Raw genomic sequence first — 288,358 nt, 5'->3', positions numbered from 1 at the left:
GCCACGACTTTAGATAAATACTCTTTAGAATGAACGAAACGTGTGCAATAGGACACAGTACCGAAATTAAATACAAGTAATTCAAACAGACAATACATGCAATAGTTGAGAGTGTAATACAACATATAATCTTAATTCGGATTTTGTAGAGGGGATGCAGAGCCTACGTGTGACAGCACCATACCTCAGCAACAACTGTTTCATTGATATTTTTATTTTACAGTTCATGAGCTGTGTTCCAAATATAAGATTTAAAAACATTTAAAGCACAATCTAGCGACAGACTCACATTCACATGCATTGTTTAGTTATCACTGTTTAGCTGCTTCTTATTTTTGTGCTTCCAGCATTTCAGCCTTTGCCAATCCAAGAGCTTCATGATCAAAAATTATTCTGATCCAAGTGGTGACGGTTCTATCCTTTTCATGCACTCAGTATTCTGCTTAGAGCATGGAGACACTGCTACATAAATGCAAACTGAGGAGTCCTCCGTCTTGTTTGTATATTCCAAGTTCCAGTAGTCCACTCTCAAATTCTTGTCGAGTTTTTTACACGATAGTTGATCTCTTTGCTGCGACCCGTAAGAGCTCTGGTTTACAGCCAACAGATGTTTCACCCTCTTAGAGCTTGCGCGTCTAGGGCTTCCTCAGGGCTGGTAACCACTTCCAGGAACCAAAGATAAGCATTACATATATTATGAGTAAAATGAATGTCTACCCTTTAGAACATGAGTCATAGTGAGTCACTGCAAAACGTCATTTCAAGCGAAAATATATATTCACTCTTGAGAAAAGTGTTCTAGTGAATGGGAAGACTTTGAACTTCAAGGACATGAGCGAGGTCACATATAGAGGATTGGGTAAGTCAAGTAATCCATATATGTATTCAAGCTATAAATATTCAGGTAAGGAATAAATCCTATGTGTTCTGTCATACCTATTTAGAATTTTAGGAGGCAAAAGCATACTGTTACCTTAGGTAATGCCATGAACTTAAGTCAGAGTGAAGTTGTAAAAAAATGTGGGTTATTGCTATGAAATACAGAAATGTAATAGTGTTTATGCGGTTAAGCAAGCACTGGAGGATCTGCAAGAAAAGTTTATTGCTGTCTGACTTTGTCCTTTTATGTCTGTAGTCCAAAAAACAGATATAAAATTATGAAGACATAAGATCAAAATTGTATTGCAGTAACGGAAAGTATCAGTGGCGGCTTCATGCTTTCGTTTAGTGGTGGGCAGGGGAAGGGAATACAAACAAAATGGAACATAATTAAAATAAATAAAATTGCACTTACCTGCCGCTTCGCCAGATACGCCTCGCTCCTCTCTGACGATCGTCGACTCCAGCTGCACACTGGGCAGGCTCCCAGATGCCAATCCCAGCGCTTCTCTCATTAGGATAGGCATTTCCCAGCATGAGAAAAGTGCTGGGATTGGTCTGAGCGGCCTGGTTTGCCACTGAGACAGTAACTAGGGGCACTTACTCATTTCGGTATTCACAGAAGTTAGGAGTCCTAACTTTAGGACTCCTAAATGCCTTCTGTGAATACCGAAAGTCGTAAAGTTAGGATTTTTCTCAGTTTAGGAGTAGTAAAGTTAGGACTCCTAACTTTAGGACTCCTAAACTGAGAAAAATCCTAATTTTAAGACTTTCGGTATTCACAGAAGGAATTTAGGTGTCCTAAAGTTAGGACTCCTAACTTCTGTGAATACCGAAGTGAGTAAGTGTCTTCTGTGAATACCAAAATGAGTAAGTGCCTTCTGTGAATATGAAAATGGTAGTAAGTTTAGGATTTTGTCTTAAGTTAGTTCTGTGAATCGGGCCCTGGGTGTCTGTGGTGTTTCTCCAACCCGGCTGTGCAACACAGCCAGGTTGGAGAAACATAAGTGCGCATGACGGTTTGTCCAGCCTAAGCCGGTTGGCCAAATACCGTCATGCATACTTAAAAGTGCCCACCACCACTTCCCCTGCCATGCATGTCACAGGAGATTGCCTGGCCCCGCCCGCTTAAAACTCTCAGCGACGATCAGGCAGGCAAGAATACAATGATAATAAAATGCTTTTATCATTTTATTTTTCATTTTTAGTGGGGGAGTCGGTGCTCCTCCACCATTATGGAGGAGCCGCCACCGGAAAGTAGGCGTTCTAAGCGGAGTTGTGGGACAGGCGCCTCACCTGGGAGTAGTGTGGATGGAGTTTCTGTATCAAGAGAGTTGGTCTAGGTGTGGTCTGGTCGGGCAAGCTGCATTCGGCCCACATCGGGTCTGACCGACTTCATAGTCAGAAACGGCCATTTTAAAAGGGGATTGTCGTAATTGAGTAACTTAAGACATTAGATACGCAGTAATTATATGTATATGTTGATGTCTTGTATGTCACAGGAGTAATGTAAGGCGTATTATGTATGTAGTGGAAAATGTCCCCATACCTTTTTAGAGCTGAAATCTGATTATTTGACAAGACCGGGACCGATGATTCTGACATCAGTGTCTTTGGCCTTATGAGGAGAAAAAACAGCTTGGGTAGTCCAAAACAATTGTCAAACTTTACTCAGCTGCGCTAAACTGCCGTGTGCTATGCCTGGCACTAACAATCACAATACCATTCAAGCGCATAAAGGATTTTATGTGAACCGGCACATCAGTGAAAAGAGGTAGAAATTTTGTACGTCAAGGCTGCGAAAGTTTGCATTCCCTGAAGTAAGAAAAATTCAGCGCCATATTGGGTGGCATGAGAAGTGTTAAGCAAATGCTCTTACATGATTTTGACTCTCAAAGGAGAGGATGGGTTAACCAGTCTAGATATATTTGTCAATTCAAAATTTGAAAATAACCTTGAAAGAGGGGTACACATTTAAAAAAAGAGAACACATTGCAAAAGGTCAATTTTATACATGTTAAATAAAGCGTGATACATATAGTACTTGATTAAATTAGTGGTAAATGTACCAGGAATTGAAATTAAACGGGGTTCGAGATCGCGAAGCCGTTATATTTCAGGCACATTTTATCAAATCTGTTCAGAAGTACAAGCACCTTTTTGTAGTGTAAGTACGGTCTATGCAATTATGCCTGTGATAAAGGTCATACAATCTCAGTGACTTGCTCCAAAGAAAAGACAAAGAGACTCGAGGACAAAGTGATATCATTTGCCAGAGTAGTAATAATTGCATATGTATGTCTGTTACAAAATCTGTTATATGTTATAAATATGTATGATAGCTGGTAGAGGTTTGTATGTGAAGAAACGAGGATCTTTGTTGGGACACTAATGTCAGCTACCGAGCTTGTAAGATCCAGGTAACCCGAAGCATAGCTATTTTGTCAGAAGTCTGTACCTTTAAGATCTGTTTAACCTAAGGGGTAGCTCTCTAGTCAGAGGTCAGAGTTTCACAATCCTGGCACCGTGAGGGATAGCTTTGCTAGCAGGTGTCTGAGGTTGTGCGATATGTGTAACCTATGGAGTAGCTTTCCTTTCCAAAGCCCCAGTGTTGATGTCGAAAAGAAGAGCAATCAAGATGTAAAAGGTAAATCCAACTTTATGTATAGCTCCATACATAGGGGCAGATTTGCAAGCCCCTTGCGTCACTTTTGCGTCAGTTTTTCCATGTTAAAGGTGACGCAAAAGTGGCGCAAGGGGCTTGTAAATCTGCCCCACAGTGTTTCCAGGCCCGCCACTGCAGAGCCCTCACCAACATACTAAGACAAGCTCCCCACTCAGGGTTCTAAAGGGGCATACCAAGTGCGGGGAAAGCAAGGGGGGGGGGGAGTAGAAGGGAAAGGGAAAGGCAGGTATTGAAAACATAAAGAAGGTGGTAAAAAAATTCAGTCAGGGTAAGATTATAATACTGAGCTTCTGAGTTCTGGGTATATTCTTCAGAGACATCTTTGTAAGATCTTGCTCGCCTTATGAGGGATAGGGCTGCTATCCGAACCAACAGGCACAATCATCAAAGCAATTTGCGATCGCAAACGGTGCAAATCGCAAAGATTGGCCGTTTGTGATCATCAAATTAGCTTTTGCGAGCCATGAAACAACTTGCCACTCGCAATTTAAAAAATCGCAATTATTTGTGATTTCTTAAATTGCGATTGCATTTAAGGAATCGCAAATTGCGATTCCTCAAATGCAATGCACGATGCCTTTTAAAATAGCGATTTCGCTAATGGTGGGCGCAAATTTCCATGAAGTTGAACTTGATGGTAAGTTTCATGTTGCGCACACACATGCCCTTGGGGCATGAGTGTGCGCAACATAGGTGCACATCACTATTTCAAGGGTGCAACAGGGTGTCATTTTGACACCCGTGAACCCTTGAAATTGCATGAGCAATTTGCGAGAACCTATTGGTACTCGCAAATTGCGCATGCAATCTCCCCTTCATTCCTATGGGCCTGTAGGCTCATAGGAATGAATGGGAAGGCATTCCTTAATTGCGACCCGCAATTTGCGAGTCGCAATTAAGGAATGTTTGGGAATCGCTAATTTTATAGCGATTCCTACATGCATAGGCTTTTGCAATTCCTTAATTGCAATTAAGGAATCGCAAAAGCCTACATTGATGCATGTGCCTATAAGAGCCTGTACCTTTGATATATGATAACTATGCTGTAGGAGGACAGAGCCTGGAAAGGGGAATATCTCTGCTGTGAGATGTTTCCACTCCTAAGCTCCATGTCAAGTGGCATCAATGTGATCTGCCATCATTCTCCATACACAGGAGGGTGTTTGTAACATGAAGGACACATCTGTCATAACAGAGTCCGTAAGATCTATATATTATAGGGTTGAGTCTGTAAGTTTTCTGAAACCTTCATCGTTGGTATCTTGTCATAGCCTGTAATATCAAAGTGACCTGAAAGATATCATTGATGTCAACCAGCTACACAGTGTAATGTATGTGCATCCTGGGGGTCACTTTGCTGCTTGAACTGATGAAAGTGAAACCTGGGTTAATGTGCCCGAGCTTTGCTGACTGAAGTCAGAGTCTGTTCGGTTTCTGTACAGGTGAGGCACTGAGCCTCTCCATCACCTGAGGGACTGTTGCATAAACGTGCTTGTTGCAAGCGCAATATGTGGTATCTGCACCGTGTGCAGCCTGAGCTTTCTTTAAGATCTGTGTAATCTGTGAGTTTACTATTCTACATAAACGGTGAATGTGTTTGAGTTCTATGACAAGCATCATAGCTCCATTTTCTAAAATCAGAGCCTGTGTTAGCAAAAGAAATCTGACTTCAAGCAAACTGGGTCCATGTTGTTGTTGGGGGACAAGGTCTTCAGCACTGATAGGCCAGGAGCCACTTAGGGTGAAAGTTATTTATTCACGGCTAGGCCCTTAGTTACAGCCACAATCTCGTAGCTCCTGACAGGGCTCCCTCCTCGCTCTAGCTCACCACCACGCTAGCCCCAGCACACAGACCCCACAGTCCTCCTTCATTTCCACGCAGGTCCTTTTAAAATCTTGTTGCCAAAATATTGTAGCTGGAGGGCGGGGCCTTCAGCATCCATGGGTTTGGAGCCACTTAGGCAGGAGGTGAGTACTTTATTTGACCATAGGCCATAACTGCAGCGCTCCTAGAAGGTTCCATTTTCCATCTGACTCTAATTAACAGCCAGGCTTGTCCAGCAGATAGACCCCCACATTCCATGCAGCATTCCACAGCATGCCCATTTATGAATGCTTACAGACATGTCAAGTCTACCTGAAACAAGCATTGGTAATGCACTAGGTTTTGCCTATGTGATTAATAATAAGTTTTTTGTTGCTGTAAGTTTTAGTTTGGTGAGAAGATGTGCAATATAAGGCTTCTTGACCGGCAGAGTTACCAAGGAAACCATGTAAACACAAGCAAGTCCTTCCTTCTTTCTTTTGACTACAGTGCTGAGTACTTGAAAGTCATTGAGAAAAATTATAGAAGACAGGGAGCAGAGATTGGTTCAGACACCTACTACACCATTACAAAGATAAGGGCAAGATCATGTTTTTTATGAAGTGTTTCTGCCTTTATAGGAGGTTCATGTAGATCTTTCCTTCATTTTCTAGGATTGCTCACTTAAAGTGAAACTTAGGATGCACAGAAAGAAATAGATGGCAAACATACTGGGTCACAATGCAAATAAATAGTGTGCACAACACCAAAGAAAAACCTTAGAAGATGGCCAGCAATCAACAGACCTCAGGGCAATGACACAAGGAAATATGGGACACATAAATACAAAGGCAAAGATACAAGTTGCAAAAATATACACGAGGAGGTGCGAGCTAAATACAAGGGCAGGGAGATAATGCGCAGAGAAAGGTGAAAAGCACTAAGAGACACAATCCTAAGGCCAACTAAAACAAATTCAGCAAAAAACAGGAGGAGAACTGGAAAACGTTTGAGGGTGACCCTGCAGAGAGAGCCAGGTCCAACAGGTACTATTGCCCATAGCTATTAGCGCATTTTGCTTGTACAGAGAATGGGTAAAACCCTTGCATACATCAGGACCTAAGTTATTTAGACTGGCCTTTAAGCTCTGGACATTATAGTGAGTAAGGCACCCAATGTAGTCACTTAGCCTGCATTAGTTTGGACTCCCCACTCAATCCTATGACCTGTACAGCGCTCTGTGGTAATCCGTAAAGCCAGGAGAAGTGCTGTATAAAACTCACACCTCAGTACCTATATTATGTTTGGATATATTGTGTTTTATTTATGCTGAAATAAGCTGTGCCGGTACTGGGTCAGCTCACAGCATTCCAATCTGCATGCTAATGGGCGTTAAACCTGCCCTAATGTTAGTAAACATGAACTCTCTCTTTGTGAGAACTGTGTTTACTTTCTTTCTGGTGCCTTTGATCAAGTTGCATGATTCAAAAAGCTTTTTGTAGGTGTCATTTTGAAGTTTACCCACATATACCACGGCATAACTGGTATTTGTAAAGTACATGTTCAGCTCTTGTGTCATCGAATCCCAGACGTTTATTGTTACCGGCGTCAATGGGTCTCATTTTATTGATCTAGTAAGGTGGGCTGCAGTGCATCAAGTAATCTGAAAGCCACCTTGCGTAGGAAGGGTGGCATGTACCCTAAAGTGTTTTGTAATTTTAGAACTGTACACCTATGGAAATTGTGCTTGAGCAGAGTTGGAGAAATAGGCCTCCTGTAAGATTTCTCTTTAAATGCCTGACGCATCTGCATGTAATCAAACCCATGCTTAAGTGACGCAGGCGCAGCTTAGGTACAAATCGAAATACTTGAAAATAGGGTAAACGTCATAACTTGCTTACAGCCTTAAGTGCACAGACATGACAGATAATAACAGTATCTGAAAGAAGGCCTGGCTTGAATAAATCAAACCACCACACGGATGTACTTGGTGTTCTCTTATCACTTCTGAAGCATATCACAGATTTAAGCACACCATGAATGTTGACACATATTCACAAACTGTTGTTTAGTTGTTGCACATGTTTGCTCACCAATACCTGAATTTGCTTTCACACAGGACTTTGTAACACATTGAATTGGATTCTTTACCTAGCCAAGAGTAAATGAAAAGTCTCCAATAACACCAGTTAATTAAAGCTCTTATAATCTGCAGAAGAGTACTGTTTTGAAAACACAGATGCTGTGGCAGACTTGCCGCATGCCCAAGTGCACTTGAGTTGATTCACTGTGAAGGGAGTACTAGAGTGGATCCCTGCTTCGGTCCTAGGGGACTGGTGAAGGGAGCACTAGAGTGGGTCTCTGCTTCGGCCCCAAGGGGACGGGTGAGTGCACTGTTCAGTTTGAAAACAAAAGGGAGCACTAGAGTGGGTTCCTGTTTCGGCCCTGGGGGGACTGGTGAGTTCGCTGCTGGTTTACAATCAAAAGGGAGAACTAGAGTGGGTCTCTGCTTCAGCACCGTGGGAATTGGTGAGTGTGCGTTGCAATTGGAGAGTTGGCTTCCCAGCAAAGGTGCTTATACACTTAAAAGAAGTTCCAGAAAAGCGGATGAAAACAGTACTTGGGCCTTGGGAGACTGATAAGAGAAACATGCAAGGAACAACAGGAAATAGTATGCTACAGCCAATAGAAACAGATTAAAAGTAAGTGGCAAGCACACGGACCAAATGAAAGGCAAGAGTGGGATGTAAGCCCCTTTTGTATTGTATTGTAATTGCATTTATATAGCGCTTACTACCCCTGACGAGGTGTCAAAGCACTTTTTCGGCAAGTAGCACGCTACACCTGCACCCATAAAGGATTAGTGTTGAATTAGTATAGTGAAATATGAAAGTAATTTGAGAGGTTGATAGGTTAGTCAATTATTTGGATTGAGAAGGATCGCGGAGGTATGGAAGATGGAAAAAGGTTTGCATTTATATAGCGCTCGTTACCCCTGGTGGGGTGTTGAAGCACTTTTTTTGGCGAGTAGCACGCTACTCCGGAAACCGATAAGGATTAGTGGTGAATTAGTATAGTGAAATATGAGTCATTTGAGTGGTGGATATTAGTCAGTTATTTGGATTGAGAAGGATGGAGGAGGGATAGAAGAGGGAAAAAGGTTTGCATTTATATAGCGCTTGTTACCCCCAATGGGGTGTTGAAGTGCTTTTTTGGTGAGTAGCACGCTACTCCGGAACCCATTAAAGGATTAGTGGTGAATTAGTATGGTGAAATATGAAAGTAATTTGAGTGGTGGATATGTTAGTCACTTATTTGGATTGTGAAGGCTAGCGGATTGATAGAAGAAGGAAAAAGGTTTGCATATATATAGCGCTTGTAGCCCCTGATGGGGTGTTAAAGTGCTTTTTTTGGAGAGTAGCACACTTCTGTGGAACCCATGAAGGATTAGTGGTGAATTAGTATGGTGAAATAGGAAAGTAATTTGAGTGGTGGATATGTTAGTCAGTTATTTGGGTAGAGAAGGGTAGCGGAGGGATAGAAGAGGGAAAAAGGTTTGCATATATAAACCCTTGTAACCCCTGGTGGGGTGTTGAAGCGCTTTTTCGGCGAGTAGCTAGCTACTCCAGAACCCATAAAGTATTAGTGGTGAATTAGTATAGTGAAGTATGAAAGTAATTTGAGACGTGGATATCTTATTCAGTTATTTGGATAGAGAAGGGTAGCGGAGGGATAGAAGAGGGAAAAAAGGTTTTCAATTATATAGTGCTTGCTACCCCTGATGAGGTGTTGAAGAACTTTTTTCGGGGAGTAGCACGCTGCTCTGGAACCCATAAAGGATTAGTGATGAATTAGTATAGTGAAATATGAAATTTGAGAAGTGGACATGTTAGTCTATTATTTTAATTGAAAAGGATAGTGGAGGGATCGAAGAGTGAAGGACTTTGACTTTTCTTTGAGGTCATAGCAGTAGTAGGAGGTTTGGGATGAGTAAAAAGGGATGTGGAGGGGAAGAGTCAGAGGGAAGAGTTTAGAAAGGCTTGTTTTGGGGGATCGGTATAGTAAAAGAGGTGTCAGATGGTTCAAGGAGAGGTAGAGTAGGGGAGAGTCTAGAAAGAGCTATTTTGGGGATCATAGTAGTGGTATGGGGTTTGGGATGAAGGAGAGAGTTGATGTAGAGGTATAGGGTGAGAAATAGGGTAGTGCATTGGATATGCTGAATTAGAAGAAAGTAATAAATATATAGATCCATAAGTACATAGAAAGTATATAGATGCATAAAGGAAGGAAGTATATACAGATTAAAGATATTAATAGAGGTATATGGTGAGAAATAGGGTAGTGCATTGAATATGTTTTTTTTTTAATTGAGTGAAAAGTAATAAATATATAGATCCAAGTGCATGGAAGGAAGTAGGTATATGAAGATTAAAGATGCATTTGATAAACTCTGGTTTTTAAGTCTTGTACTTAAAAATGTATTTTATTTATTTATTTAAAAAAATATGTATATTCTAAATGTTTATTCAAAGCAATACATATATATAGGTACATATCTATAGTAGAAATAAATGCTTATATACAGAGGGATATGCTGTATATTTCTGTTTGCGTATGGTGCTTATGTGGGGAAGAGCCAATTCTTGAGTAGTTTTTTGAAGATAAGGTGGTTGTCGATGAATCTTATGTTGGGGGGTAAAGAGTTCCATATTTTGGCTGCTTGAACAGAGAAGGAGGTGCCACCCATGTTTTTTATCCTGTATCTTGATATTTTGAGACAAGGTGCCACTCTAGAGTGGAGGTTCCTATGTTGAATGTGTTTGGTGATTTTATTCCTGATGAAGAGTAGTCCCATTTCGTGTATCGTTTTGTGGGCGATACAAAGCAGCTTGAATGTGGATCTTCTGGCAACCGGTAACCAATGCAGGGCTTTCAAGGCAGGGGAGATGTGGTCTCGTGGTTTGATATGCAAGAGTAGTCTGGCAGCCGAGTTTTGAATCCGTTGTAGTCTTTCCATAGTCGTTAAAGGTGATCCGTGGTAGAGGCTATTGGTGTAATCAAGTTTGGACAGAACAAGGGAGATGGTAGCTTGGACCTTGTGTGGAAATACCAAATGGGGGAAGATTCGTCGCAGAGTTTTTATAGTAACAAAGCTCGATCTTACAAGTTTGTCCACTTGGGCATTCATCGATAGCTTGGAGTCCATGGTCATTCCAAGCTTTCTTACTTCCTTCAATACTTTAGGCGGTGATCCCAGTTCATCAGGCCAGGCGGCAAGCGGGTCATAATGTTTCCAATCGCCTCACTTGAGCATTTCCATTTTGGAAGAATTCAATTTGAGATGGCTTCAAGTCATCCATTGATCCACGACTCTAAGACAGCTGAAAATTGGCGAGTTTCCAATGTCTTTGGGGCATTCCAGTTGAAGGAGTATTTGCGTGTAATCTGCAAAGTTTTAGCACGTGAGGTGAAATTGATGGATCGGTACTGATAATGAATTCATGTAGATGTTGAAAAGCATGGGCGAGAAGATAGAACCTTGAGGGACTCCAGCTTTTGTGGAGTACGGTTTGGACGAGAAAGGTGGGGTATGGATGACATTAGTTCTGTTTCCTAGGTAGGACGTGATCCAGTCTAAAGCAGTCCCCTCTTTGCCGACTTACTAGAGTCTATGTACCAGTGTGTCATGGTGAACCGTGCCAAAGGCAGCCGAGAGGTCCAAGAGGAATAGCGCAGCAATCCCTTTGCGGTCAACTGTGTTCTTCATGTCATCCCAGATGGCAAGGAGGGAGGATTCTGTGCCTCTTCCCGGACAGAGTCCTGTTTGGAAGTCTGAAAGTATGGCATTACCTTCAATGAATTGTGACATCTGGGCGATATATTAAATACAATAGATTTCACAAGCACTGTGCAGGTGAAACCTAAACAAGTACGGCGCAAGCACCATGCAGGCAAGACCTAAAAATGAGAGAACATACGAGAATATACATTTTAATAGCATAAAAGGCAGAAAATACTGAATCCTGCATATATTATTGTATTCAAGTCTGCAGATTTGAACAATGGTAAGTACGTACTGGAGAAAGAGAGAGATTAATCAGAGGTAATAGTCATGTTGGTAATAGTCATATTGAGAAAAAGACTAAAGCGACGATGGGGGAGAAGAAACAGAAGCTGTTGAGGAGTGAGAGAAGAGGGTTGTAGAGGACAGAACTGAATCTGTTTTAGATGGGTTGAATGGAAGGAATGGCCATTGATTAGGTCAGGCAGGAAAAAGGAGACGGAAACCGGAGAGCATGAAAAGAGGGTGTAGGAAAGAACAGTATTTTCCTTTCAGATCGGCTGAGGTGGAGGGATTGAAGCCTCATCAAGCCCACTGAATTGGGTAGTAGAGACACTTTGTATGTACAGCACATTATAACAGTAGAATTAAAGGCAGAAATGCTTCTATTATTATTATCATTAGTAGTAGTAGTATTACCATTATTACTAGAGATTCTGGCCTGACTGCGGACGTAAAAATATGACTTGTAAATGACCTCTGTGAATACCAAAAAGTTGTAAAGTTAGACTTTTGTCTCAGATTGCCCAATGTGTCCTGACCTGGCACTTTAAATAGGGGTCTTAAATAATTTAAGAATAGTGATGTAGGCAGGACGGTCCTCAATAGGATAGCTCTTTCTCCAAAGCCTTTCATATCTTTAACAAAGATGTTTAGCAATGGAAAGTTCTTCCATATACCATACTGCAAAGGCAGTTTTTTTGCGAGGATGGCAGAGCTGTGCCAGGGGGACCATATGCAGAGAAAAACTGATCCATTTGAGATAAGAATCCACACTCAAATTATCATCATTGCTGAAAGCGAGTGACCTAGAATTAGCAGCTAAAAGAGTCTAGATAGAAGGTATTTTGGCCCAGGTGTGGTGTTTGAGTTGGCATAGTTCTAGGAATGTAGATGTGGCATGAGGGAGATTGTGGAATGTGCATATTGGTGGATTGCCCATCGTATTGTGGAATGTTGACTCTTAGAGGAGTTTGCGGGAGTTGGCTGTTGAAAGGGTCTTCTCGATTATGGCACACTTAACCGCCTTTGCTTCTATTTGGTATATGAAGCTAATAAACTCTTAACCAGGACCCATCATCTATCTGTGAATGTTCCATCTTTGCATCAGCAGGTTCTGCAACAAATAGGAATGGAAGAGAAGAGAAGGCAGAAGGCTTTGATGGAACAGTCCAAGTGGAAGGGAAAGGGGCATGAGAGGGATTGGTCCAAGGAAAAGGGACAGCTGTCATAGTTGCAAGAGTGGTGACAGAGAATTAGAAAGAAAGTCAAAAAGCCTACTGTTCTTTTAAACAATTCTTGAGGAAATTCAGTGCTTTAAATGGACAGACATTTCTGATGGAAGTGTCTCGGTTCTCCCTCATTAGAAATGTCTGGCCATTGAAGCAACTAAGGATATTGAACTGAAAAATATGCAGTATTACCACAGCGTTTTATTATGGAGGGCTGACTCTTCCAACACCCTTGCAGAGGGTTGAGCTTGTTTGGTACACAATGAAGATACTGAAATATTTAATAAGTGACACTTTAGAGCTTCCTGGAAAAATATTGGCATTTAAGAACATGTATTTTAAAAATATACTGTCAAATGCACTATTTGGACCATATTTTCCAAATGATCCTGGGTTGACCCCCCCGCCACACACACACACCTTGCTAGGGAAAAGTTTGCAGGAGCTGCTTACACTACACTTCCTTCCCCACCCCCACACACTTTCAAAGGTTTACTAGATGTCACTGGGGTGAGGAAACATTGGGCTGGGGTAGAAATGGAATGCCTGTGAACTACGCTGGCTAGATTTGTTGCATCCTCACCCTTTCCCCAGTGCATATGTGTAAATGTTTGTACAATTACTGACTGGCATTGAGGTTGGGTGGCTTCCAGGGTCGTACTGGCCTACAGGGCAATCAGGCAGTGCACGACGGGCCGGTCTGACAGGTCAGTGCGTGGTCCTGGTGCGGGCTGGTTTTTACTGTTGATTTCCCTGATATTACCACAAACAGTGCCTGCATCAAGCACAAATCCATACAGCTTTTTATACCTTACAAAACACCTGTACAGTGTACAAGTTAAAGAAAAGTTCCAGTTTCCAAATGTGGGTCACCTTTTCAGCTATTTGACTTGCTAATGGGGGCTATTTTTATTTTGGTGCCCGCATCTCTTTTATGTCCCAGTCTGACCCTGGTGGCTTCTGTTGCATACATGCCAATAGACCCGATTTCGACTGGAGACTCCAGATTTTCTAAGCAAAATGTGCTTTATTTTGGCTGTCTCTCGTCTGAAATTGCCTCTTTAAACATTAGTGGCTCCTATAGGGCGTGCTGCGGAGCGGTGGGGTAGGGCGGGTGGGGGAGGTGCAGGGTGGGGCTGGGGGGTAGCAAACTAGGGTGACCAACCGTCCGTAAATTTCACAGACCACCCGTTATTTGGGACTCTTGTCCGTTTGGAATTCCTTTACGGACGCCTTTTATCTGTAATTTCGGACATCAGAGTGATCTGGCTGCCCCCCTGCAGGCAGCCTTAGAGTTCTGTAACTCACTGCAGGGGCCAGTTTGCTCTCCTACTGTGATCAGTGGTCTGCAGCGCCCCCCTCGTCAACCTGACACAGATTACTATTATCATTCTGTATGTCGGCCTAATCATCACATAAAGAATGATAATGGGCCTCTCTGCAGTGATGCATTTGCTGTGTCTCCTCCTGCCCCAGCCGAGGGCATGGCATTTTTCTTTTCTTTAGTGGCTGGTGTCAATTGAAAATCCAGTTGAATAAAAAAAAAGCCATACTTTATAAATCCTGTTGAAAATGGGTAAAGAAACATTTTAAAATAAAGCGGATAAGTGGAAAACATATTAATTTTTAAAAAAGGGGAATATTTTAGCAACATTTATGAAACAGCGCAGCTGTAGAAGCATTTTGAAATGATAAAAGAGGCACATGTCGGTTGTAAGAGGTGTGTTAGGTACATCACACCACTTGCTTGTGTTTTGTACATTAGTATTCCCTTAATACACCTTGGTCCGTGCCGAAGAGGGAAGTTTAAGGAAGAGTTTGTTTTGTGAAAGTAATTTCAAATCGGCTTTTCACAAACATCCTGGATGTTTCAAGTGACAGGTTGAAAACAGCCCAGCTGAAAGGAGATTTTTTTCTTGGCATGGGGCTGTATAAGCGTAAAAATTCCGAAACCAAACTTTGTTAAAGCAATACACCATGTCAAATAAAGCATACAAAAGCAATAAATGCAGCTATTAAAATGAGTGTTGGAAGTCCATTTCCTACAATCTTTGGCATCTTCTACTTTCAGAGTTCACAGACCTCTTTGCAATGCTGAATTTGAGAATTTCCCACAATTCAGCACCAGAACTTTAATAGATCACCTGTTCTTCAAAGAAAAAGGTGCCTTCATGATTGCCCTGTTTGTGAAAGGCCATACAGTCATACATGTTGCATGAAAGGACTGCTGCAGGCAGCAGTATTGCTTATTGTTAGTGCTACGTAAGTGTGTTTCACTATTACTACAGTAAAGGTGCAGCAATAAGGCCATACGAGCCATCCCCCTGGCGCCCCACAAGCAGGAAGAGACACTAATTCTCTATTGGCTGATTTCAATCAGGGTGGGCTAGGTCAGCACTCTCCTAGCCGCAAACTTTTTGCTGAAGCATTCTGACTGAGTGGCAGTGATTGGTGTGCAGGGTCAAACTAGGGCAATCTGGCAGTGGAGAAGGGCTGGCCTGACAGGTCAGTGTTTTTGTCTGCTTTTTGGCCTGTTTTGACCTGCATCAAAAGCCAGGCAAAATGTAGGGGGGGCGGGTGGGGGGTACTGCACCAGAAACCCAGTTTCTTCTGGTTGGCCACTTGGAGAACTGCACTCTAGTCCACCACTGCCGGTCCCAATTAGCTATATTCTATGCATGCTGCTTTACATCTCACAATGGCACTCAGATATGAGATGCTAGTAACAAAGTCCACCCGAGCAGATCTTCCTGCCCACCTCTTTCACCAAACATGCCTGCTCAGGACCATGAACTGGAAACAAAATATCAGACTGGACAACCCAGTGCAGTAACAATAGAAATAGATCATGATCATATGAAATACCTCAAAAAGACCTGCACAGTTGATCAAAGCTGCATGCCTACTAAAAAACCATGAAATGCACGATTGTCTCCACCTAATATAAACTATTTTTGACTTGTACTTGTGTTGGTTGTTTATTTACTTCTGTAAAACGTACCTTTTTTCTTGAATTTTGACCTTCAGTCCTGAATTTTTGTCCTGACTTTTGACCCTTTGTCCTGAATTTTTAAATTCACCGTCCTGAATTTGCAACCATGCCAGTTGGTCACTCTATAGCAAACACGGACATACGACGGAACGGAGGAACGTAATAATTACTTTCCTCCATTTCGTCCTATGTCCGTGTTTGCTACCCCCCCCTCCCCCGTATGCTGTTGCGCCCTATCGCATCCTTTCATTGTCTTGCCTTAGTTTACTCGTATACTATCTTTAACTCCGTTTATTTTGTTATGGCTTGGGGCCTTTGGGCTATTTCTACATCGACTGAATAATTAAACATCACTCAAACACCCCTCTCAAGGTTGACTCTGCCCAATATGCCAAAATGTCCCTCGCGCTTAAGAGAGCAGCTGAACATTTCTGTTATTGCAGTGAGAACACTGCGAAGTGCGGTCTGATGAGCCGCTGTAAGATGCCGCGGTGACTCATGACACTGTGACTCGATTTTGGGACCATGAGTCGGCATGTCATTAAGACTGCCTCACGGGGCTGGATGGAAAATTCCACAGCTCCCACGGAGGCTGCTCAGATTGAAGGTACAACATTCTCCAGTCCGGAAACATTTCACAGCATTTCACCTTTCTGGGTACAAATCAATTAGCATGCCTAATCGAAGACATTAATAACGTCTATGTGCCGTATTATTGTTTCAAGAATAAGTGAATCATAGGCGGCAGGTTGCCTGGCAACAGGTACAGACAGCATTGAGCTGTGAGCGGTAGCTGAAAGGCCATGATGATTTTGATACTTGAACAGACTGAATTTTCAGGTCACGAATTATAGATAATGGACTATCGTTCATCTGGATGTATTTTGAGATTTCAAAAGGTTTTGCTTCTGTAGTTAAGTTTGCATAGCTAAAAAACTGTAGGCCAGAGTTAGCAATAATTACAGAAGCATTGTTTTGTACTGTATTGCAGCATTTATATAGCGCATACCAACCTATGTGGGGCACTGAAGCGCTTGCCTACATGAGTAGAACACTAGACCGTGTGACCTAAATGTGCTTATGCGCTCTCACACTGTATGAATCTGTGGCTGAGCACAAACCAGGATGCATTGGCTCACTGCTTCTAGAGAAAAATACAATGTCCAAGCAGGATAAGCAAAGAAACTCAGACTCGTGGTAAATTTGTTCTGCTTTAATGTATCTAACCCATGCCTACATTCTTGAAGAGTGTAGTGCATAGTGTTTCTATGGTTGTTTTCTAAAATAAGGCCCTATGATGGTGATATTCTCAGGAGCAGCAAGGAACTTGCATCCGCAAACTTGCAGACAAGATCCTAAAAGTCTGCCACACCTCGATCATGCTGCTTATTGTTGTAGAGGTTGAGAGGAACATTCTGGTTTTAAAGAGCAGCGCCCACTTAGGCTTCCACAGGGGGTTCTCTGCTGGCAGGGGAAGCGGAACCACAGTAAGTGCTAATTGCTGCAACAGTCATAACAGTCACAAAGGTCTAAAGACAAAGTCAAAGTTTTAGTTAAGGAAGAGCATGACTTATGTTTCTAAATGAGAGGTGCATTTAACAATTGAGACATCTGAAAGAAAAATAACAAGTTGGTCTTTATTTAAGGGCCTGTGGAGAGGTTATGAAAGTCATAGAAAATTCACAGTTTTGCATAGTGGTTATTGTGTCAAAGACTGAAATAGATCTTAATCTAAGTGGTAGGAGAATACTGTTGATTGCTAGTGGGGTCAACTAATCAATCGTAACCAAGTGCAGAAATACATTTTCTCAGGAGGGCTTGAGTTGCAGAGAAGTATTTGCCAATGACTTGTAGCCGCCTTGAGAAGGAAAACAAAGACTGTAACAGTAGTATTTAATATAAACCCTTTACCTCCTATAGGTAATAATTGTGACCCTTCCTGTTTGATATTAGACTTATAGGATATTGTCATTGAAAAGGGTGCTCACTGCTGTTGCCTCATCTTGTTTCAGATCTCCATCCCTGCAGTCCCTTCCCTAAATCCCTTCCTCTTGTTGCGCTACCATGTACCTCTGTTATTTTCAGTGCAGAGTTGGTGCTACCAGAAGGTGGGCCGTTGAGGACCCGGATCCTGGAAGAATAAAAAAGCCCAATAGAGTATCACTAAGAGCCTCAATGGAAGATTTGTGTAGGATGATGACAAATATGTAAAAAATGAGTTAACAACAACTCGGCTAGGAACCACTGTACTTGCTAGTTAGGTAGCCTAGTTGAAGTGCCAAACTTTGCCAAGCCCCAGATCTGGGAGAACAAGCAGGGTGATGACAGATTTAACTATCAGTAGTGCAAGCATACCCTCTATCCTGTCAGTCACCATTCCATACCCTGTTCCTTTAGCCCTACCATAAAGGTTTCTAGGAGACCTAACCAAGGTTCATATTTTCCTGACACATGTGCCATTGCACTTTATAGTTAAACCTTTGGCCTTTTCTAACTCCCACTCAAAGGTGGCCTTCTCAATTTTCTATTTGAGAAGAGATGCAGCAACATGGGTAGATCATCTAGTAAACAGTGACTATTCTGTTTTGTATAATTGGCACAGATTTAAGGAAGAATTTGAAAAGGTATTTGACAGAAGTTCAGTTACCATGTCTGCTGATCAAGTATAATTGGAAGTGAAACAAGGTAGCAAGAACCTTGTTTCAACTTGAGGCAATTCAATTGCTTAGTTTCCGAAACCAATTAGCCTGAGGAAAAAAGAGCAGCACTGTGCTATCAAGGGTTAAAAGACAAGCTTAAAGATGTGCTGGCTCAAACTGCCCCTCAACAACTTCCTGTTCCAATTTCAATAGTCTGACCTCACAATTGGATCGTTGCCTAGCTCAATGCAGAGGAGATACATCAAAACCTGATTTCAAAGAATACTTATCTGGAAGAAAAGAGATCAAGGGCAGGGAAGGTGGACAAGGGAGAGGGGTTTAGTTGGGACAGGACGGTTGTTCTTTGTTTTTTGGTTTCACTCTTAAATAAGCATTTGTCCTGATGTTTATTAGTAGATCCAAGATGCTTGGTTTATGCTGCATAAATGTGTTTAAAATTCAATACAGAGATTATAAACCTAAGAAAAGAGATCAACTGCATCAGATGTAACAGAACATATGGATATTGGTAATGTTTGAAGACCACATTAAAATGAAGAGAAGGAATCCACAAGAAAGAATGGACAGTGCTCATACTGTGGCAATAATGGCTGCTCTGTTAAGAAAGGTACAATACGACTGAAGATAGCCAATCCTAGTTCAAAAGTAGTAAACAATAAATCAATAGGTAACTAAATCACTCAAGAAACAATTGGGAGCATCTCTCGTGCACAAACAACAATTATCCTCAGAAACTGAAAATAAAGGGACAAGCACTGGCTACAACCATTTTGATCTCCCGGTCAGTCTCTCATCAAATGAGCCAAGTCCATCTGTGCTGTGAGACTGTTCATCATCAACACTGGGAATATATACAATTCAATCTCAATTATACTATGCAACTTAAAATTATCAAATTATCCTTGAAATGCCATGACTTACTGTGCATAATTCTACCATAGATTTTTCAAAAGCAGTTTAAGCTTTTTTCCACATGGTGCAATGAAAGTTGTTTCACTTCATCATGCAAGCCCAGGAGAAAATGTTTCACATCTAATAGCAACAGCTGTAGAACAAGCCATATAACTACCTGAGGAAAACCAGTCCTTTAGGGATGTATTCAATAAGCAAAGTGTAGATACTCTGCTGTTTCATCACAGTTATGACTACTAAATAGATCTAATTCCCAGTGCTAAAACATCCTACAGCCACATTTATGTCCTAACCGAAAGTAAAATAAGCACCTATGCAAACATCTTGACAGATAACAAAATAATGGATTCACTCGACCAACTAAGTGACCAGCTGCTACTCTACTCTTTTTTGTTCCCAAGGCCAATGGGGATTTTAGAACATGCATCGATTATTTATATATATATATATATATATATATATATATATATATATATATATAAAATGTTATCCTCTTCCACTCATTCTTTTTCTTCTAGACCAATTGAGATCTGCCTCCATTTATACAAAGTTAGACCTCCAAGTAGAGTTTAACATTTGATTAGAATAAGAGCTGGAGACTAGTGGACTGCATTTATTACCAAATATGGTTTGATTGAGTACTGTGTAATGGCGTTTTGCTTACACAATGCTTCTACAGTTATTCACATTTTTGTCAATGATGTGGTATATGAATATCTGGACAAATTTGTCATCATCTATATTGATGCTATTTGGATTTATTCAAACTCTTATGCAGAATACATAATTCATGCCAAAAATATTCTGCCCACCTTGTGTCCACATGGGTTGCTCTCTAAACTAAGTGTACATTTCATACCACCAGTGTTGAGGATTAACCATGGCACAATACAAAACTCAAGCAATTCTTAATTAGCCATGACCCAAACATATCAAGGGCTTCAAATGTTTTAGGGGTTTGTGAACTTTTACTGACATTTTATGGACCACTTTTCAGCCAAGACTGCAAAAGTCACTAAATAGCTAAAAAAAAAGTTTCAAATTTTAATTGACCAGAGAATCTGAACAAGCTTTCAGGACTTAAAACAAGCGTTCACCACAGCTCCAGTATTGGCACATCCTGATACAAGCACATCCTGATCATAGTAGAGGCTGATACCTCAGATACCACCATGGGAGCTATTTTATTGCAAATAAATGATGATTCAGGACAATTGCATCAAGTAGCGCATTTGTCACAAAAACGTTTGCAGGCTGAACAAAATTACTCTATTCCAAATAAAGAGATACTGGCTATTCACTTAGCATTTAAAGATTGGAGACACTACTGCTTGGCAGTCAGATTTCCAGTGATTTCTTTCACTAATCATTGTAATCTGCAATTCTGAGATTGTGTCTGAGCCTTATCTCCTAGACTATTAAGATGGACTCTTTTTTGAAGAATCTGACTTTGAATTCACCTTCAGACCCTATGCGAAGAACAATTCTCTATTTTATTATTATGACTATAGTTGAGCTACAACCTCCAACCAACTCACTCATGATTTCTCAAGAACAGATTGTTGGAGCCATTCATGTATGTTTCTAGGGGAAGTTAAACAGACTATACCTCTGAAAATGTTAATATCATTGCCAAATGAAAAAGACGCTTGATTTATCCATGAAGGTTTGTCTTTCTAGAATGCTCAGTTGTTCATCACTACTACTAGTTATTGCTTCGTGCAAGTCCTGTTGTCACAGACACAGGGCTCTCCTTCTGTCCTCTTTGATGCAGGCTGTTCAGAACTGAGGTTCCGGTGTCAGAGTTGTACCTTAAATCCTAGATTTAGGGAGTTAGGGGTGTGGGAGCAAGTAATCAATGGGTTGCTAGTCCCTAAATCCAGCCCACCCCTGATATGACCATACCTGGGTTGTGTGTCAACTTTTCTACCCAGAACCTTCCATTCTGCTACCTCTGAAAATGGCAGAAACCAGGCTGCCCACCCTGGAGGTGTGGCTAGCCTTCTGGGGGTGTGCACCTCCTTGACCATCTAGTGTCCCCCCTGCCTGGGTGCAAATGTGCCTGGGGCAAGGGGAGGGCTGTTCAGCCCTGATGCATATCAGAGGCGGTGCAGCCTTTGAAGCTCACCGCCTTGATGTGCCATTTCACTGGCCTCCCTGGGAGAGAGGCGAGGTGACCTTCTTCCTGTCCAGACCTTTGTTCCTGATTCCTGGGAGTGATCACACTGCCTGGCAGGAGGTCAGAATCCGCTTTTGGAAGCAGCAAGCAAGGGAGTACGGGCTCGCCAGCCAACGCACAGAGAAACTGGGGCAACCAGGTAAACAACAACCTCTAAGGTAGCTGTCTGGGTGCCTGCCACATCATACTGAACACAAGATTCATGTCCGGGGTGAGAAGGCACATTGTTTGATACTAAACACAACATATTTAGGCGGTACCATAAAGGAGCTGCTAACCTCGGGTTTGCCCGGGTGCCAGCCCATGTTATCCTATGAATTGTCTAGCACTTTCGTTTAATGGTAAAGGGCACTATAGGTTCATTTTAGCTTGTACTTACATGTCCACACCTTTGATATAATGCACCCTGCCTCCTGGGCTTTAGGAGGCCTTCCTTAAGGGTGACTGGCATATATCAGAGATAGAGCATTGACTTTGCCACACATGGTGAGGATAAAGTCAAGGTAAAGCAGTTTGCACGGCTCCTGCAGCCTACAATGGCACGCCTGCTGTCAGTAGTTTATTTAGATTACTCAAGTTGTCACAAACAGTGCTACAAGCCCTGGGGACCCCTTTACCACCCATGCCCTGGGTACCACTGGTACCATATACTAGGGAATTATAAGGGGGTAAAGGCCTGGTCAATTGGGATAGCCAAATTACACATAACAGTTTTAGGGAGAGAGCACTGGCACTGGGCAGCAGACTTCAGAGCACTATTGGAGTCATAACCATCAGCATTGGAGCAAAACGTGGAGGGTGGGGTGACCATACAAAACGGGCACATTCTTACCGACACATTTGATAACCGGTCACAGAATGCCTACTGCTCATGAACTTTCCTAAATCCCATTGAAACACATAGTATGGCCACATGGCCTGCTGAGAACAATCACATTGGTTTTGAGGCCTCAATTTGCCTCAACATTTTGAAATGTATGGCATACAGCCTTACAGATACTAGTTTATCGTATAGGTGGATAGTGTAACTACACACTGACATTTAACTTTCACACCAAACGTGCAATTTCTATGTCAACTCAAATGGTTTTATGGGAAAGTTAATTGCGCCAGTTTAGCAAAACCAATGTTACCATACAGTTTTAGAGACAGAGCACACACACTGTGGCATTGAATGCCAATATTACCGGGTATAGAGCCTGGGCTTCCTGAACTTCCCGCTTTAGCAGCTACAGCGGGCTGGGATTATTTGTGGACTCTAGGCCATGTGTGTTTAAGTGGGCCTGACAAAGTATTAAGGGTGTTCTTTATGAAGGCCTTACACCGCTGCTGCGTCAGTGGCGCTGCAGCAGCGTAATCAAGGCGCCGTATCGCGCGCTACTTACAAAGTGACGCATCTAGGCAGATGTGTCACTTTGTAAGTGTGTCACTTTGTCAATGCCTGTGCTAGATTATAACTGTATCAGGTATATTGTATGCGGGTGGGCGTTCCCACGTAAAAAGGCTCATAGAAGTGGCGTAGTGAAATCTATGAGATTTCACTGGGCCACTTCTCTGACTTTATTCGAATCCTTACGCCTGCTTCAAGCAGGCAAAAGAAGTGACACAGGGCCTTTCACATGGGACTCGCCCGATGTGTAATGACACACTGCTGGAGTTGTGTCAGGTTACCATCACACTCCAGAAATACGTCATTACTGCGCCACCAGATACGTCAGGATTCCTAATGTATCTGGTCAAACCTTACGACATAGAGCGCCATAGTCTAAATACGGAAGTGAAAAATAAGAATACCTCTGACACCATCAATGTGACATACTTATGTTAACCAGTTGGATTTTTTATTTATCCCTGGACAGTAATTAAATACAAAGCAAGACTATTTGAACTCTTTCATCAAGACTTTTGGTTACTGTGCATCACCTGTTTGACGTTAGAAAAATGTTTCAAACATTTTGACATACATCTGTAACAATCGGTACAATACAAGGACAATTAGACAATATTTACTTCTGTACAAACCTGCAGCTAGACACAATATGAAAAAGTAAATAAACAATACTTATACATTTATACTTATAAGGCTCGGTGAGTGAAACTACATGAAACAGTCCTACGTTTTTCTTTGAATAGAGGTACGGGGACTCTTTGTCATAGAGTCCTCACAGTACGAGCGTCTTTTATTTAGTGCCAAAGAAAAGAGGAGGTAGCCTCATGATATGGAAACCAGATCCAAAGCCCTGTCGTTAAGAGGGATTTTTTCTATGGAAGGAGGTCAAACGTAATTTGACAATGGTTCTATCTGGGTTTTTTAGGGCTCGCCTCCACCGTAAGATTACCAACGCGTTTTGACCTTCTGCGTGGCGCTTCTTCTATGGGAGGTCTTCATCAGGGTGAATACGTTTTTCTACGAAGGACTCGTGATATCTAAGTATAAAGATCACGAGTACTAGTCAGGTGTATTTATTTAAAAAGATAATTGTGTGCAAGATATTTACAAGTGGAAAGGAGTGTATAATTACAACGGTTATTCTTACCTGCCATAACGGCGGTAAATAAGTAACAGAATCCGAGGCTTCTTGAGTCAATGCTGAGTCTTTGTAGGCTGAAAAAAGTGAGGGGGAAGTCTGGTCACTGAAGGAAGTATTATACTTAATGTTGCTTTACTATCTAGCCCGATAGAGTTCAGAGAAGGAATTTTGAGACCATCATGCTGGTGCCGGGTGAGAGGAACCAGAACGTGATGACAGGTGGGCACGTAATTTGAAGTGTTATACTGAAAGCACGATGATAGAGAGGGCACACCTTTTAGCCGAGTCGTTCTAAAGATATTCCAAAACGGAGAGGTGAATTAAGTGCTTGCCGAATAATACAGAGGGGAACATGTTAACACCTACCACCTCTCTGTAGTGAGGAAGTGCTCAAAACGATACGGGTGACCCTCTCGGAGCCCGTGTCGCGTGATCAACAAACATGCATGAGACATCACGGAGAAATTACCTTTCGTTCAAAGAACGGGGGTTCGTGTGTTGTCCTGGCCGAAGCTCCAAATTAATTAGGGCTGCGTATTAGTAAAGCGCGGGGAGGGCGCTGTCAGGAATGTCGCCGCGCCAACCCAAAGATGGCGCCTAGAGAACACGCATGCGCGGAGGAGTCAGGCAGGAATAAAAGCCTGGCTTCCCCCGGAAGAAGCGCTTTGCGTACTGAATCCTGAAGCCCCGTATTCCCGAAGCTCTTCCGTGTCTTGGTTGGATTTTGTGACCCGTATTTCTCCCTGCCCGCTTTGCCTTCGACCGCCGTTGGACCTCACCTCAGTCCTTGTCATCCCCGACTTTGTAGAGCTGCCCGGTGGCATTAGCAGAGAGGGAGGGATTCCGCTGCGGTGTTGTGGCGCGAGAGCTTACTTTCTGCCTGCCGAACGGATCTGTGGTAAGCTTGTTTGCTGACCCAGCGTCCTGCCGGTGGGTTGGGCTGAAGACTCTGCGTTTAACTTCCCGGTCGGTTTTCCCCTGCTCCTGGCCCCTGCAATTTGAACGCCGCTTGCCTTTGTCTCCTGATTTCAATCCACTCAATCTTGGGATTCCTGAACTCTCTGCCTGAGCCCTTGGTTTCGCATCATATTACCCTCAGCCACCCTCTACGGAGTTCCCCATACCCTCAATGCGACACAACTATGAGTACACCGGACATCAGACGACATCAAGAGACACCTGAACTCCGGTAACAATTGAAGGTCGCTCTTTTTCCTTTATTTTCTTTCCGTCTGTAACTGTGCTGCTTCAACTGCTTCTGGCCCTATGCATGGACTGTTGCATCCTGAAATCCGGACTTTACAAGTGCAGCATTATAAGCTAGTTGGGAGGGATTAATGGTGAGCCTGAATATAAGTAACTACCACTACTATCTCTCTAGGCTAGGTATATATATTTAGTGTGCTCTCCTTGTTTTTACAGCCTCCTGGGTGGCCCCTTTTACATGTTCCTCATACCTGAACAGGAAGAAGGGAGATATCAGGTACAGCACTGCCTTGGGAGGGTTAGATAGGATACGTCATCTCATTTGTTAGCTAACCCCTCCTTCTTTCTTTTAGCTACCTGACAGTGAAGAGATTGAAGGCAGAGACTGTGCAAGACGTTCATCCCTTTTGTTTCTTCCCTTGTTTTGTTTCCCTTCTTCCCCTAATCACCTCCATAGTATAGAGTCTGATATGCTTAGGTGGTGGTTGAGGGAAGTTGTTGACATTGTCATCAGTTCCTGGGCGCCTCTGCAGAAACACAGGTGAGACACTTCACCGTCCTAAGAACCTGACAGAACGCAAAGTCCAAAACGATATAACCAATATTTCTGCCCAGGCGCCATGGAACTGAGCCAGGTATCTTTAGCGGATCTGGCACATATGATAGGAAATCTCCAGGTGGAGACTCAGTCTTTAGCAACCAGGGTAGATTCCCTACAAAGAGACTGGATGGTAGAGAGTGAAGGAGGTAGACCAGGTTCGAGCACTGCCTCCCCAGTGATACAGGTGTCAACACCCCAAACTATACCCTTAGCTCCCCCCGAAAGGTTTTTTGGGGACTCTACTAAATTCACTGTATTTATTAGCCAATGCCAGTTGCACTTTATGTGCAAAGCCTCTTGCTTTCCCACAGAACAAGCCAAGGTAGCTTTTGTTATATCTTATCTGGGTGGGGTAGCCGCTAATTGGACCATACCACTTATAGAGAGAGACGACCCCTTATTCCATGACTACAATGCGTTTCGTCGAGAGCTTAGGAAGCTATTCGATAAACACACATTCACACATTCAGCTGACACTGAACTCTTGAGTTTACGGCAGGGTACCAAAGATTTGGCCAGTTATATAACCACCTTCCAGAGATTAGTAGTAGAGGCGGGTTGGCCGGAGGAAAAGCGGAGTGCACTTTTCTATAAGGGATTGAGAGATGAGTTAAAAGATGCCCTAGCGCAGGTAGTGGATCCCCCCCATACCTGTCCAGCTTTGATAGACTTAGTGGTAAAGATCGATCACCGCCTTAACGAAAGAAAGAGAGAGAAGGGTAAGGGGGATTGTAAATGGATGCCCTACCGTGAGAAGAAACCTGATACAGAGAAGAGTCTTGATGATACGGAACCCATGCAAATAGGGGCTGTGAAAGGACCATTGACCAACGAAGAAAGACAAAAACGAAGAGATAATAAGCTCTGTCTGTACTGTGGGAAATCAGGTCATTTCCTTTGAGAGTGTCCTGTGGGACCAAAACAAAGTTCACGCTCGGAAAACTAAGAAGCCGGGATCTAAGGAGACAAGGTTCTCGGGTAATTCAGGATTAATTGTCTCCTCTTCTGACATGCTTTTAAGACAAGCTCGTCATTTCTTTGTCAAAGCTTGTATCACATGGGGTCGGCACAAGGTAGTGGTCCCGGTGATGATCGATTCAGGAGCATCAGGGAATTTTGTGGACCTCCTATGGGCCAGGAATCACAATATCGATCAAGTAGCTAAGGCGGTCTGGGAAGACGTAACAACCATAAATGGCAGTACGTTAACCTCTGGTCCCGTTACCCACCATACAGTACCCCTACGGGTTGACATAGAAGACCAGCATTCGGAGATTATGGTCTTTGACCTGATCGGAGCTCCCCAGTTCCCAGTTATTTTAGGGTTGCCCTGGTTGCGTCAACACAACCCTCTTATCAATTGGAAAGACTTAACTTTGGAATTTAGGCAAGAATCTAGTTCGGATAACAAATCTTCCTTTTTGATCTCTGGGAGTGATCAAGTAGCCTCGAGTACTGTTGAAGAGGGGTCTTTGCCCCCGGTGTACCGTGATCTGCACTCTATATTTGATGAGAAGGAGCCCACCAGTCATCCTCCGCATAGAATCTACGACTGCCGGATAGATTTACAGGCAGGAGCTCGTATACCATGCAGTCGAGTATATAACCTTACTGAAAAAGAAAACATCTATCTCCGAGAATACCTAGACAAGATGCTACATATGGGGTTTATTCGTCCCTCACGCTCTCCGGCTTCTTCCTCTCTTTTCTTTATACCAAAGAGAGAGGGAGGTCTGAGATGTTGCATTGACTACAGAGCGCTTAATACGGTTACCATAAAGAACAGGTACCCGTTGCCTCTGATTTCTGACCTTCTCGACCGTCTAATGGGTGCAACAGTGTTCACTAAGCTGGATTTACGCGAAGCTTATCATCTCGTCCGTGTTAGAGAGGGGGATGAATGGAAGACGGCATTTTGCACTAAATACGGTCTCTACGAATATTTAGTGATGCCGTTTGGACTGTGTAATGCCCCTTCGGCATTCCAGTTCTTCATCAATGAAACCCTCAAGGACATGATTGATAAGTATGTGATTGTTTATATCGACGACCTGCTTATTTTTTCTCGCTCCATGGCAGAACATGAGAAACATGTTAGAAATGTACTCGAGAGGTTAAGAACTAACAAGCTCTATTGTAAACTGGAGAAATGCATCTTTCATGTACAAGAAGTGCCCTTCTTAGGTTTCATCATTTCCCCCCAGGGTCTTAGGATGGATCCGATAAAAGTGGAAGCGATTCACCGTTGGGCAGCTCCCCAGACGGTGAAAGAGACACAGAGTTTCATTGGCTTTGCCAACTTTTATCGTAGGTTTATATGTAATTTCTCCCAGTTGGTTTCCCCCATTACTGCTCTCTTGAAAAAAGGCGTAAAATTCTTGTGGACCCCGGAAGCGGACGACGCATTTCAAAGACTGAAGAAAGCTTTTACTCAAGCCCCAGTGCTAAGACATCCGAACCCTGCTCACGAATTTGTAGTGGAAGCAGACGCTTCCAATGTAGCTGTAGGAGGTGTTCTCTCACAGTACGACCCCCAGAAAGGAGTATTGCATCCAGTGGCATACTTTTCACGAAAGCTTACTCCCGCTGAATTAAACTATGCTATAGGGGACAAAGAATTGTTGGCCATAAGAAAGGCGTTTGAAGAATGGAGGCAATACTTACTAGGAGCCACTCACACATTCACAGTATTGACGGATCATCGAAATTTACAATATTTAAAATCTGCAAGAGCCCTTTCCTTGAGACAGTTACGCTGGTCACAGTTTTTTAATGAATTTGACTTCCTTATTCGTTATCAGGCAGGAAAAAAGTATGGGAAGGCGGACGCCTTATCCCGACTAGGCTACGAAAACTAAGAAACCCATCTAGAACCACCCCTTATCATAGCTCACGAGAAGATAGTAGGGGGAATCTGTTCTGAAGAAGATTTTCTTGATCGAGTCCGGCGTGAACAAATCGCTACTGATATGAAAGACATAATCGGCTCAAATCCGGTCACAAACGAAGCTGGTTGTTCTTACATAGAAGGTGGCCTGGTGCTTCCCACTGTCGAGCTACAGGAACAAGCGTTACAATGGACACATTCACATCCCCTTGCAGGACATCCAGGGTATGTGAAGACACTAGAGTCCTTACGTAGACGGTTCTGGTGGCCTGATATGAGAAAAGACACCAAACACTATATTCAGCGATGCAGCATATGCGCCCAAGGCAAGTTGTCCATTCAAAGACCAATGGGGCTTTTACTGCCTTTGCCCACACCTCCTCGCCCATGGCATACCATTTCACTTGATTTTATAGTAGACTTACCACTTACAGTAAAAGGACACACTACTTTATAAGTGGTTGTAGACATGTTTTCAAAACTAGCACAATTCATTCCTTTAACCAAACTCCCCACATCATGAACTTTGGCTCAGATCTTCTTACAACAGATAGTTCGAGTGCATGGACTCCCGTCAGTTGTCATTTCGGACAGAGGAGCTCAATTTGTTTCTAAGTTTTGGAAAGGATTGTGTACCTTGCTAGAAATAGACGCCCATTTGTCATCCAGCCACCACCCTCAGACGGATGGACAAACAGAAAGAGTAAATCAATGCTTCGAGCAGTATATTCGGTGTCAGGTCATGCAGTCTACTAGAGAATGGGACGACTTAGTTTGGGTGGCAGAAATAGCCTATAACAACAGCTACCACACAGCTATCAAGACCACCCCTTACATGTGCACCTACGGGTATCATCCCCGAACCATCTGTCAACCTGTCTATTCTTCTTGTTCTACTCCCAAGGCCATAGACATGATACAAGACCTTCAAATAGTGCATCAGACAGCTAAAAGTAATCTTGAACAGGCAAAGGCTCGGTATAAGGAAGAAGCAGATGCTCATAGAAGACCTGGGCCTGAGTATAAACAGGGAGACAAGGTATGGTTGTCTGCAAAGAATGTTGCTTTAAAGAGTTCCTGCAAATTCAAGCCTAGGTTCATAGGACCATACGAGATACTCAAGGTAGTCAACCCGGTGGCCATGAAATTAGCTCTTCCCCCATCTTTAAAGATCCATCCTGTCTTCCACATATCTTTGTTGAAGCCTGTTGAGCCAGGAACTCGGCTGCTGCCCTCTCCTGCACCTCTTCTCATAGACGAGGAACCAGAATACGAAGTAGAAAGAATCATAGACTCCAGAAGAGTCCGACAAAGACTGCAATACTTGATTCACTGGAAAGGTTATGGAATCGACGAACGGTCATGTAAACCAGCTAGTAATGTGCATGCACCCAGACTGCTTTGCCTCTTCCACAGACGACATCCCGATAAACCCAGACCCGTGGGAGGGTCGTTGGGAGGAGTGTACTGTCAGGAATGTCGCCGCACCAACCCAAAGATGGCGCCTAGAGAACACGCATGCGCGGAGGAGTCAGGCAGGAATAAAAGCCTGGCTTCCCCCGGAAGAAGCGCTTTGCGTACTGAATCCTGAAGCCCCGTATTCCCGAAGCTCTTCCGTGTCTTGGTTGGATTTCGTGACCCGTATTTCTCCCTGCCCGCTTTGCCTTCGACCGCCGTTGGACCTCACCTCAGTCCTTGTCATCCCCGACTTTGTAGAGCTGCCCGGCGGCATTAGCAGAGAGGGAGGGATTCCGCTGCGGTGTTGTGGCGCGAGAGCTTACTTTACGCCTGCCGAACGGATCTGTGGTAAGCTTATTTGCTGACCCAGCGTCCTGCCGGTGGGTTGGGCTGAAGACTCTGCGTTTAACTTCCCGGTCCCTTTTCCCCTGCTCCTGGCCCCTGCAATTCGAACGCTGCTTGCCTTTGTCTCCTGATTTCAATCCACTCAATCTTGGGATTCCTGAACTCTCTGCCTGAGCCCTTGGTTTCGCATCATATTACCCTCAGCCACCCTCTACGGAGTTCCCCATTCCCTCAATGCGACACAACTGTGAGTACACCGGACATCAGACGACATCAAGAGACACCTGAACTCCGGTAACAATTGAAGGTCGCTCTTTTTCCTTTATTTTCTTTCCGTCTGTAACTGTGCTGCTTCAACTGCTTCTGGCCCTATGCATGGACTGTTGCATCCTGAAATCCGGACTTTACAAGTGCAGCATTATAAGCTAGTTGGGAGGGATTAATGGTGAGCCTGAATATAAGTAACTACAACTACTATCTCTCTAGGCTAGGTATATATATTTAGTGTGCTCTCCTTGTTCTTACAGCCTCCTGGGTGGCCCCTTTTACATGTTCCTCATACCTGAACAGGAAGAAGGGAGATATCAGGTACAGCACTGCCTTGGGAGGGTTAGATAGGATACGTCATCTCATTTGTAGCTAACCCCTCCTTCTTTCTTTTAGCTACCTGACAGTGAAGAGATTGAAGGCAGAGACTGTGTGTAGGAGAGTAGGGTCTGCTAGCCTATGGTCACCCCAAATTTTTGCTTTTTGCTTCACTGGTTTTTGACATATTGAGGCTGTGGGCCTGCTAATCAGACCCCCAGCCTGCTGTTCTCTCTACTAAATTGTCACTATGCACTCTAGGTGCATAACCAATTGGAACTAGATCACCCTGTGAGCCCCCTGTACCAGTGTACACTAGGTACCCAGGGCATTGGTGTATCTAAGGCCTACCAAGGGCTGAAGCATGTATTGTGCCACCCCTGACCTGGCCTAGCAATTTGACACAACTGGCTGATCACTCAGCTGGGGTAAGTTGGTGTAACCACCTCTTACTTAGGTGTAGTATACCTATACCTAACCTTAAATGGGACACATGTTAACCTATAAGTCACTCCTATGGCAGGCCTTAACAATCCTGAAGGCAGAGTGCTTGGTTCCATGTGAGATAGTGCTCTGGCATGAGCTGAGCCTGTCTGCAGTGGTCGGAACAACTTCCTTCTACCGTTTCCAGATATCGTCATACCATATACTCTTAAGTGCATTATGAACCTCGCGGTTAAATGCTTTCTTTGGTTTGGCTTTATCAAAACATGTCGAGTAAGGTGTCATACGAATTGGAATACTAACCCCTCGCCAATTCTGGCGACGGGGTTAGCATTCCACCCTTCTAGAGGGACACGACATGTACAGATCCTGAAACCCGGGTAAAATCAGACATAGCCTCAGCTTCACAAAATGGACGCTGCCACCACCGACACAAGTCTGCCCTCCTGCTGCTGGGGGTCCTTCCAGCTTGGGAGACGTGGACAAAGGTTTTCCTGCCAGGGGAGGTGCGAGCACCACCCCAGACAGGATTTTGTGTATTGGTCAGGTAGGGCTTGAATAGAATCAGACATGCCTGAGGCTCACCAGGAGCCTCGGTGCATATGCCAGTTCAAACCGGTCCTGGGGCACACCAGCCCCGGACCTGGGGCGAGCTGGACAAAGGATTGGGGGTGTAACCACCCCCCTTCCTGGTCCCACCCTTAGGGAGGGACCTAGCAGGTAGTCCGGCCCCTAGAATCCGCTTAAAGGTAGGAGCTGTGTCCTAAGACTTCAGACATCCTGGAATCAACTTGAAACTAAGAAGAAGACGGGAACTTCGACGTTCTGCTGCACAGAAGACTGAAGGAAATCTCCCCTGTGGTCAGGGAGTGACCATCTTGCTAACGCAAGCACCATCCAGCAAATCGACGTCTGCTTTGCCGCCGCCTCCTGCCGGAGCCCGAGCCCAGAGCCCGACAAGAACTGGACCTCCAGACCTCTCACAGCCCGATCCACAGTCCCTGCAAAGAAGGAACCCGTGGAGGCACCGAGACACGTGGAGCCAGCCATCTTGAAAGACACTCGACAAGCTGCAAGCGCGACGACAGAGGCTCCCTCCAAGTTGTGCTTTGGGTCCTGAGAAGCCCAACATCCGAGCAGCATCTGCACCAAAGGTGAGCCCTCCAGCATCTCCACGATCTGTGTGGGGCCCCTCTGCACTTCGCGACTCGACGCGCCTGCCCGGTCCCTGGCCCGTTGGCTAGTGGCCATTTTGGCGAACCTAATTGAAAACTATGACGCTGGTCTGGTTGCTGCAGACTGGCCCCTGCTGCCCTCCCAAGGAGCAGCCCCTCTGACCTTGCTGGTCAGAACCACAAGCTTTCTTCGATTCCTGCGACTCCTGCTTTTGCCAAGGCTTGTTTGCTTCCTTCGAGTCGCCGGACAGCGAGAGCCTGCGTGGGACAGCTTGTGAACCGACTCCTGGACATCGTCGACCTTCAGGGACCACGTGGCTGCAGAGACAAGCTACACCTCTTCACCTGTTTGCACCCGACATCGCCTGGTACCTACCTGGTGCCACGCCGGTCACTGGCTAGTGACTGTGAACACTGTCCCCTCTGCTTTCAGGTCTTCTACACTTCCGATCCACCCTTGGATCCACCGCATCTCTTCTGGACCGACCGTCTGCAGCATCTTTGTCATCAGGCTCCATTGAACAGATAGACGAAACCCGACGCACTTCGAGACCTATGCACCCGCTTCCTGTGGGTGAGGTAAAGCTGGCACTCCGGTGCACAAGTGTAGAGTAACATCTCTAATGTCTAGATCTGAAGTCTTGATTTCGTAGTTCAACCAGAAGACCCTTTTAGCAGTAACTTTTGAACTTTTACGCACCCATTGAAAACCTATGGGAGCCCGCGTGTAACTTTCCTCACTGTACACGCGACCCGTGGACCTCCTGGTCACTAACTGAAGTTAGCTCCTTGTAGGCCCAGCGATTCTAGAGGCCCTAGGCCTTCTTCCTTTCCTAGTCGTGGTACTTATACCACTATTTTAGTATATGGTTCAAGCGGCCACCAGGGCCTATCCATATAAAGTGCAACTTCTGTATATTGTAATACTTTCTTGTTTAACGATTTGTGCTCCTGTGCTCATATAGAGTCTAGGGGATACTTTGAGTAATAAATACATATATATTTTGAATATATATCTGTGTGGTGTCCTTTCATTGGTATAAAGGGGGGTTACATATGGTAAAACAGCTTGCTTTACATGCCAAAACGAGTTTAGCCTGAAAGACTGCTTAGCCTACGCTACCACTAGGGCAGCTGGTCCGAAAAGGTTGACTTACAACCACACCATAAGGGTTGCTTGGCATGGTACAAGGTGGTCACTTTAATTAGTGAACAGCATATACCAGGCCAACTTCTCACACTGTGCAAGACGTTCATCCCTTTTGTTTCTTCCCTTGTTTTGTTTCCCTTCTTCCCCTAATCACCTCCATAGTATAGAGTCTGATATGCTTAGGTGTTGGTTGAGGGAAGTTGTAGACATTGTCATCAGTTCCTGGGCGCCTCTGCAGAAACACAGGTGAGACACTTCACCGTCCTAAGAACCTGACAGGCGCAACGCGTCTCAGTTTCTATTCCTCCGGCATAGGTGCAGGCGGAGATCAACTGCCACAGTTACAGCCATTAACCAAATATTGCAATGTGGGCGTGGCCTTAACGTGATGTCGGAAGGAACTACCAAGTGTTTCCGGGTTAAGGGACCGCAGGGAGGGACTTCAGGGACACAACGAGATAACGCATAGTAACTCTGGAGATAGACGCTACACATAGCAAATTTGAGATATGCTGCACTCAGCTGCGAGTGCCACACGTTTGCGTATTGACATGTGACAAACACATCTAGTAAAACTGGAATTAATTAGCATAAATCTCGCAAAACATGATAACAATTAATCGTGAAAGAATAAATAAATCATGAAAGAATAAATCAATAACAGTAATGCTCAAGAGATGTTTGAACATGATATTGTACCCTCATAAATGTATAACACTCAATGATAGTGAACAAATCCAATAAAAAGTTCTGAAAGAGACCTTGAGACCAGTTCTAGCCTCCCTCATACATGAATGAAAGGTAGGACAGGACAGAAAGAGGAACTATCTCGATGCAACGGTCATACCCAGTGATTAATCTCACTTAACTCGTTCAGGCCATTATCGATTGTATTCAGATACATTATCGTTTTAGCCTCAAATCTAGACAGAAGGCTGTCAATATTGCTTCCAGATACATGTTTTAGCACGGTCCATTTGATGTCACTTGGACTGTGCTGGCACTCTAGACAGTGTGAAACCATAGGTGCGTTCATGATTTTGCATCTAATTCTAGAGCGATGTTGGGTCATACGAGTTGTTTTGCCTACATATAGTTTCGGACAGGGGCAAATAGCACCGTAGATTACATTGTGTGTATTGCGGTTCGTAAATGCTTCATGTTTCACAAATTTATTTCCGTAAGTAAAGAGGGAGCCTTTTATTGTGCTGTCACATGAAGAACAGTTCCCACATTTACGATGACCTTTAATCGGTGGTAGGGTAAGCATTGTGCGAATAGATTTAGTAATTTTCTTCTTTTCTGTATTCGCATGTACTAGTTTGTCTTTTAGACTTTGGTTTTTCTTGAGTGCAAAGATTGGAAGTGATTGTAACGGGACCAAGGATTTCACGGTCGACCGTTTTTTTCGTACTATTTTTTTCATATCATTGGTACAGCCTGAAAAGGTGGTAACGCACACAAGGGGGAGGTCATCCTGTCGTGCTTTAGGTGTTAGCAATGTTTCTCTGGGAACATACCAAGCTCTGTTCATAGCTCTTTCCAAAAGCTTCTTCGGGTAATTCCTGGCCCTTAGTTTCACCATAAGAGCGTTGGCATTTTCAAAGTAGTCATCCTTCTTCTTGCAGTTGCGTTTTATTCTTAGGAACTGGCTGAAAGGTAAATTTTCGCTAAGGTTACGTTGATGTAAACTAGAGAAATGAAGTATGGTATTTCTATCTGTTTCCTTCTTGTACAAGGTCGTATATATGCTTCCTTCTTCGTTTCTTATCATTAGATCTAGGAAATTCATCTCCGTTTTATTGTAGTTCAGTGTGAATTGAATATCGCTATTTCTGTGATTAATCCAATTAAAGAACTCCAGAAGTTGTTCTTTCGATCCACGCCAAAGCATAACAAGCATTTGCAATGCAATAGGTCTCGCATTTACGCGAGTTTGAGATATTGACATTGCAAATGACAATGCCTTTTATTTTTGTTTTTAAAACCTAAATAAAAGGCATTGTCATTTACAATGCCAATAGCTTAAACTCGTGTAAATACGAGACCTATTGCATTGCAAATGCTTGTTTGTTGCTGGAACCGTAATCCTGCCTCCTGTCCCTGCTTAGAGGGCAGCTAAGGAATGAGCTTCCCAAAGATAAGGCCCCTTGATGTTTACAATCCCTTGTGTTCGCACTGAAAGGGGGGTGGTTTATGGCCTTCACAGTCGCCTGCTAGAAGTTTCTTAGATGTTAGCTGTATCTGGGCCCGTGTTGTAATTGTGCTGCATGCAAAAAAAAAAGGCTCGCTTTTCAGCCAGCCATAAGCGGTATTTGGTGCTTCTATGAATGTTTCGTATGCCAGGGAGTTAAATAGTAGGGAAGTTACTCTCCTGCTGGGTCGACTATTGTTCAAAAGACTATTGGTGTTGCATTATTTAGCAATGCCAATAGCTCAAACTTAAATAATGCGAGACCTATTGAATTGCAAATGCTTGTTACTTTTACATTCAGCTGGGAGAGACTCAGCCAAACGATTGAGATGTGTAAGAGGAAGAGACGTGCAAAAAAGGGAAAACACCACGGGAAAACGATTGGGGAGAAAACCTGCTAATGCTGAGAGACATATCAGAGAAATACAACATTTACGATCGAGAGTAAAACAAGCACGAGAAAGCGGGTGTCCACTGGTTCTCAATAGCAAAGACAGTCAGAGTGGAGTTGTGCATGTGTGTGACGAGGCCGCGAGAGAAGCAGTGTGCGTGTGTGAAATAGTGCAATGTGTGGTGAGTGGAGGTGTGCGTTCCTGCTGCCGTGTGTTAGTGCTTTTACTGGTTTGAAATGGCGTGAGTGTGTATTAGAGTTTTTGAGAATGTGTTAATAATGAGTGTGTGTTTGAAAAATGCCTCACTGTGTGAGAGAGCGAGTGTGTGTTAGCAAATTTAAATGGATGCGTGTTGTGTGTGCATGTATGTGTATGTGTGTTCAGAACGCACATCAGACAAGAGAGAAAGAATAGGCCTGGGCATATGTCATTAAATCTGAATTTGTGTTCAAATGGATAGATAGATAGACAGACACGCAGATAGCTACCTTAAGAACACATTTGACATTGATTTGAGGGGAGGAAGAGGGATGTACTGAGAGAAAGAGACTGATGCTGCTTGAGGGAGAGGCGAAGGACCTCGAGTGAAAGGAATGCTGTAAGAAAGGATAGAGCGCTAGTGATGAAGTACAGAATATTGAACAAGCAGGAAGGGGGTGGCAAATGGTGTGCACTTTCACGGCCGCTTTGATGTCCTCAGTGGCCGCGCGGCTCACTGAGGACATCAAAGCGGCCGTGAAAGTGATCAGGCAGTGCTTTTCAGGCTGCCAAATGGTGCGCGAGCCCGGCGCACATGCACTGTATTTGGAGGCCTGAAAAGCACTTGTTTGCACTTCCAGATCCCCCTTTAACAAAAGCTCTCGCGAGAGCAGCGCTAAAGCGCTGTCTCAGGCGAGACCTAAAAACGTCATCAATGTAACGATACCACATTTTAATGTGGCCATTGTATGGATTGTTGGAATATATCCACCTGTCTTCGAATAAGGCCATAAACATAATGGCCATTTCCGGTGCGAATGGACATCCCATTGCGGCTCCTTTGATTTGCACAAATTGGGATCCATTGAAGGTAAAGAAATTGTATTTCAAACAGATTTCTGCCATCTGCCGTATGAAACCAGTAGGAACATTGTGGGGGCGTTCACGTTTTTCCAAGAAAAATTTGATTGCTTCCAACCCTTCTGACTGTGGGATGTTAGTGTACAAACTAACAATATCAAGTGTGACCAAATATTCTTCTTGCTCATCAAAGGGTTTAGCTTCCAAGAGTGTGATTGCTTGCATGGTGTCTTTAATATAGCTGACAGTCTCTCTCACCAACGGTTTCAAGAACGTATCCACGTATTTTGCAGGTCTTTCAAGGATGGAGTTCACTCCTGAGATAATTGGAATTCCGGGAGGATTCTCAAGGTTCTTATGGATTTTTGGCAGGACATATAATAGTGGTGTTCTCGGATTATGATTAATCAAGTATTGAGCTTCTTTTTTAGACAGCCAGCCTTCTTCTTCCCCAGATTCTAGTAGGGAAATAAGTTTCTGTTTGATCAAATGTACGAAGTCTACATCAGAACTTTTGTAGTGATCTTCTTGAGTCAATTGTCGTTCCACTTCAGATTCGTATTTGGCTCGGGGAAGAATCACGATGGCTCCGCCCTTATCAGCGGGCTTAATGATAATATATTCATCGCATGTTAATGTACCCAGTGCTGCTTTCTCATTCTTACTCAGATTCCATTTAGTGTAGATTCTCTTTTGGTCCAAAGTATTCAGATCTCGCATGACATTTTTTTCAAAAGTAAGTAACTCGATTGGCATAAGATATGACGTTGGAAGGAACGTAGAGGGGTTCTTGAGCCCAGAATGATTGGTTACAATGGTTTCTTCTTTGCCAAAGAAGAAAACCTTCAACCGCATCTTCCTAAATAGTTGTAATAGCTCTAATTTCATTTTGCCTATATCGGGTCTGACGGTGGGAATAAATGATAGTCCCTTTTGAAGCAGTGATGTTTCCTCTTGGGAAAGGGTACGTGTGGAGAGATTGTAAATAGAATTCTTTAGAAGTCTAAATACGGTGCACCCATGGTGTCGCAAGGAGGGCGCAATGAAAAGTGTTGCATCACTATTTTTTCCCAGCAATGCAACACTTTTCATAAATGAGGCCCTCAAATCAATAACTTTCTCCCACTCTCTACCCCGCCACCAAATATGTACCCCCACACCACTGTAAACCACAGCAGTGGCTTTGGCATATCCTCCTTGCACTTATTGTCACTGAACTTCATTCACTGCATATCTGCCATATGTAGTCATGACTCACCAGGTAATCACGCATCCTTTGTCTCTAAATCATTCTGCTCCCCTTGGGAGTCAAATAAAGGAATCTTGAAAAAACCTTTACATAACGGTACCAGACACAGGGATACAAACCAATCCCACAAATATACTTTCACTTTGTGCCCCCTCACACTACAAGTGAATGGCACACCTCTATTACATCACATCCGGGGAAGAAAGGGCATGAACCAGCTGACCAACTCTCAAAGTCCTTTTCTAAAAATGTAGGTCTGCAAAATCACAGAAGCAAGGCCACACTTGGAATTTGAAGTTTACTCTGACTCTTAATACTCAGTCACTACACCTTGCGATATCTCGTGCCTGTGTTCCAGTGCATTGAAGTACGGGTTGAACTAAAGACTGCACTTCCAAACAGTCACTTAGGTAATCATGCCTTCCATGTTGGATTGCTGCAAATTACTGCTCATGGGTCTGTGTGTCTTCATCCTCCACTACCTGCTGCAAATCTACACAGACACCAGTTTATTGACCAACCTGAGACTTTGGGACCAAATCACATGTACTCTGCAGTGGACCCATTTCCCTATCTTTCCAATTAACTCTTTCAAAAGGTTCTCCTTACTGCCTCCCCCGCCCCCCAGCTTCTTGGATTATACTGGAAGCTAGGCCATAGAGGGTCTCTACCTGATGAACTTCGCACACCAGCCATCGTCACTAAACCACAAGATGAATGTGCATTTTACAGGCTTATTTCTTTACTTAATATTGAGGTGAAATTACTGGCCAAGATACTTACCACTAGACTAGCCGGAGTCATCTGGACTCTGATCCATGAAGATCAAATCAGCTTCTTGCCCGACATGAGCACGAGAAATTGCCTGAGACACCTACAGGTTGCTTTAGCTAGACTAAGATAATATCCAATGGCAGGCGGCATTGTTATCAATCGACTATGAAAAGGGCTTTGAAATAGAGCACTAGTTTTCCCTAATGAGGGTACTTCAAAGAATGAACATGGGAAACAGATTCCTGGACCTCCTATGAACACTCTCAGGTACAGATAAATGGATTCCTTTCACCACTTTTCCCATTGAGTGAGGCACTGGTCAAGGGTGTCACTCTTGGTGGAGTGGATCCGTGCTGACACCCAACTGAGCGACTTCTGTTGACATAACAGACAGGAGCATACATTTTTAAAATGACATGCTTGTTTTCCTATTATGCCCACACACCTCTCTGACAGGGAACAACCACAGTTTCCATGTGACGCTAATTCACATGTGTCCACTTGGTACCTTCCAATATTTAGGAATATTTAGGATATTTAGACCAACAAAGGGCTTGGGACCTTAATATTGCCCCTATTCTAAAATGCACATGAAACATCTTTGAGCCCTAGGTTTCTTTGCTGGGGATGATGGCTATGTACAAAATGGTAATACTGAAGCTTTCTATACACCTTGCAGAACTTCTCGTAAATCTTCCCACAACATTTTTCCAAAATTTGCAATCTCTAGTCACAAATTTTCTCTCGGTGGGCTTAAGATTTTGTATGTCAAAAGTACTGTTACTATGTAGAAGGAAAGCTTGGGGGGGTCCCTGACTTATTATTGGGCAGCACAGATGGTACCAGTAAGTTAATTATTATTTGGGAATAGGTAGACTCTGCATGGAGAATGAAGTTCAGGTGCTGGAGAAATTTAGGGGTCTCACCTTACTCTATAGAGGCCGCTTGTATGCGGCCTTATCCCACATTAAAAGCTTGAGCAAGCTCACAGCTCAGACTCCCCCATGGCTTGGTACCTGGCTCAAACAAGTGGTGAATCTACCTGACTTCCACCTCAGGGATTGGATAAGTATCTCCAAACTGAGAGATTTGTGGGAGCAAGACCTTATTAAGTCATTTGAGGTCTTGATTCAAGAATTCAGAATACATAAATCCCAGTTCTACAGCTTCCTCCAAATCATACAGGTGCTCAATAAATACAAAGCAACCTTAGAGGAAATACCAGATTTCAACCCACTATAGCCTCACCCCATCGGAGGAAGGGATATAGAGATTGTACAGATCACTCCTACTCAATGGCACAGATCTCCTGCCGGGCCTAAGATCTGACAGATAATAAAATAAATAAAAAAACAACAACCTTGAAGGATTCCGGCTGGAGCCCATCACAGACACGATGAGGAGGGGCCAGATACTGAAGCTATCTTAGTGGGTGAGGTCTTAGTCCTACTTTTTATAAATACACCCTGGAAACATATTTAAGACTGTAGACAGTGCCTAACTTTATAATAACACATCATGACCCCTAATGAATTAATTATTCTTCAAAGGGAGCAGATACATATTTGTGTACAAAATGTAATTTTTTCCAAACAATCTATTTGAGGGCCTATGGTCTGCAATCCAAGAAAAATAATGCCAAGGTTCTTGTTCACTAAAGTCACTCCTTGATTGAAGAAGTTGGGGAGGGTACTAAGATGTGCAATGGTAGCTAGGTGATAACACAATCAAAGAATGACACTGGTCATTCGAAAATTTATTTGGAGGCAACTATTTCTTATTCAGGGTCGAAGTTGGACAGATACTAAACCAAGTAGTTGCACAATCAGGTATCAACAGTGGTCTACAGAAAGGCTGGGTGTTTTCTAAATATGAGTATAGAAGGTCTTCTGTCTAATGAAATATAGTAGGAACTTCTTGTAGACATTTAAGATGCAGAGATGCAGTTGTAACCCATAGTGAACTCTACGAGCTACAGACGTAGGTCATGAGGGAAATATCCCACTCTCATTGTCAGTGTAAAAGGTGGGGAAATTCAATATGAAGTCATACCAATAGGTCCGGCAGTGGATTTATAGAGTGAGAGATCCTAAGGCATTAGTTCACCACTGTAATAGACCAAATTTTGGATTAAATGCAGGTCAATATAGGAAATATGTCTCCTATATATTGTGAATAGTTAGAGGCCGACATCAAGATGTTAAAGAATTATAATTATTTATCTCTTGTTTTTCAAATGAAGCCAGGATTATTCGAAAATTATATGCATATATTAGTGTTTAATTTTCACGTATATTTTGTCTGCCTATTTAGCAGAGTAGTGGATGTTTTGGAAGTCCATGGCAACCTGTGTTTCACCACTTATGGCAAGAGTTAACTTAGCCTTTATAATCTAAAATGTCATGTATCAGTCAAGATGATAGTTCATCGTGGAATCATCTGCATTGTAATCATGAGATAATCCAAAGATTTGAGATGGAGGGTAAACTAATACCCGAAATGCATTGGGTATTATTCCGCAGCTACTTTAACCAATTTTGAACTTTTGAATTCTCAAATCTTTGGATTATCTCATGATTACAATGCAGATGATTCCACGATGAACTATCAATAATAAACATTGATTTGCAAATTTCTTCAAACCTTTGGTTTATCTTGGATTGGTGGCGTCGTCGCCCACAATTGGCTGTGCTTCAGGAGGGACACCACCCAGTTCAGAGTGGTGCAACTGGTACATTATTGATTGCGTCTTGGTTTAGAGGACGATTTCTCCCAGCACACCCAAAACTCTTCTTCTTTTAAACAATTTTAATCAACTTCTGCTCAACTGGTGTGCGTGGTATATTATACATTCAGTCAAGATGATTGCACAACTGATCAGCAAAATCTCTCTCTAGCAGTTTTTTCACCACTTGGAAGTCAGCACTGAGTCGATAGTTGCTGGGCTCTGATGGAGAAAGGCAAATCTTTTTTGCTAGCAGGGAAACCACAGCTTGCTTGACATTTTTGAAAGCCGTACCATGGCTAGTTGATCTATAGGTGATGAAACACATTACTGGTGCGAGGAGGCTTGGAAGGATGAGAAGATCTACTATGGATCAGGATCAAGTGGTGATTATCTAGGATTACTGATCACTAAATGGTGATCTTAGCATCTACTGCAACAGTTATTAGTTCAAAATGATAGTTGGTAGCCGTGGCCAAAAACAATATTTTGAAGCAGGACAAGATAAAACACTTGTGACAAAATCAAACTTCAATATCTCCATATTGTTATCCCTTGGTTAGTAAGTGAATACATCAACTGGTTAATTGGGATAGGTGGTGTAGAGACTGCAGCTAGAGTTGGCGGAAGCCACTGAAAAGTAGGGAATGACTCCAGTGTTTTTAGCAGATGGAAATTTGCTCTGTCAGCACAGTTACTTTGGCAAATGCTATTGTAGCATGAAGCACACATTTAGTCTGCTAATTATTGACTCATCCAGTCCTGCCTATTGCCTTTCGCAGGTCATGTCTATGGTTTTTAGGTCTCGCCTAGGCAGCTCTTTCGATGTCTCTGCGAGACATGCTGTATTCAGGATATGGGCTTTAAAAGATCCGCCCACTTTCAAGGACTGCCCCTGTTACATGTGTTATTACTCAGAGCTTGTGAGCAATATTTCTTTCTTTCTTCGAGCTGGAGCACTGAAGTCCAGTGCTCGTGGTTTACAAAGCTCTTTTGTAACCAGTGCTGTAAATCTTGCTCTTATCTTGCCACATTTGCTGTACATTCAAAGGCTGGGGTCTGTTTTGGCTGCAGCTGCCTCCTTCCCCCCTGCTTTAGAAATGCTCAGCCTGCCATCACGGTCCCCACCTTCCTATGGCTCCTACCGCCTCCGTCTCAGAGCTCAACAAGCATTTGCGATGCAATAGGTCTCGCATTGCGAGAGTTTGAGATATTGGCATTGTAAATGACAAAATGCCTTTTATTTCTGTGTTTTGAAAACCTGCAAGCGGTGCGTAAACACACACTTTCTACTTAGAGTCCTTGCTTACGAGAAGCAAGGCTGACAGTAAAAAAGGGGCAGTTACTGCCAGCCTTGCTTCTCGTAAGCAACAAAAGCCAAACAAAGCTTATTGTTACGCAATTGGTCACTGAACAGCCAACAGAGTAGGCTTGCAAAGGTTCTCTTGAAAACCTTCCTGGATGTATCTTTTTGTAATACGCTGTAGCAACATTCAAATAACCACATGTCGATATGGATGTTTACCTTGGGAAATAAGAGAGAAGATGACGGACCATCGGAAGATCCTTTCCTATTGGCTAGAGATGATCCAACATTCAGAGTTTTCAACATGTTTGTGCTTTTCTATTGAGACAATGCATTCTATGCACACCCTGCCATGCCCTCTAGTACTGAACTGTGGTACTGATGCCCAAAATTGCTGTGAGCTACCACTAACAGTGATTTTCTGTTATTCTGATGCCTTTTTGGACTTTTTGTCCATGATGATCATAGCTACTGTTGTGATTATTTCCTTTCACCTGTTAATGGTTGCTACTGCAGGTGTTAGGGAATTCAGCTGAGTTTCCAGAACTACTCTTTATGAGGAGTTTGACCTCTCATAGCTAATACCCTGTTGCTCCAAATGTTATCTTGCTGCTTTCCAAAGGAACTTCTTATGGGTTTCTTACTAGGATACGTTAGATCTTTTAGATTAAGCTGAGGATTCATTTCTTTATGGAACACGCTGTTATTTTGCATGCTAATTCTAACCAAATTTGTCTTGATATTTCTGTAAACAGACTTATTTCACTCACCTAAATAAAAAAAAACAAATACAGCCTAATCTCTTAATGAGAAAATTAAACTTTTAAAGCTTCATCAAACCTCTCATCATTGACTGAACATTAGGTGGCATATGTATCAAACAAATTTTTAATCGCAAACGCTGGGAATCGCAAAAAACAGCGTTTGCGAATACAAATTCGCTAAACGGTATGTATGAGCCAATTTCTCATAGCAAAATTAAGGAATCGCTAATTTAGCGATTTCTTAATTTTGCGTAAGCATTTAAGAAATCGCAAATTGCGATTTCTTAAATGCTATGTAACACGCACCAAAGTTATGCGAATTATCCTTAAGAAATCGCAAATTACCACCAACTTCTAGTTGGTGGTAATTTGCGATTTCTTTGAATAATGCACGTTTTGGAATTTTTCAAAGTGCCACGTGGTGCACATACATGCCCTTAGGGCATGTATGTGCGTCATATGTGCACACAAGCTCATTTCAGGAGTGCATCAGGGTGTCATCATGACACCCTTGCACCTTTGAAATTATGCTCAATTTGCGATTAGCAAATTGCTAATGGCAATTTGAGAATTACTTCCCAATCATTCCTATGGGTCTCCTGGCCCATAGGAATGAATGGGAAGGTATTCCTTAATTGCGATTTCGCAATTTGCTAATCACAATTAAGGAATTTTAAGAAATCGCTAAATATTTGCGATATTTTAAATACATCCCGTTTTGCGATACTCAAATAGCGATTCTCAAAAAATCGCTATTTGAGAATCGCAAAATCGGTTTTTGATACATATGCCCCTAAATGCTATAAGTTGATGATTAATTTCGAAATGTATTTGGGTTGTGCTCTATTCTAACACTGTGGCAAAGATTCATGGACCTGAAGAAGAAATTGGCATGAAAAGCGGAGATTCTCTTACCAAATCTCAAGGTGACCTGTTTATACAATTTTTGTGAAATTTCCGCGCTCGCAAATCTCTAGATCATGCCAAGCTGAGAGGTGTGTACTCATGTTACCACCTGGGCAAACCACCTGGGTTGTTATATTTCATTTAGGTACCCTAATATAGGTCCAGGAAACATCGTACACTTTCCCTACATCATCTCCCGGTCATTTCATATGAACAAGCCTTATAAGGACATAACTCCAAATAAGGACAGAATGCCTTATAGGGACATAACGCCTTATAAGGACTGCAGCCTTTTATGGACTAAACCTTTCACCTAGTTCCATGTCGAGGGTGGGTGGGTACACTCTCCAGGGGGTATACTTCACCTCTCCCATCGACGCACAAGGTTTAGTCCCCAACGTCATCCTCATACTGAACAATGGGTAACACACACACATTGACTGTATAAATACAGCACCTCTTGCTATCAGTAGGCAGGAGGGAACCGAGACTTCAAGGCCGACACACTGACCAGAGACGCTGAGGCTCCGACATGCAATCGCTCCAGCTGACAGTGGTCTGAAAATCCCTTGCGGGGTGTCCAACTCAAGTCCAGGACGAAGTCCCACACTCTCACTATTCAGGTATGGGGTTCGACTAAATCCTAGCGGGATTCTTGGCTCTTAGACTCTTAGGCTCTTAGACTCTTAGGCTCCTAGACTCTTAGGCTCTTAGGCTCTTAGGCTTAGGCTCTTTTGCACCTACTCACATGCTAGGTACACTTAGGTACATCTAGACAGGCATCTTAGGAGTACGCACTTTATTTTATAAATGCATTTTATATTCATGTAGGTGTTCATGACTATTGCAAAATGGTAGAACAATACTATTCCTTTTTATTCACTGTACTGCTGATTCTATATCTCTGCTACTGTGTCACAGTCGTAGCAGCGCATTTATTTTACATGAGAAGAACAACAGTACAATAAATTCTTATTGTAATCACGCCCAACTGTTTCTTCTGTGTATCTCTCTGAGAGCAAAACAAGCAAGCATGAGTGACTGGGTGAAAAGTAGTATATTGTTTCCACAAGTCTGAGGAAACAGGGTTTGTTGTGTTCTGAGGTTGCCAAAAACTAATCTCTCTGATAATAGGAGATTCTAGTGGCACTGCGAGCTAGCTAATGCAAAACATAGGCTAACATATTCGGCGAAGGTGTACAGAGTCAGTCTGCCACCAGACCCACAGTATATGTTATCCGTAAACAGTGCAGGTCCTGCATGAAGGGTACTATAGGAACTACACTACAGGGTGACTCTCTACATCCCTCCCCACGTTAGTGGGCAGGTATGACCACCATTACAATGAGCCTGACAGAACCATACAGTAGTAACCAATAAAATAAACCAAACCAACAAGAAACAAGGTGGGGGCCTCTCGCTTGTCCAGGGCAACACAGCAGTACAAAATCATGGAGTTGGGTGTTATACCGGGGACTGTGCCACAGGTGATAACGATGGCTGGCGGCATGCCTTCTGCCCCCGGTTTCACTGTGAGCCTGCCCATCAATCACGATATTTGGGAACAAGCATCTCCTTCCATCCCCTAGGGATCATCCTCCATCACTCGTAAGGACACAGCAGCCTACAGGTCCGAGTGATCAATCAATTCACTAGTCCCTACACCACAAGCCATCTCCTCCTCCTCCTTCACATCACTAGGGACCGTTGGTTCAACTGTGGGTGGAACTTGCTTGAACCAGGAGGTGTTTTGTGTGACCACTTCTTACCCTCTTGCTGCAGTGACCATGGTACCTTTCCATTCCGTGACTCGCCATTGTCCTCTCTCATCAGGGATTCTGAATTTTCTTGTTCTCTTAGCATCCCTGTGTCCCCCACTTGTGGCAGAGGACCCAAAGCCTGCTTGGCTTTGCTGGTACAGTAATTAGCGGCTTCTCTTTTAGCTTGCACCGTCTTATTGTCCATAGACTCTGGTCTCCAACCAGGCCCGCTTGGTATGCTGCCTCTTACTGGCCCCCCAAACAGCAAAGCCAGGGGTAACTGGGATGTAGTGCATTGCAGAGTGTTGCAGTAGTTTCTTAGAAATTGGTGCAAGCAACATTCTAGTTCTTCCTACTGGGACACTCCAATCCGGGGGGGTTTTGTCCAAGGTTCTTATAAATCATTGAGCTTCTCCATTGGCTTGGGGCCACTAGGGTATTATTCTCTGATGGGTCACCCACTGGGACTGAAGATATTCTATAGCGTCTTGGCTTTGAAACATGGGTTAATTGTCCATCTTGATGGCGTGCAGTAATCCAAAGGGGGTGAAGATCTTTTCTAGTACGTGCTGAAGGGCAGGGAAAGCGGTAGAGGCAACCTCCACCCATCTGGGAACCTACCAAAGTCCATGCTAAGCGTAATCCATGGAGCGGTGCTGGCTTTGTCCATCTGGATCCATGCTGGAGCTGGTGGAGGGCCAGTAATCTGGCATGGGTGACATGCCCTGACCTTTTCCTCCGCCATTGTGTCCATGCCAGGGAAACACACCTTTTCCTGGAGCCTGGCTTCAATTTGTTGGTCTTGATGAGCCAGGTCTACTGTTCTTTCCCAGAGCATTTGGGGTACTATGAGGCATCACCCCTGCATGATGACACCATCAGCAATGACGCTGAAGTCATCCTTCACCCTCCAGAGCTGGGACATCTAGGATTGGGTTACCTTTCGCAAGCAGCTACTCTGGCTGTTGCCTCTTTGATCTATTCAATAGACAGGGCTTTTGGGCAGGCAGCTATCAGCCAGGTTAACAAAACCTTTGGCTGTGTTGGTGTCCTAGTCCTTTAATGTCTACAAATCCTCTGTGTTGCCGGGTCAATAAATCACTGTGAAGTCATAAGGTTGCAGCTGAACTGCCAAACGCTCAATTTGTGTGGTTGGGTTCTTTGACGTGCACACAACATGGTCTCTAATGCCTTGTGGTCATTCACAACTTGGGATCCTCCTCCACACAGGTAAAGATGAAAGTGTTTACACCCTCACCGGAGAGTGAGGCTTCTCACTCAATTTGGTTGTACCTGATCTTGGTCGCCGTTAATGCTCAACTAGCATATGCAATTGGCAACCACTCTCCTCAGGCCCGCTCTTGTGTAAGTACCACTCCTGGACCTATGGGACTGGCGTCTATCAATACATCTGTGGGACGTCATGGGTCAAAATAGGACATGGTGGCATCTCTCAGCAGCACTTTCTTTACTTTCTCAAAAGCTTTCTCAGCCCATTCAGACCACATCAGAACCGACTCTGCTTTCGTTAATGCCCTAAGTAGCTCAAAATGGTCGCAAGATTCGGCAGTAACCTTCAGCAGTATGTCCCCAAACCAAAGAAGCTCCTCACCTCTATTGGTGTCTGAGGTCTGGGGCTTTCTGGATAGCGTCCACTTTGTTTATTTATTTGAGGAGTTTTATATAGCGTTGGCTAGACCCGGAGGTATCAGAGCGCTTTACATGAGGATCAGTAAGTTACAAGTTGCAAATTACATCAGTTACAAGAGCATAGTAAAACATAAGAAAAAACCCCCAGAAAACAACAATGTTACGGTAATTCATCAGAGAGAGGGGTAGGAAGGAGACACAGCGGGGAGAACTGTGCCCAATGTCCGGCTGGGTAGGTGACGGCCGAGGGGGTAAACCAGGGAAGATCTCCTCTATAGCTGTCAAGGCAGCTCCACCAGGCATCGGCCATATTGCCCGGTCTCCTCTGTCAGGATAATGATCAAGGTTAATCTGAAAATATCGAATTCAAACACAAGAGTTGGAAAGATGGGAACCACAGTCAAATCTAAACCTAAATCTAAATCTAAACTTTGCAGGGATCCACTCACAGCCCTTCACTCAAGAGGACATATCTGAAGAATTCAATGGTGGACTCGAAAAAGGAGCATTTACGTTTGTGGAGGGTCAGTCGAAGTTCGTCCAGTTTCTGGAGGGTCACACAGAGCTGGGTGTGATGCTCTGCAAAGGTCCTGGAGTAGATGAGGATGTCATTGCTTATGTTGAGGACTCCCTCTTGCCTGGAGAGTGCCTCATGGGTGGCATTTTTAAAAATCTCTGCTGCAGACAAGATACAAGAGTTGAGGTGCCGATACCCCTGCAGGCCCATGTATATGGAGATTGTTGTGATGTATCTGCTGTCCGGGTCCAGCTGCAGCTGGTCTTACCCAGCATTGTGATCAAGTTTCGGGAACCAGCAGCCACCATTGAGGTCAGCGATGATTTTGTCCATGGTGTGAGTTATATGGTGCTCCAGCAAGATCACCTTGTTGGGAAACCTCCTTTCAACACAACAACCTGATGGCCCCTGGCTGCTTTGATTTGGGTGTGACTGCCAGAGGAGAGACCCGCGGGGTAGGCCTTGACACTTTCTCGATAACTCCTTGTTGCTCCAACTTGTTTAGTTCAGCTTCCACCAGTAGGTACAGGTGGAATGGTACTCTCCTGTGCCGCAGAGTGGTTGGTTTGGCAGTCTGATCAATGTGGAGCTTAACTTTGGTGCCCTTGAGCCACCCAAAGCCTTGGAACAGCTAGAGGAAGTCCTTCAGGGTGTCGTGCGTTTGTGGCTCATGGATGCCCCTACCAAAGAACACTAACTCCAGCTGTACCAATGACTGGCAGCATAGCAGGGTGCTGCTGCCTTCTTTGGTGATATGGATAAAAATACAGAAACTGGACCTCCCAATTGGTCACTTCCACTTGGAAAGCGCCTGTCAGTGCATTCGGCTTCTGCCCTCGATAGGTGTAGATCTTCACCAATCTAGGAGATGGCAGTGGTGGGGGTGTAGGCGACCTGTATTGATGCCAGTCTATTACATTAAGTGATGTCCCACTGTCTATTAGAGCAGTGACTTTACACCCTGTGATGATGATATGCACATTGAAGGGGGCGTTCATTCTTCCACACAGCCCCAGCATAAGAGATCATGAATGCTTTTACGTCTTTGCTCACCACAGGTCCTCACCTGCCATGCAGGGTGTGGAGCGGCAGGTGTCACCCGGCTTGTCAGCCAGCAACAGCTGTTGCAGGGCAGACGTGGTTTTAGAATGGGTCACAGTCATTCTCCTCCCTGACCCCACTGCAGCAGACCCTGGCAAAGTTGTAAACTTATCATATTCAGAGCGCGAGCAGCCGTGGGCTGGGTACGTGTTGGTAGTGTGTTTGGTTATGACCACAATTGTTGCAGTTGGCAGGTGCTGGTGAAAACGGTTGCTGAGTGTAGGAAAGTGCCTCTTTTTGCATGGTTACCCCCCAACTTTTTGGCAGGTACCTGATGCTATCTTGACCAGGTGTGTGCAGGAACCCTGCTAAGCAGGCCCCAGCACCCGTGTTCTTTCGCAAAACTGTACCTTGTTTTCAAAGTTGGCACACATCTGGGCCACTTATACGTCCCTTGTAAAAGATACCCCTGGTACCAACGGCCATGTGACCAGAGATGGCCGTTAAGGGCTGCAGCATGTATATTGCCACTCTTAGAGACTCCTCGCCTTAACACCCACACACCTCAATTTCAGGCTACGTGTTTTGGTGCAGGCCAAACTGAAGAGTCGACATGGCACACATCCCTGTGTGCCATTCCCACCAACACTGCCTGTGGCATGGGTAAGTCACCCCGCTAGCAGGCCTTACAGCCCTAAAAGCATTTTTGCACCATACCATAGGTGAGAGCATAGCTGCATGAGCAACTTGCCCCTTCATTGTCTACACCATTCACAGCCATTGTAAGTGCAGAGAAGCCATTTTGAGTACTTGGGCTGGGAGTTTGTCATTACGAACTCCGCAGCTCCATGATGGCTTTCTTAACAATTGTGGAGTCTGGTACCAAACTTCTCAGCATAATAAACCCACACTGATGCCAGTGTTGGATTTATTATAAAATGCACTCAGAGGCCATCTTGGGGATGCCCTCTGAAAAATGACCAACTACTAGAATATTAGCTGACTCATACCCCGCCAGCCAGCCACCACCAGACAGGTTTCTGACCTCATGGGGAGAGAGACTTTGTACTCTTGAAGGTCAGGAACAAAGCCTGCTATGTGTGGATGTGCTTTACACCTCGCACTGGCTGGTACAGCAACACTTAGCGGTGAGCCTCGAAGGCTCTCACTTTGTCAGTGCTGATTTGGGCATCTTCAACTAGTGGAGATGCCCACCCCGTGCCCAGGACCCACTTTTGGTGCCAGGACAGGTGGAAAATTAGTAAGCAGAGTAGGAGTGTCCACCTCAGCCTGGCACACCCCTAGGATCGCCAGGAGCGCAGGTGAACCCCTCTCTTAGGAATTCTCCATCCAGATTTGGAGAATTAGGCCCAATAGGAACAGGGATGTGCCCCTCTCCCCAAAGGGAGGGGGCACCCAAGGGGAGTAGTCACCTTAGGGGACAGTAGCCATTGGCTACTGCCCCCTGACCTCAGTGACGCCCTAAATGTAGCATTTAAGGGCTCTCCTGAACCTTGTTCTTCAGATTCGACGGACCAAGGAAGAAAACTGCTGCCGGACGAGGAACTGAACCGCTGCTGGACCCGGAACTGAACCACTGCTGACAGAACCAGGCAAGAACCCTGCTACCTGTTGCTGGTTCGACAGCTGGACCTGCTGTCCTTCCAGAAACCCTGCTAGGCCTCCAAGAAACCCAGGAGACCTTTCAGCCTTCATCCAACCTCCAAGAACGTGCCATGGGCTAAAGGCCCTGGTGCCTGGCTTCCGCTGGTACAAGAACCGCAGTAGTTGAGAACCGACACTTGTTTAGACGTGACCCACTACTACAGAAAGAACCCCAAGACTGCAGCAGGAGAGGACCGACACTTGTGTCGACCTGACTCTGTGCTGCCAGAAGAAAGCACCACAGCTGGACGGTTCCTCTCTGAGACAACCCAACATCGGCGGAACTCCTCCATCCCTTGCGCATCTCCATCCCCACAGGCAACCGCGACTGCTGGGCTGGTGGTGCTTTCCTACGACCTATAGTGACTCGCTGATGATGACCGCACTGGTATCAGCGCTGAAGGCCTACTGACTCCCATTCATCCCCACTGCTCTCTGCTGACCGCTAGAGCAAACATCATTGCCAGTACCGACCGCTGCAGCGTAGATACTGAACTCCGCACCTCTACGGGTGCCCCCAGTCTCCCTTGACTAGCCATGGGGTTGGCGAACTCTGCGGCCCCAGTGCCGCTGGCGATGCAGGGCCTGCCTTAAAATGACACTTGCTCAGGGCCAGTCTAATACCCCCAAAGACTGTAAAAGTAAGTTGTGTGCTTACCTGCTGATGCGCAATCCCGTTTTCCTTCCTTAGGATTGCCTTGCATTTTTATATATACAACTGTCTATCTTGTGTAAGTAATAAATGATACTGTTTTGGATTGACAATAGCAAAGTATTTCCAAGACCATGAAGTATTTCTACTGCCGTTTTGAAAGTATTATCTGCTTATAACTGACTTCAACTTGGTTCCTAAAATAAAAGAAACTAAAGTAATATTTTTACACAACATTGTTCTGGAGTTAGTCATTGAGTGTGTGTTCCTGTCTTGTATAAGTGTGTACAACAAATGTATTCACACTACCCTCTGATAAGCCTCACCGCTCAGCCCAGCTACCACTAAATTGAGAGTAATGTATTATCTACTTTAACCTCTGCCATACCTTTAGGGACTTCCTGGACTCTGTGCACACGATACCTCTTTTCGGTATAGTATATACACTGAGACTGAGCCTGAGGTTGCGGCTGTCACCAGAAAACCACACCCACCACCTCCTCCTTGACTTTCGGGGCCTTGCTCACCAACAGGGTGATGGGATGCTGGGCCAGCGCGTTCTCCATTGCCTCCGCCTGACTGTTGGACAGTTCATGAAAGTGGGTGAGGATCAAAATGTCCTCCAGCTTGATCTTCAGCTGGCGAAGAATGACATTGCATAGTACAGCAGAGTGACACCCCTGGATGAGCTGCGCACGTACTTCATTATGTTGGTCATCGTCTACACAGTTACTCGTCAGGGCCCTGAGGCACGAATGGAACCCATTGATTCATCTTCCCACTGGCGAGGCTGTCACAGCTTGAAGTGTCCTCAGTCTGAGTTAAATAGGTCCAAAGTGGGCATGCAGGTCCGCCACCGCAGCATCGTAATCTTGATCATCTCCCGTATTTAGGAGGCTCTGGAACAGGAGGTATATCTCCTCACCTCTGAAGTGGAGGAGATGAGACCTTTTCACCGCGCCCTCAGTCTCGCGTGTGGTTCAAAAGTAGTTGTTGAGTCTGCTGACTCATACCTTCCATCATGGTGCCACCGGGCTGGGTCGATCAGTTTTCTGAATGGCTGCAGGACTGGTAGAGTCGCGTGGACAGTGTGGCTGGTAGGCGGTGGGTGTTGAACCCCCTGGTGCCAGCCGTTGGTCATCAGCCATGAGGATGCAGGTCCACTACACCAAGGGATAAGCAAGGCTCATGATTGGAACACCAGCAGTCACAAGCAAACTGATGTCCAGGCCTGGAAACACCTATGTGCCAGCTGCCAAAGCATGAAGCCAGGGCACACTCCGGGGAGGGGCCAGGTGGAGAGGAAGTTTAGAGCCCCTTGAGGAAGACGGTCACAGGGAGGTCCAGCGGGCGGTGGACTGGACCAGTAGCTGGTGGCCTCCATGATGTTAGAATGGACTACCCATGGCAGACAGCGAACAGTTCTTGGTAGGAGTCCCAGGGCCACAGCACAGCCAGGAGATGGAGTTGTCCAGAGCAGAAGCGCTTCTACACGTAGAGCCTCAGGCACTGGACTCTTCACGCAAAATTAGAGGGCGCCTGGAATGTGGCACAAGGGTGATTTCTCCAATAGGGCTCTGGGGCTGCGCCACTCCCTGAAATTCCTACACATTCCTGTGCCAATATGAAATCGATCGATTACGATTATATCTCTAAACAAATCAATGTATGTAAGTCTGGGCTTCTGTCCCAGGCTGCCTGCCCCACCTCACTCTGAGGCAGGAGACAGAAGCCATGCAGTAAATCAACTTTCTGAACTGTGACGCACGGCGCACGGCTTACTGTTCTAAAATCTTCATTGCCATTGTAGTGTACAGCAGTATCCACTGTTGGCCAGTGACACTTTTAGGGTCATGGTTTCAGGCATCAGAGTTTCTATCCCTGTGTGATTCAAGACGTCCGTCATTCACAGGCATGGATCCCACCCTTTCCCATTAGTCACAATTATAAGTGGATGCAAGCATGTGTGTTTTGGTACACAAGTGTTAGAAATTATACAGCCTGTAATTTGCATGTAAAGGGCTTGATTACGTGGTCAAAAGAAATACGTGAGAGCCGGTGGTTGAATGTTCTATATATGCTACGGGGCTCCACACTTTTTTCCCAGTTATAAGCAAATCCATTACCCATTTTATATGTAGTGCAGGTAGCGGTCAACGTTAAAAAGCGGAAACTTGCGGCAAGCAAGATCAGCCTGAAAAAATGTTTTCATTAATATACGCTTTTCTCCGTTATGGCCCTCATTCGCATGCGGAAGTAAAATGGAAGTCCGGCACATACTGTGTTTTCTCCTGACTTGCAACTTCATGTTGTTGAGAGCTACTGCAATCCCATGCAAAGTCTCTTAAGGCAACGTAGACAAATTTGCAAAGGAAAAACAAGTCAGCAATGAGGAAAATATGTTGAATCGCGGCACAGTAAACTGCGCCTCCATTCCTAGCCAAAAATATTGGAATCACCAGGACAAAACGCAACGTATGATAAATAGTGCAAGCTTCCTTCATACACACTCAGAAAACCTACAAGACATACAGCAGCACAGCCTCCCCTATGCAAAAATGCATGCATACTCTGCAGTAGCAGTGGTCACTCACTCACATGGACAAGACACTTGTAGTGTAGAGAACAGCAGTCAAAATGTACACACACACACACACACACACACTACCTACCACAAAGAAGTCATCAGCAGAGAAAGCTTCCCTTGCAAGCACAGAACAGTCAGAGTGCAGGCAGAAACAGTGCAAGACCCATCGCCATGTTAACCTCTCCCATTGTGACATCCCAGGCTCTGGCTGCATGTCGGTGGTCCCGTTAAAAGTGGAGCTGCTGTATTTGTTCCCCTGTGAAATTGATCCAAAAGACGAGTAGGTCAGGGTTCTTGTTCCCTTGTGATGCTGATCCAAATATCCGAGTCAAGCGTAAAGCGAGAGATGTAAAGCACAAAGCGAGAGATGTGTGCTTACTGTAGACAATTGTACGACATTAAAACTGGGCTTATCTTCATGCCCTTAACAACGTTAATGCCAAAAACATGGATTGATTTACGAACAATGAGTGTTAAAATTGTTAAGGCACTGTGTGTCAGCGATTTGGTTACTCTCTTATTTCATGGTTTGACTTAATCTTGCGAGTTAGCTATTTAATCATGTTGTGTTTCTTTCTGTATTTATTTTCCCTGCATACCTTGATTTGCGCATGTGTTTATGAGGGGCTTTGATTGAGATCTCTGACGCTGAAGGCAAAGCAAAGTGACTGTCAGTGGGTTGGCCTCTTTGAGCACACAGAACAATGTCCATGTATTCCAGTTGGAATTCAAATTCTGTGGAAATGTGTGAGAAAGGGGTGCAGAGATGGCAAAATATTAACAGGGCAAAAGCAAATAAAACTGCTTAAATGTGAGTGAGTGCAGTGCATGTTTGGAAGTGGTGAAGTTTGGGAGATGCAAGGAAATGCATTTGGGGAAGAATGAAAAGAGGGTGCTGAAGAGGAAAGAGAGGTGGTTGAAGAAGGAGATGTGCAGAGAAAATGGGCATATATATATCTAACATACAGCGCACATAACTGAAGGCCAAAACTCCGTCCACAGGCCTCAATACTATTGAAATTTCAGAATTGAAACATTTTAAAGGTTAATTATTTATAACAAATCCTTGATACTACTCATTATCTTAAATAGCTAACAACCATTGACAATCCACAGGTTTTAGGTGTATGTCAGGTGTTGTGTTATACATCTGGATGCGATAACCTGTCAGACAGAAACCAAAATACCTGTCGGATGGCACACTATGGGAATCACAGAAATGTATGTACATGTTTCCTTTTAGAGAGCCCCCACTTTTTTTTATCACAATTAAACACATGTCTGCACTTATTTCTATATGACTGATTGCAGTCAACAGCAGTGGGTCTTTCCCACAGCCTGCTTAGAACATTTTCTACCAAAGTTGATGCTGCATGCAGTGCAGAATGCTGGGCAAGCCCACACTTTAAAAAGCTGAAGTTGTCGGGTTGTACAATTTGCACATTACAGTAACTGTTGAACATTTTAATGCAGTAAGATATAGGGATGTTTTTAATGTGTATAATATTTCCAAGACTATACGTTCCCCCTGCTTTATAAGTCTTGTTTTATCACTAAAATAATGTGCTTTAAAATGCACCATTTACTATTCTTTTTTCAATTGTTTCTCTGGAAGAGGACCCAGCCTGGACCCCATGTTTGTCTATTAAGCTTGCTCGCGTTGCTCACTACATAAAAGCCGTACCAAACTTTTACGCCTCACCACTTTCAAATGTCACCGCCACCATTGATGAGAGCACTCCCACACAGGAGACAATACAGCCGGCCACTGACTCGGCCTGGGGGAACAGTAATGCAGACGCTGCTTGTGACAGGTCACTCAGGTGAGCCCCGCCCCTTAGGGACGGCAGGGAGACCATGTGCTCCTCCTCATCCCCAGTTGTTGTGCCCCTCTATAGGCGGCAGACCGGTCTCGCCAAGTGTTGTGACAGACTAGGCCCCTGTAGTTGCATAGCATGCACACGAACACCCACACACTGCTATTTGTTTTGGTTGAAGCCTCAAGCGACTTCACACCCATTTATTTATACTCTATGCCGCACCCCGCCTAAAGATGCGTGCCCATGTCACGACTTGGGCAAACGGGCAAGGTGGCTCTTTACACAAAGGACTTGGCAGGTGGGGCAGAATTGCTCCACAGACTGATGGATCTCCAGGACACTGGACTCCCACACAACATAACAGAGAGTGGAAAGGGGAATGAGCCAGGGTCTACAACTCTAGTAAATTAAAGGCTGAAATACAGATACAGACATGGTGACACCAAAGGTCAGGACTTCCGGGAGAGCTCTTGGATGGGTAGATGCAGGGCCCAGCTGTATAAGTACTGGAATATCTGAGACTGAGGTATGTAACAAGAGGAGCAAAGGCGGGGAGGAGACTTAATGGTATTAATGGAGCATAGACAGTGACTAGTGTGTAGGATTATGAAACATAAAAGACAAAGAACGAGGGAAAGGTATGAGAAGAATTCAGAATTATATGGCTGTGGCATCACTGTTAGTGGTTTGCGAATGGAACATTTATAGAAATGCATTATAAAAATTACGTTAACGATAAAGGTCCCTAAGCTAGCCCCAAGGTACAGCCCAGTGCTTGAGGTAGAACTTCTGAAAAAGAATTAATGTTATAGAAGAAGTAACCAGATTTTGAAAACCAAACATTTGAGAAACAAGGGACAACAAATTTACGTTGATGGTGGGCACAGAATGGTTTATTTGACAGCGCCCATCAACATAGAAAACACAGGGCAGCTAGGCACTAAGGATAATTAAATGCAAAGTTGATGGTAATTAAATTGCTTCATGATAAGGGTTTCTTACTGATCCTTCACTGCCACACATGAAAACTTACCTCCCTCTGTGTTTAGACTACCCTCTATGAAAACCGGGCCATGTCCTAAAATGACCGAAATTTGCCGGGACAGACAGTGAAACCAGCATTTGCAACATAATCGGTCTCGCCTTTGGGACCTTATATGTATTTTGCTTTGCAGCACATTAGCCAGGGTGCTGAAACATCTACTGTTCTTTAACATGGAGGGAAAGTAAGCACCAAACTGCGTGACACGCCAGATATGAGAACACATGGAGAGAAATATTGCCTTTCAGCAGGAAATGGTATAGTCTAAAGCTCTGTTTTTAATATAAAATCAGGGCCTTCGGTGGTATATCACTGAAAATACAAGATTTGAAAAAAATATTGTCTACGGGTGCTCGTGGAAGACAATTTCTATGGACTGGAAACTAGAGAATGCTAAAGTGATTCTGGTATTTTACTGACCACTGCTGGTCGTTTTTTTATCAAGAAAGTTAAATAGAGGCAGTTGCCAGAAAAATAAATAAAAAGAAAGTCCCTCAGCAGAAAGTAATTCTGGTATTTTACTGACCTCTACTGGTCGTTTTCTATCAAGATAGTTAAATAGAGGCAGTTGAACAAACAGAAAGCAATTCTGGTAATTTACTGACCTCTAATGGTAGTTTTCTATTAAGACAGTTAAATAGAGGCAGTTGAACAGAAAGGAAAGTCCCTAAGCAGAAGCCTATAGAAGTATATTGGGAGTACTATTAATTTAATTTAAGTTGGGAGTACTATTAATCCTGTGAAGATGCGGATTTTAGAACATCAGAGGGCAATAACCAGTAGAGACACGAACTATCCAGTTGCACGCCACTTTGCAAGCAAGCACAACGGTAATAGATCTCTATTACAATACTTTTGTTTAGATCACGTCCCAAAGAGTATTAGAGGGGGCGACAGGGAGAAGTGTTTGAGGAGATTAGAATCTCGTTATATTATTGACCTTCAGACAAAACATCCGGGAGGTCTGAACAGTGGTGAAGAACTTGCAGTTCACTTATGACAAGTAGGAGCAATTGAAATTTGTAACCTTCATTCGATATGAGAGCAGGAGAACTAGATTACATAAGAATACAAATAATACATGATTTGAACAACTTTTAGAGCAAATTATAACAGACATCGAAAGCCTAGGGATGCACGCAACGTATTGCAATACATGTACTAATAAAGGAAGCCCATACAGGGCGATATGATAGATTTCAAGGTATTATGGTGAAGAGATGCACGCATGGTGCATCAACCAAAGAGATCTATGGAATTTGAATTACCGATATAATGTAAATATATTGACATACGAACTACACCATGTTCCAAGATGGCGCTCATAGGGGAGCAATAATCTGTTGTCTGTTGTAATGAATTTAATTAGTGTTTTACAATGGGTATTGTGAGCCTCGAGATGCAAGTAACGTATTAACAATGTATATACAAATACAGTAAGCCCATACAGGGCGATTTGACGTTACTAGTAGAAGCACTAACTTAAGAGATTTGTGCATAATAAGTTGTCAAATTATCTACGAAAGGTAGGACATGTGAATGATAACATGTATTAAGATGGCGCTCATAGAGGAGCAACAGTCCTTTGTTTGTTGTAATGAATTTGATTTACGATTTAAGTTGCCATGCCAATGACGCACGTCGACACTGACGAAGGCTGACGCTGAAACGCGTTTGTTGTTGAAATTAATTCGCGAATAAATCTAAAATAGATTTAACCTAACGTGAGTGCTGGCCCTATTTTACAACAAAGTAAGGAGCTGGAGATTTAGCGGTTACCACCGCTGGACCGGGCACCCGCTCACGAGTGCAGTAATTAGGCAACACACGGAGCAACGATATATATATATATATATATAGATATCCCGAGGGATATCAGAGCGCTTTACAATATGATGGAAGGAAGGACATAAATGCAATATCCACATCAAGTAGGAAAATAAATAAATAAATAAAAATAAAACAGGAATATTCGCAGATTACAGGACAATTGCACCAAGGAGGGTAATACAGTAAACAGGTGTAGTCTAGCCTCGGCAAGACAAGTGCTTGGACCACCTGCTTGAAATCATTTAGTGGAAGGAAAGGTTTGATATTTCTGGGTGATCTCATTAAGTGATTTGCTCCCTTACATACATTGCTGATATGATTTTTCATATTCAGGTGCTTGTCCATATATATATATATATATATATATATATATATATATATATATATATAGAAACAAAGTCCTGAACTCCCCAGTAAGACAAAGGGAGCTACAAACAGGTAAGGACCTCTTCACCACGCACAATGCTGACGTCCAAAAGTAAAGACAGCAAACGATTCCAAATTTTTCAATTCTGACGTTTTATTTCATTGTCAGACAAGTGTCCGCCTCAAAAAAAATAACGCGTTTCGATCGCCTCCGCGATATATATATGTCAGAACTCCAGCTCCTGGCCTGACGATCCTCAGCTGGACACCCAGGCACGGACCTCAACACGCGCCAAAATTACTTCAAAACAGCTTGAGTATTGTGCAAATGCAGTGAAGAGTTTATTTTTCCAAAATATCCACAAATTGAACAGGCATAATGCCTGCCATGACGCGTTTCGCTTGCCTCTCGTGAGCTTGATCACATCATATATATATTTAATAATAAAGCATGTTTAATACATTACTGCTGCCCGTTCGCTCTTAGAACAAGACGGCTAGTTGTATTTTTGTGGCCACATTATGCAATATTATCAAATTTGTTGACTATTTAGTTTCCTGAGACTAGCACAGATGGTTTAAAGGTTATGGGCAGAGTGCTACGTCACATGGATGTAAACACTAAAGTCCAGTGAAAACGTGGATTGTTGGCAGATTTCCCACACCGTGCAAACTCGTGCATGGCTGTCATTGTCGTTCTCATTTATGAAAGTATATGATTCACACAACATTTGCAAGACAACCTTACAGTTTATTGCATCAATTGGGTGTGTCATTCTTTATCTAGATTCAAAATCTGCTATCTGGCCTCGATACAAATTTAATATGTGGAAGTACAAAGTTTAACACAATGTACACAGCCTTAGCGGCTGCTGTCAGTGCCCTTTATTACATCATGAAATGCAGGTATTTTAATGGAATGACAAATACATAGGGTACTGCCAAAGTAAACAGAGTGGTCACGTGAAGTGATATAAATATTTGAAATAAGGACATTTCAGTCTTTTGAGTGATTCGTGGGAGGTGGTTCATGGGTGAGGTCTGCTGACCTGCTTAAACCTGAAGCTTAGTTCCCCCTAACTCCAACTGACATCCCTTGGTCTAAGTTAAACCCTAGTTAGGTTCCAAGGTGGCTTACCCTGTGCTGATGACTTGGAGTGGTCTTTCCATGCCTAGATAAAGGTGAAGGGTGCTTCATTTGCCTTGTCTCCAGCAAACAAACCACACATATGATATTAGTGCCTTCATCTGGATTTTATCAGACCAGATTTGCATCCACACCCTCCCCACTCAGCACCCACGAGTGCACAGATTGGGGTACTGTGTGAAAGACCCTTTATTGTGTGGGTTAAATAACTGGGTGATGTTGCTCTGTCGTTGGGGCACACTGAGAAATGGCTTTCAAGATGAAGAGGGACATCCAGACCTTAAAAAAACCCATCTGAATCTCAAACACAAAAAGTTAAATTTGCCAATTTCTTAAAGTCTTGTAATACCCAATAATATTCAGCCAATATTTCCATAGTTCTTTAGTAAAGACATTCAGTGAGTGGTTGAAAGGTATGTGTTAAAATATTCTTTTTTCAATCTTCAAAATACATTCAGTCTAAAACAGAAACTTCTCTGTAGGGCTGCACACATTCAAAGTTTCCCCCATATCCACGGGCTTTATCAAGATCTAGATCTCACATAAACAACCGCACAGGGAGTTTCCCAGATGGTATATATAAAATAATATTTGAGGGGGTGTATGGGCTCTAATTCATAGCTGTCTGACTTCCTATCACACAGAGGCTGATCCAACCAAGCTGCCCCACATTTGATGCATGTAACTTCCCTGTTGGGCCCTCTCAAAAATTAGGGACAAAATATAGGCTGAACAAGCACATAGGTGTTTTTTTTTTTTCAAGATGTGATTCTAGAAACGGTAAATGGCCGGGGCACACGGCCCAACTAGAAGGCTCTTGGGCATGGGACATCCTTAGAATCTCCAAAAACCAAGGGTCATAAGGCTGATATCCTGTTCAATCTGTAGGGACAAATAAAGCTGCAAGAGGGCTTTTCTGCAATTTCCCAGCCGACCAGTTCAAATGGACCTGCCCTGGACTCTGCTGTTGGCCTCTGCTCGAGTGAGTCTTAAGCTTCAAGTGCTGTCCCAAAAGTCCTGGATCCTTGCGTTGTGTCAAAATGTACTTTTTCTAACGTTTCCTGGAACCTGGGACTTAGAAACGTCTTGGCTTCCGGAGGACCTGGACCAACCAGCTAATTTTATCCGACAAAGGTGAGTTGCTGCTAGGTAAAAGATTCAGGGTGCTCACGCTCTGAGCATTTCTGCAGCAGCACCTCCGATTCAGAGGGACCTCGCAGAGAATGTATCCAGCCTCATGGAGCCCTCGCCGGCCACAGCCTTCAGCCTGCCCCACTGGAAGAATCCGGGCACCAAAAATGTCTGAAGGTAGAAACCTTTAACCGGGCAAAGGCACCAAAAGTATTTTGTCACCAAAGGACTTCGGGGCATATTATCAAGAAACGGCGTTAAAATTATCGCCGCTTTAGCGGCAGAGAACTGCCACTAAAGCGGCGATAATGGGCTTGATAATATGCCCGTGAGAATTCCCATAGAAGCCCATGTTCTGGTGTCAACATGGGCTTCTATTGGAATTCTCTGCGGCATATTATCAAGCCCATTGTCGCCGCTTTAGCGGCAGTTTTCTGCTGCTAAAGCGGCGATAATTTTAACGCCGTGCTTGATAATATGCCCCTTCCTTGGGGACAAAATTCAGACTTCTTCTGGTCTGAGCTTTCGTGCCAAAAGTCAATGGGTTCACCAGGACCTCGTCCAGCAGCTACCCGACGTCCAGGAAACCTCTTGGGCCCCAGCCCACAGCTTTGCCCCACTTAGGATTTCTGACTTCCATTCCAGAGACTAAATCTGAAAGTAAAACTTAAAACTGGGTCAAACCTGGTTTCTATATCTGACCTGCGCTCCATCATGGTTAGCCTTTACCTGAGCCTATGTACTGCTCAAGTGCAACCAGATGACAGCGGTTGGCGCTTAACACTTGTTGGTGCTATTTTCACATTTAAACTTTAAAAATGCATGGTTTCCTATATTCGATTTATTCATTTTGGTGTCTTTTTCTTTACTAAAATGTACTCTAATTTTCAAAATTGGTTTGGTATTTTTTGTGAGTTATGATCTGACTTTATTACTGTCTTGATACTACATAAATACTTTACACATTGCCTCTAAGTTAAGTGTTTCTGCTCCGTGCCATAGGTAACAGGGGGTTGAGCTCAAGGTTATTTAGTGACTTTGGTGGTTCATCCTGCAAGGGTTGTGTTTATTACCTGAGGTCTCAACTAATACCACAATTAACTATTGACTGTACTATTGTTAAACCTACTGTATACAATGCTTATCTACTGATGCTTTGGCTGATGTTTAAAATGAAAATAAAAAAAAGTAAAAAAAAAAAAAAACTACCACCACAATTCCCTAAATCAGTAATTCCTTTTACATGAGTGCCCTGACCAGGAGTAGCTGCCACATTTCAAAGGTAGGACATCCGGATACAGAAACAAATCCCCTCCAGACTAAGCACCCCAAAGGATACACACGTGGACTCTGCATGGGACTTCAGTAGTTGGTCTAGAGAATGAGGAAACTGAGAAAAATGTCTATTCACGTAAGATATGTAACCTATGGGTGTAATTAAACTGACTGTTTACGTATCATAAAATACAGATCAAGTAGGACACCATACCTGATTCTGTTACCCAACTCAATGGTATTCACTTTATCAACATTAAAAAGAAGATAAATTGAGTTAACGTTCTGCAAGGATTCAAAATTATAGCTTTTTCTGACTCATTCCACTCACTCTGCAACCAGCCCTCGTCCATGCCCCTCAAGTTGTGGGAGCTCTAATTATTTTATTTAATTTCCAGCACTGCTCTAATTGGTTAGAATAAGAAGTATCCTCTGTCTGTGTGGGGATCAAATAAATACCACATAGATGCTGGAAGTATGGGTACGGGGGTGCTGCAGCACCCCCATAATAACCACGCTGGAGTTCATCAGGTGAATGGGCAATAAATATGCCTTTAAGTTCTCTCTTTGTCTTATCACATTTGTTGTGTGTGCAAGGTCAGATGCCAGGCTATGATCTGACAAAGCGATGTTATTCTTTTAACAAGGAGATTGGTGTTTTCTTTTCTTTCTCTGCAAAGTTAGAGGATTTTGTAATGTGAACTGTCTGTCAATCTTGCTTTTTATTTTACGGAGTTTTATATAGTGCGAACTTGACCCGAAGATATCGGGTATCAGGGCGCTCTACACGAGCACCAGTTGCGTTACATGAGGACACATTCATTTTTGTTAGGCATGGGGAGATTACGGGGCATATGTATCGACATCTCCATTTGCGATTCTTAAATAGCGATTTTTAAAGAATCGCTATTTGAGAATTGCAAAACGGGATGCATTTAAACAATCGCAAAACTTTTGCGATTTCTTAAAATTCCTTAATTGCGATTAGCAAATTGCGAAATCGCAATTAAGGAATACCTTCCCATTCATTCCTATGGGCCAGGAGACCCATAGGAATGAATGTGAAGTAATTCTCAAATTGCGATTCGCAATTTGCTAATCGCAATTTGAAAATAATTTCAAAGGTGCAAGGGTGTCATGATGACACCCTGATGCACCCCTGAAATGAGCATGTGTGCGCATATGGCGCACATACATGCCCTAAGGGCATGTATGTGCGCCACGTGGCACTTTGTAAAATTCAAAACAGTGCATTTTGAAAGGAAATCGCAAATTACCACCAACTAGAAGTTGGTGGTAATTTGCGATTTCTTAAGGATAATTCGCACAACTTGGGTGCGTGTTACATATCATTTAAGAAATCGCATTTTGCGATTTCTTAAATGCTTACGCAAAATTAAGAAATCGCTAAATTAGCAATTCCTTAATTTTGCGATGAGATATTGGCTCATACATCCCGATTAGCAATTTTTAATCGCAAACGCTGTTATTTTGCGAATCGCAGCGTTTGCGATTAAAAAATCGTTTGATACATATGCCCCTAAGTGATTTGCCCAGAATTACAGGATGTTGCGCGTCCTTGCTGAGACTCGAACCCGGTTCCCCAGATTTGAGGTTGACCGCCCTAGCCGTTAGGCCAACTCCTCTCCCCTTAGGTCAACTCCTCTCCCCAGGGTACAATACAGCGAGTGTTAAATGAAAGGCTGTAGGATGTAATTTGTTTCTAACACGCGACAACATTTAAATACAGGTAAATGAATTGTACAAATATTTCAAAATATATCAGCAGTTATTAAAGCACACATGAAGCACATTCTTTGTTATTCTGAAGTGTCTCAGAAACAAAGATTGTAATAGGTTCAAAACAAATCAAGAAACTTTACTTGATGATGTGTAAATGATAAATATTTTCTGCAACCTAATTTCCGCACATGATTGTGCGCTATATAGTTTTATCAGTAAAACTGCATCCGTGTGAATTCTGTGGCCATTTTAATGGAAAATTAGTTGTCTCTAAATGACAGAGTTTTACCACACCAAGATTAGTAATATATGTGCAACCACGTATTAAAAAATGCACCACCTGCTACATAGTTTGTAAGCGATTTTCGAAATATGCAAAATGTGCAAATAACGAGTGAAAATCAGTTTTGAAATGCTTTAGCTTCAATCATGCATAAAGTCCTAACCAGCACCTCCACCGAGTTATATAGGTTATTTAGAAGTCTAGATAATACCATGAATAGTTATGCAACATTTTCGTGTGATGTGCCATTATTTTTAAAATGGATGAAAAAGCCATCTCTCCTCTTGCTCCACTGAGAATCAAGCAGATGACGTCAATGACGTAGTATCATATAGTAAGGTATTGTATTATATCTTTTTTCAAAATGTATATTGTGTATGAGGCTTCCATGATGCATCCAAAGTATCTTTTTCAAGGATTTCCGCTGAAAATTCAGCGGTTCTGCTGAAGACATATTAATTCTATAAGTCATTGTTCAAGAACTTTTTCATTTGTATTATACATCTCCGAAGTGCAGTTGCTGAAGAAGATTTTTCATACCATAAATAATGGGTTAGTGCTAAAATAATAGCGTTGTTTTTAATTATTACATTGTTGTTCCTGATTTGCCAAATGCGACCCTAACCACAATCATACCATGCTGAATTTGCAGAATCTATAATTAATAGTTTGGGTGATTTTGCTATAAAACCTCTGGGTTTTGGGTTTTTCGAGGACTTACTTTCCTTTTTGTCATTGACGGGAATACTTTGCCATTTTCGTTGTAGATGTCCTGTTATGTTGTCAGTGCTCTTAATGAGTTTGACACTTGGAATTTTTCTTACAGCAAAACCCTAACTAGGGGTTTAATGAATTTGCATGTATTCTCTACTTCTGATGGGCGAATGACATTTAATGTATATTATTCTCCCTTGTACTGCTCATAATTTATCTGTAATAAAATCCTCTCCACTTATTTTTGATTTAGAACTCAGTCGTTTATGCGTCTAATATTTTTATCCTTTACAACTCTGCTAAATTATGTTTACCTTGATGAGGAGTGCAGTCTCTAGTCATTAGATCAATTGGAGATTTGGAAGCCAAATTATTTTGGTAAATATTGAGGTTCAGATGATTACTGGGGTTCGGCTCCCACAATAGCACACTTTTACCGCTCTTCTGCTGAATGGGCTTGTCTCATGTACTATACTTGTTCTTGGTATGACTTTGGATTTTTCAGTATGTATTGGCTTTGTGATGAGGCACTGATGGCGACACCCCCACTCTGAAAATGGCCCTAGCAGCACTGAAATACCATGCTTGGTGTTGTAAAGTAAGCATTTATTAAAAAAAAAGAGCACAAATCGTTCAAACAAGGTATTTGGACAAAATGAAACTGTGAAGGAAACCTGGAGGCTAAGGCGAATGGCATGCAACCAGTAGGGTATATAGGTGCGTTGCGGGGAGCTTCAGCACATAACAGAATATTTATCAACCAAGCAAAGTCCAAGTGCACTAGAGCTACATCATGTGACCCTGCTGTTCTAGTAGGAAGCAGCCAGTGGGACTTCATTCCTCCAGAAGATTACAGGCTCAGAAAAGGGAGGAGGAGGAAGCTTGGCTGTGAGGAAGGGCACAGGACAACCCTTCTATTTACATCTGGTTTATGATTGCATTGGAATGGCAGGTGTTTTACACAGACAGGGTTGTAGAGGAATGCAATGAATTCTAGAAACCAAGCAACAGGAACTCACGGCTGAGATCTTACTGTGACTGTGAAAAGAGTTGAGTGACCTGCGGAAACAAACCAGACAACGTTTCAGAGATGAATGAGTAATATTGAAGATCAATCGACCTTGGCGCTTTCGCACACAGACCTGCAGCATAGCGGAGTATGACCCGGGTCACAGTGACCACACAACTTAGCTCATTCTAGTAACTGGATAACGTACTTTTTTTTTTTTTAATCAAATTTATTTTTAACAAGTTTAAAGGTTTGAGGAATTTTAAGGTTTCTCAGTAGTGCTTTCAATTATGCAGCTTTTCAGAACTCCTAAATTTACTGAACGATCTTCAGGACACAAACCACACACAGGACGCATAATGGTTTTCGGATTGGTGAGTCTATGAACAGTGCGGGTGTGATAATGATCTCCTGTGCTATCTCCTAAAGGAACTCGAGCCTACTTGTTCTTTTCCTACTATGCTCCACGGGAACACTGCACTTATTCATTGTTTGTATTTCAGCCGCATATTGTGTAATGCCTGAGATCTAGAAGTCCCTTGACTTCTTCTTTTTTCTGCTAACATATTGTTTGATTAAATAAATTGATAAATCTCCATTTGTAATTCAAAGACATAGACATCATTGTATTTCTGTTTGTTACTGCTTGATATTACCCCTCTTGAAAGGGACCTCTGTTTCTGTAAAATATACCTGTACCCTAGGTCCCTTTGACTTTCAGGGTTCCCTTGTTTCTTTAAAATATGTTTAAAGGATCGCGCGCAAGCACTTTAGCACTGATTAGCATTGGTAAAGTGCACAGAGTCCAAAGGCCAACAAAAACAATTTCAGCAAACAGCAATAAAGCAAAATGTTTGAGGGAAGACCACACCAATGGCTGTCAGATCTGATAGCAGCGTATGGTTTTTGGTTGTATATTAGAATATTGGTACCACAAATATTATCTGACATAAGCATTGCGGCCTAAATATAATTTACCAAAGATATTCCTGCATTACTGGGTGTAAATTTTCTAATATTAACTTCAGTGTGCTGATATTTTTGTAAAGGATATTTAGTACAGGATGTTTTGTTGGGTGATATTTAGGCCACAATAATCTGGTAGCATGCAACAGTTTTAGTTTGGTGAAGTTTTGTTGAATTAGAGATTTTTGTTATGGTGTTTTATGTTTGCTTATGGCCTATTTGTTGTTGGTGAGTTCTTCCAAATACCATAGTGCAGACGGATTGGCTTAATTTTGCATGATTGGACAGGAGGCTTGCCTGTACATGTTGGCTTGAGGTGTGAAATTAAGGGAATGTAGTTGCGAACGGATGTTTGTGATGGTAAACTAGAGGTAGACGGTAGGGAGATATGGTCTTGTTGTATGCAGCATACAGATGTGGAAGTCTTTGAAGGGGTCGGGTTGCTAGTTCTTAGAATTTTTTTACAGTGGTGAATAAGAGCTAGTTTACAGATGCACATGGTAAGGGCAGCATTATCAAATCAATCAAGTGATTTTGGAGAGTAGCAGTTAAGGGTCTTTATGCTGGGGAGTATCAAGTCTAGAGTGTTACTTTTTGAGTAGTTTGGAGATATTTTTGATGCTTCCGTTTTTTATGAGGTGAAGCGCAGCTTCCTAGATGACATTGGTGGTGGTGTTATCCAGCAAGTTGAAGCTTGACAGGAAATGTTCTTGGAATAGGTAACGGATGTGGTGATACTGAGATCTATGATTTCTCCCATGAATTTTGTGCTAACTCCTGAGATTTCTAGATAAGGTGAAGGTGGCTTTACAAGAGATGGAGAGTGGTAAACGACAAATGAGAAGCTCCATGAAAAGGGGTGTGGAGCATTCCTGAAGTATGCAATTCCTGGATTCGTTATGAAAGACTGCTGGGCCTTCTCTGTTCTTCTTGTTTGATTGATGTACTTTATGTTGTATTCTCTGGGGGCAAGGATGTCATGACTTATCACCAGTTAGCACAATCTATCATCTCTGGTGGGGTAACTGGGTATAGTTTTATATCAATAAATTCATACAAGTTTTTGTTGGTTCATGATGTTTTTGACTCATTTACAGACGCGGCATATGAATGTTAAGTAACCTTATAGATGTTTTCAATTGCTTGTATTCAAGAATATTATCTGAAAGCCTACCGATGTACAACCTGCACACCACTTGTCACATTACCTCATGCACATACAACTACACACTATGTGGTCTGTCTTGCGAAGGAGGTGACAAATACATTTTTCATGAGTTAAATAGTGTAAATAAATTCCTGGTATTTAGTGACTCAAAGAGGACATTTTCAGTTTGCAGAAGACAATATACTATTCTGAATGCTCTGCCCATGAACTCTAAAAAGCAATCCAAAGAAGGTTGTGCTCTCTATTGCTGACCTAGGGAGAGGCAAGGGAGGATTTGATGGGTTAGATTTGTAGCACCAGATCAGCAGGAAAGAATGAAATGTCAGATATTTACTATCTATTTAAAATTGTAATATTTGCTTGTTCAAAAGTTTTAACCATTTGACTATTAGTAGCCTTGCATCTTTTATTATCTTGACTGTGTGTTGAAGACCTGAACAATACATCATTGTGGTTGTCTTTGACTATTCAGATCAAAACGGGAGCTATGTATCTAAATTTTCCCTGCAGAGTCTATGGATGGTTGTAGATGGTGTCCATATTGGTCCATTCTCAGGAACTTAGCTTAGAAGATGGATGGTCAGATCCCTTTTTTCTTTTCTAGCCCTTTGGGTCCACTAGGTATTACAGGTATCCAAGGCGCAGGGGCTATCTAACAATGTGGGTTGCAAAAATGTTTTGGCTCTGAGCAGAGTTGGCGAGAGTGTATAGAGAAGTGGGTGTGAAGTGTGTTTCAGCAATAAACATAGCATCTAATTAGTGTGTTGTTGACGTGTCTACATTGTCTGCTGTATGAAGTCCACTGAATGAGCATTTATAAGCATGATATGTAATGTGCGTTGTGCGTTCGCTATCATAGATGGTCAGAGTGTTTTGTAAAGGTTGTTGGGATAGGATTACCATAAAAATGCGTGCACGTGGAAAGATGTATATGTATTTCTGAGGGTCTCTAGACCGGACCCCAATCGCTACACAACGCAATCATTGTTTCATGTACATGAATCCAGTTCACCTACTCTGAGGACTGAAGCATGCTTCCTTCCTACTGACTTTCCTAATACGCCTCTTATGCTCCCAGTCTGCTGTGAAAACACACTGTTGGTCCTCTATACTGAAGCAACATCATGGAATACAAAGATACAAAATTACATACCAAGTCCAAAATATGTGAAACATAATTTCAAATCAAGCTTCAGGACACATCAAAGGTGAAGCCCAAATAACTATTATTAAGTGAGGACTTCAATTTTTCTGTGCACAGGGACCGTCCAGTTGAGATAATTCTACCTGACCCGCCTTCGGCCAACAACACGGTAAATATGAGATCCTCGTGACATTTGCTGGAGAATATTGGGGCATCAGGTCAAGCGATTGATGTCTACTGGCTCCAGTTCCAAATATCTACCATTTGTGCTCATGTATATGCCAATACATATCTCATGTGCACCTTTAATTGGTAATTTGGTCTGGCAATAGCTCCCATCCCATACTCGACTCAGACCTCACATTTGCTCCTTAAAGGCCATCATTAAATGCTGTCAAGGAACAGACGCAGTGCTGATCTTTCTTGCTTCTCTCGTAATTGTTAGAAGAAAGGGCAACTTAAAGGGCGACTCACGCCTCCTAAACGTCAGGGTAACATACACGTGAAAGGTGACACGTTTAAACTTAGGAATGTCACAATTTAGCGGAATAAGCCGCAAAACACAGAAGAAAAACTCCACAAGAGTGGGACGCAAGACACCAAAGCTGCCACAAGACAGAGTAGAGAAAGAGTCTAGCATACACTTCTAAACTGAATAATCCAGAAATGAAAAAACTGCAGATAAACTGTATCGAAAGTGAGCAATTAATGCAACGACAAATAGGGGAATTGAAAACATTATGAGGTATCCTTCTCAGATCCAAGCCAGGCCCAAGATCCTTTATATTTATATGAGCATAAGAGGAAATTACTTAAAGCAAAAATGGTCAGACACTATCTTTGACTGTGAAGCTCTGAAAGTAGAGCATCTTGGTTAGTAATAATTAAAACCCTAACCACATACACCATCACAGGAAAATGGTATGGTCCTTGAAAGGCTGGCATAAGACGAGAGATCAGACTCCTGGCATCTGGAGCAACCAGTTCCCAGCAGACAATCTCTCAGGCTATTGTGTCTACAAGCACGTCACTATTAAATCTTGGTCCTGGGCAACGCAGACAGGATATCCTTCCGGCATGCCAAGTGGGCCTCTTCCTGTTTACTGATGCAGAAGAAGATGACTACACCACTTTCTCTGGAGAAACAAAGCTGTTCTATAGTGACTTCCATCTGCAGATGTACCAGTATACCAGCTCTGAAGCTCCTGGTTTATCAGGATGATAGTGACACGATGAAATAGGGCATGAATTACTGAAGCATCCTCCCATGAAAGTTCCCTGGAAGGATCGTCTTTCCAATGTATCAGAAAATGGAGATGCACTTGGAAGATTTAGGAGTCACAGATTTCTTGAACCTCATATTAAGGCTGACCTTGTACCATAACGGGAGATGGTTCAAAAGCACCAGAGACGCAAGGATTTCAAATGTGAAGTATGTAAAACAGGATACATTTTCCAAGTATGAGGTAACTTTAAGTGAAAAGCTACATGATTAGTTTGATGAGTAATGTTACACCAAAATATTGTGAAAGAAAGCGAGAAGATAGCCAAACCTTTATACCATTAAGAAAAGAAGAATCCAATCTTGACTTAGTGACACATTCTTTCATCCTGCCCTAATAGTAATGTAGAGTGTCAGAGACCTATTGCCTTTGATTCTGTAAATCTTTCACATTATAAGTAGCAGCTTGAATTAGAGCATAGACAAATGGCGAAGAAGGAAAAATCCTTGGAAGAAAAGGGGTGAAACGTAGGTGGCACAATGAACCTCATTATACGAAAATTTGTGTATTGATTCCTTTATTAAGCGTGGTGAGATTGTAGATTTAGCAGTATAGCTAGATCACCATTTAGCTCAATGCCACTTCGAGAAAAATAAGCCCATGACTTAGGTGTCTGTAGCCAGTCTGGTCATGAAAGAAAATATAAATTAAGAAAGTCCTCAGCAGATGCAGTTATGTATTGTGAGAGGTCCTCTTTGACAGCAAGATAATGAAAGCAGATGTGTTCAAAGAATATGTATATATTGTGCTCAATATAAACATTTTGCAAAATGACTGTAAGAATGAGCCTGGAACTTCTATGAATCAAATACCAGTAGTGTCACAGATAGTGAAGTCAAAGTCTGCATAAAACTGCATTCCTCGACAATGAATGGAGCTGCCTTCTGGAGTTAAGAAAACCCACTGGTTCCAACTTGGGTACTGAATACCATGTAAACATTAGTTGCCCATTTGATAGTTTTAATGAAAAGTACTTGGCTGAGGGAACTATATGGACAATTTGTGTGCACAACCTTTACAGATACCTGTGATCGAGAAAACCTTACAAGAGGTTGTGGTCGTTGATGACTGCATTACCTGCAGGTTTTCACACACGTGTGATTTCTTTGTTATTTTGTGGAAGTCACCTTCATAAGATTAGACAAGGGCTAGTTGGCTGGCCTCCTGATCCGGACAGAACAGGCTTCCAGCAACCTTGCATCTGCACCTGGTCTCTGCCATCTGTGAGTCTATCGTGCCATGTGGTGCCACTCCAGTCCTGGACCCTTGGTAGTGGGCTTGAAGTGCTTTGTCAGCCTCTGTGGTTTCAACAGAACTTCTGCAACTCCTCTGCTGTGCAGAGCAACCCTGAGCAGAACTGATGCATCTCAGCTGCTGCGTGGATTGGACTCGTCTCAAAGGCTTGTATTACTGCCACAGCCAGCTTTGCCCACAGAACCACCGCTGTGCGATGGTTCCCCGACTTCAGACTTCGCATCGCAAGCCCTCATCAACAGGATCCTCAAAGTCGACGCAACAGGGGCTTGCACCACAGCCTCACCACATCTCGGAACCGACACATCGCTTCGACTGTGCAACACCTATTCAACGCGGATCTATGGAACGCTCCTCAAACCAGGATTTAAGGTACTTTGTGATCAGCGGGCTTAACTGGGTTCCTGTAGCCGGCCCGTGCTCCATCGCGGTCGACCTGAACTTTTGACTTTGTCCCGGTCGCCCTGACCAGATAACAACAGTTGCAGCTTTAAGCCTTTTGAAGCAATTCTCTCTAAAAACGTCAAAATCTCTGGTTCTACTAATTGGATTTTAGTTGTTTTTGGTCTTATTTTGTTTAATAACAATCACTCTATTTTTCTAATCCTGTTTGGGGCTCCTTTTTTGGTGTATTTTCACTGTGTTACTGTTTGAAATGTGGCACAAATGTTTTTTTCACTTTGCCTCTGAGTTAAACCTGACAGCTCTGTGCCAAGCTACCCGAGGTTCGAGCACAGGTTAATTTAGGGGTTGCGTGTGACTTCACACTAAGAAAAATTGTGGTTGCTGCTTGAGAATGGTTTCACCCTCTCAACCAGTAACCCACTTTCTTCCAAAAGGATTTTGAATTATTGTATGAATCATTGTTTTATACCTGAAGAACAAGCTTCTAGTCATCTTTTAAGCACATTAGTACTAACGACCGCTCCTGTTATTGATGGTGGAATTACCTTGTCTTCCTGGTATAAGATTTTCATAACGCTTTTGGTAACAAAAAAGCAAGTGATTTAGAACTTGGAATATCTATACCTTGTATATCAGAAGTCAGAAAGAGTACACCCTAGATGAGAATGTAACTAACAGATTAGACCATTTCAGTCTCCAGACTCCTTCAATTTAATTTTTGTGGCCAAAACAAAAAGTTAGATAAGAATATGTGCAGATTAAAGAGCAATCAATAGATTTACAGTTAAAAAAGGTAGCCATTACTCTTAAAACCTGTTCTCTTCAAATAAGTGAGAACTTTTACCAAGCTTAAGCTAAGATGAGTTTATCATTTGGTTGAGTTGAAAGAGATGGTGAAAGGATGTTTGTGTTTCACACTTAAGGCCGGATTTAAATCTTGGTGGATGGGTTACTACGTCACAAGGGTGACATATATCCTGTCTGCTAAAAAATAAATCCTATTATATCCTATGGGATTTATATTTTGGCGGACGGGACATCCGTCACCGTTGTGATGGAGTCACCTGTCCGATAAGATCTAAATCAGGTCCTTCGTTTGGAATCTTTCAGTATCAGGTCAGGCCTTTTTGCTTCTGTAACACACCAGCTAGTTTTCATTTTTTTTATTGACAAAGCACTGAGAGGATCTTGATGTAGTTTGTATAGTGTATCTACATGATATCTTGATCTACTAATTCCATGGAAACACATGCAACATGTTAGTGCTGTGTTATAAAGATTAATAGACCACCAGGTTTTTGTGAAAGCGTGTATTCCATGCAACTCAATTAAAGGTTTCGGGCAAATAATCAGTCCACCGAGAATTGAAATGAATGACAAAAAGTTTCAGCAGTTTTTGACTGGCCTACTGCTATCTGTGTAAAGGCTATGGAAAGCTTTCTTGGTGTTGCTAATTAAAGGACAATTTATCCATCAATTTCCTGAGCTGGACGCATTAACACACTTAATCACAAAGGCTTCACTGTCATATGATCAAAAGAGGTTTATCAATCTGTCAGCTATTTTACTGAACAGTATTCCAGTTTTTGGATTTTTGGCCCCAACCTCGTGCTAATTCCACGTAACTCGAATGCCTGTCAGATCTCTGAGAATAGCTAAACAGAAAAGGCCCAGGAAACTTCATACATGAGAAGATGGAGAGCGAGGCAACCAAAATGGCATTAATGCAGGACAGGGTATCCTAACTGCATGCTGCTGCAGCCACTTCAGGGCCGGTAGGCCATGCTGATGTTTCCCAGGTACAATGAGTAGAACCCGCTAAAGAGTAATAAGACCAGAGAGGAAGTGTCTGGCAACAGTGGTAGTTGTGACTCTCTCTCTCTCTCTCTCTCTCTCTCTCACTTTATCAGTTTGCATTCAACCTAGTTGCCTCATTTTATTGTCTTATTCCTCCTTGATACCCCACGGACCATCCTTTTCATTGCCCTCATTAGACTCTTATGGTACTTTACTTTGGTATTGCTTTGTTTTCTGTCTTATACTTCTTCTTACAGTCCTGTTTGGCATCCCAGCACCACTCAGCATATCCCAGCAGTGGCGGAGTCTGATCATCTTCGGTTCTTGGATGAGTTTCTAGGTTTTTCCAGGGGGTAGTTACAATGAGACTCCTCTGCTCATAGGGTAAGCATGTATGTCCTTTCTCCCTAGTGTTTATTGTACATTGATTTTAAATCTGGGGCTATAATTACCCTATTCTTGTCTGTATTCCTACAGTTGTGGTGCTATGAATTCATGACAATGTGCTGCCTCTAACCTAAAAGTCCAGGCCATTTCTTCCACCACACAGCATGCTGGAATGAGTGTCTCTCGCTCCTCCATACCACCTTTTCCCCTTAGCCATGGGAATTCTTCAAGGTTCTTGAGATGAGACACAAGCTATAAGTTACATCATAACGTGAGTTGGTATGATTGGCCTCGCTATCTAGTATCTGGTTATCAAAGGGTTGTGAAAATGCAACGGGAGGAATTTGTCCCAAAAATGGCCAACTGCTGGACAGGTGAATTCAGTGGCCTGTTTTTCACAGACATTTTCTTTAGCAGAATTATATTACACTTTCATCAAGAGAGGATTTTGGCAATCCGGAGATGTTTTGAACAAAGGAAACATTGAGAGCCAAACAAACAGTAGAGGTTGATACTGATCATTGAAACTTACAGTTTTTAAAATCTGTTTGGGCAATGACTTCTAAACAGTTGAGATGAACTTAGTCCTTTTCTGAGCATGACTTTGTGATTAATTATAAACCTAGTCACTGTAAGGATAAGGAAGATCACCTCAAAATAAGAACAGCATTGTCAGTGAACCCCCATTGATTTTGTCATTTGAAACACAGAATAACCATTTTACAGCCTTAACCAATTTTGAAGCATTTCTAACCAAAGTATGCTCAAAGTTACAACCAATTTAAAGAAGGAAGGTTAGCTTAGAGAAAAGGAATGTAAAAATTAGAAAGCTATGTTTTTTTTTAAGAGAAAGTTTTGTGTTTACCTTCAGTTCAATGAATATAAATTGCCAGGCATCCTGGAATAACTAAGACAATAGAGTAGTTGGAGGATATTTCTGATGGCTAACGTTGTCCACAAGTATTAAGCAATAAATACAGGCTTGTGTTATATATGCTCAAATTAAGAGTCCACACATGAAACCAATGAGCCTTTTTAGACCAGTACATGTTTGTCATAGACTGTGGCATACAGTATCAATGAAAATTATGGCAGAATTACCTAAGAGTCAAGATTGTACTGTCATTCTTGTAATTGTTGATAATTGACTAATATGAGGTATTTTATTGCATTCACTAACTTGCCGTATTCTAAAGAGCTAGCACACATATTTGCCCATAGCATACAATTACATGGTACACTTGGGAGTATATTCACAAGAAAGTGTGCTAAACCTCACCGAAAATGCTAACGCAACTTTACACATTGCAGCCTATCGCGGGAAAATAACCCCATGTCAACGTGGAATTCACAACACGGCGGTACCATGCGATAGTCCGCTGAAAACGCAGCCAATGTCCGCGATACAACCACCTCGACGGAGATAAAAACACAAACCTCAACGCGAAAAAACATGCGATGGGTCAAAGCGCGATGAGGAAATCAGCGATAAGCAGCGCCAGGCCGGCAATACACACATGGCAGGCGGGAATAAGCACAACAAAAGCGTGAAAAAGAAAGACAAACCAAACAGAAAACAACAGCCAAGCACAATGGAGGCAACCCGAGCCAGGATACAACCCACAAGCCCTATTGGCAACAGAACATTGTACATGGCAGGCCATTTGGACAAGGTGAATGGAGCCTGAGAGCGGAGGAGGATGATGGAAGAAAACCAGAACATCCGCAATGATGCGAAACGCACAAACAAGCAGGAACACGCCTACAACAAGAAGGCAGCAATGCACACCGGAGGTGGGAGTCCAGCGCCACACCAGGAGCTGGATGACATGGAGGAAATGGTGTCCACCACATCAGTCTGGAGATGGTGGCAGGACTCGGGGACGGGAAACTGCCCAAAACAACAGATACAACAGCAACAGGGAGAGGAACCAGCAGGGACTGGGGGGCCGAGGGGAGATGGGCACATTGGCACACATGCACAATTAAGCACAGCACAACTGCAGACAAACCATGCCAAAGAGTAACAACACCAACCAAGAGCACAAGTCACACAACCCGGCAATATCACACCACTGAACAAGCACAGAAGTGAAAACCACACTGCCTGAAAGGGAGAAGGGTGAGCCAAATCAGAGCAGAAGGGACATCTCACACACAATGCAGCACACACACATAGGAGGCAGCGCCCCCCAACATCAAACACAATGTGGTACAAACACCACCATTTGCACAACCACACACAGGACACAAGTGCACCCGCCTGTGACCGGTAAATGGCCATACGCATCTGGCAAAGCACGAAACAGGGACATGATAATGCACAAGTACAAACCCACAGTCCTGATGGGGTAGCAATGCACGCATGGCAGGGAGCCAGAGAGTCAGTGACTCACACATTGGCATACAAATCAAGACACAACACAGTGGGAGACAAGTGAAAGTGCGGAACCTTTATCAACAAGTGCGTGTCAGTACAGCCAAGAGAAGTGTCGATAATCAGACCAATGCAGCAGCATGTCTGAATGAGGAACGTAGGAAAGCGCCCATGTCCACCTCGGGGGAGTCCATCACCAACACAAGTCAGTGCCAACCCATGCTGGTTGTCCGCGCCTGGATCACGAGTCCAGGCCAATGCAGCCATGTCCACTGTTGTCTTGGGACATGTGACCAGATTCCCAACATGCAACCAGGCATCGGGACACGTGCAATGGGTCACATCCAGTTGTGGCTGCAGGTACCTTGTCACTCGTCCATGAACGCGAGTGCAGCTGCGTAGCCCAACATCATCAATGAGCAATCGTTGTCCACCACATCTGACATGTCGGCGACGTAATCCATCAGCTGACCCGGACAGATGTGCTGACTCCAACCACTGGACCCAATGTGCACCAAAGCCCAATCGGGTAGTGGCTCAATGTGCTCACTGCACACGACGACTCGTGCAATCTCCCAGGTCCAGTTTCCAGCCTGCATGCCAAACAACCATGCACGCCATGAACGGGCATCACGGTGACACTCCTGGTCGTGGCCAACAGGGGACGCACACACACGTCGTAATCCAGGTCAGCTACTGTCACGTTGGAGAGGCAGGCATCCATGGACCACTCGAATGTGCACGAGCGACAATGCAACACAGGCTGAACGCAGGTGACGTCCGCAAGGTGGAAGCTCAGCCCGTAACTGATACGCAGCACTGCCAATGGCAGTGCCCCCAGTACATGCAGCAGACGTGCATGGTACAGGTCCACATGACTGGAGTAGAGCATGTGTCCGGGATGGTCTGCCATTGCAGTCAGTGGCTCTGCTTGAAGCAGCACTGGCTTGCCCTGTGCCAGTCCTGTGGATGAAATGGCACAGCTCGGTGCAATGAGCAGTGTCTGTGTGCAACGGGTGCAGGCCTAGGGTGGAGTGGGAGTACGTGTGAAGGCCATTTCACGCACGCTAACTATGACCAAGGACATCTGCTTGTGGGATGTGTACAAGTTGGTCTCACTTCGGGCAAAGCGTAATGTGGGAGTCGCAAGCAAATGCCATCCTATCTGTCAGGGGCTGCTGCCCACATGCAAGTTGCTGCTCGGAGCTGCAGATGTGCTACTGCCTGATAGTTCAGACAAAGGACCTTTCATCCCTACAGTAACTTCACCATCTGCATGCATACAGAAGATGTACAGAGGCCTGTCATGGGTGTGGTGGGATGTCTGCGACCCTGGGAATCATGGATGATATACCAAGCATGTAGCACATGAGCGGCCTCACTGTGTGTTACGTTGTCGCACAGCTGATCCTCCCTCCCATGAGCCCCCACACCTGTGTGCGCTGTGAGGTTGCATCACGTGCACTCCTACAGCACACCTTTGTAATGCCTGTCCGCGCATATCCAGCGGCATGCCAAAAACACCGTGACACTGGCCTTTGAAGGTGTGCGGCCACATGAGTGTGGGCCAATGGACCGGACAGGGCGGACACAGGTGTACAGCCCATGGCTGGTTGTGATCGCTCTGCGAATGAGGCCAGGCAACTGACTCATGCATCCGCAGGACTGATACACATGTCACTTGGCATGCATGTGCCAAGACCCTGAGCGGTCTTGCGCTCCTACATGTCCCCGTATGTGCAGGCCCGCCCCCTTCTGGTGCATGCCACATTGCAACATCGACTACTGTGGCCCTGGTGGTGACAACACCCCAACACAGAGACACACTTACCGCACTTCCTGTCCAAGGCCAGGTCTGAGCCACGCCCTGCTCCCCCTGCCGAATCAGCAAACCCCTGCGCTGACCTGACGTATGCCAGACCAGCACACGCCACTTGTGCATGCAGGGAGCTGCATGCGCAGCTATATGTCCAGGGTCTAGGCCAACACTGAGGTGACATGGTAACGTTCAATGAAGACAGCAGACTGTGATGTTGCAGGGCCCGTGCCCTTCATGCTGACACAATGACCACACAAACACACTTGCTCAGATGGTGTGAATGGCTACGGGCACGTGCGTCCGGCCACATTTATTAGCAGGCACACATACCGAGTGACACCTGGGTTGGATGTGTGTGGGGTGTGTGCACACCAGACTGCAAGGGCTGCCTGGTGCAGTCAGAAATCGACAACAGTGTACATCATGATGGACACAACCATTCAACCATAAAGGCCCCATGACTTGTGCTGCACAGAGTTAGTGGCCCCGGATGCACAGCGTCCTGCAAGGGCCTACCGCCACGGGCCGCAGACTTGCGGGGCACTGGGGCAGGGTCACGAGTGCACAGCAGGTTTATGTAGATGACAAAGGGGCTTGTCGCGGAGTGTCTCGGTGGACAGTGGATGTTGTACCCCCAGGGCATGATACAGAGGGCAGGACCACGCTGAAACAGTCACTATGGTGGAGATGAAAGGCACTGACACATGTGGGACACCAAGCCCGGTCCTGCCAGATGCAGAAGACCACCAGGCCATGGACTCAGACGCCACCGAGGTCCAACCAGATGGTGCCCATGCCTCATTGTGCACAGAGTTAGTGGCACCAGTGTTGTTCGGGGATGTCGCCTGCGATGAGGCGTGTCCAATGGTGTGGACTCCTCCACATCTTACCCAAGACACAGTTCCACATGTGTGACCTACTGGACCGCAGTGTAGGCCTGAGGCAGCGGTCAGCACGGGTCATTCACAGAGTGTCACCGGCTTAGGTTGGATGGCCCCACCGGCCTGCGTAGTTCAGGTTCAGTGGCACCAGGGGACGCGGACTTGCGGTGAACAGGGTTGATGGCACCAGGTCAGTTGTTGATAGTGTTCGATCATCTCTGTGACTCTGATCCTGCTTTTGTCCGGGCTGAGCCACATCTTCCTCTTACTCCTTTCCGCGTGTTCACATGTGCTGGATGTGGGACCTACTGGTCCGCAGTGTAGGCCTGAGCCCTCATCCACGTGTCGCTGGCTTGCGTTGAACAGGGTTAGTGGCACCACGTGTCGCCGGCATGGGTTGAACAGGGTTAGTGCCACCACGTGTCGCCGGCTTGCGTTGAACAGGGTTAGTGGCAATCCTGTCGCTGGCTTGCGTTGAACAGGGTTAGTGGCACCACGTGTCGCAGGCCTGCGATATGGAATTATGCCTCAATGATCGAAGGGAGTCTGGTGCTGTAGTTGCTGCCACGGACTTGAGGTCACTGCCATTCAGGACTCAGGACACAGTTCCACATGTGGGACCTACAGGGCTGAAGGGGACGCCGGTGGATTATTTCAATGAGAAAGGAGTAATGTGGGCCAGCGTCGGGGTGGCCAGCAATGGTCTGCCGAGGCTGCAGAGGTCACAGGACTGGTGCTTGGAGCTTGCACAGGCACGTGGTGGGCCCTCTCTGACACACGCCAGTGTAGGCAGGTGAGTAGAGCCTCGTTGGTGCGCTGGGGCAGGCATGACGGGTCTGGGGACTAGCGGCCCGGGGTGCAACAGGCGCATAGGGACGCAGGCCTCGCAGCGCTCGGCGCAGAACTCGTGGCGGGCTGAGAGGTGCCGCCCTGTCAGACGCGTTGTCCATTCCGAATGAGAACCACGACTAGTGCGATGGGCTTTTTGTTCACACCCCTACGCAGGCCTGGCATACACAGGTCCAACCCACTACGCACACGCATGCAGTGGCGGACGTGATGTGAGACATTTCCGCGTTCTGCCCCACAGCCTGTGGAGACATTGTAGCATCCACTGGCCACTACACTTCATGCACCAGCAGTTGATCTCCCCATGGCCATTTCTTTAGTTTGCACTCTGTGGTCTGTACGGCAACTCCACGCCACACCTGGCATTTGGTCGGTTCACATTCCTTAGTCACTTGCCGCTCTCGCACATTCCTGCTCCATGCCTCCCCTCGCATCCTGCTATTGTGTGTCTGTGGTGCCATGCCGTGGCTGGGTTGTGGGCATGGCAAGGCAGGATTCCCATTTGAGTTGTGTTGTCGTGTCTGGTCGGTTGGCATATTGTGTGTCAAGTTGAATGTAGTTGTGCTGCGTGCCCATTGGCAGTGTCACAAGTTGCATGACTGTGGGCTGGAGGTGTGTGGTGTGTATATTTTGGACTTACCTGGGAGCGCTGGGGGATGATGGACTGTCGAGAGATGTGAGTTTCATGCACACGACATTGTTGAGGAGTCCCGGGCGGTCCACTATTGCCTGCACATTCATGGTATGTGTGTGCTTTCTGTTGTGGTAGTTGTGTGCAGTGTGGGCAGGGGGCACGGGGTGTACATGTGTGCAGTTGATTGTCCCTGGCACGTGAGGGAATCCAGCTATGGCGTAGGGACCTTGCTTGGTCTCCAGCTGCTCCTGCGCAGTGTGGGTGACGTGGGGGTGCTGGGGTACCAGGCTGATGTTGGCATCTAGGACAGGTGTGATGACCTTGGATGGGGTTGGCTGTGTGACTCCTCCGACTCTGGCAGTTGTGGGTTGGATGGTACTAGAGGCCGGCATGTGCTGCGCAGCCAACAGCTTTGTCTGCGGTGGGATGTTGGTTGTCTGCTGGGTTGGTACCGTCAGCAGGTGGGGGATGTGGGTCAGGATGCAGGGGATGGTTGTCCTTTTGGGCCTGTGGTGGGCAATGTCCTCCTCTGGCGTTGGGTCTGGGCGGCAGGTGCGTTTCAGGTGGGTCCGGTGTCTTTGTGTACGCCGCCTCTGTGGTGTTGTCGGGAAAGAGGGGACGGGTCCTGGGAGTGGTGGCTGGCCTGGGGTGGTTGCGGTGGGTGTTGTGGCCCTCATGGGTATTCGCGTTGCATGATCATTGTGTCCATGGCATCTGTGGGTGTTCCGGTGTGGCTCTTGGCTGGGCTCCTTTTTATGCTGCAGATAGTCGTCCTGCTTAACACCAGCAAAAGGCAGGTGTTAATTCCCTGCTGCTACCGCGGCTTATCGCCTGTTTTGGTTCGCATCGCAGATCTGGCAGTTCGTTGTGAAAGTGGTGTTGTGGTTTTTCATGTGTTTTTGAACGGGAAAGCCTTCTCTGCATTTCATTAGGGTTAGTTGGTGGTGTCCACTGTGGAGATAACTTTTGGGGCAGTTATCGCGGGAATACTGGCGTTGTCTGCAGTTTGCACCAGCTTGTGAATGGGGTGTTAAATCTATCTCCACTTTTGATGTGTTAAGGTGGAGATAAATCGGAGATAAGTCCTTGTGAATATCCCCCTAAATGTTTGACAATGGGCAGAGGTTCTTCATTTATCTCAAGATGCTGGTCCATATTATCTAAAGAGCTAGGCATGGAGGTTCATCTATTTTTCCAGTCCTCACCCTCTAACTAAATGAATGTGTTGAACAGTACAGTATTTGAGGCATCAAATGTTACTGCAAGAAGAGATTTAGAGTATGATGATATATCTAGAAGAATTAACCTAAAATATTTGTGAACATTCTGCTACAGGCATCTTACCTTTCCCTTCTATGTATGGATATCAACCTACAATATTGCCTTAGGTGTACATCCATCTACATCAGTTCCTTCAGTGTAGGGACATCCTGAACTTCAGAGCATTCAAAAGACTGCACTAGATGCTTAACAAAAAGCCAAAGCTAAGTATATGTTGACAGAAAGACAATACCAGTACCTAGGTCTACTACAGATGAGAAAGCCTGGCCATTAACAATTAATTTACATTTGAAAAAAGCTTACAAATTGCAACCCCGGTTTCTTGGTCCATTAAACATATTTCATCCAACAAAATCTATTATGTTCGTCATGTATCCTTAACAAAACCTTGTTGTTCAAAAACAGGTCTTGCTCTAAAGCCTGGTCTTTTTCAAGTGAATGATGATTATTAGTATTAGTACGAAATGCATCAGATATTAGATGCATAAATTGTTATCAGTCAATTGTAACGTTTAGTAGACAGAAAGGGCTCCAGTCCTGAAGAGCAATCATGGAACCAGCCTCTAATCATAATGGGCCATATGTACGAACAAATTTTCCCATAGACACAGAATGGGTAGAAACCTTTGATACATCTGGCTCAATATTCCTTGCTTACTATGAGAATTCTACTGAAATACTCTGGATAAACCTGGAGTCCCAGTGCTGAGACTTCAGCCCTTGGGGCGGAGGTGCTCACCTGAGTACACCGGACAGATGCAGACGTACTCCCCTGAACTTCTGGAGTACTTTAGTATTTATCAGTGGTGTATGCAGAGTAAGTGTGCGGCTTTGTATGAGTCTTTACATCTGCAGTGATTGTACTACACGAAACCCACAAGTGGACTCAAGAAAATCTATGTGCCCCAGAGGGCCATAGGACTCTCATGGACCTCAAAGTGGTAGTGGCCATCTTGGGTTCAAGGTGTATTTATTTCCTCAAGTTCCTTGTTAGGCAGTCAAGATGTTAGTTGCTGCAGCCAAAATCTTTGTTGTTAGAGATTGGAACTAGATGACTATCACCTTTAGCTGTCAATGTCTTGTTAGATACAGTGAAGTATTTTGGGACAGCATCTAACTCCTTTGTGGCCTGAAATAACTGAAACTTGACCTGTGCACATCACATGAAGCTGCAATTCCTTGGTCAGAATGAATATAGCTTGTTGGCTAAAATACAAATTGCCACATTTTGTAACGTTAGACTTAAATAAAGATCTTCTAACGCCTTAGGATTCAACTGTTCTGAAGGCTCTTTAGCTGTTTCCAAACAATACCAACCACACAATGTAGAGGCATAATTGGTTGATCAATAGTTATTGATAATTCAGGGTAATGAAGGGGAGAGCTATTGCCAACAGATTCTTTGAACCCTGGATATAAGATAGAGAAAAGTCAAATTGCGAAAAAAAGATACCCATCTAGCTCTGTGACTATTCTTTTACTGTAAGCTCCAAGGACTTTGTATATTCCAAATATCAGTCTGAACTTCATACATCAGCAAACGTCTTCACTCAACACAAGCCTTTTAATAGCTAGTAAATCCCTTTCCAGCACTGAATAGTTATGTTCGCTTTCTGAAAAGAAATAAGGCAGATAAAAAACGGATATCCTTCTCTATCATCTTATTACAATTGCAACAGAACAATTCTCACTGCCCTTTCAGAAATATCAGTCCCCACTATAAGCTTGCCATTTTAGGATGGCATACTTCAGTTTGAGAGTTGTAACAAAAACCTCCTTTCGTATTTTCCTTCTTTAACACATGACTGATATCACCAGTAAGGTGTGCCTAATTTTTAATCAATCTCTGATAAAAATGTGAATAACTAACAGAAACGTTTCTGTCACTTTGGTAGGAGAGCGTCACGATTAGTGGCCTATGCTCACCTGGTAGAACATAAACTGCTCTTGAAATGAAAAGTCACAGTTTTTATAATTTTCAAACACGATAGACGATTGGAAAGTCTCACAAATTTGAGACTACTTGCTTCATTGTGTCTCATTAAGACTGTATCAAATTAACAAACCTATAAATTCAGGAAATGAAGTAGGAGGGTTAATAGGAACTAATTTATCCTTGTTCTAGTCTTTTAGCCCTTGGAAAAAAATGTAATTTCGGTCCACTCGACTCAAGTAACCTACCCAGCAAAATGGCAAAAACAAGTCACTTAGGGCCAGATGTAGGTAATCCTGAAATACCGAGTCATTAATAGCGAATTTTACCGATTCGTTATTAAGAACTCGGTATTCCAGATGTACGTAATGAATCGGTAAAAGTTACCGATTCGGTAAAAATCGTTAATAAATAGCGATTCGGAATGAATCGGTAAAAAATAAATACCGATTCCCCATTACCGATACGTTATCACTGAATCCTTAATACCGATTCGGTAATTAGCGATTCGGTAATTTAAAAAATCGGTAATTGTCGAATCAGCCAAACCTGTGCATTCTCATTACCTCCCAAACAGGAAGTGGCCACACCCATGCATCTGCACTGAACCTGGAGCTGATTGTGAGGCAGGGAGCAGAACAGAGAAGCCAGGAGTAACTCAACTGAATTCTGCAAACAAAACTGAGCAAAATGGACACGCAGGAGAGGGAGAAGGAGGCAGGTGAAAGAAAAAGGAAGCACAAATTCAGTGAGAGGGAGCTGGAGATCCTTATTGAGGATGTGACCAAGGACCACGAGAAATTATTTGGCAAACAGTCACTGCACGTGCCTGAGTCACAGAAAAGGCAGATTTGGCTTGCAATTCAAGAAAAAATAAATGCCATCGGAGTCACCCAGCGCTCCATTGAGGACCTAAAAAAAAAGATGGTATGATTTGAGGAAGTCTGCTAAGGCGAGGCTGGCAGAGACTCAGAAGCAGGCCAACCGTACAGGTGGAGGGAGGAACACAGCACCTGCACCAACTGCCCTGGATCTCCTGGTCGAGTCCACCCTCCAGCCGGAGAGTGTGAGTGTGATTGGGGATGCAGACAGCTCAGCCAGAGCTGCCAACAAACAAGGTAAGATGCATTCACAGCATGCTGTGCCCCCCACTCCCTACCCCCAATCCCCAAAGAGGCATAGGGACTCCCACTCCAGTACATGTTTTACTTAAAACCTACAATGCATTATGGGAGATGTAGTCAGAAGTAACACATTTCAGAACAGTCAGTCCACTGAACCCAAAGGCATGTGACACCAATTAGCAATTAGCAAGCAGAGGACAGTTAATGTGATTGGCAGGCATGACATTTATTACAATGCAAATGCTGCCAGATAAGTGAGCAGATGTACATTCTGTCTTCACAGGCGAGCCATCTCGCAGGGCAGCAGAGGGTAGCAAAGGAAAGGCACCCAGGACAGAGAGGAGACAAGAGGAGGAGGTCCAGTCACCTGCAGGGCACACCACCCCACCACCACCACCACCAACATCACCACCACCACCACCACCACCACTATCACCACCGCCACCATCAACGACACCAGCACCGAGAGGCAGGAGGCATTCAGTAGCCACCCTCCAGCAGATGGAGGTGTCCAAGGAGGACAGCACAGGAGGACAACAGTCCACGGTGGCTGAGGATGCCAACGGGGCAGGCTCACAGTCCTCCACAGAGCGCGCCCACACACGTCCCAGAAGCCACAGGGCAAGGGCAGCCAGTCCTCCTTCTCAGGGCGAAGATGAGAGTGTGTTCGCTGGCCTTGAAGGGAACATGTTGAAGGTCCAGCGCCTGCAAGGAAAAGCAATTAGGTCAGTGCAGCGGCAGATGGCACAGATGAATGGCCACATGCAGCGTATTGAGAAGGGCATCTGTTCCATGAACACTACTGTGGCTGAGGCCATGAGGGACGTGTCCGAGGCTGTGAGGCTGCTGTGCAGCAAATTAGATGAGGACCGTTTGTCAAGGCGCAGGGAGAGGCAGAAACTTGACAATTACACCAAGGTGGTGAACCGCCTCTCCACTGCCACCTCTCTGCTGTGCAGGTGCTCGGTGGCCATGCAGGAGGAGATGGCCCACTGCAGCCGTGATGTAGCAAGGGGGCTGGTCACAGTGACCAGTGCACTAGAAGTGCTACAAACTGACAAGGTAACCACTACAGGTGATGGGGGTGAAAGTGAAGAGGCTACTAGTCGCAGTAGCATCACACCCCCTCCCACAGAGTCCAGGAGGCACAGCGAACGCCACAGCGCTGCCACAGGACAGACTGGCAGTGAGGACAGTGTGGCCAAGAAGTAGAGCCAGCCTTAACATGGTTTTCCTCAAATGGGTGATGTAACCCATTTTTTGTATGGACACTGCATTTGATTTAGGCCTAACATGTGACGCACTTCAAGTTGTGGTGGTGTGCTATGATCATTAAACACCATCACTCACATACAGTAACTGGCTATGTCTCCTTACTTACTCAGAAATAGTTGCGTGTTATCTCAACCCGTCTGTGTCTCCCATCCGGTGCTGCTGCCACACCTGCTGCGCTGTGCTCTGGCTGTGGACAGTCCTCACCCTCGTCCTCAGAGTCAGTTATTTCCACTGCTGTTCCTTTCTTTGTGGCAAGGTTATGCAGCATTGCACATGTTGCTATTATTTTGCAGCAGATGATAGGGCGGTACTGACGTGCACCTCCACTTTTGTGGAGGCAACGGAACCTGCTTTTTAGTAGTCCAAAGGAGCGCTCCACAACGTTGCGCGTGCTTTTATGTGCCACATTGTATCTCCTCTCACTTGTGGTGGAAGGGTTGAGGTATGGAGTTAGGATAAATGACCGCACGGCATATGCGCTGTCACCTAAATGGGAAGGAAGTGCCATTAATTGGAGTCACCAATACATTCATCCAAGGTATACATCAGGGTGTGTCACATTGATTTACCTAGCAGGTATCCTTCTCCAATTCACCACCAGCCAGACGTGTGTAGATCCCACTGTTCCTGAATATGTAGGAGTCATGGGTACTCCCTGGAAATTTGGCCACGATGTCAGTGATGATGTTGTCTGCATCACATATCACCTGCACGTTGATGGAATGTGTGGATTTACGGTTGCGGTATATGTATTCTGTAGCAGCAGGTGGGCAGATTGGTATGTGGGTCCCATCAATGCACCCTATTACATGTGGGAACTGTGCCTTTTGGTAGAAATCCAGCTTTGTCTTCTGCAGTTCCGCCTGTGTGCTGGGGAAGCGTATGTAGTGATGCATTCTCTCTATCATGGCATCCAAGAAGGAGTTGAAGAAACGGGAAAGGCAACTCTGTGACACACCACCTGCCACAGCTATCACACCCTGGTAACTTCCTGATGCAAGTAGGTGCAGGCTACAGAGCACCTGCCCATGTGTTGGTATGGCGTGCGCCCTTGGTGTCTGATGCTCCAGGAATGGGTGCAGGTCCCGTATCAGGTCTAGGATGGTTTGTGAGTGCAGCCTGTACCTCTCATGTATTTCTGCCTCAGTCATTTGGAACAGTGTGACATGCAGTCTGTACACAAGCTCCTCCCGTCTCCAGACCCTCAGTCCTGCTGCTCGCAAACGTAGCCGCCTTGCTATAATGTAGAGGGCCGCCATTGTGTTCACACTGTTGCATTTTGGGGCTGTTTTTATGCAGTGCACCTGACTACCACCTGCTTGGAGTCAGTGGTAATTACCGATTCTTAAATACCGATTTTTGGCAAATTCGGTATTACCGATTTTTGGTACATCGCATTTGCGATTATTTACCGATTTCTTATTTACAGATTCGGTATTTTAGTGTTTCGGTGTGTGCCAATCACTAAATAAGGAATCGGTAACTGGTTTCCCTTAATTTTACCGATTCCTTATTAGCTATGGCGTTCGGTAATCCCTACTTCGCATATGGGTAAATACCGGTCGGTAACGCAGAAATGTAATGAATTTCGGCGTTACTGACCGGTATTTAGCCACCTACATCTGGCCCTTAATTGTGTTGATCTAGACTTCCTAGCCGAGTATCGAAAAGAGCCTCCTTAGCAAAAAGCACAATATCAGAAATTTCAAAAATCTTCTTGAGCGAAAGTAAAAAAATAATAGTAAAAACCTTCCAGACATGGATCAGAACTGGAGGGCATATATAAGCCCCTTACCAGGGTTCTTGTAACAGGATATGTAAGTATGTGTCTCACAAATTTGAATTAACTCTAGAGGTTCTAAACTGGCAGCTAGAATTTGCCCACATCTCTGAAGAACAGAGCATATAACTCAAGGGCTTCAACGCATTCCACTGACACATGGTCAAGTTCAAACTTTCCTCTACCATCTGGACCTACATCATATTAACAAGCTAAGTTCAGGTAAAAACCCTCAGTGTGTGAAGCTTCACCTTCTAGCACTACTTAGAGCCTCACCTAACCTATGTGCCCTCAATAAAACCCTGAAGGCAATTCTTTTAGCGTGGGGCTTCCACCGTTTACCCTATAAAACCGCCAGTTTGCGTCTACATTATCTATGTAAAAGGCACGGTCTGCTCAGGTTTATAACCACACCCAGGAGAATATGTTAGAACAGCATAGGCACTAGTGAGGCCAGGCAAGCCCACCCTGCTTTTATATCAAAAGATGAGCTTCCTTTATGTAAAGAAGGCTAGTCCTTAAAGAATCTACCATTACAATGCCACTGTCAGTACAAAGCACAATTTGACCCGCGCATATGTAACATAAAGAAATCGTTAAACCCAAGGTGTGCATCTGAGAGTGAGTCAGGTTTCCGGTATGGCTTGGCTAGTCAAATTAGAAGTGACAAGATGTCTCCTGTGTCAGGTGACCGAACAGTCTGAGAAAAAATTCAAAATTATGTCAGAAGAACTGAGTACAACACTTTGTGAGAAACTGGGCCTGAAATGCTGCAGTGCTCCTAATAGGCGACTATAAGAAATTAGGTTACTGGTTGAGGGGGTTGAAACCCTACTCAAGCAGCAACCACAATCCTTGAAAGGGTTAATTCACAATCAATCTCCAAACAAACCTGTGCTCAACCCTCTAGTAGCTTGGCACAGATCAGTCAGACTTAACTTAGAGGCAATGTGCAAAGTATTTATGCAGCAATTCACACAGTAATGAAGTGAAAAACAACACATGAAACATCCCACACCAATTTAGAAAAATAGAGTAAAATTAAATATATAATTTAAGACCATAAAGACAAGAAATCTAATCAGTAGAACCAGAGATATGCAATTTTGAAGATTTAAGTGAAAATAGCTGAACAAAGTATCTTAAGTCCTGGTTGCGGAGCGTTGCAAGATCCAGCGTTGAGGATATGTTGCGCAGGGGCAGTTCCAAGACCACGATGTGAGGTCCTGTGTCATTGTCAAGGATGCCTTCGATGAGCGGCTTGTGATGTGCAGTGCTGTACTGAAGATGCATCGCACACCGGCTGGTTCCAAAGAAGTTGCGAGACATGCGATGTGGAGTCCTGCGTCATCGTCAAGGATGTCATCAATGGAGGGCTTGCAGTGCAAAGGATGTGTTGAGCGTAGTTCCCATGCAGAGGTTTGCAAGGTGATGCGTTTTGCAGTGTTGGTTCGACTGGGACCACAGCTGGGCTGGCCGAGCACCTTCGGGCCACTTTCAAGGGTCCAGGACTGGGGTGGCACCACTATGGAGGGCAGGATACACAACTGGTAGAGTCCTCATGCTGGGTACAAGGTTGTTGGAGCCTGTTCTGTCCCTGAGGCTTTGCTCAGGAGGCCAGCCGCTAGCCTTTGGAATCACTATGGTAGTCCTGGGTTCAGATGCAGGTCCAGTCCTCCTCACTTAGGCAGGCGGGCAGTACATTGGAAGTACTTCTTGCATCAAAGCAGCACAGCAATCATTATTCTGAGTCTTCCACAGCTGTAGATGTGTACTGAAGAGTTGGGACTGAGGGTCCATTATTTATACTTGGTGCCCACTTTAAAGTAGGAGATGGTTCTGGAGGTTTCCACCCCCAGAGGCGTTTGAGATTTCCTGCCTCCCTGTCCTGGCCCCAGCTTGTCTGTGGTCTCAAAGGACTAGTATCAAAACCCATTGTGAGGGTGCTGGCCAGCGCCTTTGTCATGTGCATATGTAGTAGGTGACAGCTCCTTCCCCTCATCAAGTCAAAGATGGGCCATCCTGCCAGCTACTATTCCCCTTTGTCTCACTGTCTGGGAGCAATACACAAAGACAAACTGCCAGCTACACCTAGTCATGTGACCCAGGAAACAGGCTGCCGGCACCCAATTGTTAGGACAAAGAATGCCAACTTTTGAAAAGTGGCATTTTTCGAATTCTGACTTTAAACTCGACACTCCTACTTGCTCCCAATTGAAATTTATCATTTATTAAATGTAATCTGGTAACCCAATGTTATCCTATTGGAGAGGTAGGCCTTGCAGTTGTGAAAAACTAACTTAAGAGCTCTTCACTACCAGGGTGTTAGAAATGGGGTCTCTGGTTGGCTAGGGTATGCACCTAAGCCAGGTAGAACCGACCACTCTAGTCAGGGCAAGTATAGTTGTACACCAAAGATAACCTTGGGAGAGGATGTAGCTAGAGCAGTCGATCTCGAAGCTGGGGAACCAGGTTCGGGTCTCTGCAATGATGCTCAACATCCTGTGATTCTGGGCAAATCACTCAATCTCTGAGTGCCTAACAAAAAAAAATGAATGTGTCCTTCTGTAACAAAACTGGTGCTCATGTAAAGCGCTGTGATACCCAAAATCTCGGGTCTAGTTCGCGCTATATAAAACTCTTAAAAGAAAAAAAACCTGTGCCCACCCTCTGGCACCGTGGCCCAGAACAGTCAGGTTTATCATTAGAGGCAGTCTGTAAAGCATTTGCGCAACACTCTCACACCAGTCACATAATGAATACACCACAAGAGATTCCACACAGAACTATATAAAAAGCTATATTGTACATATAACAAGACTAAAATGACATGAATCAGAAGTACTGTGTATATGAAGCAATTAGTGGGTATTAGGACTCAGTATCCTGATAAGGTAAGAATAAACACAATATGCATCCTAAGCTTAGTGAATACTTAGGCCATGAAATGCATCAGATTATGAGAAAAAAAGATACATAAATCACTTTAGTGCACGCAATGCATCTTGGTTGTGAAAGCACACAAATCACTATATACAATTATAGGACGTAAGGAGACCTGTGCTCCTACTAGGTGAGATATGGTTACCACTTTGCACTGCCAAAAACATATATATTTGGAGAGGCGTGGAAATCTCTGCACCTTTATTAGGTTTTATTTGGTCATCCCATCTGTAGGGCACAGCAGCCAGTGCACCTTTGCAATGAGGAATACAGTACTCCCATGAAGGGAACCCAACTGCGATTCCCATTGTGGATCGGCCCCTGGGCACGCTAAGGGGCCGATCCACGTGAAGTGCTTAGCGTGAGCTCTAAAGAGCCCGTGGCCCACTGTGGCCTGTCAGGCTTGCCAAGTATCTAAGTAGATGGGAGAACCACCCCCTAGCCACCTGCTGGAGAGCATGGGACTGCGGCACTGACACAAGGTGTGCCCTCCAACCCCACAGTACTCTCTGTCGGGCAAAGGGAGCTGGGATGATGGCTGCACTGGTCTGTCCTTTGGGTCGGGGTCTGGGTGGTACCTCACAATGGCGGCCTCTTCCTGCCTCTCAGAATGCGCTGACTTCATGACGTGTTGTGACACCTCTCTCAAGGGAAGACCCTGGCTCCGAGGTGCGATCAACTGGAGAAACACGGGGCTTCAGTGGCCCACTGAGTGAAGCACTGAGCATCTCTAGGTGAAGCTCTCGCTTCCTGCACAAGGAGGGCTAAAGTAATTGACACCTTGACTGCTTGGCTCAGAGTTCCACATCAGTATTGCAGATGTGGAGTCCTAGAAGGCCCTGGGACTCAGAAACAGGTTGGCCCAACAAACTGCCCTAGAACACTTGGTGCAGGGCACAAAGGAGGGAAGCAGGCAGTAGGCCGGTAGAGTGGTCGTCCCTTCTGCAGATCAGCAATCAGTAGGCAGCAGACCAGTCCAGCAAAGCAGGTAATCCAAATGGCGGTTTCTCCTGGCAGCACACAGTCCTCTTGGTAATGTGCATAATGCAGAGCCAGCAGAGTCTGGTTTCAAGTCCCATGCAGAGTCTGGTTAAACCAGAGTCAGGGAGCAACTGGCAGCATAGCAACAGCAGAAGAGCAGTCCAGATGAGTCCTTCAACCGCAGTTCTTCTGACAGAGGTTCAGTTCCAAATCCAAAAGTGCTCTGAAAACATGGGGTCAGAGCCCTTGTACTTATACGCAGATATGTCTTTGTTCTAGGGCTGACTTCCAAGGAACCCTTTCAAGTGTGCAATAAACCCTTTTCAACCCAGCCCTGGCTCCAGACATCAGCAGGAGGTAAATCAGCCCTTTGTGTGACGGCAGTTCACGGTCTAACAGCCCAGGAAGACCATCAGTATGCAGATGTAACCCTGTCACACCCAACCCTTCCTGTGTGATGGCTGTCTGGAAAGTATGCACAAAGTGTAGTTGTCACTGAGGCCCAGACGTGGTTTGAGTCGGGCTGCAAAGCACAAAGAGTCATAAACACAGATAAATGCCCACTTTCTAAAAGTAAACAACAAGAAAAACAAATCAAAGTGCACTCCTTTCCTTTTGTGTAATCCATATTATACTTCTTGTAGCTTGCGTGCGCACCGTTCTTAGTGACACGTCCCCAGTCACTCTTTCAAAATGAAGATCACTAAGGCACGTAACTCACGCACCAAACGGGCGCACTGCTTTGAAAAAGTGGCATTTCTGAAATAGTAATATAAAATCCAACTACACTAGTAATCAGGATTTATCACTGCCATTCTAAACATACCAAACATGGCAACACTACTCTTGTCTTTTTCCCTCTTCTATGCCTCCACTATCCTTCCCAATCCAAATAATTTACTAACATATCCACCACTCAAATTACTTTCATATTTTCACAATACTAATTCACCACTAATCCTTTATGGGTTCGGGAGTAGCGTGCTACTCGCTGGAAAAAATGCACCAGCACCTCGTCAGTGGTAGTAAGCGCTATATAAATGCAATTACAATACAATACAATACAATTACGACTTAAATGTATTTAAGGGAATTCCCAATTCTAGTCAATGAGAGGAGTAGTACTCACAGCAGCGAGAAACAAAATAGGCTGTTGATCACTACCAGGACATGCCACACAATAAAGGCACATATCCTACCTTTTACTTACACAGCACCATGCCCATACGGCTACCTAGGGCCTACCTTAGGGGTTTCTATGCATCATAAACGGGGAGTTTAAGGCTGACAAGTAGTTTTGAATGCCAAGTCAAAGTGGCAATAAACTGCACACGCAGGTCCTGCAGTAGCAGGCCTGGGACAGGATTGAAAGGCTACGTCTGTGGATGGCGCATGCAGTACTGCAGGTTCACTAGTAGCATTTAATTTACAAGCCCTGGGTATATGGAATACCACTTTACAAGGTACTTATATGTAAATTAATATGCCAAACAGGTGTAAACCAATCATACCATGTTTTGAGTAGACAGCACATGCACATTAGCACTGATTAGCAGTGGTAAAGCGTCAGAATCCTAAAACCAAGAAAAATAAGGTCAGAAAGGAGGAAGGCAAAATGTTTGGGGATAATGCTGTAAAAGGGCCAGATCTAACACAGGGCATGAAATACAGAAAAGTACATGTCCAACATGTTAGATACACTGCACCCTGCCCTCTGGGCTGTTTAGGATCTACCCTAGGAGTGACTTAAATGTATATTAAAGAGGAAGGCTTAGGCCTGACAAGAGTTGTATCTTGCCAGGTCGAAAAGGAAGTTTAAAACTGCACACAGAGGCTGCAATGGCTGGCCTTAGACATGTTTAAAGGGCTACTTGAGTGGGTGAAACAATCAGTGCTGCAGGCCCTCTAGTAGCATGTAATCTACAGGACCTGGGTACATGTAGTACCATTTTACTAGGCACTTAGAAGTAAATTAAATGTTCCAATAGGGTGTAAACCAATGTTTAAAGGAAATAAAACAAGCACTTTAGTACTGGTTAGCAGTCGTAAAGTGTGCAGAGTCCTAATACGCAACAAAAACAGGTTCTGAAAACAGGAGGGTAAAGGAAAAAGGTTTGGGAAAGACCCTGTAAAAAGGGCCAAGTCCAACAGATACAAGTTTGTCTGATGGTGTATAAGTGCACCAGATATCCAGAGGTTGAACTGCTGACCACAACACCCACCAAACACAGTAAATAGAACTTTTAAAAGGTTATTAGTGACTCATTGATAGCCAAGAAAAACCAAGACCAACAACTGTCCCTTATTCCATGGTGAGAATTTCAGCAATACTTCAAATTACTTTGGAATATGTATGACATCTCCCCCGCTGGAGGCAACGTGGAAGTCAAGAGTTTCATCTGCACACTGAAAAAGGTAATACGCTGAACAGTCTGCAATAGAATGTGGGCTAGCACTGTACAGATTCCTATAGGCAAATTGATCTGCCACCCACTTCTTGACAAAAGGGTGCTGCTCTGTTAGTGACAAAGGGTGCTCTGTTAGTGTTGATAATGTCGGGCTACAAAGCTGGACATTCCAAGTCAAGCACCGAAAATATCTACCAACTGTGGGCACTGAAAGGATAATTGGTTGTAGAAGAAGCAACAAGCACATGACACACCAGGGAAGATCCAATTCTTGAGACGTGGAAACCCGATCTAGATTTGGTGAAAGATCAACACTGGTCGGCAGTTCAAACTTTCAACTGATGCACATTATCTGACGGTTATGAAAGTACAGGCTACTATTGTGGCAGTGACCCTCAAGGACGAAAGAGACACTTATAACATTTCATCATTCAAGAAATTCAACAGATGGGGATGAGGAAACTAAAGATCCAAATATTGGGGAGGTTTGAAGGATTCAGAGAGTTGAGTCTGAAAAGAGCCAAGTGACTACCAATAATGGCCCCTGAACAGATGGTGAAACCACACTATATTATGTACACAAAAGTAGGAAATAGTGGAATAAAGTTTGCTAATATTTCCTCTCAAACATCAAAACTTACACAACAGTATAGCTAATCTTAAGGAGCTCTAGGGTGGAGCTTGTTAATAGTGTATTGTCACCAATGCGTTACACTCCCCGTGGGTAGAAGAAGGACACGGCTAGACAGTGGACTCGGTTTGAGGATTTATTAATGGGTACAATCAAGTCTTGGTCTCTCTCTCTCCCTCTCGAGGTGGTTAGGAACACGGTTCTCTTCTCCTTTTTGGGGTCCTCGTCAGGTGGTATGCCTCCGGGGTATATGCAAGGAATGGAGAGCAAATATATTAGTGACCTGTTCTTTTTCTGTGAGGTTGTGAGGGGGGAAGGGAGTGAGGAGTCACCGGGGTCCTTCACCAAAATCACACGTGCTACAAGATGAGGTTTGTGCGTGAGTCGAGACCCTCCACTCAGAGAAGGAAACAATGCCTCTAGACGTCCCGTGGCCTCCCCGATAGCTACCTCCCTCCACGTGTAGACAGTAGTCCCAGGACCCGGCCCCGTACCTTTCCCAGCCACGCTCCTCCAGGCGCGTGGCGGGGCGAGACGCCGTGTAGGTGGCCTCCTGGCTCTGCAGCTCTCTCGTCCCGTCCGGTCCGGACCTCCGACTCTCCTCCTCCGGACTTCTCCTCTTCCTCCGTCGCACTCGTTCTTCTCTCTGCTCCGCAACCGACCTCCGCCTCTCGTTCTCCTCTCTTCTCCTCGCTCTCCGTCACCGCTACTCCTCGCTCTCCTCCATGGGCTTTCGCATCGTCTTCCTCGCGGGCTTCCGCCTTATGGGGGATGATCACTGCCGATTGGTTCCCGGCCGCTGACGTCACAGGAGGTGTCTCCTTGTCCGCGATGAGCCAGCCGGCGTTAAAGGGGCCGCCAGCACCCTGCAGGGGAGGTGGAAAGATGTCATCAATGAGGGTTGTCTCATACCCCTCCTCTTCTCCCGAGGCCTGGCGACACATCCCCAACCCCGGATTTTCCCGATCGGGGGAAATGGGGTATCGGGAGAGAAAGTCTGCATTCCCCTGGTCCAGCCCTTTCCGATGTTTCACTTCAAAGTGATAAGGCTGTAAGGCCAAGAACCAGCGGAAGATGCGCTCGTTGTGGCCTTTGTTACGTTGAAGCCAGGTCAGAGGGGCATGGTCCGTAAAGAGGATAAAGGATCTGCCTTCCAAGTAATAGCGCAATTTCTCCACCCCCCATCGTACGGCCAAACACTCTTTCTCTACCGTGGAGTAAGCCTGCTCTCGGGGAAAGAGCTTCCTACTGATGTATAAAATAGGACGCTCGCAACCCTCCGCATCCTCTTGGGAGAGCACTGCCCCTATCCCAACCCCTGATGCATCCGTCTGCAGGATAAAGGGCTTCTGAAAGTCAGGGGTCACTAACACTGGGGAGGAGATGAGGGCATTTTTGAGGGCCTGAAAAGCAGTAGATTCCAGGTCCGTAGGTGCCCGTAGGCGGGGAGAGGTCTTGTTCTTACGGAGGAGATCAGTGAGGGGACCAGCCAGATTGGCGAATTGAGGGATAAACCTCCTGTAGTATCCCACTAACCCCAGAAATGCCCTAAGATCCCTTTTTGTCCTTGGGTACAGCAAAGCCTGAACCGCCGCAACCTTTTCTTTCTGTGGTTCTATGTTTCCGTCCCCAAGCAGAAACCCCAGATATTTCACCTGTTGAAATGCCACCCGGGATTTTTTTGAGTTAATATGGAAGCCTGCTTGGCCTATACTTTCCAGTATACTGCTCAGATGTTGGAGGTGCTCTGGCCAAGTTTTGCTGAAGACTACTATGTCGTCCAGGTAGGCAGAAGCGTAAGGAAGATGTTGTTTTAGTAGGGTATCCATGGCCCGTTGAAAGGTGGCCGGAGCCCCATGCAGGCCAAAAGGGAGGACAGTAAAATGGAAATGACCCGAGGGAGTCGAGAATGCTGTTTTCTCCTGGTCTGCAGGAGCTAGGGGGATCTGCCAATACCCCTTGGTGAGGTCGATAGTGGTTATGTATTTGGCCTCACCAAGGCGCTCTACCAGTTCGTCGACCCTAGGAAGTGGGTAAGCGTCTTGCTTGGAGACCCTATTGACGGCTCGGAAGTCTATGCAAAACCGGATACTTCCGTCCGGTTTCGGCACCAAGACTACGGGGGAACACCAGTTGCTATGAGAAGGAACGATCACTCCGGTTTTCAGCATCTGTTGTATTTCTGTTTGGAAGGCCGCTCGCCGGGCCTCAGGTATCCAATAGGGTTTTTGTTTGATGGTAACTCCTACGGGGGTGGGGATAGTGTGTTCAGCTATGTGGGTTCTCCCCGGCAGATCGGAGAATACACTTGAAAACCGAAGAAGGAGAGAGTCCACAGCCTCCCTTTGATGTGTGGACAATTCGGGATTGACAGGAAGGTCCTTAACGGTATGCACCAGAGGTGCGGTAAAGGAGACAGTTAGGGGTGAACAAGGAGAGTTACCTAACCATTTCTTTAGTATATTTATGTGATACAACTGGGTCTTAGTGCGTGATACCTGTAGAACGTAAGAGGTTCTACCCACCTTCTTAATGACCTGAAAGGGACCTTGCCACTCCTTCTTCATTTTCTGAGCAGAAGTGGGTAACAACACCAGGACCCAGTCACCTACATCGAGCGTCCTCCACTTTTTCCCTTTATCATAAAAGTACTTTTGTTTAGCTTGTGCGATGGCTAAGTGTTCATGGGAAAGGGTCCTCAGTTTATGGAGTCGGGACTGCAACTGGCGGGTGTAATCTAGCAGAGCCTCAGCTTCTTGTTTCCCTTCTTGCTCCCAGCTGTCTTTCATTATCTCCAGTAGAGTTCGGGGTTTCCGCCCAAAGAGAAGTTCAAATGGGGAAGCCCCCAAGCTGGACTGGGTCTGGCTCCTTAGCACAAACAGGGCCAAAGGCAATAATTGGTCCCAGTTTTTTCCATCCCCAGACAGAAGTTTTTTTAGGGTCAGTTTAAGGCTTCCATTATAGCGCTCGACTAATCCATCTGTCTGGGGATGGTACACCGATGTTTTTATGTGTCGGATGTTGAGCTGGAGACACACCTGCTTCATAAGTTTGGAGACAAACGGGGTGCCCTAATCGGTGACTATTTCTCTAAGGAAACCCATCCTCGAAAACACTTCCACCAGGTGCTGAGCTATGGCCGTGGAAGTAGCTGCTGTAAGGGGGAAGGCCTCTGGATAGCGAGTCGCATAGTCTACCAAGACAAGGGCATATCGATGTCCTCTACTGGACTTGGGCAAGGGACCTATCAGGTCCATTCCTAATCTGTCGAACGGTTTACCTATGATGGGCAGAGGCTGCAAGGGGACTGCAGGTGGTACGTATGGATTGCGCCGTTGGCAGATATGACATTCCTGACAATACCTCTGTATCTGAGCATATACCCCAGGCCAGAAGATGTGTTGTAGAATGGCTTGTCCAGTTTTTTCTGCTCCAACATGCCCCGCCAAAAGGTGGGCATGGGCAAAAAAAAGTATTTGATCCCTAAAGTCTGAGGAAACTAATAACTGAAGAGTAGCGTCTTCCTTAGCTAAACGATATAGGAGGCCGTTACGTTCAACAAAGGTGGGGTATGCTCTATTCACTTGGTCCTGTTCTGCCCGGGCTTTGTTCCAGGCATTGACAAGACTGGCGTCGTTCAATTGGGCAGTACGGAAGTGAGTATCCTTAGCCCAGGGTTCTGGGGTCAACACGGAGACCTGATGATAGGCCGGGGAACTAAGCACCTCCCGCATCATGGAGGAGAAACAGGGATTATCGGTCCCTATAATGACAGGTTCCGGAAGGTGTGGAAGGACCCTCACGTTTGCATCCATGCTGGCCCCTGTGGGTGTTTGGAGTTGGATTGTAGCCAGAGGGTAGTCCCTAACCTCCCCGTGTACACACCTGATACCCACCCTTCTACCCGGTATGACCCAGGAGTGGTGAATGAGAGCTTGCCTAGCTACTGAGTGTTCCCGGAGGCGCGGCCGCTCTGGCCTGTCCCAGGGAGGCCATGAGAAGGTTCTGTCCTTCGGCCAACTTTACCAGGTTATCGGCTTGTGTTTGGATGGCCGAAGTGAACACGGCCCGATCTGCTTCCGCCTGGGAGGAACTCCGCTCTATGGCCCACTCCATCTTCGCCTGACTTTCCTTCATTTGGTGTACGAATGCATCCATCCTGTATCGGTTGGTGGTTCACAGTCCAATGGGCTCCTATCTGGCTCGCCACTTGTCACCAATGCGTTACACTCCCCGTGGGTAGAAGAAGGACACGGCTAGACAGTGGACTCGGTTTGAGGATTTATTAATGGGTAAAATCAAGTCTTGGTCTCTCTCTCTCCCTCTCGAGGTGGTTAGGAACACGGTTCTCTTCTCCTTTTCGGGGTCCTCGTCAGGTGGTATGCCTCCGGGGTATATGCAAGGAATGGAGAGCAAATATATTAGTGACCTGTTCTTTTTCTGTGGGGTTGTGAGGGGGGAAGGGAGTGAGGAGTCACCGGGGTCCTTCACCAAAATCACACGTGCTACAAGATGAGGTTTGTGCGTGAGTCGAGACCCTCCACTCAGAGAAGGAAACAATGCCTCTAGACGTCCCGTGGCCTCCCCGATAGCTACCTCCCTCCATGTGTAGACAGAAGTCCCAGGACCCGGCCCCGTACCTTTCCCAGCCACGCTCCTCCAGGCGCGTGGCGGGGCGAGACGCCGTGTAGGTGGCCTCCTGGCTCTGCAGCTCTCTCGTCCCGTCCGGTCCGGACCTCCGACTCTCCTCCTCCGGACTTCTCCTCTTCCTCCGTCGCACTCGTTCTACTCTCTGCTCCGCAACCGACCTCCGCCTCTCGTTCTCCTCTCTTCTCCTCGCTCTCCGTCACCGCTACTCCTCGCTCTCCTCCATGGGCTTTCGCATCGACTTCCTGGCGGGCTTCCGCCTTACGGGGGATGATCACTGCCGATTGGTTCCCGGCCGCTGACATCACAGGAGGTGTCTCCTTGTCCGCGATGAGCCAGCCGGCGTTAAAGGGGCCGCCAGCACCCTGCAGGGGAGGTGGAAAGCTGTCATCAATGAGGGTTGTCTCATACCCCTCCTCTTCTCCCGAGGCCTGGCGACATGTATGTTCAAATCACAACAGGTAGTTCTTAAAACAACTATCTGTTATGATCTGAACATATACTGTTGTCTGAGTTGAAAGTACACTAAAGCCAGTCATTGGAATTACATGAATCTGTGGTTGAAGCTTTTTCCACATAATTACAAAGTTGATGCATTTGCAGAGTTATCAACCACCTGCTGCGAATATCGCAAAAGAAATGTTTCTTTCCTGTTAAAACAGGTAAATATTATTTTTAAAATGTACCAAAACTTGGTTCTGCACAATGACAGACCTTTTGCAAAGGTTACCTGAATCCCTTCAAGTTGATAATGGGTATGTTCATGTATTAAACTGGTACTAATGAGATTCAACTTCAACCAGACTGTATTAATCGTTGTTGAAATGACAATACAATGAAATAATACACTCACAGATTATTATGGCAATAATGTGACTTGCAGGCTAAATTTGACAATATTACCAAACAGTCTGGCATTTTTTTACTGATTAATTCCAGTGGCCATGACTATAGCTCAACAGAACATCTACTTGTTCTTGAACATGAGAATAAATGTCTCAAAGACCTTTTAAACCACCTTCCAGGGGCGTGGCCAAGATGGCAGCTGTGTAGCAGATTTGGGGAGGAGCTCTGCCGTATGTGGCACAGTAAAACACCGTCGGCTCCAGATCGGGAGTAGCGGTGGACTTGAAGTACACTAGGCGCCCTTGTGAACTACGGTGGCACTGACTGCTAGCTCTGGGGCCACCACAGACCTCAGCATGCCTATGAAGGTGAATTTGAGAGACTGCTCTCTGGTGCTCCAAAATGATGGCTGCTCCCTGGAAGTCTTAGGAGTGGCCCAGACCGTTTGTGAGATCTGCCCGCACCACTGGAGACCGTCATTCTAGCAGGACGAGCTCTGAGACGGATGGAGAACACCTGGGACAAGAAGAACCCATTGGAGCAAGATGAGCGCTGCCCCGCTTTAATGGCTGCCCACACTCTGTGGAGGGAAAGAACCTGCGGGGGCCAGCATTGAAGTTCACCGCGTACCCCCCTACACCAATGCTGCACCTCGAAAGGCCGGCTGCCTTAGACTGTCTCTTGTTTCAGCAGTGATTTCTGGGCTGGGGCAAGAGCTGTGACCGGGAGATTGAAACAGGAGGACCCCCTGTAACATAGATCACACCTGACGACCCCGGAGCCTACTGCTCTCCGGAGCTCCTAAATGTCGGCTGCTCAATGGCAGCATTGAGAGCTGCCCCGACCATGAGTGGGTTCCGCCCACACCACTGTGGATTGCCATACCAGATGGATAAGCCCCGAGACAGGTGTAGTACAACCGGCGTACAAGAGAAACCATCGGAACAGGGTGAGCGCTGCCCCGCTTTCACAGTCGCCTGAGTGTCGAATAGGGAAGGTCTATGTCTGGGCTCGCATTTAAGTACGCCGCTTTTCCCCCCTGCGCCGGTGTGGCACCTCGGTGGGCCGGCGCCCTTAGACTGTCTTCTGGTTAGGCAGTGCTCTCAGTGGGGGGCAAGAGCTGTGATGGGAGATTTGAGCTGGATGGTCCTCTGAGTCATAGATTGCACCTGAAAGACCTCGAGGCCCACTGTAAATACTTCCACTCAAATCTCGTGCCCCTCCGTCCTGCTCACAGCCCAGTTTCCGGAACAATCTTAGGCCCATACTCTGTATATGGTAATTCTTGGTAGCACCTACGCCTATAGTGTAGTGCCCCAGGCCAAGCAGCTCAGACTCTCAGCGCCGGATGGTCAGAGCTGTCACAGGGGCCCCTGTCCTTCCAATCCGGTGTGCTACTCCCTGTAAAATGGCTTTGAATCACTCTAAGAATTACGCTGCCATTAAGGACATGCTGAGCAAACCCCCGCTAAGGAAACAGACCAAAGTCCAAACACTCCACACACTCTCTCCTCCCAGAAAGTAGGCCATGATCCTGATACTCTGTTGCCTTAGAAGCTGGTGACCCGCACGTTCTTAGAACAACTTTTCGGAACCTTGAGAGAAGATATAGTGGCCCTCAGGCATGACGTTGCCGCCGACGTCAAAGGGATTAAGAAGGAATTAGGAGGGATGAGTCAAAGGTTGGACCCGCTGGAGCAGTCCGGTGACCACCAAGAGGAGGATCTTCAGGAACACGTACGGGAACTGTTGGAGCTGAGGGACAGAAATGAAGGCCTGTATCACCGTCTAGAGGATCTTGAAAATAGATCACGCCGTTCTAACATCAGCATCAGGAGTGTACAGCTGCAGGCAGATTACGGGAGATTGGAGGAATATGTGATTCGACTATTTCAAAACATAGCACCAGATCGGGTGGACAAAGATATCCCACAGGAACACTCACACAGAGCAGGCAGACCAGCAAAAACCTCAGGACATCCTTACTCACATCCATTCCTATAAACAGAAAGAACTAATCATGGCTGCTGTCCGCAATCTGCCTGTCATCACAATCGAAGATGCGAAGGTTAACATCTTCCAAGATCTCTCTCCAATAAAGCTCCAGTTACGCCTGGCACTGTGGCCAGCCCCACTTTTCCTACAAAAAAAAGGGGTTTGGTACTAATGGGGACACCCCTTCTGACTTCTGTTCATGTGGAACAAGGAGACACACGCAATTGCACCCTTGAGGAGGCCAGTGCTGTCCTGGGCCTTGATCTTGCTCCAGAGGATGAGACGCACCCCTTGGAGACCAAGTCGTCCGCCTGCTCCACCACCAGATGCAATAGAAAATCCTCTGCGGTAAAGCCCTCAGCATCCAAGAGCCATAAGGAGCGAGCAGCACTAGTGAGACAACTGCAATGCCAGGGGAGTGCATGAGAGACTGAAAATGAATGATTCCTGGCTTATGACATCAGTGGATCACATAGGCACACCGAACAACTATGGATTGGGTCCCTGCTTCCCAGACGGTCTTGACAACACTGTCACAGCTATATACTAGTGTGCTACCGGTTATACTGGCGTAATAAATCTCTCTATTACCAATGGCCATGTTCCACCTTCTTGGAAACACGCCATGATGAAAGCTCTATTGAAAAAGCCAAGCTTAAACCCTGACGTCCTGAGTAACTATCGGCCCATATCTCTGCTGCCCACGGTCTGTAAGTTCCTGGAAAAGCATGTAAATTCCGTTCTCTACGACTTTTTAGAAACTCATGATTTTACACCACTCTCAGACCGGCTTTCGTCCCCATCATGGAACTGAGCCCGCACTTATCGCTGTTGTCGAAGAATCGAAAAAGATAATCGGTCAGGGAGGAGCAGTAGCCATTATCCTCCTTGACCTGACTGCTGCTTTTGACATGATTAATTTCGACATTCTCCTCAACAGGCTTACGGGTGCCGGGATGTCAGGTGGAGCCATTTTCTGGATCCAAACCTACCTGAATGGTAGAACATTTCAGGTCTTCGTGGGGTAATCTACCTCAAGGCGTCTACCTCTCAGCTATGGAGTACCTCTGGGATCATCTCTGAGTCCTACGCTGTTCAATGTGTACATATGGCTGGTGGCTGATATCATCCTGCCATATGGGATCAAAATTGTTACATATGCGGATGATACTCAGCTGGTAGTATCTCTAAACCACCTGCACAATGCTCCATCCGATCTGGAATCCTGCTTGGAGAAGGTGGCAACCTGGATGCAACACTCATGTCTCAGACTCATTGGAGAAAAAAACTAAATAATGTATCTAGGCAATCTACCCAATGCGGATCTCAAATTGCCATGGCCAACCTGTCTGGGACCCACCCTGATCCCAAAGTCCAAGATTAAAAGCTTGGGCGTCTGGCTTTACAAGTCACTCAAATCTGGCCAACAAGCTGTGGAAGTGACAGGTGCCCGCTATGGTATGCTTAGAATGCTGCGGAAAGTTCTCCCCCTCCTCCTTATGGGGGCAAAGAGAACTATGGTCCAGGCCCTGGTCCTTTCGCGCCTGGACTACGGTAACTCCTTGTACCTGGGAGCACCTAAATCCACTACAAGGAAACTTCAAGTTGTCCAGAACTGTGCTGCTCGTTGGCTGCTTGGCACACCTAGAACTCAATCGGCCAAGACTTTCTTGAAAACTCTACACTGACTGCCCATCCTGGAGAGGATTAAATGTAAATCCCTCTGCAAAGCCCATAACACCCTTATGGGAAGAGGCCTTCCCTTAACAGGTCCCTTATCACCTTCTATTGCCCCAGGAAACTCCTCCGCTCGGCGAGCCTGACTTTAGCCGTCATCCCTAAAATCCAAAGGACACGAAGTGGGGGTAGTTCCTTCTCTTATACCACAGCTAAGCTTTGGAACGTTCTTTCCCTGCATCTGCGCTTTAGAGACTCACCATCTCACCTTCCGAAAGCATCTTAAAACCTGGCTGTTCCAGAACACCAACTTGTGAGCTTCTTTCTCTTCCCTGCCGCTAGTGCTGGGATGCCTTAGGGTAGCTATGCACTTAAGACATGCTAGTAATAATAATAATAATAATAATAATAGTAACAATAATAATGCTCAGTGCGGCAGGGTTCCTACACTTCTTCACGACCCGTTGCACAGATCCCAGTCTGCCTGGAACACGGACCCTCAACTCTTGGAAACGTTGGTTGTCAGAAGTACTGGGGAACCAAGTTACAGTTTTTGCGTCAGCTCAAAATCTTGTGATTCTAGGCAAATCACTCAATCCCCGAGTGGGAGAGTTCTGGTGCAGTGGCCAGAGCAGCTGACTCCAGAACGCAGGGCTAATAGTTCGATCCTCAGCGCCTTTGCGCTATACAAATATGGATTATGCCTATAAACAATTAATGTGACCTTGTGTAATGTAACTGGTGCTCATGTAAAGTGCTCTAAATTTGCTACATATAAAATCTTCAGAAAAATGCAAAGAAGTCAAAACAAAGCCTTAACATAAGGAAAGACAAATATACATGCATTTACTGGCTGAATTTCACAAAATTAAACCAGAAGACCTATATGAATCGCAGCTTCCCCACTTAACTTGAGTGAAACTAGGCAAATATTTTATTTTGATGTGAACATTCAGTGTGGACGTCTGGGTGATGCGAATGTGAAACGATATTCAACTCACAAAGAGTGATCTGGCAGAGCAAGAGAGCACATTGCTGTTAGGACGAGCACCCTCACTCACCCATGGGTGACATGCTTCATTATCGGGTTCCTTCCTCACACTGGGACCGCAAGGTACCCATTGTGGGCTACGACTCCCCAAGAGAAAGAAAGAAGAGAGGGGATAATGTAACAGATGGAGTGGGCAGGGATATAGAACCACCCTATCTTATATGGTCCATCCGCTGAGTGTTATAGATACACTCAGGCTCTGTTTTTGTGTAGGGACTGATGATGCAAAGCTGGGTTGTATAGATATGCTCAGGCATTATAGGCAGACCCTCCCGCATTGATGGCGCCACCCAAATAACAACCAAGTCAAATGTATGGCTGGCAATACATTTTTATTTAGCAGAGTGACATACATCTTTTTGGTCCTGACGAATGCCTTTGAACTTTATTGAGTCTGGCTTGGCAGAAACATGTTGACCACATAAGATAGAGTAGTTGTGCTGGGTGGAAGGCTAAAGGAAATAGGTAAGGAAAGCCCACTCATTACCCAGCAGGCTTCCTAACCACTGAAGCGCAAACGCCATCGACCTGTGTTGGTTGACAGCTGCTTGCCAGAAAAAAAGGAACCTAATGTAGGACATTACAGGATTCCAATGTGTTATTTCAGCATCATAGTACAGAGAGACCATTTTGAGAAAGTTTTGGAGTGTATAAACAAAGCGCCTCCTCACTCACTTAAACTCTAGCACTCAAGGTTAAGTGTTCATTTTTTGGTGTTTCAATGGATCTGTGCACTCAGCTACAATGGTAATTTCTTAAAGTGGTGAATTAAGAGGGTCCCCTCTGTCACGTTCACCAGCAGACCATGGCATGAGTGTCTAACAAAGCAATTTATAGGCGTTAGTCAAGTAAATGAGTTTGTTTGGTCACGGTGTGCTACATCACTCCTCACAAAATCAGTTTATGACTGTCTTCTCTTTTCTTACATTTATGACATCTGCGAGTGGAGACGACACGCTGGGTAGCCGAATAGGATCCGATCATGCCCGCACACAACTACTAGAAGGGAGCCTAGCACATCTGGGTGTTTGGGGAACATCACCAAGGAGAACCACCTTGCTTTACCCTCCCAGAGGCACAGCTATTATTACATGAGCCAGGTATTAGAGGAGGAGGCAACAGTTACCACCGGCAGCGTGACGGAGGCAGCGCCTTTGTATGGCATCATTAAAGCATAAAAGCGGTTGGTGGGCTGTCAGAAGCAGTGGCGGCCGACACAGATTGGGGGTGGCGGGGTTGGTGAGTAAGGGGGTGTAAGAAAATAAATAAAAACGTACCTCCTCACAGGGTCCCTCCCACGTCGTCTCTCCTACTCGTCTGGACAAACAGGAAGCAAGCAGGCTTCCAGGCTCCCCTGAGCCTCGTGGTTCGGTGCTCAGCCAGGGACTCGCAGCTTAGACATGTGCTCCCAGTGTGTATCACTGTTTAGCTGATCCGAGACGGCCAGCAAAACAGTAATGTGCACCTACTGTGCCCACAACTGCTCCCACCTGCTCTGTGAGCAGAGCAGCCCCGTCTCGCCCCCTCAAAGCTGCCACAGCAGGAGAAAATAAAATGATAATGTCAAGTTAATATCATTTTATTTTTCCTTCATTTCACTGCTGCAAAACAGTGGGGCGATGCTCCTCTGCCTTAGCGGAGGACCTGCTCCTGGTCAGAAGGGAATATGTTGTCATAACAGGGATCCTTCGGAGGCCTGACGGCCGGGACACTGAGGTGAACTGGTAGGAGCTGGACAGGTTAGTTGCAGGCTGCACTGAAAAGAGGAAGAAGGAGCAAACCCCCAAAAGATGAAAGGGGGAGCTGCCTGGGGATGGGAGGCCCACGGGAGGTGTGGCAGTAAAAGGGGTTCGTTGGTTGGTAAAGGAGGCAGACCAGAGGGCTGTGTGCCGGAGGAAGGCCACTTACCTTGGGATGCCTGATGGCAGGGAAAGTAGGCTACTTGTAACATTCTCATCTTTCTTCTATTTTCATCTTTGCCCTTTTCTCTTTCATTTACTATTCTTCTTCCTAATGTTCTAGAATTCTTCTCACTGGCTATTCCTGTCTTTCTTTCTTGGGAGTAACAATCGCTCCGCTGTGGGTCCGCTACTTCTATATTCAAAATAAAATTCCTCATCTTTAAGAGCGCCTTCATGGTATTATTTCCCGGTACATAATTGGTACCAGGAGTGGGGTAAAAAAAAGACTTTGTCTTTTATTTCCCACCTACAGACATTCTAACCGCAACCGGGAAACACCACAACGGACTTCAGAAACTTTGTATCGCTGAGCCTACACTTCTACAAGGATACTTTGTTTCTATCACGGACCCGCAACAACTTTTACGGACCACACGGATTCAGGGCTGTTTCAATAATATTTTAATTTTCGGCGCTGCCTTTCTTTTTAACTCAACTGACATGTTAGCGCGAGCTAGGTTACGGCTCATCATGCGCTTTGTTTAAACGCGCCTCCTAGCAACCAAGTGCCTTTGTTTCCTCGAGCCAGCGCGAGTTGATTATTTTGTCCACGCGCTGTGTTCCTGCACGCTCTTCACTTTGGAACTTTAGCACGAACCTTAGCGCGCTCTGAAAGCTGTTCTACATGTGCTTACAATCAAACGTTTTCTAGCAACGGAAGTGTTCTGAAAGCTTTTCTACATGTGCTTACAATCGAACGTTTCCTAGCAAAGGAAGTGTTCATCACGAGTTGCTTCTCCTGCGTCTATGGCAGCTTCTTCAGAATTCTATTAGAACTAATTGTTTACAAGTGTTCTAACATTCCAAAGCTATGTTCTCATGCTCCAGCCTAGAATGTCATTTCCTGCAACAAACAAAAGCCATTATTACAAAAGCTGAATACCCTGGAATGTTATTTCCTGCAACAGACAAAAGCTATTATTACAAAGGCTGAATACTTTATTGACATTTACTTTTGGCCGGCAGAATTATTTTCTTCAGCATTCATACAGCTCTATTATTGCAAAGTTCTACCTTTAAAGGAAATATACTTTATGACATCATATTTTATTTACTCAACTGCCTTTGATTTTACTACATTGTCTATTGCTCTACTGTAGTTTGTGATAGTTATTTTATTCAAACCCAAGGAAGTGTTCTTCAAGTGTTATCTAAACTATGTCGTCTTCGGACAACGCTTTATATCCTCCACCATTTTTACAAAAGCCAGGCAAACCTGAAATTGTGTGAAGACAATGGATCCATATTTTTGAAAATTATCTTATCGCCATTGACGGAACAGAATATTCTCTAGAAAGGAAAAACGCTCTTCTCTATAATCACTTGGGTGTTGCTGCACCAATTTTTTCGATAACTTACCTCCTTTTCCTAGGCCCTCTGGTGATGGTACCTGGAACATTTACATTGAATCCAAAGGAAAACTTAAAAAACAATTTTCGGATAAACCAAATGTTTTTTTGGAAAGACACAGTTTCTTTAAAAGAAAACAAGCCAGGGATGAATCTGATGAAGAATATGTGGCTGCTCTTCGGGTCCTCGCCTCTACATGTGAATTTGATAATTATACAGATGTTTCCATTAGAGACCAATTTGTTTTTTCAAAACAAATGCAAGAGCGCCTTTTAACTTGTCATAATCCTTCTCTTTCAGAAGTTATTGACATAGGGAAAAGTATTGACCGTTCCATAATTTCTTCTCAAGCTTTGTCAGGTCAAGAGGGTCATTCTCCTATTTCTTATGTTTCAGATAATTCAGAATGTTCTACTGTTTCTGCCATCAGACTTAACAAGGAAGTTAAACGCAACTTTTGCTTTTGCTGTGGTAACAAAAATCATATTGCAAATTTTCCCTCTTGTCCTGCCTTGGGAAAGAAATGTGGTAAATGTAAGAAAACTGGTCATTTTCAGGAATTTTGTAAATCTCGTCGTTCTTTTCTAGTTGTTAAAATCCACAATGTTGAAGTACAAAATACTTCCACCTCAGCTTCTGTTTCTTCTGTCTCTGACTGCACTAATACATTTTCCAATCTTCTTTTATCCATAGATGAACCCTCTGATTCTAATGATTATGAACGGCCCCTTTGCCAAGCTTTCATTAATGACAAATCCTTACAGATTATGGCTGATTCTGGAGCCCCCATCACTGTGTTAGCTGATACCACTTTCTTTAACATTTGGGGTCATTCCATTCCTCTTCAAGCTCCAGACATTTCTCCAAAAGCCTTTGGTGAAAAGGATATTGATCTTCTTGGTTTCTTTATTGGTTCCTTACAAATTATTGGCAGATTCACTGACACTAAACTTTATGTTGCAGTCAGAGGCAGAAATTTGGTAGGTTGGAGAGATTTAGCCAAGTTAGGTATTATTCTAAAACCTGGCCATAAAAATCCTATTGTTTTAGGAGATCTTCCTATTGTTGCCATTGACAATTGTTTTGAAAAATCTTGTCCTATTGATTTACTCAAAAAAGAATTTCCTTCGGTGTTTAGTAGTAACATTGGTAATATCAAAGGTTTTGAACAAGTCATTAGACATAAACAAAATGCAAAACCGGTCACCCCCAAAGTCAGACCTGTTCCTATCAGTGTCAGGAATGATCTCAAAAAACAATTGGAGAAACTCACTGCAGAGGGCATTATTACGACTACTGATTCCTCTGAGTGGGTATCTCCGATTGTTCTCGCTAAAAAACAAATGGGGATCTTCGTCTATGTGCAGACCTCAGGTCCTTAAATCGCAACATTATTGTTGACTGCCATCCTCTCCCTCACATCCAACAAATGCTGTTGAACATTGGTCACTATAAATATTTTTCAACAATTGATTTACATTCGGCATATCACCAAATACCCTTGCATGCTGATTCTCAGGAACTTACCACCTTTGTCACTCCTTTCGGAGCATACAAATATTTGAGGCTGCCTTTCGGTTTAGCCTCAGGAGCCTCAGTATTCAAAAAAAGTCATGGATGTTCTTTTTAAAGATGTTGAAAATGTTCAAGCATTTCATGACGATATCCTTGTTTTTACTGAAAGCAAAGAAACACACTTGGATACCTTACATAAAGTATTTTCCATTTTAAATTCAAGGGGTTTTACTGTTCAACCTGATAAATGCAAATTTTTAGCTGAACAAATTGACTATTTAGGTCACACCATCACACCCGAAGGTATCAAACCCATATTTTGTAACGTAGAAGCCATTCTTAAGGCTCCACCTCCGTCTGACAAAGTTGCCCTCAGATCTTTTTTAGGTCTCTGCAAATATTACGCTCGCTTTGTACCTGATTATGCCTCTTTTGTTCAGCCTTTGAGATCTCTTCTCAAAAAAGGTACTGCTTTTGTTTGGTCCAATGATGTTAACACAGCCTTTATTAACATAAAAAATCTAGTTGTAAATGCCCCTGCACTTAGTCCTTTTGTTCGTGGTCATCATTGTACTGTCACAGTTGATGCCAGTTTAAATGGTCTTGGTGCTGTTTTTGGTCAACATAATTCTGGTAAAGATCATAAAGTTGCCTTTGCATCTAGATCTTTGGCTACTGCAGAGTCCAAATATAGTACAATTGAGAGAGAAGCATTATCCTGTGTTTGGGCTGTTTCCAAATTTAAAACCTATCTTTGGGGTAGTCCTTTTACAATATATACTGATCACAAACCTCTTGTTTATCTTTTACAAGGGGACGGGCTAGGCAAAGCTCCTGCTCGTCTTGTACGTATTCTTTCAAAATTGCAAGAGTACAACTTCACTATTAAATATATACAAGGCGGAAAACATTTCAGGGCCGATTGCTTTTCTCGTCTACCTTTACCATTAATTTTATGACACTATTGATGAATTTGACTGTGTCGTGGCATCCATTGATGCCTCTTCTCCCTCAAATGGGGCCATATCGGAAAAAGATTGGTTTGAAGCTTCTTCCACTGATTAATACTTTTAAAAAAAAATTCACATTTCATCGTTAAAGGTTGGCCTCCTATTCGTAACATTTCTCATGACTTAAAACCTTATGCTGAGGTTTCTTCAGAATTATCTTTAGAAAATGACATTTGACCCAGAAATGGTTGCTTTATTCCTCCTTCCTCTCTCAGGAATAAACTCATTTCAATTGCACATGCAGGTCATCTAGGAGTTACCGCCACTTGTAAAAAAAACTCAGAAAAAATTATTGGTTGCCCTCCTTGAATGCTCAAGTGTCCTCTTTTGTAGATGTTTGTCCCCAATGTGTGGTCTCCGTTAAACATTGGAAGACTACACAGAATCCCCCTCGTCCAGTTTCTCTACCAGACAGTCCCTGGACGAAAACTGCTTTGGATTTCGCTGGTCCCTTCAATCTTTTGCCAAATTCTTCTAAATTTGTATTAGTACTCATTGACTATTTTTCTAAATGGATATATTTTTCTTTTGTTGAGTCAGTTTCCACTCATTCAGTTTTGCAATTTCTTAAGAATGTTTTTTCCCTTGAGGGTCCTCCTAAAGATTTAGTCACGGACAATGGGACTCATTTTTAATCTAATGCCATGCAAGATTTTTTTAAGGGTATGGACATTAGACACATTCAAGTAGCTTTATATAGTCCTGCTGCAAATGGCCTCGTTGAAAGAGCTAATTGTTTTCTTAAAGAAGGAGTTCAAACTGCTCTTTCTTCTGGTTTAGACTTTAATCTTTTTCTTAAAGACAAAGTCAATGCTTATCATGTTTCACCTCACTCAACAACTGGTTTCACTCCCTCCGAATTACTGAGAGGCAGAAAATGTCGCACTTTACTTTTGCCTTCCTGGTTGGAGAACATTCTTCGATTTCCAACAATTTCAATAATTCAAATAAAGATGTTACCTTACGTCAATCTGTTGCTTTAGCTCAAAGTAAACAAAAATTTCATTTTGATATTCGCAAACATGCTCAAACTAAAGATTTTATTTCTGATTTATGGGCGCTTATCAAAAAACCTTTTTGTGTCAAAAAAGGAGAATCTTCTTTTACATCTCCTTACTTAACAAAATGTTGAAAGTTGGTCTTAGTGCCTGTTTACTTCAGGATGGAAGATGGTGGAACAAAAATAGACTTGTTCCCATCTCTGACGAACAAGCTGTGATTCATTCTAAGACTGCAGTTACTCCTGATTCAGATGATTCCATTTTATTTTAAACTCCAAGTTTATCCTCAAACATGTTTACTCCTGTTTCTCATGATAATATTGTCACTACTCCTGCTTATGCTTCTTGCTGTGATTCTACATTAGCTTCTAGAAGAATTTGTAGAACTTTAAAACTAAGGGGGTTGCCCAATATCATGATCTCAGTTTTTCCGCCATTAAGCTTGAGCTGAGACGCATCCATCCAGTTCGAGACGTCCTCTAGGCAAGTGTAGAGGCCATTGTTTTTTTGATCTGCTTCGTTTAACGCTACCACCAATTGTGTATCATCGGCATAGGTCACCATCCGGATTCCAGAGGCGGCTACAATGGCTGCCAAAGGAGCCATATACACATTGAAAAGGGTCGGGCTAAGCGACGAGCCCTGCGGTACTCCCCTCATCAGAGAGGTACGTTTAGATGCGGTGTTCTCCTCAAATACCTGAAAGGTTCTACCCTCCAGAAAGGAGCACAGCCATTGAAGCACTGTGCCTGTTACTCCTATACTCCTGAGACGATGAGCCAGAATCCTATGGTTCACCGTATCAAACTCTGCGCTCAGGTTGAGGTGTATAATGGCTGATGAACCTCCTGAGTCTAAAAATGTTCTACTTTCCTCCACCACTGCTAACAGGGCCGTTTCGGGGCTCTGACGCGGTCGGAACCCTGTTTGAGAGGAGGGAAGCAGGTTGTGGGTTTCAAGGAATCCGGAGAGGATTTGATTAACGTATTTCTCCGCCAGCTTACCTATTCCTGGCAGAAAGGAGATAGGGCGGTAATTGCCCAAAGCTGCCGGATCCAAATTGGGTTTCTTAAGTAGGGCTTTCACCATGGCTCCTTTCCAGTTGGTAGGGACTATTCCTGTGGACAGTGAGGCGTTAATCAGGTCCATCATGTTAGGGGCTAATGTCGAGGCTACCTGTTTCAAAATGTTAAGTGTGCGGGATCCTTTGGTAATCCACTCTTTACCGAAGACAACAAGGTGAGGAGAGATTCCTGAGGCAGGGGGAGGGAAGAGAGGATGTATGACCTGTCAACCGTGATTTATGACCTGTCTCGTAATTATGATTTTGATCCTGTAAGAATGACTTGTGGCACTCAGAATGAGTTTAGACACTGTAATGTTGTATGGCCTTGTCATCTTGAATTATGCTTGACCACTGTGTTTATGAAGTCAGAGGTGTATGGTAGAGTCCATGCATGTAATAAATCGGCGGCCAGTATTCCCGTAAAAGAATGTAAACACATGGCTGGTTTCAGTTTATTCATAAATGTATATGTGGAATGTATACTAATGGGAGTGGCCACGTGGAGAGGAGGGGTTATCAGCGAGTATCCAGGCTGGCAGGACGGTACAACCCGTTTCTCTTATCGTGGGGGAATCAGCTCCTCCAAATGACAAAAAATGTGGCAAAAAAATGTGGCTCTCGCACAGCGGCCGACAGTTGCTGGCTGCAGAAGGGGTGACCGGCGCGTCAAACACCCCCAATCCACCAAAGGCTGTAACCTCGTTCTACCGGTTGGTGGGGGCAACACAGCGGTACATGTATTCAAGGTTTAAAGGTGGCGTCCCCCTCCTCCAAGGCAACAGATGGTGGGTGAACATGGGCTGCCTTAGGCTGCGAGGAGGTGGGTGGGACTCCGTCGCAGGGGGCTGGCGGCCGGGCGTGAAGGGCGTCTAGTCGGCGGCGTTACGGACTTGGATCAGCTACGACTCTAGTGATCTTCCACGAGCTGGCTTGTTGCCGGAAGAGGCGCGGCCTGCGTGCCAGCCCGGTGCCAGGCAGAGGCGGGGACAGGGCGGGCCCGCTCGAGCCGAGCCTGCCGTCTGCCTCCACGCTTTAAGGGGCGGCGTCACGAGCCATAGCTGTCACTTCTGCTCCTACCAGCGCAGGAGTACCAGCAGGCGCGGCTTCAGCCCTTGGATTGAGACCGAGGTCTAGGACGCACGAACAACCGCCCCGGCAGCAGCGTGTGCGCCCAACGGCCATGCCACGATACGAGCTGGCGCTCATCCTCAAGGCCATGCAGCGGGTGAGGCCCTTTCCTGCCTTGTGTCTTTATTGTCTTTGTCCTCCACAGGCGGCCACCGTACGAGGGCTGCTGTTTGTCCGCGCGGCAGCACGAGGTAAGAGGACACGCGTGTGTCAGGCGGGCACCCGGCAGGAGAAGGAAAAGGGGTGTGTGCGCGCGTGCCCGCACGCAGCGCGAGGACACGGAGGATTCGATGAAATTGGAGGGAGTGCCGGCAGCTCCAGGTAAGGGTTGTCCACGTGGAGTGCAGGCAGCACAAGGTGAGGTTGTGTACCCGCAGGAACAAGAGGCGCCGCAGGATACGGTGAGATGTGCGTGTATTAAGCATGGTAAACATTAGAAGCAGGATGCTGTACATGGCAGGGAGTGCAGGCAACTCAGTGTGAGGTATAAAACCAGGAACCTGTAGGCATCACAGTATGCGTGCACGAAGTGATTGCATGGCAGCAGAGGGAAGGACTTTGTGGACGGCACACCAAGGTGGCGCAGTCTGCATGGCATCAGTAAGAGGATGTAGGGACACAGTGAAAGGGGCGTGAGTCGCCTCAGGCGACTGAGCTCATGTGTAAAGGGTGCGTTTCACCTACAAGGGCTGCAGGCAGAAAACTAAAATGAAAGGTGCGTGATGTCTGAAGGCAAAGCCATTACCCACAATGCAAGACTGGACTGTCTTTGTGTTTGCAGGGGGTGCATTACTAGGCAAATGCGTGTTACCACAGAGCACATACAAACAGTTCAGTGGACGCTGGCTTCGCGTAGTGTGAAAGCTGCGGGTGAAAGAACGTCAAAGTATAGGGGTGCGGTTATGCCCCCTGTCAATTTCAGAAAATGCAAGACATTGTCCCCAAGAACCTGGATATTTGTTTGTGCCCTCACGAGTTAAGGCAACTAAACGCATGATATTAATAGTTTCGTGTATCGGGACTCTCTTGGGGGGTAATTATTGCAAGATTTAAGAGTAACTATTCGAAATTATTAAATCGCAAGGCAAGGAGTGCCGAAGAATGCTTACTATTTAATTCTGATTCTAGCGGGACTGAGTGTGCGTTTTAACAACTGTTGGCCTTCGAATCCAGTGACTTCTTCAGAATTATTTTTGACACAGTTTATTTTCACTTGCCATATATTGCTTAACGGAATTCTAAAGTTGGACGAATTGACCCCTCTCAAAAAATACATGATGCCCAGTTTTGTTTAATGTCGGTCGCCAGCACTCTGGACAAGGGATTTATTATCGTTATCCGACAATAACCTAAAGTAAGGGAGAAAGGGAAGCAGGCAGGAGAAAACTAATAAAACGGGAACAAAATATAGAAATGGATGAAAAAACCGAGTGAGATAAAGATAAGGGGCGTTTAGGGTAGTGAAAGAAAGGGGCATGAGGTGCAATAAAATCCAGGCAGCCTTGATATATTGCAGCCACAGCATTGGGCAACAGTTGTAATAAGCCTTTTACGAAAAGATTTGGCTCCACAATTATTTGATGTTTTGCAAATTAAACACTATGAATGCCATGTCTCATTCATTTTGGAGTTGATCATGCTGCTTCTGAACATTGAATGATGTTACCCTCTTGCATAAATTACGTCCATCGTTCCACTGTGTTTTCCAGAGTAGTGTTGCATTCTAACCTTCGCTGCCACCCAGTACCACTTAATACCATACTTTAAAGAGCCCTCCAGTGATGTTACAGTAGGGCTCAAACTCAAGGTGACATCCTAAAGGAACGCTGTGGAATGTCTATTATTGTTAGAGAAGCAGGACTTGATAAAAAGATGTGTTTTTTTTTTCTTTTCCATTGGATTAGTGCTTACCTGAATGACTGGATTTGGAGAATATATCTTGTTGGGCAGTTCAGAGGACTGTGAGCAAAGCATTATTCTTTATATGTGAACTGGGGGAAACATGGGTTAAAGGCTAATCTGACTCAGCATTGCATTCCACATAGGAACTTTTAGACATCAATAGTGTGTGTGGTGTTCAATTTTTATGGGGTGTATGAGGTGTCAGTTGGCAATGCTCTATACCATGCAATTTCACAAGGTTCCAATTTGTTAGATTTAAGTAAAATTTTAGGTTGGATTTTAGAGGTTAAGAAAAAAATGTAACATTGTCTGTGAACAATGTCTGTTGTATCGGGCAAGACCTTTTGGAAATCTTTGAAGGTGTGACCAAGACTATTGCCAAGTAACGATGAGCTATCATCCATGGTGCTTGGCTTCATAAAGATAGTTAGCGAACATTTTAGGACATACTTTTTGGAATTGCTCCCAATGGATTTTGGAACTAAATAATACTTTTTGGAACTGCTCCCAATGGATTCTGCAAGTAATTAATGCTTGACAAAACATGGGTAGTTTTCGTTTGCCCGCAAGTACAGACCGCATAACCCATGAGGATTGAGTAGTACCCTTTTTTGGCATTGGCTATGGTAGTGGTTTCCATCATTGTTTTATAAGAATCTGGGCCATTCCAGACTTTCAGAACAGCTCATAAGATGAACTTTCATATATAGTGGAATAATTGTGAAGTATTTGTGTAGTCAGTCAGTGTCTGTTCTAAACAAATATGACAGGGTGCCAGTCCATTTGGACATATGTGGTACATTACTGATGTTGGTGGTCTTGTATCACATGGCTTTCATATAATAACCATAGGAATTTAAAACGTGATGGCAGTTACCCTAGTGGGGTCTTTTTCTGTTCCTTCTCTGTTGTTGGTTAAGCAAGAGTGCTGAGTAAGACCTCTAGTTGTGGTTCTGTAAGACCTCCTTAGTTGTGGTGGAATATGCTCTGTCACTTTTTAATAGTAACTGAGAACATAAATATAATCGTTATCTTTGATGTTAGCAAACCGAGGTTATTAATAATGTTTTATTTATCCCGGCTTATAAAGTACTCTGACAAAGAAGAAGACCAACAATTTCCAGCATTGTATGTTTCCTTCTTTAGTTTACAAGTGCTTAGATTATGGTGGGCATTTAGAAAACTAGAACTTGCAAAACGTTTGCAAAATGAAAATTGAGGTGCATTCTTTTGTCCTTTCACACTTTGCAAATGTTTGCACTGCTGCAGCGCCCCACTCTTTTTAGAGCATATCCCAAAAGGATAGACAAACCTAATATTGCAAGTGCTAAAAGCATGTATTGCTCTTTTTATGAGGTTTACTGTTCTGAACTCCTTATTTTTTCAACGTTTCAAACATTGTAAGATGTCTATAGTATAATTTGTATACATTCAAATGACATCTACTGCGAGTTGTCAACCTATTACTTTTTCTGAGCCAGGTTTACTACGGACTGTTTCTAAATGCTGGTAATAGCTGTGATGATATGGCAGCTACTTCTCTGACTATCTCTAATGGGAAAGCTGGCGCTGAAATTAGATTATTTTCTCAATTATATTGCCCACTCTAAACACACAGTTGTTTCTTGTATTAGCCTTAGGACAGCTTTAAAATATCTGACTTGTTACTTACTAAAGGGGGAAGTTGAAATGAATGAAGGATAGTACAATCCATGTAGTTTCTTCCAAGTATATTTATCTTATTGCCTTCTCGAAGCTAATGTCCTTTTGTTCTAAGCAGGGTAGCAGTGGTTTCTTATAACCTTCCTGTTCTGTGCTCAGTTTCCTCAATGGGATCTCTGCTTAGTTTGACTGAGAAATCTTTCTCTGGCTGCTATTTAGCAGTAGTTGTCTCCCTGAGTGCACACAGTAGCTTGATCTGTTGGGGCTTCCATATTTACTGGACTAAATACCATAATACATTGAAACTAATGGTTAGTACAAAGTTTCATATAAACCCCTACAAACAAATATATCCGGAGTCATTGCACAGTCCACTAATGATGAGAATCCTGAGTGTCCCACTTCTGTCATGTGCTTAACTTGTGCCAGTGGTGTAGAGCTGCACTCGTATTTATGGACCAGGAGTTATTTATGTATCATTATCAGACTTTGATACAGAGCAAGAGAGAAACCTCAAAAAGGAAGGACAAAGGGAAATATGAGGGAAAGTGTGGCAAAGGGAGAAATCAGCGCTGAAAAAGAGGATCTGCAAGAGTGAGATACAGAATTTGGGAGTGTGCGGTGATTGAAGTGGCATGAGGTGAAAACAAGTCTAGGCAGCCTCGGTATTTGATTACCCCAGCATATGACACTGGTGGTTACAATCACCAAAGAAAATCTTTGGGCCCTCACAATTACAATTTTTTAAAACAAATTAACCACAGTTAGTACACTATTTTGAGATCCAGCTGATGAGTATAAAAAAATGATTGGTTTGAAGAACCTGTCCCCTTCATTGAAAATTGAGTATTGGGTTAGCCATTGCCCAACACTCCATGGTTCCTTACTTTTGCTTGCAGGAGCATCTTAATGCTAATTTCCTGAAGCCTTCAAGTGTTCTTCACCCTACTTTTGTGCCTGTGCATTTGTGTTTCTTTCATTTGTCAGCAGGCTTTCTGGTAGCTAGTTCATTTTTTAAGTGTTAACCATAGAGTAGTTTGGGAAGATTTATGGGTTCTGAAGTACAGAACATACAATTTAACATAAACTAAATTTAGGTACCTGAAGCGAGTCTGTCTTTTTCAAACACCTTGAAACTTTGCACTGGACAATTTATCCAAAGGCCAATGTTGCTAGACTACAATTTACACAAAAGTAGAGTGCAAGTACAAAACAATGAAAGCCAAACCCTCTTCCAAATAACCTATTCCAGCCGAAAATGTTTACGATCCTCATCGTTCTCTTTTGAGGGAGGGAGTGTACAGCATTTCTTCTTGTAATCTTGTTGAAGCCGGGTCTGGTGGCTTAGTGGACTAATACGTCCACTGTAGGGACCTGTGTTTGACCTCGTGGTCACAGGTTCAAGTCCTGGCTGGTCCACTCTGAGGCCGATTACAATGGAGTCGGCTAACAATAAACATCTGTTATTCAGCGCCATGATACCTTGGGTGAATGTGCGCTTTGCAATAAACATGTTATGTTGTAATAGAACAGTTAATTCGGACTATAGTCTATATAGCCATTTATTTTATTTACTCGTGTTTTTTCTATTGCACCAACATTCTGCCTTTGGGCGTGTCAGGAGCGCTCTTGCATGCGGTTGAGCATTAAGTGGTTGACTATCGCTTGCACACACTGAAGTGGGGCCACACCCCTCTGACTTAGCTAGTATATTGGTGCCTTTTAAATAATATCGTTTCTGAGTGGATAATGTATATTCCGCGGGTGTATTGCTTTTGAGTAATATAATTGTTAGTGTGTGTACTAATTTCTGTGCACATAAGCTTTTTTTGTTTAACTGGCAAGACTTTAAGAAAGGTATATCTTTTTATAGAGCAGAAAGAACCGGTTATGAGCATAACCGGTTAGACCACAAGCATTCTCATCTTCTGTAGATGGGATTTCATATGTTTGTATCCAGATCTCTGTTAATCAGTCATGGTTCTGGACCTGTGTGATACATTCAGAAACTGTCACAAAATGGGAGTTGTGAATTGAAGCAGTCTTCCTTACCTAAAATAAAAGCTACCACGAGGTGGGGACTTTTTCTTTTCTTGCATGTCTACTTTCAGGCATGGATGTGTAGGTAAACTGTAATGCACTGCAACGATTTACCCCCCCTCCCCTTTACCCAGGTTTTCCTTATAAATGACCAGCAGATAGATTGTTTTCTTATGTTAGGTCCGACTCCATGGGAAGGCAGCTCCCACACTGAGTCTGTTTTTATGAAATCAGCCTCTTATTGTAGTATCTTTTTATACCAGTATACAGTTTCTTCATTTCAAGGGAAGTTTTCACGTAAAAAACCCCCAAACAAAGCAAAAAAAATGCCTTGCAGTTCAGCGGCCTCCGGACCCTTTAAAAATTTTCCAACATGAATAAATTCTCCTTTAAATGTTCTGATGAGCACAAACGTACATGTCACAATGTTCACAAGGGGCATTGCTCTAAATTCAACTCATGCCACCTTGGTGGTAAGATGCCCCTGTTGGCACTGGGGGGGGGGGGGGGAGAGGGGCAAATGAACAGTGCAAGAGGACCTGCCCCTCCCCCACACATTCCTGCCTATTCCGGATCTCACCAGAGAAGGAAGGTGGAGGCAGATCGTGGTAACCTTTCTTCAGGTGGAACTGGCTCGGCGGGATGGAAGAGTTCTCTTTGACATAGTGACCTGGCCACAGTTTCCTTGTTGAGATTAATGTTCTAAGCCTAAGGCAAATTGCTCTTTCTGCGACTTCACAAAACGTAACAACTGGTTCTTGGTAGGGCTGTAGTGTTGAGATGGGTAAGTATTTTATTTCCGCTTATAACATTATTTATTAATTTTTTGTTCACTTTGAAATGCAACCTAAAGAATCTGGACCACATAGAGAGAGGGAGGGAACAGGACCGCAATGTGGCCAATTAAGAATAATTATGATTTTATATTCTAGTCGGAGGGTATATTGAGTATTTGGCTTCCCCCTTCTATTTTTATCGAGTGCCCATTCTAGAGAAGCATTGTTGGCTGTTAATGGACTTGACACAGAACAGCGTGCTTGAATTGATGTTTATTACGGCCTCTAATTACAGTAAGGAGAAGTTTAAATAGTCCATTTATGAATATTGGCATATATATTGTTGGAGTAAGTTTCGAAAGTGTAGTTAATGTCTTTAGAATAATGTAAACTGGGTAACATCAAATGCAGCATTCCGGATGCAAAGAGGGAAAACGCTCCATCCATTATGGCGGCAGATGTGGTCAATGCTCTTTTCTTTTATGAGAGCTGGTTCGATAACCTTTCTCAATACTGCTTCAAAGATTATATGGTTCTTGCTGTTGCTGGTTAGATTTCCCACGCCACCACCACCTCCTGCTAGAGTATTGCACTTCTTTGAGGAGAGCATAGGCTTAAATCTGTGTACCACGTGGTGCTAAGTTCTCTTGAGAATCGGTCATGTCCTCTTATGTCACAGAGCACAAAGAAATATTGCATTAAGTTCACCAACTAACACCTCGCTCAGCTCACCCACAAGACACAGTAGCACATTCCAAGCAACAATCTGGCCCATTGTTGGCATCTGTGCATTTGCTATACGGTTCACCATCTTTCTGTTAATGCCATCTAACACGTCAAAGGTTGTTTTTATTGCCTAAATACGTTTGCTTTAAGACAAATACTTGCAAAGAAAACATCCCAAACTAATGTTAACCTTAACCCCAGTTTAAACATTAAATGCTTTGCAGAATAAAGTACACAACACAACCAAAAACAAAACCACCCAGAACACAGGAGCAAAATCCGTTGAAGTGCTTATGGGGATAAACACATTCAAAAAGCGTTTAAAGCGCCGACCCTCGTCCATTAGCCCCGTTATAAGTTAAGCTGTACTTCTGTTCAGTTAGCAGCATTCTAATTCCAATGGGCATAAATACCACTGCCCATTTGTAGAATACCAGTTTCATGTTTGTTCCTTTTGTGTATATTAAACAAGCAGAACCTTTGCGCTCTATCACCTACAGTTATAAAGTTAATTCCAAAGACACTTGATTAATGCTTAATTTCCTTAGCACTGTGCAGTTTTTTCTTTTCACAAAGCCTTTCTAAATTCTTTAATATTTACCAAGAGATTCTGCACAGTTTTTTTTTTATTATTTAAAGGGCCCAAACGGCAAAGAAATGCAAATCTAGAATGTTCTTTTCACCGAAAACCCAAACTACATGTAAGGTGTAGTTTCTCAAGCCTCCCATAGACCCAAAGCCAACATCTAAATAGACAGGAGAGAGAAAAATAAGCAATTTGAGGACTTGCAGAAAGCCCTCGCATATCTGATCCACAGATTAACCCTAGTTGTTTGCCCAATGCCCATCTGACTGTCTGGTGAAATGCCATGGCTGTTATTTTCTTTGTTTGTTTTGTATTTACCAATCCATGGAAACTTAGATTGGCAAATAATACAAAAAATACGTTATAAGAGTGAAAGTGATCTTTGGTAAGTGGAGTGCCCCCACAGCAAATGGTAGTTGGGCATTCCTAAAAAAAAAGAGAAATTAAATTCCTTAAAGGGGTGGGGAAGGAGCGGTTGGGAGAGAGCTGGTTAACTCACACACATGTAGTGATTACAAGGGAGAGATTTGGAAAACACATGGGCTCCTATGAAGTGTTTAACCAAAAATAAAAAGTAGTTCCCTAAAAGTTAGAAGTGGAAGGATACAATCCACCAAATCAAGATGGTAAAGAGTATATGCTCCAGAAGACGGACAATCATGCGATTGAATAGCAAGGAAGCAAATGTGTGACAAAAAGCCAACCAGTGGTTGGGCTGTAAACCCACTATAGTTACTTGGTAAGTCCACAATTGGTCTTTCAGAACTTTCGCTGTCTGGGAGACCAGACCAATAAAGGGTCGCATTTTTGTCAGTTTATTTGAAAAGTCCACTAGACAATCTTATAAAAACTAACTTCAAACAAACTACCTTTGCACATTTTACTCCGGAGATCCCAGTGACAAAAAGTATTTCCTGTCCTTCATATCTCCATAAACTTTCTGAGGATCAAAGTCCAATGCCCTGCTAGCATAATCTAGTGAAATTAATGTTGTGATTGTAAATTGAATTTTGGGTTCAGGTACTAAACTATTCGGCTCTTAAGGACATGGTTTATCCTAAATTCTTATTGAAGGTCCAGCCAAGTGTGGTAAATTCACATGAATTGCTAAACGCATATACACAATGTAGGCAGATACTAAATTAGAGCTATGATTTCGTATACTGATGAAGTATGGGGAATGTGTATTTAGAACTCTAAGATTGGATAAGAAATTCTTCTAGACAGAAAGGTACAAAAAAAAGAAAAAATTGTAAGTGTCAGTGACGAAAAGAGCATGACTGTGAAAAGCATTGGGACTCCTTCACACACTTGTTCGTGAATATAAAGCTTCAACCGTGTGATTTTATTTATTTTTCTTCTTTTTTCTTCCTACCATTGGAAAGGCAGCAGATGGGGATATATTTTGTGGTTCAGCGTGAGGTGTACCACACGGCATGCCAGAGGGCGCTGCTTCTTTCTGCCGCTCGGGTAGATTTTCTCCTGGAGCGGTATGTTTCTTAATGTGAATGGTCGTGACCACCCACGTTTAGAAATCCATTGGTGTGATGAAATGCAGGGGTAAGCCCCACCCCCTGGCACAGCTGCCACCAGACAGTTGGATGGGGAACAATAGAGAAGGGCTTTGGCTCCGCCTACAAGGTGGAAGCCAGGAGTACATTCTTTGATAGGGCAGAAGTTGTGTGCTTCCCTCCCCCAAAAAGAACTTGCCCACCCACGCAGCTGTGATTGTTTTTTTTCACCATATATAGCAAAACATTCGACAAAAGTCATAGGCCCTGATTAGGAGTTATTTATCTACATGATAAATAATGATCGCACGGGTACGTTATTCTTCATGTGTGATAAATCACACCTATCACAAGTTTGTGTGGAATAACATGCTGATTTTGATGTTTAACGTACCAAAATCTGCATGGTACGGTAAACACTATATAATTTTCACTGTCAAAATTTCGGCGTGTTTAACCTGCTGAAATTTAACGACAGCTAAGGTATTTAATGCATCCGATAATTATGCATTAAACACAGCCAAAATTTCGACCCATGCGTAGGCGAGTTTATGCATAGGTCAGACTTTACTTTCCCACTCATAATCCGCGCCATAGACTGCACCATCTATGCCTTCCTTGGACCTAAGGAAGAAAGGACCAACTTCAATAACTTATCAAGGTGGCGACAGTCCGTCTTGGTGAAGCCTGCAAGTGAGCTTGTTTTGGCTGTGCAGTGCTTTAAATGGGCCGGTACTGTCCAGGACGGAGTACCGGCAGTTTTTTATTTTGAGAGGGAGAGTACCGGCACTTCTCCAGAGTGACGTAATACTTTTAATGGGAGAGTACTGGCATTTCTCAGAAACAAGAAGGCACTCTGGTACAGAGTACATGCACTTTTATTCCTCCGTTTCAAGCACTGGACATATCCCTTCACCTCCATTTGGATGTATGAAAAGCTGCTTTCATCTGAAAAGTTCTGTCACTCACCATACATTCTATATTTTTTTTCCCTCCTGAAAAGTGAATTTTCTCGTCATGCTTCACATACAAAAAGCTCCTCTCTTCAGCCGCCGGGCCTGTGCTTCTTTTCTGTCCACCTTGCGGCTGTTCTCCCCATCCAGCAGCTCCGCTTCACTCAGTCACACGAAGTGTGGCCAGTGGCTCTTCTTCCCTACAAACATTGACACAACCACTGGGTGGGGCTTGTAAATCTCTAGGCGAGTGTGACACATTGGCTTTGCCAATGCTTTTTAGATGTCCTTACCACTTAAACATCTATCTGCACTGTGAGCAGAGATAAGTTAGGATTAGAGTATTATTTTTACCGGATTAAGCTACTTGTTTTCGGGCAGACTCACCGCCGGTGAGTAAAGCTTAGGTTTTGTTGCAGAAATAAAGGAACAAGTTTCACCTTCTTTTAAGTATCCTGGTTTATAGCACATCATGCCACCCTCCTTTTAGTTGAATGTGTGGAGTTCTATTTTTATGCATTTCTGTTGGCAGTCCTTGCCTTGCTCATAAAAGCTACAGAGAACTTTTATTGAGACAGAATGTTTTTCTAAATATAGAAACTTAATTTACCAAGACTTTACTGACCAGTATCGCACCCTTGTGGGAGGAGAAAAGAAACAAGTGTTTCACCATAGAACTTCTGTGATAATTCATTTGCACTGAATGTCTTAGCACATTTTCCAAATTGACTTTACTGTTCGGCTTCACGATTTGCATGGGACATGACATTATATTCATAGTGTCTTACTAATTCGATGGTAGGAAATTGACCCAGACTACTCACTAACTATAGCCGTTGATCATCTGCTGAACCTAAGGACACAGACTATATATATATATATTCACTGAAAAAACCATAGGTTTCACACATGTTATAGTTAGCTGGACATTTTACTGATAAAAAACCAATGAAATTCCCCCGTTATAGTTACTGTAGGCAACTATAACTCACGCGACCGTAATCCTCTGCTGATGCTAATACTGTATTTAGACACTTATTTGCCCATGTCTTCTTCCATTAAATTTTAGCTATACATATATTACAAATATTTTTTTTTCATAAAGACACATATGTCATCAGCAGAGGATTACGGTCGCGTGAGTTATAGTTGCCTACAGTAACTATAACGGGGGAATTTCATTGGTTTTTTATCAGTAAAATGTCCAGCTAACTATAACATGTGTGAAACCTATGGTTTTTTCAGTGAATTTGCAAGGTTTTTTAAATGCTAAGTTACTTTACGCCATTTGTGGCGTGCGCGCCCACTTAACGCAGTTCGTTCCGTGCGCTATCACTAATAAGCAATGCACAAAAGGTGCCCTTCGGGCACCTTTTGCACACGGGGTGGGGAGAATGTGGATATATTTTTTTTTTTTTTTTTTTTTATTTCTTACCGTACGCGTACGGTAAGTGTAATCGGCGAAATTTTCAAAAAAATTAAAATTGCCTTTTTTCACTTGGCTGATCGTTGGGGACTCCCTGGACATGGTAGGTGCTTGGGAGCTGTCTAAACAGCCCCTTTACATGTTTTGGGACTTTTTTTTTCAACCCCCTGTCAGAGTGCGAGAGAGAAAATGGCGGCCGCCGCTTCCTGGTTTCGACCGATTCGAATGTTTACTAAGATCTAAGGGCCAATCAGAATCGCGCTCGCGCACGTCACCGTACGCGTACGGTAAGCTTACGGTAAGCGCACGGTAAGCGCACCGTAAGCTGCCACAGATATATATATTGATTTAAAGGCTATTTTCTCAGAATCTACTGAACAGATTTACACCAAACCTACAAAAGGCACTTCCTTGACCTGAGGACTACCTCTCTGCCAAATTTCAAGTAATTCTGTTCAGCCGTTCGGGCTGTAGCTGTGTCTAAAGGTCCTATGGAAAAATGCATGGGAAAAACGCGTTTTGGGACCCCCCTTTTATCTCAGCCCCCGCTTGACGAATCCCCCCGAGACTTTCAGGGTAGGAGCGGAGCGTAGCGCCCCACCTATTTTGAAAAATTCGCGAGGATTCGTCAACCGGCGCCAAAGTTATTCAAAATAGAATGTTGCGGATTTCCTATGGAAACGTGGTCCTAACTATAACTATCTACTGGCGACCGCCAGTAGATAATATATATATATATATATATACATATACACACACACACACACACTCCGGTAGCCATATCCGGAACTGTGCACAATCTAAACACAATCTGTTAAAACCTCATATGGTTCTTCTGCCACTGAATTCTTCACAGGCAATTTTTTAGCATGACCGCTCAGATTTACTTGAAATCTGTTGTAATGAGTGTCCCTTCCACATAATGGTTGTGGTGCGCAAAAGACAGGAGCAAACCTTCATTTATTGATTCATGACCTGTAGGCCTTGGTGCGCACAGTCAGTGATTCAACTTAGCAACCAAGAGTAGAGCCAGCATTGCTGTATCCAGGGCTTTAGGTGGGCCGGTTCTCGCCGGTTCTGACCACCGGCAGTTTTTTTTAAAGGGGGCCTCGAAACGGGTCTCTATCGGGCTCTGTTTTGTGCCCTGGCACAGTTGGTCCGTTTTTGTCCGGACTGCAGTGACAGCAGGGCCTAGCAGGCACATCATGTGCGCGTGCTCACACTGCTTCACACTGCTCATGCTCACTAGTGGAGAAGTTACGGCATGACGTCAAGCCAGGTGAGCGTTGTAGGGGAAGGGAAATCCTTCCTTCAAAGAGAGTAATTTTCTCTCTGAATTCCCCATCTCTTTTTGGAACTCTGGAGCAGCAACATTGACGTGGAGTCACCAGGGCTTTTTCAATATTATATATAAGCCATAGTTTCTGTTTATTTATCTTGTGCAACTAACAACCATTGACAAAGCCAATAGTCCTGGCTTGTTGTAGTTATGATGTTACTTGTTGTATCCTATATCTGGATGTAATGACAGAATCAGCAAAATACAAGTCGAGCATCACACTGTACTAAGCACAGATTTTTAGCTTACGTGAGTTAAGCCACGCCCTCAATTACATTGGCCACGCCCCTTTGAGAGACCCCCTTTGTTTTTTCACCCCACTTAAAGCCCTGGCTGTATCCCTCACGCCTTCCTCTGCCAGTGAGCAGGGCAGAGGAGCAAAATAAGTCGGGCCATCATGCAGAGAGGATAGCTGGAGCCTCTGGGGCAAACGTGCTGTTGATCTGTATAATCTGTTTTGGAAGAGAGAGGGCTGTGGGAATTCGCTCTCGGCAGGACTGGCACTGCTACACTCGGATAATTTTTTCACTGCACACTCTACTTTTTTCATGACGTGTTTCTTATCTTAGCACTGCTTGGTAGATATTTGGTGGCTTATTCTAAGATGCCTAGCTCCATAGCTTTTTTTTTTTTCTTCACCTAGTTGGATTGCAAAATCCGATATGGTTGCTAGAGATGCCCAACATCTTAAAACTATCAGTGCCTTTGTGGAGGGCATACACTTAACTTGAAATATCTCATCAATTTTCAGGAAGACAAATTGGAAGAGGCTGATTCTCTTTGTCCAGTTGTGGGGCACAATATATGTGGGGTGGAGGCAAGAGTAGCGGTGTAGCCTTCTGACGGTGCTGTCTTCCTTCAACCGAAGTCATGGCGTGTTAATACTTCTCTGAAGCAAAAACCAACCTGGCGTTTCTCAGCTTCTGCACATCTTCATTTAATAGGTATCCAGCACACCTTCATTGTTCATTGCTTGCTCCATGGCCACTCCTCGGGGGTCATGCCTGCTGGTTATTCTTTTTGCTCCAAACTATAAATGAGTAATCGAGTGCAGTACTAATCTCACAACATGTCGGAGCAGTAATCAGAAAGGATGCCCATGCAGGAATATGTCTAGTTTAGCCACAGGACTTGAGGTATGCAGAAACACACAGATGAACACAGTAATGTCATTGTTGCATTCAGCAGTGTTTTTGGTTGCGCGTACCCTAAAGCTTGTTTTTTATTTTTTCTTTAAAAATTTTTTTTTTTTTAGTACATGATGTCAACCTGTTTAATACATTCCGTTATCAGGTTGATTGTCCACGCTGTTTCTTGGCAAGAGGGTGTATATATCATTTTGTCAGTCGGATTTGAAGTTTTCAACCTGATTATTTGTGATAAGGGCTCACACCTATTTATTCTTATTGTAGAAAATAAAACGTGCTTCACACCACACAGCTTATACTTGTCATTTATACCTGCTTTCTGTCAGAAAGTAAAAAAGCCAGTCTGTTCACGACATCCATGTCAGTCACGTGTCTGGATCTGTACTGGAGAGAAGGCGTGTACACTCAATTCTTAACTCCTTAAGTAGGGTGAATTCGGTGCTTTAAATTGGAAGGTACTGTCCTGTACCGAGTACCCGCACTTTTTATTTTTTATTTGAAAGGGAGAGTGCCTGCACCTCCTCTCTCTGCTGCAATATATTTAGGGGGAGAGTACCAGCACTTCTGTATTATGAAAGCTAGAATACAATTTCGATTGCTCCATTCTCCCTCGTCTCGCGCTCCTGCTGCAGTCTGACCTGCTGATCTGTCTTCTGGCTAGTATACCATGGCGGCTTTGTTTGTCCTCCTGTAGAAAGGAATGACCTCAAATACTCCTACATCATCCTCTCCCTTTCTTTCTTTTTCTTTTTTTACATGTGAGCTCTTGCCACAAGAAAGCTGGAGTGGCTGGTTACCCATGTGTGTATGTGTCAACTGCCTTTGCAGCAGTGGTACATTGTGATGTCTCACACGGTTGCTGCAACAGAATATTGTTAACTTTATCCTTTTTTTGCTGCAGCTACTCTCCTCTGTTGTAGCCCTGTTGCCCCATTTCTTTGTGGCTCTCCTCTCTTGCTGCAGCACCGTTGTCTCTTCTCCTCGGTCTCCTCATGCTGCAGCACTACATTGTCTCATGTATCCGATTGTTCTATTCTGCAGTTTTCATATAGTGCTTGACTACCAGTGCTGCAGCAGATGCAGGAGAAACATCAGGGAGATGACGTTTTTCCCTGAACAGCCAGGTCTTCAAGGCTTTACAAAAGGGGAGCTTTTGCTCCAGAAGCCGTAGTTCGAGGGACAAGGAATTCCAGAATTTGGACACCAAAAAAGATGTGGAGAGTCCACCCCAGCACGATCTACGAATCCTGGGAACCTTCAGTAAGTAAGCAAACACACTGGGGGGGAGTGTTTGAAAAGTTTCAGCACTCCGTCCATCATCTCTTTGTGTTTGCTTTGTTCGCCCTAAGTTGGCAGGGTATGCCCAGACGTGAGTCCCTTGCTCACTTTGCTTCTAGATTCAAGCTAGCCTGGCTGATGAGGGCTGTTAGCCCGAAACTGGTCCCAGGATGCTTGTTTCTGGTCCAGGGAAGACATGGCTTGGCAGTTCGGGCTGGACTGTTCCCATGAGGCACATGGTCAAGACTGATTTGCATATAGCTGTGTCTGAACTGGGGTGGCAAAGTGAGCTAAAGAATGATGATTGATTCAACCCAGATCTGTGACTGCGGGTGAGTGTTTGAAAAGTTTCAGCACTCCATCCATCATCTCTTTGTGTTTGCAACCTTCAGTAAGTAAACAGAGGCTGATCTAAGAGGTGTTCTAGGCAAGTAAAGAAACGCTAATGATCATAGCAAATGGGGGGGCCTCTATTGTTGATCGTCCTAAACAGATACATTTGAACTGAATCCGACGTTCCACTTGGACCCAGTGGAGGTCTCCAAGTGCCCTAGGGACTAACTGATGCTTGGGTGTATCTGTAAGAAATCGAACTGCCACATTCTGCTCGGTTTGCAACCCTTTGATCACCTAACATGGTGAACTAAGGTACAGGGTGTTCCCATAATCCAGGTGCGCCAGCACTAAAGCCTGTATAATTACTTCTCTGGCTGTGAGAGGAAGGAGCATAAGAACCTTCCTTGGAAGTCTCGTAATGCCATAGCAACTAGCAGATATTTTTTTTTTTACCTTTTTGGTCCTTCGTGAGATTAGGTTCTAGCCACATCTACAGGCTTTTTATCGAGCCTTTGGGGGTCAGCATTTTGCTCGGACCATCTGGTAAGGGGCTCGGGACGTTACTACGGAAGTTGTTGTCCAGCAGCATGACTCTGGTTTTGTCCTCATTCAGTTTTCTAGTTTACAGCCAGCCAGCCATCCATCTGGCTACTTCCTGGAGGCAAAGGGTCAGAGATAAGTGACTGAAAATACATTCGGGAGAGTGACATAATCAAGTGGGTGTCATCAGCGTAGGAGACCAATGACAACCCGAACAATTGCACACTGTGGGCAAGGGGAAGCGTGAACAAACTTAAAAGGGTGCGGCTCAGGGAGTCACTTCACAGCTAAGGGATCCCCCCCCCTGCAGTATTATTGTCCTTTGTTACATCCTCGTGCTGCTTTACTGTCTTTTGATGTCTTCCACTCTTGCAGCATTACCATATTGTCCCCTTTTTCCTCTGCTTTCTCCTTTTGTTGCAACACTGTCTTCTGCCTCTTTTCTGCAGCACAGTATTATCCTGTCTTCACCGTGCCCTCTTGCTGCAATATTGTACTGTCTAATCTCTTCTCCTCTGTTTTCCCCTCTTTCATCAGCAGTGTATGTCCTAAGTCTTTTCTGCCTCTCTCACCCACTGGTTTCACCAGTGCATGATCCCGGGTCTGTTTTCCTTGCACCATGTCCTCAGTTTCCCCCCACTTCCTCCTTCCATCTGCAGTGCATTATCTTCAGCCTCCTTTTTTAGGTCTCCCCTACGCAGCGCACATGCGCTGCGTAGGAGGACCTTTAGCCGTCGTTCAGCTCTTTTTGGAAGCACATACTCGTGCTTGTGGCGGCATACACCTTGCAGGAGTGCGCAGCGGCACGCCACAAGCACGAGTATGTGCTTCGAAAAAAAGAGCAGACTGCTGTCTTCGCGGGCACGCGTGCGCACCACTCCACTCCTCTTCTGTTTCTCCTTCTCTCTTTTCAATTCCGTTTCCCTTGTACCACTATAACCCCCACTCTTTCAAAACACCTCTACCCCTTAACCCTGATCTCCCACCCCTCTTCTCTCTTCCTGATCTTGCTTCTCTCATTTTCGCCGTGTTTTTTTCATCTTCATATACACCTCTCCATTCTGTTATTAGAGTTCTCGCGCTCACTTTCAGCCCCACCGCCTTAACCTCCCTCCACTCTTTCTCTCGTAGGCCTCAGCCCGTCTCCCTTTTCTTTCTCTCAGTTACTACCAGTGCCCCCCCATCCCGTACTGTATGTTCTCTGCTTCAATCACTCTCCCGTTTCTGCCATATGTTCGGTGCCCAGATCTCACTCTGCCCTCCCTCTCCCTGTTTGACTCTGAACAATTTCACCCCTTCCCATTCCAGCCGGCTCTCTTCCATTTTCGCGCCTTCCTTTTATCTTGTCGGGTTTTCACCTACCGGGTGCTTTAAATGGAAATACCGGAGTGCCGGTACTTTCTACCTGCCCAATTGAAGCACTGGGCCCTACCCTGCAGGTATCGGTGGCTTTTCAGCGAGACGCTGTTTGACACTCCAAGTGACTTAGTGCAACAAGCATTGGCATAGCCAATAGGTCTTGCCTTTGGGACCTATTAACTGTTTAGCCATGCAACAGTTGTTGTTGCACCAAGAATATTGTGCTGCATAACTAAATACTTAGAAGGTCCCATAAGCGAGACCTATTGGCAATGTCAATGCTTGTTTTTTTTACTTTGTTTTTCTTTATCGTAGTTTTTCCAAAGTTTTCTTTGTCTTTTTCGAACACTCGCATACGTACATGTGAAACACTGAAGATTCTTAAACTGTACCGTGTGCTTGTGTTTCTTCACCTTCATTCTTATGGGGTTCACCCATCTCATTCTTAATATTAAACTCCAATATGATGATGTCGTATGTATTTCTGTAGTAGCTAGGGCAGTCAGTTGTCAGGTGTGCTTGTCGGGAAAAGAGGTAGCCAAACAAAGTTAAAACAGTGGCATTGTTGCTGTAATACACAGAATTTTAACAATTCTTGATTATTTCTTTGACATGGATAATGTCATACAGGCTGCTCCTACCTCAAAACCCCTGTCACACTGATTTACGCAATGCATTAAGGACTAGAGTCGGTCTAACATGTTGTTATGTGTTTAAAACCTTGTTGACTTCACCATCTCTCCCAGGACTGATGAACTGCTAGTGCCAGTTTGTTTCTAGCATCATGCATGGGCCAGCACTTGTAGCCATACTTGGATATTACGTTTGCTAGATATTTCTACAAGCTGTTGACTTGGACTTGCAGAGCTTGGTGATTGGATCAATTATAACGTTTTTCCTACCGTTTTATAATAGTTTACCTATTTTTCTCTCATCTGAGCTCTTTGTGAGGCAGCAAGGATATCCCATTTCGCCTGCTCTGAGACTTATTTCCCAGAGTGGCTGTGCATGTTTTATTTGTGCTCTCGGGTAGGGATCTGTGCTTTCTTAAGCCCCAATATCCATTCTTCACTTCGACAGTAAACATCTAATCCTCCAGCAACTATTTGTACTCCAGTAATCTTTATTTTGAATTAGTACATTTGGGGAAGACACTTCTAGTCTGTTCCTGAATGAAGTTCCACGGTAACCACTCAAGTGAACAGTTCTAGGTTCCTATGCAGTGTGCCAGACATCACTATTAAGTATTATAAATCAAATGTATTTGCTATTATTTTTATTTAACTAGACCAGAGTTAGAGGATCAATCATGTAGCACTTAAAAGTGTGGCACTTTTTTTTTTTTTTTTTTTTAAAGCCCATCAATCTTGTTAATCATTATTGTTTGGTTAGGAAGTTTTGTTTTGTATCTTCTTGGAGCGAATTTTAAGGCACCTTAGCATGCAGTCCATAATTTGTTGATAAATGATACGTTTATGGCCTAATTGATATGCAGCACCCTAGGGTGGTGTCCCATTTTGCTTTTCATTCCTGTAGGCTCATTAGCATTCTTACTTTTTTTTATTATTGGCCGAAAAATTACAAATGCAAGGTTTACTTGTAGCTTGGGAATACTTGACTGCCTTTGCAACATTCCACACTCGAGACAGGGTTGACTTGAGAACTTGCCAGTCCCCACAAATATGTTAGGTTGTTGGCAGGGAACAGTACAGTTTCCTTCTGCTTTACTTCGGTCTTCTTGATGTGAAAATCTGCACGTAAGCTTGCAACATACTCTAGAGGGGGTTCAACGTTAACTATAAAATGCACAAACTCTTACTTTAAATGTGATCCATTAACTTTAAAATACATTATATAACCTACAGATACAAAGAGGGGGGCTATTATGAGTAGTGTGGCGCAAAGGGCTAGGATTGCCAGTGTTGCCGATTCTGACTGCTAATTCGTCCCCTCCTACACACTTTCTAGAGAATCTGAGCCTGGAATATGGACTAACTGGTACCAAAATTACAATTCTGTTGTATACTTTTGGCCTGCAGAGTCCGGATTTGTGGGTTATTTCCCCACAGGAATTCCCTCTGATGTAAGCCGGAGGAAATATTGTGCTGAAACTGAGGAGACATTGGGTGAGTGTCCGTACCCGGTGTACTCCTTAATCGGGCAGGTGATAATCCTCACCCCTCCCTTCATGGGGCTAGAGCTCCACACAGCTTGGAGTTTGCTTGTTAAAAAAATTAAAATAATATAATCTGTAGAATGTTTCAGCTAACCTCAGCTGCTGGTAACTGCTGGCTCTCTATAGGCCAACAAGTCGTAGACATTTTAATCATCACCTTACGGTAGATGGGAGTAAAAATAGAACAAGAATGTGAATATTCTCCTTTAAAAAAATAAATAAAAGCTATTTAAGCCACTTTGCACCTAAATGTGAGTACGGTTGGGTTGCTGGAGATGATCCGTCCCAAAGTAATACACATTTCTTGAAAATCCGGATTAGGAGTAGTTTTATGAATTCAACAATGTTGTTCTGTAAGTAACTTAAAAGATGAATGTTATAGTCTCCTCTTGCATTGAAGCACAGCCGCAGTCCTATTTAACTTGGAATATAGTTCATGTAGTGCACCATTTTTTAATGCTAATATGTATGAATATTTTACCAACTAAAAACAGTTATTGGTGCATGGGCCCACTTACCTCTTGAGGAGAGATGTTGCAACAAATGTAAGAAATTGGTGTAAAATCCAGACCATGTGCTCTTTATCTTCCCTATTCTGCATTTTCTTTAACCTGTTTTTGAAATATGGCATATGCACAACAAAAGAGGCAACTCCTTTAATACTTTACCCTGTAAATGAAATGTGCTTCAAAATTTGACAGGTTTTTTTTTTTTAATGTGTAAAAGATCTGATTATATTGTTTCAAGGTGGATCTCGTGGATTTGAAACTTAATAAATAAGTCTTGGTAATTACCTGGGTCCACTTAAAGATGCAGACTCAATGAGAAATCAAATGTCTTTGGTGGAAACGAGTGTTACATCTTCTGAGCTAAACATGAAAAACGCTGCTAGTTTAAGGCAAAAATATCTCTCTAGAAGAAAATTGAAGCTGCATACATCAAGGCTCCAGTCTCTTGAGTGTTATGAAGTTCATCAAATTGATTATCTACAGACAAAGGCAACCCTACTCTAGCGCTAATGTGAGACACTTCTTTCGAAGTAACTATCACACTTTACAAGTTTTATTATTATTGATCAAAAAGAACCAGGGCTTTGAATAATTTTTGACTAAACGCACTGTTCCTTTTGGGAAGATACTTGTATAACCAAATAAGCAAAACCAGTCATTTGAATAAACCTATACTGTAGGATGCGGAAAGGGAAGATTTAACACTGAGACCACACGCAAATAATACTACAAGACAGAAGGAAATAATGTTGTTGATATTTCAAATATATTATTCAAAGACACATATACAATATGACATGTCCCATTTAAAACGGAACCAAAAGAAAAGCATACACAAACATTTATGAGACTGTGAACAGAAAAACAAGGGTTTCAAGCACCAATGCTAAACGACCAGAATTTGTTTTACATATAAGAGTATATACCAACCCTTTTGTGTAAATCAAATTGTGGTTGTTTGGTGTTGGTGCTTGTGCTACTGTATATATGTTTATTCATACGATTTGTTTTTATTTTTTCTGATTATACAAGTATCTTCCCAAAAGGAACTGTGTGTTATGTAAAACATGAAGTTCATCAGACCATCATTTAGATGCAGATGTTTGTTTTGTTGCTATCGGTTGAGTTTTCTCTTCAGACTTCAGACTTCCTAACACTGTACACAATCCAACCAACTAAGTTCCACCCGGTCATAGCCTTTTTATTGGTTCAGTGTTAAACCCCAGGCATACTTTTTATTTGATAGTCCAAATGAGTTGGTGTCACATACCTTAAAGATTCACATCCTTGGTGGACAACGCTGAAACTACTCCTGGGAATTTTATAAAATTCCGTAGGTACATCATACCTTTTAGTTTTTACTGCATGTACAGTTCGTTGAACAACCTCTTGAAAGGTTAGATTCTTTTTATCCTTTACTGGACAGTTCTCAAATGTATTTGATTCAAAAAATTCTGCGTTAGGGGAGTTAACCAGCATAATTCTACATTAAAGGTCATTAACCTAAAGATCTTGAGTTTGGGAAATAAAACTAGTGAAGCGTGACCTGAATTACATTTCTGTAGAGTATTTTTATAAACCTGTTAAATGTTTCTTTTGAACTTGGAACCATCTGATTCCTATATGTAGATTTTATAATTCAGTGGCATATGATCATCATACGTTAATTGCATGTAATTAGAATATACAGGATAGTAGGAATGCTTACGCCCAAATTTACTCTGCATACACAAAGACCACCACGATCTAGTACCCTTCGTTTTCATTTTTTGGTCTCGCCTGACCCAGCGCATGGGCTGGTCTGGCGAGACTTATTGAGAGGGCTCCAAAAAGTGCTACCAGGCCAGCCTAGAGCTACAGTGCATTTGCGCGGGGCGCGCGTCGCGCTTGACCGCGAGTACTTTCACTTTCGCGGCCGCACCGCCGCTTTGATGTTTGATCGCGATCACTTTCACGCTTTTGGGACCTTATAAGTATTTAGTTATGCAACTGTTGCATGGCTAAACACTTATAAGGTCCCAAAGGCGAGACCTATTGGCTATGCCAAAGCTTGTTCAGAATTGTAAACCATTTTGTTATGCATCTTACCCTTAAATAGTGATAACTAACATGTTAGTAATGTTCCTAGCACACTACAAATGAAGAAACCGATGACTGTGATTATGTACTATTCAATATTCCTAAAAGTTTGGACCTCTCCAAATTACTACAGCTACTGAATTTTAGATGTAGAAAAACAACCTTTGAAATACTGTTTGAATTTTAGCCTTGAGTGCTATGGCGGAGGTAGTTTGAACTGTCAAATGTCAATTGTCTCTTCAGAATTACTGCCCTACTCTAATTCCATCTTTGTCTCTTGTTTTGTTTTTGCTGCTTTGCAGGGTTGGTTACAGTAGGCTTCGCTAAACTTAAGGGAAGTTAAGAATTTCTTCGGCATCAGCAAAGTTGCTGTTCTTGTGGAATGCCAGTGGAAAGTGCTTAAGTTCCAATTAAGAAGCTGACAACATTATTATCTCCGAGTGAACCACCAACAAAACAGCAAACCAAAGGACAAAGCTTTGATGGCACCTTACCCATAGTTTCATTCAAATACTCCATAAGGAATTAAAAAAACTTGACTTTGTGTTACGCTTCTGGAGAATTGTTTTTCAGCAGTTGGAAAAATGAGGGCTGCAATGGAAGCTGCAGACATTGCTGTTGTGGCATTGTACTTTGTGCTTGTGTTATCAATTGGATTTTTTGCCATGTGGAAATCCAACAGAAGTACCGTCTCTGGGTACTTTCTGGCGGGCCGGTCTATGACCTGGGCTGCCATTGGTGCCTCGCTTTTTGTGAGCAATATTGGAAGTGAACACTTCATTGGACTTGCAGGGTCTGGAGCCGCAAGTGGATTTGCTGTTGGTGCATGGGAGTTCAATGCCTTGATGTTGTTGCAGCTCCTAGGGTGGATCTTTATTCCAGTGTACATACGATCAGGAGTTTACACCATGCCTGAATATTTGTCTAAACGCTTTGGAGGACATAGAATACAAATATACTTTGCCATACTGTCTTTAATTCTGTACATCTTCACCAAACTTTCTGTAGACCTGTATGCTGGTGCATTGTTTATTCAAGAATCCCTGGGATGGAATCTGTATTTGTCCATCATCTTGCTGATTAGCATGACTGCATTACTAACTGTCACAGGTGGCCTGGTGGCTGTCATATACACAGACACTCTCCAGGCGTTGCTCATGATTATTGGGGCACTCACACTTATGATTATCAGCATGATTGAAATAGGTGGGTTTGAAGAAATGAAAAGGAAGTACATGTTGGCAACCCCAAACATCACATCAATAATGTTGACCCACAACTTCACCAATACCAACTTTTGCCACGTAAGTCCGAAGCCTGATTCCTTAAAGATGTTGCGGGAACCAACAGATGAAGACCTTCCCTGGCCTGGATTTGTTTTTGGACAGACCCCAGCCTCTGTCTGGTACTGGTGTGCTGACCAGGTCATTGTTCAGAGGGTTCTAGCAGCAAAAAACCTTTCTCATGCAAAGGGAGCTACATTGATGGCTGGCTTTTTAAAGATCTTGCCCATGTTTATCATTGTAATTCCTGGAATGATTTCCAGAATTTTATTTGTTGATGAAATCGCCTGTGTCACCCCAGAGCACTGCATGCAAGTATGTGGGAGCAGAGCAGGATGCTCCAATATTGCTTACCCGCGCTTGGTCATGAAAGTTCTTCCAGTTGGTCTACGTGGACTCATGATGGCTGTAATGATCGCAGCACTTATGAGTGACTTGGACTCTATTTTTAACAGTGCCAGCACAATTTTCACACTTGATATTTACAAATTTGTGAGAAAGCATGCATCATCTCGAGAACTCTTGTTGGTGGGAAGAGTATTTGTTGCTTTTATGGTAGTCATCAGCATTGCATGGGTACCAATCATTATCCAAATGCAAGGAGGCCAAATGTACCTTTACATCCAAGAGGTTGCAGATTATCTGACTCCACCAGTGGCTGCCCTGTTTCTATTGGGCATTTTTTGGAAGCGTTGCAATGAGCGAGGGGCATTCTGGGGTGGAATGGTTGGCTTTGTTTTAGGTGTAACCCGTCTGATTCTTGCCTTTGTCTATCGCCCTCCCGAGTGCAATTTACCTGACAATCGACCAGGCTTCATTAAGCATTTCCATTACATGTACATTGCCACAGCTCTGTTTTGGATCACTGGAATTGTCACTATCGTTGTAAGTCTTCTTACACCCCCTCCAGATAAGGAACAGATCCGAACCACTACTTTCTGGGCTGTGAAAAACAAGACTTTGGCAGAAAGCAAACCTAAAGAGGATCATTCCAAAGTACCTGACAAGAGTGCCATTGCAGGCACTGAAGACATAAAGCATATGATTCCAAATGGTAAACCCGATGGGCCTGTTAAGGTCCAGCCTGAGGATATCACACTCCTGATGACTTACAACGAGGAGAGTCATTTGAATTCTTTGTGTGTTTCTGAGGCTGAGACACCCATAGATTGTTATTCCAATGGACAGGCTGCTCTCATGGGAAAGACTCAAGAGGTTGGAGATACCAAGAGCATTGGTAAATGCCCAACATTCTTGCATTGGTTCTGTGGCTATAAAACTGAAGACTTCAATAAAAGAACCATCCGTGATGAGGTGGCAGAAGAAACTCTTTGTCTTCAAATGTTGGAAGAGACTCCACTTGTGAAGCGAATTCTCAATGTTGGTCTGCTGTGTGTATGCACAGTTGGCATATCCATGTTTGTGTATTTCTCTTTGTAAGAGTCCTGTGTTTTCATATTCATGCTACAGCAGAGTTTCAAAGCTGCTGTTGTCAATAGTGTAGGTGTGTGACAACCCAAGTCTCCATGTGCTCTGAAGCTGCCACAAGGCAGCATATTGGCGTTCTACAAAACCCCAGAAATGAATAAACTGGTGGCATTTTTGACACTGAAACCCTTACCAAATAATTTCACCTGTATAATTAGGCATTGGTACCAACCCAACCCTTGTTTTGAAGAACATGTTACTTTTGCTTTAATGGAAGATGTTTTTTTAAAAAACAAACAAAAAACTTTAAAAATAGTTTTAGAGATTGTTTTACAGAATATGAAACCTAGCCAAGTGATGGTCTTTGCATCCACCTTGCCAAAAGACCTCCATGGACCCTGTGAAACAGGATGAGATAAAACGTTGTAGTGTACCATGTCACTATATTCTTTGTACTAAATCCATGAGACAAAATATCACTACAGAAGATCTGCCGTCACGGGCACTAAATGTGGCTAAACCAGTTTGAAATGTTTTAATCTAAAATGTTCTGCAACTAGTTCATCAAATGTTCCAACCATGTTGTATGTAAATACGGCTAAATTAAAGCACCTTAAATCTGAAGAAAGATACTAAATGTGTTTATATCGGTTCACTTTTGATGTATATACCAGTAACTCTTGGGGAATGGTTGGTAAATGACATATTTGCGTATCAAGAGTAAACGTGACTGGACTTTCCGTCATTGTGGTGCCCTTTTTCAATTGGTCAGAATGAATAATCATTTCCAAACTGAATTTGTTAAACACCAACTGCAGTATGCTGTTAATTGTTAAGTTTAGGAATTGGCCGTGAAGAGTCTTACCATATAGTAGTCTTACTAATGCTATTGGTTGGCCACTTATGTGCTTTCAAGGCTTGATTCCTACTTCAGAATATATCAGGACCTCAGACTTTCTTTGTTGTTGCAGTCATAAATAGCCCCAGTTGTTTATTTGTACCAAGTCTGTGCACGTTACACATACAGCGTTTTGACAATGGCACAAGCACTTAAATGCACCCAAACTCTTTGTGCTGATGTATATAACATGCATTTGTGATTCTTGTTTTTTTCAGATTTGTATATGTGTTTTTTTTAAGGGAAAAAAAACAATTTAGGTTATTTTTTTCATTGGTACAGTTTTAAGAATATTAATGTGAGTTTTGGGTTATTTTTCACCGCATATGAAATATTGCGGCATTCGTAACCAAAAAAAACGAAATTGCTGAACAAGTTACATTTGCTGCCTTAGTGAAAACCTGTTACAATTATTGTAGGCCTTACAATTTTGAATATTGTTTAACCACTGCACTGTTATCTATTGCTTGTCTCCCGATCCTACCGAAATGAGCATCACTTGTTTGTTCCTTAAGTCTATACCAGCCAGCCAAGCAGAGGAAAGTACTATATTTTTGATAATGGGGAATACTGCATATAAAAGCTGTATGCATAATGAGAGCTAGACTGATTCTGGGTTGAGCCCGTATATGCTTGGATATGTGTATTTTCGAGCTCTAAAAATATCGCTTCCTTTTTTTCTTTTTCAAATAACAGAATTGTGACAGGCACCAGATAAAAAATTCGGAGAATTTCACTCTTGTTTAAGTGGAAAGTAAAATACATTTTAGACAATTAGTTTTCAAAGCTGGATATTTGGTGTTATGCATACGTGCTTTGCAGCTAGTGATGCATATAAATAAATAATCTATATTTTTACCTCAAGCTACATTGTCATTCTTTTTCTCCGCTCTAGTTTTCTGGTATGCCCATGTGCTTTAGCCGTGTCCTTAATGGATGTGTGTATTTGCATGTAAATATTATATTTTCTGTCTCCTATTTTGTCTTGTGTACTACCGTTTGTGTTGTCTGTCACCATTTCATTTTTCCCATTTCCTGGTTTTAATGTCCTGTTTTATCCTATTGTAGTTCTTTATGTTCCCTGTTGGTGTTCTCACTCTAGCCCTGATCGCGGCTCCCTATTGATGTCCTTTGTGTATCTGCCTGTAATTTTTCTTTTAAGTTTGTTTCCCATTTTCCGATTTGCCATTTGTTCTACGTTATTACACCATTTAAATTGTGGCTTTGCTATTTTATACCTATTTACAATTCTCCCTGCTTTTCGCTCTATCCAGTCAACCGACTTCAGCACACTTGATCATGAGATTTTCTTCTTTCATCTGCTTTGTAGTGTCTGAACTACCTTATCTTGGTTTACAATTTTTAAACTGAAATTAGACATCTTCATTTTACTAAAATAAATTGTTTTTGTCATTCAAATTTTTCTTTTGCCTACTACAGCAAACCGCTTGGGGCAGTGGGGCAGCCGACTTCAGCCATTGGCTGACATCACTTTGAATTATGGCATTCTGTTTCACAATGAGCACAGAAAGTAGTTCCCTTTAGTGCCAGGGAATGCTGTGGCAAAGCGAGTGTGCTTTTTGAGACGCTATTTTTTTATTTTTGCTTTTAGCCATTTATTTCTATAATATTGGCAGTGGACCAGCGGCTCCCCAAAAATAGTCTTCGAAGAACTATTTAAAAATATAATGCACATTGACAAAGCCAAAAGGCTGTCAGTCAACCTCATACCTACACTATACGAATTCAGTCATTCTCATCTAATTGTTTGAACCATTGAACTATATTTAACTAAGCTTGGTTTCTCTTTACTGGAGACTGATTTATCTTATGGTATCGGCCAAATGGGTTTCATTTTTCTCCTAATTTTCACAATTTCACCACTCCGCCCCCATTTCTCCCCTTTGTTCAGGAATATGTAGGTTTCCACTTGTATGCTGGGACATCACAGCTGTATTTACCCCCTAAATGTAGTAAGCAACTAATATTCCAACCTCCTGTCTTAATGCTGTTAATCACTGGATGTCACCAAACCTCTTGAACCTATCTAGGCTAACATTATGTATCTATTTGTGAAGTCCATCACTTTCTCTGGATCACCCATCCCATTCTACTCTTGCCAAGCTGCTTTCATTCTTCCACACTTTTTGCTAACCCTACTGACAATATCTGATTCTTTTTTGATTAAAAACCATTTTCTGCTCCTGTAAAAAAAAAAAAAAAGCTACCATGATCTGTAATTCAGATAATAATCTTTATCAGCTCACTCGCCGAACTCTCTGTGCGCTGGCTCGCATGCTATTTACTGGTTTGCAGTTGTTTCCACGGCTGGACTTGGAACCAAAAGCAGCCCTTGCAATTTGGCGGGGGAGGGGTGGTATGGGAGAGGAGGATGCACAAGTGTGCACTGCTGCTTTTTTCCCCTCCGCAACAAAACCAGCCCCCGCTGCTGAAAAACCAGCAAAATAAATTGCCAAGTTAATGGGGTCTTAGCATATAAATATATGTATTTTATTTAGCAAAATCACTTATACCATTTTTCTCCGAGTATGAACACACAAATTTACATAAATGCAAGGCATTACTGATATGTTCACTTTGATCATAAGAGCAATTTAAATGATCCTGTACTGTTTCAGATGTATATAGCATTGCCATATGTCTATGAAAGCCTTTCCATGAGTGTTATCCTTGTTTGGTCGTTCAGCTTGGTTGCAATTTGCAGATTTTGTCTGGTTTTACAAAGACCAAGAATATCAATGCTTACAAATCAAATTTAAATTCATGTAATTGTAAAGCTATTAAACCACCTCCCAACCATTACAGCATGGCCAAATAAAACAGATCCCCTAAATTTTCTGTCCAGTATTCGACCGAGAAGCACAAATATCGCATTTCAGAAATCAGAAACTCGCCCCCAAAATAGATCGTGGCATAGGATCAGAAACCCTATCGCAACTCCAAAAGCCCTCAACCTCTATGATGTCCCACTTGTGCACAAGAACTGGATTGCATCACTTCCTAAAAATTAGCCCTGTTGAGTTAATCAAAGGCCAATATCCACAGAAAGTTGCACAAATAGAGGATCAATTGTAATCTGCCCAAGGTATCTCTCACTCCTTTTGCCAGACCTTAACCATATGTTGTGGAGTTTACCTCAAAGCCTGTGTGGTTTATGGGTTTCAGTATACCAGAGATTTTGAAGCCCAAAGTGATTCCTCCCTCTTCCAGTTATAAGAGGTGGGTTCTAAACAATAGTTTTGCATCATCATCATTTGATGATGATAATCAAGATATAATTGTACATAGTAACTGATATCTGTTCAAATCCGAATTGGGCAAACACATCTTTAAAACCAGTAACTAAAATGATAAACAGTATAAAAATACAGTCTGTCTGAAAATAATTCAGGGTAACTATACCTCGGCCTATCCAAGCCCTCCAGAAAAGTGTTTTGTTATATTTATTGATGGGGTTATTTCATAAAGAGGTCCCTGAACTTAAGGACGTAACATTGCCTATCTGACCTGAGATTATCTTAAAATCATGTTGCAATAAATGCATTGCATGACTGTGTATTGTTATTCAGCGATTGCATATCAAAGTCATCCACATGGAAAGAAAAGGTCAATTAGTACAGCGACAGATCTGTAAAACACAGAAGGCCTTGTTTTAGTGATTCGTCCCTTCATGTTTTATTGGTGTAATCGCAACCATGTATGTCTTGTAGTAAACAAATAGTATTTTACCAGATGGGTCTTACCTAAAGTGAGAACTTGCTGAGATCTTTCTCCCTCTGGCTCCCTTCTTCTGTTTGACTTGAATTTACACACCTTTGCTGCCTCATTGCAGGATGAGGGAAGAATTTTGGGGGCTTTTCCTAATGACTCGGACTATACAATTTTATCTTACACCAATGATATTGTGTTACTCCAGTCTAATCTGGTGCTTTAGCTGTGTTATGCTTTAGCCTTTAATTCAAAAAGTAGAACCAGCTCTCCAGTTAAAAGTTAAATGTGAAAAAATAAAATACTGAAGCATTTTGTTTATCTAGGTGTTGAATGAAAAAACACACAGAAAAATGAGATATTAAATAGCTGGGCGCTTTTCCGATACTTGGAGGTAAACAAATTTACAAGATTGTTAAACATTTTTAAACTAAAGGCAATTGTGAAATTTGGACAGTGGTTAATACATGAATTTGTAAAAGTATAAATATGTTTAAGATGTGGAGCCACCCTGAGACTCTGGTATATGTTAATTTGTTAACCTTACCTGGTCAGAAAACTGGATATTTCTCTTGCTATTATAAGGATTTGATGAAGGCTGACCCCATACTCGCTTCTAAAATGGAAACACCCTGCACATGCACTGTCTTCTGTTTAGAGGCCCTAATTATGACCCACCCAACATTTATTTGTAGTTTTTCATATAGATGAGTTCAGAGTAGTAACAAAGGAAAAGGAGTGTTGGCGCGGGGAGGATGGTATGGCAAGCCTGGTGACCATCTGTCTTCATGCGCTATATTTGTGTTTTAAATTAAAATGTTTATGACCATATGAGAATGGGCTAAGGCCACTGAGTGTACTATCGATATGGCCAAACGTTCACACACAAGAATGAAAGTTACATTCATTTTAAATATGTCTGCTTCTTCCACCTGTGCTGTGAGTTTTCCCAATCCATTGCCCTTTTGAGTCCATGCTTTATAGTTTTGTCCAGCACTTTAATCCAATCCCTTTGGGTAGACTTTTGAAGACGTTCTGGAATTCAGAACATGATTTTTTTGTGTGTGTTAATTCTTATTTTGTGAGACCTCTTTTGTGTAAGTACCTGATTTGGTTAGTGTATTGTGATGTAGTGTTCTTTAAAAAGCGGAGTCTTCAGCTGTTTCCTAAATTTGAGCTGCATTGGGCGGTCCTGATGGATATGTGGCTGTTATTCCAGATTCTGGATGCCTAGATGGAAAAGGCCTGCTGTCTCCTATCTGAGCCCATTTATTGAATTTTCAGAAATTGTCGCGGTTGACCTCCATTTCCTTTCACCAGTTGAGAGATCTAGTTTTCTTGATGTCCTTTGCCTTTTTGAAGGGCAGCAAAGGGAACCGTTTTACTTAAAAAGCTTGCAGCTCATGTTTATTCTGAAGGCTTGAGGTGAAGAGCTGCAAATATATATTTTTTTAATCATTGCAAGGTTTTTAATCAGAAGGCCTGTTTCTTGCAGTGAAAATCTTTTGTGAGTGGCATTGTGGGTGCTTGATAAGACTTTTATTTATGTTTTTGATACAAAAACCAGGACTTACATAAGATATATTCAGGCTACCTAGCATATGCAGTACCACTGAGAATGGGTAAATTTCTTAGAGTATGGTATACACAACCTACAGAATTTTGAAGCTGTAGTACCAAACGTCTCGGGTAGAAAGACCCTGTGCCACACTTCTCCTTACTTCAGTATTCTTGCACACTTGGTATGTTATCCTGTACAGGATCTTTCTATCATAGAATCCTTAGCAGGTGCTCCATGTGGGCTTGATATTGCTCCACAGTACCTCTGCTGGAGATAACCAAAGTAATCCTTGTTTGGGCATTTAGTGACTGCAGCCCCATATCAAGACTATGACACTACTGGTGATTTAAGGCAGCTGAGTTATAGTTGAGGCGTATAGACCTATTTGCCTGTACCTCAGGCTGAGAAAGCTGCCTCCAAGCAATCTCCGGTAAACTGAAGTAGTCCTAACAGGGACCTTTCACTTCGTCTGGACTGAGATTTATGTAGTCTGTATATGAGAGGTTATGCTAGGCAGTGTGGGCCCCTTGTATGTGTGTATTCTGGAGTGGATTGCAATCTAAATAGCTATGCGCTTTGCTGGGAACTGTCCTCCCATTTTCCCCTTGCATGTACCTGCGCTGCTGTGTTCTCTTCCCCACCTCCATCTACAGGCCATTTTGTTGTAAGTCTGGCTATGAGGAATAAACCTTTCAACTGGGCTTAGAGGCGCTCTTCGAAACACCTATAAACAGGCATGCCTGTGGTCTTCAAATATATGACATATGAGTGCTGGGGCAGTCTACCTACCTTCCCTGGGCCGTGGTGGTGATACGCTGACCTTCTCCCTGACAAGTGCTCGGCCCCCTGGTTGACCGGACTCCCGCCCCCGCTCTTACACCTTCAGCGGCCGCGGCGCGGTCCCAGGACTCCAACTCCCAGAGACCCTTGCGGCAGGAAGTCGCCGCCGACGCCGTCTTTTCGCGCCAGGAGGCGCACAAAAACCGGCTCTGACTCCGGCTGAGCGGGAAGTCTACCTACCTTCCCTGGGCCGTGGTGGTGATACGCTGACCTTCTCCCTGACAAGTGCTCGGCCCCCTGGTTGACCGGACTCCCGCCGCCGCTCTTACACCTGCCGCGGCGCGGTCCCAGGACTCCAACTCCCAGAGACCCTAGCGGCAGGAAGTCGCCGCCGACGCCGTCTTTTCGCGCCAGGAGGCGCACAAAAACCGTCTCTGACTCCGGCTGAGCGGGCAGTCTACCTACCTTCCCTGGGCCGTGGTGGTGATACGCTGACCTTCTCCCTGACAAGTGCTCGGCCCCCTGGTTGACCGGACTCCCGCCGCCGCTCTTACACCTTCAGCGGCCGCGGCGCGGTCCCAGGACTCCAACTCCCAGAGACCCTAGCGGCAGGAAGTCGCCGCCGACGCCGTCTTTTCGCGCCAGGAGGCGCACAAAAACCGGCTCTGACTCCGGCTGAGCGGGCAGTCTACCTACCTTCCCTGGGCCGTGGTGGTGATACGCTGACCTTCTCCCTGACAAGTGCTCGGCCCCCTGGTTGACTGGACTCCCGCCGCCGCTCTTACACCTTCAGCGGCCGCGGCGCGGTCCCAGGACTCCAACTCCCAGAGACCCTAGCGGCAGGAAGTCGCCGCCGACGCCGTCTTTTCGCGCCAGGAGGCGCACAAAAACCGGCTCTGACTCCGGCTGAGCGGGCAGTCTACCTACCTTCCCTGGGCCGTGGTGGTGATACGCTGACCTTCTCCCTGACAAGTGCTCGGCCCCCTGGTTGACCGGACTCCCGCCGCCGCTCTTACACCTTCAGCGGCCACGGCGCGGTCCCAGGACTCCAATTCCCAGAGACCCTAGCGGCAGGAAGTCGCCGCGACGCCGTCTTTTCGCGCCAGGAGGCGCACAAAAACCGGCTCTGACTCCCGCCTCGCGGGACGCGCGAGGGCGGCGCCGGGAGAAGCCCGGGACAAGGGCGGGACCGTCTGTGGCCGTCTGTGGCCGTCTGTGGCCGTCTGTGGCCGTCTGTGGCCGTCCGGGGCTGGGCTGGGCCACCCCCTTAACCAGCTCCTATTGTACTCGAGGACTACCTGTTGTTGTCGCTGTACAAAGCCTGTTGTAAGGTTTGGTTAACAATCGTTTGATATGTTGTGTTAACTGCGGTCATAACTGCCCCAAGAGTTTTGACTTAGTATTAGTTATGGCAAATAACCGCAGTAAGGGATCAACTGTAGCGGGCTCAGGGACCTTAGATGCCTTTTTAAAAAGAGCCGAACATGCGGTCTCTAAAGAAATTGAGATCGTTGAGAAAAGGCTGTCTTTAGAGCCTCTTACCCAGCTCCTGATATCTGTGCCCTCCCAGGCACCTCACTCTATTTCTGCCGGGTCTGTTTTAGAGCTTAGCCATTCTAGCGATCAACTTCTGTTGAATGCTTCTAGTCCGTCAGTGTCCCCTCCTACCTTGCGTCCGAGGCAATCAAAGCCCCCCTCTGCTGGCCACGTTAAAATATCCAAGGGCAAGAGAAAAGCTAATCGTCCCCCTACTGGTAACTGCCAAAATGCTAAGCAACCTAAAAATAAAGATCCGGGCGAGGGGTTGATTGATTCGACAGGCAGTTCGACAGTGGAGGCTACCACTCATTTAGGTAGCGTGTTTATTGAGCCGACTGCCCAAGGGAGCACTGCCACCATGAAAGACATGTCAGTTGACTTGATCAAACGACTGGATGAGAGTTTGAGTAAGTTCATTTTGCCAGTCTTAGATAGACTTAGCGAGATTGATAATAGGCTCACTCTAATTGAACGTCATATTGCTGGTCAACGTGCCCAGGAGTCACGGCCCATCCCCCCTGACTTGTCTTCCCTGGGTGAAGTTACCGTTAGAGTGTCGGATATGGTCAATTGTATGGCAAGTTCTGTGGCAGGCCCTACAATCCCTCCACCATCTGCACGGAGCACTAGCGGTGTCAGACCAGGGCTGAGGGACACTACTGATACTCGCCCAGCACAGGGACAGTTGACACACAAGGAACGCCCATTAAACTTGCCACCAGAGGCTTGCCCATATACGATCATCTTGGCTAACGTCCCGAAGACTTGTGACGGCAAGGAAGAGCACTGGTCCTCCCTGAAAAATAAAACTCTTCACTTTTTGACGGGGAAGACAGTGCTGGGGAGTCATCTCTTTGATAGCTTTAAAATGGTGAGAAGGGTTCCGTGGGTGGGGCAAACGAACAAGACTCTGAGGGCTGATTGCGTTGTTGTGAATTTTAGTTCCCCTGACATAGTCGATCACATTTTAAGACAAGCAGGGTCTCTGAGAATTCAATATAATCACATCAACGTTCTTCCATTGGGCTTTTTTTACCCTCCACCTTTTTTAGGTCAGGTTACACAGAGAGAGCGCCCTCTTTTGCATGTTCCTGTAAGTAACCCATTGGTCTTAAAAAACAGATTTGAAGCCCTTAGTACCTTAGATACAAATGATTGACTTAGGGTTAATGAAGTCTACTCACACAACGAGATTTTAAGTACACTTCCTTTTACCCCTTATGGGCCTTTATCTGTTAGCTTATCCGTAGTGGACCACAATGGTATTTTCACCGCCCCGACAGTTATTAACTTACCCTCACAGATAGAGGTTGCCATTGATGTTACACAGAGTGGTCCCGAGGCAGTCTCCGCAGTAAAGAGTGGCACAATTCCCACTCTTAGTTTTGAAAACTTGGGCATCGAATTGCCTTCTCACGGAGTTGAGGCTGTGTCATTACCCCCTTCATGTGAATCGGCTAATTGTTTAGTTAGCAAACAAGCGGGTGTAGTGAAATTTCCAGCAACTGATTCATTTTCTGTTTTATCTTGGAACATTGCTGGTCTTCGCTCTAAACGTGGTGATCAAAACTGGAGGGCTTTCCTCTCTACTCATCACGTAATCGCTTTACAAGAAACATGGGAGGCCACCGATCCTTATCACCTGGATGGGTACCATTCTTTCATCAAATACGCCATGCCCTCTGTCATGGGGAGACCACGAGGGGGTCTTCTGTTATTATTTAGCTTAAAATTGTTATATAGCACTGAGCTGATAGTAACCAATTCTCCTCATATTTTAGCGGTGAAATTGGAATGTGTTAACTTACCATCATAATTGGTGGTTAACTTTTATATCTCATTCACAAGGTCGGATGAGCTAGAGCATCTCAAAGCACTGTTCAGTGTTCTAGAGGAGTATGATGCAATTAATGTCAAACCTTATTTTCTTTTACTTTTTGGCGATTTTAACATTCATGTATGTAATCTTAACTGTTTTGTAAATAACTATCATAATCCATGCTCACAAGAGGCTATCCATTTTGAACATTCCAAGGGTGGGAATTTCTTAGAGAACATGGTATCGTCTTTTTACCTCCACATGCCAGTTCAAGAACTGTTGGTCCCGGTTCCCACGTTTTCGGCTCAATGTCATTGTAGTACAATTGATTATATTTTTGTACCACGTATCATGGTGAACCTATTGGGTACCCTTCGAGTTACGCATAATGTTTTAAGTGATCACAACCCACTAACGCTGGAGATTAAAATCAAGGCACTAAGGGAAGACATTCTCTTGCCTTTGATTTCCAACACTAATCTTGAGTCTTCCAGTCAGGGAAGACGACTGAGATGGGAAGTTATCAACCCGGCCGATTTCCTTGTTAAGTTATATGAAGGCAATAAAGAGGACTTTAGCCTGTGTCTCTCGCCATCGGCTCAAGCGTTGGCTATCCTGGGCGCTTTTGATAGGATTACTAAACATGTTACGGGGAATCTCACCACTCATGGGAAACCCAAGCCTAAGAAATTTAAAAACTGGTTTGACCAGGCCTGTGTTAGTGCTCACTCTGCCCTCTTATCGGTTCTTAAAGAACGCGGTAACACCCCAAGTAAGTTAACTGAGGTCAGAAGAAACTATAAAAAAAGCGATTAAGGCCAGGAAAAGTGAGCTAAAAAACAAGGCATGGGACGAGTTATCAGACGCAAGTACTCAGAAAAACAGCAGCAAGTTTTGGAAAGTGATAAATAGCCCTCTTTTTAATGAGCAGGAGAACACTATTAAAGAATGTTTTATTCCGCCCGATAAATGGGTGGCCCACTTTAGCGGTTTATATTCGGAGATACAGGATGACAACCCAATAAATTATGCAGATCATACATTAGCCTCAAGAATCCTTTTTAACGAGGAGGAAGTCCTAGAGGCCATTGAGGCAATGGCATTAGGCAAAGCCCCCGGCCCGGACGGTGTGCCTGCGGACCTTTATAAGGCTGACCCAGGGTTTTGGGCGAAAGTTTTAACTCTCGTTTTTAACGCTGCCTCAGAGGCCGGAGCTCCAAGATCATGGGGCAAAGCGGTAATTGTCCCTCTTTTTAAAAAGGGTTCAAGAGAAAATCCGGCTTGCTATCGGCCCATTTCTCTCCTGGACTCCGCCGTGAAAGTTATGGGTAAAGTCGTCCTTGCCCGTTTAACATCATGGTTGGAGGAGCACTCTATAATTTCTGATCTACAATATGGGTTCAGACAAGGGAGGGGAACAGTTGGCCAATGTCTTAACTTGCATTTGATCATAGGAAAGTACACGGTCGCTAAGCAGGGGGACCTCCATTTAGCCTTTATGGATCTGTCCACCGCTTTCGACCTTGTCAATCGACAAAAGCTATGGGCCTTACTAGCCACCCTGGGGCTTGACACAGTTCTGATTTCCTTCCTGGCTGTTATCCATGAGGATACAACTGCAGTCGTTCGTTATAGTGAAGAAGGAAGTCAGACTGACGCCTGGCAGGTAAAGCGTGGTGTAAGACAGGGGTGTATTCTTGCACCCCTACTCTTCTCGCTTTACATCAATAATTTGGGCCCGGTTTTAATTGCAACTAGTAAAGACATTCCGAAAGCCGGCTCCAAAATGATTCCCGCATTGCTATACGCGGATGACACAGTTTTATTGGCCAGAACCGCGAGAGGACTACAAGCACTTTTAAATGGTTTTTATGATTTTATGGTCTCTTTAGACTTATTAATCAATTTTAAAAAATCCCACTCTATGTCGATTGGCTCGGGGAGAGCAAAAAGGGTGAAATTCTTCTGCAATGGGCAGGAATTAACCAAAGTTCAGTCCTTCCCCTATTTGGGAATTGCATTCGACGACAGATCATCTTGGGTTATACAACGCGCTCAGAAAAAGAATAATTTAGCCAGAGCCACCGGCGCATTGCTGGGCTTTGCAAAACGCATAGGGTGCAAACCGCTTCCTGCCCTATTAAAAATTTATAGCGCAAAGTGTTTGCCCATGGCACTTTATGGAAGCGAGGTCTGGGGTTACAAGGCTGCTCCTAGCATTCAAGTAGTCGAAAATAATTTTTTTCGGAAATTGTTGTCTCTCCCTCCGTCTGCTCCTATTTTTAACATTCATGAGGACTTGGGGATGGGATATGTTGCCGACCAAATAGCTGTTGCACCGCTATTAGGTTGGTTGAGGGTTTGGGCACAACAGCCACCAAACCTTAATCAACAAATTATCGAAGACTGTCCTTGGAAAAAGCCTTGTCTATCCCGTGGCTACTTTACATTAAAAACAATCTGAAATCACTCGGCTGTCTGGACTTGTTCACCAGCCCTTGTGTTTTAAGTAAAGAACAAATTAAGGCCATTAAGCATCAATTTTTGTCCAGATCAATGTTGTCAAGGGAAGGCGAGGAACTAGGGAAACCGTCAGTCAGGAGGTTTGTTACGTTAAGTTTGGGGAGTGGGATTCAGCCCTATTTAACTTTCATTAACCAACCTTTCCACATGTTTTTGCTGATAAGGTTTAAGCACGGTTTGCTCCCTTGGCTCTTGGCTTACCCAAAAGGATTTTTTAAGGAGGGAACTTTGGGGCCCTGCCCTTGTGACAACATTTCTGAGCAAAACTTGTTGCATATGTTATTCTTTTGTAAATTTTACTCTTCTCAGCGCAATCTTGAAGAATTGTCAATTTAAGCAAGCGAGGCCTGCATTGATTTATTTACAAATGTTGGTCTCTCCTCTGACTTGCTTCGGGGTCGCTTGTTTCATTGTGGGTGCTTTAAGAGCTAGAAACAGGGCTCTGCTTATATAGTTAGTTATATAGTTATCCTCTAACGAACATTGTTTCTAAATATGTTGTTAGGGACAGAGCCTTTCAGTAGACATGATTTTTTAGAATGTATATTTTCGAATTAAGGAATTAATTGTAAAACATACTTTTATTGTATAATGCGCCAAACAGTATTGTATTTAATTTTTGTGTTAAATTATTTTTTGTAATTGCATTTGTCTGTATCATGAATTTCTGTCCTGTGCTTTGATGGTTTTAATATTTTAACCGAATAAAGCAAACTTTGACTTTGACTTTGAGTGCTAGGTACAGTGCTTGAATTTTTCTCGACCATTGGCAGTTTGTTGGGGCTGCATTTTAATTTCTTTTTTTTCCCGCCCGCCATGCCGTTTCAAATAGGTACCAGCCAGTCTTCTTCCCGTTTCATTAGAAGTCTAGCTTGAGCCACTAGTCCAGGTAGCTTGCAAACATACCTAATTATCTTTTACGGAATGTTTTTTTTTTTTTTTTTTTTTAAATTCATTTCTGGTACGGCAGTTTGTTTCTTGCACGTAGCATTGTAGCCACAACTCGGGTACAAGACTATTTCTGAAGCTCTTATGAGATCCATTGACGTAGATCATGCAGTCCTATTACATCGTATATATTTATATTTCTGTAAAATCTTCAAATGACAATGGTTTCATTACCATATCTGAGCCTTATACATCATGTTATACATCATCCAGTTTCTTCTACTGACACGCCTGTCTGATAATTAACAATTGCCAGACCTCTGTTACAAATATTTGTTATTCAATGGGTGCTACTGTTGCCTCTTTTTTTTTTTTTTTTTTAGCCCCCTTCCCTCCGACACCTGATGCATCATTTCAGACCACGACAGCAAGTCTTTCATTCCCATATCTGGCCTCAGTTCTCACATTTGTTAATTCTTCCTCTAGGTCTCGCACCCATGACACTACTGTTGGTCCCTGTAGACGGATCCAGCAGATCCATAAGCCATAAAGCAAATCTGTGCTGCATTCTTATTCCAGTGGGTTTGTTATGAATCCCAATATGCAGTGTTTGACTGTTGTATTTATGGCTGTATTTTGTAATGTCTTTGGGGAAGAGATGTGGCCTAACGGCCAGAAATGCCAACTTTGAAACTCGGGAAACATGTTTTGAGTCCGGGCATAGGCTCAACTTCTGCAATGCTGGGCAAACCACCTAATATCCCTGTACCTGCAATTTAATCTGCTGCTCATGTAAAGTACTCCGAACCCGTTGGGCCAAGTTTACACTATTTAAAACTGACCCCCAAAAACTTTAGCCTGTAGGACACCCGAAGCCAGTATTCAGCCCCTTTACACACGTCCATGTCCTGTGCAAATGTTGCTGCACATTCTTTGCACCTAGGGCACTTACGCGATCTATCTAGATACAATTTTTGTAATTCAAGGGATGTTATGTAGGTATGGTTGAGGAAAGTGCAATGTGTCATTTTAAATACTATATTGCTAGACACCCCCTCAATCAGTGCAAATGCCTTCTCCCATTGTATGTCTTCAAGTGGCTCCCCCAAGTTTTCATTCCATAACTGACTTGTTTACATTGAGTTCTTTCAACCATCACCTTTCAGGACTCTATATTTGTGATAAATCAATCTACGACTTTGCCACATTTCCAGCAACATATCCATTGTAGTCCACTAAATCGCTCTGGATTTTCACCAGGGTATCGCCAGCATACATCGATACTATATGCATGTGTCTCCCATCTTCATTTCCCAGTCCTGTAGTGTTATTAGTCTAAGTGGCAGGGACTCAATTGATAGGTAAATAACAGGAGCCATAAGGAACCGCCCTGTCTAGTGTATGGTTGAGCCATGTATCAGATACAATACCCCCAGATTTAACTTTTGCACTTTGTTTTGTGTATAGAAGCTTGACCCAGTACAGAAAACGTGGTCCAAATATTATTTTTGGGAGAACACGTCTTGTCATTTAATCTCCAGAATTGGATCCTTTCCAAAGCCACTTAGTGCTGTTTTTACTGAAGGCAGAATACTTGCGAGGCACTCTGTTACTATTATTAAGGTCGTTTTTTTTTTTAAATCATCAATTTTATTTGGTTTCCCTGATGCAATATGGGCCTTAGCCCTACAAGTACCTGCAAGAAACAACATGAATCGGGAGTACCATGATATTTAAACTATTGTAACTCCTGCAAGAACTGCAGGTCCAACAGTATAAACGCGGTGCAGACAATCCTAGATCCCAGCAATTGCATAAAAATTACAAAAATACAGAGGCAAACAATTACATGACACTGAATGAGATGTCTAGTGAACATTGGTATATGTGGAGCGTTCTGTCAAGGGTCTAAGGATGGGAGGGGGGGGAAGGTCTATCCCTCTGTATGTTTCCCAACGGGTCCATATTTTTCTGTGCTTCTGGGGGCATCCACGGGCCAGAAGCACCGCCGCCTCAGCGCCCATACACCTGTCCAGTTCAGCCTTCCATTTACCCATAGTCGGGGGTGGGGGGAGAGAGGGGAGGTCCCCTTCCACAGCTGGGCTATGTCACGTTTGGCAAAGGTAAGCGCCAGAAAGAGTAAATGTTGTTTATATTTGTTTCCCCTATCTCGTCAGTATTGTATAAGAGGAAAAGTCTCGGATCCAGCGGGAGCTCCCATGCAAGTGTGCCACAGAGGCAAGAAGCTACCCTCCTCTAAAACGGCTGCAACTCCGAACAGCTCCAGACCGTATGTAAGAATGTACCCTCTCGCATCTCAAACAGGTGGGGCACTGAATTACCCCCATTTTCCAAAGGCGGGAATGAGTGTAATAAGCTAGAAGTATATACTTAAATTGAATAAGGGGGTACCGTGTAGATACCGCAACACCCCGAGGGCTAGCTATGGCTTTGGCCCAGTCATCCTCAATCAACTCCAGAATATCATCCTGCCATGCTCTCCTAGTGTTATCAAGGGTTGTTCGGGTGTGCGTAGTCAGTTTTTGATAAATTTGCCTGATTTTATGGAGCCCCAGGTCACCCATCAGTTGGCGGCCCTCCAGTGGATGGAATTCCGATAGAGTTTCTAAAGCGCGAATCTGAGGGCCCAGTGCATGACTTAGTTGAAGATATTTATAAAATTGTGTCTTATGTAGGTCAAATTCCTATTGCAGCTGTTGAAAGGATTTCAATGTTGTACCTTGCATCACGTCTCCCAATGTAGATATCCCCATTGATGAAAATCCTGCAGGGCTGTCACGGGGCCTAAGTATGTGCCTTGCCATAGAGGGGTTGTCAAGGTGCCACGCCACCCCCATCTGTCTCACCTTGTACCGCCAAAGCTGAATCACAGTTCTACTTGAAGGGGGCAGTGCACTGAGGTTCCTAGAGCTATATAGGACCTGGAGAAGGGGAACCTCTTTCATTGCTGCATGCTCTAGCGCGAAATCGGGGTCGGTTGCGGAGTTAAACCACCATTCATTTATAATTAGCAGATCAGATGCAGCGTAGTATGCATACACAGCCGCTGCTGCGATCCCCAAACAGTACATGGATGATGGTGGTCATGTATGTAGTGCCACCCGGATCGCCCCTCCGTTTCAAAGGAATTGATTGTGTATGGCATTAACTTGCGTAAACCAGGACCTGGGTATGATGTAAGGGAAGTTTTGCAGTCGGTAGAGATTTCTTGGTAGGGATACCATCTTAAAGGTGGCTGACCGGCTATATAAAGATAATGGAAGGGAGGACCAGATATTAAGGTCATTTTTGTCCCTCAAATCCTTACTGGAAGAGTGATAGTGGAAATAGGGAGCCTTCAAATAACCTATCCTATTTCTGATCAAGCATCACACTCTAGGGATTCAGGTCTGCCAATGGAATGTCGTAAATCAAGTATTTGATTGGATTTTTAAGAGGTATAACTGAAAATTACTGAAATGTTTGAAAAGTTAAATATATTCAGAAGGGCCAATTTAATGTCAAAGTGTGCTAAAATTGTATTTTTCTGTTCTGGGGCATATTGGACATTCTCTCCATTAATCTGAAGGAAATTTCACTACACAACAAGGAGCTACATCCTTTGGGGGCATATAATTTCTGCCCCACAGATTATGCAATCCCTGATCCACATGTGGATCACGGCGCCGATTCATGACCACTGATGATCTCTTGTCCTCATTTTAGGAACTAACATACCGCAATGACCTAGCTCGACTTTCTCTTTTTCTCACTCTAAGTAGAGGTAGAATTTTATTCCCAAGAAGCAAAAAAAAAATTCTCAGTCGTCGGCCAGTTAACTTTAAAAATATTGTAATTCTCCTCTCAAAGTTCTCTCCTTAATGCACCCTTTTTCTACAAATTACCTGACCCCCACTTTTAAACAAATATCCCATTCCATCTCTGTCAGACCCCTTTCAGGGGGTAGCATGGTAGAATGAGGCTACTGGGTCACAACAGTGGTGTTTGAAGTTGTTTGCCACCTGTGTCCTGAGGCCTGTCCTACTGTGGTTCTGCAGCCTGGCCCAATGCACCTTTTAGTTTTTTACGTAAGTCGTAGGCTAGCTTATTTTGTTAAGAGGTTACTTTAATTTTACATCAAACAACATATTTCACATTCCAAAGGTAGTTCAGGTACAGATTTGCAATCCCCCTATGAGGTCTAGTCAAATACTTTTAGCCTTTAAAATGGCCTATTTCCCCTCCTTTATCTTTGTTGGGGGAGTTCCTCTGCTGCTAGGGTAACTCTAGTTAAAGATCTGGGTATGAAGTAGACCAGGCACATGTGGAACTCCCGTTAAAATATTCCAAAATGTTATCTCGTGTGTTGGGTAAATATTCTTTTAGGCCCAACAATAGTGTATTGTGTATTGCCAAAGATTACTCAGCTTTGCATCCCCTACTAGGATGGCCGCTTCCTTTATATTTACTGCACACTTATTCAAGAGCTGGACACTAGCTCCAGTTGGCTAGATCATTAGGACTACCACGTCTATAACCACACTCTTTGTGTTTCTTAAATTACTGTCTTCCCTAATGTTCACTCCTTCTGACATCATTACTGTTGATTCACACACACAAAATACAATTTTATTTACTGCATATTTTAACACTTCCAAATACTCAGAACCATCTATGTTGGTTAATTAAGAGTTTACATTGTTTCAAGCAGGCCCCCTTCAAAATAGTGTTTTGGAAGACAACATTTTCTTTGCAATGTGCAGTTCAATTCTTTCAATATTTTTATGCATGCTAAAAAACATATGGTGATATAGCCCACAATTGGTGGTTCTCTTTGTACTTGTAAAAATAATCGTGATTGTTGACTCTTAAATTGGTTCAATTTTATTCGAAGGACTACAACAAAAGAAGTAGTCAGTAGTGATTTATAGTTGGGAAAAAATATAGAATAATAATAAAAGTAGCCAATGTTGTGAACTGGCTAAAGAATACCAATTGATTCACGAATGAAAATACACAAACACGTGTTTCTTTGTCTTGATATTCATGACTATCTCTTGGGAAATAATACAACTAAATACAAATAAATTATGTTTGGAAATTTCATAGAAGTTTTTGTAAGAAGCACCGCGGAAGACGTACCTTAGATTGCCAACTCCACCACACCCAGGATAAAACACTGATTCCAAATGAGTTCCTCCTGAACTGAAATCGTATTTGCCAGTCTAAAATTCTCAACATAGAACACATTGTCCCAATCCAAAATGTCTGTCACACTGTTCAGGTGCATGCTTATTTACCAGTAAAACCCAATTTAAGATGGCCACCATGAAACGGGCTAATGAGAAGGTAATATAGCAATGTGTCGCTATAACAAGGCCAGGACTGGCACACCTGAAAATACTCGGGTGCCTGATCTCCCTAGATTGATGTAGGGAGCTACCTTAGCACAGCCTAGGCTTGGCACAGTACTGCGCTACCATGAATAGCCCAGTGCTGTCACACAACACCAAACCTGAGTGCTTCACCTGCTTTGTGTTTTGTTGTAGGAAGCTCTTAAGTTGCAATCGCTCCTTTCCAGGAGCCGTTGCTTTTGGTGTCTCCATGTGTCACATCTGTTGCCATCAAGCAAGCAGCCGAAAAAGCACCACTGATAATTGATGTCTAGATCAATAATCCAAACGGGTAATAGATTGCAAACAAGTCGTACTCTCAAACACTGGTGCAAGCTACGTGCTCATTGCTCACTTTTGCTGCACAGTCACTGTTTCTTACCACGTTCTTACTGTTGCTCGCCAGTGTTGGGTCCAGGAAGAAGACCTATACAATTAGTGGATGCTGGATGTTGTTTACTTAATGCTCAATTCTATTCAATAAATGTATTCGGAGGCAATTAGCCATCCATAAAAGAAATATATAAAACAGTACAAATATAAAAAGCATAAAAGATGCAATTCATAGCACCCACTCGAGTATATGCCCAGTGGACGGTAAGAACACAGAATTTGAGGAAATTTAGAATCAAATGGCAATACCACAGAATAACGATGATAAACTGTTGTGTGTCAATTAAAAATAGAAGATAAAAAACATTCACTTATAGGTGGATTATATTCCCGCATTTACGCTAAGTTCCTACAACATAGTCAGCTGAAATTCAGCAAAACTAGAGCGGTGAAGGAAAGCAAAAACCACATAATGCGTCCACCATGCACTCCCCACCTGCCCTATCAAGCCTGCTTAAATCTTTTCGGTTGTAGGAACACGGAAGTAAAGTAGATGGAGTGTACTTAACACACATAACACCACCCAGCATAGCGTAGAATTGCACACTATGTCTCATTACTGTAGGCAAGGTGATTTTTTTTTTTTTCTTCTTCTTCCTAGCATAAAATACCGCCCACAGAAAAGATGCCAAACTACAGCAGATCTCCAGGGTGGGCAGAGATTGTAGGTATAAATACGCAGGTTGACATTGCGTAAAGTGTTCCCCTCTTATAATTGGTATACTATAGCGCTTCCTCTGGTGGTCCAAAAACTTGCATAAAAACACAACGTGCATAGTTTTCTGATTCATTACATCACTACATGGAGATTAGTTAAATTTGTGTACCAGTCATTCATATTTGGGAAGCTGACCAATCGGTCTAAGGTATCTAGTCTTAGACGAGTCAGGACAAACCTGTGTCTTGCCTCTAAAACTGCTTTACCATAGGGTTGCATGTCGAAGGTAGTTAAAGTCATTTGATTTTTCAAAACACTGGGTTTACAGATTTCAAATGAAAGTCTAACATTCTCCAAGTGATGTTAATGAGGTGTAGTGTTTCAGGCTTCTCAAAATACTCAGGATGACCCAGATCATCGCAAAAATGTTGAATATAAACTATCTACGGAATGCGCTGATATAGACTTGATTTAAGACAGTCCTTAATTATAGCACAATTTAATTCAGTATATACTGAAGTCCATTCTTTATACCAGAGTAAAATAGGCTGTAACATGATCAGGTCTGTAATAAATGGGGCTCCAAGTTCGGCACGACATACATGTACTGAAGCGCTTTTAGGGGTAGCAAGAAGATGCCTAAAAAACTTGTTTTCAACCAGTTACATATCTCTGCATTCCTTATATCCCCACACACCCACCCCATAAAGTGCAACATTAAGACATTTAACCTTATAAATTGACAACATCAGCTCAGGTGGATTAGAACCAAGTCGCCTAGCAAACCCTTTGAGTGCCATACAAGCTTTACCAAATTGTAGCTTCCTATTAGAAATAGCCGTATTCCATAGGCACTCATTTTCAAATAAAATCCCCAGATAGGAAAAAGTATTGGTAAAGCCTATAGTTGTACCATGTATTTTTAGTTCTTGGCAATTGGCGGTATTCCTGCCGCATTTCATGACAAAAGTTTTTGAATGATGCACTAAAGGCCCAAGATCCTGCATGTATTCAGCAAAGTTTGTCAACAGGGACTGATGAGCAAGAGGAGTACGTGCCATAAGAACGGCATCGTCGGCATAGAGGAGAGTCGGTACAGGGCGAGTCCCTACTTGCGGAAGATCTTTAGATGATGCAGCATGCACTGCACCCACACTGTTTATATATAGGGAGAATAGAACGGGGGCCAGTACACAGCCCTGTCTCGCCCCCCTCTCCACCATAAATGCTTCAGTGCATTCCCCTCTGATACCATATCTTATCCTGGATTTGCAACCGGAGTATAGGTCCCTCAGAAAACTTATCTCATTCTCTACCCTCAGCTTTTTCTATAATTGACCACAGTTTGGCGTGTATGATGCAATCAAAAGCTGAGGAGAGGTCAAGAAAAGCTAAATACATATTCCCCTCTTTGATTTTAACATATTTCCCAAGTAGCATGCTTAAGTTGAGTCTCTTCTCTGTTGGTCAAACCCCAGTACGAAATCCATATTGTAGATCTGATAGGATATTATGGGTTTCTGCCCAGTCTTGTAATCTTTTCAAGATAACGCGACCTGCAATCTTCACCAGGGAATCAAGTAAAGAGATTAGTCTATAATAAGCTGGGTTAGATCGATCACCCTTTGTAGGTCTCGCCTGGCGTAAGACTGCGCAGGCATGCGCAGTCTCGCTGGCGAGATTTAACGTTTTAGTTAGATTTCTCTAGTGGGCTTTAAGCCCTGTCCCTCTTTTCCATTGGCTGGCGTCACCGTTTATGCTAAACGGTGGCCAGCTATTGGAAAAGAGCGTCTTGTGACGTACACTTTTCGCTTTTAGAGCCGTCCCAGTTGGACTGGCTCGGTTCCTTTACGTCTGTGGTAAAAGGTTTTCTTATCTTTATGGGGCCATGTGTTTCAAACACATGGCCCCATAAAGACAAGAAAACCTTTCATGCGTAGCCTGCCGCTGCCAACAACCCTCCCCCTACGAGGCCTGCTTCCCCGCCTTACCCCGTAACCCGACCTTTTACCGCCCATCCTTACGCCTCCCCCCCCAGCGCACCTCGGCGCTACTTTGCCTCAGACCTTGTTTAAACGGCCACTACGTCAGTAAGCGGATAATTTGTCCCACAATATTCACCGTTTACCTCAAGTTATGGCTGCAGTCCTGCGAGGGCCACCTACAGTCATGCTACAGGGTGTCGCATGCGCGTGCATGGTTTCTGCAGACCAGAACTTGGTAGCGGCGCGCGACATCCTCTTCCTGGACAGCTTGAGTAGGGAGAAAATGGCGGCCCCGCTGAGCGCCTCTATGTCCGTGGCGCTGCGGAGAGCGGAGTGAAGGAGCCGCAGCTGGGCCCAGAGGAGCCGCCCATGCAGCGCCGCCGCTCGGCGCCTTACATTAATGAGGTGAGGGAGGGTGCACAGGCGGTGGATTTGCAGAGAGGGGACCCCAAGACTGGGCGGTTGGAGGGCAGGTAGGCTGCACGGCCGGGGCACGATTTACGTTGTAGAGAGGACTGAGAGCAAGGACAGGGATACCATGTCGGGTTCTCTGCTGCAGGACGAGGTTCGGGTGTGCGACAGGCTGCCCAGTTCAGTGTTTGCGCCGCGGAGGCGCAGGTCTCTGCATTATGCCACTTCTATTTGGCATGTCATTTTCAGTATGTATTCCCCATTGCCTCAAATATTTATCACCCCAGTTACAGCAGTGCACTTTGCTCCGTTCGCATGTACAGCCCCATTAATTGCAGTATTGCCTCACGTATACAGTAGTGCGTGCACTGCACTCCAAACATGGTTGCAGTACTTCTTGAATGTACAGGGCCCTCAACCGCGGCGTCCCTTTTTCCCCTTAATAATCAATCCCTCGAAGACGTGCATGATCCCTTTAAGACGTGCACAACCTTGCACTGTGCTTGACAAGTAGGCATGATTCCAGTTTTGGTTGCATCGGCCTCTTTTCGCTGCCTTGGATTATTTTTCATATTTTCATTTTATCTGCAGCTTGGATCCAGCACCTGCATGCGAATCTTGCTGAAAATAGTCGGTTATGATGGGATACTTTTGAGTTTGGGATCGGGAGCCCTCCCTCCCCCGAAAAGCTTTTGTTGCAGTACTACCCCCAACCTTTGGGACGTATCCCAAGATATCTCCATGCAATACGTAAAGCTTACTCTGCCACCTTGCCAAATGCGTGTTTCCGGGTTATTCCTTATTGCCGCACTTAACCATTGGAGGACTAATATAGTGCTGCAGACACCATTTTATCTGCCACTCTCACTATATATTTGATCATCCTTCTTTTTCTGCTTCTGAATGTCCTATGTCTTCCAGACCTTGCTGATAGTTCAGCAGTCCGAGTGTAATGTGTTTAAACTAAGAGACACTATGGTGTATGTTATGTCAATTATTTGCGTATAGCACTCTCTCACCAATGGATTCTTGACACTATTTACTGTGACATAAACAATTCAAGCCTATGCGCGTCAAAGAGAGTATTAAGTGAAATAACATGCTTTTTTAGATTTTTTGGGAAGGACTTTTGGTTGATTTAAGTTGTGGATTTTGGCCATTATAGAGTTCCAGATGGCACAGGCTAATCTTCCAAAGCTGCGTCCACCCTTTCTGGTTTTGTGTGTGAATCTTAAATTGCGTGTTCGTATGTACTTTTCCCTTTTTTCAGAAACAAATTGAGTTGCTCACCCTCCCAAACTTTAAACAAGCATTGGCATAGCCAATAGGTCTCGCCTTTGGGACCTTATAAGTGTTTAGGTACGTAGCACATTATCTTGGGTGCCACAACATCTACTGTTACTTCACATGAGTGCGGTGTAAGCCCACAGAGTGAATACAACATGTGCTGCATAGGCTCTACATATAAAAGCATTTGCAATGCAATAGGTCTCGCATTAATGCGAGTATAAGCTATTGGCATTGTAAATGACAATTGTGAGAAGTTGGCCTGATGTATGATGTCACTAGTTCTAGTGTACACCTTATATCAGTCCAAATACCCTTATGGTGATTGGTTGTAAAGTCAACCTTATAGACCAGCTATCCTAGTGGTAGCATGGACAAGAGCAGTCTTAGGCTAAACTCTGAATGGCATGTGAAGCCAGCTGTGATATCATATATAATCCCTTGAATACCAAATGAAAGGACACCACAACAGATATATATATAAAATAAAGTGTATTTATTCTAGTCAAACCCTCAGCACTCTTTATGAGATTAGAGGTAAGTACAACACAGTCTTATTTAAGCATACATTAAGTCACACAGGTAAGTAATACAGTTAGGCCCTAGGGGCCACGCAAACCATATACTAAGTAAGTGGTATAAGGACCACTGTCACGGAAATAGAATAGGCCTAGGCCTAGGGAATCGCTGGGGCTACACTACACTAGCGTTAGTTAGGAAGTGGGAGGCCCACGGGATTCGTGTACAGAGTGGAAACACTCACGCGTAATGCGTAAAAGTCACTAGCAATAGTACAGTTTAGGAAACAATAGATTTAGGACACTTCCGGAGTAGCTAGGAAGTCGAGACTGGAAAACTAGACACTAGGATAGTCACTATCCTGATGAGCACCGGAGTACCCAAGTTACCTAGCCCACAGGCTGCGGGTGCATAGGGGTGAAGATGCGTCGGTTTTCGTCGTCGACTCCTATGGATGCCTGAAGAAAGATGCTGACAGGCAGTCAGTGAAGAGTGTCCAGTGGATCCCAAGGCTGGGATCAAGAAGAGAGGAGACCTGCAAGCAGAAGGGACAGAGTCAAGGTCACTAGCCAGTGACCACGTGGAACCAGGAAGGAACCAGGCGATGTCGTGAAGATTGCAGGTGAAGGTGAAGCTTGTCGCTGCAGCCAGGAGGACCAGGAAGCGTCGAGGACGACCAGGAACAGGAGGCGAGCTGTCCCACGAAGGCTCTTGCTGTCGGCGGCGTCGAAGTTGGACTAGGACTCACCAAGCCTTGGCAAGCAGAACCCACGAAGAACGGAGGACTTGCTTCTGGTGCAGACCAGGAAGGTCTGGGGTGCTTCTTCTTTGCAGAGAAGCGGGAGCCAGTCTGGAGGAGCCAAACCAGCGCAGAAGATTTCAGGGTGCGTCGTCACAAAGGCCACTAGCCAGCGGGCAAGCAACCGGACAGACGCGGCAAGCAGGAAAAATGCAGAAGGGCCCCACGCAGGACTCGTGGAGTGTGGGGGGCTGATCTTCAGTGCAGATGGTGCTTGGGGTTGGGGCTTCTCAATCCCCGGTGCACAACTTCGAGGGTGCCTCAGAAGCTGCGCTTTAAGTTACTAGCCACTTTTCCCTGGTAGCCGGTCCCACGTCGCTCGTCGCCTCCACGGATCTCAGCTTTGCTGTGGATGTGGATCAGGGTCGGAGAAGTCTGGAAGTCAAGGCTCTGGTCGGGCTCTGCAGTCGGTTCCTCGTAGAACGTGGGCAAAGCAAAGGGTAGTCTCTTGATGGTGCCTGTTTGCACAGGGTAGCCACTCCTTGGCCACAAGGGAGATTCTTCAGTCTTCTTCTTTCGTCGAATGTCGAAGGTCCAGAGTTTCTGTTCAAGTTGCAGGTTCAGGATAATCTAAAGTCTTGAGGCCCAACTCCCACTCTTATACTAATCTGGGGGGCTGGGATACCTGCTAGGTCACGCCTTATGGGTGGGACCTGGGAGGGGGTGGTTACACCCACTTCCCTTTGTCCAGTTTCGCGCCAGAGCTGGGGCTGGAGTGCCCCAGCGCCGGTTTGAACTGGACTATGCAAGGAACACCTTGTGTGCCCCAGGCATGTCTCATTCCTTTCAGCCCACCCTGCCCCAATACACTAAAGGCTGTCTGGGAGGTGCTAGCACCTCCCCAAGCAGGAAACCTATTGTCCAGGCCTCCCTGGCTGGATCACTCCCAGCTGCAGGAGGTCAGACTTGTGTCGTGGCAGCAGCATCCATTTTGTGTTGCTGAGGCTTTGGTCAGAGGCTAACAGTGAAGTATGATTTTAACATGTCTTTCCCTCTAGAAGGGGGGAATAATATCCTCATGTCCAGAAATGGCATGGGGGTATTATTCCACAGTGTTAGACATGTTTCGATAAAGCCAAACCATAGTTACCATAACCGTCTAAGATTATAAGGCACTTAAAGAGTATATGGTAGGCTATATCATAGAACAGCTATAAGGACTTGGTTCCGAAAGCTGCAGACAGGCTCAGCTCATGCTAGAGCACCATCTCACATGTTACCAAGCACTCTGCCTCCAGGATTGTTAAGGCCTGCCATAGGAGTGACTGATAGGTACACATGTGTCTATATGTAAGTTAGGTATAGGAATACTACACCTAAGCAAGGGGTGATTACACGACCTTGCCCCAGCTGAGTGATCAGCCAGTTGTGTCAGAATGGAAGGCTAGGCCAGGGGTGGCATAATACATGCTGCAGCCCCTGGTAGGCCTAGGGTACACCTATGCCCTGGGTACCTAGGGTACACTGTACAGGGGCCAATAAGGTGATCCTATCCAAATGGGTTATGCACCTAAAGTACATAGTATTAATTTAGAGAGAGAACAGCAGGGCTGTGGGTCTGATTAGCAGGCCCACAGCCACATCTAAGTCGAAAACCAGTAAAGCAAAAGCAAAAAGTGGGGGTGAACATAGAAAGCAGACCCTACTCTCCTACAACAATGCCTTTTATTTATGTTTGAATAACGAAACCAAAATAATAGGCATTGTTATTTGCAAATTCAATAGCTCAAACTCGCATAAATGCGAGACTTTTTTTTTTAATTTTCAAAAACCTTTATTGATAAATAGAAAACGGACAAGTCAATACACCGTGGAGTCACGGAGCCATAAATTGGCCCCACTGATCAGTGGGGGGGGGGGGGGGGGGGGGTGCAGTTATCGCTTACACAGCCATTCAGCCGACATCCCGGAGGACCGGCGGCATTTCAGGAGAACCTTCACTTGTGGTAAACCCGTCACTTTTACTTCTGAAAAACAGTGCCTGCACCTGACCTCAGACCACACCGCAACCCGCCCTGTCTGTAAGGCAATCCTACCAGTGCCCACCATCTCCTACGACCCCGGTCCAGTCCCTGAGTATCCGTAACCATATCCCAACGCCCCCCCACCCACCCCGCCCACCACACGCACGTCGTCTCATCCCTCTCACATCCACCTGCAACCTTATCCACAGTCCCTGCAGCTAGCAGTGAGCAACCGTTGCGGCCATCGACACTCAGATCACCGACAAACCTGCAATACTCTGCTGCCTTCCGCCCGACCCCTTATAGGGTATACCCAGCACCTCCGGTCAGTTCCCAGCCACACCCTCTACGCGCAGGCACACCTCCAGACTATCACGCCAACGTCTCGTCCAGTCGTGCGTCCACAGGGTCGTGATACTGTACTGCCCCCCCTTCCGTCCCACTGTGTGCATTGGGTACATCGCACTGCGTCTCCCCCTGGCTCGCCGATTCGGCAGCCCCAGCGGTCAGGTATGTTCTATACAGCCCCCAGAAGTTCTTGGGGCGGCTTTTCGGGGGTAACAATTCACTATATGTCTCCGCCTGTGCGCTGCAATACAGCATGTCCCTAGCCCATCGTTTCTTGGTGGGAAGCGGCCCCCTCATCCAACAGGCCGCTACAACGCGCCGAGCCACTAACAGCGCCATGTCCGTCAGGCATCTCAGCGCCAGCGGGAGAGGCCTGGAATAGCCCAGCAACGCTAGCGCTGGGTTTGGCTGTATGTCAGTTTCCAGTATCTGGCTCAGTTCCCGAAACACCCCCATCCAGAACCGGGCTATACCCGGGCAGTGCCAGGCCATGTGTATGAAATCCGCTACTGGGAAATGGCAGCGCTCGCACTCTGCTGTTGGGCGAAGCCCATACCTGTGCAGTCTCTCAGGGGTGTAATAGACCCGCTGCAGGTACTTAAAATGTATCAGTCTATGCCTACCATTCAGGGAGACCTTCTTGGTGCTAGAGCAGCAATATTTCCACATCTCGTCCGTTATTTCCATTTGGAGGTCGGCCTGCCAGCCGCTCCGAGCCGCTGAACACTGGGGCGCCCGGTGCTGATCCCCGAGTTTTTTGAGGGTCGTTACCAGTTTGGCCGGCGCCTCCGTTTTGATAACATGGGTAAGTTCCGGGATGTCCGGGGGTTCTTCCATTCCCGGCCCCAACAGGGCCGACAGCGCTCTACGGACCCTGTGGAATTGAAAGCGCTGGAGCTGAGTAGCTCTAGGTCGGGTCGAGGCGAGCTGCTCCCATGTCTTAACCACCCCGTCCTGAAACAGGCCCGCCATCTTAACGACTCCCAAGGCGCCCAACGCCTGCCTCACCCCTGTTTCTCGCAGCGGGGGGAGCCAGACCGCCCACTCCACTCGCATCAGTGGGGAATACAGCAGGTCACGATCCTGCGCCCTCCGCAACGCGTGCCACGCGTGGTTCGTGGCCTTAAGAGAATCCAACGTTCCCACCCGGCGGTCCACCGGCTGGAACACAGTCGCCGGGAGTGGGAGCGGATCCGCGAACAGCCGCTCCAGCAGCACGTGAGGTATGTCCGAGTTGGCGTGGACCCATGTATGCAGGTGGGCCGCCTGCGCTACCCTGTAATACCTTTCCAGGTCAGGGGCCCCAAGCCCGCCCATCTCATAAGGGAGCGTCAGCACCTTCCACTGCACTCGCAGCTGCTTACCACCCCAGGCCAGCCGAACTAGGGTCTGAGTCAACTGCGCAAAGAAGGACCTAGAGAGCACTATAGGGATGTTTTGGAAGAGGAACAAAATTCTCGGCAGGACCACCATTTTCATGATGGCCACTCTGCCCATCAACGACAGGGGGAGTTTAATCCACACCTCCTCATCATCGACAAGGTTGGAGTAGGCCACCCCGTAGTTTTCCCGGAGCAGGACCTCTTGATCCTTGTGGAGCCGGATCCCCAAGTATCGGATTGAGTCTGTCGTCCACTGTAGTGGGTATTCCATAGGGAACGGCTCCGTGACCGGAGTCAGCGGAAATGCCAGCGACTTGGTCCAGTTCACCTTGAGGCCCGACAGGGCCCCAAACCGGACCACCTCTCTCAAGACTGAAGTGAGATTCTCCTCCGGGTTGCGGACGTATAGCAGAGTATCATCTGCGTAGGTGGAAATGCAGATCCTATAGGAGGGGAAGTTAATACCCTCGAATTTGTGATACTCCCTCATTGCGCACGCCAGCGGTTCCGCCACAAGTGCATATAAGAGGGGGGAAAGGGGGCATCCCTGCCGGGTCCCCCTGGAGATCTCAAAGGCTTCCGTGACTCTGTCACCTATACGCAACCTGGCAGTAGGTCGGAAATAAAGTGCGCCCACCATCTGCAGGAAGGGCTCTCCCAGCCCGAGTTTCCTCAAGACTCTCACCATGAAGGGCCATTCCACGGAGTCGAACGCCTTCTCCATGTCGAGGAAGATAGCTAGGGCCTTACCCCCCGGGCGCACGTGTTGCATGGCCCCAAGGACCGTACAAATGTTGTATGTAAGGTTCCTGGATGGGATGAAACCCGCCTGTTCCGGGGCCACGAGCTCCGGCACCAGCAACGCCAGGCGAGTAGCAAGGACCTTTGCGTACAGCTTGGCATCTACGTTGATCAGGGAAAGCGGCCTGTATGAACCGCACAGGTTCGAGGGTCTCCCGGGCTTTAGAATGGTTACTAACAGCGCCTCTCGCATCGTGTCGGGCATGCTGCCCTCCTGGCATATATCATCGAAGAGGGCCATGAGATGCGGGAGGAGTTTATCCTGAAAGGCCTTGTAAAAGGCCACCGTCAGCCCATCCGAACCTGGGGCAGAACCCGCCCTCATGCTCCCCAGAGCCTCCAAGATCTCATCCTTCTGTACAGGCAGCGCCAGAAATTCCCTCTGTGAGTTAGACAAGAAAGGCATTTTTATGTAGCTGAGGTAGTCGTCTATTTCCTCTTCCATTTGGGAGGACTGAGATGTATAAAGGCCAGCATAATAGCCCCTGAATTCTTCTACTATCCCGGTCTCATCGGTAATCACCCTCCCGGAACCAGTCACAAGTTCATCAATGACCAGGGGCCGCCTAGTGTTGCGGAGTATCCCCGCTAGTAGGGAGCCCGGGCGTTCGCTCTCTCCATAGGTACGAGCCGTGGCGTACTTGCCCATGTGCTGCACTTCCCTGTCCGCTTCGCTATTGTATTCTGATACCAGCGTCTGAATCTGGGCCGCCACCTCGGGGTCCATGGACCTCCCATGCCGCTCCTCCAACTGTGCTAATTGCGTCTCCAGTGCCCCCAGGCGCCGCCGGATGGATTTAAGGACACCGGAGTGCTTTGCCATAGCCACGCCGCGAATAAAGGCCTTAAACGAGTCCCATACCGTTTGAAAACTCTGAACAGACCCCAGGTTGGCCGCGAAGAAAGTGTCTATGTCGTCCGATAATTCCCCCCGGAACACCTCGTCCAACAGGGAGTAGGGCGGCATCCTCCACGTGAACGGCGGTAGTCGTTTGACTGGGGAGGCCAGCACCATAAGGAGGGGGGAGTGGTCCGACAGAGTACGTGGTAGGACCTCGCACCCCCTGACAACCGCCAAAAGCGTTCGGGATGCCAGCCAATAGTCGATCCTGGTATGCACATCGTGGTATGCAGAGTAGTGCGTATATCCCGCCCTCCCAGGGCTCCTGTTCCTCCAGACATCAACCATGTCTAGTCTAGTCAATTCCGCCTGCATATACAAGGCGGCCGCCGCCGGACGGCGGACCCGCCCCGAGGAGCGGTCCAAGTCTGGGTTGAACGTGAAATTAAGGTCACCGCCCCACACCATTCGAGCGTGCACATATTGCCTGCACTGTGCAGCAAGCGCAGCATAGAACTCTGGGGTATCGTAATTGAGACCATAAACATTGACAACAATGAGGTCATGACCTTTCCCGGCGCACCGGGCAATCAAATAGCGCCCGTCCGGGTCAGCGGCCAGCTTCTTTAGCGTCAATTTTGATTGTGGGTTTACCCATGTGATCACCCCTCTAGAGTGCGGGGTAAAGCCCGCCGCCCAACTGTTACCCGACAGCCCCTTAGATGACAACAGTTTACTGGTAAGTGGGAGGTGGGACTCCTGTATGAGCGCCAAGTCAATGTGGTGCCTATGGAGGTAGTTCAACACCTTCCTCAATTTGCGGAAATCATTCAATCCTCTAACATTCCACGTCAGCGCTCTAAGGGTCACCTCGCCGCTGTCGTCATTCATCTCTCTAGGCTCAGGCATCTCTGCAGTCACACTTCGGAGCTTCCGCAGGCAGTGACCCAGCGTGGGACCCCCCCCCCCCCACCAGACATCGCCAAACAGCAGACCTCGGACATGCAAGAACAAAGCGTTTCCCAACCCCCGACCCCTGAACATCCCCTTAACTGCCCAACCCCCCTCCCACAGCCGACCGCCCCGATCCTGGCCAGACAGGACCCCATCCCACCCCCCCTCCCCTGATCACAACAAGCAAATAAAACCTTCACCGAACCTGCCCCCAAGGGGGCCACCTGAGCTAAACAGCGCTGGGGCAGAGGCCACCGGGCATCCACCACCCTGACCGTTTGGCGGACCACTGCTCAGGCGTGCCCCCGCACCATTACCCTCACACATCAGTACAGCTAGAGCTGGCATCGTCCCTCGTCCAATAGGTCTAGGTGAGTCCTCCACCGTCCCCCCGCAGGGGCATGGTGCTCCATCTAGTGAGACAGGCCAGTCTGTCCAAGGGAGCCCCTGTATAAACATCCAGTTCAGTATCCGGTATGTTCAGAAAACTGACCCTCACAGCTAAGGTAGGAGATCACCCTAGTGGGATCCCCGCAATGATTAAGCCCCTGAGGGCGGCACCGTCAGTAGCCAGCAAGTGCAGGTTAACCCCCCTCCCCGAGCCCCCCCCAAGTCCAATGTTGTACAATTAGGGCGCCCTCCACAAATCAGAAAGATCTCACCCAGCGTCCGCCGCGCCGTCCCTAGGAGCAGTCGCCTCGTCCTCCACCACAACACAGGTCCACTCTCAGGGCGGTGGGCGCCCCTGCGCAGAGTCCGCAGGTTCAGGCCGTGCGACAGCCCGCAAAAGAAGGCTGCCGCCTGTCGTCTAATCCTGCCCCTCCAGACCGTTGGCATCAGCGCTTTGGTCCGTGTGGTCCCGCGGCCGCTCCGCTGACCCCATGTCCACTCCTTCAGGGTGCGTTGCAGTTCTCTCGGGTCCGTGAAGAAGTGTGAATGGCCCTGCCTGTTGATCCGAAGCCTCGCCGGGTACAGCATAGCATAGTCCAAAACCAGATCGCGTAGCTGTTTCTTATAGGGTGCGAACTGCCTCCGTTCCTCTTGGACCTTTGCCGTGAAGTCCGGGTAAATGGAGATATCCATTCCTTCGAATTGCAGCTTCCCTTTTTCTCTAGCTATCCGGAGGGCAGTGTCTCTGTCTCTATAGTTCAGCAGCTTTGCTATAATGGGTCGCGCAGGGGCGCCGGGCCTGGGACGGGGGCCCAGCGAACGATGGGCCCTCTCGACGACGAACATGGGGGAGAACACGTCCTCACCCAGCAGGGTGTGAAGCAGTTTTTCCACAAAGGGTTCCATCCGCCCCGTGTGCGTCGATTCAGCCACACCCGTTATGCGGATTTCGACCTCCTCGAACGGGCCTCCAAGTCCTCCGACTTGTCCCGGATAACCTGCAGCAGCTTACTGAATTGCTTGCGGTCTGAGTCCCACTCCGTCTGCGCCTCCTCCACCTGCGTTATTCTTTTCTCGGACTCATCAAGCCGCTCCGCGTTCTTGTCTACCCGCTCCGACATGTGGTATGAAAGCGCATCAATCTTGGTGCCTATCGCTGCCAGGCTTCCCTGCAGTCCCCTTTCCATGGTCGCCAGCATTTCTTTAAGGTCCGCGCACATAGTGCTCTCCGGGGTAGCTGCGCCGGCCGCCACCGCCGGAGCAGCGACATCGGGCCCCTTAGTCTTGCGGGGGTCGAACGACAGTTTAGGCTGGGTCTTGTCGCCTTTGCCCATGTCGCTTCCAAGGGTCGGCGTCCCCTACCGACTCGCCACTCCAGGGCGGGCCCCGGTGTCCGTCCGGGGGGCCTCTCGACCGGCAACCCCCAACAGGGCCGGCCGGGGGGGGGGGGGGGGGGGGTACCGCCGCTCCCCGCCGCTCCCCGCCGATGCGCAATCCGCTGGGCTGTCCAATGTGACCGGGCTGCAGGGGGACCAGGACTCCCGGGTCCACTTCACGTGTCCGGTCCCAGTTCTCCGCTCAGGACCTATTTCGAGTCGACCCGCAGCGGCACCGCCCAGCCTTCACCCCCGAAGGGTCGCAATCACCGCCACCGCAGGGCGCTCCTTGTATCTCCACGTCTTTTGCCGCTGTCCGGCTTCGGGCTGGCGCCTCGGGGGCAACAACAGGTCACTGCCGACAACGAGGCCTCCACACGCAGGACAGGTGGCGTTAGCGCACCCCAAACCGTGCCAGCGCACCACCGGGACTCCCGAAGCCCACCGCTAGGCCACAGCCAGAGCGCCGGGGGCCAGCCCTCCATGTGTCCACCGCAGTCCACTGCCCTGCCTCCTGGCGGCCGGAGCCGCGCTCGCACAGTCACGATTTCGGAGCCGGCCTAGCTCCGTAGCAGATGTAGCGCGGGAAGGTGTGCCAGCCGAGGCGCTCCCCCCCCCGAGGACCCGGATGGGCCCGCAGCGGAGTCCAAGGGAAGGAGACGCTGCCTTCGCCGAGTCGCGGGGGGAGGGGGGGCCGCTCCGTCGTCCAGTGGCCGCTCCGCCGCCCGAATCCAGCCTTCCGAGAGGTGCACCCCTCCCTCGCGTGGCTGCCGGGTGAGGGCTCCCCCCTCCGCGTGGTTCACCGCCAGGCAGGGATCGCTGATGGGCTCAGGAGCGCAGGGGGTACGCTCGCGGCGGATCTCCGCCGCCGGGCAGTCAAGGGTGCGACTCAACAAGGGAACCCCCGTGCCGCCCAGCCCCCACCTCCTGTGATTGCACGCACCTCCCGAGCCCCCTCCGGGGGCGTCCGCACCTCAGTTCCGCCTGCTCCTCGCCCCGCGGTCGATGGTCTCCGCTGTCCGGGTCCGCCCCTTCGCAGGCAACCGCACGTCTAGCGACGCTCGCCGGCGTCGTCCTCAGGATAGGGCGGGGATGGTGGCCCAGCACGCCGGTCGAAGCGCAGTCCACGGTTCCGCCGCCTCTCGCCACCGCCGGAGCTCCCTGTTGGGGCAGTCGGGTGCGAGAGGAGATCCCCTCGTCAGTTCGCCCGTTAGCTCAGCTGTTAAGGATACTTGCAAGGATCGTTAGAGGGATTGTGCAGGGAGCTTCTCGCTCAAGCGTCTGCCATGATCCCCGGCAAGCTCCGCCCCCCATAAATGCGAGACTTTTATTAAGTTAAAGCCATTTGCTTTGCTAATGGTATTGCATAGCAAAGCAAATGGCTTTAACTTAATAAAAGGCGAGGCCTATTGCATTTTCAATGCTTTTTATAAATAGGGACGATAATTGATTCTGCCCATGTTGGTAAAGACCCAGCTACGCAACATGGCCTGAGTGCTATAGTCAATAAGGGCCCCCATAAAGCAATATTCGCTTTATATAGATCTACTGGAATTGCATCTGGACCTGAGACTTTACCACATTTATTAGCCAATATTGCATCATTGACTTCTTCCTAACTAAAGGGGGCCATGGCGGTAGTCTGTGGAGTGGCTGCTATTACCATATGACTATATCCTTGCTCTTGTCCAGGCACCACGTTAGATATAGAATAAATGGTGGTAAAGTGCTTGATCCAGTCTTCTTCCATAATAGCCATCTCATTTCTGGGTGCCTCATCTGCTATCAATGGAGCGGAGTTAATTACTCTCCAGAAAGCTCTGTTGTCCTTACTCGCGGGCACTTTACATAAAGATTCCCAAGCCTTCTCCCGTAAATGTGACTTTCTGAGCTTCACGGCCATCTTATAATCTGTTCTACAAGTCTGGACCTCCAGGTTACATCTGAGCGATTTGTTTAGAGCCTCTTTTAGCTGTTTATGGGCCCTGGTACATGTGGTATCAACCAACCCGTATTCTCCTGTTTTGCTTTTTTACTTACAACAGCCAGGTTCTCCTTCATCCCCTGTGTAATTGACAAAAAGGCATTAATGATGTCATTGGGGGCTATCAGGTAATCTAGACTGGTTTTAACGGCCTCTGTGTTACTGGATATCAATTGCTTAAGGAACCCCTCCAGGACAATCTGTGTCCATCGCAGGGTGTACCCATTATTGCTTGCTAACTCTATGTTATCTATTTGTGAGGTAGTATTATTGTGCCACTGCTAGACAATAGTTTTGACAATAGTTTGATGCTCAAAGGGTAGTGATCGCTTAATGAAATCGAATGAGTAAGACAATGAAAGGCCTGGTCAGCGCACCTGGTCGATAGTAAAAAATGGTCAATAATGCTATCCTTTCTGCCAATAAAAGGGCACTTGCGTTGAGTGCAGGGGGAGGAAATCTTGTTTGCAAAAGCCAATTCAAATTTGAATAATAATTCACTTAACTTATCCCCAAAGGCATTATGGTTGAAATGGGTTTGATCAGTCTCTTCTGCATTTATCATACCACATATCTTTCTTGACTGAACATTACACAAACATAAATTCAAATATCCTCCCCATAAAATAATAGTATACTTACTATTTGTGTAAATATACTCCAAATAATCATTCAATTTCTGTAATATGTCTATGATGGCCTGCATGGGGCATTATTATAAAAATTGATTATAACTAACCTGGCAAAGCCAGACGAATCACATAATATTAATTGATAATAAGGATTGTGTATCGAAAGAAATTTTAGTAAATTATAAACAATTGGATGCATATATGCACAATCCTCCCTATGATCTACCGTGTACAGAAGGAATGACAGGAGTTAAGTATGTTCTATAGCCATTCATATAAATTGGCTCCATAAGCCAGATCTCTTGTATGCATATAAAATGAAAGCCAGCTAAAAACTTTAACCACTCTAGATTGTGTCCCTTACTCTGCAAACCTGCCACATTCCAGAATACAAAATCGAGATGTTAATAGGGAGCTGGCACAAGGTTGGATTTATTATTGTTGCCCAGGACAGCTGGCATGATACTACAATGAGGTTGGGCGGTGTCATCGTGCCTTAGCATAGTTACCTCTGTTACTAGATTGGGGGTAATCATTGAATTTTTCTCCCGAAGTCAATCCTGCCCATCCAAGTTTGACAGACTTTGGAAGTGAATGGGAGTTGGTACCATGAAATTAAAATTACGCATGCGCCCTGGAATGGTAGTGGATGACCATGACCTGCGCCAGGGAATCTCTCAAGCACTGCAAAATTCTTGCTCTTCTTGACCTCATGCGCAGGGCATTAACATTCAAGACAGTATCTGGAGTATTTTCATGGTATTTTGCTTCAGACTTCTGGCCTGCACTAAACCAAGGCAGAAACTGCATATATCCCCTCGTGTTCCAACTGGAGCTATACGGACCAAATCTAGCAAATCTGAGGCGAATGAGGTTTTTAAATATTTTATCCCCCTGTGCTCCCCTATCCCCCACCCGTGCCTCTCATCTCCCATAGAGAACCCTTCCCCCGTATATCTGGACCGATGTTGTGCAACTGTTGCATCCCAGAACTGCCCACCCTATCCGTGTCTGTATGATAAAGAAATTTAACCTGACAAAGGTTCTATCCATCCCGAAAAAGAAGAACTAAATAGGTGCTATAAAAGACAGTAGTTCTATACACTGCACAGCCTAAGGGACGGAAGATTAAGGTGGTCAATCGGGGGAAGGGAAGGAAGGGAACTGCGGGGAGGGAGACCTGTGAACAGAGACTCGTTTAGTAAGCTGGCTTTAGAAAACAATCTAAACATTCAAACATATACTCATAGGATGTCTCTATCTCTATACACCTGTAAAGAAAAATAACAATATCCTGCAGTAGCATTAAGAAGGACGATTTGACCTTCCCAATGGCTAAAGTGTCTTCTATAGAACAGAAATTGTATAGACCCAGATCTCATTCAATGGATACTGCGAACAAAAACAATAATAGTGTAGTTTTCTATCTTCATAGTGGGATTATGGCTGTGTTTTCCTTCCGGCCAGTTTACCTGTAGCACCCTATACATGAGGTTGTATTTTCCCCAGTTCGACTCTCGATTCTTCAGCCGGACTAGAGTAGGGTCAGCGTTCGACAAGGTAAGTTTTGTAACAGTACCAGTCACTTCCTGAATTAAACTTCCCTCGTCCTACATTCTGGCTTTATGGCTATTTGGATTGCTACTTGTGTACCTTGAAGGGTACAAGTTAGAGCTATCAGAAGCAGTTTTATTAGGTATGAGACTATTCAGAACCTCATTGGAAGGCGGGCTATTCATAGTGGGTTTTGCATTCATCGTTTCCCACTTTGCAAGGGAATTCAACAGGTTAAAAAAAGAATTGGTTTTAACTTCCACTTTCGCTAAGCGTGTATGTATAACCCCCAATGCATTATTATAATTTTGCTCCGGCATCAAATTTACTACTTATTAGGTTATTAGAAACTGTATTAATAATTTCGAGGGGAGATTTTTCTATTAACTGGGGGGCCATTTTTGGATGGTGATTTGCTTTTTCCGTTGAGGCTTTTTTGTAGCACAGGTACCTACGGGGTTATTTGGTGTTTTTCTTACTCATTTGGATGTTGGTGGTGAATTGATTCAGATGGAGATATTGATTCAGAGATAAATTGAATAACCTCATTATCTCCTATACACCCACTTGCCTCATCGCCCCTTCCGACATTGTTAATTGTAAAGCTCTGAATAGAGTCCTTTTATAGAGTCTTTTGGGTCCTTAGAAGTGACGTGAGTCGAGGTTACCGAAGTTGTTGTAGATTCCCCACAAGTTAACAGGGATTCTTCAACCGATGAAATTTACCTATCTATTGCCCCCATGGCCCCTGTAATATATTTAAATAACGACAGTTGTGATTTGTCAAGGGAATGATTCTGGGGCTTGCTCACAGTAACAGGGTGCTTTCTCTTTCCCATATTTAATTAACTCCTTTGTTTAGGTGGGAAGGTCTTATCACATAAAATCTAGAGATTATTACAACTCTGAGCACTGAATTACAAAAGCAATACAGAATTGTTACAAAGTGTTAAACCCCCCCCCCCCCCGCCCACCGCCACCAAAGTCACGGGTAAATTACGCAGCTCCCTGGTAATCAGTGGTAAACAACGGTAATCAGTGGTCTAACGAGGCCCAATGGTCAAGTATAAGTTTCCCTCTTTTGCGGGGCAAAGGTTTACTGCTTGAACCAAATAAAATCTGAAAAAATCAGTTTCAGCTCCTGGTTATACAACCCTAAAAATATATATGTACAAAATGTCTTCATCAGTGCAGTAAATGTTTTTTGTAAAATATTGGAAGTAAAATAATAGGGTAGGGGGAACTGGGAGTCCCCACTCCAGTAAACAGCAAGACCCTCAGCAAAAAACCGGCAAACCAAATGTCCCAATTGCACAAAACATTCAGAGCACAAGTCCTCTCCTGTCCTCCAGATCACTCTTTAACTTCCTATGTTAAAACCGCATAATCTGGACTACCAACCTCATTCCACTTAAACTCCACACTCTCATTTTCCACAGACGCCAAGCATTCCCGTCATAGTTCTACTCACAGGCACTGACAACAAAACACAGATTACTCAAAAAGTGCTTGTCGATTTCTGCTTTTTTCGTCTTTGTTTTCTCATTTTTCAAACAAATTTGGGGTGTAAGTGATGACTCACTGTTTGTGCTTTTTCATTGTGGGGTTTGAAACGTTACCAAATCCTTATTGTATCGCTATTGTGACAGTTGTGTTCATTACCCGAAATTCCAATGACAAATTGAGGCCGAGTACTTTTTTTCCCTCTATGAAACAGTTCGCTGTTCACAACTGTTCCTCTCAGTTCATGAACTAAAAGGAATATAATTGGTTGTGAATAGACTGATGTTCTAATGAACATTACAAGCCACCCATACTTCCATATTCCATATTTTATTGCTATTGTGACAGTTGTGTTCGTTACCCGCCATTATAATGTCAAATTGAGGCTGGGTTCACAGCTGTTCCTCTCAGTTGGTGAACTAAAAGGAATATAATTGGTTGTAAAGAGCTTTTTTTGGTTTGATCTTGCTCTAGTGAACATTACAAGCCTCCCATACTTTTTCTGGTTTGCAAACTTTGCATTTGGAGAAAAGCTTTTTTCGCGGAAATGACAAGATACTTCCAACTGCAGGACAATATCCTATCTCAGGCTTGATACCAGTGGGTGCATTTGAATGCATGGCATAGCTGAAGTTCATATAACACCCCCCCCCCCCCTTTTTTTTTTGGTGCATCATGGGAAGTTCAGATTGTGTACTTGACATCAGAAAACAATATGTAATAGCCATAACTATCCCTAAAAGCGTCAATTGAAAGGATGTTATGATGACCTGAAAAATACTGTAGTCCACCATATTTAACGAGCTGTCTTGCCATAGCTCCATGAAGCACTCCTCATGATCCCATACTTCCATGGGTCAAAGCACGGATGCTCCATTACTTTTAGCATTCATTATCCTGTTTCACTGAATTTCTTCTATCCTTGTGGGGTTTATACAGCAATCAATTCTGTTTGTGCTTGTTTTTGTCCCCATGATGACCTGATGAGTAGAAGGTCGAAACGCTGCCCACAGGTTTCCAGCTGAAAAGGGATCCCTATTGTGCAATGATGCATACATAAACTCTTGATCCTATTTTCTACTCATGCACTATACTGGACTATCTTGACTTTTTGCCGTTTTTGTACACTTTAGTGTTTCACTTTGCTTTGTCAACACAAATCTCAAGAGCACTCTGTTCACTTTGCACATTGAGCAATTTTTGGTGCTGCGACTGAAGAATTAGTAGTGGATTAAATCAATATTCATTGCTTTATGTTTGGTCATATCTCTTGTTTATGAATTTGTTTCTTATTTCAATACATTGATTCAAGTATTGTAGAAATGACACATTGCTGTTTTTTAGTGCTGCCTCTTAGGACATTGTTGTGTGATAGGAATTTTATTCGGGTCCCTCTGGGTTTATGAGTTACTCCTGTTGCATATACTATAGCAATGCATGTTTTGGAATAGGGTATGGAAACCTGTATTTCTAATGTTGGCTGGCACATGTGGAAAACAGAAATCATTTGTTGATTCAGCAATGTGACCAACACTTATGTCACCTCTAATGTTATGTGTAATCTCCTTGCTGATCCATTTTTGATGCCATTGGGTGTATAGCAAAGAAATATGCTGTAATTCCAGTTACTATACATAATAATCTCACTGATGCTGATTGTTGAAGTATGCAACCAATGCATGGACATTTTTAGATGATGGACGTGGTAATGCAACCTTCCTGCTACAGAGCATATGTTTTTTGGCTTGAGTAATATAATCTTAGATGTGAAATGATATGTAATGCATGTGGAGATGATGGTATTTCACTAGCCATGTGACAAATACTTTTAAATTTGCATGTTGGCAAATTTGGGCATTCATTGTAGATGGAAGGCTCCAGAAGCAATTTCATCATGCCGATGGCCACACAACGATTACATTTATTTTAAAAAAAAGTCGGCATTTGCAATGCCTGTAAATAGATGTGAAAAGCTTTAGTGATGCCTCATGTGATGTGATACATAAAGTGACCTGAGATTATGTCATTTGTGATGTCTTCTGTGTCATCATTTTTGAGGTTTTGGCTCATTTTGTGTGGAAATTATAGTTTGCAGAGCTAAATACCATTTTGTTTTAGGTACTCTGGCCAATAAAGTGGTCTCGACACAAATTGTAAACAATGCCAGCTGCACCCCAGGAAGTGGAATGAGACAGAATGAGATAGAATGTAGGGCCTCATTTAGAGTTTCACAGCCTATACTCCATTCTGCCAGGGCAAAGGAGGCATGTACTTTGCTGCCCTTGGAAACTACTGCTCACCTTATCTAGAGTTCTCCACCTGCTCGGTGGAAATCTGTGCCTTCAGAGGAGCTGCCGCCACAGCAGATCCTCTGAAGGCATTGTAAGTTTACTGGGAGCTATTTCAATGCAGCCGCTCAGCAAACATTTTTGTTTTTTTTAAACAAACTCACAAAATGGGTGTTTCTTTTTGAAAAGATAAAAAATAAAATCTGTCCCTGATACCCTGGGTGTTTTCACCGAGGCGTAGGAGTCATTTAAAAATTTTTTCTGTTTGGGACGTCAGGCTTTTCCTGACGGACCTGCATGGGAATAAAGTAGGTGAGACTGCTGTAAATTGGGTTAGCGGTTTGAGGTACTTGTACCAACAGCTTGAACGCCGACTTTGTCCGGTCATCGGTCCAAGCAGAGACGGTGGGGATATCTCCAGCGGAAACATGATTGTTCTCCTGACTCTAAATTGAGCAGGCAGACCATCAGTTTGTTTCGGTTTCTTCTTGTTTTTTTAAGTTTCTCCAGACTGATGCCACAGTGCTCATTGATCCTTTTCCCTAAATTCTGGTGGGCGGCAGCAATTAAGTTTTTGGGTATTACACTTGCTCCCAGGGTTATTTCCTACTTGCCTCCCTATGTAATAAGTTCTTATGTAAACTTTGCACTGTCTGGTTTTAAAAAAATAATGTATGGATAGAAAAGCTTTTGTATTGTAATAATGTTTGTAGATATTAAAACCAATTTGAATGGAAAACTGATTGCAAAATGTCTTGGTGCACCGGTCATTAGGATTACCTTAGAAGATTGCAAACCTCTTTCTCTGTGATCAGCGACTGTAAAATAGGGGACGATTGCTGTCCACAGAGCAGCAGTTCTGGCATACATTCTCCTTCCTGTGTTCTGTTCACTTTTATGGTACCGACCTCCTTTTCACTTGCACTTCCACCATACCCATTAGCCTTGGTCTGGAATGGTGTGAGTACAGATCCATTGCCACTACAATGTTCAAGGTGATGAGTATATTTGGTGTAAGACGTCGGCATCCATTGTTGCAATTGTATTTTCTTGTGTCACATTTTATTGATTTGTATGATTTACAATGCTTACTGTACATGCGTTCTGTGTGAGCTTTTCATGAAAGCAAGAGCCAGAGGTAGTTAATCGCAGGCTATGAGGTATAAATGAACCTAGGCGGGAGGTCTTCTTTTACTTTGGCTTTGTGGATCATGTAACTTTGATCTACCGTCTCAGATCTTGCTAGTTCTGTTTTTGAGTGTCTATGATCTTTTTAGCAGGGCCGGACTGGAAACCCAAGGCAGCCCTGGCGAAAATGCTCAGAATAGCTCTGTTACCATCCCCTCTTTTTCTTTTCAATCCCTCTGTCTTTTTGCCTTCCATCCCTGCTTCCATACATCCTGATCTTCTGAGCTGGAGACCCCGGCCGTTGACCTTTAAAATCCGGTGTCATAGGCTTCAGATGCTGGGTAAATGCCCAATAGATTAAATTAGCCTTGCTTTTTAAGGAAGTCAGACACAAGTGGTGCCCCCACCACCATTCTATTGATCAAATTGCCATCTGTGGTTGCCACAAGTATCTACATTCTTTAATTTTGTATCTACAACTGCTGGGAGAGTTAATCGGAATCCTTTATTTTCATGATACTGTCCTTTATGTACGACAGCTGGCTCCTGTTGGAAATCAGTCACCTCAATCACTGTAGCGACCTATTTTCCATTTGGGATCTGAAATGGACAACTTGATGTTCCAACGAGATATGAACACACACCTCTTTTGCTAGCTTTAGTATTCACTGGCACTTTTGTGCTGAAATCCTATTGTTTCTGTATTCATAGCTGTTTGAAATTGGGTTACTGGTTGATTGGGGTGTGAGCCCTGGTCAAGCAGCAACCACAATCCTAGTCGGGGTGAGGCACAAGCAAACCCCAAATTAACCTGTTCTCAACCCCCTGGTAGCGTAGCACAGAACAGTCAGGATTAAATTGGAGTTAATGTGTAAGGTATTTGTGCAGCACTTCAAACAGTAAAACAGTGAAAACACCACAAAAAGATCCCACACCAGATCAGAAAAATAGAGCTTAATTTAATAAATAAAACCAGACACAAAGTGTCAAAAATCTAATCAGTAGAACAAGAGTTATGAATTTTTAAAGAATAAACTGTAAAATAGCACCTAAAAGCATAAAGCACCAACTGTGGCTATCTGGTCACGCTGGATTGGTCAAAGTCAAAAGTTCAGGCTGACTGCAATGGTGCGTGGGTCTGATATAGTCCCTGATTAGTCCTGCTAAAGTTTTACCTTCTCAAGTTTTGTGCCAAGAGTCCCATTCCTGTTGGAGAGGGTTGCAGAGCTCAAGGAGAGTGTCGCTGGCGGGGGTTGGCGTAGTGCGATGGTCAGGCTCTGAGGACAGGCGGGCTTTAGTTTAGCAGTGGCAGTCCTCCACAGGTGATCAATGCTTGCTGTGTGAAGAGACAGGCTGACGGCTGCTCCTGCTAAACTTCGATGCGAGCAACATGGTTCCAGTGCGAACAGACATGAAGAGCCCTAAAGCTTGATTTTAAAGCACAATGAGCTACTCCAAGTGTCCATTGCCTGAAGGACACCACTTGGGGGTCAGGAACCCGCTGCAGCTGAGTACATCAGCACCTGGGTGAGCCTTTTATATCCCTGTAGCTCAGATAAGGAGGCCAGCAGATTAGCCCTTTAAGTCACTCTGGGGTCCTGTTTTCAAGATGAAGTTATAGGTCCAGGTGTTATTCCCAAGGTAAGAGGGCAGCAAACAGCAGGTCAGCACAACAGGGCAACAGTTCCTTTAGGAGCATGGTCCAGAAAAGTGGCAGTCATTGTAACAGCACAGCAGTCCATCCTGGCAGAGAGCCCACAGGTTGTTGTGTATTGAAGAGTTGTGTCCGAGGTCCAGTATTTATCCCCAGCTGTGCCTTTGAAGAGGGGGGAGAAGTTTCTAGAGGTTTCCCTTTAAAGTCCCTAGGCATCCTGCCTTCCCTGTCCTGGCTCCAGACTTACTACAGGGGCTATGCAGCCCTTTGTGTGGCGGCAGGACTATTCAAGTGTTAGTGGGGTTGTACCCAGCTGCTCCCTCCCATCCAGCCACACCTAAGCCCCATAGTGAGTGTGGCTGTCTAGTAGGAATACATAATGCTCAACTGTCAGCTATACCCAGTCATGTGACCAGAAGACGGACTATAGAGACTAAATGGCTAAGACTAGAAAATGCCAACAAAAGTACAATACCTACTCCAGGGGTTGGGCCCTATTTTTCAGCAAGGCTGAGCCACTAACCATGCAAAACCACAAATCAACGCCAATACTGACTATTCATTTATACAAACTTGATTTTTCTGTGACCACTCTGTTTGAGAACAGTGATCACCGTTTATTTTTTCAATCACTATTCATATCACATTTGGATTCAGAGACACCAAACACAAACTGGATATCTATTCCCATTTGAAAATTACACTTCTAAAATGTGATAAGGCAACTACAATGTTATTCTATGGAAAAGATAGGTCGTGCACTAATGAAAAACAAATTTAAGAGTGTTTTACTACCAGGACATGTAGAACTTAAAAGTACATGTTCAACATTTCAAATGCTCAGCATTCTGCCCTTGGGGCAGTGCAGGCCCTACCCTAGGAGTGACTTATATGTATTAAAAAGGAAAGATTGGGCCTGGGAAAAGAGTTATTTTTCCCATTACACCCAAGTACCATGTGAGAACCCAGTGTAGCACATATCAAGAATTGTAATCTTCAGAACGCTGACAATGCCCACATCACTGGATGCACGGTCTAAATGCAGTTAGTTTAGTTGGGGTACCACATGCTGCTTTATGTCTCCAGAGGGCTATAGAATGCACTGCTCTCACGCATGTCCACACTCCTTGTTTAACTGTTCCTCACTCTACCTTTGGTTCAGCTTCCTCTCTGTCCTTCACCATTGGGTGCTAGCTGATTAGTCCTAATTTACTGTTCACAGCCAAAGTGTAACAGTCTTGTAGTCTTGTTTCACTTTCTACACAGTGACTTCCTGCTACGAAAGTTCAATTATCAGCGCGGCTCTCTTCACTCTGTAAGAATGACAGGACGGCTTCTCTGCAGAAGTAAGGCTCACCACCAGCACTTGGTAGTTGCAATCGTGCAGCTCAGTGCACAGTCCAGCACCAGAAAAGAATGATGGGTTTTCACTGCGAGCACCGATTACAGATGTGCATGCACGAGGGTGATTGTCACACCAGCATTGTTGCAGGGGTTCTATTCCGGAACTAAACTACGCTTGGGATCATAGAACATCGGCATGTAGGAACTGAGTCACCATACCACCTCAGTACCTATGAGTCCAAATCTGACTAGCTAAAGTGCCTTACTTGCCCTCCTAACCTTACCAGAGAAGCAAGTAAATTGGCACCCCAAAAAACCGCATTCTGGACCCTTACAAGACGCTCTCTCACAATTACACGTCCACAATAAGATAATCAAGAGACACAAAGGAAGTTTAGAATATTTATTTAAACTATTGTGTCCTAAAAGGCGGTATTTGTGCCACAATTAGAAAACAAATGCACTCTAAAAATACTGTTATGGTCAATAAACCAAATACCATAAAAAGCCCTGTCATGTTATAGAACAGAATACCCTAAAACCCCTCTCCCTTTCTACTGAAGCTGAATGATTATATATCAAAGATCTCTGGGATTAATGGCAGACCCCGTACCTCAGCTTTTACAGATGGACGTTCTATGTCTCAAATGATGTAGCAGTCTTGCCCCAGAACGTTTGTTTCGTTTGTTTGCCTGTGCTCAGTTATATGACAAGACGTGTGCTCCCAAATAGCAGCTGCGTTCTCGTGTTGTGTCTTGGTGCTAGTGCCTAACCAGAGAGAATAACAAGGGGTATTGTTGTTTGACCTTGTCTGTTGTGTTCAGACTCCCAGGAAAAGAACTGATCACGAAAACATATTCGGGTTCTGTGTGAAAGTACAGTGTGACACAAAAGCAAGCAGATTTATATTGTAACGTGTGCAAATGAGAATGCGGCCTCCAACGTGCACAATTAAGCTAACATAGGGAAAACTACAATGGGCCATGCAGGAAACGCATGATAGCATCGCCGCCTCTCACACGTACTAGCCTCGAGGCCAAATCAAAGCACAGCCTTCAACTGTCACTGCCAAGCAGGTAAATGCTCACGCTCTCAACAGTCACTACACGATAAACTCTGCACTAGTATTGTTAAAAAAAAAAAATCCAATTAAACCAACATTCCTACCGGACGAGGCTCAATCAGTGATAGCTTATTAGCGCTTGCCAGTCTAGCAATCATCTTTGTTCAGCAGCCATTAGATTAGGCTTACAGTCTTTGATTATGTAGTCTGTAGACTGTTTGTTGGAAAAGACACTGGTGGGGTACAGATGTTTCATTTTCTCTTTTTATATCTTCAATTCGTTTGTTTCTTATGTCTTCAATCTCTTTCTTTCCATCAATTTCTCACAGACATAAGTTAGCTTTGTCTTCAATGGACCGTCTCTTCTTTGTTTTCATCAGTCTCTGTCACACGTAGGTTTGTTTGCCGGTCGTCACCAGTGTTGCAATTAAAGATACCTTCTTGGTAAGTAGGATTCAGGTAGTCAGTTCATGTAGACTAACAGGTTGTAGGTTTATTGAAGAGGTTACAGGTTACGTAGTAAAGTACCCCACCAGGAGTAGCATCCTCTCTGCTCAGCCCACTCTCTCTACCTGTCCCACTCCTTCAGGTACTCGCCAACACTCCATGACTTCGCACATTGGCAGCTGAACAGCAGGGAACAGGGAATCTAAGGAGAGAATGCATTAAAACCAACAGCAGGTTATAACAGTTTGGGCCTTGGAAAAGGGTTATTTTGCCAGGTCGATTTGGCAATTTAGAAACTGCACACACAGGCTGCAATGGCAGGCCTGAGACATGTTTGAAGGGCAACTTAAGTGGGTGGCACAATTAGTACCATGTTTAGAGGAGAGAGCACGCAAGTACTTTATCAATGGTTAGTAGTGGTAAGGTGCACTGAGCGGTAAGGCCAACAAAAACAAATTCTGCAAAAGTGGAGGGGTTAGAGCAAATAAAGATTTGGGATGAACGTACAGAATGGGCCAAATCCAACAATAGTTCAAGTGCCAAAGGGTGTATGATTATGTGCTCTATGAATTCAGCGTTGGCTTAGTGCTTTTTATGCAAAAAATAACCATGGCTAGACAGTCTATAGACTGGTTAGTCTCTTGCAACTGTGCTTATTGTTTTTTATACAGTTTGTAACTTAACCTTTACATTCACTCCTTTGCGCCAAGTCTTTCTACTTATCTGCGTAACCCCAAAGATTTATGGTGGCTTGGGACTGGGAGCCCAACTTTACATCACAGATTGTGTACACAGTGCCTGCAATCCAATCTTTGATATTGCTAGATTGTCTCATTGACTTCAAGGATTAAGGAAAATGCCTGATGGCCTTGTCTGTCAAACCCCAAATGTTCTTAGCACCATGAGCATGAAAGACAAAGTGCCATATTTGGGCCGGGATTCTCAGTCACGAGGCAGATATCCGCCTGCTGTATTACAAAGTGCCATGAGCTATGTTGCACTTATAATATGGTCTATGGGACATCTATTATGTTTTTTGACGGAGTACCCTGCCCACCAAACTATAAATAGGCCCAAAGTCTTGATAAAGTTTTTAAGTTTTGAACGTCAGAGTACCATCAAACATCAATTCAACTAGCTGCAAGCCGGAGTCATTCAAGTCTTTTTGGGAAATTTTAAGTGGTACATTTTTGGGGAGCTGTGTGGGCTGGTGCTTGTTAACATTTTTATTCATTTTAGGCTTAATATAGACAGGGTACCTTCCTCTTTCTCTGAACATGCTTCTCCCAGCCCACAAAGTATTTTGTTGTGCATTATATATCTAAAATGAGTTGGCTACATGCAAATCTCTCTTAAAAATAAACAAGGGATAGGGTTTGCATAATCTAGTTCTGCTGGTGAGCTGTATGAAAATCTAAAATATGCTGTCACTCACAAAACAAGCCTGTGCTTTGGACAGCTGTGTAATAGCTTTTCTTTATCTTATGCTATAAATAACTTGCTTTTCAACAGTGCGGTCACTGTAAACACAAAGTCAAGCCTCTCCTTTTACCTACCAGAAGAGGGTGCATATCAGGTCTGATAGAATGGTGGCATAATTTGGAGTACAACATTTTGAATATGGTTCCTCCATTTTTGTACTTAGCAAGTTATTTAGATGGTTCGCGAAAATAGAGTTTCTTTTTGTTTGTGTGTCTTTTTCAGTACCTCCGAAAGTGTACATGAGTCAGATTTTTCAGCATGGTGGCCCCTATATTTTTCTTTTTAATGTTTGTAAGTTTTCATTTGTTGTTTGTTCATTTAGGACAGAATGCAGTTTGAAGTGTTTCTAAATAGCATTCGGTTTAATAGGACCAGTGAGGATGTCTGTGCTGAAGGGGTTGATGACTGTCTTTTCCCTCGGTTTTGGGGTTCCTTTGACCTTTAGTATATAGAGAAATTTCTGTCTTGTTACTGTTTCTCTAGCCACTGCTTGTGCAAGTTCCACTCTGTTGATTAAAGAGAAAGGTGATTTGTGTGTTGAAACAAACAAAATATTCTCTGTTCCCTTTCAACTATTCCACCGTCCCCCGAAATATTATTTTGCAGCGAGCTCAGCCTCGGAATTTCAAAACCGCAGAATGTCTTTTATCATGTCAGACATGCAAACAACCAATTTTCCTGATAATTATCGCAGATCATCTATTCATCTAATATGTTTTTATTTATATCTTTGTGAGACTGAATAGCTCCCTCTAATTAAATCTATTGTTCATGTTCACGTGTTTACTGCACAAAGTAATTTCATTCTCTCTGATTCTATGAGGCAAAATTTCACACCCCAATGTAGCAGCTCGTGGTTTCTTAAGAAAAGTGACATTCTAAAAGCAGTAGCCCGACAGGACAAAAAGTGCTTTGTGAAACCAAGTAAAGCAGACAGTCAGGCCTGGACTTTCACGGAGCTGGCAGTGTTAGCATCTTTCCAGAAAAAATATCTTTGCAGTATAAACGTGCCTTCTTCAATGCACAATCTGTAATATGAAGTTCCATTACTCTAATCCGTATGACAAATGCAGTGTATACCAGCTGTTTTTGCAGCGCTTCCTGTGTAAGTTGTAGACCACAAGTTCTATTCTGAATAGTACAGCTGGTAATGCACTCGCTGTAAACATCTGCATGTAACAAACCAGCCATAAGTGTGCATTATTGCCTGGTTACTTTTTTCAGAGGTCAATAAAATGAGTAACTTTGAGATGAGTAGTAATTAACAGATAAAAAGCACCACAAATGCTTACTTTGAGCTATAAAAATTATATTTGTATAGTTAAACAAAAACATCTACTTGCATGTGGTAATATGCATCATTTGGACCACTAAAACTTAGGACACTAATTGAATTTGTGCAGAATACCTCCAAAATGATTTTTTTTTTTTTTTAATACTTTTACTCAAATATCTAAATTCTGTACGATGATGGTCCTCGTTGCGCTTTCGTCCACGAACTGATGGTGTTTGTCTGACTTTGTCAGGATGTACCAACACTATGATGAACAGTCCTCAAAGTGTGGGTTAAATATGCCGACAAACATGAAAGGAGGCATCTAATTGATTATTTTAATTTGTCAGTTTACATGAAAATATAAAAGCCTAAATTATCAGTTTTATGGAACGGATCTTTTATCCATCTCAAACCACCAGTTAGGTTTTTATAAATCAAGCCTCTTTAGATTTTCAAACACTTTGTTTTTCAGAAAAGTTACAAATTCCAGTGTCCAATTGATGACTGATATCAGTCAATTCAGTGTCCACTTCACATCAAGTATCAGCCAACGTGTGTTTTGCAACCAAGTCGCTTTCTCTGTGTTTCATTTTCTCTAAGTATATATAGGTCATCAGTTGAATTTTGGTATAGTTGCATCTGATTCACATTATGCATACTTTAGGAGATATCAATTATTTGGGGAGGTGTTTTTAACATTGAAATGTGTACCTTTGGAGTATCTCCAAAATGCGGAGATAGTCATTTATTCAATCAGCCCCTCACACATTTTAAACACAACCCTTATGGTGGCTCACTAAACAGAGTGATCCTTGCAAATAATGTAATTTTCGCATTAGAATACTGCACGCAGAGTACATCAAAACCCCTGACATATATGGGACATAGCTCAAATTCCACAACTGATCATATTTTAATTTCCAAGGAATTGACATCAGTGCTAATGACATGCAAAGTTGTGGGCTCGTGTTTAAGTGACCACAGCTTGCTCATATTGGAGCTTAAGATATCCCTAGATAAGGTCACGCTCAAAATACCTCAACTCCAGATATATAGTATAATATGAATTTAAGTCTAAAGCCCATAGACTCTTAAAGCTTGCGCTGAGTAAAGGCCCACAAGACCAGCTTGAAGTAATCCTGGCCATAAAAATTTACAAAGGAGCAACTAAAAAATGAAAGAGATAAAGATAAAGGCTTGGGAGGACCTTAGGATGGCAAGTGAGATGAAAGCCTCCCGAGCTTTTTGGCAGACAGTAAACTCCCTGAACCCATGGGCGATGCCCTCCAAACAATTGATTGTGTGATCCGAAGCAAAGACTGGTTGGCTCATTTTCCTAAAGTCTTCCGCCTGAAAGGGCAGACTCTTAATGAAGGCCCCAACATGTCATTTAAAACAGCATGTATATTGGTTCCATTTCCCAAGCAGTGCAATAAGCAAAGGCTGCAGCATGATATCTAATTTTCAATGCTCGTAGTATAGGGCGAAGAAACAGCACTCTTTGTGCAGTGTAAAATGTGCAAAAAAGAACAAAGTGCAAAGTGCTTTGTTCTACTGGAAATTCACAGTGACCACGAGGGAGAGACCGAACCAAGTGCCTTTTACTGGTAAAGCTAGCAAAAAGTGTATAGTTTTGAGACCATTACCGTGTCTAAAAGAACTTGTGACTCTCATTGACAATGACCTGTAAGTAAAGTGTAGAGCATGCAGGAAAACCCTATGGGTGTTGTCTAACCCTCCAACTCTAATCTCTGCCTGTGACCATTGTACTTTTTGATTGAAGAGTGCTTTAGTTTGAGTTAAGGGAATAGTCGACAAAATATCCGGGTTAAGATTAAGTTGGGGCACCAAGGCTTTCAAAACTCGTTTTAATGTACTTAAGCCATGGAATATCCAGACAGTTGTCCAGCTTCAGGCAATCCTGTAAGATTGTTCTGCATAGATGGGCTTCTGGTGCCTTCCAGATTTTGTGACATAACAAAAGTGGTTGTAGCTTGATGTGATTTTCTAAATAATCAAGCCCAACCTCTTTGTGGCAAAAGGCTAATGGGGTAGAAGGTAAAACTGCCAAGACACTTCTTATACCTATGCTACACAATTTGTAGAAATTTCCCACTAATGTACCCCCATTAGCCAACGCCATATGTGGCGACAGACAGACATTTACTTTTAAAAATACAAAGCATTTCTCTAGGTGGTTTATGCCCCAGTCTTTTGGAAAATCTAAAAACTGCATCAACTGCTCTTTGGAATCGCATGGCTCTTGCATTCGGGAGAAATTTCCAGTTAAAATCTATGTTGTTCGGAAATCCCAAATATGTACAATGCGGAGTTTTCATGATTTCTTCACCACCAAGTAAAAACATTTACTCTTGGCTAGTTTGGGGCCGCATTTAAAAGCATCTAGTCTGGAGGCCATTAGCAGTTCTTGAAATGAGAATGGCACTGTCTGCATAAAGCAGCATGGGGATTTCTCTCTCGTTTACAATTGGCAGGTCCTTTCTAGCCGTTTTCAGGTGCTCAACCAGGGAGTTAATATAAATTAGAAAGAGAACAGGTGCCAAAACACAGCCCTGTTTGACCCAGGTGATTGATGGAAAGTCCAGATAAATCTCCGTTCTGACTATACCGTACTCTGGCTGTAGTATGTTCATGTAGCCTACTGAGTAAGGAGATTATTGCACTGTCAATGCCTAATTGGAGCAATATAGACCACAACTTTGGGCGTTCTACTATATAAAAGGCACATGTTAGGTCCATAAATGTGAGATGGACACACCCTTTTCTGGCCTTAGTGTACTTTTGGATAATCAGGGAAAGATTTAAAGATTGTTCTACGGTACCCAGCCCTGGACGAAAACCAAACTGTAGGTCTGAGAGCCCATGTGACTCTGTAGCCCAGCTTTCCAATTAGGCCAATAGTACCCCTCCTAGAATCTTAACTGTCCTATCTAGAAGAGATATCGGGCATTTGCAGTGAGGCTAACTCTTATCTCTGAAAATAGGAACAGTGATAGCCTCCTTCCAGGTCTTAACTAGGGGGCCTGTAATTGCACATTTTATAACACTTGTTATTAAGGGTGCCCAGAGCTGGAGGGGGGTGGGGAATTTACAGAGGTTATAGGGGATTCTGTTGGGGCCCGGGGGGTTCGCAGGGGGACTGCTTTTAAAAGCTATGATTATGTCTGCCACTTTTATTGAACTGCTTAAATCGAGGGTGGCAGTTGGATCACAGTTAACTATTGTATTAAGTGCTATAAAGGTACGGCCTTATTTTCGAAGGATTCTCTTATCGTACAGGTATCTTTCAATACCTGTTACACAAGTTACTTACTTGTGTAACGATATATCTGTAAGAGACATTAGTTAGTGATAGATTCCTTACCTTAGAATATCCCCAGGCATCAGACTGGATCCGAAAAGTTTTCATCAGCAGTACTCCTGCGCATCGGTAGGCATCATCGTACGGCTCCGCGCACGTCTCTGGCAACGTGATCGCCGAGATGCCGTTGCTGGAGCTACTTAGATGTGCCCACGCACGCTGACGTCAGTTCTGTACACGAATTGCCGCACCAGGAGCTCAGAGCCAGGCAAGATACTGACCACTGGTGCATTGAAACTAGGGCCCTGAAAGGGATGACCTTAACCCTAGAAATCAGTTTGCAGAACGGGGAGGATGGGTGGGGCGGTAAGGAATCTATCAATAACTAATGTCTCTTACAGATATATCGTTACACAAGCAAGTAACTTTTGTATCTGAAAGAGACACGTTAGTAATAGATTCCTTACCTTAGAATAGAACCCCAGCAATACCAATCCCGGTGGTGGGTCTGCGAACCAAGATCACACCAGAAAGTCACGGAGAACAGAACGGCCAAAGAAGCCGTCTCTCCGGACTTCACTGTCAAGGCAATAATGCTTAGTAAAAGTGTGCAGTGAGGCCCACGTGGCTGCCTGACAGATGTCTTGCAGGGGGACACCACGTCCCACTGCAGTAGTAGCAGGGAATCAGTCTTCAAAGTTAATAAACGAAGAGGACAGTTAATAAACGAAGAGGACAGTTGTGAAGCAGCTCAAAAGGAGCGCACATCAGAAAAGTAAGAACCAGATTCAAGTCCCACTGTGGCATCAAAAACGCAATAGGAGGGAAAAGGTGAGTAATGCCTTTGAGAAATCTATTAACAGGGGACTTAAAAAGAGAGGGCTGATCAGGAAGCCTGAGAAAAGCCGAAATCGCAGGCGTATACCGATTTAGTGGAGGGACGCCTGGCTGCCAGAATGGCATCACAGACTTCAGGAGGCAAGTTAAACGGAATCAACTGTCGCCGCTCAATCTCCACGCATGTAGGTGGAGGCTGGACAGGTTTGGGCGGAGGACCGTCCCCTGCTGCTGCGACAAAAGATCCTCCCGAAGAGGTAGTCGGATCGGGGAATCCATGCCCATACTGAGTAGCTCGGGATACCAAACTCTTCGAGCCCAGTCCGGGGCCACAAGAATGACTTGGGCCTGGTCGCGCCTGATCTTCTTCAGCACTCTGGGTAGAAGTGGTATCGGCGGAAAGGCGTACAATAGACCGCAGCTCCACTCGTGACAAAATGCGTTGCCGAGCGGCTGCTGCCTTGGAAACGGCAACGCACAGAAGTGATGACACTGCGCGTTCTCTTCGGTGGCAAACAGATATAACCAAGGCTCTCCCCACTGTTGAAAGAGACCTTCCGCCACCTCCGAGTGAAGATGCCATTCGTGATCCATCAGGCACCGGCTGCTGAGTTTGTCTGCCCTGGCGTTCAGAGAACCTGCCAGGTGTTGAACCGTCAAGGAAATGCTTCGACGTTCCAGTCATGCCCAGAGGCACAGAGCCTCCTGACATAGGGTCCGCGATCCCACCCCACCTTGTTTGTTTCAATACCACATGGCGGTGGTGTTGTCTGTGAACACCTTCACCACCCTCCCCTTGACAGAGGGAATGAATGCTTTCAGTGCAAGAAGGATCGCCCAAAGCTCCAGAAGGTTGATATGGAGCCAGGACTCCGCCGGAGACCAGAGGCCTCTGATCTCCGCCACTCCCATGTGGCCACCCCATCTCAGGAGGGACGCATCCGTCACCACTGTGTGCTCTGTCTGGGGAAGGGAGAGGGATCTGCCACTGACCCAATGCTGATTCGTGAGCCACCACTGCAATTTTTGTGCAGTGCCCTCCGAGATCTGTACGTAGTCGGACAGGTTCCCCTGATGCTGCGCCCACTGGAACTTCAAGTCCCACTGCAGAGCCGGGTAGGACATTGGCAATTGCGGAGGCAGTGCCGGAGCCGCAGGGGCGACACCACCTGCACCCTCAGCCGCGTCACGCAACCGGCTAGGAGAAGGCGAAGAGCGACGGCGCTTCTTTGACTTCTTTTACTTCGCTTTACCTGACTCCGAGTGCGAAGACTTTTAATGGTGGTGATGGCTCCGCGGCCGGTCCCTCGACCTCTTACGGGACCGAAACCTGGAACAGCACGGAGCCGACTCCCGGGCCTCTAGCCACTTTCGGGACCAGCAGTGGGAGCACGACTCGGAGTCGTGATCGCGCCCCAGGCAGTAGAGACACTCACGGTGCGGCTCTGTCACCGACATCGTGCAGGGACAGGCCGTGCAAGACTTAAAACCTGGCATCCCTATGCACCTGAAGTGTAAGTATTAAAAAAACAGAGACAAAAGTCCCCCAAAACTCAAAAAATGAGTGGAGGTAACGCTCTCTCCGGATCTGCGCTTGCTGGCGTGGAAAAAGAAAGAACTGACGTCGGGGCGCGTCTAAGTAGCGCCAGCGACGTCATCTCGTCGATCACGACGCCAGCGACGTGCGTGGGGCCGTACGACGACACCTACCGACGCGCAGGGGTACTGCTGACGAAAATTTTCCCAATCCAGTCTGACGACTGGGGATATTCTAAGGTAAGGAATCTATCACTAACATGTCTCTTTCAGATTTTAGAGTTTTTAACATGTCTCTCTCAATTTTATGAAGTTTAACACTGTATGTGGTCTTCTTTTATTTGCTCTGACTCTTATTGCTCGGTCGAGCCGAATAAATTATTTGATGATGACGGCATACTTTACACAGTGAGAATGAACCCCTTTGTATGACGGCAAAGTACTTATTTGATTTCAGCAAAAACATCATATGGGATTGTGTAGTGCAACCCATGATCCTACTGTCTGTATTGTAGCGTGTTCGTAATTGATAACCTATAACGTATAATCTAATCTTGAGTGAGCCACGAGTGCCGGGCCACTTTCTAGTCACTCATTTGTCTTGACAAGCCTGTCCCAACACACACACATCCTCTCAGTTTTTTCCTAGATGCTCGTTAAAGATTATCTGAGTACATCATCAAAAATGTTTGACAAGTTCTTGGGTAAGTAACTTCATACTTTCATGACAAATTTGCATAGTTTGTCTGAAAAACCTGTATATCGTCTTGGAGGAAGAATCCAACAAAGCTGGGTGGCTCAATTTTTTAAAGATCTAACAAAGTATGTGTTTCCGTAAAGCCAGCAGATGTTGTCTGACTGACTTTAAGAAATTCTGTTTTCACTAAGCCAGAGTTGCAAGGGAAAGTAACCTATTGGCAGATGTATGATATGTGTGTTATTAGTGAAAAGTGGGTGATAGCCTGGAATCTGGAAAAGGTATTCAAGACTTTAACATTTTCTAGACTTGCCTAAATAATGCATAGATGACAGGACATACTTGAGCCCACATTGAGGCACTTTTTTTCGCTTGGTAAGTGCTGATTTAGTTTGTTTTAATTTTTGTTTTATTTCATTTTGGCTTTTTAGTTAGAATTGACTTTGCAGCATTGAATTCTTATTTTTCTGTACACTCACTGTAAGGTTTCTTGAACACAGTTTTTGGGTTCAAATGTTTCTCCTATAAAGGCTGGTTGGTCCTGATAGAGTGTAATAAGGGGTCCTATTCCTTGGGTAATGTAGGGAATCCCATTGTGGTTGATGGTTCAATCAGGTGATGAAGACCTCGCTGTTTCGAGACTCTTATGAGGTCCAATAGACTGTACAGTGCTCACAGTATAACAAGTTACACAAGCCACTTGCTTCTTACTGGGTATGACCCCTTGCGTTTTCTGCTTCAGTTCCTGTATGTGGATGAGTGGGCAAGTGGAACTGTAGTATGGGTTAATTTATGTTGGTGCTCAGGATATTATTATCTTTTTTGGTCTCACCGCGTGCACGTCTGGTGATTCACTTGCGGAAGCGAGCAGCTGACGCCATATGTTATCAATTATCGCGCCTTGCTGCTCGCTCCCGCAAGGGAATCGCGCAGGCCCCCTCCTCTCTCCCCTCCCACTGCTGCAGCGCGAGGCGCGCGCATGCTTTTGCTTGTTTTGGTATGCGCGGGGAGATTAAGTGATTTGAGAATCACAGTCGACCCCTAGGCTCTTGGTTTTCCAGCTCCAAAAGTCGGCAGTCTAGTCCCGAGACCACATCCTCTCCCAATTAATTGTATGATCTCTTTGCATTCCAAGCTTAAAACGCGCTTCTCAGAATCAAAACACACGAGCGCGCAAGGTTGAAGTTAATTCAGGCTGCTGACTACACACACGCGGGAAGCTGAGAAATTGAAGTTTCACAGAAAAGTCAGTACGTAGGATTTCACCGTGAGCACGTGCACCTGAGCAAACTAGGCGTCCAGATAAGGGGAGCTTAAACCGACTGAACACCAGTAGAAAACTTGTCCGGTGGCAGCCCTACTCGTAGCAGGCTTGTGCGACAATCCAGGCACGTTTACTCAGGCTTCAGTCTTATGAGTACCGTCTTGTTTGTCTATAGTCTTTTCCCTGATCATCTCAGCCAGGTTCGCCCTTCTTCTATTTCCACTGACCACTCTAGTCCCCGCCTACCTACCAGTATTGACACTTTCCGGCTGCCTTACTCACGCGCCTTTGTCCCGCTTTCAGTTTTTAATAAAGTTTTCGTGTGTTGAAGCTTTCTTTTCTGCCAAGATGGCGCAGTACGATCTCACCACGAAGATCGCACACTTCCTGGATCGGCACCTTGTTTTCCTGCTACTGGAGTTTCTCTCAGTTAAAGAGGTCAGAGAACAATCCCGGAGAAGGGAGGGGACGGGATCTAAAAGTGCATTGCAGGTCTCGTTGCCGCTGTGCATGTGCTTAGCGTCCCAAAGCCCCTGCCTCGCCATCAGGCTGTCTGTGTAGACGATGATGTAGCGTGTAGCTGAAGTCAGCTCACCCTTACAACAGGTGCAAAAATGTGTTGTCCACCTCATTCAATCTGCAACAGAGTCCCATCTCAAGAGATACTTCGCATAGTCGAGTCATTTGTATAACGTTCACTCCATGCCCAATATATAATTTATGATCATGTTATAAAATCAATTGTATATATTCGAGGGACCACTATTGGATTGAAAGTCCGCATATTAAAGGTTAGATTCGTATGTAACACAGGGAAATTGTAGGCCTAGTTTTCTTCTACTCAGAAGTAGGATTTTGTTTCATTTATGTTTACGTCACGCTGATTGCGTTATTTCTGGGCTGCTCGTTATTTTAACCAGATCGTTTTTATTGTTAAATATTTTTCTAAAAGCTTCTAATGATTGTTTATAAAGTAGATCTACATAGGCATATTTATATTGGCGATTTTACATCCTTACTCCCCAATAACTCCAATAAAAAGAAATAGACATTATTATGTGGTCCACACAGTGGTCCAAATTGTCCTGCCAAGGTCGGGCCAACAGAAAATGCTATTCTCCGAGTTATGTCAGATTGGTCTATTATCTCAGTTTTTTTATCGTAGGTATTATGAACCTATGATTATCGACTGCTTGTTTTAGAAGTGCTACACGCTATATTTGCAATTAAATGATCTGGTTCAAAAGTTGTCTTGGGCAATCTATGAGTAATGTTACTGGATTTCTTTAAGTACATTGTTTGGACAGTTCGTGTTTATTGACAGAACAAAATCATTTAGACGCAACCTTACCAATGAAAGTATGGAGTATTATTTTTTCAATTGGACTATCTGCCCTTAAAAGACAAAATCACAGTTGGATAAGATTGTGAATAAATCTAAGGTGCTCGAAAAATATCAGATCTGATAACTAGGCCATCTTGCCTTCACTTGCTCGGGAAGGCTTTACGTTGTTTTTGAATATATGGCGATTGTATAGAATTGGCAGGCTGGGATTCCTGTTACATAATGTTCGTTTCACAGTGATGGGTAGAAATGTTTTGGTGAGCCTTCAGCTTTACCATTTTTAGGTCGCAGCATTGGGGTCATTCAGAAAGTTGACCTGGGAACACATTCCGCCCGTTGCTTACCGTTGGCTTTGTAGTTTGTAACTCACATATTCTGGCTTTCTATTTGTTGGCTTTATTTGCTTTAGGCTGTTCAGCTTGATTCCGTCCCTCCCGTTGCCCAAACCTTGTTTAATGTGTTCTTCCATGAACTTGCTTCCTGTAAACAGGCCTTTAAATCTTGTTCTTATTTCTCATTCTCATTTGCTGTGCATGCAAAGACTGAGGTCAAATGTCAGGCTTTGGCTTCCAGCGAGCTTGGTGTTTATTTTTATTTCTCTGAATTCAAAGTGAGAGGCTTTATCTGACAATCCTGCTGGCTAGTGGGGGCTGCATGGGTAAGGATGTATAAATTATATATATTTTTATCTTGCACCCAACAAAATGTCAATGACCTATGCTGACGATCAAATCGATACATAGGGTGATGTCATTTTCACACACCGTTTGTGCGCTGTATGATTTTATCAGTAAAACTGTATGTGGGTACATATGTAACTGTGATTTTAACTGAAGATGTGTTGTCTGTAATGGCAGTGTCCTAACATACCATGCATACTCCACGTTACCCCAATCTACTGTGAGCCACTCCACCCTACGCCATGCCACTCCGCTCTGTCACTGCACTCTTCTCTGTACCACTCCACTGTGGGCCTCTACTCTACCCCACTCCTCTCTATGCCACACACTCTTCTATGCACCACTGCACACTACACCACTCTGTGCCACTCTTCTCTGTAACACTGCACTCTACTCAGCAGTGGTGCAGTGCCAATGCACTCTACACCAATGCACTCCATTACACTCCTATACACCACTACACTCTACAACATTATACTTTGCAACACCAGTCTCTCTGCCACTCAAATCTACTCTGCACCACTCCTCTCTGACACTCTGCTCTCTACAACACTATGCTCTATACAACTGCACTCTATAACACGTCACTGTACTCTGAAGGGATTTACGCTGCCACTGTAGTCTACGCCACTCTATTGCATGCCACTGAACGGAACTGCAGTCCACGCCACTACACTGTCACTTTGCTCAAAACCAATATACGCCATACCAGTGATACTCAAAGTACAGCCTGGGGGCCACATGCAACCCTCCTGTTCTTTACATGCGGCCCCCTGGGCTGCAGCAGCAGCACTGACCTGCTGTTTACTCGAATCAGCACTAACATGAATACAAATGTTTTAGGAACACCTTCATTTTTAAAGACGGCAAACGTTTAAAAATACATGTATTTCATTGACCTGTGGAACCATTTCACCTTAGTAAATCATATTTTAGCAGTGCATTCAGAAGTATTTTTCTTAAAGGGATGGTTTTCAAACCTTAATTTAGAAAAGTTCATTCTACCCCATCCCCCACCCTGACAACAACGCCATGATTACATCCAAGCACAGGAGATGGTTTTGAACAGCACACATCCTGAAGTCATGTATTTCGAGTTTCTCTTATATGTGATAATGAAGAACAAGCATTGGCATAGCCAATAGCTCTCGCTTTTGGGACCTTGTAAGTATTTAGTTATGCAGCACAATATCCTTGGTGCAACAACATCAACCATTGCATGGCTAAACACTTATAAGGTCCCAAAGGCAAGACCTATTGGCTATACCAATGCTTGTTAAGTGTGGGAAATGTCCCATATTTGATGATTTTGGGGTAGGGCTAACCAGAAGAAAGTGGGTAGTTGGCCCTCGTCTTGGTCGGCTAAACTCACATTAACCTATTTCTGCATACAGGGTCCATTGTTGTATCGGGCATCCTCCTCGTAGGCCAGACAATACTTGTCTGGTTATTTAGGGGCGAAGGACCAAGGGGGTCTCTTCCACTCTAGTAGGTGAAATATTAGGTTTTAAACTTTGCCAGATTCTTGCCTATGTTATGGGCTGGAGCGTGCCATTTTCAGAAAAATGTATAGTGGCCTTTCAGGGGAGGAAGATTGTTACTAGAACATTATTGTGATGATCTATTGACTTCCAGGCGAGCTCCAAATTTATAACACAGACAAGTGCATTGATTTTGACTTCTACAAATCGTTTGTTGAAAGAGTGTTTAACAGTGTGTTTCTGGGTTATTTAAGGGAAGTGACGCCTTTTTGAAAGTTTATAAACATATTGTTTGAATTAATTTTTGAACTATTTGATACCAGCCGGCATAGAATTTGTCACTAGGTTGTAGTGTTCTCAAGGGATTAATGTTGTATGGGTAGAGGCTCTTCAATTTATCTTTTTTTCCAGTTTGCCAATGACTCACTGGGTGTTCATTGGGTTTTGCTTTGAGGGCTAGTGAATATGTTGTTATGTGTAAGACACTAAATGTAGCTTATGCATCCAAGATGTTGTCCCTGATCATTTGATCTTAGGGGGTTGATATGCTTGGTGGTGCATTTCAATTCTTATTCCCAGCAGACAGGCGTCCAGCTGCATCCATGATAAAATACAGGTCAAGCCAGTCTCAGCCCCATGAGCATTATATATATTGGGTATCTCGTCGTTGTTACATACACTGTGGCTGCAGTGTTCCCTGCTCCTAGTACCGGTGAGCCACCCTGCCCCGACTTTTGAATTTCTAGGCCAGATTTTGGCAATCATTTCTATTGCACTCTGTTCCTGTAGTTCTTGTGAAAATGAGAATTTTATCGCTTGCAATTGCAGGAGTGTTCTAGCATGGTAAACCATGCTTCAAAGGAGAACTTGGTACTGTGTTTTGCAGCACAGTACTTTGTGAAGTTCTCGTAGTACCCTATAAATATATGGCAGCAGAACTTTTACAGTTTTTTCATTCCCATTTAATCTGTGGATTTTTGAACAGTAGAATGTCTGCAAACTATGGTTAATAGAATTGCTAAGCTGTGACAATCGCAGAGACCATGATTTACATTTATGTGTGTGGTCCTCAATTAAATTTGGAGACAGCCGAAAATCCTCCTGTTTCTAGAGGATACTTTAAACACAAAGTAGACTACGATGAATGAATTTCTTCCTCCAGAGCGATGCGTCTGAGAAGGAAATTCAGCCGATGGGTTCTACTCCGTATTTAGAGTTTGGAAGAACCAGAAAATCATCAAATTTCTGGAACAAACTCTAAAATGAGTTTTTAATGGCTAGTTTGGATTGCATAATATTATTTTGATTTATGAGAAAGAGGTGCACTATTCATTACTTTGTATGAGTACAATAGTCTTCATGCTACAAATGATTAATATGGTCTATAAATGTCTATTTTCTGTGTTTTGATGGCTGTGTCAGCCTCCGATTTCGGTTTCATGCATCTGCAGTTGGCAGCTTTTTAGGTTTTGCCGAAAATCTCTTGCATTCAATATATCTCAAAAGTGGCTCTTATCAGTTCCCGTCGCTGAAGTACTATGTTAATGCGCGTTTGTGTCAGACTATTTTGGGGCATTACTTTCCCTGGCTGCATTAAACCATATCGCACATTTTGTTTACTTAACCTGGCAGCACTGCTGTCTCCATTTCTTTGATTTTCTGGTCCATTTGATTATTTTTTTCGGCCTTTAACTTCTTTTGACTTATAACTTTCAGGGCTTGCTCATTTTTTAGTGAAACCGTGTCACACATCACTGCCGTCACCATTTGTTTCATTCTCTGATATGTTTTATTCTTATTTCGGCTTTTACCTTTCACAACTTGCTTATTTGCCTTCAAACTGTGTCGCACATCACTTTCCTCGCCATTTGTTTTATTTTACAATACTTTTATTACTTATTTGGACTTTCAACTTTCCTGAAATGCACACATTTGCTTAAGTACTTTGGCTCATAGCCTTGCACATTTTCAAGTGAAACCGTGGCACACATTACTGCCGTCTCCATCTGCCGACTTGGGAACTAGGGAAACTGGTTCATGTTTCAGCACCAGCATTACATCTTGTAAATTTGGGCCATTCACTTAATCTCATGTACCTTTGGGTGAAGTTCACACTATATAAAAAATGTAGATACAGCAAAATCAAAAATATGTGCCCTTATTCGTGCAACTTTTTGGGAACTGTGCTTCTACGCTTTTGTGGCTCTGACGCCTTTCACATAAAATAGTTGTTTAAAGCATGCTGGCAAGCTGCATACATTTGTTAGGAAACCACACACTTGATTTATTTGCCCTCTGTAAGCACACATTTGAAGCGTGCATTATGATATTATTATTTATAAGGGGTAAAATCACACAAACATTAAAGGTTAGCACTTACTAAAGGTTGCAGGGTTGCGCACGTGCCTGTGCACAACGTTGCACTTAAATGTATTGAATCGCTTTATTTGAGCACTAGTTACATTACACAACGACACATACATTTTTTGGGTCGGTATGGGTAAATGAAGTAATTTGCCCCGAATCACAGGGTGTTGAGCCGATGCCGAGACTTGAACCTCGTTCCCAGCTCCAAAGGTGGCAGCTCTGGCCGTTACTCCACATCCGAGCCATTACACTCTGACTCCGAGCTTTGCATTCTTCTGCTATCTGGCGCAGGGCGCTTTAAGCACACCATGCAGAGGTGAGGCAAGGATGCATGTGCCTGCTGGGGGAGGTACCCATTTCTAAACTTGCACTGACCTCCAGCACTTGTTACACTTGTTAGCACTGTCTGCGCATAGTTCGTACACAGCTCATTAGTAGGGGGTTCAACACCCAAATATAGCAATCAATCAGGGGTTTATAAAGCACGCTACTCACCCGTGAGGGTCTCAAGGCGCTAGGGGGTGGGGGGCAGCTTCGGATCAGTCGAAGAGCCAGGTCTTGAGGTCCTTCCTGAACGTGTGCAGGGTCGGGGAGGGTCTGATGTTCACAGGGAGCTCATTCCAGGTCTTGGCTGCGATGTAGGAGAAGGCTGTCCCTCCTGTTCTGTTTCTGCGGATGCAGGGGACCTCTGCCAGGGTGAGGTCGGCAGAGCGGAGGTTCCTCTTCGGTACGTGGAAGGATACTCTCTTGTTGAGTTATTTGGGTCCGATGTTGTTGAGGGATTTGTAGGCGTGGATGAGGAGTTTGAAGGTGACCCTCTTCTCGACGGGGAGCCAGTGGAGGTCCCGTAGGTGCTGGGTCATGTGTTTGTGACGCGGTGTCCCGAGGACAAGTCTGACTGTGGCGTTCTGGATGGTTTGGAGTTTGCGTAGAAGCATTCTGTTGATTCCGGCGTAAAGGGCGTTGTCGTAGTCCAGTCTGCTGGTTATGAGCGTGTGGGTGACGGTCCTTCTGCAGTTGGGGGGATACATTTCAAGGTCTTGCGGAGGATGCGCAGGCAGTTGAAACTAGTGGAAGCAACGGCGTTGATCTGGCGGTTCATGGAGAGGGAGGAGTCTAGGATGATGCCGCGGTTTTGTGCATGGTCTGTCGAGGTGGGTGGATTCCCGAGGGCGGAGGGCCACCAGGTGTTGTCCCAGGCAGAGGTGCCAGGTCCGAGGGCGAGGACCTCGGTCTTCTCTGAGTTGAGCTTAAGACACCTGTCTTTCATCCAGGCTGCTACGTTCTTCATTCCTTCCTGGAAGTAGAGTCTGGTGTCTTCGGGATTCTTCGTGAGTGAGAGGATGAGCTGAGTGCCGTCGGTGTAGTATACAATGCTGAGCCCATGCTGTCTGGCGAGGGGGGCCATGTAGATGTTGAAGAGCGTGGGGCTGAGCTATGATCCTCGGGGTACTCCGCAGATAATATCGATGGGTTCGGAGAGGAAGGGAGGGAGTCTGATCCTCTGGGTTCTGCCGGAGATAAAGGATTGGATCCAGTCGAGTGCGGCTCCTTGTATCCCGGCGTCGTGAAGTCTGGCTGCGAACGTGCGATGTGAAACGGTGTCGAAGGCTGCGGAGAGGTCTAGAAGGATGAGGGCCGCAGTGTGTCTCTGGTCGAATAGCATGCGGATGTCGTCGGTGGCGGCGAGGAGGGTGGTCTCGGTGCTGTGGTTGCTGCGGAATCCAGACTGAAAGGCGTCAAGGATGGAGTTGTCTTCGACGAAGGCAGTCAGCTGGGTGTTTACGAGTCTCCCGGTGACTTTGGCCGCGAAGGGGAGGAGAGAGATGGGCCGGTAGTTTTTCAGGTATGTTGGGTCGGCCTTTGGTTTCTTGAGGAGGGGTTTAACCTCTGCCCGTTTCCAGTCGTCTGGGAAAATGCCGGACATGAAGGAGACGTTGATGGTCCGTCCTAGTTCGGGTGTGATGGCGGCGACGGCCCTGTGGAAGATGTGTGGTGGGCAGGGATCCGTTGGGGCTCCTGAGTGGGTTTTCTTCATGTTTGCGGTGATGTGTTCGACGGTGGCGGGATTCCAGGTCACGATGGTTGGCTTATTGTGGCGTTGGGGGGGGGGGGGGATGTCCAGCATCTGTTCGCTGAAGTTGTCGTAGAGGACCTTGATCTTCAGATGGAAGTAGGAGCTGAGCTTGTCACAAAGTTCCTGGGAAGGTGTGACGTCCTTGGCTTCTCTGGGACGTTTTGCGAACTACTGTTTGACGTTAAACAGTTCCCTGCCGTTGGTCGCATTGGTCTGGACTTTGTCTGTTATGAAGGTCCGTTTGGTGTCTCTTATGTGCTGGTGGTATTCCTTCAGGGCGCTCCTGTGGTTGTTCCGTGCTTCCGTGGTTTTCTGGTTTTGCCAGGTTTTCACTAGGCGTCTACAGGAGCATCTGGCTTCTTGCAGTTCCGTGGTGAACCAGGCGGCCTTCAGAGGTCGTTGTTTGGACGGGTGGCAGAGGGGTGCGAGCTTGTCGGCACAGCGGGAGATCCAGCGGTGAAATTCCATGGCTGCGGAGTTGGTGTCGGTCGTGGCGCTGGGGGGGGACTTGGAGGAAGGTGGTGTTGAGGTGCTCCCCTGTGAACTTGCTCCAGTTCCTTCACGGCGGGCGCAGGGCGGGTTTGGGTGCGGTGGTGGGGTTGAAGGTGAAGTGCACACAGTGGTGGTCCATTTAGTAGCGCTGGGTGGTGTGGCTCAACCAGACGTTTGTCCCTCCTGCGAAGATTAGGTCGAGGGTGTGTCCAGCTCTGTGAGTGGGTGTGTTGACCAGCTGCTTTAGTCCGAGGTTGGTGAGGTTGTCGAGGAGAGTGGTGGAGTCAGGGTCATTGCAGTTGTTGAGGTGGAAGTTCAGGTCTCCGAGTAGTATGTAGTCCGTGGAGGTGATGGCATGGGTTGCGGCGAACTCGGCGATGGTAGTTGTGAACTGGGTGCGAGGTTCCAGCGGTCTGTAGATGAGGTTGCCGCGTAGCGTGGTCCTGGGGCTGGGGCTGGTCTGGAAGTGGAGGTGTTCTGTGTTGGAGTGGGGGTCACTCGTGCTGTGTGTGAAAAGTCAGAGGGGGGTCTTGTGTGTGATGGCGAGTCCTCCTCCTGGGCGGTGGGGGCTGTCCTTTCCCTGGATCTTGTAGCCGTCGGGGATGGCAGTGGCGATGTCGGAGCCAGAGGTGGCGTTGGTCCAGGTTTCCGTTAAGAAAGCGACGTCGGGCGAGAGGGTGTTGATCAGGTCCCAGATCTCTACGGCGTGTTGGTGCAGGGAGCGTACCTTGAGGAGAATGCATGTCAGGGTTTCGGCGGTGCATGAGTCAGGCGGGCCTTTTGGTGGTTGCGTTGGTTTTGTCGATGGTGAAGGATATGTGGCAGGATCTGCACGAGAACTGCCCGTGGGTGGTGTTCGGCGAGGATCTCTCACATTCGGTGTGTCTTCAGGGATTGAGTGCGTGGAGAGTGGTGGAATCGTAGCGGTGGGCCCTGGGAGATCCAGGGTTCCTGGCGCTGGCCGCGGTCAAGTCGCGTACGGGCGCAGACGGGCGTGCCTTAGGCGCGCCTTCGGCGTGCCAGCGGTGCATCCCATTAAGTAGGGGAGGGGGCGGGACTGGAGGTATGGAGGCGACAGCGGGGGCTGTGCCGGGGGGAAGGGCCACAGGGGCAGCAGCGGCGGGAACGGCTGACTCTAACTGAAAAACGTGAAGTCAAGAATAAAGCGAGAAGGCTACCAAAATAACAATAGAAAGTGAAGCACTTTCCCAAAAAGGCGTGGAACCTGTATACTCAAAATGAAATTGCAATGAATGCCTGTTTCCCAGGAAAAAGACAAGGTAAGAATTTAAATGAGCTGATGCCGGCTGCCGGCACGAACCCAGAACAGGGTAGGGCTCAGCAGCTGAGGCGAGGTGGTGCTGCACGCGGAGCTGCTGGGGAGAGTGCTGGCCTGGACCGAAGATCTAGGTTTCACACGCGCTCCCCTGAGCGGCTGCCATTAAGTAGGAGAGGGGGGCGGGACTGGAGGTAGGGAGGCAGGAGCGGGGGCTGTGTCGGGGGGAGGAGCGGTGAGAGCTGCAGACTCTAACTGAAAAACGTGAAGTCAAGAATAAAGCGAGAAGGCTACCAAAATAACAATAAAAAGTGAAGCATTTTACCAAAAAGGCGTGGAGCCTGTATACCCAAAACGAAAGCGCAATAGATGGCCTGTCTCCCAGGAAAAAGACAAGGGGAGAATTTAAATGAGCAATAAGCAACAGAAAGGTGACCAGTCGACCTTTGCGAGGGCATTCTACTGCGCGTCACTGTGTTTTCAGTAACTTTTGAACAGTTTGCGCTGGAAACTTTTTAAAAAAATCTGCAGAATATGCATCCGATGATGGATTATGTGGCAAATCCATAATTGCGTGAAAAATATTGGTTTACAGCTTTATATGGCATCTAAATTGGTTTGTAAAATAGCTTGCAGCACTTTTAGAAAGATTTTCTTAGGTGTATTTCACAGATTGTCAATTTTAGGAATCTGTTGAAGAGCCGACTCTGCTTTACTTTCATAATGCCAGCAGAGCTCAGATTGCACTAGGATCTCTTTTCATAAACCACAAATATTTCTTCCTGATTACTCTCCCTTCTTACTCATCCCTTGCACAAGCTCAGTGAAGCCACGACATGAAACCTTAAACTGCTTTTCCAAATAGTGTGCAGTTGTTATAATGCGCCATATCTCGCTCAATAGTCAGCCCTGCTCTTTGCCATGTTTCCGCTTTGATACCACTCTGAGTGGACCGGTAAATGTCCACAAATCTAGCTTTTAGATTTTTTTTAATTTAGGGGCCCATTACAATTGCGGAAGGCTTGTCACCGCCAGCCATGCGGTGCCGGTCCTTCTGCAATCGGACCGCGATTCTCTCTCCCCCCGCCACATTACGATGGCGGAGGGAATTGTGCTCGGACATGGGCGGACGCAAAGACCGTCCGCCACTGAACCGCCACAGGCAATCGTTGTGATTGCCTGGCGGAACGGTCTGCATCAGTGAAATGGTGGCGGTGCCTAGCAGGCACCATCTCCCAGATCACGATGCTGTCTCCAGCCAGCCTTTCCGTGGCGGGTAAACCGACATTGAAAGGCTGGTGGAGATTGGTTTTGGGGGCCCGTTGCAGGCCCCCCTTGTGTTGGGGGAGGTGTGGGTGCACTGGGGGGTACCCATGGTACCCCCCCTACATTTCACTACACCAAAGCCACGTAGTGCAGTGAAATGCACAACAATGCCATTTTATCTGTGCGGCGGGTGCTGCTGTCAGCAGCACCCGCCACAATGTTAATAAGCAATGTTAATAAGCAAAATGCGACCCCCATGGTGGCGATCGCATCCTTATTTAGTGTGCGGGACCGCCCTATGTATTGCGGACGGTCCCGGTCCCCACTACGATGGCGGACGGACTCCAGTCCGTCCGCCATCGTAATCGGCACCTTAGTTTGTAGATGAACCAGGCAAAGACAGCCTCACCTGTCTCGAGAATGCAACAGGATCCCTTTCCCATATTGTGTAAGAATCTTACTGCAAGCTCTTTGAAGTGTCCTTCTCCAGATCAGGGTGTTTTCACAGCAGTCTTTTAGCTAGATTGCTGGTTTAGTTTCAAACCAGCTGAGAGCATTTTTGGGGTAGAGGAGACATTATAATGCAGTTGCCAAATGCCTTTAGTAGCATGAGGAGGTGTACATCCTTTATTCATGTACCTTCTACACTCCAGACATACATGAATAACAGTCTTCTCAATTATTACAAAATCTCTCATTTAAAAGGCAATAAAAACTCGAGTAATGGTCAGCTCCTTCTCACCTGTCATGTTGATTGGGCCTCCTTATGGATCCAGATTTATCCCAAACTAGTTGGCCACAGCATCAAAGGTTTTCCTAGGCTTCTGCCAAATTCCATTGAAAATTAAATAGTTTCTCGTGTGTTTTCTAATTATGGTTTCATGATCACCCCACTGCCATTCAGTCAACATTTCAAACCCCACTCCTTTTGTTTACGTAACACTGTTCTTGCAATTGACCAAGTAAGGGCCAGACCCATCAGGCCCTCTTCTGTAGCTCAAGGTAAGAGCAAGAATCACAAAAACATTGTGTATGTGGTTTGAAGATGTTTCTACACTCTCATCCCAGTTGTTATGCACTCTTCCCAACCTTAAAGAAAAATATACGTACGGTGGCAGAGAATGCAAGGTCCTGTGGGCTCCTGTGCTCTCTGGTTTGATGTTCTTCCTCCAAAAGTATTGGCACGAGCAGCAGCATCCTCAGGATTTTAATTGCCGCCGATAAGATTAGCCTAATGCGGTTTATGTTCTGGTTGCAGGAGTCTGTGTGACATATAGGTGGGAGGTTCAAGACCCAGCACAAGAGATTCAGCTTTTCATTATTTGAATGTTGGTAAAATGTGTATGACTGGGCAAAGTAATAGCAAATCCTATAACTTTTGTACTCCGAAGCTACAAGACTGCGATAGAACATGCTATGTAAAAATCTGATTGTCAGAAAAAGTTACCGAGGATCTTCGGAGTGAGATAGCCCTTAGCTATTCCTCGAATGGCATTTCTCAACCCACCTCTAATTATGACTTCTCAATTCTCGTTTTGTGGATTCAGACCTGATAAGGTTGCCTGCAGATGGACTCTCGAGAACAGCAGTAAACTCCTTGCTATGTCAAACTTGTTCTGTGGCCCTGACTTACCCAGTAGAAATGGAAACAACCAAACAATGATGATATTGTCAAATCAGGGCTACTGGAGGTGAAACTGAAAAGAAACATTTTTCCTGCTGTCGGGAATGGCTGTTTATCCTACACACAAACATGCACTAATCTGTACGATTGATTGAATTGACTTGTGAAGGACCACAAATGATGTGGAGAAATTGAAGATGCCGTGTGTTGCAGGGCGGTTTCTAGTATCTAGAGTTGTTTTCAGAGCTAAACGCAGGAGGTTGAAATCCAGTGGTAAATAACTTCCCTTGAAGTATGCACCAAGCCTGCTTCATAAAGCGTATGTGAACCATAATGCTGTCATCTGTACACTAATATTAGGCCAGGGTCTGCCTTCTACTTTTTTACAAGTAGTTAGTAGGAATTTTGGAAGAGGGCTTTGGAATACAATATTCCTTTCATCACAGGAGGGGAAGGCTGACAGAACTGGTCGAATTATGCTACTTACGATGGTGAACTCCAGAACATAGTTTTCTAGTAATTGATTTGTTTAACCTATTCCCTAGTATTAAACACACATTTATTCCTGGCTCTGACTTTAAGAAATGTGTACTGCAAGCAGGAAGAGTCTGTGATTGTAAACCTATGTAATGTATTATTGCATCTATTATAGGTACAGTATGCCCTGTTTTCCACTTTTCTAATGAAACTGTTGCCTTGTTTTGTGGCCACAAAACGTTGTCTTTGCAAACACATGCAACTGGGCCAATTCAGAAAATGATTGAAAAGTCTGTCCGCACAAGTTTATTTTGGTTCTCGAAATGTTTTTCAAAATCTTGGTGTCCAAGATTGTGTTTGAAGGGCAAAAGACAAAAATAGCTGTGCAGAAAGTCAGCAAAATATTTAATTGGAAAAAATCGTATCCTTGTGAGGGAAATAATGTAGCTATTATCTCGAGAATGCTGCACGTTCTGCAAAATGTTATGACTGTCCTTTTGTCAAATGCGTCATTGTGGATGTTGCCTCAAGTGACCAGATTCTCTTGCAAGCCTGGTCTCAAACACTCTTCTTTCAAGGAAGAACACACCGTGCTAAGAAGGTGAGCAGTGTGCTGGCCTGGAAGAGATGCCCTGATACTTGTTAGTGAAGAGCTCCACCGTCACGTAGCTCTTTTCTACACTTTGTGGAACATTCTGGACAACATGAAAGTGTTAACATGCCATAACATGCCTTTGATATTGATTGGCTTAAACTAGTTATTTGTGAGTTAAGAAAGAAGCTACATAGCCGTGCATCAGGGCTTTGGATTCTCGCCTGGAAACAGTTGTAGCCGGGTTGGTGCCACAAGGCAGGGAACCTTCCAGAACAGGCGCTATGTCACTCTACAATAAACATAGGAAAGTAGATTTGAAGGATTTTTTTATTGATTGGATTAAGATTACCGACCTGTGGCAAGGTGTGCCCAAGTTTAAAAACTCCTACCTGTCCTTCTGGCATATGAGAACCAGATTGAACCAGAAGAAGGAGGCAAACCCTCACTTCTGCTATGCTGGAGCAGTCCCGGCCAGCCTGCTAGAAGAACAAGGGCTACTCCTACACCTGCCTTAATCTTTGTCCAACTATACAGAGTCCAGGAGAGACACTGTCTGACTGGGTCCACACATGATGTAGATCAACTCTGCTGCCTGTGTACTAGGAGATTTTGCCTCTGGAGCGCTAGGGTCCAGAACGCTTGAGAAGGTCCAGTTTAAGAGGAGGCTATTGATGCATTTACAGGGTCCCAGGTAAATGGCTGGCTGTTGGGAAGATGTGTGGAGCCCTGCACAATCGAGCCCTAGAGGAGTGAGGCCCAGAGACCAGTCCAGATGACCATGCTGAAAACGTTACTTAAGAAGATCAGGACTTTTTTGTGGGACAGTTGACTGACCAAAGCTCCTTACTTGTGAGCTTGAGAAGATCGGGGTGAAGGAGTAGCATCTATCCAGAAAGGGCACTATCCACCCGGATAGCTTCATCGCTTGATTCTTCCCGGTGCTGTTCTTTTTCTACAGAACATTTTTACCTAGGCCGCCTCCCGCCAAGATTACATTGTGAAGCTCTCGATTGGATCAAGTGTTGAAACATTTTGTCCTATTCCATACTCTGTAATTCTTGTAGTCTTCTCTGTTACAATTTTCAAACGTTAATTGCTGAGCTGCTCTCAGTCTAGAGGGTATTAGTCTGCTTCAAAGAAGGAACTTTGATCTCTTCTCTTCAATCGTTTCTGGTGTGACTTCTCTTTTATTGCCAAGACCAGTGGCTACATCCAACCATGCTGCAGGTACCACAGTTGATCCCCTTGTTCCGTCTGCAGCTTTTACGGCATGATCATCAGTATTTGCCTTAGTCTCCAGCACTGTGTATCAAACTACTCACCCGCCCCCATCAGACTCCATGTTGGACCCTCTAGAATAGTCCTTGTCCCAAAAAACATTTAAAGCATATTTCACTTTTGAACAAATTAACAGAACCCAAAATTGGAAAAATTACACATTGTCTTATGACACATCGTGCCTTCAATCTACTGAACACCGCTGTAGTGGCCATTGGACTTGCATTTTCAGAGATGTGACATGGCAGGAAGCATTCCTGAGGCTAACGGTTAGAGGGTCTGTTGTGACCTTTACTTGCACAGGAGAGCAAAGCAATGATGAATTGATGCTAGATAGGTCACGCACAGACTGTGATGAATTGTCAGGATCCTATAGGTCACAGAAGTCCTACTGTAACTAATGTTTGCTTATGTAGGGAAATATTTTACGAGTAATATGCCATTGCTGTGTTGACATGGTGTATTGCTGCAAGAACTATATGATCATTTATATTATCAAGGGGCCAAGTTTGAAAGTTGGAAATCTACTTACATTTCGTTTCCCTTAAATTTGCAGCAGATTTCCTCCAAGAAATCTGACATTTTAAAACTAACACCCTTGCAGATTTTCTATGAGGCGGGACACTTTCTGCGTGCATTAATGTGATGCAGATGTGTTTTGATAAGGTGCAAATGTGACTGTTTATCCAGTGTGGGAAACTACCTGCAGGAGATACGAGAATGCTGCCAAACATTTTGCCTCATGTAACAAACCTGAAAGTGCATTTTCCGACCTTAAAATTGCATTTGGCCCCGTTCTCTAAACTTCAATTTAAAATTTGCTTTCAAAAAGAGGTTTTTTTGTGTACCCACGTAGCAGGTAGGGCACCAAAAAATGCTTTGTGAATCGGTTGGTCTCATCCTAAAATATGCAGTTACTGCAGTGGTGGTTGTTAAAATGCGATAATCGATTACAGCAATTTATAGTATTCTAATCTAAGTGAAAGCTCTGGTCCTGCAATGCATAAATCACTTGGCTCTTCTGTAATTCTTTTGGCGTCCATTCCAGTAACTTTCCTTTTTGAGATGATGTTACAAGAGGTTTATTCACTGCTTACACTGCATTCATTGTTCTTGAGTATTTCAAGCTGTAACACATTTAAAGAGAGGTCACCTTGCGTAGGTGTAAATGTTTCCCACATTACAGATTCAGCTTTTCCTTCAGTGTGCTAGGCTGCTTTTATTTTTTAATCATGTTAGCAAATTATTAACCCAGCCCTAATATCGAAGGCGTGAGAAACCCCTGAATTTGTTAGAATATTTACTTTTAAGCTTGTAATAGAGTTGTCAAGATTTATGGAATTGTGCACCACATTGTAACTGTCCTAAAGCCATGTGTTAATACGCGTTGCATTGCAAATACAAAAATTGTGTTGATCACTGAACCGGATAACTTCTCAAGCACTGATATATAGGCTCACAGTTATTTTACAAAGGTTGCATGATGCACCTTCTTTTCCTAAACTTCATGGAAATGTTTGCAGCAAAGTAAAATTGTAGACTGTAGCCCTCGTTACAATTAGCCTTTACCACATCTGATATTACCACCCCATTCCCAGTTCTACACCCAATCTCATCAGGTTCGCGATTGAAGCAAGATGAATCTTCAAGACTGCCTATTTTACGTGTGAAGCTCTTCACCAGCATATTCTGAAATACCCATTGAGAAAACTGACATGGTCAGGAAGGAATTGCAGTTTTAGGACCTCACGCACACCACTATTGGAAACACCTCGATACAAGAAAGAATGGCCATACACATGCTCTTTCTCTGGAAATGCTCCCAGAATCTGGAACTCACTTCCACAGGAGATATGCACATACCCGTCCCTAGCATTGGTCAAAAGAACCATCAAAGCGTTACCTCGAGAAATGCTTAGGACCAACAGGATATAATGACCTTCTGCTCCCCACCTGATTCCAGCACCCACCACGGATTCCAACAGGTTCTCTCGCAGGCCCCGGGTAACCTAACTAATCCCACTGAAAGTGAAACCGAAATTAAACACACCACATAACAACATTTGCTCACCTCACACAAATGTTGGAACCATACAGATCACTGCAGACAATGGTTAATCCGCTGCACCACGGAGTACTATATAATAACCGAACCACTTGAGGCAGCATCTTTGCTCAGAGCTTTCTTACTGTACTCAGTATTTTATGGAACCTAACAGACTAATGCACTATATAAAACTCTTAAATAAATTAATTGGAATTAGAACAATGCAATAATACCGCATGTATGTGTGGTATAACTGTACAAATTATAGCAGTGATTTTAGTGCAAACTCTTTTGTGCCAGAGTTGGGATTTCCGCAGGACTCCTATTTTGTCAAGTGGAGGCGACATTACACGTGTGTACCTTAACATAAACAAATGTCCTACAGGCTCATTTTAGCCACTAGCAATTTTAAGAGTTGTGTTCCAAGACTCCTAATCTTCGCAGGTGCTCCCGTGTCAGAACTGTTTCTTTTGAGGTATTTTACATTGTTCAGACTTTTATATGTTTAGATTCCTCATTTTTTTGGCTAACACTTAGTCATACACTGTTGGCTAGATGTTCATTCAGCTAAGCTTTCACTTTTGACTCTACCCAGATTCTTCAGACCTTCCCAAGGTGGGTGCACCATTTTGATGCTGGGCCTTTCTCTTTGGAACTCGCTGCCTGCAAATCTAAAAACAAGCATTTTCAATGCAATAGGTCTCGCATTTACTAGAGTTTGAGCTATTGGCATTGTAAATGACAATGCCTTTATTTACTTGTTGATTTTTAAAACATAAATAAAATGCATTATTATTTACAATGCCAATAGCTTAAACTCTGACAAATGCGAGACCTATTGCGTTGCAAATGCTTGTTTAAACAAGTTTCTGGTCCTGCACTCTCCTCACTGATCGTGATGGGTCCCGAGGGCGATACCAGAAGGAGTAGGAAGGCTGGTTGGTGATATGCGTATAAAGAGCGAAGCGCACTTCAATCGGGCGCAGTCAGGACCTAATACATGAAGTCATGAGGGGCGTGTATGGGTTCCAGAGAATATATTTGTTAGTTGGCGGAAAGAGGCAGCCGGTAGGGGTGCAAGTAGTATGGCCTAATAGTGTGAGTAGTAGAAACGCTGTTGGGCCGTAAGGATATGGCCAGTAGCTGAAGTGGGTGAAAATGAACAATTCGAGACCTGTATGTTGAGCAGGGCATTCAAACACTGCAAGAGATGTAGCGTAATGGGCGGCATGCGCATGGGGTAGAGGCCGCCCGGTGTGTAATGTCTCAAAGAAGCGCGATGAGACAGGAGGTATCTATGTAAAGTAGATGGCAAAAGTTCGCGGCATGCATGTGAGGTGGAAGCCGTCATAGTAGAACAAGGGGCATCTATATAAAGTAGGCGTTAACGTTGCAAAAGAAAAGACACTGCGCGGCGGTATATATGAAAAGCGTAAATATGTAAGGAGCGAACGTAGTGTATCTATAATATGCGCGGTGAGTTGTGATGGTGAAAGAGGGGGGGGGAGTTCGAGGAAGCAGAGACGCTGGTGGAGAGCAATAAAGATAGACAGTCACCGCATACGGATGAATGCTGGCCTGTGAGAATGCCGAGAGCGAGAGTAAATTAAAGGCCGTGAGTAGGCGAGAGGTGAGTTGAACATGGAGGATGTAGGGACAGAAGAGTTAAAAAACAAAAAGGTCAAATAACACTGAAGAATGCGCATAGAAAAGTTAGATGACGTTCCCCGTGGGCAGAGCCGGAATACGGGCCTACCTGTATGGATAAGTTGAGAGCAGCCGTCCGCTCCAATGCAAAGTATCATCTGGCGAGTAGCGGGGACGTGGTTTAAATAAAGAGCAAAAACCGTGGGGAAAGCAGAGGAACGTGCAATTAGGCACGTAGATAGACGCGTACCGACGGGAGGATCTACTATTGGCTGAGGGATACACGGATGAATCTGTATCTACTGTGTAGTCTGTCGGTACTGTGGTAGCAGTGACAGCACAAGTTCGGTATACTGATAAGAAAGTGTCAATAAAAGCATGCCTGTGTCTTGTTTGCGGTGACCGCAAAGGTGGCTACGTGGTAATGGTGTGAGTCTTCGCGAGGAGATAAAATGAAAGTCCAAGATGTGGATAATTACAAAGTGAAAGTAAAACTATTCACAGTAGATGTTTCTAAGGAAAAGAATAGTTCATGGTGGAATATATATTAAGTAGCATAGTAATGCGAAAGATATGCCTGTAAATGATTAAACAGGCGATGAGAGGTAAAAGAATATGCATGGCGGTGTCTGCGCCTGTGACGGCAAGTGGCCACATAGCAACATCAAAGCGGCCGTGCGGCCGCGAAAGTGAAAGCAAATGGTGTGCAGGCTGCCAAATGGTGCGCGCGCCCGGCGCACATGCACTGTATTTGGAGGCCTGAAAGCACTCGTTTGCACTTCCAGATCCCCCATTTACAAAAGCTCTCGCGAGTGCAGCGCTAAAGCGCTATCTCAGGCGAGACCTAATGATTCACAAACAACATTTAATTTTGGTGCTTAAAACGTAGCTCTTTTCACAACCATTAGTATAAGTGCCACTAATTATCTTCTATGATTCAGTTAAAGTCCCAGGATATCCTTGTGGGGTTATTGTCCTACAGCGCAACCCTTTAAAATGGAGGTCCTACTATTTGGTAACAATCCTCTGCTAGGCTGATCCATTGCTTGGCCTGCCTATTGCACAGCCCCACCACCGCCCCGCCCCCTCCTACAGATATGGCCAGGAACCTGGGAACTCTTCTAGATACTAAACTATCCCTTAAGCCCCAGATCACAGCTATAATCAAAACCTCTTGCTGTATTCTCAGGATGCAATTTTTCATTTTTATTTCTTCCCTGGGGTTCCCAGAAAACCATGAAAAAGCTCTGATTCTGTCGAGACTGGAGTATGTTAATGTCTTGTACCTTGGTTTACCAGATACAAAAACTTCAAAAGGTAAAGAACATGGCCATACACCTCAGGTTTAACCTGCCTAAATGCACCTCATTATCTCACTACCGCAACCAGTTACATTGGCTGCTAGTGAAGAAGAGGGTTATCTTTAAAGGACTGACAGTAGCACACATACATTTTTACAGGACTGGCCATAAACACAGACAGGACCGATTGATCCCATTCTGTTCCAATAGATCGCTGAGATCTCAATCATCCCTTCTGTTGTGTATCCCTCCTACCAAATGGAAAAAAAGGGGCGGCTCGGCCTGCTCCATTTAGCTGCAATACTTTTGAATGCTCTTCCTGTATTCCTGAGAAGCATCCAGGATATTAAAACCTTGCGTAAACATCTGATAACCCATCTGTTCAAAGATCAAGCTGGTCCTCAGGCTTTTGGGCTCAGCGCCGGAACACTCTAGTAGTAGCTACACGCTTTATAAGTCTCCATATTCATTCATTCAATTATACATATGTTGCTGACTCCAAACGGTTAGGCATTATACCCACGGGTCGCCAATCGGGCATATACACGACTATTATCAGAGGCTGTATGGACTGGATGGTCATTTGACCGATCTAACATTTGTCCCCACTGTGTGACCTGTGCGGTCATTTTTAGGTCTCGCCTGAGACAGCGCTTTAGCGCTGCTCTGGCGAGACTTATAGTAAGCGACTTTTGGAAGTGGAAACGAGTGCATTTCAGGCCGCCAACTACAGTGCATGTGCTCCGGGCGCGCGCACGATTTGGCAGCCTGAAAGCATTCGTTTTCTTTCACTTTCGCGGCCGCACGGCCGCCCGCGAAAAGTGCTCACCATTTGCCAGCCTGCATTGCCTCTTTCCCCTACCCCCTCCCTTATCCCACTTCCTGCTTGTTTCAACAGTAATTAACTTGCTTGCATTGTCAGTTCCTCGTTATGTGCCCGGGTGTATCAGTGATTAGAAATAAACTGAATATACATGAAAAAGGCAGTGTATGGGTTCCCAGGTATATTAACACCCCCCAACCACCCAACCCCTCAACTCAATAAGCACAAGTACTTGGCAAATGCACTGGAGCACCGGGCTTTCCTGTACTGACTGAGACCGTGCTCATTGAGATAGCACTTCCGGTTAGCGTTGAGAGACTATTTCCGGTTAGCTTCTATTCGCACATAAGCTCTCCCAAACCCTGTGAAAACCACGGGGACTGCACACTTCTTTTTCAGAAGCCGTGAGCTCTATCGATCCGGCGCCTCTGCTGGTGCGGGACCCCTCCAAGTGCCCGCAAAACCAGGCCTCTCGCCCCAGCAAGGCAGGCTAATTGCTTAAACAAGCAGAAACAAACAGGTATTGAGCTGGGATCGATGATGGCCGTGTGCCTTAAGGGTCCCTGGGTGACGAATTCCCTAGTTACCTTCTGACCGGAAATAGAAAGAATATTCCCCTGCCAATCAGAAGGAGGTTCCTGGGGACGCTTCGTGGTGGCAGGGGGTACGAAAAAGAGCATATGATTTGTGACATCACAGGTGGGCTACAGGGCATGTGGGGTGTACTTACCTGGGAGAGAAGCTACACAGCGGCCTGGCACCCTGTACAAAACGTGTCATCGCTGCAGCTGTTTTTGACTCAGGGACGCTTGCATCATTTAACCTTCATATGGTGGTCACCTTTAAGGGCAATTAACCTTTAAGGGGCACGAATGGACACACAGGGACGGCCTGTCAGCCCAGCAGCATCCACCATGCCCGCTGGTGCATTCTACTTGCGAGGGAGCGGGAGGGATTGTGTGTCCGAGTGTTCAGATAAAGCCCCCACTCTGGCTGCGTGGAGTGTAATATGTTTACAATCAAGATATGCTAGCCGCCTGCAGGCTCGAGGTTCTAATCCGGACATGGCCAAACACGCCTTTCATCATTCTAAGTTCGCTAACTCGAGCGCCAGGATATGCATAGTAATGTCATCGTTGCAACAGGCACGAGGAACTTTATTGTACGACCATTGCGGCTTTAGTACTGAGCATTCCTTAAGAGTGTATGCAGGCGTTGCGCTGGTGCACCCTTGCCTCCAAAGGCAGCGCTCTAACGAGTTGCAGGTGTACGTCGCTGTTTTAGGGAAGAGTTGACGGTCGTCGAAGTACGGGCTCTACGATCTAATATCGGCTTCTGCACTACTGTGTGATCGTGGGCAGATCTCTTTACATATTCGTGCGTCGGCACCCTACTGTAGCGCTTGCTACTGGCAATGGCTTTCACTGTTTTAAGCACTAACCTTGACCCTGTAGTCAGGTAAGGCCCTTACCTGACAACAGGGTCAAGGTTAGTGCTTAAAACAGTGAAAGCCATTGCCAGTAGCAAGCGCTACATATCTCAATACCTCCTTGATAATTTGGGTAACTGGACCACTGTCAACAGTCCCAGTAAGTGTTACTAAAGGTGGCAGGCAGCGCTGTAGCGCTCTCACCCCGTGACCCCTCAGCTTGCCACGCCCAGCTAGGGTGCAGCATCCGCCGTACCCCGAGCCTCTCCCTCCCTCGCGGGGCCGGGTCGGATCTCCTGAAGGCGGCTCGGTGCTCGAGGCTCAGACCCGGGCTGCCGGAGCAAAATCTCTCGCCTCGGGGGCTCGCCTCGCCTCCCCTTTCATTTCAAGCGTCGATCGATTCGCTGTTGTCATCCTCGGCGACACAGGGGGACACTTGAAAGCATCTCTGATCAGAGGAACGGGGTGACCTGACCGGGCTCGCGCCGGCTCCTTAATTACCACATCAACGGCGTGGGGGAGTGTGGGGGGAGCGCGCCAGGAGCGGGTGCAACTTCCCCACCCCCTCCACCCAAGGGGATGTGCTTTTCTTTCTTTTTTACTGCTCATTGGTGAGAATGTTCTCTTTTCGGAGATTCTATTGTAGCGCCTGAGAGCCCATCCGCTCCACGGAAAGGACGGGGCCGAAGGAGTGGTGAAATGTAAAACAAGCATTTGCAATGCAATAGGTCTCGCATTTACTCGAGTTTAAGCTATTGGCATTATAAATGACAATGTGTTTTATTTATGGTCCAAAATCAAAACATAAATAAAAGGCATTGTCATTTACAATGCCAACAACTCAAACTCACGTAAATGCGAGACCTATTGCATTGCAAATGCTTGTTTCAGTTGTGTTCTTGAATTTCTTGCAATGCGCCCTAGATCTTTTAGAATTTCTTTGGGCAACCTCTTGCCATGTATACTACTTCCTTAGCCAGCATGCACCAGTTCATATTCTGGTGCCCACCGACACTCTGGACATGCCATCTTTCCCCCATAGCCTGATTACACTGGCCACAATGAGTGCAAAATTGTAGAATAACATGGTGTACATTGGCATTGTTTGACCTCCCCAGATCCCCAAACATGCGACTTGTTTATTGAGATCCCATTCCATGTCAGTGCTGCTGGTGACAGTCTGGTGTACCCATGACCAGAAGTATTTTAGTCGTGGGCATTCCCATAATGAGGGTATCAGTGTGTCTCTTTGGTTACACACCCTCTTCGGCATTTATATATTTGTAACTTACCATCTTAAAAAGTGTAGTGCCGGTGCAGTAGCTCAGTGTAGTATTTTTTAGCAGTATAAAGTGAAAGCCAGATCGTATTGCGACCTCTCTTGGGTATTTTAATCTTCTCCCAAGTCGGTATCTTCCAGGAATTTCAGGTCTTGCTCCCATTTACTTTTAAGTCAACCTAGTGATGTCTGACAGTTACTGTGCAGTGTTCTGTAAACTTGTGATATTGTATGTCTATGTAAAGTGTCAGCCAGTACTCTATATTCCAGGGGTAATTTATCTGACATGTCTCACAGCAGCGCTGAATATATGGACAGGACATGGAAGACCTGTAGATATGTATAATGTTGGGAATCTGCCAATTCATATTGATGATTAAGTTTGCCAATTGTCACCATGTCTTGGGTCCCCAGATGTCACCTACCTTAGATACATACAGGAGGTTCCCTGTGTAAAACCCCTCGAGTATCATCAGATTAACCAGAACTCTAGAGTCCCACAGCAGGGTTTTCTGAGTTATTTTATCCTCCTATACCATTGCTCAACTTGCTTTTTTCCAAATCTTAATGACAGTCGCTGTCGTGATATGAGTGACTCTTGTGGTTCCCCGATCATATAGTTCTCTCAGTGCATCTTGTGTGGACATTGCGTTTTTTTTGGCCAGCAAGGCTGCATCCTGTTGCCCTACATATTCCTATGTGTTCGCCACTAGTAAATATGATTACTAGTAGTACAGTTTTAGGTCTGGTAAAGCAATACTCCATCAAAAGGCCCTCTCATGACAGTAGATAGTGAAATTCTTGGTGGGGGTGTCATGCCAGAGTAGCCACCTTGTCGCTTCGTTCGTGGAACTATAGAAGCTGTCTGAGACTTCATATGGTGTGCATTGCAGCATGTAAAAAACATTTGTCAGTTATCTTGTATAGCGCTGCCTTCCCCATTACTGACAGCAGCACCTTTTTCCAGTGGAGCACGTCCACTTTGTGTTCCATAAGGATCCATCCTAGATTTTGGTGCATCAATTCTTTAGGGTCTTCATTAATGAAAATCCCAAATATTTGAATCCTTCAGCCGCCCATTGCAGTGGACATGGGCTGCCTTTTGGGGATCCCAAGATGAGATTGTGTACCATATTGATTTTGATCAATTAATGTTTATGCCTTGGTGTGAATATCTGCATCATTTCCAGGATCCTGGGTGTAGAATGCAAGGGGGCTGTCAAATAGAGAAGAATATCATCCATCTAAAGGGAGATGACATCTTCCCATCGAATACCATGAACGATGGCTTCCTTTCTTACCCGCACTGACAGGTGCTCTGTCGTGTGTGCGAATAACAGAGGGGACAGTGGGCACTCTAGTTTTATGCCACAGCCTAGCCAAAACTCTTGCGATAGCATGCTGTTTACCCTTACTTTAGCCATTGGGCTGGCGTATAGTAATTGGATCCACCCTCAAAACATCGGGCCGAAGCCCATTCTGCAAAACAGCCATCCGGTTGGGCCAGTCAAGAGAAACGAATGCCTGCTATGACTGTCAGCTATAGACGAAACGTGTTGGCAAAGGGCATCTGTAAAGACGATGGAAGAAAAAGATACCTCTGAAACCGTGACCTCAGTTGAGAAGATTCTGTGTGCCTGGAGTTTTTGATGAACTATGGTGGGATTTGCTCTCTATTGAGGGGGATTGTTGGCTTCCCCTCCTCTTGAAGCACCAGTTGGACAATTTTGTGCACATGACGATTGATGTTGTTTAATTTGTGTAATTATTGGGTAGCTTGCACCAAGTATACCTAGCCAAAGCCTTCTCAGCATCAAGTGACAAGAGGTTCTTGCATCATCTTTCTCTTAGGCAGGACCCTGTAGAGGCATCTGAGGTTATGACAGAGGGATCCGTTTACAATTCTAAATGCCTCACCCTGATTGACAGAGTTTGTACAGGTGGAGATTGAGCACTGTAATTTACGATGGTAGAAAATGAGCCAATGGGGCAGATTTTCTACTGTATGGTGAAGGGGGTAACTCCTCTTTCTGACACCTGGTCTAGACAACGATATTTGTGTGTAATTGTTAATATTTTTTTGACTCTTTGAAGAGCAGTGATAATCCTGTGCAGGTATAAACACTGGAAGTGCTCACTTAACATAAGAAGGATACATACATACTCATTATAGTAGTTTTTCGATGCTGCACATTGTAGATCTCTTATGGTTGGTGAAACAGTTTAGTCTATAGAACGATACTCGCTTGACAGTATAACATTTACCATAGATTAAGGGGGACCTTCTGCAGATCCACTTAGTGTTGCTAACTCCCATCAGTGTTCAAGAAACTTGGGGACCAATTACTTAACTGGAATACTGCAAAGGTATTTCCTCGTCCAGAAGCATTAATACCGCGAGTACCCACAAATCAACAATGTGGTCTTGGATTAACCGTTTGGAGTCAAAAGCCAGCTGATAAAGCAAGTAGAAAACAGGTCGAGTAACATGGAGTGTATTTCAGAAGCAGCTTTTCTGCATCATTTTGGGCCTTGTGAAGTATTTTTTTTATTTTGTTAGAAATCCTCAGTAGAAAACCCTGCCTACTTTGAACTGGTCTAGACTTTATAACCGTAACATTGTTTTGAAAAGCGACTAATGACTTTTTTTGCAAGTTGGAATTGAGGGGACCACCCCACTCGTGGTCTTTCCATGTTAAACTTGCCTCCAACTACATACCCGGGTTTCCAACTAAGGAAACATTAGGTTAAATGCGGAGACCCATGCTAAGTTGCATAGACAGTTCAGAAGAGTTCCGGTCAGAAAGAAGGACCTCCAGTTACCTCTCTTAATTTTTAGTAATTTGGTATGGATTCAAGTGGCACTGTCTGAAGCTTTGATGCAGGGCATACCAATCAAATGGCAAACCTGCTGTATATGTCTTCGAGAACCACGCTGTCGTAAGTAACTAAAGCAGGGCCAGGGATGTGCCTGTATTTCCCTATGGAGGCTGCAATCCAAGAGGGATGACTGCTCTTGCATTCTTGTCACTGGGTGAGGAACCCCTTAACTTGGACCTTTGTCAAGGACTAGATGCTGAAAAGGTCTATAAAGTTTTCTTAATTGCCCGAGAAAAGAGTGACTTCTTCCAGTAGCCACAGTGCCTACTGACACTAACTCTACATATTAAAGGTGTCCATTGTTTCCTCCTGTTAGGAGGAAAAAATACCAAGGGCAGAAAAATCCCGTCTTGGCAATCTGATTAGTCTTTGATTAAAGGTGATAGATAATACATGTGTTGATAAACGAGACACCAAAACCACCCTTAACCCCTTCAGTGCCCGCCTCTTTCCCCGCCCTGTGCCGGCCGTTGCATTAGCGGGCGGGGTCTATGACGAGCTGGACTCGTCATGGGCACAGCGCTACCGCGGCCCATGACGAGTCCAGCTCGTCATGGGCACTGAAGAGGTTAATTAAGGTTGAGAAAGAGCCAGGCATATAAGTTCCAGAACTGACTTAGGACACCCCCCGTGCCGCACGGCCACCAGCTGCTGCGTGTGCCTCCCCGCCTGTCTGCCTCGCTGCCCCGGCCGCCGCCGTGTGACCACGCCCCCTGCCACCGAGCGGCGTGCGCTCCGTGTAGCGCTGAGCTCGCCTGTCCTGCAGGCTCCTATTCCCCGCTTTCTCGACGTGTGCCCCTTTGTATTTTGTAATTATTGTGTTTGTGATATTGTAATTTCTGCCTGATTGCGCGTTTGCCTGTTTTCCTCCGTCTCTTCCCTACCCGCTTCCCGCCACCGCCGCTAACCCCGCCCCTTTTTTCTTTCTGTACCCTCCCCGCTCCCGCCTCCCAGCTGCTCCGCCCCCCTCGCACTTGGCCATATATGGCGACCGGGCGAATGCGCAGGGGTCACGCGCAGCGTGCGCGCCGATTGTGCGCCGAAGGCGCGCCAAAGGTAAGCCCGTCTGCGCCCGTCCGCGCCTGGACCGCGCCCAGTGCCAGGACCCCTGGCCCTCGAGGACCCCTGCCCACCCGCCGGACGTACACCGCCGCCACCCTCAACGCGCTCAACACCGGCCGAATCCCAGGATGCTACCGAGTCACCCCGAGACGCACCCACGGACCCTTCAGCTGCCACGCCTGCAAGTTCACCTGCATCCGGACCTGCCTCGCACCAGCACCCGCCAAGCCGAACACCAGCAGCAACCACCTCAAGTGCATCCTGCTCAACACCCGCTCCGTCCACAGACACGCCATCGAACTCTGGAACCTCCTCGACACCACAGCCCCCGACGTTGCCTTCCTCACGGAAACCTGGATGAACGACTCCTCAGCGCCCGACATCGCCATCGCCATCCCGGAGGGCTACAAGATCACCCGGAGGGACCGCACAGCCAACCAGATGGGAGGAGGCATCGCCATCATCCACAGGGACACCATCCGCATCACGACCAACACCGACGACACCCTGACCACCGCCGAACACCTGCACTTCCAGATCCACACCGACCCAAAGACCACCCTCAGAGGCACCCTGATCTACCGACCCCCGGGACCACGCACACAATTCAGCGAGGACATAGCCGACTTCGTCTGCCCGCATGCCCTCCCCTCCGCTGACTACATCCTCCTGGGGGACCTCAACTTCCACCTGGAGAACAACAGCGACCGCAACACCATCACCCTGCTCGACAACCTCGACAACCTCGGACTCAAGCAGCTGGTGTCCACCCCCACCCACCTCGCCGGACACACACTCAACGCCGTCTTCTCATCCAGCAAAGACATCACCTTCAGCCACGCCACAGGACTCCACTGGACAGACCACAGCTGCGTCCACTTCACCTTCAGAAGAACGACGATCCACCACCACCAGCAACAGGTTGCCCGAAGAAGCTGGAACAAGATCACAGCCGACCAGCTCGCCGCTTCCCTGAGCCAGCACCCTCCTGCCAGCTCAGCGAACCCCAGCCAGGCCGCCGACAACCTCACGAAGTGGATCAGCAACTGCGCGGACGAACTCGCCCCTCTGAGGACCCCGCCCAGCAGACCCGGCAGCAAGAAAGCCCCATGGTTCACCGACGAACTCAAGAGCTCCAAGAAGAACTGCCGAGCCCTCAAGAAAGTCTGGAGAAGGGAACCAACACCGGACAACATGAACGCCCTCAAGCTTGCCACCCGGAAGCACCACCAACTGATCCGCGCCACCAAGATAACTGCTTTCAAGGACCGGCTGGACAACAACGCACACAACTGCAAGGAACTCTTCAACATCGTGAAAGAGCTCTCCAACCCCAACGCCGGAAACAACGACATCACCCCATCGCAAGACCTCTGCAACTCCCTCGCCTCCTACTTCCACAACAAGATCGCGGACATACACAACAGCTTCAGCATTCAACCGACGCACGCCACGACCGCAGCAACACCGCCCACCACCACCCTCCGCGCCTGGACTCCGATCAGCACCGAAGATACCATCCGCATGATGAACTCCATCCACTCCGGATCTACGACCGACCCCTGCCCTCACCACGTCTTCAACATGGCCGACGCTCTCATCGCACCCCACCTGCGGGACATCATCAACACCTCCTTCGACACCGCCACCTTCCCGGAGAGCTGGAAACACGCCGAACTCAGCGCTCTACTCAAGAAACCAACAGCCGACCCCACCGACCTCAAGAATTACCGCCCCATCTCGCTCCTCCCGTTTCCAGCTAAAGTCATCGAGAAGACCGCCAACAAACAGCTGGCCGCCTTCCTCGAGACGAATGGATCCCTCGACCCCTCACAGTCTGGCTTCCGAGCCAACCACAGCACCGAGACCGCCCTCATCGCTGCCATCGATGACATCCGAGCCCTGATGGACAACGGAGAAACAGCGGCCCTCATCCTCCTAGACCTCTCCGCGGCTTTCGACACTGTCTGCCACCGCACCCTAGTGCAGCGCCTCAGCAACGTCGGAATCCAGGAGAAGGCACTGGAATGGATCATCTCCTTCCTCGACGGAAGAACACAGAGAGTCCGCCTACCACCGTACAAGTCAGAGGCCACCGAAGTCATCTGCGGCGTCCCTCAAGGATCCTCGCTGAGCCCCACCCTCTTCAACGTCTACATGAGCTCCCTCGCGGCCATCGCACGCCAACACAACCTCAACATCATCTCCTACGCCGACGACACCCAGCTGATCCTCTCCCTGACCAACGACCCCGCCGCCGCCAGTGCCAACCTTCACGAAGGGATGAAAGATGTAGCCGAGTGGATGACGACCAGCCGCCTGAAACTGAACTCAGACAAGACGGAGGTCCTCATCCTGGGCTCCTCGCCCTCCGCCTGGGACGACTCCTGGTGGCCCCCCGCCCTGGGCACCGCACCCAAACCGACGGACCACGCACGCAACCTGGGCTTCATCCTGGACTCTTCCCTCTCCATGACCAGACAAGTCAACGCCGTCTCCTCGTCGTGCTTCAACATCCTGCGCATGCTACGGAAGATCTTCCGGTGGATCCCCACCAAGACCAGGAAGACTGTCACCCAGGCCCTCGTCACCAGCCGACTGGACTACGGCAACGCCCTCTACGCCGGAACCACCGCCAAGCTCCAGAAGAGACTCCAACGGATCCAGAACGCCTCAGCCAGACTCATCCTCGACATCCCACGTAACAGCCACATCTCCGGACATCTGAGAGACCTGTATTGGCTCCCCGTCAACAAAAGAATCACCTTCCGTCTCCTCACCCACGCACACAAAGCCCTACACGATCAAGGCCCGAGCTACCTCAACAACCGCATCAACTTCTACGCTCCCAAACGCCACCTCCGATCAGCCAGCCACGCCCTCGCCGCCGTCCCCCGCATCCAAAGAGCGACAACAGGAGGAAGGTCCTTCTCCTACCTGGCCGCCAAGACCTGGAACTCCCTCCCGACCGACCTGCGCCTGACCCAAGACCACCTCTCCTTCAGTAAGAAGCTCAAGACCTGGCTGTTCGAGCAGTAACGGCCCCCCCCCCCAGCGCCTTGAGACCCTACGGGTAAGTAGTGCACTCTATAAATGTCTTTGATTGATTGATTGATTGATTGATTGATTGATTGAACTAGAATTTCAGGCAAGCAGAAATCCAGCTGAAAAAATAGAGCAAAATGCAGGAGCAAAAAAAGAAAGAAATGGGCAATGAAGGCAACGAAAAATAGGGAAATAATTGTGTTGGCTAAAGGTTCTTCTTATGTATGATCAGATCAGGAAATGGCACGACAGAAAAAAGGTCAGCACCAATTTGGTTTGGAAACGTCATCCAACAAATCTTGAGAAGGCAACCATCATGGATAGGAGTAAACTTCAGGCTTGCCATAGCCCATCTGTTATGAGGAATGGCGGCTTTAATGCACACACAGTAAAGCTCATTTGACATCTTTCTACTTCACACCTGCTTGGCAATCTCTTGGGCCGACATTTCGTACAGGCCGGGGAACAATCCTCCAGGCAGACACAACAGTGGCGAACCTGCCAAAGTAGCTTGGAGGAAGATGTTTCACCTTTCACTGAGCACAAAGGCTAGACACTTACTGCCTTCTGTTAGAGGGACGCAAAGTCCCACTAACACACTGATGCTTCTTCTAAGTCTCCTGTGCAGATGTAACATCTCTTATTCTACACTGACTGCACCCAACATGCAAACTTCCACCAGTGATACAGTTTAGTGAATTCATTTTACTGGTCAAAACTTAAGAATGCCCACAATTCTCATTGGATAGTTCTATGCATATTGTTATTCAGCTTTTCATACAACCATTCACGAGTGCTGATAACTCACAACATGCCCTGCTTAACCAAGTGCAACAAATATTGGAAGACAACTCTGCATCTTCGCTCAGTGTCCCTTTGGATAGTATCACAAAGTCACTGAATATGCAAATGGCATTCTTTTAGTATTCCTTTTTTTTATATATGTGTCTTAGCCCAACATATCCTAGCATCCTAGTGATCTTCAGTCAGACTTCTCAAGGACTATGTCTAGATTAATTGGGCTGATTGTCTCCTAATGGTGATATTGAGGCTGATACTTAATAGGGTTTTGTTTACTTCTGATCCACACACTTGTGGCACTGCACCTCCTAAACTGAACTATGAATATTTCTGACCTCTGCTAATGAATACCTAAGCCTGGATGTCTACTTAATCGTTCTTAATGGCAGGTGAGCTCCTACACACTGACATATATTGCTTTTAGAGTGCCTTTTGAATTATGCATTTTTTCTTTCATTCATTAAGCATGTAACCATTTTGGATCTCTATATATTCCTATTCTGTGATACAGCAAAAGTTCTAATATCCTGCTACCTACTCGATGCTAATAATAGATTTAGGCTCTGAAATGGACCCCCAGCCATTTTTGTATCTGGGCCACATTAGTTTGCAAGCGATTGCAAGCTACGAGTTTGAAAATGGATTTTATCCTCTGTTTTCAGCAAAGAATATGCGAACGTGCATGCTATTTATTTACCGTGGTACATTTCCAGAAGCTGAATTTAATCATTTGAAAGAAACTTGGGAAGGCTGTGTATGGAGCTGTAGGGATCTTGCATACTTTTGTGCAAAATCAGATTTCAGTACTTGAAACATGGCATGAAGAATCAGTCCACCAAATATTTACCATCTTGTGGCAAAGAATGATATTAGAGAATCACCGTTCCCATGGTTACTTCATAGTTATGTCATTTATTATTACATTAATCCGTGTGATATATTTGTAAAGGGTCACAAGGGTTACATGTTTTATTAGATTGTAAAGGTTCTGTTCATTATTTCTGATACCTTGAGAGGGGCAGAATCCCCCCTGACACATACCAGTTATCCTAAAATGCATGACTGTTGAATAGCACACAGAGGTAAGGTTCTACAGGGCTCAGTTTGGGAAATGTGCAGTGCCATTGTTTTCCTTTTTTATTCTACAGATAGAAAACATACTTCGTTTTTCATAACCAATTTAAAATACATTTTTATATAAATCCTAAGGAGACGCAAATATTTTACTTACCGCCTTTCATGTACTTTTTTGTATTATGTTGTAGCACTGCTCACTGGAATTGGTAAATTGTATATGTCAGAATACAATTAACCTTCCTATAGCCCGAGTCTTTACCACTTTGTCATTTCAGTATTTTCTCTTTTTTTAAAGACTTTGCTTTATTTTATAGTTAACTGTGAAAATGCTAATTCTACCTCCATTTTTTCTCTCTTGGCCCGTCTAATTTTATACATTGATATTGCGCCTAATCTTATACCTCTTTTCATTTATCTTAAATAGCCTGATACAGCAGCGACACTGAAGCGTACCATAGAAGCTTTGATGGACCGGGGGGCAATTGTAAGGAACCTGGAAAACTTGGGCGAGAGAGCGCTTCCATATAAAATCTCCAAACATAACATGCGGCACAGCAGAGGAGGGTAAGTGTAAAATAAAGCTTGCTGAAGATGTGTCCAAGTAGTTCTTTAACTGACTGGTTGAGTATCTAATATCTTACCTACTGGTTCCCAAGAAAGAAATGGGTTTTGATACATGTCCAGCGTTGATGCTGATTCAAACCATGTAATGCAAATAAAGAAAATGTAGACATTTTTAAGTGAGGTTAGATCAGGCGGTAAATGAGAATGAATCTATTAAATTCAGAATCCTGGTAGAGCAAGATTTGGATACCACTACTTATAGGTTTTTTATTTCAGTGGAGGAGATGTTTATTTTAAGAGTGTCTAACTCAATCAACAGAGCGTCTTCTCTTGATGCATTATGTGTTTTTTTTGTTGGTTGCACATTGTTTTTAGATGCTTGCTTCTTGAGGGCCTGATTTGAGGTTCTTCTTGGGGACAAACCCTGTACAGATTAGTCCAGATGCCAAACACAATTTCATAGGAAAATGTTTTGAAGCAAATGGGCCAACAAGAGACCCTGCTGTTTACCAGAGACCAGTGAGGTGTATCAAGCTTTGTGTAAGATGCCCCTGACTGTTGTGCATGGGTCACTGGAACAGGAGGAAAGGGCCATTTTAGTATTCTTGAGTCATGAATAGAATATGGTGCTTGGTTTGATCTCTTCTTGCCTTTCTGAGGAGTTGCGCTGGCTGAGTCTAAATACAGTCCAGAGGACCTTGGAAATTTCTGCCTGAGGCAAGCGGGTTGATTAAAAAACACATGTGCACACTCACATGCACATTTATTTCTCTAGTTTTGATTGATTTGCTATTTTGTTGGGCTTACAGTTGAACACCCTACAGAACATTAAGGTAATTACCTCTTGGAAAACCTCATATGCTGATAAACTGTTTGCAGTTATCCCTCATCAGCAACATTTTCTGTCTAGTGGTATGATTCACTAAGCTTATGTGCACGTCTGTGAAATGTACCTGCCACTGACATCTTTTACAGAAGCAAAATCCAAAATAAGGAATGGATTTGGGCCTTGTACATTGAAATTTCCTAACAGACATTCCACTAGTAAGTTGTGTTTATATGTGAGGAAATCTATTTATAAAGGTGGGGCTTAGGGCTACCAAATGTTGTCCCATCTGCAAAGGTTTATGGACGCCACAAAATTGTACGCTTTTGTACATTCATAAAACTTTTAGATGCAGTTTTCCTTCCCCAAAGCATTTGGAAATTCACTCGTGTGAAGGGCAGGATAAAATACATTTTTATGGTCGAAATGGGGACAGAACTCCTCCATGATTCATTGGGGTGTAAGGGGAAAAATCTTTGTAAAGAAAGAACAAAAACTACGTAATACAAATGCACTGTGGCTTTTCGTTTCCATATAAAAAACCTTGTCTGTACTTTTCAGTATGCGTAAATGGAATCTTACAGGGGTACACTTAGCAATCTGCACCAGTTGCAGATTCCTGGAAGTCTTCCGAAAATTCTTTGTAATTTCCATGAAATTCGTAACAAAATTCTACTCAATGTGTAGATGTAAGACTGTGTGAGTGGATTTCCAGCTTTCAAGTCTGAAAGTTTGTGAACCTGGCCCTCTGTATTAACTGTTGTGCAATGTGAGCTTTCTCACAACAACTCTGGCATACCTGTGCGTTATCTCCCCTGATTTTCATTTTTGTTTTAAATAAGACAATTTGGATCACTAAAAATGTAATTGTAACAAAAATGGGTTAACATCCACCAGACAACTAGTGGGAAAATAATTTTAGTGAAAAATGCAGCCCTTTTTTATTTGTGCCCCTGTTATTCATATGCTATATTCCATTGCAGGGCTTTAGACTATTTCTTACAGTATAGACCAATAGTCGTCACTATCCCAACTGAGATGTAAACTTTAATGCATTTAATCCCTCATTTAAAACCACTTGGAACCTCTATCTCCACCCTAGCGTTAACAGCACCACCACCCTGCCATCTCAAGGCAAATGCACCTCGGCAGTAATTATTCTTGATAACAGGATGGCTGCATGTTGGCAGGCACTGGCAAACATCCCCATGGTGATTGGTCTGGCAGGGCAAGCATCGCCATACCGATGTCTCCATCTTACCTGGTAGCCCGGGGCAACCAGACCTTTTGAATGCACCTTGACCCTCAGTTGTTTCTAGGATTCACCCACACCCTTGTGAGTGTGCACATTTGGAGGAAGCAGAGAGATTGTATTCCTTGCCAAGGAGCAGGTGGAAGGTGCTGAAGGTCATGGGCTTTCATCTGGAGACTTCAGTGGTGGGTTTGGGCGATGCTGCCATGTGTGAGGATAGAGGACTATGAGGCATAAGGAAGGAATATTGATATTATTTGCCTGATTTATAGAACACTTATCTACCATAGTCCTATTCTATAATTAGCAAGATCACCTCAGAAAATATCCTAACTACATGCAAATCATAATGTGTGTTCACATCATTAAATTACTGATTGCATTCTTCAGAACGAGAAATATTCTGTGTATTTGGTACAAAAGGATATGTTTGTATCTTTTATGAGGGGTTGTATAAATCAGGCAACTAATATCAAGATTAATTTGAAGGAAACAAAACCGTTTCAAAACTGGCATAGGACTTACATGCATGAAATAAAAGCAGAACAAATGTGAACAGTATTACAAGTTGCTAAACTAGACAAATGTGTTTATGATTTAGGATTTTTTGGACACATTTGAATTTATAAAAAAATTACGAGATATGGCAGATTTAAATGTGTTTGTGATGAATTACATCGCTTTCCGTTACTATCCACTTACTCCAGTACCTGGATAGCCCTTTAGGGTGAAAGTACCCTCTAACATCATAGGTGAGGGACACTGACAGTAATTCAAGCACAGACTGAGACCCTAGTACTGAAAAAAAGGGCGTTTTACGGCTGAACAGAAGAGATCCTAGCACCTAATGGACAGGTAATGGTGACTCGAGCTCTAATGGCTGATCGGAAGAATCCTGCCTCAGTGGAAGCCAAAAGGAGACCAAGCCTGCAGTGAAAGGAGGAGGCTCAAGTAGTTCCAAAAATGGTAGAGGTCAAACTAGGCTGAAAATTTAAAGAAATTTACATTTGGCAGAATTTTCTGTAAAAATATCTTACCTCCACCTCTGGTGCACACAGCATCCCTGGAACTACATAAAGTCTAAACAGTATTTCTACCACTAAGGGCCCAATATATGAAATTTACGTTCACAAAAAGTGCTCACAAATTACCTACCAACGTTTTTCCTAATGGAAAGGAATTTTTCAGACTGACCCATGTAATAATAGGTCTGTTAGCACATTGGAGAGAGCCAGAGGAGATTTAAAGACCGGCATGAGCCACCTCCCAACAACTAGAAATGAATCACAGGAAGGCCCCTGGTCCCAAACAGAGAATAGAGAAAAAGAGTTGGAGAGTGCTGGAGTATTCCTTTTATAGGACGGTTCCCCTCATCCACCCGTAGGTGGCATGCTTTATCATAGGGAAATCTCCTTGCATTGTGAACCTAGTCGCAATGCATGCTACAACCCCCTCTCTGAGAGGGAGGAGCTCAGGGATGTTTGAGTGTAGCAGAAGAGGTCTCCTAAAACCTGTGAGAAAGCAGGGTGTGTTGGGGGAAATCAAACAAGGTGAATAGTGAAAGTGGGATAAAACTAACTCTAAGCTACGCCGTGAAATTTTATTGGGGCGTCCGTAGGTTAAACTATAAACAAGTACTATGAGAGGAGGGAATTCAACCTCTCATAAAATGGTGGTGATCAACATGTTTCTGCCTCCATAGAGGTCCTGCGGCTTTCAACAGGCCCAGGAAAGAATAGTGAAAAAATAACAGTCAAAAATTTGTTATGAGTGTGTCACAATAGCCTAATCAACTTTAAAATGGAATACTAAACCAATGGTTGGAGTGATTTTCACTGAGATGGAAGTCCACTGGTAGGGATGTTGGACCTAAAGAGAGAAAAAAATTGTGAGACATACATCACTGAAAACAAATCAGCACTCAGAAGGATAAGTAAATAAAAGAAAACAAGTGTGAATAATCAAATTGTGAATGTCCACATTTGATGAGTATCTTAGACCATCTTTTAACATTAGTCATCTGAAAAAATTGATGTATTGGAAGCTTGCCCGCTTAGTCAGTTAAAACTAGCCAACTCTACCTCCGCGTAAACTCGAGGGAGCATATGTGTCCTGAAGATAAGGGACGTATATGAGCAATCCACTCAAGAGCTCGATATAGCAGTGGGCAAACATACAGATAAACAAATAAACAAACATGGTGCAGGCCAAATGACTCCAAACATGAATAATTCATGACTCCAAGTTCAACAGTAAGATTTAAGGCAAAATAGTGGTAACCCTCAGGGAACATATGATAGAATTCACACACTAATAATCCTATGATATAAGGTGGGCCTCAAAATAGATGTATTTAAAGAACAAAGTGCTGAGACTACTTAGTAATAACTATCATTTATTACAGACATTGATGCCGTGATGGACTAAGCTAAGTATAAATAAGTGGACACCCGGAGCACATGCACAGAATTTGCCACACACAGTCTCACAAGGACATGCAAAAATAACGTGTATGTGCCATAGAATGTCCAGACTGAGTAGGTGAAAGAACTGTTAACTGACATTTACTATAGCCTTATAGTCTGCCATAGCGGGCTATACCGGCTATTAAAGGCCCACTGCATCGTTAAAGGCCCGAGCCAAAGGCGAGGGACTTTAACAAAGCAGCTGGACTTTATTAGCCGGTATAGCCCTGCTACGAAGGGCTATAAGGCCATTAGAACATTCTGCCACTAGAGGGCAGAATGTTCTAACAAATTAAACAAAGCCTTCAGGGAGCGCGAGGGGATTCAAATCCCCTCAGGCTCCCTGAAGCCTTTGTTCACAGCAAGAGCTGTGAACAAAGAAACATTGGAATGTTGGAGCTCCGGGCTTATACCAGCCATTATAAGCCCGGAGCACTCCATTGTTTTCAATGGAGCTTTCAATGTTCTAATAAAGGATAAATCAGAATATGTGAAAACATATTAACTGACAGTTATTACTGTGTGTATTCTATCATATGTTCCCGGAGAGTTACCAGTATTTTGCCTTAAATCTGACCCTTGAACTTGGAGTCATTAATTATTCATATGTTTGAAGTCAGCAGGCCTGCACCATGTTTATTTATTTGTTTATCTGTATGTTTGCTCACTGCAATATTGAGCTATCCAGTTGATTGCCAATATCCTTTCCTTATCTACAGGAAACATATGCTCCCTCGAGTTTACACGGAGGTAGAGTTGGTTAGTTTTAACTGACTAAGCGGGCAAGCTTCCAATACATCCATTTTTTCAGATGACTAATGTTAAAGGTTGGTCTAAGATACTCCTCAAATGTGGAGATTCACAATTTGATTATTCACACTTGTTTTCGTGTATTTACTTATCCTTCAGAGTGCTGGTTTGTTTTCAGTGATTTATGTCTCCTGATTTCTTGTCTCTCTACAGGTACAACATCACTACCAGTGGACTTCCATCTGAGTGAAAATCTCTCCTACCATTGGTTTAATGTTCCGTTTTTAGGGTTGATTTGGTTATTGCGACACATGCATAGCAACATTTTGACTCTTATTTATTCCTCTACAGCAAACTTTTTTTTATTTTAACATTCACAAAGAGGAAGAGGTGCCAAGAGGACTCCTTCCCATCTACAAATAGGTAACCACCTTCTTTGAGATGTCAATAAAGGATAATTGTTTTGCATCTAGGTTTTGATTGGAAAACATTGATACATATCTTAAGGAACCGCTATTTGGAAAGGATGCCCTAAACAGCCCCCATCCAAGTAACACATTTTTTATGGATTTTGTGCATAAAAAAGTCATTTTGTGGTAGCAAATCGATTTTGTGAATTGCCGGTGGCTTTATACATCAGGCTCTAAATTCTGTGACAAGGGAGTAGCAAGAAAACATACATGCCAGCATTTTGGGAGAGAAAAGAGGGAGATTTTTAAAACCTAATCGGGAGAATGCATTTCTTCCATTTACTTCTATTGCGGCCTGCATCGGGTCTATAGGCGTGTATGGGACTTGCAAGTGTGCTGCTGTAGGATAGTATATCAGAAATTCAAATATAAGGTTTTTTCCTTTCCTTACTTGTCAGGAGAACAGAGAAATTGCTATGGCAGGCAGAGAAAGTGTAGCAAAACGTTTGTGCACTTGCTTACACTGTGCCACTGGATTCAAAATATCCTGGCTGAAGAGGGGTGAAACCCCGAAACCGGTCCTAGGATGCTTGTTTCTGGTCCAGGGAAGACCTGGCTAAGCAGTTTGGGCTGGACTGATCCCATGAGGCACAGGGTCAAGACTGATTTGCATATGGCCAGGTCTAAACTGTGGTGGCATGGTGAGCAAAAGAATGATGGATTTAACCCAGATCTCTTGTTTGGGGTGAATGTTTTGATTTGTTCTGCATTCCCTCCATCAATTGTGTGTCTTTTGCTTCCTCGTCCTGAGTGCACTCATACCCAGATGTGGGTTCGGGGCTCACTGTGCCACTGTATTCAAGCTATCCTAGCTGAAGAGGGGTGAAACCCCGAAACCGGTCCTAGGATGCTTGTTTCCAGTCCAGGGAGGACCTGGCTTAGCAGTTCAGGCTGTACTGTTCCCATGAGGCACAGGGTCAAGACTGATTTGCATATGGCCAGGTCTAAACTGGGGTGGCATGGTGAGCAAAAGAATGATGGATTTAACCCAGATCTCTTGACTGGGGGTGAATGTTTTGATTTGTTCTGCATTCCGTCCATCAATTGTGTGTCTTTCATTTGCTTACAGGAGCAGGTTACTGGCAGTGCATAATACGAGTCACACAGGACCAGCCCCTGCCATCTTAAACTGGCAGAGGAGTTGGGTTTTCCGTGCAGGAATCAGGAGGCGGGAGATCAGCCTTGAAATCGGTAGTCTCCCGCCTGAATTGGGAGGGTTGGCATGTATAAGAAAATTAAATTAGCCCCCACTTTGAACAAAAGCGCTGATGCCTCCAAGCAAGCAGAGCAAATGAGCTGAACCCTTCCTAGAACAGCTTCCTTGTCTCCTCCATCCATCTATCCATTCAGTCACCCTTCCATCCACTTACTGATGTCCACTATTTCACTTTTATATTCTGTCATCCATTCATTCTTTCATTGACTATTCAATATTTCCCCATTCCATCCATTCATCCGTTGATCCACCCACCTAATTTGCAATCTGTTCATCCATCCACTCTACCATCCATCCATCCATCCACTATACCATCTATCCACATTGCCACCCATTGATCTATCCACTTTGCCATTTCCACTCTGCCATTCATCATCCACGCTGCAATTCATCTATCTTGACACTCTGCCAGCCATCCATCCAGCCACTACCATCCATCCATTAATCCATCCACTCTGCCATCCATCAATCCGCTCTGCCATACATCCCTTCACTCTGCCATCCATTCCCTCACTCTGCCATCCATCCACTCTGTCATCCACCCATCCTTCATCCAGCCACTCGGCCATCCAGCCATTAGTCAAGTCTACCATCCATCCACTCTGCCATTCATTTATCAGACCATCCATTCTGCTATCCAATCATCCATTCATTCACTTTGCCACCCATCCATCCATACATCCATTCTGCCATCCGTTTGTCAACTCTGCCATCCATCCACACTGCTATCCATTCACTCTAGCATTGATCCAACCTGCCATCCATCCACTCATCTTTTCACACACTCGTCCATCCCTTTACTCTGCCATTCTTTCACCTCCCCCTATCCATCCATCCCTTTACTCTGCAATACTTTAGGCTGTCCATCCCCCTATCCATTCACTCATCCATCCATCCCTTTGCCATCCTTTCACCTATCCATTCACTCACTCATCCATCTACCCATCCTTTTACTTTGCCATCCTTTCATTCATCCATCCACTTAGCATTCAGTCATCCTTTCACCCACTCATTCTTGCACATACTCATTCATCCACCTACTCATTCATCCATACTTCCTTATTGTCACCCTTTCTTCCAATATTCATTCTTTCCTTCTCCGTTCTATTTACCTAGTGCTGTTTTTCCTTGCCCCTGCTTGCTCTTCCATTGACTCTGTATTCCAGCATTAATGATAAACATTTGCAGACAGAAGAGGCCCATAAATAACCACACCCACGCTGTCGGTGCTAAAGCGGGGGTGGGTCACACCGGCCCTCGTTCTGTGAGCATCTTTTGGTTCTGTGAGCATCTCTTGGTTAGTGCACCTCGATAGGAGAAAAGTCATAGGGAACAGGGGTACACTTACAAGTATGTGGGTGGGGAAAATTTTCCTACTTTTACCCCACCTCGAATTCCACGCAAATAGGTGTAAATCTGATGTTTTATCACAGGCACATGTATTGCCCTGATGTGTTTGTTGCAGGGCATAATAAAGCCATCACCAAATGGATGCTTTTTGAAAAACACGCTGCCGTTTTTTTTTCTCTCCTTCCTTTTAGCCAGCCTTGAAAGTATCAAATGACTAGATAAGGGGTTTCCCGTCCCTGCATCTGAACAACACATTTATTTGCAACTGAAGAAAAAAACAGCTCGGTTCGCTGGTGACAGAATGAGTGGAATTTTACCAGCCATCCGCCTCTGGTCCATGACATCATCACCGGGAGCTAAGGCAGAAGCCGCTCTCGGCCACACGGGGCTTAAAATAGGACCCGGTCTTATGGTTGGCTTTGCCTGTTTTACAGCGCTAGCATCCCGTGGCCCCCCTGCCCCCCGCCATTCGTACACTGCAAATGCATCACTTGTTACAGAGTAAAGTACCCATTTGCTGTACAACCTAAACGTCTTTAAAATGAGCCGCCCGTAAATGGTGTTTCTAAGCATCGTGTCGCCGTGTTTTGCTCCCCTCGCTGTGAATGCTTTATGTGAGGGTGCCGAATTATTAAATTGCCGCAGGTTCCTTGTGTTTGCAGGTATGAAAAGGTGGCGCACTTTTTCAGAACAAGCACCAGCCCAGATAGGCGGTGGCATCTCCGCGTCCTCATCCCGCCCCTCCCTCCCGCCGCCGCCACTTATCAGCACTGTGGAAATTTCCACTGCTGTGAATCAGACACCAGGGGAGGCTCGCGCAGAGCCTGGCATGATAAAATAAATGTAGGTGGTGGGAGGGGAGAAACACAAAGCCCTCTGTGATGCTGATACAGACTTTCAATCGTACAAAAAGTGAAAAAAAAACCAGGGAGGGGTACGAAGCTGAACAACCTGTGTGCTCAGCCCACCCCAGGTCCCCAGGCTTGTTGGAAACTAGGCGGGGTGTTAAATGATTGTTTCACGAAACACCGCACTCGCGCTTACTTTTTAAGGACATATTTCAAATGGATGCTCTGTTTGTGCTAGTCTCATGTACGTGCTACGGGCGCCCTGCGTTGCCACAGGTTGTACGTGCAGGTTTTGGTCCACATAAGATAGTCCTGTTATTACCCGCTTCTGAGAACGGTAGCAATGAAGGCTGTTTATTTCCCATTTATGGGCCCCAACCAAAGGCACACAATGAGGAGAAGGGCAATTAATAGCTGTTAATGCTTGACCGCATGCAATTATAGTCCGCATTCTACGCAATCAGAATGTCTGCACCAGCCGCAGCCTTCCTTAAAGGCTACCGATATGAATAAAATTACAGCAACTTCAGAATATTTGCTTATGTTTCTTAAGCGCTTATATGCCACTGAGAGAACCTCAATGCGCTGCAGAAGAATTGCGAACAGTCTGAAGATAACTCTGTACAAGGGCCTCATACTTGGCCTGTCAAAGGGGGTCAGAAGATTGTAAACCCTCGGGCGTGTCCGTGTGTGGCGTGGTCAACAGGTTGAAAGAGCATTACAACAATGACCCCAGCTGTCCTCCGATCAGCGTTTCATGTCACCCGCTTTGCAAGTATTAACATCCACCGCAGAGCGGCTCGAGCACTGGGCCGGGGGGGCCACGACAAGCTGCCCGGATGACTAATGCATAAGCAGCCCGGCCCCAATTCCCTCTCCAGCCCTATTTCCCGACAGAGTGGAAGGGTATCAACCTCTGGAGAGCTGAACGAGTGGCGTGGGTGGGTATTTGTGTTTATTAGTGCTGGCTTAGATATTGCTTTAGCTGTCTCTTCAGCCAACATTAGTAAACATCGTAAATAAACAAGCATTGACAAAGCGAATAGGTTTGCCGTCGGCTGCCAATCCTTGTCTTTTCCAATGCTTGTTTTGTCATTTCTTTTGTAAAACTTTATTGTGGGATAAACAGAAATCAATTTTGGGTCTCAAAAAGCTCACATAACATTGGGGGGAAGGGAACTGCTTTCTGTGTTGGGTTGTGCTCCACGTGAAAACGCAGAATACCCTCACCGGCAGTGAAACTAGTCAGTGGCAGAAGTGGGATGAATAAATGCCCCGTGCTGTAGTGGAGGGAATTAAAATGTGTGTGGCACAACAACAGACCCATGGATTACTGAAAGTCCTTAAAATCAAAATGCTTTGGTCAATTTCATACCTAAAAATGCATGCATATAAACAGTACTTAGAGGAGCTTTGTGCCAGTCCAGTCTGTTAGGCTGTCATTCACATTTTGTTCCACCCACCACAGCAAACAGCGTAGGGCCATGTGAGTTACATGTCTGATCACGCGTGGACACAGGTCTAAAAAGAAGTGCATTTGGCCAATCCTCTTTTATCATTTTTTTTTTTTGCATTCTTAGCCCTTTTTAAAATCTTATTAGGCATTCATGTATGTTTGCACTACGTCCTAAGGTTACAGTAATTCAAAGCAAATAGTATCTTCTTTCGGATGGGTCTTCTACCTGCAGATTACTCACCTCATAAATCTTCCTTGCCTCTAACTGGAACTGGCCAGGCCCCTGCAGATGCAACAACAAAGTTTTACAAATGAGCTCCCCCAGGACAGCAGGTGGGACCTCGGCTCTGTCTCTGCTCTAGCTCCTCCAGTTTTATAATGTTATGTAATGTGCAAGGCGCTACAGGGTGCACCGATGTCTGTGCTTTTTCCATGCCCTTAGCGGATCTAGAGTACTGTTCTTGAATTTCTCTATTTGTAGTGGCAGTAATTATTTCTTAGGTGTCCATTTGCGCCTCGCCTTGTTTCACACTTTCTGCTTGACGTCATCTCACCTTCCTCCATTGTGCATCTGGATGTCTTTGAGAGACTTGGAGAAAACAGGGGCTGTCACCCCCTTCAGGTCTGGTTCAAGGTCTGACTGCTGGAGTGATTCTAAGGAGATGGCCCCACAGTTGGGCCTTACCTCTTGTGATTGTGTCTGCTTGAAGGGTGTACCTCCACCCCCAAACCAGTGCCACTTCCCTGATGTTGATCTTCGTGTGGTCCTATAACTAAGATCCTGCTCAGCTCGCTGATTGCCCGGTGCTAGCGCCTGAGGTCCAGTGCCATGCCTGGTGCTGCCGCATGGTGTTCCAGCCTTCCTGGTGCTGACCCTGCTCATGTGGTGCCATTCACTCAGGCTTCAGCAGCAGCGATGCTCTGTCCTCCTTCAGCCTCCTCTGTGCACCTCCGAACCTTTAGGTCTTTGGACCACTCCTCGCAGTGTGAGTCGACCTGGCTGGTCTTGTCAACATCTGTTTGACCTCACTGGCTGCAGTTCTTCTGCTGGAGGCCTTTTTGAGTTGTTCGTCTTCTATACTGGAATTTACATCAGGAATGGCATTACCTGGGTTCCAGGACTTTAAGTGTTCCTTTTCCTCTAGTGCCAGCTTTAATACGTTGCCCACCACGGGGTTGCATTCTGATGCTGCTGTTGGATTCTGAGAGTCTGTTTTCGCTTTGTCCTCGACTCTGTGACGGGGATCTATCTGCATTTTCATCCTGGTAGTGGTTTGGGTTCAGATTCTGGTTTCGAGCATCATTGGTATTCGAGCCTCCCTTTGGAGGGCTCTTTACATTTTAGTTTGCGGAAGGCAGCTTAAGTCTTGAATTTGCCTCTGCCTATGGTGGAGATGAAGACGGACTTGTTGACTGATATTCTACAGCCTTGTTTCTCCTTATGAGGACCATTGTTGTCCATCCTTAGGGCACTAAGGTCCCTGTTTGGGCTGTAGGAAGCAGCACAGTAAACTGGGAACAGCAACCAGCCCTGGCAATCTGCTCAACCAGCCCCGGTGGGTGGGGGGGGGGGGGAGTGCTAGGGAGAAGGATTGCTACTGCTGCACTGCTCCTGCAGCCCTGCTGCAAAACCGGCCCCCAGTTACAAAACCAGCCCCCACAGGTCCAGAACCAGACTCTACCTTTCTGGCCCAGCGGGAAAACGCCCAGTGCCATCTACAGCAAGCCTGGCCCTGAGAGGCAGGTAGACGTGCCTTGGTTCCAGATGTTCGTGCTCAGATCCCAAGCGGTATCACTCAGCTAAGGATGCACCAGACTTTTTGTCCTCTGTGCCTCTACTCAATGTTTTGTAGTGGCCTTCCTCTTTGGTTCCCAGACCCAGTGATATTTCTTTTGCTTCGTCCTCCTCTCCTATGTCTGGAGAGTAGTGTCATTTAGCTTTGTTGAAGGAAAAAAGCATTTTTGTCAGGGAAGCGTAGCCCTACATTCTTGCAATGCTATTTGCTTGTTGTTCGATTACTCAAATGCCCTTTGGAAGATGGCGGAGATGGTGGTTCCTCTCCTTCCAGACCATGCCAGTGTCCTCATTGTAGAGGTGGTGCTTGATGGTTTCGGCATGGCCAAACAACTTGTCCTTTCTGGTATGGACTTTACAGCCAGACCTACAGGCTCATCTGTGTTCCTTCACTATTTTTCCCATTTGTGGGGTTTTGGTCTCCTCCGGCAGCTCTAGGGTGTCCTATGAATTAATAATTTGATAACTTTCTCCTTTTTTTAAGTGCATGGGCTGCTGCGTCTCTGGAGGCGCTGGAGTTGGGCAGGGCCTCCAGCAATTGTAAGAGAGTGATTCCCTTTTGCTTGTTGATTACGGGGATTTTTGGAATGTTGCTTGAGGGCTAGGCTTTACCGGCTCTACAGAGAGAACAAGTGTATGTGGGTGTGGAGTTGGTGTGGTCTGGTTCATTTCTTTTCCCTCCTTAGAATTTCACCATCCTTTGTCCTTGGGCGTGAGTGCCAACCTGCACTGGTGGCAGATGTGCTGCATGTTTATTTTGTCCTTCATCCTGTAGTTGCTAGATTGTTTTCTATGTTGACCATGTTCTTTCCATTCCCTGGAAGATGTGCTGGCAGGATACATGCTGTTGACCTGGCTGTTTTGGTTCTCTAGGCGATTTGGTTATGGGCAGTGTTCGACTTTCCTTGTTGCTTTTGTGGCAGAGGTTTCTGCCAGGTGGTTTTGGTTGTTGACCAAATATTTCTCAAAAGGAGATTAATACAGTTTTTTCTATTCCCAAAAAATCACACAAAACAATGGAGTGACACTATTCTCTGTTGTATGGGTTTTTGTTGGAAAGCGGAGACAAAATGTAGGGAAGAAATTAAAGAAAGGACAATAGGAAGAAAGAAGGACATTGTGACAATGAGAGGTTTGAGAAGAAATGGGATGTAGCAAGAAAGATATGAAAGGAACAACTAGATGGAGAAAGGAAGGCAGGAATCCGAAGAAGGAAGGAATTAATTTATCGGGAGGAAGAAATGTCAGAAAGAGAGATGAAGGGAGATGGAAATGGAGGCGATTGAAGAAAATAAGGAAGTGGGTGAGGAAAATGATAAAGAAAAGTAAGGGAAGAAAAAATGAATGCAGAGAGGAGCAGTGTAATAAGAGAAAGAAGGTATGTGGTCTAGAGAATAAATGGTTTACTTGAAATCCTGGTTGTAACCCCAGACTCCTGTCCTGACCAATATATGGTTATGGAAAAAACACTTTGGGTCTGCTTTACAAAGAGTTTTGCATTTGTAGTTTTAATTTATAGAATTTCAAACCCTCATAAACATGTACAGCCAAGATTAGTTATTTGAAGGCACATCTGTTTTCCAGTGAATGCTAGTTCCTACACACTGTAGGATGTCATCCCTTACATCGTAACACATCAATAATTTTATTGAAATCTGCCATCTTGACTCATTATTACAAACCAGCTTTGACTTGAGGAGGAACTGTGCAGGTGTGTGTGTGTGTGTGTTTGTTTGTTTGCCCCCCTCCCCGAGAAGGAAGTAACTCAAACAGACGGACTCGCCAAAGAAAAAAAGCATATTTCATATACATTACAATTTCCTCCTTCATCAGACAGTATAACATTGTTTTGCTTCCTGACTGCACAGCTAACACTGCTGGATCTTCTAAAAGCATCATCATAGTGAACATTCCATTTGGAATGTGGAATCAATGCAGTCCTGAGATCTTTTGAGCAATGCAGTAATCATGAGGTATTGTCAGTGATGTTCAGAGCATCTGGATGCAATGATTTTGAACAGTACATCCAGCAGTTTATTTCTGGAGTCCAGTAGTTTTTCCTTCAAGACATGTTCCACAAGGAAAATCTTCAAATCAGTTAGCAAATGGTCCACAAGGTTAAAACGAGACACCCACAACATGCCTACTCAAGGGCTGCGGGGTAAGCCCCACAGCCCCTGTGGCCCATGCCTGCTCCACAGTTAGCACTGATATCAGGTGCTGGAGGGAGCTGGAATTTCAGATTGTTTTTTCAAGGAGTGTCCCAGGGCACCACCAACATGTCTACTTGTTAGGTGCTGGCTCCAGCCAGATCCCCAGCCAGCATCCATCCTGGGTGCAGCAGTAGCCGGGCTAATTTCTTTGGTCCTGCCCAGACAGGGGCAGCTTATTTCTGTGCTGCAGCCCTGGGCGGATGGGATCCCTAGGGACTTCAGAAGGCTTGGGGAGGGAGGTCCCACACCCTCCTGCCCCCCCAAAAAAGTTTGCCATCCCCCTGAGCCCTGAACCACCCCCCCCCCCCCACTACCACCACCATGGAACTTATTTTTAAAAAGAGTGGGAGACTGCAATTTATGGGGCCATCTACCATGCATTGGGGGTGGGGAGAGGCACCGCTCTCCAGATGTCACAAGTAGATGGTGTAGGTCCCGTGTGGGAAATCTTTGATGTCCATGAGATCTACGGGAGAACAGAAGGCCTGCCGGTGGGTCCTTGGAGAGCACACTTCAGCAGGTCTTCGGCCCAGGCCAGTCCTTATTAGGTAAGGGCATGTGGTCCTCTTCCGGGCATTTATCTTCCATGTGCACAACAGAGTCCTCTAGCAAAGTGCGCCATGCAGTCCGGGTTCCCCGGTCCTGTGTTCCTGCAAGCATATCTCGCCCTTTGCTGAAGGATGGCACCAGTAGTTCTACTGTTGTGTGTCTCTGAAGTTTGGGGTGGTTCAAGGGATTTCCCTTTGAACCACAGATGCCTCCCCTAAATTTTAGGCCTGTCTGCCATGGGTCCATGGAAAGCAGATCTTAATCTTTAGTAGGGCCATAATCCGGCCCCTAGAGGATAAAATGTCAAAACCTCTCTCTCCATTATATTCCAAATGGCCCTCAAATGGCAGAGCTCTGCTGTTCTCATGGGATGGCCATGGTTTATGGCTGGCGCTTGGGGAATGCACAGGTGTGCTCCCCCGATCCCTGGTGTCCACCGGATCCAAGCACCACGGCACACAAGACTTAGATCATAGAAAAATCCATATTTTATAAGTGGCATTTCTAAGTAAGTTATGCCGAAACCCACTTTACCATTAGAAAGGGTTTGCCATGGGGAATCCATTGATAGGAAACATCATGAGGCTGCTCCACGGCAATCCACTATTGCAGTCCAAAGTAATGTCAACTACTTCCCCATGTTAACCTATGGGAAGAGCAAGCCTTATAGGTAGTAAGAGGACACAGGTATTCCTCTCTACTTGGACTGGCAGGTTGGATACATAGTCCCCCACACCAGGAGTGCAAGTGCGCCTGCCTGAGTCTGCTAGAGCAGACTGGACACTGGTTTAAGTAATACGTGTGTCGGTGCTCACGCACCAGTCTGCGATGGCAGGCGGCACACTCAATCACGGACACCATATGTGCGAGAGCGCATTATACAACGGCCTGCCCTGGCAGGCAGCTCATGAGTTTAATCACAATGCCAATGTTTCAGATTGTTGAGTCACCGCCACTTCTCGACACGGGTATGAAGGGCGTGCACACTTTCCCACTTTATTTAAAGTGGGAAAGTGCCCAGAGGCCACACAAGAGAATCCGCAAAACCCAGGCGGAAAAAGCAAAAAAGTTGAGGAAAATTATACCTGACTGGTATCAGGTCCAATAGTCCCCCAGTCTTAAATTGGCTACCGCCAAATCTTTGTTGATGTGGTGGTGGTCAATCAGATCTTAGTTTTAGATCTGCCGGCTCTATGCATCCTCCACAGCAATATACATACATACATTTTGAACCTTAATTTCTTAAAAAATACACCAAATCACAGAAAGCTCGCCTTCTAGACCTAGTTCTAGCCAAAAGTTGTGTAAATCTGTTGTGCAGCTTTTGCGGTATTGGTGTTCAATTTTCAATTGGAAAAATGCCTGGAGACAACCTGTTTTGAGAACCCCCTTTACCTCAGGCCCTGCATTGCGGATCACCCTAAAACTTTCAAGGAAGGAGTTGAGATGGTTGAAGTTTTTTTTGGCACATTTTCTGAAGATTTGTCAAACAATGTCAAGTTATTAGAAAGCAAAAAATGCTTTTCCTGTGGAAACGTGATTCTAACTCAAACTATCCAGTGGTGACCGCCACTGGGTGATATATGTGTATGTACATTGAAAAAAAAACAAAGGTTAAAGTAACATTATAGTTAGGTGACAACATTATCATTTTTAACTAAAAAACCTACAGAAAATCACGTTATAATTAGTAGAGTGAACTATAACTTGCACCCCTGCCATACGTTGCCTATGACCTCACATATTGCATCACTCATGACATGCTCTGTGACATCATTTATGACATCACTGATGACATCTCAAATCCTATAATTGATTACCTAATTAATGACATCATTCAATTAGTGTATTACTTAGTTGTCTGCCACTAAGTTAATTATAAAACAATCATATTACTTTTCTACCCAATTTTGTACAGCCTGTGTCCAGCTAATGGGTGCAAGTGTTTACAAAATGCATGTGCTCCTAATGCATCATAGGTGTGTAGAGGTATTGAACATGTTATAAATCTATGTGTTGAAGAGTAAATCTGTGTGCAGATGACAGTTGATGACTTGTGTACTGTATGTTTCACATGCGCTTTTTAGTTCTGCAGAAAACAATCTTCAACTAGGCGAAGATTGTATATAGTAAATACTAAGTATTGTAAGCAGTTGACGTATTAGACAGAATCGCCTCAGCATGACAATTTCTACATCACATAGAAGACTGTGTGCACCAGGTACTAACCTGTGTACATGTGCTTGTTTTGCTTCAGAAGATGAACTATCTTAAAGTTTTCACCACTGTATGAGGGCTGCAGGTAGTATGATTTTTAGCACCTTCAGACCATGGATATTTTAAGCGAATAGTGTCTTTTTCGACAAGTGTAGCATACTCTGGTGTATTTCACATGAGAGTTTCACTGTCTACAAACAGTGTGGTATAGTGTAAACTCTCTCCATTGAGTAAGCACTGTTTACATCACCCCCTTTTCTATTCCTATTAACTTAATTTCCCCTAGGTTATGTGACTGTGAGGGGTTTAATAAAGATAAAAGCTGTCCGTAGTAGGGCACAGACGATTATCTTGAGGAACTTGGATTTCTCTACACAGTTGTGTAGATATTGAACACTGTGTGCAGTAAGGGTTTCCCATATATCTGTGGTGTATCGTTAATGTAAACTAGACGACCTGTGAAGTGTACGATATAGGATCAATGTTGCACATAACACATGCTTACTACACCTAAGAGAGCGGTGTCTGTGATGGCATTAATGATCATATTATTCTGAGCTAGTTTGTACCTCTTTGCAGGCCTCCAATGCCATACTAGTTTATAGAGTAATGTGTACAAAAGAAGCTTGGATGATGTCATCAGTGATGTCATCAATTATGTAATTTGAGAGGTCAGGAGTGATGTAATATGTGAGGTCATAAGCAGTGCCTGGTGGGGTGCAAGTTATAGTTAGCTCTGCTAACTAGAACTAGTTCATTTCTGTGATTTTGGGAGTTCAGAACGTTAATGTTGTCACAGACATGTTCACATAGGTATAATGTTACTTTAACTTTTGTGTTTTTTCAGTGTATTTCTAAGGTTTCTTTTAAACAAAAACAGATCTTATAATAACACCTAACTATAATGTTACTTTAACCTTTGTTTTTTTTCAGTCAATTTCTAAGGCTTATTTTAACATAAAGTAATATTTTATTACCATACGTAAAGTCAATCTCCCGCCGTGCATGACCTTTGGCAAACCCGCCACAGGCAGCCAACCACACGCTGTGCACGCCCGTGCACAGCAGAAGGTTAGCAATAGCGCCTGGGCCTGTGGCCAACCCGCCCCGGAAGCAGCCAACCCTCGCAGGCAGCCAACCCCACACTGCCAACAGCCTTTCATCGCACTGTGTGGGGTTGGCTGCAGGGTCTGGCTTTCAGCCACACCCTCGGTCCAACTCCCCGCTGGCGGCCACCCAGTGGCAGCGGACCCCAAGCCACACACAGGCTTTGGTCTTGCGTGGCGGGCGGTTAGCCACAAGGCCTGTCTTGCAGCCAGGCCTGAGTTCCAACTCCCTGCAGGCATTCACCCCCACGCTGTGCCCAGCCTTTGGTCGTGTGCAGCGTAGGGCAGGCCTCTGGGCCCGATGATCTCATCCCCTGGGGACAAAACCTATATAAGGAGAGAGGGGTGTCCAGCACCCCCTCCCTGACCCTTAATTGGCTCCGGGAACCCCAATCTCCTGCATAAAATAAATTTAAAAGGGAGTACATGCAGCTCTCCTCCCGGACCCTTAACAGGCTGCGGGGACCACATCATCCAGAGCCAAATGCAATTAAAAAGCAAAGGGGAGGTGCGGCCACCCCATCCCAAGCCTTCATAGGCCCCAGCGACCCGATCCCCCGGGGCTGTTGTTAGTTTAAAAAGGGAGGGCATCTCTCCTCCCTTAGCCTTCTCAGGCCCCAGGATCCCATCCCTCAGCCGTCCATTTTTTAAAAGGGGAGGGGGGGTCAGGATTTGCCCCCTTCCAAGCCTTAGTATGCCCCAAAGACCCCGTCCCCGAGGACCAAACTTCAGCGGCACCGGGGACACATCCCCCGGTGCCAAACTTAACGCACAAGGGGAGGGGGAATGTGTGGTCCCCCCTCCCACCTGAGCCTTTCTCAGGCCCTGGGGATTTCATCCCATGGAGCCGTCCATTTTTTAAAAGGGGAGGGGGCAGTCAACTCCCCCCCCCCCCCCGAGCCTATTTGCACGGGGGCCCCATCCTCCGGGCCTATATCAATTATACGTGGGTGCCTCAGTACCCACCCTGGTTGGGGTCCGTGGGGCGGAGCCCAGGGCCCCTGCGGCCCCAGCTGGCTCCCTGCATAGTGTGGGAGCCGGCATTGCTCCCGCCCTGACGGAGCAGCTAATTTTGCATACTCCCTCCGGGCAGGAGCAATATGCGTTTTTGTTTTCCTGGCTACGTCAGTGCAGGCAGGAAAACAGAACACAAATCTGCTCCCAGCTGGCAGAAGCATTTTGAAATATCCCGCCGGCTGGGAGCAGACTTAGTGTTTTCTGACGTTTGGCAGGAGATTTGAAAATGCTCTTCCCAGATGGGAGCAAACACGTTTCCCTGTCTGTGATAGTGCGGGCACGGAAACTACTGCATCGCAGGCTCCCCAGGCACAGTTAGTCAGCTGGCCCTGGGGCCCTTGAAGGCTCGGCAGTGGGGCTGCGTGGCCCCCACCCCTTCAATCACCTCTTGTCTTCTGGGGATGGGCTTCCCACGGCTTATAAGGGCTTGGGGAAGGGGGCCACACAACACCCTATCCTTATGTAATGTAATGTAAGGAATACTTGAAGAGCGCAGCTGCCACTCAACGGGTATCCTGGAGCTTAGATCAGCCACTATGTGTATCTAATCAGAGTACGTAAGGATCTAATCTCTGGGAAACAGTCTGGTTTTCAACTCCTTCCTGAAACGTGACAGAATGTTCAATTGTCTAAGATCCAGAGGCAGAGCGTTCCAGAGTCTGGATGCTGTAGAACTAAAAGATCTGCCACCCATCCGAACTTTGCTGATATGAGGGATACAAACCAGGTTGACAGAGGATGAGCGCAGGCATCTAGCAGGAGAATACCATAAGAATTTCCTCTGCAACAACTTGGGCCCTGTTTTATGTGCTGCCCTATGGACAATACAGAGTGCCTTAAATTTGACTCTTTGCGCAATGGGCAGCCAGTGTAGATCCTTAAGGGCAAGTGAAGCAGAGGCTCTGCATGGTCGACTTAACGCAAGCATAGCTACCATAATCTGTACTCTTTGCAAATTTTTTTATCAGGGAAGCTGGGGCACCCAGAAGAAGTGCATTACAGTGGTCTATTCTGCTTAAAACGATACTCCGCACCACTAGAGGTCCAGCTGAGGCAGGTAAAAACAGGAGTATTTTCCGGAGAGCTCGAAGCAGAGATAGACAGGTGTTCACAGTTTTATTTACTTGAGAGTCCAATTGTAAATTACTGTCTATTAACACTCCTAGGTTGCGCACTGTCTTGACGGGTAGTGGAGGATTGTTAGTAGAGACTGGCCAGAAATCTACTGGGAGAGGTTGAGGGATTTTACCTGCAGTACAGCAGAGAACTTCGGTCTTATCCCCGTTAAATTGTAGTGAGTTCTCTCTCAGCCATTCTGCTGTTTTACGCATACAGCTGTGAAATTTCTCCAGAGGCACTGCTTTATTTCCCTCAAAGGAGAAGACGAGCTGGGTGTCGTCTGCATAATTTATAACATCAATACCAAAGGATTTTATCAGAGCGATAAGTGGGGGAAGATACAGATTAAAAAGAATTGGGCTAATAGCCGAGCCTTGTGGGACCCCATGCTTGATGTATCTATTCTGAGATATAAATGGCGACAAGGTCACTGCCTGCTGCCTGTTTGAAAGATAGGACTGCATCTAGTCCCGAGCCCTGCCCACAACACCCATCTCCTCCAATCTCTTAATCAAAGTCCGATTGTTAACCGTATCGAATGCGGCCGACATGTCAAGCAGCACTAAAATGGCTACCTGATCACTGTCACCCCGCATTCTCAGGTCACCCAAGACTGCCACCAAGGCAGTCTCAGTGCCATATCCAGGGCGAAACCCAAATTGGACTTCATCCAGCAGATCATTATCCTCGGCAAATTTTTAAAGAGATTTACTCACTACCCTCTCCAAGATCTTAATTGGATACGGTAGTAGGCAGATGGGTCTGTAATTAGAGGGGCACTGGGGGTCCAGTGTAGTCTTCTTTAATAATGTAATGGGGAGACAACTGCCTTTTTCAAACAGTCCGGCACTATACCATTAATTAGGGACTGACAGCAGATTTTATAGAGAAGCGGAAAGAGCTCAGCACCAAACAATTTCCAAAACGTAGCTGCGATAGCATTACATTCCTCTTGTGGGGGGACCTGGAATTGATCCATAAGCACCATATGTTCCCTGGAAGTTGTATTACAGGATGTAGTATAGGTTATTGTAGCAGTATCACTGGTGAACCGGTGCGTATCATCCGTAAGAGAGTTTAGCCCAGTTAAGATTTTGTTAATTTTTTCATTGAAAAAGACTGCTAGATCATCGCACAATTCTTGTGATGCTGGAATTTTAGAATTTGCACAGTCCGGGTTGGACATGTCTCTTACTAGGCTAAATAGGGTTTGAGACTTATTGGATAAATGTAAGATGTTTTCCTCAAGATATATAGCCTTAGCATTGCCTATCATCTCTTTGTAAATATGTAATAGGTTTTTTAAGGCTACTTTATCTGTCTCCAGATAATTCCTCCTCCATTTTCTTTCTGCTGGTTTGCAGCTAGCCTTCATCAGCCTCGGCTCCTCATTATACCAGGGAGCTGACGGCTTCTTGTAGCTTTTGTCAATGGGGCTAGGTGATCTAAAGAGTTAGTGATTTGATGACACAAATTCAAATAGTTCTTCTCCACTGATTCATGGATATCGAAGCTATCATTATCAACAAGTCGAGCGAGCTAATCTAATTTTAACATTTTAGACCATTCCCTGCTAGTTTGTGTAATAGTCGAAAAAGAGACTTGTTTTTGGTGATAAGCTACCCTTAGGGAGAAAAGAACCAAAAAGTGGTCTGTTCAACTTAATGGAAGTATCTCCTTAACAGCTACATCTCTTTCACTGGAAAAAACAAGATCCAGCACATGGCCTCCATGGTGAGTGGGGAACAACACCAGCTGCTGAAGGTTGATATTCTCACATGCTTGAAAGTGTTCTTTGAGGGCTGTATCAAGAGTGCCATTCTCCCAGAGATTAAAATCTCCGAGGATCAGTAGTTTGGAATGAGAGTGCAACAGATTGTATATCACATCAATCAATCAATTCTTGATAACAGTGGGCAGCTCAACCTGGTGGTCTGTAACAAAGTAAACCAGAACATAAAACACCACCAGGATCCTTAAGTGAGAACACAAGTAATTCAATTCCCTGAACATCCTCTACACAAAGTGGGGTAAGGTTCCAGATATCTTTAAAGATAAATCCCGCCTCTCCCACCCTGCCTGGGTTTATGACAAATTTTATAACCTGGAGGGCAGACTAAACCTAACTCAACTTCTCTGTCTGCCCGCGTCCAGGTTTCTGTGAGAAATAGAACATCCAGGTTATGATCTTCTAGTAGTAGATACATCTCCAGGTAATGTTTAGGAAACGATTTTACATTAATGGAATGCAGCACTGGGTGATGGGCCCCCAGGGATGGGCTCCCTGGGACTTATAATATCTTGGGGATGCTGCAGTGCGCGCCCCTCCCCTTATGTAATACAGCCCTGGAGCGTGGGCTCCCCGAGGCCTAAAATGGATTTATGGAGGGCTCCCTACTTGCATCCTCCTCCCTATATGTATAATAAAAAAGAATGGCAACCAACATTTTCTTTTTTTTTTGGATTGGGGGAATCGAGAAAAGAAAACAGATTTTTGGGGGGTCTCTCTGGGTCCCCCCTCAGGGCTTAGTGAGGCAGGGTATCCCTTCCCTGCCCCCTTACAATATATATTTGTTAAACTTCAGGACAGGGGACTAAGTCCCCGAGTCCTGTAATGGCTGCCAGCAAGATTTTTCTCATGTTGCTAGCAGCCAATCAGAGCGCTCATTCCTACCGGAGTCAGACTCCCGCAGGAGCAAATTGTCCCAAGGGGAAAAACCTCCCTGGAACAATCATAGTTTTTAGGTCGAGGACTACCGGTCTGCCGAAGGCAGAACCGGAAGTCGGAAGATTTAATGTTTTCTAGAGTGGCTATTTAGCCCGCCTCTCTTTTTGCTTCTCCTCCATTGGCTGGCTTCCTAAACGGAGGCCAGCCATTGGAGGAGAGAGCCGTCCCTCCAAATAGGCTCCGTCTTTTTCAGATTCGGGGGCGTGTTTCTTGCTGTTCTTTCCACTTTTTAGCCACGCCCTTTTAGAACAGCAGGAACACGCCCCCGAATCCGAAAAAGTTTCGGAGCTTCCATCCGCCATTTTTTCCCTATCGTCTGGCCGTGAGGATCCATCCGTCCGGCGCCGTGTTCATGCCCCATGCAAGCAAGTGTGGGATGATGCTCACTGCCGGGAGATGGCGAAGGCTGCTTCTGTGCAAGTCCCAGGATCTAGTGCCCGGGGCCGTTGGAGACCTGACTCCAGCCCTGGTCACAGCAGGTACGACAGTCCTCCTTCAGACCAAAGACGCAGATTCCCGGTGCTCCCCTGCAGTGCTGTCAGCCTTCTATGGAGGACAGACATTTACAAGACTCTGGCAAAAGGCTTGCACGCACTTATTTTCAATTTCAAGTCGGTGGATATATGAATTTGTTCCATAAACTTATTTTCAATAAGTGTTTTGCTGCGTCAGTAGATAAATCTTACGCTCCGATTTGCACCAAAAGTGGAGTGATTTGACATGAGGAAACTTTACAAGTAATCCGTCCGATACCGGGGTGCTCGGGCTGATTCGGGCCAGAGAGACAGCTGAGAGTGTGGCGTCCGCTGTTGAAATGTGCGGGACATACGGGTGGGTTCTCTCTTGGAGACGACAGGAGAGTGAGTGTTTAGTTGTGTGAGAGGAACTCCTGCTGTTGGTAGACCTCGGGCAAGGTATCGCCATTGTTTATCTTCAAACTAGCCTTAATCTAACCAAGTAAACATGTTAGCCAGCAACAGAGAGGCGGCGACATTTGTATTGTGACTTTAATTTTACCAAGAGAGGTACATATTGCTTTAAGAGAGCAGCTGGTGCGGGGGTGGGTTACATGTTGCATAACAGTGGCTGACGGATCAGGTGTCAACGCGCTGCTGCCCAGGTTCAACATAACAAAGGTTACAAGGCGATGGGGGCAGGGTCACTCTGATCGCGCGCTACAGAAGATTGACAGCCAGCCCCGTACTTGGGAGATCGACGGGGCAGCCATGCGGGGAAGTAATGCCATCGTTGAAAGTCCTGCTTTTGGGCAGGGGGGATGGCGTCCACCCGGTAAAATAAGTGGGGGGACGCCGTCCACCGGCGTGGTACCCCGACTCGAGCCCTGGGGAAAAGGGAAACCAAACGTGCTTGCTACACGGATCAGTCATCTCAGAACACATAGGACGAAGGATGCCAATGCTTAGAAGGAATTAAGAGCATGTTTTCAGGATATAAATTATGGAAACAAATGAAGGTCCCAGGGTGATGGCGTGAGCAGTGAAGCGGCATCGGGGCACTGACAGCTTAGTGGCATGTTTTCTTTTTTTTTTTTTTTCTATTTCGTAGTGAGACCACATCAGGTTGTTAACCGCTCGTCCCTCAGTCCCACTTTCAGTGGAGGGCTTTTAATAGCATTCTGTACCGTACCCTTGTCTTTTGACCTACCTTCTGGATTCTCTTTGCTTGTCTCCCTGAATGTCAGAACAACAGCACCACTTGGGTCATCATACGCAACACCAAACTCTTCCCACACAGGTGACACTACAGTGTCAGAAACACAAAGTATCCAAGAATCATGCCTGCTGCCTTAAACTGCTCCAGCGTGAATGTGCAAACTTACCTTGCACAAACACTGCACACGAAAACAAGCAAAAGTTATACTCCCACCCGAGCCAAGTTCAGCAGCGTGTGTGCTCCTCATCACGGGATCAGAACTCTGCAACATCTCACTAACTCACTTTCACTGTCTCTTTCACTACCTCTCTCTATCTCACTACATCACTACATCACAACACCACTCTGCTTACATCTCACTACCTCACAACATCCCTCTCCCTCACTACATCACTGTTTCATTACCTCACTCTTTCTCACTACATAACTCTCTCTACCTCACTACTCCACTCTATCTCACTACCTCACAACTTCTCTCTCTCAAAACATCACTACCTCACTCTCTAGCTCACAACCTCACAACTTCACTCTCTCTCACTCACTACCTCAATCACTCTCTATCTCACTACCTCACTCTTTCTATCTCACTAACTCACTTTCACTCTCTCTTTCACTACCTCTCTATCTCACTACATCACAACATCACTCTATGCTTATATATCACTACCTCACAACATCCCTCTCCCTCACTACCTCACTCTTTCACTACCTCACTACCTCACTCTATCTCACTCTCTATCTCACTACCTCACTCTCTATCTACCTCACTCTCTCTCACTACCTCACTCTCTATTTCAATACCTCACTCTCTCTCTCTATCTCACTAACTCACTCTCTCTCTGCTAATGCAATAGGTATCATATATGCAAAAAAAAGCTACTGCCAATAGAAATGACAATGCCATTTATTTAGGGATACAAAAATAATAAAAAAATAATGAGCAATACCAATAGCTCTACCTATAATATTGCCGAGACCATTGCATTGTAAATGCTTGTTTTAATTGGGTTCTAGGGACTCTCAAGAGTCCCACTAACTCACCGCCCAGATATACAAATGTTTCTAAACTTTAATATCATAAAAACTACTCAACAGATTTACACCAAATCACAAAAAGCATGGTTTCTGGACCAAGATCTAGCTTTCGGACAAATTTAGTGTAATTCCGTTCATGGAAAATGCATGGGTATTTTGCGTTTTAGGAAAACCCTTTTTTCTTGGCCCTCACTTGAAGGATCAATCCGAAACTTTCCACACGCAAGCTAGGCAAAAAGAGCACTTTTTTGGAAAGCTCTGTAAAGATTCTTCAAATGGTGCCAAAGTTCTAAGCAAAACAAAATAGGCATTTCCCATGGGAATGCTGACCTAACAATATTTGTGTTGCTTTTTGACTAGTTTGTGCTTGGAAAGCTTCGCGGTGATCCGTCAGGTGAGGGTCGAGAAAAAAGAAGGGGCCCAAAATGCAAAATCCACATTCATTTTCGATAGAATTTTTGAGGCAGGCCTACAGCAAACACTGCTGAGTGGAATGACACCAAATTTAGCAGAGAGCTAGAACTTGGTCCGCAAATAGTTTTTTTGTGATTTGGTGTAAATTCATCCAGCAGTTTTTGAGAAATTAAGGGTGAAAAATATTTGTATATCTGGACGGTTGGTTCCGCGAGACTCTTGCGGGAGTGCCAATTCAAAAATAGAGTGTTCTGATTGGCCATTTGGCCACGGAGCTTTATTTCCCTTGGGTCAATCAGAAAAATGTTGCTGACATCCATCACTCTGGGATTTTGACCCCCTCCATAGCAGTTTTGCCACAATCCTGTGGGGCTCCTGCAGGATTGTGGCAATATAATTGAAGAATGCAGCTGGGGAAACTCTCTGTGCACAAACTAGGCAAAACGGATCCCTTTTTTGGAATGTTTTGTTTTGTGGATATTCTTCAAACCGTGTCATAGTTGGTAGCAACACAAAAAAACACATGTTCTATGGAAACGCTGACATAACTATAACTACCCAGTGGCGGTAGGCATTCTGTAGCTATAGTTAGAATTCCGAGAGATAGGAATTCCTCTGATTTTTAATAGGTAATAACTTTGCCAACGCTTGGCGAATCTCCACACAACTTTACAGACCTATCCCCTTTTGCTACATTTGTGGATAATGCAAAGTTTGGTGGTGAAACAACTTTTTTCACCAATGTATTTTCCATGGATTGTTTACACAGACGTAGTGGCAGAATGGCTGAAATGATTTTCATGAAATTTGCCAGGAAAACAGATTTGGTCTGTAGAGGATCCCTTTTCGTATTCCATGAAAATCCATTCAGTAGTTTTGTTGTGATAAGTGACTGATTCTTAGTGATCTATGTGGCCACTGTACGTTTGCGGTATACCACAGTACATAGTATTGACAAATATGACAAAACACTATATTATTGGCTGATGAAAGTCTTTACAAAATATAGAGACAGCCATATTGTTAAGACCACACTTTGACTGTGTTGTGGGTTTCTACCTGAGTTACAGCTTATTTGTGTGTTTTTTAGCTACAGTAAGACATGAGGCAATTTAAAATAGTGCCTACTGGTTGGTAAAATTACTACATCTAGCTAATATGCTATATCTCACGTAGCAAATGCAATTATTTGCAAATACTGCCACTCAAAAAACTGTTTGCTAAGAATAAGGTTAGAGGACCTTGAATTTACTAGTGACTGCTAGTACTTTATAGAATATCATCACAAAACCTTCATAGTACACCATCACAAGCATTTCATAGTAATCAAGAGATTTATTGAAAGTTACCAGCAGTGTGTTTTCCAAACTCTACCATGTTCTAGTGCTCCTTTGTTAAAATCTGACCAATCAAAACCTTACAACACTGTACCATGTTACTTACTTATGCCTACTACCTCTTCTGGGGTACAGGCCATCAACCATGACTTTCCAGCTATCTCTGTCCTGGGCTTTTCTTTCAATATGACTCCAGGTGTAACACATCTCCTTGCAAGCAGCCTCAAGCCCTCAATGCCAGGTATTTCTTGGCCTTCCACTTTTCCTTTTCCCTTGAGGGTTCTGGGTGAGGGCTTACCTGGTAGTGTTTGACATAGGCTTGCAAAGAGTGTGACCTATCCAGCCTAAGTGCCTTTTCATGCTTTCTTCATGAGTTGGGAGTTGGAAAGTCTGCATGCCAGTGTATGCTTTGAATATTTAGGTAGTAACATTTGAAACGATGGTGCATAACTTTTTTTGCATCATAGTTGTGATTTCATATTCTAATTGCAGAGTAACTTTTTAAAAGTAATTTACAAAAGATTATAATTTATGGGTTTTTACATGAGTAGTGTTGCTCATCCTCTCTTATTTTACATGACTGAACAGGTAAGATTTTTTTTTAAGCTACTACATATGTGTCTTTAAACATGAATTAGCTGTTTGTTATGTGTTTTATACTGGCTATCAGGTGAAGCAACAATTGTGTACTGCTTGAGACACAGTTGAGCATCAGGTTAGTGTAACTAGTATTTCTGGGAATCATGGAGCAACCTTACCTTGAAGTAATAGCATTTGTGACACTTTTTGTTTCCATGCAGGTATTTTCTTGTGGATTTTAACGCACCGCCTACAATCCTCCCAAGTCTGTTGGACCACTTAGCACGTGACATTGATGTGATCCGTCCGACAGTCTTAAAGCAGGATGCCAAAAAAACTGAACAAGAATGTTTAGGCATGGTCCCTGTCGACTATGCGGCCAAGTTATATGGGAAGAAGAAATGAATGCCTGTTCTTCATGATGCCTCTCCCGGGCTACCGTTTCTCGGGACTTATCTTCTTGTAAAAGCTTTTTTTAATAAACTTTGAAAAATGGGTTTCAAAATAAAAAAAATACACAATACTGGAACTGTGTACTCCTCTTAAATAATAAATATGCACAAAATATTTAGCTAATGGCTAGTCATTATGTCTGTTTGGTGAGATGCCTAATGTGACTACATTATTATATGAACAGTATTCAGCAAAGTATGTTTCACTAGCTATCTTCAGAGTAGATTGAGCAGATTAAAACTATTTATCACAATTGAAATTTAATGTATTTTGTTCCTGTTAAATAACTCTACTGTTGAATTGTGTTGCTTTCTGGGTAGAGAAGGTGGGTGTTACTTAAAAGGCCCCTTACGACCTCTAAAAGATATTGTTTCTTCAATCTTCTACTGTAGTTGGTCTCAAGAGTGTTCAGAAAAAAACTACTTGAGTATTTGCTGGTTTGCTTGATGTCTATTTTGAGATATTGGGTCTCTGGAGGAATCCATTTATGTTCCATATACGGATATTGTAGGAAATCTAATTACTAGTTGAGAGAGGTGATACCGTTAGTCAAGCAGCAACTGCAATTCCCGTCAGGGTGAAGTCAGAAGCAAACCCCAAATTAACCTGTGTTTAACCCTGTGGTAGCTTAGCACAAGCAGTCAGGCTTAACTTGGAGGCAATGAAATCTCCCACACCAATTTAGAAAAATAGATTATATATTAATAAATTGAGACCAAAATGACAAAAACCCAGTTAGTAGAACCAGAGATATGCAGACAGAGCTTCAGTTGTTGTTATCTGGTCCAGCCAGACCGGGCCAAAGTCACAAGTTCAGCCTGACTGCGATGGAGCGTGGGCTGGACACAGGGATCAAGTTAGGCCTGCTCAACAAAGTACCTTAAATCCTTGTTGCAGGATGTTGCTAGATCCTGTGTCAAGGATGCCTCACATTGGTGGTTCCGAGGAAACTGCAGGGCTGCGTGGTCATGAGAATGCTGTTGACGAGGAGCTTGCGCTTCAAAGGCTTGTGATGAGGATGCAGCGCTCAGTGAAGGTTCCGAGGAAGCTGTAAGCTCAGATGCAAGGTTCTGAGTCAAGAATGCGTTGTGCAGGGACGATTCTGATGCGGCTGCGAGGAGATGTATTGCACTGCGTTTGTTTTGCTCACAGGACTGCAGCTGGGCTAGCAGACCACCTTTAGGCCAACATTCAAAGGTCCAGAACTAGGGTAGCACCACTAGATAGGCAAGAATCAGAGCAGACAGAGTCCAGGTGCTGGGTTCATGTCAGTTGAAGCCTTTTCTGATCCTAAGGCTCTAATCATGAGGCCAGCCGACTAGCCTTGGAGTCACACCGGCAATCCTGAGTTCAAGGTGCAGATCCAGTCCTTTTCACTCAGGCAGTAGGGCAGAAGAGTAGCAGGACAACACAGTAGCAGTCATTTTTGCTGCAAAGCAGCACAGCAGTCCTTCTTAATCTTCCACAGGTCCAGAGGTGTATTGAAGAGTTGGGTCTGAGGGTCTAATATTTATAATTGGTGCCAGGTTTGAAAAAGGTGAAGGTTCTGGAGGTTTCCATCCCCAGATGTGCTTTGAATTTCCTATTTCCCTTCCCTGGCCTTAGCTTGTCTGGGGACACAAAAGACTAGTGTCAAACCCTTTGTAATGTGCAGGTGTGGTAGGTCACAACTCCTCCCCCTCATCAAGTCAGAGATGGTCCATCCTGCCAACACCTATTCAGTTGTTATCTCAGTGTCTGGGAGCAATACATAATGACCAACTGCCAGCTGCACCTAGTCATGAGACCCAGGATACAGGATGCATGCACCTCTGGACCTAAGAGGGCTGCAAAATGCTGCAAAATGAAACTGGCATTCAGAAAAAAACTGAAGACCTGGCTATTTCCTATAAACCACTAATGGGCTCCGTCTCTTCCCACAGCTCTCATCGTCAGCGCAGGGAAGCCTTAGGGTAGCCATGCGCTATATAAATCCCAAATCAAATCAAATGGTTGGACAAGAAAATGCCAATTTTCTAAAAGTGGCCTTTTCAGAAATGTGACTTAAAATCCTTCTTAACCTTTAAAGAGGGGTTTACATTACAATTCTTTAGACACCCCAATTGAAAGTTAACACTTGTATAATGTAATAAGGTAACCCAATAGTATCCTATGGGAGAGGTAGGGCTTCTAGTAGTGAAAAATTAATTTGCAGTTTTCACAACCAGGACATGTAGAACTTAAAAGTACATGTTTGACTTTTAAAATACACTGCACCCTATCCTGTGGGCTGTTTAGGGACAACCATAAGGGTGGCTAATGTGTATTAAATAGGAAGGTTTAGGCCTGGTAAAAGTTGTATTTAACCAAGTAGATATTTCAGTTTAAAACTGCACACACAGGCCGTGATGGCAGGCCTGAGGCATGTTTAAAAGGCTACTTAAGTGGGTGGCACAATGAATGCTGCAGGTCCACTAGTAGTATTTAACTTGCAGGCCCTGGGTACGTGTAGTTCCACTTTATCAGGGACGTACAAGAAAATTAATTTTGCCAATTAAGATTTAGCCAGTGTTACCAGGTTTTAGGGATATAGCAAACACCCTTTAACACTGGTCAGCAGTGGTAAAGTACACAGATCCTAAACCAACAAAAGCGAGACCAGCAACATTGGTGAAGTAAGGCAAAATGTGTAGAGGAAGACCAGCCTAAGCCTGACAGGTCTAACAGATATCATCAAGAAACCTTAATACTATGTAAGACAGAACTGACATATGAATTTATGTTCTATAACCGTCATGACTTTTTCCTTGGTATCTTATTTCCGACAGTAATCCAGATTATCTACACAGTGCTACTGTGTACACCAGGCGTACAACACCCATTGGACTCAAAGGGCTGCAGCCCCCCCCCCCATCGTGTGTGGCAGCCCGGGATGAGACAGCTTCTCGGGTACACACACCCGAGCACTTTACAGGTCTTTAAAAGACCATTTGCATGTTAATGAGGCCTTGCTGTTGTTTCACCCCTTCTAAGAGCCCCTGCAGCTCCACTCTGCCTATTGCTTAAAGATTCAGCCCCCCCCCGAAATCAGCTCCACTCTACCTATTGCTTAAAGATTCAGCCCCCCCCCCCCCCCCCGAAATTGTTTCTTAGCGCGTTGTCATTGATGTTATTGGTGTCAGACTCAACCCTGCCTCAGTCTGTTTTATCGAAGACTAAGACAAGTTTGTAGACGGTGAAAAGTCTTGGGGTTTAGGGGTAGGTCAGACTGCGAAAAACCAGGCGTCGGCACTTTTCAACCTGCTGGCAGGAGATCTGCGTTCACCCAAGGGGGCCCTGCCGTCTACCCAAATTTGGCCAGTTCTTATAACTATCTCATATATATATACCAATATATATACTTAAGGTCACTTTACAGGGATAAATAGTGATTGGTGATCTTTACTAATATATGTGATATGACTCCAGCCATTGTGTAAATTAGGGAGCTCTTTCCTAATTAATTGCCATCAGATCGACAACGATTAAAGCAGCAGAACCATGTCGACCCACCTATACACAATACTTTGAGCTGACACAGATCATTATCTCTGCTGACCGCCATTACTAATATATTTTTAAACAGACAAAAGGACCTGCCTATTAAACTGTCAGGGTACCATTCAGTCGATGTTAAACACACATTTTAATCAACACCAATCTACAGTAGCAGCCCCACATCAATACCCACACTTCACGTACAGCAAAAATAAAAGTTCTCTGTGGGTGCCCGTCAGGCATTGCAGCGCCGGCTTGATGAGGAGCCTGCCCTATGTTGAAGCATGACACCTATCTGGGTGTATGAGGGCTCTTGCTCCTGGGCAATTAGAACCCCCTTGCTAATTCCTCAGTTCATCACCGACCTGTCATATTCTCTTCCATAGAACTGCATACCCTTTTGTTTTTAACTTGCACCAGATTGAGTTCTAACAGATGTAAACTTCTACTTCTGACAAATTCTAGAGCCTCCACAAGTTATAGTGCTTGGACTCTAAATCAAAAAGAACAATTGATGGACATCATCTGTGTGTCTTTTGGACTCTAAATCAGGCTTATGGGGATCTGTTGAGACATATCCCTATCTCACATTCAAACTGAAGCTGATAACAAGAGTGGCAGAGTGAATATAACAAGAGTGACATAGAGAAATGTTTTTTTAAATGTACAAAAGTCAAATTACGATTCAGTAACCTGTTACCGACTTGCAATTTGGGTTTGCAAATCGGTGTTCGGAAGGGGTGTTTTTAAGGTATCCCTTCCTAATACTGATTCGCAGTAGCATGTATGAATGTTTTCCAACAAAACTACAGTCGCAAAACTTTCACTTTTTACCAACTCCTCAGAGGAGGTGTAAACGTCCACAAATGGGAATGGGGGTGCATGGGATCCTTTCCCTGTATTAATGTTATTTTAAATATTTTTTTTATTTTTATTAAACAAGCCTAGCAACACATTTAGATGCACACAGTTTCCTGGCCAGTCATCATGAGGGTTCCAGGTTCCTTCACATTCAGTACAATTATTCTATTGCAATATAGTATTAATGAATTCAATCTCAATGATATTCCATTTTGTTTATGAATTCTCAAAGCACAACCCCTTCCTCGAAAACCTCTATATTCCACTTACCAACCCCATATCTTATCCCACTTCCCTGGGCACCCTGACTATAGTACACCACCCTTTTATTTGCGTGGTCTGACTTCCACTCTGTGATCCCCGAAGATCGGTCCGCTCCCCACACCCTTGCTATATTTCTTTTCATCACTATATCTGCTACCATGAGCCAGATATTTGAGTTTATGTTATGTTATGTTATTTTAATTTGTAAAGCGCGCAGTTACTCGAAAGTGTCCCGGCTCTGTGTGCTGCTGGGAAACCCATCCTGCCTTTCCCTGTGAGATGGTCCCTGCTGGGCATCTCCAAGGTGAAGGCAAGCATCCCCGGCGCCGATGGGGCTGTAAGTGGAGATTAAGCAAGCTATTGCCCAGAGTTGCTGAGTGGGATCCATGGTTAGCGTAGGCACCGAGGCGAGAATTGTCGTGTCCGCTGACCTTGGCCCAAGACCCTGCCGCGTCGGGAATCGAACCCTGGTCCCGGGCCGACTTCTGCTTCTGGGTCTGCCGCCTCTTACCAGTGAGCCACACCACTCCACTATTTCAGCCATGGTTCTACCCCAGTCACACACAGTATATGCTATCTCGCCTCTAACATGACCTTATGATCTACCACCTCGGACATGACCTGCACAACCTCATTCCAATATTGCTGGATTTGGGGGCAGGTCCATAGTGTATGGAAGAAGGTTCCTACCTCCTGACAGCCCCTAGCGCATCGATCAGTATCGCTGCGGCCCATATAGTGCAATAGTACCCTACAGGTGTATGATCTATGTAAAATATAGAGTTGAATGAGTCGGAACCGCGCCCTTACGGCCACCTCCCCGGGACTCTGTATTGCCTCCACCCAATCGTCATCCACTAGTATGCCTAGTTCAGCCTCCCACGCCGCTTAGAGGGCTCTCAGGGGATCTGGAGTAATGTTCGTTATCTTCCTGTATATCAGGAAGGTGGCCTGATCTGTCATTGGATCTAGCAATACCCTATCCTCTAGTGGTGTAAACTCTGGTATTTGCTCGCCCTCTGGGATATGAGCCCTCAATGCGTGTTTCAGTTGCAAGTGACGGAACTGTTCTGAGTCAGTCATCTGATACTCTGCCTTTTGATCTTCGAAATCAATAAGTGTTTGTCCCCTCCAAACATCTCCTAAGTAGTCAATCCCCAGAAGTCCCCATTTCCGGAAGCCCTTTAATCCACCAAGGTGGTAGGAGTTCGCTATCCCATAAGGGTGTCATTTCCATTAGTTTTTCCTTACTTCCCAGTTTTTTTGTTGCTTCCTTCCATGCGCATATCACTGTTTGTGTATGTGATGGTATTTTGGAAAGACAGTGGGCACTAGGCTAAGTGCTATGATGACTCTAGAAACACAAGAATGAGTGAATACAAATGTTTAGAAAAAATATAAATCTGTGTTTTTATTAATAATTTTTTTATGTTTTCTATGAAAAAATATGCTGATTTTATACATATGACAATTTGTGTTCAATCAGAATTGATTCTGCTCTGTGAAAGGCATACACATGATAATTATTAACCATTCATATGCAAACCATCTGATAATTAAAAATGACAATATAACCTGAGAAAATTATGTCAAGAACCTGGAAAGAAAATACAAAAATGTCAATAATATTTTCAATTTCATAAGCATGTACAATATCCTTATGGAGTAAACAAAACTATATAGGCACCTGATGATATATATGAGTTGTAAATTACACACGTGATCAGAACCAAATCAGATGGCACTGGACATATTCACGAAATATCGACGCGTTTCGGCAAAGCCTTCTTCAGGATATTCGTATCAGTGGTTACTAGGAATGGAAAAATAAACATACTTGTGATGTAGAGTTTAAATGCTTTTTCAACAATTAAAAAAATGGTTCATAAAAACCCAAACAGGCGAAATTCATGTTATATTTAAAAGAACAACACACACTGAATATGTCTGAGATAACTAGACTTAAACTAAGTCGTAAAAACCCAACTTTAAGCCAAACAGGGTGTATTTATTCCCTATCTATATTCTGAGAAAGTGGCAAGGCATAGGGGTCCTAGTATAAAGGACATAATGCAACAAGTACCTTTCGTATTGCGGCTGATTAATCCAATCTGGAAATAATTCCTTGGTCGTAGATCAAGGAATGCTAAAATATCCTTAATAAAAAAAGAAAGATATAAAGATATGACATGTTTGGTCAAATAACTCATTCATGATTAGATTATATACTGTTGTATTACGATGACTCTTACCGTAACTATACTGTTCTATCTAGTATCTGCGTGATGTGTCCTGATGATATTTGCTTAAAGTTTTATTGAAAACCTCAATGGACATGGAGATCTGTAGGAATAACGTATGTTCATATTATAGCCCAATATCTATTCGATCCTATACATTCAATTTTTCGAATATCACTATATATATAATAAAAATAAACGAGTAGAATATCAGGGTAATGGTCACGTTTGGTGCCTAGCAGCAAATTCTGCTTCCAGAGTCACAAATGCACAGGTAACTACTACTTGGGATAATTCGAAAAGTTAGCTAGTGGAGTTCATGTGGTTAGTAATAAGCAATCTAACTAACAAACATTCTACAATGAGCTAAGGCCTGTTATAAATCAATTAAAAGCATGATAGCTACAATGATGCTGATGTGACGGGCCTGATGTAAACACGACTATTTAAATGATGTCAATAGTCTTAATTGGTTGTGGCAAAACTACTGTACAGTAAAAGACCTCGCTACATGCTAGTGAAATGTCTATTCCTAAAACGAGGCAAAAACATTTTACAATGATGGCTAATAATACATACCCAAAACAGCAATAGGGACCGGATACAAACTAGGATCTATGTTGGAATCAAATGTGTGTCCACCATAATGTCAGATTTGTGTTGTATGACACGTATTATGTCTCCTGAAATTGTGACATAAAAATGGATGACATGTGTTAAACATGTTAACAGAGGTATATGCATGAATAAGCTAAATCTAATCAAATGTAAAAGGCATAAATGTATGAAAGCCTAACTACTAACAAGGACAGTTAAAACACAGTAGAATGGAAAGGATCTTAAAGAGGCGAAAAGGAATTTATATTCCTAAATCACAACGAATTGGTATAGTAATGGTAAATGCTACATACCAAAAACGATAATGGGCATTGGCTACTATCTCACGCTATAGTCAAGTATGCGCCCGCCATGTTTTCCAAAGTATGTAGCTTGTGTTGTGTGACACGCACAATGTCTGCTAAAATTGTGAAATAAGATAGATGGCATATACTAAGCAAGTTATCAAAAGAGTTTACATGGCTGAGCTAAAATTATTCAAGTGTAGGAGACATAAATATCTGATAACCTGAATGCTAACGATAACCGCTTATGTAACACCTAATGACGGAGATCTAAAAGGGGACAAAAAGGAATATCTATTCATATAGAAATAAGATAGATGGCATATACTAAGCATGTTATCAAAAGAGTTTAACTAGCAGGGCTACAATTATTCAAGTGAGGGAGATATAAATATCTGATAACCTGAATGCTAACGATAACCGCTTATGTAACACCTAATGACGGAGATCTAAAAGGGGACAAAAAGGAATATCTATTCATATAGAAATAAGATAGATGGCATATACTAAGCATGTTATCAAAAGAGTTTAACTAGCAGGGCTACAATTATTCAAGTGAGGGAGACATAAATATCTGATAACCTGAATACTAACGATAACCGTTTATGTAACACCTAATGACGAAGATCTAGAAGGGGACAAATAGGAATATCTATTCATATACCATGACTGATAAATATGAACAAAGGAAATGATACATACCAAGAACGATAATTGGTGATAAATTCAGCCTCGAATTTACGCTGTAGTTGAGTATGCGCCCGCCATGTTTATCAGTTTATATAGTCTGGGACGTACGGCGTGTCTTGTGGTGTGACGTGATTAAAAAGCGCTAGCAAACGCTCAAGAAATTAGGTGAAAACAAGGCGGCCATCTTAGTGTATGAACTTGTACTTTGTATCCTGCCAAAAGTATATTACACTGCCAGCTACTAATGAAGATTAATTCGATACCCTGGTCAAGAGTCGAAAAACTAGAAGTGAACAAAATATAATTTACATTTTTTTTTGTTCAAACAACTAGGTATTTGGATATACGTTTATCACAGTAAACAAACCCTCGTTAATGACGATACACAATATCCAAGGTTAAAGATCGAGTAATTATACAGAAGCACTGGCGGCCATGTTTGGGTGTCTAATACAAACCCTCGTTAATGACGACACACAATATCCAAGGTATAAGATAGAATAATTATACGAAAACGTTGGCGGACATATTTGGGTGTCTAATACGAAAATATGAAGTGTGGAGACAGCCCCTAGCGCATCGAACAGTATCGCTGCGGCCCATATAGTGCAATAGTACCCTAGAGGTGTATGATATATGGAGTTGAATGAGTTGGAACCGTGCCCTTACGGCCACCTCCCCGGGACTCTGTATTGCCTCCACCCATTCGTCATCCACTAGTATGCCTAGTTCAGCCTCCCACGCCTCTTAGAGGGCTCTCAGGGGATCTGGAGTAATGTTTGTTATCTTCCTGTATATCAGGAAGGTGGCCTGATCTGGCATTGGATCTAGCAATACCCTATCCTCTAGTGGTGTAAACTCTGGTATTTGCTCGCCCTCTGGGATATGAGCCCTCAATGCGTGTTTCAGTTGCAAATGACGGAACTGTTCTGAGTCAGTCATCTGATACTCTGTCTTTAGATCTTCGAAATCAATAAGTGTTTGTCCCCTCCAGACATCTCCTAAGTAGTCAATCCCCAGAAGTCCCCATTTCCGGAAGCCCTTTAATCCACCAAGGTGGTAGGAGTTCGCTATCCCATAAGGGTGTCATTTCCATTAGTTTTCCCTTGCTTCCCAGTTTTTTTGTTGCTTCCCTCCATGCGCATATTACTGTTTGTGTATGTGATGGTAACTGTTTTCCCATCTTTCTATAGTATAGTGCTGCAGGGTAACCTTTCCGTCCCATCCAGTGGTGATCTACTCTGTAGGCCAGTTCCTCTCTTCCCACAAACACTCAGTTATTCATTGTGACTAGCTGTGCAGCCCAGTAGTATTTTCTAATATCGAAAATTGCCAGCCCCCACTCAAAGACTCTCCTCTGTAGCTTGTGCAGCGCTATCCTAGAACTTCCCCCGTCCCATAAGAGCTCTAGTAATTCGCTGTCGACTTTCCCCAAATAGTCTGGTGGTACTTTACAGGTCGTGTTCTGAAGGACATATAATAAATGGGGCAGCGCCATAATTTTGAACAGGGCAGCTCTTCCCATTAATGACTATGACAATCATCTCCAGTGTATCACATCCCCCGGCAGCCTTGTCAGTTGCGGGAATAAGTTGTCTTCTAGAAACTCATGTTCTGTCTTAGACATCATTATGCCCAAGTACTTGAACTTGTTTTTAATCAATAGGGTTTGTCCGCTGGGTGTCAGGGTCAGGCAGCCCCGGCCAACACCGAGAGGAGGGACTTCTTCCAGTTTATCTGATAGCCTGAGTAGCTGCCAAATAGCAGGAATATGTGAAGTATCCGACCAATTGAGGAGCGGGGGTTCGTGGCATATAGCAGTATGTCGTCGGCAGAGAACGAGATCTTCTATTTCCAGCCACCCCCGTTATTCCCTTTATCAACGGGTTGCACCTTACCCGTGCAGCCAGAGGCTCCAGGGCAAAGAGCATAGGAGAGACTGGGCATGCCTACCTCATACCTTTATGTTTAGCAAGGGGTTGTGACACTGTCCCGTTCAGTCGCACCCTGGCCAACGGGTTCATATACAGGAGCCGAACTCAGGCGCAGAACTTGGGACCAAATCCAAACCTTTCCAGCACCATGAACAGATATGACCATTCAGTGCTGTCAAACGCCATACGGGCATCGGACATTAACACTGCAACTTCTTGCTTCTCTGTAGTAATATGTAGTACACCATGTAGATACCTCAAGTTGAACCTGGTATTTCTGTGGGGCATGAAGCCCGATTGATCGGGGTGGATTATGGACATTATTGCACCACTCAGTTTGGTCGTTATCACCTTTCCCAGCACCTTCGCCTCTATATTCAGTAGTGAGATTGGCCGATATGAATTACGGTCTTCAGGGGGCTTGCCCTTGTTTGGAATGACTACAATTGTGACCAGTCGTTGGTCCACTGGGAGGGTGCCCTGCTCCAATGCCTCCTGAAACATAGTAAGCATGTGTGATGCCACCTCAGATGCCATTCTGTTATGCAATTTAGCCAGCAGGCTGTTGGGCCCGGCCGCTTTGCCTTACTGCAGTTCTCTGATGGCATGGCCTATGTTTTCGGCAATGAGATCCTTACCAAGCTCTTCACGATCCTCTAGTGATAGCACGGGGAGACAAGCATCTCGGAGGAGCTCAGCACAATCTGCTCCTGTTCTGCCTGAGTCTGATGTATACAGTGTTTCATATTTATCAGCAAATGCTGCTGCTTTCTCCTCACCAGTATCATGAGTCTCCCCTTGAGGAGTACGGCACTCTAACACCCAGTTCTTTCTTTGTCTCTCTTCTCTAATCAGGCCATCCATTTGTTGGCCTTATCCCCAACCTCATAAAGCCTTCTCTGAGTCGCCCTGGGTTGCACTCTGGCTTTATCTTCCACAGTGTCTCTGATTTCCTGTTGTTTAATTTGGATTTGGTGTTTGACATGCATGTCCAGCACCTGGCCTCCTTAGTCATTGTTTTAAGCCTAGTAATTTCCGTCTCAAGGGCTTCATATTGGGGACTCTATTCCTTCCTCCTCCCCTCTGCTGTAGCCTGTGCATAGTCTTGTATCACTGTTTTGTACGCTTTCCAGTACACACATGGAGTCTACCGTACCTAAGTTTTCTTGCTACTTTTGCTCCGTTCTCTTAATTTGTCTCTGACCTATTTGTCCTTAAAGAGCAATGGGTCCTGTTGGGGTGGTAGTGTATTGTCTCTAGATGGATCCAGCAGTCGCACCTCTACAGGCGAGTGGTCTGATATACATCGTGCCCTCTGGATCATCCTCCTGAACCAACTTGCATCCTTGGAATGTTTCAGTAGGTAGTCCAATCGGGTGTTCCCCCATGAGGTGCTGAATAGAACATATATTGCTTGGTCTTATGGTTATGCTCGCACCAGAGGTCCACTATCCCGACTGCCTCTGTGAATGCTTGCAGAGGGTCCATACCCATTCCCCTTTCCGAGTTCTACACTCAGTCCTATTTCGGGTCCATTTTGGCGTTCATGTCCCCACCCAACACCAGGATACCCAGTGGGAGTTCAATAGTAGTGTACTGAGCACAGGTAGGGTGTCGGCATGTAGCTTTGGTGGTGCGTAAACTGAACATTTGTTGATGATCTTGCCCTCCCATACTCATGTCAGTGGTACATATCTTCCCATTTGATTGTGCCAAATTTTGCCAGGGATAAAGGGAAGTGCCGTCCTAGCTAGTATCCCTTCCCCACTTGACCCCAATATAAACCCTGCATGTGCAAGGAGTTAGTATCCATATCTGTCTAGCGCTTTACGTTTGTTACCATTTAGGTGTGTCTCCTGCAGCAGGAAAATAGCTGGAGTATGTGAAGATATTGAAGTACCACTGTGCGTTTTATTTTATTACCAAGGTAATTTACGTTCCAAGTCAATATTCTGAGGGCGGTACATTCATGTGGGTGCCTAAGTTTTAAGTCTAGGGGTTTGCCCCGCTAGGTAAAGGGATCATTTGAACTGCCTTGGTTTAGTCACAGTCATTGCCCGAGGTCCTCATTGGTGATGGATGAAATCACGCCCTTCCCCCAACAGTGCCTGTCGCCTCATATCAACAATACTGTGAGTCGGGTGGGCTTAAACCATGTGGAGGCCCGCTGGCCGCCCCATTTCCCCCCAATGCATAATGTAGGTGCAATATCAACATTAGCTGTTATAAAGATCAATTATTTAAACTATGAAATATCTAGATGTAGAAAAGTAGTTCCTAGGTGTGTATTCGGTCCAGTCCATAATTCCGCTAGGCCAGATGATGCATTCACACTTGGTCCACATATCTGCACGGTTTGCTGAATGCCCCAAGAGTCTTTCAGTGGTACACCAGACCGCATACTCCCTGTGAGCCTTAGAAGGGTCTGTCTTGTGAGGAAGTCCTTCTGCATTGTCCTTTACTGATGCCATCTTGATGTATCTCTACTTCGATTCTTGTGTCATGTTCAGCTCGCAGTCCTCCATCCCATCCAGCCAATTCCATGCCTCCATTGGAGTGGAAAAGCGCCATGTCTTGCCGTCTCCCCTATATGAATGTTGATACAAATATTATTAAGAGCAGGCAGTGTTCCCACAGACCACTCTTAAAAAATGAAACTTAAACGTTTAATTTAAGTTTTTTTAAATGCAGCCTATTTTCCTTTAAGGAAAACGGGTTGAATTTAAATAACTCAAATCCCTATGATGGCTACAATTCCTAATGGGTCGCAAATTGAGATATACCCCATTAATATTCATAAGGTAGGTCGATTAGGGGCCCCCATTAAGAATCGCAAAATGAAACTCAATGAGTTTTATGCATTTGGAATAGCAGTTTCCTAATTGCGATTCACAGAAAATTTCAGTTAAGTAATTGCTATTCCTAAACTTTGAGCCTATGGCCTATACCCAGAACACTCTACATCACACTTGATGATTGGCAAGCAAAACGAAAGTTTGGAGGTGAAGTTTCTGTCTTCAGATGGCCATCTGATGGTTGAGCAAGGCATGTCACATCTGTTGTGAAGAAAGCCACAGAATCCTAGAACCCCCAGTCCTTGGAGTATAGGTCAGGTCATATCTGTTAGTTGAAATACGCTCTGAAAAACAATGTTCAGCCTTTAGTTTACCCTTAAATAGGGCCTTTCGAAGGAGGCTTTTTGAATGTCTCCATCAGTGCCAGAAGTGGTAAGACCAGGCTTCTGTTAATAAAGGGCAGCACCCTCACGCTCTATCTTTCTGTGCACCCCACTGTGTAGAGCCTTGTGGGTCAGGCTGCTTAGTGTACAAAACACAATCCAAATGTATTGTCCCAGACATAGTGTGTAACTAACTACATTTATTGGGGAAGATGTTTACAGCGGGTAGCCCTATTCTTAAGGCTTTTAAAAGCACTAGACTCCCAGCTAGATATACTCGTGCTTTGTTGGAAATAGCTTTGCTGGCTACAGCTAATCTGCCACGGACATTTTCAGAGTTGCTTCATAGTGGCTTAGCAGCCTCTAAAAAGCCATTCAACCTGGATTAGGTACTGAGGTTCTAATGGCTAGGTCTCGGACAAAATGTTGTGCTAGGAAGGTATTCATAGATCAGAACCAAAGGGTTCTCAGAGGACTTGCAGACCTACTGATAGACAACTCCTTTTGGCAAAAGAGCAGATTTGTAAACAAAGAGTGCAACTGAATGTGCATTGGGTTAGATACCCTCAAAAAGATTCCACCAGCAACTCAACGAATTCAGGGACTACAGCCACCACTTTACTTGACAGCACCAACCTCCTCTACAACCATGGCAGTAGACAGCATAGGGGTTTTGTGTGCATGGTAGACAACTATCATCCCCCTGTTTGTGCTTTGCACCATCAGTGTCAAGGCCATGGCTGGAGGCCCTTGGAACCACCTCTCAGCATAGCTGGGCTTTCCAGCAGGACACCCATGGATGTTATGCCATGTATAAGCTCCGGCTCTGTTCTTATGCTACATCATGCCAGCATGCCCTGTCTGCATGAATGCCTCTCTGTTTATGATCAGGCCTGTCTATGACATTGTTCTTTGTTTTCTTGTTGTACCCGTGCATTTATTTGCGCTTAATTTCTAGTTGCCGTCCTCCACCAGGGTGTTAGAGCATCACAAACTACATGTCCCAGCAAGCAGCACTCTGGGGACTTCAAGCTGAGCCGATTCAATATCGCTTTCGCTGTATGTAAAACGTCAGTCAGGACTCCTGGTAAGAGCGTGGAGGCGCTTCCTCAAAAATCGGTGTTAAGCACCTTCGACAAAGTGCATTACCCTGTTTGAGTGAGCACAACTGCACTTTGTGTTATTCATAAAATGCGCTTTCATGTGTATTCCTGAAGCTTTGTGCAATAATGCTAGCATGGTTAAAGGATGCATATTATCAGCACTAAACTATATGTAAATAGCGAAGCTGGTCCTGCAATGTTTGTTGAACTCATTGAATAATTCCAAGAGGAGACCTTAGTAACGGCTACGAGTTGGAGTGAGCAATAGATATCCCCAGAACCTGCCTGCCTTTATTACAGAACTCCTGAAACTGAAAATACACAAGAAGAACAAAGCGGTTTCTTGGTAAGGTTCCCTTCAGTGTGAGATATGTGAATGCTAGAAATGGGGTCTCTGGTTGGCTAAGGCTTGCGCCAAAGCCAGGCAGAGACCACCACTCTAGTCAGGGCAAGGGAGTTACACGCTGAAGATAACCCCTGCTCACCCCCTTGGTAGCTTGGCTTGAGCAGTCAGGCTTATCCCAGAGGCAATGTGTAAAGCGTTTGCGTAACACACACACACACAGCAGCAACACACCAGCCACACTACAAAAGGAACTCCACACAAGGTTATATAGAAAAATAGCCTTTGTATTACCATAAACACATTAGAGTAGTAATCACACAATATACCCCGTGCCAACTGGCCCTAGGCAATATTTACAGGGGATTATATACATGACCGGGCCAATCTGGCCACGGTCAGAACCAATAGAAAAGTACAAGTTGAAAATGAGACAACCAGTAACTACTGGTACAGTAATGAACTCAGCATTATCACATTAGGCCCTAACCTCATTAGCATAAACACATTATATCACATTAAGCATAAACACATTATCCTAATTCTCAGGAGCCTAAACACTGAAATGACTCCCAGGCCAACTGGCCTTCCACTGGGGCTCAACTGCTCTATGTCCCGCACAGTCAGGGCTTCGCCAGGGCTATCCCTTTAGCCCCCTGGCTGCTAACGCAGTATCAGCTGTGCACCGTTGCACAAGCCTAAACGTAGCAGCTGTCCACAAATTGCTGGGCAGCTGTGCAAATGAGCCCTGGCACCAGCGTGCCTCCTGAGCCCCTCTCTGGCACTCTCTGAATAATTTGACCCACGTTGCAGCTGTCCACTGTGATGTGGGACAGCTGTGAAAACAGCCCGGGCACTCACGGTGCCCTAAAAGTGACTACGGGGGGGGGGGGGGGGAGGGCACCGTCAATGTGCCCCAACTCACTACCCCCACCACATGCACAACGAAGCCCCACTCACCAGGGTTCTGGGAAGGACTCTGCTCACGATCCCTGGGCACTGACAATGTGCCCCGATCGGCACTGTCACCTGCGGTGCCTTTGGGGCCCTACTCCAGGGCTCCTATTCATCAGTTGCCCCCTACAAGGATTCTTGCCTTGGCAGTTCAGTCCCCCGCAAGTCCCCTACGTTGGGACCCTAGCGATCCAAGTGCCCCGTTCAACGGGGCACTTCTGGTGCAGTTCTGGCCCCCCCCACAGAGATTGAGGACCCCACTCACCAGCTCTCTGCTGCGCGGGCTAGGCACCTAGGACCGGTGTGGACTCTTCTCCTTGATCGGGGAGACTCCAGTCACTCTGCTCTTCGCCATGGGGTACCAGACGGCCAGGACACGGACCTCCGGCTCTCCTTCCTGCCGTGGGACCACTTTTCTTGACTTTTCCCGGTCTCCCTAACAGACGCGGGGTCGGATCACATGCAGGGCTCCCTCCGGTACATGGGGTCCCGCCTTCCTCTGCCCAGACTTCCTCTTCGGCTGCGCGGCTTCTGGGCAGTTGTCAGAGCGGGGTAGGCTCCCGCCTGACTTTTCGGTGTTCACGGGGTTCCCTCGACACCACGGGAGCCCCTCTCGGCCAGCAACACCTCCGCCTCACTTCCGACCCTGCCCACGTCCCAACACAGGGTGCCTGACTTTCTGTTTTGCGGCGGTACTTTCTCTCGGCGGGGTGGGCACCCACAAAGAAGGCACAAATATGCGGGGTGGGCACCCGCTCGTTAACTCAGCACGTGGGGTGGGCACCCGCTATCACTCCAGGAAAACAAAAAAAAAGTATCAAGCGGGGTGGGCACCCGCGATACAGCACAAATGCAGGGTGGGCTCCTGCCGATTTCAGGAGCGCGGGGGGGGGGGGGGAATCCAGCACGCCAGGGATTCCCTCGCGCTGCAGCTGGGCCAGCTCCTCCTGGCAAATTTAAAATAAAAGCGCTCACGGGGCACTAGCAAGCTGGCAAAAGAAATAAAGGGTCCTTGGTGCTGGGGAGACCACAGCGCAGCCAGGCAGGCCAGCACCCACGGACCCCCAGGAGTCAGCAGCTGGATCCCGCAGTGGTTCCTCCTGGCAAAGTGTCCCCCCAAAGTAAGCACAAGCACAACCAGCATCATGGGGTCACAGCCCCTTCATTTATAGGACATTTTCCTTTGTCTGTAAGCACAGGGCTTGGGGAAACCAGTCCCAACTGGTCCTGGAGCACTCTGTTTACCAGGCTCCTCTTTCCTATTGTTAGGTGGGGGCTCGTCATCAAACACACCACAAAGGGGCAGAGCCAGCATTCACTAGGGCAGGCACAATCCTATTCAGGGACCAGGGACTTCCCCTTCCACTACTCGGAATGCAGATGTCCCTATTCAGCCTAGCGCTGACTCACCCTGCCCCTCCTGGAGCCACACACACCTCCAGCTCCTGTCAATCACAAGCCAGACATGCAATTCACATCAGGCAGGCAGACACATAGCACACAGAAATGCCAACTTCTAAAAGTGGCATTTCTAAAATACCCATAATAAATCTGTGCACACCATTGTGCAGCATTTATTCTCACAATTTCATACATACCAGACTTGACCACACTGCTCCTCTCATAACAGGAATTACCACTGACACACATTCATCAGGGAATCCCCCATGCATTCCTATGGGAGGGCAAGCCAATCTCACTAAATGTAACACAGAGCGCACGCACTTTACACTGGACAGCTGTGCTAAAGTGCCTGGAGGCCTAAAACCACGAACACTACACAGGGAAAAGGCTAGGAGACAGTCAAAACGTTTAGGGGTGACCCTGCAAAAGGGGCAAAGTACAACAGTGAAGAATACAAAAGTACATGTACAGATTGCTAGGTAAACACAGGACTGATATGGTTACATGTGTTTTGTCTATATTTAAGCAAATTATGCAATCTGGCAACAATAGAACTACATCTCTGGGAGGCAGGTAATTATCCCATATGTACATACTACAGTGATAAAAGGGGTGATTCAGGGGGCGTGTGTTCAATTATTTACAAGCCCTTGTCTTTATCTTACAGGCCTCCCTCCGCGCAGTTCCTTCCTCCAAACCCTTTCCCTCGCCCCGCCACTCCAGGCTGTGTCTGTGTTATAATCAGCCAGCAAGCTCCGAGGAATACGAAGCCGGCCCGTGACAGAATAGCGAGCCACAAATACTGTTTCTCCAGGCTTGCTCAATGTTATAATGGCTACATTGGAAGACATGAAGGCCCTAGTTCAAGATCAACAAGAACTGGCGGAGTCCAAAGTGACTACAGCCACTCTAGCGGATAAGGTGACCCAGCTATAACATAGGGTGGACACAAGGGGCGTAGTGGAAAGGAATCCCTGTGATATTCCATTCGGTAAATTTCCAAGTAAGGTTCAAACACATACAACCGCTCCTCGAGCAGCATCAGGGAGACCCCGACTACCAACATATCTGTCACAGTTCCACCTCAAATACCTTTAGCCGCCCTAGAAAGATTCTCAGGGGACCCTGGAAAGGTGCAAGTTTTCTGCGCACAAATAAAACTGTATTTCACCTGTAGACCTGCATCATTACAAGATGCCCAATCCCGGATCGCATTTCTGATTTCATATTTAGCAGGAGATGCTGCCTCCTGTGCAGTCCCATTAGTAAAAATTAGTATTGTATGATTGGAAAAGAGTGGTGAACGAATTTTAGAAGGTATTCGCTAGACAAACTACCACTTTATCTGCAGACAGGGAACTGCTAGAACTAAAACAGGGTAACAAGGATCTAGTCATATATCTCACACAATTTAACCACGTAGTGGCTGAAACTGCAAGGCCTGAAGAAAAGCGGTCAGTCATCTAGTACCAAAGACTCAAAGGTGATCTGAAGGATGCTTTGGCACAAATAGTCCCTCGACTTCAAACATGCGCAGAACTAATCTTACATTGAGACTTGACCTCAGAATGGCCGAATTAAAATGGGATTGGAGGTGTGGTGGCGAATACCCAGGTAGATTAGAATGCCCCAAACACATGTCCTCAGTCACGGGCAGTGACAGCAGAGGTGAACCTAAAGAGATAGGCTCAGTTCATCCAGCATTGACAAAAGAAGAAAAAGAGCTGGAACAATAGAGTGATCAGTGTTTATATTGCATTAAGAAGGTGCTTTTTGGGAAGGAATGTCCCACCAAGCCAAACAGTACACTTACCAGACCATCCATTACAAAAAGGGTTAATGCCATCACTGAGCCCGCAACAGAAAACATTCTTGTTCAAAAGACAACAAAGGGAATCTTTTCAGTTAGTGGAGGATCCCTTCACTACGTACCCAGGTTGGTGAGCTTGTATCCTACTTCATGCTGAGGATGGGGCTACTACTGGTTTTGGATCAAGTTCACAATATCACAGTCTTAACAGACTCTGGGGCTACGGGCATTTTTGTCGATGAAACACTGGCAAATAAATTGAAGTTACCCTGTGAACTTCAAAAACATATAGAACTTGTCCAAATTTTGCATGGGCGAGTGCTAACCCCTGGACCAATAACAATGCAAACCACAAAGATTTTCTTGTGATTTAAGTTCAAACACCAACCCTCAATATGGTTTTATCTTAGCGCTGCTCTGGTTAATGGTACCAAATCCTAGCATAGACTGGACTATTCGCTCGATCACAGCCTTGTCCCCCTATTGCACTGAAAATTGCCTAGAGCTAAGACTAGGAGAAAGCAGACATTTTGTCTTTACTACTGCAGAGAAGTATGTCTTACTTCTACTGAAATATTCTCAATTCAATCATGTTTTTAGCTAAACAAGAAGCTGAAGAATAACTGCCACACTGCACATATGATTGGCAATTAGATCTGGTACCGGGAGCGGTGATTCCAAGTTGTTGCATTCATGTGCTGTCAGAAAAAGAAACTATTCATCCACGTGAGTATCTAGATAAATAGCTTGCAAACGGGTTTATCAGACCTCCCAAGTGCCTTGCGGCTTTTCCCTTATTTTTTGTACCCAAGGCCAATGAAGGACAGTCTTCCAGTGGAATCATGAACATCCCCGTGCTTGACCCAGTGTACAACGAACCAAGACTGCTATTCAAAGAAAAGTGTGGTAACCCACACTGAGGCAAGATGTCACCACATGGACCAAGGGGTCAGGTTTGTGCTAAAGCAAAGCAAACAGTGACCACAGAAAACCAAAGAGTTTCCTGCTTCCATTGCCAACACCCTCTGCTCCTTGGGAATATGTGTCCTTAGATTTCATCACAGGCCTGCCTTATGATAAGGGCTACACCACCATTCTGGTTTTAGGTGGCTGCTTTTCGAAATTGGGGCATTTTATATCATGCAAAAAACTTCCTACAGCAGAAAAATGAGTGCAATTACTTGTACATAATGCATAATGCTGTACTTTTACATGACATCCCCAAGAAATAAATTTCTGACTGAGGCCCTCAAAGTGTCTGACCGCTCTTACCACCAACAATGTGTGTTACTGCGCAACAGGCCCAACCCTAATGCACGTGGTCATGAACACTCCATACAGGGTGAAGATAGAACACATAAGCAACAGGCTCCCCAAAGGGTCTTAGTGTCTACTGATTTTATTCCACTCAATGGATTCGTTCAATCCCACCTGGTCAGCTTTCTCTGAAAAAATCAATTTAGCTTCTTTCCTTGCTAAAATGGATTCAATATTATAAGTTTCGCCAATAACCCTCTCAAGAACAATCCACCTCAGATCCCTGAAGTCATGTTGTTTCTCTTGAAAGTGTTGTACCAACCGGGTCGTCAATTTTTTTGCCTTAAGAGTGCTGAGGTGTTCTTGTATACGCACTTTCACCTTCCTGGAGGTCAGCCTGATATAATGCAACCCACAATTACACGTCACTCTATAAATGACATTTGTGGTGTTGGCACTAGTAAGTCTTACCTATTTTTTAACGGTGAGAATTGATGTTTTGATTCTCACATGGGGTCCAGTGGGCACTAATATTGACACTATGCACTAACAGTCTATTTATATTTTAGTTTTACTGTTTTTCTTCCCTTTATTCCATTGGGCTGGGGATTTTCAAGATAGAATACACATTTTTTCTCTAGTAGGGGAGAAAGTAACCTATGATGATAAGTGGATGTGCGGGTGAGTACCAGCCAGCAACCCCCTTTTGTTGTTACGACCGTGAGGTGCTTTCTCTCCTGTCTCACACTTTTTAGTTGTAGGTGGTGAGATTGATGGTATTTTGACGTTTTTGATTATAAATTGACGCACCACGACATTTTGACTACCAATAGGGAGTACATATGTGAAAAGCATGGGAAACCCCTCCAGTGTCAAATGTGTAGAGTAAGGTGTGCTTTTGGTCAGGCTTTTTCTTTTTATGTTAATGCGTTGAGTGGGGGGCGGCCTGGCCTTTTCTTTCCCCCTTTAGCTCCTTTTTTGTTGATGCCATGACTAAGTACACTGGAATTCACTGAATGCATTGCCACTCCCTCAATCAATTTATCAATAGCAGTTGTTGATGTAATCAAAACTTCAAACAAAAAATTAAACCGGCCCACCCAACAACCCCCCACCCCGCTGCCCTGCCCTCTAGGCTTAAAACTGCCCATGGAAAACTTGCAGAGTGCCTGTCGCCCTAAAAAATGTTCAAGAAAGAAAAGAGAAAAACTAGAGGGGGGAAACAGAGCCCGCCCCATCCCAGCCCCGCAGGTCTACTTTATACCCACCCAAAAACAGATTACAAAGGTCTATTTAAGTCCACTTACACAAAGGCAATGAATCTAGAAGCCCCCAACCCATTCCCATCACCCACCACTCACTACAAATAGTCCGAGCCCAGCCACTTGACGGGTATCCTCTCAGGCCGGTTGACCACTCTCGCTGTCACCCCCACCTCGTTCAGCCGGACCTCTCGCTCCCCTGCTCTCGATCCAGTCTGCTGCTGCCTCAGGATGTTAAAAAAACCACACTCGCCCATCCGCCTCAATCCAGAGCGGGCCAGGAAAAGGATGGACTACTTCATTCCCTGGACTCTGAGAACGCGCTTGATCGACATAAATGACCGTCTCTGTCGTTGCACCCTTTGAGTAAAATCCGGAAAGAAGGATATGTCCGAGTTTTCGTAGCGCAGGGGGGCGCCAGCTCTGGAGTTTTGAAGGATAACGTCTCTGTCGCGGAAATTCAGGACTCACGCCAACATGGGCCACGGGGGAGCGCCCGGTTTGGGACGGCAGTCCAGGACTCTGGGCGCGCTCAACGACAAAAGACTTACTGAGGCCTTTGGGTTGCAAGTATTTAAGGATGAGGTCCTCAACAAAAAGATCTGGTGCTTGCCCTCTGATTGCTCCGGAACCCCAATGATGCGTGGGTTATTTCGACGCAGGCGGCCTTCGTAGTCTTCCAACTTGAGGTCGCCAAATTTGCGGAAATCCTGGAGTTCCCTGATCTCTCCCTGGAGCTGCGAGACATCTTCTACAACGCTGGCAGTCGTAAGTTCCACTTGCTTGACCTTTTCGTTCAGTTTTCCCATATCAGCCCTAATGAGGTTGACATCTATAGCCACAGTGTCCAGAGAAGTCTTAACCCCAGCGATGGCGGCCATGACGTCTTTAAGCAAGAGTTCTTGCTCCTCCTCGCCCAGTCCCCCAGGCCCGGAGTCTCTGGGCGTTCGGGCCTGTTGCGCATCCTTATGGACAGTATACCCGTCCAGTTTGTTCGATTGCGTATCTTGGGTCCACGGGCCCCCGTGGTCTTGACGCGCTCCATCTTGACCTGCTCCAAACTTCGCTAGCTGGTAGATTCCAAAAACGACAGAGCGTCTCTGGATAGGATGCAGAGGTTCTCCGCAGGGCAGGCTGACAGGAGATTCGCCTCTCAGATTTGGCCTTTTATCTGCACGAGCACACCTCAGCCAGGCCACAGTCCCCGCCGCTATTGCAGGCCTTTAGACACCACTTCCCAGGTGCTCCAGTTGCATACGTATCGCGGCGGCGCCGCGGATTGTAGCGCTGCCACTGGACGATGTCTAGGCGGTAGGAGCACTCTTCCGAGGGGCACAGTAGTTATGGGTCCTGGCCTCGGGCTCCACTACAGGCAGCAACTCTCCACAGGTGGGTGAGGTCGTCCGAGACAGGGCAGGCGAGGGATATTCTTCCGCATTAAGGATGCACCGCCGCCATTGACCACCTCACGGCCGGTGCGCCTGCCCTGTACACAACCATGCGCCCCAATTCCTCTATGGTGCTTCCCAGCAGGACTCGGTCTTCGCCGCTGCCTCCGTCTCCACGAACCCCTCCTGGGCGCTTCAATCTGAAAGAAATCATGGCGGCGCGTTGAGCTATTGCGCCACCACTATGGCAGAGAGGCCAATCAGGGGTAGTTCGCCGGGGGCCGCAATTGATATGGGCCTGGGCCTTGGGCCCCGTCGCGGGTCGTAACCCTCCGGGGGGCACGTAGAGGCTGTAGCTATGGCAGAGGCAACAGGAGAGCAGTCAGTATTGGGGACGCGCCGCCGCCATCAATTGCCTCGCGGCCGGTGCGCCCCACCTTGCCCGGTCCGAGTGTCTCGCCGCCTCACCAGAGCCCTATTGCGTCTCTCTGATCTCCGCCGCTGCTGTATGCCTTAATAATCACTGCCCAGGTGGTCCGAAGTCCACAAAAAGCCGCACTGGCTCCCTGAGGGCCAGCCGGATCTCTACTCCCGGCTGGTCTCGCCGCTGTGTGTCCCGGCTTCAGGCCCCACTGTAGGCCGGAGTCTTCGGGGACAAATACTCAGCCGCTGGGCTCACTACAATCATCGGAACAGGCGGGATGCGATGGGCTCTGTTGGTGTTCCGACCACCAAAACTGTCGAGGGATGCAGCAGATCTTTGTGCAGGATAGACGAGGGCTAGGACGGACGGCGGAGCTCGCTTACAGCACGGCCATCTTCAGCCCGTGCTTGGCCACACATCTCAATGTTTATTTTTTAAAGATATTTTTTATTGCCATTTTATGCAAATCATTACACAGGATACAAAAAGGAGGAGGACAAAGTATCCAAAGGGTCAAGGTTAAGCAGTACAGAAATACAGACAGTTACTCACTGGCTCTCCCAGTGATCCTAATTACTTTTGGCACAATAATACTGATGTGCCCAACTCAGTTACCAGTGAGCCATTCACAGCAGCCTGTGTGGTTATTTACATCATCGCATACTGGTTACACTCACCAGAGCTTGCTCCACCATTACAATTATATTACATCTAGTATGAGGTAGCCGTCCAGTTTTGGTCCATCATATACATAAAGCATTCATAATCGTGTTCATGTCATACTAAAAACTGAATTCAAGCCATGGAAAAGAAAAGAAATTAGGAAAAGAAAAGAGAAAACGAGGGAGAGAAAGTAACTTGTGCAGAGGAGTGATGTATATATGTTGAAACACTGAAACCCAAGGGGAGTAGTAGCAAAAACGACCTACGAGCAGGTCCGGGAGGGGCCCCCCCCACGATGGGCATCCCATCCGTGCTGGTCAACAGGCCCCAGGCAGGCTGAAGCCACTGCATAGCCCCCGTGTATCAAACCCCTAGAGACCCGGGTATCTTGGAAGAGTGACTTGTGCAGCGGCACCCGGTTGGGGTCCATAGTCTGGCCCACCATCCTCACTACTTGAGCCCACCGGTTTCTTCCACTCAGCCAGAGCATCTCTCTACTGTTCGGCAATTGGACGCTTTCTCGTTCCCCTAGCCTCCTCCCAATGTAATATTCTGCCCTCTGCTCCGGCCCATGCGACAACATCCCTGCTCCAAGTTGCAAACTGTGGCCCCCTCGCAGATTTCTACTCCATCACTATCCTGTGCTTATCGAGACCCAGCACAGGGTCAATCAACCTGTTCCACACCATGCACTTAGACGTCCTGGGAAAGAGGCCCGATAAATATGTCTGCATCACGGGGGCAAACACCCTTCGTAATACAACCTTGATTTTACCCAACACTGCCTCCCAGAAAGGACACAACCCTTGGCATTCCCAGGTCATATGGCCAAAATCAGCATCCGGATGGGCACACCTGGGACATTGTCGCACCTCCCCTCCATAGGTCACGTTAAGCCGGTGAGGCGTCATGTAGGTCATATGCGAATAGTTGAATTGAATATATTTCAAACGGGTATTCCGGGAGATCTTTTTTGGGTATCGCAAAACCTTGCATCACTCAGAATCGGTGAGGACTCTGCCCCCGATCCTGTCCTATCGTGCCCACAGCCCGTCCAGGGTGGTGAAGGAAGCTTCTACTAGCGAGGCATAGAGCCATTTCACCAAATGGCCCGCAGTGCCAAGAGTGAATAAGGTGTGGAGGACCCGGTGTGAATCAAACGTGTGTGTGAAAACTGACCCGGGGGGAGCCCACAATTGTCAACCAGCTCCGCAAACCGAGTCAGTGCCTTATCTAAATAGCAGTCCCCAACATTATCCAGTCCAGCTTCTGACCAGCGAGCCAGTTGGTCACTCGTGAATATAGATTGGGGGTCACGATGCGGCAGCCCCACTAGGGGGAGCATGGGAGAATACTTAGTGGACTGCCACCTCCCTCCATGACATCTTATTCCCGTCTGGAAAGCCATGCGCAGCAGTAAGGAGTAGGCATAGCCGGTAGCAACAGCTTCGCTGTCACCAGCTTAGGGCTAGACGCCGTGTCTGACAGGCATGTTCCCTCTTTGTATACTCCCTCCACCCACTGTGCTAACCATTGTAGCTGGGCAGCCGACATAAAGAATTCGAAATTTTGAACCCCTAGTCCACCTTCCAACATGGGGTGTTGTAAAGTTTTCAAAGACACCTTCGGGCTCCCATCTTCCAACACCTGATCCCGTAAGAGGGTATTCAAAGGGCGGAACCAGCTGCTCAGCATCAAAACCGGACGATTTACAAAAAAATACAAAAGCCGGGGTAACATAACCATTTTGGACAGGGTGATCCGAGCCATGATGGGTAATTGTAATGTGCGCCAAAAATGTACGCAAGAGCGAAATGAACGTAGCGCCCCCTCCCAGGTTCCCGTCCTTTAGGTCATGTAAAGCATGAAAAATGTGAATACCCAGGTATTTAAAGGTGCGCTGAGCCCAGAGAATGTCGGTAGGCAACGTCGCTGGTCTGGGTAATGGTCCCTCTATCGGAAATAGGTATGTCTTGTTCCTATTGACCCTGAGAGCTAAGCAAAGTCATTTAGGATATGCAAAGCCTCAGCGGTATTCTCAACCACCTCCGTCAGGTATAACAACAGATTGTCCGCATATAGAGAGATGTGGTGCCGCCGCCCGCCAAAGGACAGTCCTATCCCCTCCCCCCCAAGCAAAACCTTTCTGCAACAGGTTCAATAGCCAGGGCAAACGGGAGCGTGGAAAGGGGACACCCCTGCAGTGACCCCCGAGATATCCTAAACTGCTTAGAAATTATTCTACCCGTCTTGACTCTCTCAGTAGGCGAGGCATAAAGAATCCGTACTCGCCACACCCACCACACCCGATGTCCCCCCAGACCCATGCGCAGGGCCAAACCGACAGAACCGCCGCCCTACAGTGGGCTGGAGCTACTGTGTGGTAAAGTATAGAGTAGAGCCTGTGAAGGTTACAAGAGGTGCTGCGAGATGGGATAGATCCGTTTTGATCTGGGTGGATCAGGGACTTCATATGCAGGAGTAGCCTGTCTGCCAGCACCTTGCTCATGATCTTAAAATCCAAATTGAGCATGGAGAGTGGCCTATACTCCCTCACTCCAGCCTCTGGCTTCTTGGATTTTGAGAGAGGGATCACAAGCACTGTGCGGGTGGAGTTGGGCAACCCCCCTCCCTTCTATGCCTCTGTAAATAACATAACATAAGAGGCGGGGCTAGCGTGTCAGCGAAATGCTGATAGAACTCAGCCGGGAGGCCATCAGGCCCCGACATCTTACCAGGCACCAACAGCGCAATGGCGGCCTTGACGTCCTGCAAGGTGATCGGTTACCCCAGCTCCTCCCGGGCCTCAGCCTCTAATGTGCGGAGTGGCAGAGGGCCCAGGAAGCTTCGCATATCCAGCAAAGGGGCCACGGCCGGAGCCTCGTACAACTTCTCGTAATACGTCAATAAGGAATCATTAATTGCTTCTGGGTCGTGCACCACTTCTCCAGAGTCAAAGCCAATTTGTGCGATGGGCGCTCCCCCCAGCTCAGGTTTGATTAGCCTTGCCAGCCGTCGACCCGCCCTACCCCCGTCTCTCTGCACTCTATCTATGTAATCTTTATGGCTGTAGCACCTCAGCCTGCCCAGCGCATCAATATAATGTTCTCGTGTTTCCTGTAACGTCACCTGGGTAACTTCATCCCCCTCCTGTAGGCATGCAAATAGTCCCCTCCAATTCCAGGAGTTCCTGGCGAATTTCCCTATGAGCCCCGCACATCTGACCCATACCGTGGCCCAGTACAACCACCTTGAATGCCTCCCATTCCAACTGGGGTGAGGAGGCTATGTTAGCATTAATAGGGAAGTATGTTTAAAAAAGTGTGAGTAATTAGGCTCATAAGGAGACGTCGTTGAGAAATGACTGATTCAATTTCCATGTAGGGATCAGGGGACGCCTCCCCACTGGTTGGTGTGATATTAATAATGGGCTAGGTCTGACAAAGTACACCCCAGGTATTCGGAGTGGGAGACAGAACTATTGAAGGCCGGGGAACAGAGGAACGCATCCAGCCTAGAATGTACCTGATGGACTTGTGAGAAAAAGGAGTACTCCCTGTCCCTGGCATGCTGCAGTCTCCATGTATCTTCAAGGCCCCAACCGGACGTCCAGGTAAACAAAGCCAATGCTGTATGGTGTGGCTGAGTCCCCAGTAGGGGAGGGTGAGAGCGGTTAGCTGCAACATCTGCAACACAATTAAAGTCGCCCCCCCAAGATAAGGTGACTGTTCAAGTGGAGAGCCAATGAGGCGGAGAAAGACTCCAAGAAACCGACCTGGTCATGGTTGGGTGCATCACTTTTTACCCTGTTAGTCTCCCCGTAAGCAGGGCATACTGCCCCTCTGTGTCAAGCCAAGAGTGTTCAAGGGCAAAGGTGACCCCAGGTTTCACCCAGATGAACACCCCCTTAGCAAAGGCTGAGAAGGTGGTTGCAAAGATCTGACCCCTCCATCTCCTCTTCAACTTCCCAGCCTCCTCCCTATTAAGATGGGTCTCTTGGAGGAATACAACGTGCATGTCCCTGCGCCGCAGATAGGAATAAATGTTGTGGCGTTTGGCCTTTGTTCCCATACCTCAGATGTTCCATGTAGGCAACCGTACAGTATTAATGGTGTTTGCCAT

At 45.0% G+C, this 288,358-nt stretch overlaps 2 protein-coding genes across 4 annotated transcripts; both read left to right on the top strand.

Annotated features, from left to right (window-relative positions):
- Positions 1 to 115,887: 115,887 nt before the first annotated feature.
- SLC5A3 (solute carrier family 5 member 3) lies at positions 115,888 to 142,774 on the top strand. 2 transcript variants are annotated; one of them, XM_085621350.1, is made up of 2 exons: positions 115,888 to 116,052; positions 138,604 to 142,774. In XM_085621350.1, exon 2 carries the CDS (start codon positions 138,886 to 138,888, stop codon positions 141,022 to 141,024), a length of 2,139 nt encoding a protein of 712 aa, XP_085477476.1. In that variant the 5' UTR covers positions 115,888 to 116,052; positions 138,604 to 138,885; the 3' UTR covers positions 141,025 to 142,774. The 2 variants fall into 2 exon arrangements, with proteins under 2 accessions (XP_085477476.1, XP_085477477.1); XM_085621351.1 differs by having other exon boundaries at positions 115,888 to 116,276.
- MRPS6 (mitochondrial ribosomal protein S6) lies at positions 115,919 to 260,113 on the top strand. Of its 2 annotated transcripts, none has more exons than XM_085621353.1 (3): positions 115,919 to 116,052; positions 231,035 to 231,174; positions 259,812 to 260,113. In XM_085621353.1, exons 1-3 carry the CDS (start codon positions 116,008 to 116,010, stop codon positions 259,993 to 259,995), a joined length of 369 nt encoding a protein of 122 aa, XP_085477479.1. In that variant the 5' UTR covers positions 115,919 to 116,007; the 3' UTR covers positions 259,996 to 260,113. The 2 variants fall into 2 exon arrangements, with proteins under 2 accessions (XP_085477479.1, XP_085477478.1); XM_085621352.1 differs by lacking the exon at positions 115,919 to 116,052 and adding an exon at positions 116,231 to 116,356.
- Positions 260,114 to 288,358: the final 28,245 nt, after the last annotated feature.

This window comes from Triturus cristatus, chromosome 8, assembly GCF_964204655.1.
Source record: "Triturus cristatus chromosome 8, aTriCri1.1, whole genome shotgun sequence".
Taxonomy (NCBI): Eukaryota; Metazoa; Chordata; class Amphibia; order Caudata; family Salamandridae; genus Triturus; species Triturus cristatus.
This window is presented reverse-complemented; position numbering and strand designations above follow the sequence as displayed.

Coding starts and splice junctions, on each gene's coding strand:
- SLC5A3 (XM_085621350.1), top strand. CDS start 138,886: ATGAGGGCTGCAATGGAAGCTGCAGACATTGCTGTTGTGGCATTGTAC.
- MRPS6 (XM_085621352.1), top strand. CDS start 116,246: ATGAAATTGGAGGGAGTGCCGGCAGCTCCAGGTAAGGGTTGTCCACGT. Junction 116,357..231,034: donor AAGAGGCGCCGCAGGATACG/GTGAGATGTGCG, acceptor TATCTTAAATAG/CCTGATACAGCAGCGACACT. Junction 231,175..259,811: donor ATGCGGCACAGCAGAGGAGG/GTAAGTGTAAAA, acceptor GTTTCCATGCAG/GTATTTTCTTGTGGATTTTA.